The 273,555-nt window shown below is 39.0% G+C and overlaps 2 protein-coding genes across 6 annotated transcripts; both read left to right on the plus strand.

The window, feature by feature from the left end:
• Positions 1–32,922: 32,922 nt before the first annotated feature.
• On the plus strand, positions 32,923–243,579 carry PDE7B (phosphodiesterase 7B). Its single transcript, XM_069488421.1, has 12 exons — positions 32,923–33,004; positions 167,688–167,771; positions 204,259–204,410; positions 206,348–206,411; positions 208,419–208,514; positions 211,007–211,107; positions 212,677–212,808; positions 228,355–228,446; positions 233,126–233,270; positions 234,995–235,091; positions 239,406–239,486; positions 243,197–243,579. Exons 1-12 carry the CDS (start codon positions 32,923–32,925, stop codon positions 243,433–243,435), a joined length of 1,365 nt encoding a protein of 454 aa, XP_069344522.1. The 3' UTR covers positions 243,436–243,579.
• On the plus strand, positions 223,698–224,969 carry LOC138395037 (actin, gamma-enteric smooth muscle-like). Of its 5 annotated transcripts, none has more exons than XM_069487310.1 (2): positions 223,698–224,393; positions 224,559–224,969. In XM_069487310.1, the coding sequence occupies exons 1-2, from the start codon at positions 223,767–223,769 to the stop codon at positions 224,895–224,897; spliced, it is 966 nt and encodes a 321-aa protein (XP_069343411.1). In that variant the 5' UTR covers positions 223,698–223,766; the 3' UTR covers positions 224,898–224,969. The 5 variants fall into 5 exon arrangements, with proteins under 5 accessions (XP_069343411.1, XP_069343409.1, XP_069343410.1 ...); XM_069487308.1 differs by having other exon boundaries at positions 223,698–224,019; positions 224,131–224,969; XM_069487309.1 differs by having other exon boundaries at positions 223,698–223,895; positions 224,022–224,969.
• Positions 243,580–273,555: the final 29,976 nt, after the last annotated feature.

Below are 273,555 nucleotides of genomic sequence, written 5' to 3' on the forward strand. Positions count from 1 at the left end.
TCTTACAATTGATGAACCTACATTAACACATCCCAATCACCAAGAGTCCGTAGCTTACATTAAGGCTCACTCTTGGTATTATACATTCTATGGGTTTAGACAAATGTATAGTGATATGAATCCTTTAGAGTGTCACACCGGGTATTTCCACTGCCCTAAAAATCCTCTTTGCTCCATCAATTCATCCCTCCCCCCACCCCCACTCCATCTCCCAGCCTCACTCCCTATCCAAATCCTGGCAATTTTTAAACTTTCATTGATTACATTACCTCCACAAAGACAAGAATATTTTTTCATGACATGAAGAAAATTTACCTAAGAGCGATCCCATACTCTTAGAATATATCCCACCATTACTCTGTGTAATTAACCTACATCCTGGTGTCAGAAGCATGACTAGGAAGGAGTTAAAACATAGGGTTGGTGGGGGAAGTAATTATGTAGTTGACAGCACAAAGCTCTAGTCTGTATACATAAATCTTTCACAGGAGGAAAAATATTTGAAATGTAAACATAAAAAAGCAAAAACATTTTGCTATAAAAAAAAGGATTCAGTAATTACAATGAACATCTCATTAAACATAGTCATTATTTGCGAGAAGGCTGGGAGAACTCTAATTAAGTCATAAGCTGTCCCTATGAATCATTAGCTGTAGCAGGAAAATTCTAGGTGATCCATTAAATCTCCACACCCACAGCTGCTCAGGGAAAAATATAAGCAAACCCTGGTTTTCCTGATTTCAGTTGGGTAGTGAATTTTTTCCAGTGACCGAATGGATGACTTTGTCCACCATAAGTCATGTATCTCCTCTCCCCAGGGTACAGTGTAGTCCTCTTTTGCTATAAACAAGAATAGGATTTTCTCAACACTCAACAAATAGTTTCTCCATCTTTAAACAAACTTTTTAACCAATGTGTTGTGAACAATTTGTAGGACTTCATGAGAGCTTTTAGTTACAAATCCTTATGAGTTGGCCCAGGAACACTCTGTTGTTTTATCATGTCAATTTTCTAAGTCTGTATTTGAATGCAACTTTTCACCATGTTATCTCTGTCTTTTGTGTGTCTGTGTTTGCTGTGTATGAGAAGATACACAGCAAATTATTAGGGGTCAGACACTGTAGACCTACATAGAAAACTACAAAAGTCCAAGTCTACACTATCCGTCGGATATGGTAGCCACAGGTCTCTTGTGAGTTTGGAGTACTTGCTGTGGAGCTCTGAATGCAGGAGTTTCAAAGAGCTAGTACCAAAAAAAAAAAAAAAGAAAGAAAAGAAAAGAAAAAGTAAAATGTCTCATGAATAATTTTCTATTGATTATATGTTGAAATGATAATATTTTTTGTATACCAGAAATATTTGGCTAAAAATTTTAAAATTTCACATGTGCCTTGCATTTGTAGTTTGCATAATATTTACATTGGATGGCACTGTTACAAGTGGTCCCTTTGGATTTGTGAGCCAAAAGCACACATGGAAAAATCGAACAACCCTATCAAAAAATGGGCAAAGGACATGAATAGAAATTTTTCAAAAGAAGATATAAAAATGGCTAACAAACATATGAAAAAATGTTCAACATCTCTAATCATCAGGGAAATGCAAATCAAAACCATAATGAGCTATCACTTAACTCCAGTGAGAATGGCCTTTATCAAAAAGTCCCAAAACAATACATCTTGGCGTGGATGCAGAGAGACAGGAACACTCATACACTGCTGGTGGGACTGTAAACTAGTGCAACCCCTGTGGAAAACAATATGGAGATACCTTAAACAGATTCAAGTAGACCTACCATTTGATCCAGCAATCCCATTATTGGACATCTACCCAGAAGAACAAAAGTCATTCTATAAAAAAGACACCTGCACCCGAATGTTTATAGCAGCACAATTCACAATGCAAAGATGTGGAAACAACCCAAATGCCCATCAATTCATGAATGGATTAGCAAAATGTGATATATGGAATATTACTCAGCTATAAGAAATAACGGTGATATGGCATCTCTTTGGTTCTCCTGGAGAGAGTTGGAACCCATTTTATTAAGTGAAGTATCCCAAGAATGGAAAAATAAGCACCACATGTACTCACCAGCAAACTGGTTTCCCTGATCATCACCTAAGTGCACATTTGGGAATAACACCAATTGGGTATCGGACAGAGGTGGGGGCTGGGGGGCGGGGATGGGTGTATACCTACATGATGAGTGCGATGTGCACTATCTGGGGAATGGACACGCTTGAAGTTCTGACTTGGGGGGATGGGGGGGCATGGGCAATATATATAACCTGAACTTTTGTACCCCCATAATGAGCTGAAATTTAAAAAAAAAAAAGCACACATGGGAATATTTTTTAAAAGAATCCAGGGGGTTCTAGAGCTATAGAATTTCCTAGCTGGAAGAGACTTCCAAAAGTAAATGGTGTAAAAGTGCTTATATGAGCCCAACACATCACACCATCCACCACATACACACTAACATACACAAATGTCCATGCATGTAAAACTGTAACCAGTATAATAAAAAGCTATTATAGAAAGGTGTGACATCACTGGTAGAATCTCCAACCTAGTACAGTCAGCCCTTCATATCCTTGAGTTCCGCATCCATGGATTCAACTAACTGCATATTGAAAATATTTTTAAAAAATAAATTAAAAATAATACAAATAAAAAATGTAGTATAACAACTATTTACACAGCATTTACATTGTATTAGATATTATCAGTAATCTAGAGACAATTTGAAGAATACAGGAGGATGTGGGTAGGTTATATGAAAATACTACACCATTTTATATAAGGGACTGGAGTGTCCATGGATTTTGGTATCCTTGGAGGTCTGGGGAGGGGCTTGTAACCAATCTCCCATGGATACCAAGGGACTGTATTTCTAAGTATTTTATTAGCATGTAAGTTGGGGAGTTAGAGGAAGAATATAACTGAAAAAAGAAATTAAAAGGACAAGAGAGATCATCAACAGAATTGATGGGAAATTAGGAAGGCATTTCAGAAAAGAAAAATAAAATGAGCGATAGCTGAAAGGAAAAAGTAAGCATGGGTCTATAGGAGAACAGTGACAACTGGGCTATTGGTAACAATAATTAATATTTGAAAATAGCTTTTAATTTACAAATTTTCATCTCGGGCATTATTTTATTTCATCACCATAGAAATCTATTTTTTCATTCTTATTTTATAGGTAAGGAATGAGGCCCAAACTGTTCTTTGAAAGATTATGCGTTATTTACATATAACAGAACTTCCTGGCACCAGTTAAGGCATGAGAACAGATATACACTGTGACTTCCTGATACCTTTCTCAGTATGAGAGTGATAAGCTTGTCAGCTTCATAAACCTACAAATTCCTGGATGAAAATGACCATGCCATTTTCTTCTTCTTCTTCTTTTTTTTTTTTTTTGTAACCCACACATCCCTGGCATAGTGATTGACATAAATTTTCCAGAAATGTAGAATTGAGTGGAAGATAGTGATCTCTCTGGCCGAGAGCTGAGGCCAGAGGATTTTATTTTATGGTGTTAAGCCTTGTCACTTCTTCCTCCTCATACCTCAGCCTTCCATAGTTGTGTATCGTAAGCGGTGTTGGTACGTGGTTGCCACTTCAGAAAGAAAAACTAATGTTGGAGATTTGAAATATTTACCTTTTCATTGAGGCGTAATTTACATACCTTAAAATTTATCCTTTTAAAGTAATTGAGTTTTGACAAATATATCCAACTGCATATAGAACACAATCAGAATATAGAACATTTCCATCACTCCAGAAAGTTCCCTGTGCTCTTCTGTAGTGAACCCCTCCCCCAATCCCAACCCCTGGTACCAAGGATCTGCTTTCTGTCCCTGTAGATCTGCCTGTCTGAGACATGGAATCATACAACAGATGGCCTTTTGGACTAGTTTCTCCCACTTTGAATAATGCTTTTAAGATTCAGCCCTGTTGTTGCATACACAGCATTCATTCTTCTTTGCTGCTGATTATTATTCCAATGTATTAGTAAACCAAAATTTAATTATTCATTCCCCAGTTGATAGATATTTGGGATTTTGTCAAATATAAATAAAGCTGCTGAAATAGAGTGTAGGTCTTAGTGTAGATATATGTTTTCATTTTTCTTGAATAAATACCTAAGGCTGGAATTGCTAGGTCATAGGGTGGGTGTATGTTTACCTTATAAGAAACTGCCAAACTGTTTTCCAAAGTTGTTGTAACACTTTACATTTTCGCCAGTAATATATTAGACTTACAGATGCTCCACACCTTTGCCAGTATTTGGCATTGTCAATCTTTTTAACTTTAGCTGTAGGTGTGTCTAGTGTGTGTATCTCATTGTGGTTTTAATTTGCATTTTCTTGGAAATGCCATTTGTAGACCTTTTTGGTGGGGAGATGTATAATTCGAACACAGTACAATGATCTTATGTGTTAGAGTTCGATGAGTTTTGACAGATACACACCCCTTAGGTAACCCACACCACATCAAAGTGCAGGCCACTGCCAGTCCTCCAGCAACCTCCTCCTGCCCTGCCCAATCTCCTCCTGCTGCAACCAAGCACTGTTCTGATTTTTGTCCACCATAGATTGGTTCCACTTGTTGTAGAACTTCATTCATATGAAATTGTACAAAATATGCTTCTTTGTGGCTGGCTCCTTTCACCCAGCCTGGTGTATTTGAAGGTCATCTGAGTCTGTTGTACATTCCCTTGCATTGCTGACTTGCTTCCCATTGTATGGGTAAACCACAATTTGTTTATTCATTCTCCTGTTGATAGAGATTTTAGTTGTTCTCAGTTTTTGTCTGGCATGAATAAAGCTCCTGTAAACAGTTTTGGACAAGCATTTTTGTGAAAACACATTTTATTTCTCTTGAGTAAATAGGGGTAGAATTGCTGGGTCATGGAGTAGGTAAATGTTTGCCTTTATAAGAAGTTGCCAAGCTGTTTGCCCAAGTGGCTTTCTCATTTTGCATTTCCACCTGCAATGTATGAGAGTTTTGGTTGCTCCATATCCTTGCCAAAATTTGTTCTTTTTTTCTAAAGTGTAGTCACGTAATGGGTGTGTGGTGATTGCTCATTGTGGTTTTAAATTTGCATTTCCCTGATGACTAATCATGTACTTACTGCCCATTTGCATATCTGCCTTTGTGAAATGCGTGGACTTATGTCTTCTGCCCTTTTTTATTGGGTTATTTATCTGTTTATTGCTGAACTATAGTTAATTGATTGGCTTGTAGTTTTTTTTTTATATATATTCTGCATACAATTCCTTTGTCAAATATACACTGGGAATGTTTTCTCTCTGTGCATGCTTGAGAGAAGTATATTAATAATATATCTTCATGGAGTATTTGTAATGTATTTTTAATATGAATTTATAGTACATATTTAATGTAGTACGTATTTAATGTAATACATATTATTTCATAAAATACAAATATATCTTTAATGAACAAATGGTTTAATTTGATGGTCTGATTTATCAAAAAAATTTTTATAGTTAGTTCTTTAATTTTTCTATGTAAGAAATCTTTGCTTAACCCAAGATTGGAAAGGTAATCTATATTTTCTTCCTTTTTGTTGTTTTCACTTTTATATTTAGGTCTAAGATACACAAATTATTATGTTGTGTGTGTATGGTAAAATAATGCTACCCTATTATGATTATTGCAGCTTTATAGTAAGTCTTGAAATCAAATAGGCCTCTGACATCGTTCTTTTTCAAGATTGTTTTGGCTATTCTAGGTCTTTTGCATCTCCGTATACATTTAAGAATTAACTTGTAAATTTTTACAAAAAATCTGCAGGGATTTTTTTCAATCTTTTCTCTTTTTGTGCTTCAGTATGTATAGTTTTTATTTTCTAATTTTTAATGTCATTTATTTTCTTTCTTCTGCAGTGTCCAATCTATTAAGCCCCATCCAATGAATTTTTAATGCAGGATATTATATTTTTTAGTTCTAAAAGTTACATTTGGTTGCCTTTTATAGTTTCCAGTTTTCTACTAAGATTCCTCATCTGTTTACTCATTATGTTGATACTTTTCTTTTGAATACTTAAATATATTGATAATAGCTATTTTAAAGGCCTTGTCTTCTACTTCCAACATTGTCATTTCAAGTTTGGCTCTATTGACTTTTTTTTGGTTGCAGGTTAAATTTTTTATTTGCTTTGCACATCTAGGAAATTCTTTTGGTATGATGGATGCAGTGAATTCTGACTTGTTGAGAATCTGGATTTTGCTATCTTCCTTTAATAATTGTTGAATTTTGCTCTGACAGGAAGTTAATTTATTTATGAATCAATTGATCCTTTAAAGTGATTGAAAGTCTTGTTATTAATCTGTGTTAGGGCAAGTTTAGTGTAGTTCTTACTCTAGGACTAAAGTGGTCCTGCTCCTAAAGTGTGGTGATTTGGAGATCTCAGTTGCATGTCCAGAGTGTCGGTGAAGCCTTCCTACTCTGGCCAGCCAGCACTCTTGCAACTCTCAGCTCTCTGCTCCTCTGGCATCTTCATTTTTCTCACAGCTCCCTAAGAGATCTACACTGTTATACCACATAGTCTTGCCCTGGACATGAATGAGCAGGTTAGTATCATTTGACCAAAGATCTTTACACAGATTTTTGGAGTTTGTTTCCTATGCAGTTCTTAGTTCTCTTCTCTCTGGAAGCCTGCTCCAAAATTCCAGCCACTCCAGCAGCCCAGACTCAAGTGTCCTCAGCTCAGCAAACACTCCCCCCTCCCCAGGGCTGCTTTGGCTCCACCTTCCTGTGCCGAGGCAGAGAGCTGGGGCAATTGGGGAGCTCTTATCATGTGATTCCTTTCTCTTGGGGACCACAGTTCTGTTCTGAATGTCTTCCAACATCTGAAGCAGTTGCTTCAGATATTTTGCACAATTTCTAAATAGTGTTTGGCTGGATGACCTCCTCATGACCAGTTATTTCTTCATGGCTGGGAGTGGAAGCTACCCATGTCATTTTTTATGAATCTAAAAATAAAAAAGTATATTAGACCCCAGACATTTTCTTCATCTTTCACATTTGCTGTCATCTCTGAAACCAGAATTCCAATTTTGTTTCTTTACCACTACTGGAATATGTGTGACTATGTAGCAGAGTAAGAGGATTTGCAAAGGACAACACATGTCCTGCCGAAGAATTATGCTCCAATATAATGAAAGTCCATGTTAGGATCCATTTTATAGGGGAGCTTTAAAAAATATTTGGAATTTCAATTTTATTTAAAGTAAGTTTAGTTTAGTTGTTTTTTTTTTTTTTTTAACCATAAACAGCTTCTGTGGATAACTTATAAAGATGCCACAAAGGTGTTTAAGGAAGAAATACAACACCTTATGGCATTTTAAGGCATTGTATTTATGCTGGAGCAGGGATTAAGTATAGGTTCCTAATATCTTTGAAATATAGTATCTAACATTTTATAATGAACAAACCAACAAAACACAGATAATCTCATTTGGAAACCCAAATCAGATTATTTCTATGAGTCTGTTAGTATGTTTTAACACAGGGGTTGTTTTATGTTGTGTTCGTTTCCTCTGTGGTCTTATGAGAACTTTTTAAAGCTAATTTCCTTGTGTGTTCATTTAAAACACTCCCCAAATTATTATCCCTAATAGGGAAAAATTGAAAGTATCAAAATATCATATCGCTTTTGCAGGTCAACTGAGTATGGGAGTTATTCTCCAGGGTAAATGTGTGTTCAGCTTGTGGAAAGAATCACAAATGTCTTCTCAAAATAAGAGAACTCCTCTGGCTATAATACGAGAGGAGAACAATCCGAGCCAATCTTTCCACTTGTGCTACTGAACGCCTCCTTTTTCGAAGGTCTTTGGTTTTGATTGAAAAATTAGGGCAGCAGATAATGAATGCTTTGTTCAATTTGACCTAACAACAGTCCTTTGCGGAGGCTCACCTAAGGATCCAGTCTTCCAGATGTTCCCACTGTAACTCTGTGGCTTATTACGAATTCCTGAACTTTGCTAAGAAAAAAAAATATTTAAGATACAGCCATCTAATAAAATGTTATTTAAAATTATGGAATTTATACACTCCAGTACTCATGTCCTTACTGTGAGTTGCTCCATTGCTTCCAACAACCATATATAGATTTATTTTTTCTCAATGTGACAGTGGTACATCCTTGCTGTGATTACATAAGCTGCATTAGAGTACTTGTGTTGTGTTTATCACAGAGGAAGTCTTTAGGTAAAGCTCACTATAATTTTTTTTCCTAATATTTCAATGTGCACTGTATAGGCTGAAGCAACTCTAGAAAAGAAGATAATTTCAATTCTGACTCTGCCATTTACTACTGGCTAAATGACCTTAAGCAAATTATTTAACCTTCCCATGACTTACTTTATATGTTAAATGGTTATGAGAATAGTACCTGCTTCACAAGGGAGTTGTGAAAATGAAAGGAATTAATATAGGAAAGAATAGTGCCTGACACATTGTAAGCACTCAATACACTGTACTTGTTTTTCAAAATTATTATTATTACTATTACTATTTACAGAGCTCTCTAAAATTAGTTAGCACATTTATTCTTCACAACAAATCTTTAGAGTAAATATTGTTATCTCCACTAAACATAAACCTAGGTCTTCTAATTCTAAAAGGCTATACTCTTGTCTCAGTTTTCCTCGGTAACATTAAAACATTCAGATTTTTTAATGCTGATGTTGAGTCTTTGCTAAACTTAGCTTAGTCATCTTCTTAAATTAAATAATATCTTTATAGGGACGTTTTTAGTGTCATGCAAAAATTTCATAGGCAAAAGAGAATTCAAGGTTGCAATATATTTCTACTAAGAGAAAATGTTCCTACATCTGTTTGATATCTTTTCCAATTAGAATACAGAATTCATTCATTATAGGATGAGAAAAAGTTTAAGTATTTGACACCTTGCCTGGTATGTAGCATGTCAATTCCCCTCCATGCTTCTTTTTTCATTTAAATACAAGTATCCTGAATTTCTGATCTCTTAATCTTTTGAGAAGCTATTTCTTTGATTCTAATTTTTAATTGCCAGATACACAGGATCTCCTCCCCCAACATGGACAATTTGCTTTTCAAACCATTTGCAGCTCTACCCCCTGAAAGACCAGTCTGTCTCTAGGACTATTTTCATGTTATCCATATAATAGGCTCTCCAGAGTTTTTACTATTCCCAAAGCAAGTCTCCACTAGTCTAACAATATTTCAGAAAGAGAGTCACCTAAATATCAGCAATTATAGTTAACTTATCAACCCATAGAAAAATAACCACAGCCACAGCATATGAAGTTCTTTTGGCATCCTTTTAAGTACCGATTTAGCCTGTGTCTGTGATTTAGGTTACTTTCCATTTCTTTTAAGAACTAAACACAACCTAGTAAAGGAAAAACCTTTGAAGTGCAAGCTGGTTGACCATTTCCTGCGCAGAGAATCCAATGCAATTGAAAATGTCTTGGAAATGTCTCTAGCTTCATCAGCAAGTGCTGGGAATGACGTCACTGTGGGATTTCAAACGAACTTTATGTTCTGATAAACAATGCAGTGTTGGTTGTTGCCACTGGTGAGTTATTTTTCTCTTGGGAGGTGCCAGCAAAGTTCCTCGTTCATTTTTAAGCTTTGTTTAAAGAATAACAGAGGGTAAGTAAGACAGAAAGAGCTTGGGATTGGTCAGGCACCGAGGAGGATCACCTATTAAAGTCAGTGAATGTGGAGGACAATATTTTGGTTCAGTATCATTCTTCTTTGAGTATAATATAAGGAAATAACTGGAATTTCTTGGAAAATAAGCTATTTGCAACTTAAAAATGCTTGTCTGCTGTTTTAATCTTCCTCCTAACACTGGCAGAATGCAGATGATAAGGGTTATCTTGAATATAATACTTTTCTTAGATGGATGGTGTATTCAAGAGGCTCTAAGGTGCAAAAGTGGTGGTAAAAGCGCTTCTAGTGGCACCAATAATGATGAAAGAACCCAATGGGCAGTTTTGCAAGCTTTACCCTGAACAAAAGCCAAGAGAACACTGTCACCAAACTGGGAATAAAAATACTACTAGCGTTTTTACAGAAATGAGCACATGGAAATTCCCTGCTTATTAAGCTGTTTCCATTGTGATATGTTCCTCTATATTAAAGGTTTCATAGCAGAATACATCCATCAGCTGGGCATTCTGAAGGTTTTTATATTTTATTTTTTCAAGGAAAACTATATAAGCAATTGTTGTTTATAAAAAGGAGTTTCCATTTTCAAGAAACCAAGCTGACTTGCCAGGGAAAATAAATAAATAAAACATATCTCCCCAATTTATTCTAATGTTTTCAGAGAAAGTTAAACTAGGTTCCAAAGAAAACCATAGTTACTGGTAGGTTGTGAGTGTTTCAGAATTTGGAGGAATGTTATCAAATCCTAAATAACTACAACTGGAGTCTCTTGCTGACCTCCACATCTCTTCCTACTACAAAAAAAAAAAAAAAAGGAAAAAACAAACAAAAAACTCCACTTCAAATCCGCCTTGTACTCTCATCCCAACCTCTAATAATAATGAATATTCACCCCTCTTCCTAATCTTCCCCAAAGCATCCCCAAAACAACAAGAAATAAAATTTACTGAGCAGACTGAGACTAACCAGCTTTCTCTCTTCTTTAATTCAACACACCTGAAATGGGCATTAGTGTTAGAATTCAACCCATGCGGGTTATTTTGACTATCGTTTATATAAGGTAAATCTTACATCCAAGTTTTTTTTAACCATCGTTCATTCTAACTCCTGGTTCTTTTACTTTCCTGCAAACTGCCACCTTAAGATCTCTCAAGCCTTTATTTCATCGTGTACAACTCTGTGACAATATAAGAGAAAACACAAGCCCAGAGCGGCATTTTATATGAGTCAGTAAGGTGTACCCCACGTGGCGTGGGGACCAGGGAATAATTTTGAGTTGCAAGGGTCAGTAGTGAACCTCTGTAGCTTTCTTGGCCCTTACAAAACCAGGTCACAGCTGCCTGGCTTCCTAATTTGGTTTGAGGTACTGTGAATTCCCTAGGAGATGAGTCACTCTCTTATTCATACGTAAGTGCCATTCCAAAGGAACCGTTCCAAAGCAAAACTTGATCTGACTTTATTTATGATTTTAAATGCCCTTTACCACCCCACTATACAGATGACCTAGAGTTGACTCTCAGTAATCATTTACTGTATTGGAGAGGAAGTATATGGCATTTTCATCTTTTGAGGTATATGACTTCATTACTGTGAATATTCACTAAGATGATATTCCCAGGGGATTTCTTTTTGTTTTAGGATTATCTCACTAAAGATGGATATCTATTATAAAACAATGAGCACAAAACCAATCACATACAGCTAAAATGTAAGTAGTACAATTAATTACAGAATATCTTAAGAAACAGAGTCTATGTCATGTCTATGTAATAGCATTATAACATTTCTCTGGTTACCTGTTAAGCTCACAAGAACATCATAAATACCTTGCTTTATAGATTTGATGTGACAGAAGGACCTTCCCTGCTGGTCATCAAATTAAGATGCAGTATGATTTTACAATTTGTTCCATCTTAGAATTTGGCTGTGTTCTATCTCTCTGCAATTTCCCGGAGCCAACCACATCAGGGCGTTTGGGCTCCCGCCAGTGGCCGTGGCACAGATGCTTTTAATAAAGGGATGCAACCACCTTCTGGAAAATCTCCTTGCTTTACTAGAACTTTCAAGAGATATCAATCCTGTTTTACTAGTGTTCATTTAAAAAGAAAGAAAAAAGAAAAGAAACTTAAGGAGCCAACACGGTCTAGGAAGTCTGCTTTGTATCCCTTCTTTCCTCACACAAAATGGAATATTTCTTGTGAAAAAGATTTGTGCGGTTCTGCAGCTATACATTGAATGGCTGCTATGTGGAAACTCCGCACTAGGCATGGGAGACACTAAGAAGATGCACTACTGCCCTAGAGGTGTTACGTAGGTGCAATATTACTTTATAAAATATTGAATCAAAGAATCAGAATTAATCTGTGAGGGGTGTAGAGCTCTTTGTATAAGTGTCACATTTGGTAGGATATTTAAAAATATATAAATGGACACTAAGTGATTTTATTATGTATGAAATACTTAATATATGATTAATAACGTTTCACAAATAATAGGAATGGGAGGGGTCATTCAATAAATGGTATAGGGAAAATTGATTATTTAGGAAAAAAAGTAGGTTATACCAACCTCAGACGAAACTTGAACACACAAAAAATAGATTAATAGCTATATTAACAACCATATAAAATAGAAAGAAATGTATATATGTAATGGTCTTAGGATAAGGAAGGAGTTTCTAGGTATTACAGTCATGGATGAGAGAACAACTGTCAAGTTTGACAACATAAAAATGCAGAAGTTATATTACATATAGAAATTTTATAAAATAAAACACAAGTGACAAACTTGATAAAATACTTGCCAAATATGACAATGAATTAATATTGTTAATAGTCAAAAACTTACAAATCAATATTACTAACTGTATAGTAAAAAAAAAAATTGAGATAGAAATGTACAATGAAAAAAATTCAAAGAAATAATGGGCATGAACATATGCTTTATTAGTAATCTAAGAAATCTAATGAAATAGGCATATTTTTGCTTTTTGAATTGACTGATGTATTTAATGTAATAACAATTAGCAAAATGAAGGTGCACAGGCAACCTTATTCAATTCTGTCAAAACCAGAACGAAGTTTCTGGAAATGTGTTTGACACTAAGTATTAAGAAAAAGTTTTAAGTTATTATCCTTTCATTCAATAATTCCAGTTCTGGAAAAATCTCCTAAACTAAAAATATATATATATATATACATATATATATATATACACACACACACACACACATTCATCACTATACTTTTTATTATATAAAAAATTGAAAACAACTTAATTTTTCTGTTATTCTGTTATAAAGAAATAGATATACTGTGGTCTATCCAAAGGATAGAATTATTGTTTTTTTCAAAATAATTTAATGGCAGGAGGGAAAGCTCTTGAGCTATTGATAACTGCAAAATCTTAGATACACTAAAATAAATAATTTTTAAAATGCATATGTTAATTCAACAAATAAAATTAATTAAACATTTACTATGTGACAGGCATTGTTCTAAGTGCTTTATATATTTTATCTGTTTTAATACCCAAAGAAACCCTATGAAGTAATTGCCATTGTAGTCTCACCCTAAATATGGGAAAACGGAGGCACTTGCTTAAAAACTTACCTAAGATCATCCAGGAATTGTTGGAACAAACAAGGTTCCTAATCTCATGCCATTTACAATCTGAAAGAGAGCGAGAGATTAATCAAAGAACTACTAAAATAAATGTAAAATTACAGCGGTGATCATGACCCTGTAAAGCAGAGGTCTAGTCTAGAAGGACTGACCTAATCAGCGAGATAAAGGAATACTCGCTTTGGGAAGGACAATAATTGAGCTGATAGTTTAAGCAAGAATAGGAATTAACTGAACAGATGAGAGAAAAATTTTCTAGATGGAGGGAACAGTATGTGGACAAACCTTCCACTAGGAGGGTGTTCTGGGAGAACTGGGAAGGCAAGGGTGGAGCCGGGGCAGAGAGAGAATACTGTACGGAAGGAGCCTGCTGGGAGGCCACCTTCAGAGCTCTGACATGCGGTACACAGAAGCCCTGGTCATAGGTGAGCAGTCCAAGAGACCAAGGGGCAAGGTGACTCGTCCAAAGTCACATCATCTACTTGGTCACAATCTGAAACCAAACTCTGGTCTTTTGGTGACGGGACCAAGAATTGTTCTACCATGTTGTTAGCTTAGAACAGGGGATATCAAGCTTTTTGAATGGCAGAATCTTATGCAAAATTTCCAATAAATACAAGATCCAAGTATTGTAGTCCCATGAATACAGTTTTTTAATGTCAAGGGATAATAGTCATAAAGTCAATCAGTAAGAAGCATATGAAAATACGAGGAAAATTTATTAAGCACTGTCACACAGTAGAAGTGGTTAGGCTGAGTGAGTAGATTGGTTTTTAACATGCCAACAAATGAAAAGAGGCTGTTTTAATAGCACAAACATTTGATGTCTGGATGATGAGTGTAATCTTATATCAAACTCAGCTTACAGTGTATTTCTGTATTTTTGTTTTTTTCTGTAATATGAGGAAAATCCTGTTTCTTATTAATAAGCAGGTATTAATACAAATGGAAATAGTTTTACTACCTTGACAATCTCAAGATAATATTCAATTAAACTGAAACAGAATCCAAAAGAAAAGAAGTAAAAAGTCTTATATTTTAAAAATAAATCATTAAAAATATCTAATAAACATTATATTCTTTAATTGCCAAGGGTTCGACTTGGAAATAGTTAATAATCGGGTCCTCAGCCAGTTTAGATCTTCACTGCACACTGGGGAATGTTATCTTGTAATATCATGAGAGGTTCAATATGTCATTTAAAATCTTCAGATTATCCAATGAGGAGATACCTCGCTCCCTACTTCAGCTAGATATTCATTGTTATTTCTCTGCTGACACATTATCTGCAGTTCTAAGTGTGACTACAATGTGATCCTTGCATTGCCACACTGAGCATGTTCTGTTCACTACAAAAATCAACAAGGTATGCAAACCAGTGAAACCAATTTTTTTAGGGATATTTCACCAGAGGAAATTGAACAAAAATTAATTTTTACCAATACCTTGCCAAAAAACACCCAAGGGATTTCAGTACGAAAAAAGCCAATTAGGGAACTAACACTGCACATATTGTTAAAATAATTCTTAAAGAAAAAGAGCAAAAACCTTGATTTTTTAACATTTACAATTAAAATGATCTTAAAACATTGCCTTGAAAGATTTTCTTAGGAGCTATATTCTCCTATCCCACCTAAATAGCTTTTCAGAAATAGCTTTTCTACAAGGTACTAGCCTTACTGGTTTTTTTCCCCCAGCACTCATTTGACACCACCTGCATAACTTTTTTTTTTAAAAAAATTGTTATTTTGTTTGTTGATGTGTTGAAAATCGTAGGAGAGCAGAAATATCTTTTTCTCGTGCATGTCTAGGTTGAGGTTTTATGACCTACTTCATTGGTGAAGAGCAGGGGTCAGGAGTGGTGATCAGAGAGACCCTCCTGCTTCTGCTGTTTTCTCAAATGCCAAGGTGCCATATTTTGGAGGAGCAGACCCTGAACCCCATCAATACCAACCTAACCTAACCACTTCTACTGAGTGACAGGAGTTTAATACATCTTCCTCATATTTTCCAGCATAAACCTAATGAACAAAGAAGGAAAATCAGCAGTAATGATATTCTTAAAATATCGAGTTTATAAGGACTATACATAATTTTAGTCTTTGAACTAATTTATCATTTCTTTTGAACTCACATTCTGCATTTACTCTTTGGGTTAAGACATCATGGTTCTAATTGTTTGTTTTATAGCAGCCTACTCATCTAAAATACTTGTTAACATACAGTTTAGTGAGCTTCTTATGGAGAAAATGTGTTTCTTCTTCACAGGCAATATAATACTTTTGTCATTGCTTCAATTTTTTTCTATAACATGTATGCTATTAACCTGAGAATCTTATTTTTATGCTCACTACGCTTTGTTTGAAAATAACATAACTTGACAGAAAGTATAGAAATACTCTGCAAAAATTTGACAGCCTAAAATATTATAAGAACCTGGGTGGTTTTTATTACTGTAAAAAGTGAATCCTGTAACTAATAACACTCGATGCAATTTCCAAGTGGCTTTCTGGAAGCTTCTTCTGCATGTTGATTTCATTTTGCTCACTATTGGTGTGGTGAATAATGGTGACAGAATCCACTGGTGCCAGCATATCAAGTCATTGTTCTTGTTCAATCCATTGTCAAATTTTCTTTCCAAGTGTTTAGTGTTAAAAGATGACCTATTTCTGAGACATGTTACATCATATTTTTAAAAAATTATAAATACAAAAGTTGATTCAAGAATACTTAAAACTTATAATGAGCTTATGGGAAATACACAATAAGGCCGAAAAACAAAAGCACCTAGTATTTCATGGTAGAGTTTTATCTCTAGCTACACTGTCCAAATGTGGTTACTAAGCACTTGAAATGTAGCCAGTCCAAATTGAGATTTGTTGTAAGATTTTTTGTCCAGATTTTTTGAAGATTTAGTACAAAACAGTAGAATATCTCATCATTAATTTAATGCTGAAATGATATTTTAGATATCTTAGGTTAAATGAGATATACTATTAAATTAACTTCACTGTTTTTTTTTTTCTTCCTTGTTTTAGTTTTTGTTTTTTCCTGTTTTCTTTTCCTTTTTATAATGCGGCTACTAGAAAATTTTAAATTACCTGTGTGGCTTGCATTATATTTCTAACGGACAGCACTGAAAATAAGTTGGAGGCCTTCCCTGACCTTTATAATAGGAAATTATATCAGTGTGATTGATGTTTCAGTAGATGTCTACCCTGGGTGCTGTGAGGGCACTCAGAAGAGGCACTGGACAGAATCTTGGAGGTTCAAGAAGGCCTCTGGGAGGACTAGGTGATGTCAAAGCTGTAACCTGATGGATTGATAAGGAGATGCTCCTCAGGGAAGGTGCAGGGGCTCAAAGGTGAGGCAGAAGAGTCGGCGTTGGGAAGTAGCTCAGTAAACCTAGAGCTCTGTGCTATTGGGCAGCAAAAGCCAGAGCTGAAGGACCTTGTGTGTCAGACTGAGAGCTCTGGGCTACTTTGAGGGAAAAGGCAGCCATGGAAGGCTTTGGAGTAGGGAAGTGACCAACTCAGACAGTCGTAGATCACTCTGGCTGCTATGTGACAATTAGAATGAAATGGGGCAACATGAGGAAAAGAGAACGTACTGGGCTGCTGTGCAGAAGTCTAAGCACAGGATGAGAAGGCTGTGGGCTGGCGGCAGCTGGGGAAAGCTATGTGGATCTAGAAGCGGAAGCAAAAGGACTTGACAATACATTCAAGTGTTTGGTGTTCAAAGGGAGGTAGAGTGGCAGAGAAAAAGGGAGAAATCGAATGAGTCTCTAGGATTCTGGCTTGCACAACTGATAGCTAGAAAATAAGAACAATCAAGAATGTTATAAAATTATTTTCAAGATTTCCACCTTCCAGATGTCTCAGTGGTACATACATGACCTACCTGTTCTACAACTCTATGATTCACCATAAGATTTCTGAGACTACTTGGAGTTATCTGTGTAATTGAAAGTTTGTATAATAGTTAATTTTTAAAAAATATCACTTGCCAGAACCCTTTGACCTTATTATTCTGATCATCAAAATTGTTTCCTTGTGAGGAAGCATTCTTGCCAACTCACCTAACCACATATTTGAAACATCAGATGTTAATAGATTGGTTGATATTTTATCATCCTTAAAATGTGCCTTACCTTAAAGGTTTTCCACTTAAAAGGTCAAAAAAGATATTTTCTTTCCTTTTTAGGAAGTAAAAGCCACATACAGGTCTAAAACTTGAAAATAAAATAAAGACTAGTAATTATTTCACATAACTAGTACATATGCCCAATGAGTAGTTAACTTTTAAAGACACTCAAAAACAGATATTGATTTTAAAACTTTATTTGAGTCAAATTCCATAATTTTATTCCTTTATACCTCAATTTTAATGAAGTGCTCTCTTTATAAGAATACACTTTGATTATCTGATATGGGTGATAGTGTATGAAATACTGATGACCTGCTTGTATAGATGGCATTGAGAATGTTATCCAATATCGAGATCATTTTTTTGAAAATAAAAAAAAAATTACTCTTGGAGTTTCGATGAAGAAATGTTTCACTAACAAAGGACTCTGAAAGAATGTTGGCATCAGTTACAGTGAAGGTATGAATGGGCCAAGAAAACAACTGTTACTTCCTTGATTCCAAAAGTTTAATATTTTCATTTATAATAAATGAGTAACAGTGATCACAATTTTTTCCAGGAATAATAACAACAAAACATATTACGGGAAGTATGACAAAGGAATGTCTCCTCTCTTAACAACTTGAAAGTAAATGAAAAGAGATTTTCAACATGAACATAATTCCACAGTGATCTAAGTCCTGTGTACTACACATCATTTTGGGGAACATTTTGAGATTTGAATTGAGGGCTTTAGTCTAAGTTTAATACCTTTTGCAATATACATGTGTGTAGGTGTGTGTATGCGGGATGGTAATCTGTATACAAACGTGCACAGAAAGAGAAATATATATCAACCTCAAACTATTTGTAGAATAAGGCAAGGGGATCATCAAGATTTTAAAAACAGATGTTTGTTAAGTATTTTTTGTTACCCGCCCCCCGACACACACACACACACACACACACACACACACACATCTATACACTATTCCAGAAGTAAAAGAAGTTGTATAAATAAGGTAGATCTGGATTCAGGCCTTAAGGACCTCATTTGTCTAACAGACAAAGAAAAAAGTGTGAAGTACAAAGTGGCTAAAAGAATTAATTATAGGAAATTAAGGAAAAGAAAATGTTAACTTAGACTCAAAAAAAAAAAATCAGGAAAGCTTTATAAAGGATCACCATTTCAGCTGGGCCTTGAATAATAGGGATAATTTGAACATACGGAGAAGGGAAGATAAACATTGAGGTTAAAAAACATAGAGAAAGAGACAGATAAATATATAGATACATACATACATACAATCGTACTATTAGACAGGAACTTTTTTGATAGTATCTAATCCTCAGGACGACCCAGTGGAGCAGAGAGGTTTTCTCACATTTTAGAGATGAGGAAGCAAGTTTGGAAGGTCTCCTGAGGTCACATGGCTGGTAAGTGCCACCCACGAGCTGCTCCAAAGCCCAAGTTCTCCGGCTTCACTTCTTTATACTTCCTCAGAGATTTGGAGACACTAACTTGGACAAACAGAGGGAAGAACAAAGCTTTACTTTGATTGAAGGGCAAGGTAGTGCAATGTCCAGAGTAGAAAGTAAGATTTTTCCTTCATTGTTTGTTTTGCCTGATGAAGGCCAGAATGGAAGGCCGTATTAGTCAGAGACGGCACACAGTGTGCATTTCCTGTGTATGGGGCCCTGTGCTAAGAACCTTATGTGTGTTATCTCATTTCATCTCATGACAGCTCTGAATTGTCTCAGTGTTCTCAGGTGACAGGACAGAGGCTTAGAGAAAAAGAACAAGCCCATTTCCAAGGTCAAAGAGCTAGGAAATGTTGGAGTTGGGATTCAAACTCACCGTTATTAGATTCCAGACAAGAAACCAAGCTCCTCGTCACTAAACTACAATGCACTAGAACCACAGTTATGTGATATACATCACACATATATGTGTGAATATGTATGTATATGGATATGTGTGTATACTCTGTGTGTGTGTGTACACACATACATACCCAAAATACACAAAAATATATTTCATTCCTATCAGTGATCTCTAGAAGTGCTGTGTTGACATGTCTGAATTTAATACAATTTGCTTAACTTATGATCACATTCCTTGACATGTGATATTCTCTTGCTTTAGCCATGCATTAGAGAGCATTTTACTGGGCACCTGCTTTATGCCAAACATTCTGTAGACACCAGGATTCAAAGCTAAGACAGAGCCCGTACCCTTAATTAGCCCAGCCTTTTGAAATTTAAGGCTGATAAATTAATAAAATGGGTCTATATGCATTGCTTTATTTCTAAAATTATTTGCTATTATTGTGTTCAGTTTCTTTCTTGCTTTGCTATGAATGCATAGAGAAAATAGTTTTAAGTCATTAGGTTAAGAAGATTCAATTTAAAGAAATTTGCAAGTTTTCAAAGCACCAATTAATTAAGGAGCAGTGTTGTTGGTTGACGAATGAATATATGTCATATTGCAATATCATATCAGTTTCACGGGCAGATTTACTGGGAAGCTAATGAACCATGGTCTTCAGAACTTCTCAATTTCATTGACACATTCCAAGGCTTTATTCTTAATTTTGTGTCCATTTGTATTCTTTAAGAGTCCTCCTTTTAATGTTGTAAATTTTAGGATCTAAAAGGGCGAAATCACCCCTTGGTCAGTCTTAATAATTTAAAGACAACTCAATGATTTGGAATTGATTACACAGTCTATAAAAAATACAGAATTTCTTTCCTATATCTCTGTTGGTACTCACCTCTTTTTGGTATTTATATTTTAATTACTTCACTAGATGCTTGTACTAGAGTTTAAGTACTAATAAAATGAAACCTCAAATCAATGATCATTCATACTTGTAAGGAAGCCTGCAGAGGGTCTTTCAGCAATAAAGTGATTAGAATGAGAAGTGCAAACCATCAACAACACAGCACTATACTAATGAGATAGAATATAGATGTATTGCAATTTTCCTGGTATGGACTCTGACCAAGATGATTTAAAACAATTTTGATTGTTTAATTTTGGTAATATTTGTCAGGGAAAAGAGATTATGTTTTAAAAAATATGTAATAATTCTTGCTTTCCAGGAAAAAAAAATATCTTTCAAAAATAATAATACTTGAAGAAATTTTTGGGTTGGACTCCACCTAAAGCATTTGCAGTAGATTCACTGCACAGACCCAGATGCCAACTTCTTTGTGGAGTAACAGCATCAAAACTTGTAATTTGAGCTTAAAGTATAACTTTATTCACTTATTCTTCTCTTTAAGAGTTTTTGTCATCTCACAGATTTTTAACTTGACTGCCATGCAGTAATGAATGGATTGGGTATATTTTTGTCCCAAATCATTCATTCTTTATTTCAAGCAATATTTACTGAGAGCCCATGATATGCTGGATGTTGATCAAAGTGCTGGGGAACAGTAATGAATTAGACAGAAAGTCCCTACCTCCATGAAGTGACAGAGAAGCAAGAGGAGGTGTCTTTCAAACATTACTCTTGTCAAAGTATATTGTGGGGCTTAGTAAGCTACACCAAAGCAGAATCTATTAGCAAAATATACGCTATTTCATTTTCACTTGCAGCTTATAAAACCTGTCAGTCATTTCTCCAAGATATTGGATTTTCCGGCTCTAGCCTGAGGTTGCCATCGATTGCCCAGTAGAACTTACAGAAATCTCCTTTCTGGGGCCAAATCCATGTCTCAGAGCTGTGCATGTGGAAATGGTCAATACAATTTGACCAGTAATATTTTTTTATTGTCTATGGGAACATCTGGATCTTTGACCTCACAAGTAGTTATACAACAAGCCCTTATCCCTGTGGAAAAGTGTTTGTTCCTTTGTGGCTCAGAGGCCCTGTGTTTGCATGTTGGGCTTGATGTTCTGGAAGTCATTTTCTCTAGCACTGAGGTTATTTAATTCCAAGGACTGGTTTGGATTTCTTTTTAAACTGTAAGTGTATAGGATTACATTTAATTGTTGGTTTATGTACAGGAGCATTACTGAACTGAGCTGCAAGGAGCACATTATAAGTACTCCTTTGTCCTGAGTAAATATTCATTCAGTTACAGGCTGGATGAGGTCCCACGAATCTCCAAACCATGATGTCTATACAGAGATTTAGAAATACTGCTGATATTATCTATTAAGCTTTTGCTGTCTGTAGGGTCTTATAAAGTAGCTTGAAAATTGCAGCGTAAATCAGGAAAACTAATGCCCTAAAGCTTGGACACTTCGACCAGACGGCTGGGGTTTAACAATTACGAGTACGTGTTTATTGGCAAGACACAGGTCAGACAAAAAGGCAGTTGTCCCAAGCACTCTCTCTGTCAGCCTTCTAGGGGCGGCAGACCGAGGCATTGCTGCACATGGTGTCAGGCTAATGGGCAGGAACACAGAATCCCATTCTGGTTCAAATCTCCCTCTGAAGGTGACAGCCAAGTAAAGAATGATTTTCTTGAAATACAGCATGCTTTTCCAGCAGTTTCCAAGGAGGAGATGCCCTTTAAAGGGTGAGGGAAGGACATTTGTTCCAGGACCCAGTTTCTCCATCTTCCAGGATCCAGGGACTTCTCCGTTGATCACTGCTTTCAGTGTTCTCAGCCTTCACCCTACGTATGATTTGTAAATGCACATCCTTCATAATATAGTCATGCTGGACTATATGTTAACAAGTGCTGCTCTCATCTCCATGACCTATTCTTCATAAAGGCCATGTGGATTATACTAAAGCTAAAGAAATCTATCTGATTGCGCACACCCTGAGTGGGGAGTCAGGAGGGGTGAAGGGTTCTCATGGAATCCCCCAGCTTGGCCGATCAACGTGAGTACGAGTATTGGATATAACAGCGATGACGTCATGAAACACTCAACAATAAGGTGGTGCCCCACTTAACAGAACCCTTTTGTCACCCAAGGGTACTGTCCAGTGTGGTGAGGAGCAAACATGGCTGCTGTACAATACTCTTGTTATAAAAACTTCCTAAATACTTTTGGGATCTCTCTACTGCTTTGAACAGATAGCCTGTGACTTGTGGGGACTTCGTCCAGATCCATGACCTGCAGGATCCAGGCTTGTGTTCAGGCACTAAACGGAGTCCTGCAGGGCCCTTCCTGATCTGGGCCCTGCCCGATTCCCCAGCCTCGTGTCTCATTTGAATCCCATCCCCTTCCAGCCGTTCTTAACTTCCTTCATCTTCTCAACCACCTTTAGACTTTTGCATCTACAGTTTCTCATACTTGGAGTAAACACCCTCCCAACTTATCTTGTGCTTCGACCCCCACTGAGAATTTCTTTGACATTAGCTCCTCCCTCCCCTATTTAACCAGAATACATTATTCAGAAACTTTCCCACACCCCTCAGGATGTGGCCAGTTTGTCTGACCACCTGGGTGAAACCCCTCTTTCTTAAATCCGGGTGGGTTCTTCCCCCTTCCTCGGTGCCAATGGGAAGGGCACATCAGGCAGGGTTACCACCTCCACCCTGCCCCGCCGGCCTCTGTTCCCTAGAGCTTGGGCTCCACAGGTTACCCTCTGAGGGACCAGTGCTCTCCATTACGGGAGGAGCAAACTTTCCCCCCTCATAAAACCCCGTGATTTATGTGGTAGAACTGTGCTTTGTATCTTGTACACAAGACCATGAAAATGGTCCTATCCCATGTCTACCTCCTTCCTTCCACAAAACCACATATACATCAGGTCCCGATATAGCTTTTAGGGTATACAAGAAGCTTTCACACGCGTTATGTTATTTCTGTAGAGGTGTCAGCATTTTTACTCCCACTATTCTACAATGAAGTGCAAAAAGATAAGTACAGTGTGCCCAAAATCACAGAGTTAGTGAGGGATAGGTTTGGGATTCCAACCCCAATATGCCAAGTTCTTTCCATTAAGTGCACCAGCCTGTTTTCTTTCTGTATTGCTTGCTGTTTTCTCCAACACGGAGAGTCGGAGGACTTCACCTTTAAGAACTAACTATGTATACGTAAAATGTGTGTGGCTTTCATGGTTTGCTTTCACCGAAGCGTCTATCTTTCCTCTGAAAACTAGGTGTAGCTTGTTGTCAACCCTTGGGAATCTGAGACAGTAAGTAAAAGATGAAATTGTATTGCGAAATTCTGACAATTTTTGCACTGTGTATCAAGGTTTGTGGTGTATATATTTGAGTCTAATATAGAGGAAATTCCCAGAGCCCATACCAGAATTATTCCCAAAGTGCCTTGGGTGGAGATGCCTACTCAGTTCCTGTAACTGGGTGCCCTGGAGAGAGACCGCAGTATGCTCCATGCCATCAGGCTTCACAGGTACAGATTTTGCTACAATTGTACTTGCCCAGAGGCTATAGCCATCCTTTTACACAACAAAAAATACGCTGTCTTTAATCTGCAGTGGGAGTCAAGACTAAATGTGGTGCATGGACAAAAGCCTGTGACATAAGTCACAATGACTCTGAACCTGCCGGCCATCTGACCCCAGGATCTCCCTAAGGGAGTTCAACGAGATCTTAGCCACACAGCTTTTCTAGTGCTCTCTGCTGTCCAAGGCCGAAATGACAGAAAATGCAGTTCTGCATTCTGGACGTTTGCTTAATAACTTTAAAAAAAAAAAATTGCTCTTGGGCTAAAACCAGGTTTTCCAAGTTTTGGTTCATAATAAGTAGTTTTTAAACATTTAAAAATAGGGGTATGTAATAAAATGCTGAGAGACTCTCTGGAGACTGCTGCTGCTGGCGCTGCCCTAATAGAAAGCATACGCCATTGAGCTAACATTTCGTTCTTTGACTGAAGAAGAAAACAAAGCTGTTAAAAGCTGGTAGGCTCATTTTCCAATAGCAATAGCATTAGTATCTTTCAAGTCACTCCTAACCATAGCTAATTAGAGGTTTATGAGGAATGGCTCTTCCTGAAGGGTCACCCCAGGTTACGTAGCCCACAGATTTGCTGTTGACTGTTGGCAACAATGGGTTTGTTAAGAATTTCTGCTCAGCTAGAGGTGGTTACCTTTTCTTTCTTTCTTTTCTTTTTCTTTTTTTTTTTTTTTTCTTTTGCTGCTGTGTCTCTTATTTTGACTGGCTGAGGTTGGGCTGGACGATGAGGCCCTGATTCAAAGGTGGTGCCAGGTTGTTGCTGGAGATCTGCACTGACAGATTGTTGAAAACTTATTAGTCTGACATTTTAACAGCCTGCAATGAGATGGAAATCTGCTCTTTCACTGGAAAAGCTTAAAAAGGAAAACATGAGCCCAGGCTGAAATCAGCCCCAGTTCCAAATCTGCCGTCCTCTGGCACCAGAGTGCTGAGGGCTGCCACAGTGTTTAGAGATTAAGGCCTGACTCTGCCACCCACATGGTAGACAGGACTGCACAAGTGACGTGGACCTGGGCCGCTGTCAGTAGGGGACCCCGCAAGGAGCTGGGGAGACTGTGCTGTGCGCAGTACTAGGCTCTAATGGCTTCAGCAGTAGCATGAGTCAGCCTCGCATGGGGTCTCAACTGGGTGGTTGGAGGAATTCTTTTGGTCATAGCCACTCTCTGAAATAATTCAAGAAAAAGGAATAAGGAACACTTCAGGCTTGGTACCTCTTTGAGGTAGAAATGAGCAAACGATTGTAGCCAATATTGTTGAGAGGTATCTGGAGCCCTCCTAATGTAATTATCTGATACAATGCTAAAAGAATTCATTTAGCATTCTGGCTCTTCAAAAGCAAACCCAGCCTCTCTAGCCCAGCCCAGAAAAAAGATTTTTAAATCACTATTGTTCCCTACTTTCCTCCAGTCTCATCTGTGACTATTGCTTTGCTTAAGATCTATGCTTTGACCCACCACAGGTTTGCTCCATCCTTGGCAGCTATTTGCCAGATCCTAACAGGGCTTCTGGGCTTTGCTCAGGCAGTTACACCTGCCTAGAGGGGTCCTGGTCCTCTCTTTTACCAGCCAACTCTTTCCTATCTTCCAGCCTCAGGCCTGATGTCATCTTTTTTTGGAAGCCTTCTTGGAAAGCCCTAAGCAGGGTTGGGTACCCACCATTGAAGGTCCCCTTAGTCTTCTATGTTCTGACTTCAGAGTAGGCTACATATCTAATATTTCTTAAGGGCAGGACCTAGCCTGAATCTCATTTGATTTTGTACCCACACTCACGGTAGAGTGCAACACAGAGTGGGCACTCAGTAATATCCCTTGTTTGGTAGACATTAATGGAGTTCCAAACTTCCAGGCCCTGTTAGACTTTGGGGGGTTCAGTCTCTGAACTGAAGCTATCTTTTTATGTTCTATAGACCTAAACCACTTTCTCTCCAGGACTGTCTTCTAAGGGTCTGCCTTTGATTAGTACTATTCAGTTCTCTGTTGGGGAAAGTGTGAGATGGGAAGTGGCCCAGATGTTTTGAAATGTCTCGTCAATGTCAGGTTTTGCCTTTCATCACCCAAGCACAGCTGCACATCATGTGGCTGCATCTGTGGCAGTATATACTGATATGTACACACACATGTCCAGGAAAAACAATCTCCTCTCATGTTACCCCAGACAATTTCAGTATGCCCCGCAGAATTACAGTAAGGAATTATTCACTCATTTAATTAACATTGGGAGTTCCCATTATGCATTAGTCATTGTCCAAGACATTTAGGAATTCAATGTTGAGCAAATAAAATAGATGCAATCCCAAATGATACATCAACATATAGGCATTTGCCTTGTTTACTTAAAACCTCATTTGAGAAATTCATGTACTACATGGCAAACCTGCAGAATCAAAGTACTTAGAGATGGGGTGAGGGTGGGGGTGAAGGCAGCCTGTGCTGAAGCTTTTCCTACTCCAGATTGCATCTGATGCTCTTGGGACAAATGAGATATGCTTCACTTTCCATAAAACTCCAGCAACTTCGCAATAGAATGACCATGGTAAAACACTTTTTCAGCTCAAGAAACTCAGGTCTGAGAGTTTTTTTTTCTCCCACAGTGAGTCTAGTCATATCTCAGGGTTCATTTTGTTTTGTTTTGTTTTAATGAGCTGTCAAGCACAGTCATGGAGATGTTGGATTTTTCTGCATTTCTGCAGTAGCATCCAATGTTTATCACTAGCTTCATGGGTATCAAGAGGCAACTGCACTGATAGCTTTCTCATCCCTGGATCACTGCCATGGTGCTGCATTCTGAAAGTCAACAATTCAGTGATGCTTCCTGATGTTCCACTTTCCCACTTGTGGACCACCAGTCTGGTGAGCTTATAGCCTGGTGGATCAGTTTTGCAGTATTGTTCTGAGAGTCATTCATGAAGGCCCAGCCTATGGCCTGGTTCTCCAATAATTTTATAAGTATCTAATTCCTTTTATTAAATTCCCCTCTACTAAAAAAAAAAAAAACATAAATGTGAGAAGGAAATAATGAAAGAGTCACAACCTATTAATTATTTTCTGATAACATTTAACATTACCTACTTGCAGAAAACTGTTATTGTCTCAGCTGACAGTGGTGCAAACCTCTAAGCATAAAGGATTTCTGTCTTTTGTTTTATTTTTTTACTAATATTTCCTCTCTTCTAAGATATTAAAACACATTCTCTAAAAAGATTAGTTGCTAGAGGCCTGCTGAGAGACATACATGCAAGTGATAGTAACTCCTCAGAAAAATAAAATGATGTATGAAAGCTTGTTTGAACCAGGAAAAATATTAACTGGTTTAAGAAAGCTGAAAATACTGTCAATTGAACAATGAGAACAAAATGTGAGCTTTTCACTACTTTTAATAATCATGATAATATATATGGTAAGATATAATAATGTGGTAATATTACCAATATTTGTATATTATCACATTGAATATATTTTCCTTTAAGGAAAAGAGGTTTGCTTAATGCTAAAGTGTGATTTTTAAAATTACTTCTAACATCAATTTTTCACAACTAAATTTTTGTTGGAAGTAATAAAAAAATACAGTCTACTTAAGAGAAACATATTTTATGCACATTTTGCTGGAACACATTATTTTTAATGGAATTATATCATTTTAATTAAAAAAATTTTAATATACTGGATGGAAACAGTATTTTTTATTATTTTTTAATTTACAAATAAAAATTGTATATATTTTTGATGTACAACATGATGTTTTGAAATATGTTTACACTGTGGAATGGCTACATCAAGCTAATCAACGTATGTGTTATCTCATATACTTATCTTTCTGTGGTGAGAATACTTAAAATCTCTCTTAGTGATTTTCAAATATATAGTACATTGTTACCACTATGGTAACTATGTTGTTTAATAGATCTCTTGAAATTATTTCTGTCTAGCTAAAATTTTGTATACTTTGACCAACATCTTCCCAATCTCCCCTTCTTACCCCTACCTCCTGCTCCTAGTAACCATTATTCTACTCTCTGCTTCTATGAATTCAACTTTTTTAGATTCCACATATAAGTGAGATCATGTGGTATTTGTTTTTCTGTGCCTGGCTTATTTCATTTAATTTAATGTCCTCCGGATTCATCCATATTGTCACAAATGACAGGGTTTCCTCTTTTTTTTAAGGCTGAATGGTATTCCATTGTGTATATGTACCACATTTTCTGTATCCATTCAACCATTGATGGACACTTAGGTTGATTCTGTATTTTGGCAACAATGAATAATAGATGCAGTATTTTATAACATTCATATTTTTCTTCCCTGAATAAAAGTCAAACTTTAGACTTAATATAGAAAATTCTTAATCAATAAGAATTAGCAACCAACTTATGAAATATTCTGACTTAAATTGGAAGTATTTCTTCATTTCCAATCCAAAATAATTATATAGGAATTAAAATAGAATTTTAATGGATGAGTTATAGTTATTCATTCCTATCTTATAATTTTATCTATAATAATTTTAATTAGTGCATTCTTATTCATAATGAATTAAAAACTAAACTTGCAATGATACTGTGATGTAGGTAACATTACCTTATTTTACAGATAAGAAAGCAGGTTTGCAAAACTAAACAAATTTCTCATGGTAGTACAGTAGATGGGAGGAGGCAGCAACAGGATTTGGGTCAGTCTGATCCAAAGCTGATTCTCTAATAGATGGAAACTCTTGCAAACAGCCAGTAGTTAATGGGTGAAAGAAGGAGATGTAAGTAGAGACAATCTACTTGGCCAAGGCAATGAGGAGGTCAAAAGTAGCCAATATTTGGAAATCTATGTTTCTTGGTCAAGTATTGGGTAAGCCATCAAGATTTATTCACTCATTCATTCGAGAAGAGTATCCTACAGTGAATTGTACTGTCTGTGCCTCAATATTCTGCTCTGCTAACAGAGTATAATGAGAGTAGGAAATGGTAGGTGTACAACACTTACAACAGTGCTTAGCCCATGGTGTGGACTAAATAAATGTTAGCTAATCTGCAAGTATTTAGTCTACCTAGTCCACAAAGATGTATTAGGGCCTGGTATGTATAAATCACCAGGGTTACAATCATGAGACATGTTAGAAACACTGCCAATGAATGTGGTATGATTTTTTATGGTCTATGAGGGCAACAGGTATTACACACCTGAATTCATGTGCAGAATTTCCTATGTGCTACAGAAGGAGAGCACATGCAAGGAGGATCTCTCTGTTACTGGCAGAGAGTCACCTATTTGGATGGGAACTTCAATAACTATGCCTGTTATTTGGAGGCAGTGTTCGCTGGGAGAGATGGGCACAAATGAGGCAAGTTGGTCTCAATATTTCAGGCACAGAAGACAAAACAAAGATGGAATCTCTAAGGATAGATAGACTCTGAGAATTAGGCAGAATCCTGGTGAGCAGAAGCCAGCACAAAGTCAAGGTCACCTGGCAGTAGGGTGCTGGGGAGGGGACTCCCGGCAAGCTTGACTAGAGAGCATCGAGGGAGGAAGGTTGCAGCACCCAAGAACCCAGCAGGGCACAAGACCTTCCCCCATGGCAGATCTTGCAGTTCCTGAGTCTTGGACCCTGTAGCTTATCCCAATTAATCTCCTAAACTGGGTCATCACCCTGGGTTGCATAGCAAACAGGAGCCTGGCAGCCAAGGCTGGGTAAACACTGGCATCAATGAGAAAAAGCACTGGAAAGAAATCTGATTTCTTTCAAGTCTTGAGAACAATCAGATTCCCTTGGGCATTGCTTTAAAATCTGTTACCATCATCCTCAGGTAACTTTACAAAGCAGAGCCATTAAAGAGCTTGTTAAAGGTGCCTCAGCCATTTCCCAGACCTCCAGAGAGATGAAGACGAGGAAGAGGTCTACCTCATTGTCACTGGAAGGGCCACCACACCTGCTCTTGCTGCTTGGTGATAAGCCTGTCTGGTCAGTGAACCCAGGCAGGCCATGTCTGTTAAGGAATGCATGCCTTACAGGAGTTTCAGAAACTCTTCCTGGGTTTGTTCATGACCAGGAAAGAGAGGAAGACCCCCAGCGCAGTGCCACCACCCACACTGTGCCACAAATGAGTGGCACATATAAGTCTGCTTTTGGGCTATGGTAGCCATGGGAAGTTATCCAATCTCCACCCTTCACCCCACCCTGTAAGGCCCTGCAAGGAAAGAAGGATAGCTCTTCCAGCAAAGCACACGTGTGGATTTTGTCCTTAACAAATGGTAGGGGAGCAGAGTCCTGAAGTTACTTACTCGTAGGACTCCAAATATGGATTGATAGTGCTTCCAAGTACTTTGTTGCCAAAAAGTTGAAAACATTTTAGAAACCTCTGATCTTTCATTTAAAAATAATTATTAACTCAGGTCATAAAAATACCACTTTAAAAAGCCGGTAATGCAGGAAATGGATCCTAGTGATATGAAAGGGTTTACCTCTGCCAAAACATCAACAAATCAGGAAAAAATAGGATCAGACTCCATGGATCATTAATCCTCACATTTGCTCTCTAACCTGACTTCATGGCATATATTGGCATCATGTTACTTATGAAGAAATGAAGCATGAAGAGATTAGGTAGCATGATAAATACCACACTAGGTGAGCAGAGTAGCTGGGAGAAAAGCTCACAACAGGGACCCTCCATCAAGAATCCAATGCCCTCTTGCAACCTTAGGCTGCACCCAACTCCTCCTCCGAAGTCCAGCCTCCTGACTCACCAAAGCAACATTCTTCCTTTTCATATCACAAGATAGCCAATTGTCCATCTTTTTGTACATAATGTAGGTCGTGCAAAAAAAAAAAAAATGGGTTAATTTGAATGTGATAGCGTCATCCTTTCTCTTCTCAATCTGCCCCTCTTTGGACAGGAGTTGGTAATTAGGTAGGAAGAACTCAAATTCTCACATCCAGAAATTTTTGCCCCTTAAGTTCCTTTGTCTTATATTAAGTGTAGTTATAGGCCGGGCGCGGTGGCTCACGCCTGTAATCCTAGCACTCTGGGAGGCCGAGGTGGGCGGATCGTTTGAGCTCAGGAGTTCGAGACCAGCCTGAGCAAGAGCGAGACCCCATCTCTACTAAAAATAGAAAGAAATTATATGGACAGCTAAAAATATATATAGAAAAAAAAATTAGCCGGGCATGGTGGTGCATGCCTGTAGTCCCAGCTACTCGGGAGGCTGAGGCAGTAGGATCGCTTAAGCTCAGGAGTTTGAGGTTGCTGTGAGCTAGGCTGACGCCACGGCACTCACTCTAGCCTGGGCAACAGAGTGAGACTCTGTCTCAAAAAAAAAAAAAAAAAAAAAAAAAAGTGTAGTTATAATAAAGATTTATGGGAGTGGAACTAACCAAGTTGTGAGCAGAAAAAGAAAGAAGAAAATGGGCCAAGGTGACAATTCTTAGTCTCCCTAAGAGCAAAGGGAAGAAATAGTGAAGTTGTTGGGAAGACAGTCCAGTCTGCTACCAATGGCCTCCGTAAGCCCAAGGGAGACGGATGCAGAGGTGCATTATGCAAAGGGCCATTTTTATATTCGGAGTATTGCATGTGGGGCAATTCTTACTATGAAATGTTTCAAGCATAGAAAAAAGTTCAGAGAATAATTTAAGAAACAAATCGTTCTAGAAAAAGTTGATAACCCCTGTGTACTCGCCAACATTTCATTTCTCAGTATCTCTTCCCCCCATTCTGAATTCGATGCTTCACTATTCATTGCATGTTTTTTGCTTTTTCTATAAATTAAAGTGTTCATAAAGATATGTACTACTTTTAGATATTTTCAACTTCATAAAAAATAGGGACAGTTTTTTGGATTAATATTATTCATTTATATGATTTTAAATACATATTTTATATAATTTGAAAATTATACATATTTTATATGATTTGAGCATTCTATAATTTTAATATTATATATTTTATATATACATATTATATATATATTGTATGCTTTACAGTATATGTAGCTCTAGTTCATTGTAACTGCCATGTAGTATTCCAGTTGTGAATAACAGTTTATTTATCTGTTTTGTACCAGGACATTAAAGTTGTATGTGAAAATCTCTCTAGTTATAAGTTTAGAAGATGACTTGCTAAAGTCATAGGGTATGAATGTTTCAACTTTGCTACATTTTGCAAATTTTTTTCCAAAGCACTTGTGTCACTTTATACTCCAAACCATGTTGTGTGAGTGTATCCATTTCTCTATAATCTTGAAAATACTTGTTATGGCCAGCTTTCTAATGATGAGTCCAAAATAAATGTCATTTTATCTTGAATTTGCTTGTTCTGGTTATTGGTATGGTCAAATATATTTTCTACCCTTATGACTACTCAGATTGCCTCTTCTATAAATCGCTTGCTTGTGTCCTTTATCTATTTTTCTATTGGGTAATTTGTTATATTCTTACTAATTTGGAGGATTTATTTACATATTCAGGTATTAACCATTAGTTAATCATAGCCATCATATAGTGTGACCTGTTCTTAAATAATTGATTGGATCTCTGGAGTTTGCCTTGCATAAAAGTTTTAACAGACCAAGTTAAAACTAAGGTATAGATAGGAAAGTTGATATGTTCGTGAATATGTGGGTTCAGGAAAACCCACATTTTTCATCATTTTTTTTATTTGTTTTTCCTCCCAAGTTCAAGTATACTTTAATAAAGTATAGGCCACCTGACTTTGTGCTTGATAAAACCTGTGCTTGATTCCAGAGTGGGTAGTTTAGAATAATATAGGTGCTGAAAAAGGACCAACTTTGAGAGTAATTAATCTCAGATTATTGGGCCTAAAATAGATGGTGTATCTTCCACTGAAATAGATACTGTTAGAAACCAAGTTCATCTCTAGCCATGACTTCTCATGGAAGCACATAGAATCAGCTATAGGCAGGGGCATTTGGCATGCAGGAAAAATCTATCCCAACTTACCCCTCAAATATTTTACTACCAGGAAAGTCTCCTGTTTATGATTTAAGTCCCTAGACTTAGGTAACCGATGAAAAACAAGAGGAATAGCATAATGTCACGGTAATGTCAGGTTGCCTTGGGAATCCAGATATGAAACCTTAAAATAACTATGGCTATCTTTCTATTTCAGAGGTGTGGCGAAATCTTGTTTGAGAACTCTGATCAGAATGCCAAATGTGTTTGCATGCTAGGTAAGAAGGCTTCTCGTTTTAAATATATTAAGCATGCTGATGTCATGTGGAGTTACTGCTGTTCGGTTGCCTTATTGACTATCTCTTGCTCCATTTTGAGGAGGCTTATAGGCTTTTATGGGTTTATAGACAGCTGTAACACATTTATATGTGGAACACTTGATGATGAAAAAAGGTTTTGAGTCTTCCAAAATTTTTCTTGGATCATCAACATAACATAGAATTGAGTGCTTTGTATTCAGAAACCTGTGATGAAAAGGTAAGAAAATTCATATTGTAATTCCTAAACCAGAGATGATAAGATACATAAGTAAACTATTAAATATTTACCTCATAGAACAAAGCCCTTACTTATAATGCCTGGGAAAAATGTATTTTTGAACTACAGTAATCTGAGGTCAGCACAATAATTACCCATACTGCACTTGTAATGAAATAGCAACATTGTAATGAATAATCATTCATTCTTGTGGGATGATATATCACTAATGTCTTTCACAAACTCTTAATATGTACTTTTCTGTTAGGTAATGAAGTTGGTATTATCTTCCTCATTTTATAGGTTAGGAACAGTATATAGAATAAAAGTGATGCACTTAACCACAAAGTGAGAAATGGTTTAGATCATGATGTGAAAGTTTCTAAACCATAAAATTGTAGGTCTAGTGTTTAGATCAGATTAAAGCTGCTAAGCTATGTCCAATGAACTTTCAATTAATTATAGTAATGGAACAAACAGGAACATGGATAAACAAAAATAATTCTTAAATTTTTTTTTCACCAAAATTTCACCCTTGTCCATTTTAACCTTGAACCACATTCATAAACAAAAACAAAATGATTCATGTTAGCTTCTTTCATTTACACTGACCACCTCATTTGGCTGCCTAGATTATTGGTGAGATGACCCAAAAGTAGACAGCAAGATAAATAGAGGTAAAGAAAGATCTTGGTAATTTATAATTTAAGATAATCATATAACAAATAATGAGAGGTTGCTTGTGATTTAAAAAAAACAAACAAAAAACAGACACCATATTTTCCTAGCCTTCTGATCTTTTCTTATCTTCTCTACTATTTTCTAAACCTCTCTGTTGCAGTTCTCATGCTTTTACTTTAATTAAAATGGTGGCTCTACTGTAACACATCCATTGGAAAATGAACATTTTACTGGAAGCTCATTAACAATGAATGTAGCATAGCCTCATATTCTCATTTCAAATCCCCAATATTTCTTCATTCTTTTCCTTTAATCATGAAAATGCTTTTAAAATGCTAACATTTCAGGATGATAGATATAGATAGATAGATAGATAGATAGATAAAAAGGTAGATAGAAAAAGTTGGAAACAGAAAATAATTACTTTGTCAAACTATATATTCCAACCTTGGATTTAGGAACTATCTCACCACCACATCAAATCTATTCATCAATTAACTCATTTAATTTTCACAATAGCAAGATATGATTGCTATTGTTAGCCTCATTTTAAAAATAAAGAAATTGAGGCAAATGGTCTGATACTACAGGTGACTTAATACTGCTAAAATATTACTTGATTGTAGCTATCATCTGATCTGGTAACTTGAATCCATTTTTAATTCATAATGTTTTTAAGCACATAAGCACAGCATCTATTTTGACTGAATTTTCCTGTGTCCTGACTCCCTTGAAGTTTTTTGATTATAGCTAGGAGAAGGATAGCCATAGACTGCCTAAAGACTTGACTTCACTTAAAATAAGGTCAGTCATCTTTCCAACTCTTCTAGGTTATACAGTATGGTTTATATAGTTGCCAGAAGGCATTACTGACCACCAAATATGTCCTTAATGAATTAATCAGATTACACAAAATTCTAAAATGAGAAATATATTTATATAAATTAGTTTTATATTGCTACTACTGTCATAATAATTATAATTAATTGAGCACTTAATAGTGGCAGGTGAAATCCATCCTAAGCACCTTACATAATTGGGTCATTTATTATAAGTAAATTAAGAAATGCCCTCTCTTTCAAAATATAGATATCCTTACCAATAGCAGGGTATTAATTAAGCTGCTATTGGTTATTAACTTTGTAGCTTTCATTGGTTCGTTAGATTCCCATTTTTTCTTAGTAATAAAGAACTAGATAATAAAAAGGAAACATGAGAATGAAAACTTTTATTAGTGTGAGGACATATATGAATAAAGAATGTACATTTTACCTTTAAAATAGATAGTAAATAATTATTGGGTGTTCAAAGACAATCCTGTGCCTAGTGAGCTTGAGTTACTCCTATAGTGAAAGTTGTCTTCTCCAGGAGCTTACATCTAAGAAGACTTAGAATTGCTGCAACTATTAATTCAAACATTTATAAAGCCCTTTGAAATCTTAGATAGAAGAATACCAAAATAAAATTATTAGGCATATCGATACACATAGATCAACCGGCCATTAGCATGCATCTAACTGAGGCCCAAGGACTGCTATTTCATAGCATTGTGGAGTAAGGTTAGAAGTAAAGTTGAACAGTTTATTCATTTAAACAAGAGAAATTCATTATGAATACATAAGTCACTAAAACAGATCACGTCTTTTATTTCTTCAAGAAAGAACATCTATATTAACACAACAAAAAAAGCACCTCTTCTCCATCGTCTGAGGGATTAGTTTGTTGCCTCCTTCAAGAGGAACCTAAGATCATGTCCTTATGGTTTCCTCAAGCATTTTTTGAAAAAACTTTACACCTCCAATAGCAAAGGATAAGGAGTCTATGATATGTTAAAGGACCATTACGTTTTATAAGTGCTGCCAACCATGAACGTAGTTTGTATTTTTGTAAGTAATTTTATAACATTTTATGAGTAAATCAAAACCTCCAAACAAGATAGACCAAATATATAAAGCCTGCATTTCTAAAACTTCACCTCTGACCTTTATGCCGCCCCCAATATTGAGATCCCTGATGGGAGCCAACCCGAGACATCTTCATCTTTAAATTGTCAAGCACTTGGCTCTCTCCCCGCTAAGATCCTTCTCGCTGCCCACCCACACTCCGTGTTTGGGTGCCTGCCTGGATCCTAGCTGTGCTCTGGTTTCAGCACAGTTGAGATGGAATATGGAAGAGGGTCATTAGGCAGAGACTTCCTTTGCAGTTCCCTTCTTTTGTACTGGTGGGTCCCCAGATCATTCTGAAAAATGCAGTGTTTGTGCTTTGAGTTGTCTACCTCACGAGTTCCATGAATAAGCCATCCTCACCGAAAATCACACTTCTGACTCATTCCGTTAAATGAGACATAAGTGTAAAATTCACCTCGAGTTACTCTGAAGCACTGAATTCAATGCAATTTTCAGTGGGAGAAAATTACTGTCACATATGGGTCTTGCAGGGAATCATTTCTGGCTTCAGGAGAATAGTTCATGCTGAATATGAAGGTAAACAGGGTATGCTGCAGAGCCGGCTAAACTGGGCATTAACTGTTTATTCCTTAAGATTGTTTAGAGAGGGCAAATGTGCATGATCAACTTAAGTACCAAATTGTAATAAATGTTGCTTTTTTCTTACATTCAGGCATAGGGCAACGTGTTTAGAACTCCCACCTCCCTGTCCTCCCCCCACCACTTTTTTTAATTTAGCCATCATATTTCTCTCAAGTTCAAATTGGCCTCAGAAGTTTATATGATTATATCAAAGGACATACAACTGTATAGCGAGACTTGTACCTTATTTGGGTGTAATGAACTGATACTAAAGGAAAAGGGAAGTGGCAGAGAAATGATCTCTCATCGTGTAATTAATGCATGAAGTATGGTGAGTTACTAAAAGGATTTTACTTTTCAAAAGTATAATGAAAACCGTGGGTAAAGAAAGCCAAGAGTATTTAAAGATGTTATGTAAAATGATCAACGTTAATTCACTTCTCAGTTCATTTGTTAACTTTGCTCTGTGAAATGATAAATCTTGGGAAAAGAAAACTTTCAAAAAGGAATTCCAGATCAGGTTCGGTGCTTTTTTTCTGCTTCCTCTTTCCCCTTGTTCGTAGAGTGGGATTCCCTCAAACAGTAAGCCTTAATTTCTAATGTATGATATTTTGTTTGTTCACTTTCTCCATCCTCTTTATCAAGATTTAATTTTTTTCCAATCTGAAACTTTCAGTGGCCCTGTTTTTGTTTCATTCATCATTCCTTTCATGCTGATGGTGTCATGACTATTTGAACATACAATAAGCACTTTCTTACCTGTCATGGCTTAGAAGGGAGTGTTCGTATTAGTCTGTTTTCTGGTTGAAGTTTATCATAAATTATTTAAATGTGTTGCTAATCTTCAGAGTAAAAAAAACCCATAAAATCAATATTTTATGAACACTCAACATAAGCATAGAGAGACTTGCTTTATAGCCTTACCTCTGAAAAATTAACTCTGTACTCATAGAAGTTATTTCATCTCTTTAGGATTGAATGTACAGTTTTCCTGCAAAATGGAAATAAAAACATCTGTCCTTCCTAGCCCAGGGGTTTTTCTGGTGATAGAATGAGATGTTCTGTGAGGAGACACCTGTTACGACATCTGCCCTGAATATTTACTTATTTAAATATTTAGCAATTGATGTATAAACAACAAATAATTGAAAATTTAAAAATTGATAATAAAAATAAATGAACTAGTAAAAAATAAATTATTTATTGATGACATTAATGATGGTTAGAAAAACAACCAAAAAGCTAAAACATTATGCAACTGTGAGGACAATTTTTTAAAATATTAAATACTTTCTTAAAAATTATGTAGTGCCTCAAAGGCAGAACTAGACCTTCATCCAATATTCATTGTCATGATGTGCATAAAGCACCTACTATATGCAAGGTAGTACGCTAGGCATTGAGAATCCAAGACCAACGGGGCACAGATTCTGTGCTTGGAGGGTTTGCAGTCCAACAATAGATTCAAGTCTTGAAACTCAAAATATGCCACATCAGCTCCAGTGTGACAAATGACATAAATGAAATAAAGATAAAGTGTACTGGGACTTCAAAGGATGGAGAGAGTGCACATAGCTGGGATGTGAAGACACATGGACTCAAATACGCAAAGGCGAGAAAGAGGCAGCATTCGAGGCGGATGCAACACCACTCTCAAAAGCCCAGAAACAAGAAAACTGAGGAGTGTTTCTGGGGCAGCTGAGCGTTTCAAGCCACAAAGTGGATGAAAGGATAAATTGGAAAGGAAGTTGAGGCCTGATTATAGAGAGCTTGACAGTTATCATTGGCTCTAAAAAGGGCAGAAATACCAGATAAAAGAGAGTTCTGGTCTCTTTTATTTAGTTAGTTAGAGAGTATTTTTGATTTAGTTATAGAGTATTACAGAATACTCTATAAACTTGTTTCTGCTGGGCAGTTTAAGTACAGCCATTCACTAGATACTTGTTAAATTAAATCATTTTAACCCAATGTATATTTAACTCAATGTATATCTGATGGCCTGAAATCTAGGTTTGATTTTTTTAAAATATGTGTTAGCTCTGTCTTTTCCCCTTGATATATCATAGTATTTTATTTTAAAAATAAGACAGTATTTTCATCTGTTATAACAGAAAATTGATTTTTTTCACTTTTTTGGAACTTTGTCATCTAATAAAATTAGGCGTTTTTTAATATCAATATTTTGCTTTTATCACTGGCTCCTGCCTTTGATTTTTATATGCAGACACTTTTGAGGCCTATAAAATTTTTCTTAAAAAGTGACACACAATCTGTTTTAAGGCAAAATAAGATCTGTTATCAAAGTAAGTCACTGTGGTGTAGTAGAAAGAACAGGGCATTGCACTAGTATCAGCTAGTGACTGATACCAGGCACATCCCTTAAAGGTTGTAGACTTCAGCTTACTCTTCTCTAAAATGGAATAATAAGCAATAATAACAATATTATCTACCTTATTAGGTTTTTGAGGATCAGATGACAATAAATATTAAATCATTCACTAGAATTTTAGAAGTACTATAAATGTATTATTTTTATTAATACTAATTACTTAATTTATTCTAAGTCCTTGAACTTCATTTTATATTAGTACTATTTTTATATGCAAATTGGTAACTTTGGTATATTTTGAATATTAAACCATCTCAATTTGGCTCAAGTGAATAGGTATTTTCAAGTGCATATTGGCAATTTAGTAGTAAGCAGATTATCATTATGGGTTATTAAAGCATGACTATTGTGAGGACTATTTTATATGCACTTGACTTTAAAAGTAAGGTCTATGTTTAAAGATAGAAGTTTTCAAGTTGCTTAATTTGCTTTAATAAGGTAGAATGCCTTGGGAATTTGAATTAATTTTGACTTGCCTTTACAAAGCATTTCATTCATATCACTTGGATACATCAACTCACTCTTCCTATATGCATGCTGAAATAATCAGATCTCTAGACAATATTTTCCAACTCTGCTGAAAGAGAGAGGGAGGAAAGTGAAAGCCTAATGCTCGTCACTCACACAGGGCCCTGCCTTGTTATATTTTTCATTGCACTTATTACCAAATGACATATTTTATATTTGTTTGTTAATCGCTATTCCCCAGCCTTGCTTCACAATGTACCCGTACACAAGAACGTAAATATCAGGAAAGTAGGGACTCAGTTTTATTCACTAACCCAGCATCTGAACATCTAGCTATCCAGCCCTTAAGAGGAACTCAATATAGATACATGCTGATGCATTTGTGAGAACAGCAGAATCATCTGTAGAGCATCCCCCAAATGTGTCAAAGACAGGTTGGAACAGCTTTTAAAACCCTCTGCTAACACAGCCAAGGCTGTGGGTCAGCTTCTACATGAACTAGTTGGCAGCTTCCCGAGCATATTACTGTAGGTTTCAAGATAAGAAATAGTGGTTCACTACAAATAGGCAATTAGAGCCTACCCCAAGGAGGAAGAGATTAACAAATATTTGTTGAGCACCACTGTATGCCCAATCCTCTGCTAGAATACTCTAAAAGTTGCTATAATAATGAGAAAGGTAGAATCCCTATTGCCACGGTTTATTCTTGGGCGGATGGAGCGTTGTGCTGAGAAAACAGGAAGAAGCCTGCAATTTTGTCTTCACATGTTTATTAGAATATACAGAAAATTATTTCATTTTGAATTTTGTGGTTTAAAAGACATTCTACATTATCCCACTGCCTTTTAAAAATTTGGATTTGGAAGTCAATATTGCTTTGCGTGAAGAAAACACGTTTCCACAGCAATAAAACCCCACACTTTTTTAGTGCAGCTGGGAGCCAGGGCTCAGACAAGAGCTATCTGAAGAATAACAACACAAGCAAAGGCCAAACTATCAGAACGGAAACTGTTAAACCCAAAAGCGTAGGAGTGTCAGTCTTGTAGCGTATCAGCTTCATTTTCTGAATGAAGGTATAGGTCATTCAGTGAGACCTATCACCCTTCATACAAAGCTACACTTCAGAACATGTGTTCAGTCAACAGCATTTATAGATACACATTGTGTATCTATTGCCAGACTAGGGATGCAAAGACATTGAAGGTCTGGCTTCTGTCCTCAAGAAGCTTCCAATCTATTTGGACAGGAACAACCACACAGACAACATAGTATGATAAAACATAATAAGGAAGGCCTAGGTCATATGAGTGGGGCGCAGTGGTGTCAGGAAAAGCCTCTTTTAAGATGTGATAAGAGGCTGAGTGTCAGAGAGAAGCAGCAGATGACCCTGATGGTTGGGGTGGGGGCAGCTCCCTGTGAAAGGTGTTGGTACTGGAATTATTCATATTATCAGCAGCTTAATGTAAGCAGTTAGAGAACCAATTAGAAAAACAGTAAGAAGGTCATCATGTCTAGAGAACAGAATAAGAGGAAAAGAATAAGATAATTCTATGTAGAGAGAAAGTTAGGACAGATTATGAAGGGCCTTATAACAGGACAACAAACCATTTCAGGATGTTTAAGCAGAGGAGCTGCGAGGTGAGATGCAGGCCTTAGATCATCTGGTCGGCACAGAGAATGCACAGGACAAGACTAGAGAGACCTGCCTAGCAAATGGCAGCAGGTGTCAGGTGAGACATGATGAGTTCTGCCTGAACTCAGACAGTGTCAGGGAGGACAGAAGGCACAGGATACCCAGGTGACTTTTCAAGAGGGTAACAGAACTTTACAATGGATTGAGTGTAGGAAATGTTACTAAATAGATGGAGGTCCTGCCTTCCCCTGCAAAGGAGAGTACAAGAGAATGGGATTTGCAACTGGGAGGAAATAATGAATTAAGTGTTAGGCACAGTAAATTTGAGGTGCTCACAGTGTAGCAGGGAATCTTGAGCTCAGATGATGGGTCTGCAAATCAGTGGTGGTGATGACATACCCGCGATGAGCTCTCCCAGGGAAGGTGAAGAGTGAGATGGGGTGCACCTGAGAACACTTGGAAGCATCGCCCTGAAGGGTTGGGCAGGTTCCAGAGGAGTCTGTAGGAGCCTAAAAAGTCTACGTAGGTATGATACTAAGAATGAGTAGGCAGAGAGATGGAGGAAAATGACGGAATGGTATCTTAGCATCTTAGGCAAGAGGAGAGAGTTCCAGAAGGAAGGGCATAATGACAATGTGAAATAGTGTAGAGGTCAAATGAGATCAAACTGAAAAAGTGTTCATTGGACTTAGCTGGAGGGTAAACCAGCGAGGGCAGCCGTAGCAGAAGGCGGGGGAGTGGCAGTGGGGGGGTGGGGCGGGCAGCGTGAGCCCAGTAGCAGGGGGCTGAGCAGGGGGCTCCTTTGTCAAGAAACTTGTCTGAGAAAGAAAGGCAGGGGCATGACAGTGCCAAGCCTGGGGTCAGGAAGGGTTTCTTAGTATGGGAAAGATGGGAGAACGTTTTGACGCTGAGAGGAGAGAGGAGAGGAAGTGACTGAAGAGAAAAGGAGTAGTTGTGAGCCTTAAACCTGCGACTGGGGAGAAGATTGTCAGGGTGGACGAGGAAGAGTAGGGATGGAGATGTGTCCACCAGGGTGGGGGCAGGCCAAAGCTGAGAGGATTTCCATCTAATCACTTCCCTTCTTTTTAATAAGGAAGCTTCATACTCTGATGAGAGTAAAGAGAGAAGTAGTGGATGCAAGCATAAAAATATAGGTTAATGGTTTTTGTTGTTGTTGTTGTTGTTGTTTGAGACAGAGTCTTGCTCTGTTGCCAAGACTGTAATGCAGTGGCATCATCATAGCTCACAGCAACCTCAAACTCCTGGGTTCAAGCTATCCTCTTGCCTCAGCCTCCCAATTAGCTGGACAATAGGCACACCACCACCACACCCAGCTAATTTTTCTATTTTTTGTAGAGATGGCATTTCACTCTTGCTCAGGCTGGTCTCAAACTCCTGACCTCTAGTGATCCTCCTGCCTCAGCCTCCCAGAGTGGTAGGATTACAGGTGTGAGCCATTGTGCCTGGCCAGAAATAGGTTAATTTAAAACTAATGTTATAGGGAATAAAAAGGAACTGACTACAGACATAAAATAAAAATTGAGAAGCAGTTCTGAGGACCCAGTTGTGGTTAGAAACTGTGAACTAAAATATCAAGGCCCATTCCTTAAAATTAAAAATACAGAAAATATAAACTATGTGTTCCCAATACACATTTCAGAAGAGTAACTGCCCCCTGTTCATGAAGACTCTTCCCTGCTCTTTTCTCCTTAGCTGCCCCTACCTCCTCCTCCTCTTTCTCCGATGTCTGCCCAAGGCAACCTGCACAGGAGTGCCTTGATGCAAATTCACAAATCCCTCTCCCTCAGACACAGGAGATACTTCATTTCCCCAACCAGCCTGCACATTCCTAGGGAATAGGTCTCTGTTTAATTTATCTTTCTATCCCTACGTAGCATCCAGCATTGGCTTAAGATTCCTAAGGAACATGAAAAATAATTTCTAATGAAAGTATAAGAAATGTGTAAAGTTATGTATTCACCCCTAACTTTCTCCCACCACTCATAGCACCTCTACAAGGCTATATTTTTTTCTTTTCTTTCTTTCTTTTTTTTTTTTTTTTTTTTTTTTTTTACCTAACTTGGCCTAAAAGGTGACACCTCTACATCCACCTCCCAATTTGTAGAAGAGACCAAAGGTGCTAAGCCATTTGAGCTCTAGGAGTACTAATGTCCCCTGAGCTGGGCCCACCCTGGCCAATCACAACAAAACTGTCTCTTCCTCCTCAGCCACCCACTTCTGGCTCATTGCCCCCTCTTACAAATTTCATTCAAAAGCTTCTTGCTCTCAGGACGAGTCCACCTAGGAACCTTTGCATAGATCAAGCTGTATTTTTTTTATAATGTTCCTGAGACAATGTCACTTTGAGTTTTGACCCAAAAACAATGTTAGGCTTTTTATTAGAAGGAGTACAGATTATATTTCATGGTAAATTTATATCTTTTAAACAGAAAATTATTTATGTAGTCTCACTACTCAGGGTGGCTTAAGAGATCCCAACCTGTCAATCTCAAACCATCTTCCTTAGCAACTATAAATATATAAAGTTTTCTAATATTTAGAGATTATAAATGTTTACAAGATATAGACATTTTTAGAGTGAGACAAAATTATGTGTATTAGAAAAGATGCACAAGAAGAAAATTTTAAGGTATTAAAAAAATATTTGGTTCCCATTATATCAATTGCTATCTTTGTAGCATTTCTTTGTTATATCTAAATGCTAAAAGATATTGTATCACTTTACCAGGAGATCTGTTCCAAAGAAGTAGCTGACTGGTAGTACAAAAAGTTCAGTTTTCAAAAGCCCAAAACTTTCACATCTGACTAATGCAAGTGTTCAACTTTTGTGAGCCTAGTATTGATACTATCAAACTACTAATTATTTCTTATCGTAAAAATCTTCACAGCAAGTTTAAAAATATCTTATACATAATGATAAACAAATGCATAGAATTTTTTTGCCTACTTTAATGGAGTCAACCATATATGAGTTTAATACATTTGATCTGTAGTCAACATTTTTAAAATTTTCTGACCTGTAATTTAATGAGATAGTTAACATTATGAAATCTTGCACATTGCCATTTTGTCTTTACCTAAATTCTGGATTCCAGGAGCTCCCCTGCTAGTTCTATGTGGTACAAAAGGAAATGGGAGTTTTCATTCTAGAAGAGGCCCTCACATTCTGAAATATAAGAAAATAATACCAGAAATACTAATAGGACATAGAATTCCATGAGGTTGGTGAATAGCCATATCCTCATTTTTCAGTGATAATTATATAACACACATCTGTGAGTTTGGGGAATATGTATTGTAAACATAGGAAAAGAGTTACCAGGCCAAGCTGCTTTCTAAAATTTATATCACATTGTCAGTAAAATCTCAATATTTTGTCTTCTTTTAGAAAATCAAGTATTTGGAAAAAGTAATTGAACATTTTGGAAGTACATATTGAATTCAAAAATACATTTTCCATGTTTTTTAGAAAAAAATTAACTTGTTCCTGAATTACTACATTATTGACAGGGTAGATTTATTAATAATTAATTACACCAGGCAGTCTGTGTGAAAGCTACCTCATTCTGCCTGCTATTTCACTGTTTCCATCAAGAAGTCTTCCTTGACGGATCATATTTACAAGATGGCTGACTAATGAAATGCCAAGAGGACTCTGGGTAATAGTATATGACTGTGATCATGACTCTCATTAAATTACAGACTCCCTAATGGCTACTAACACTGAGCATTTTTTCATATGCTTATTGGCCATTTGTCTATCTTCTTTTGAAAAGCTTCTGTTTATGTCTTTTTCCCACTTTTTAATGGGGTTGTTTTTTTCTTGCTGATTTGCTTGAGTTCTTTGTAGATTCTGGATGTTATCCCTTTATTGGATGTATACTTTCAAATATTTTCTCCCATTCTGTAAGTTGTCTATTTGCTCTGCTGATTATTTTCTTAGCTGTGCAGAAGCTCTTTAATTTAATCAAATTTCATTTGTTTATTTTTGCTGTTACTGTAATTGCCATTGGGGTCTTAGTCATAAATTCTTTGCCTGGGCTGATATCTAGATGAGTTTTTCCTACATTTTCTTCTAGAATTCTTATGGTTTCATGCCTTACATTTAAGTCTTTTACCCATCTTGAATTAATTTTTTTAGTGGTGAGAGATAGGTGTCCTGTTTCATTCTTCTGCATGTGGCTATCCCATTTTCCCAGCACTCTTGTTGAATAGGGCTTCTTTTCCCCAGTGTGTATTGTTGTCTGCTTTGTCAAAGATCAGTTGGCTGTAGGTAGATGGTTTTATATCTGAGTACTCTATTCTGTTCCATTGTTCTATGTCTCTATTTTTCTACCAATACCATGATGTTTTGGTTACTATGGCCTTGTAGTATAGTTTGAAGTCTGGTAATGTGATGCTTCCATATTTGTTCTTTTTGCTTAAGATTGCTTTGGCTATTCAGGATCTTTTTTGGTTCCAAATGAAGCATAGAATTCGTTTTTGTTGATCTTTGAAATGTGACATTTGTGTTTTGATTGGGATTCCATTGAATCTATAAATCACTTTAGGTAGTATGCACATTTTAACAATGTTGATTCTGCCAATCCATGAGCATGATATGTTTTTCCATTTGTTTGTGTCTTCTGTGATTTCTTTCCTCAGTGTTTCATAGTTTTCCTTATAGAGAGATCTTTCACCTTCTTGGTTAAGAATATTCCTAGGCATTTTATTTTCTTTGTAGTTATCGTGAACAGTATTGAGTGTTTTATTTGACTCTCAGCTTCATGGTTATTGGTATATAGAAATGCTACAGATTTATGTACATTGATTTTGTAACCTAAGACTTTGCTGAATTTATTTATCAATTCCAGGAGTCTCTCGGTGGAGTCTTTGGGATATTCTAGATACATGATCATATCATCAGCAAAAAGTGATAGTTTGACCTCCTCTTTTCTGATTTGGATACCCTTTGTTTCCTTCTCTTGCCTGATTGCTCTGGCTAGGATTTCCAGTACTATGTTGAATAGAAGTGGTGACAATCGACACCCTTGTCTTGTTCCAGATCTTTGGGGGAATGCTTTAAACTTTTCCTCATTGGGTACGATGTTGGCTGTGGGTTTGTCATATATGGCTTTTATAATTTTAAGATATGTTCCTTATATGCCTAGTTTTTGAGGGTTTTTATCATGAAAGGCTGTGGGATTTTGTCAAATGCTTTCCCTGCATCTATTGAGATGATCATATGGTCTTTGTTTTTGCTTTCATTTATGTGGTGAATCACTTTTATTGAGTTACATATGTTGAGCTATCTTTGCATCCCTGGGATGAAGCTCACCTGGTCATGGTGGATTTTTTTTATGTGCTATTGGATTTGGCTTACTAGTATGTTACTGAGGATTTTTACATCTATATTCACAAGGGATATTGGTCTACAATTTTCTTTTTTTATTGTGTCCTTTCCTAGCTTTGATATCAAGGTGATACTGGCCCAAAGCCTAACATATTTACTATGTGTCCCTTTACAGAAAGAGATTACTGACCACTGCTATAGAGTATTCTAGTGTGTGTGTATGTGTGTGTGCATGCACACACAAGTGCACGTATGACAATTTACTTATTAATTCTAGTAATAATGAACATTTGTCTATCTCTAGTTTTGGACTATTACAAATAATACTGCTATGAACATTCTTGTATAATACATGTCCTATTGTGCACAAAATTGCACAGGTTCTCTTGAGTATCTACTTAGAATCACAACTGTTGGATCATAGGGTGCACATCAGCTTTAATTTATTCTGCCAAATAGTTTTCCAAAGTGGTTATGCCAATTTACCTTCCTACAAGCTGCAATATAAAAGTCCCATAAGTAATTTAACATTCAATAATTACCTTTGAGTAAAAGTTAGAATGCATAATTTATTATTCAACTCAGTATAAACAACATTTTATATAATAGCCTCTAATGAAGATCATGATTATTTATGTAAACAAATCATCAGGTTGATAATGATAGTAATAAACAGGTAAATTTTATTTTTTGATTGTCAATGAACATTAAAGAGTTTACAGAGCTTGTTGCATAAACCAAAGTAATAGTTACTCTTTGTTGAACACTTGAAAATAAATGTCCCACAAAGGATCCTAATAAGTGCTTACTTGCCCACAGTGGAACTATAAAAAAACTCTGCTTCATAAATAAATACTGTTTTCTGTTGAGCTAATTAATTTCCATTTTTTCTTTCATTACAAAATATACATTTTTTTTTACAGATCTGAAGTTATAATATGAAAATTATACTTAAGGGAGGAAGAGCTGAGTAGGTGGAGCACAGAAAATTTTAAGGCAGTGAAAATACTCTGTATGATACTTAAATGGTGGGTACAGGTCATTTATACATTTGTCCAAACCCATAGAAGGTACAACACCATGAGTGAACCCTAATGTAATCTATGAACTTTGGGTGATAATGATGTATCAATGAAAATTCATCAGTAGTTACAGATGGACCACTCTGGTGAAGAAGGTTGATAATGGGAGAGGTTGTGCATGTGTGGGGCAAGGGGTATATGGGAAGTCTTTGTACTTTCCTCTCAATTTTTCTCTATTAAAACAGAAAAGACTTAAAAAATTATAGTTAAGGCATCTAATTCTAGTGTAGTCCCTTACTATGAAATAACATGGCATAGTGTTTCTAAACATAACCCTCACATGTTGTTTTCATGGACTTCATACACATTTGTTCTAGGAATAAAGCAGCAAAGTTCTCTTATTTCTCCTTTTATCAGTTTCCCTTTGTATTGAGTATGTGCAAATGGAAATAGGAGAGTCACCATTAGTCAATATCAGAATTGAGTTGAATGAGAGAATTCTAATTTTCCAATAAAAAAAATTTTTAAGAAGTGTTTTTTGCTTCCCAGGTGGTGGAGTCATGTATAATTTTTATTCCCTTTTTTTCTTTGTTTCTTTGTATTTTTCAAATGTTCCACAAAGAGTGGTTATTAGCTTTTATAAAAAAAGAGATTTTAGGTTATTTCTATAATTTCTAAGAGTGCAAAGATTGTTTATTATTGTTTGTTTGCTTTACTAAAACCTACATCTCAGAAGTGTCAAAGCTTTGATAATTTACTTCCATGGTGGAGAATATACACAAATGGAGAAGTTGTTGTAATGACAACTGTGTCTTGGGGATAACCACTATACCAGTTGCTGCATCTTAGAGATGAGTTGAGGCTTTCATTGAATACTCTCCCACAAAGTCACCCTACCCCAAACAACCAGACATTTTGAGATCAGCCATTCCCTTTGCAGAGGGCATGTGATCCCAGCAATCCTGTGCCTTGTGTCGTGGATCAAAGTGCCACCAATGACATAGCACAGAAGTTGCAAAACAATATAAAAGTCAAGTAACTGAGGTTTGTGGTTCTGTGGCAAATGAAGCCTTCCAGAACAAACACACTAAGAGTCTGTTGCATTAGGGATGGGTGAGGGCTCATTGCACAAATGATACCAAATCATATGGAACAAAAGACTGTGGAACTTCCTTACATTCTCAAAATTGTAGCGTGTAATACACAGACATACGCATGTGCACACACACATACACACATACACACACACACACACACACACAGCATTTGCCTCTGCCTCAGAGACCTCCTCAAGGTATTACCAAAATGTGTTTCAAGTATGCCAAAAGAATTTGCGGCTTTTATTAGTTTAGGTAACAAACAAAAGGCAATTGTATATTTCCAAGTTCAAGATCTGTTTTGTTCCTGTCTTCTCAACTAGAGCCCCGAAAGCACAGGGTTTTGTCTGAGGGAATAAAGGTGTATGTGCAATTATTTTGTACAACCAGTTTGATTAATTCAGAGACGAAATAGAGAAATATGCTATGTGATCCTGTTTCATAAAGTCTGCCTCAAATATAGGAAGATTCTATTGATATAAAAGTATATAAAGAACTACAAATATAGTGTTTTTTTCAAATATGTATGGTTATGTATATGTGCATATGTGTATATAATTTTGAATGGTAGGAAAAAATTTAATTTGATTTTATTTGTCATTGTTTTCCTGAATTTTATAGCCTTCTACCATTACCACATATTACTTTTGTAATAGAAAAAAAATAAACAAAAAAGAAAGAACCTGTTGGTAACTTTAAAAAAAACACACAGACACACACAAAAGGGGATAAAAAGAAATGGGAAAAAATGTTGAGAGCAGTGTGCAGCTGAGGTCCAGTGAGCTCTGAAGAGGCCCTGAAAGGTTGTTCAGGGACAGGCCCCTGGTGTAGAACTTTCCGGAGAACCAAAAGACAGGCAAGTCTTTGTTCAGCCTCTATCATCTAGTTTATTGTTTTCTCATAGAAAAATTAAAGTGTGTTATGACCCCCTGTAGCAATCCACATGTTTTGCAAATAAGAAGCTTTTCTGGGTCCATTTTTAAAGTAAACCATCATACTGGAAGGAAATGTGATGACTCCTCCAAAAATATATAGCATCTAAATTTCACCCATAATCAGTGCGATTCCAAAGAGCAGTGTCAGGTAACGGTATTATATTAGGATTTCTAACGTACAATTATAAATTAATGGTAAAGGAAGGAAAATATTGATTTGTATGATATTTTGCTTATAATCTGAGCCTGGATAATCCAGAGCTCTTACCATATAATGTTCTATGGCTACATAATCTAACAATGATGGATTTATACAATAAAAATAGGTATTTAGTTCCTACCAAGTGGGTGCACTCTTCCAGGTTCCAGAAAAAGAGCAGTGAATAAAACAGACAAAACTCTTGCCCAAGGAGCTTAGATTCCAGTAGGATATGGGGCTGGGACGAATGGACAGCAAACAACATAACTAAGTGAATTAGATACTATCTTATTTTAGAAGGTGACACACATTAGGGAAGAAATAAGGCAGGAATGTCTATGATGAATGGAGCAGTGTTGGGAGAGGTGCAGATGGGAGTTTCTTTCTTTCCTTTTAATTGATGAGGGGCGTTCAGTTGCCTTGTTTGTTTTTGTTGAGACAGAGTCTCACTCTGTCACTCTGGGTAGAGTGCAGTGGCGTCACTGTAGCTCACTGCAACCTCGAACTCCTGGGCTCAAGTGATCCTTCTGCCTCAGCCTCCTGAGTAGCTGGGACTACAGGGACATGCTGCAACACCTGGGTAGGGTTCTTTTTTTTCTTTCCTTTTGGTAAAGATGGGGTTTCATGCTTGCTCAGGCTGGTCTCGAGCTCTTGAGCTCAAGCAAGCTTCCTGCCTCGGTCTCCCAGAGTGCTAGAATTACAGGCGTGAGCCACCTCGGGCTTTCAGATAGATTTTAAATAAAACACCTAAAGCTTTCCCTGAGGTGGGCAGAGCCAGGCTCTGCTGCAAGTGCTCTGGGTAGAAGGAACTTTGTGTGCCAAAGCTGGAGTGAGCCTGAAGAACCCAAGGGACAGAGGAGGCAAGTGAGCCCAGAGAGCCCAAGGAACAGAGAGCACAAGTATGGCTGAAGCCAAGGAATGAGGAGTAAGAGATGAGAGGTCATGGGAGCCAGATTTGGGGGGTCACTGTGAAGACTCTAAATTTATTCTGCATGAGACGAAGAGCCAGAGGAAACTTCTGAGCACTGGTATCATGTGATCTGACTTCCTTTTTTATATAGTGGCTATATTACGTTGAGTTTAAAAATCAGCAACATAAGGCAAGAGTGCTTGTGGTATACTCCGATTATCCCTAAATGAGCACTGAAAGGATGTATTAGGGAAATAACAATAAACAGATTTAATGCCATATATTATATATGTTCCATATCAATAACATGGTCATGTTCATCTAATTGAGGAGTTCAACTAGAGGCCTTATCACTTTAAAGTGGTTAGTACTCAGAAGGGAAAGGTGATGAGCAATCTCATCCCTAGAAAACGTCCTTCCTTGGGGACTTCTCTCTTTACTTGATTTGCCTTTAGAATGGCTTTTCTTTTAATGGAGGGGGCTATCTCTGTTTCTTTTTTTCCCTCTTGGGCTCTCTACCTTTCTTAAGAGAAGTGTCACAGTTAGTGGCCTGCTCTAGAAATCAGTTTCACTAAAAACCAAAGGAGGGAGAAAACTCTCCTTTTCCTATGATCTTTAAAGTAAGTGTTTACAAATGCTAACAGAGTTAAACAGGCCAGAGAGTCTCACTGGGACAGGAGCAGGGACTCTGGATTCTTGGAAAGTCCTGACCCCACCAGCCACCCGTGCCATTGTCCTGCACTAGACTGAACATAATTGTCCATTCAGTCTGGCCAACAATTATTGAGCATCTACTGTAATCCTGGATCTATGCTTGGTAGTAGAGGTAGGAAGAAATTAGTGTGGTCCCGTTCCCAGTGTTCTCATAGTCTAGCATTACACAGTCAGCCCCCTCGGCGCTGCAAGCTAAAGCAGTGGTAACAGAGAATGAGACAGGACTGGTCCTTTCCCTGCAGTGGCATTTTTAAAAAACTCTTGGATATTCAAGGACACACATAAGCCTGAGTTTTTTCATGTTCATCCTGGTGAAAGAAGTGATAGGCCCAGAAAAAATCTCTCACAGATAGATTCAACTGAGAGTATAAAGGCCTGATTTCACGTCCTGTCTGTTCCCCTATATACCATAATCTCCTTCTGTCTCAAATTCCTTGTCCTTCAAACATGCCCAACAACCCCCAAGTAATGCTTTAACTACATTGCTTATGAATTTGAATCAAATAAGGTAATATGAGTAAAGCACCAGAAAAAAAATTTGTCTAGGCCCAGGGGGAAACTTTTCATGTTGGAAGGACACATTAAATTAGCTGTAATCACATAAGGCTGCATTCAAGAAACTTCAATCAGATATACTTAAAAATGTACATTATTTTGTAAAAATATAACTACTATGTAATTAACAATTTCAAAAACTGAAAAATATTTGTTAATTTTAAAGTTAACTAACCTTTTCATGACTTCATTGTGTCTGATTTTTGTTGGAAAGTATTTGAATATTTGGTTACAGCAGTTTCAGCTGATCCTCTATATGGGTATCAGTGGTTTGTGACCTTAAGAGCATCTTGATTTGGCTTACATAGGAGAATCTAGATTTGCAGCAATAGTGGTTGTAAAGCAAGAAAGCATTTTTTGGGCATGTTGCCAAAGGTGTGGGTATTCTACTGCATTTTTCCATATTTTAATTGGATCTTTCTTAGCATCAATGACTTTAAAATGTCGTCTACTGAGAGCTCAAGCAATTCCATCTGTAGTTCTTTTGGTGCCTTGGTGATATCAACTAGGTGAGACTGAAATGCTAATTTGAGTGTGATGTCATGATTCTCAAAGTCAGCAAACCTTTCATTGTGTTCTCCAGTTAGTAGGTCTGTAACAGCTGTGTATTCTTCAAATGATTCTCATATATCATTCTGCTCATCGGTGACCTTTGCAAACTGGGGAAAATGTTCATCTGAAATTTCCTTTTGAAGAAGAAATGTTTTGAAAGAAAGATAGCTTTCTTCGAAATGCTTAGATTTTTTTTTTGCCATATATCATATAAAGACTTAGTTTTACCTTGCAAAGAAATATTCAAGTCATTTTAATTTGACATGATATCACACAGAAATGCTTCATTCTTATAGAAACCTTCTTGCAATAATTCACATTGCTGATTTTGTTCTTCATAAAATTTAACTATCTGTTCTTACAGAGATAAAATTTTGGCTAACACCTATGCCTACATTAGCCAACACACTTTAGAATGATAGGGCAAATCCACACTGAATACCTCATCAGCCCACTTTAGCGTGTTACAAAACTGACAATGCCATGTTGTATTTGCACAAATGTAGTTAACAATACTTATAACTTCTTGCATAATGTCACTTAAAATAGTAGTTTTAGTACAGAGATTTCGCTGATGCAAGATACAATGAAAAGATATGCGAACATCTGGATCTGTTAATACTTTATTTGTGCAATAAACCTTTCATGTTTTCCTGTCATGGACGGTGCAACATATGTACATACGCTCACTAAATTTACCAAATTCAGTCCAACTTGACAACATTTATCTTGAAAGAGTTACTTTCAAAGAGCTGTTGAAGATATCTATTCCCCCTGTTCTGTTTGCAAGAGTGCCCAAAGAGAATAACTCTCTGTAGCAAACAAAGAAAATCTGTTATGACCTGAATGAAGTGTAAAACCTGAGCCAAGTCAGTAGTATCAGTTGATTCATCCAAAGCGATTGAGTAACATATTTTTCTTTTAAAATATTGCATGAAGTTGTTCTGTTAAGTTGAAGGCTAATTCATGCTTCCGATCAGTTATACTTCTCTTTGAAACAGGCAGTTGTTTGTACTTTGAAAGGTTATCGGGGTCTAAGCATCCTACAGCTTCAGCAATGTGTTCTTTCACAATTTCTACATCACTGAATGGCTTCCCTTTTTTCCCCCGAGGGTATATATAAGTGGCATCAGTGGCATTATTTCCAGGTCTTATTGCTGCTTGAACGAATTGTGTTTGCCTTTGCTTTTCATCTTTTAATTTCTGCAATATAAATTTTTGTGCCTCTCCCTCTAATTTAAAATACTTGTGGTCCTTATGAGTGTTATACTGCTGATGAGCATTGAATTTTGTTAATGTTGATATTGCAGTATCACAAAGCAAGCAAAACATCTTTAGGAGAAACAAGATAATATTGCAATTCTCAATCCTCATTAAAAAATCTGTTTTCTTCCATCAGTGTTCTCTTGCTCTTCTTTGACATGATGGGCTGTTAAACAGACAGAATTAAAAGGTATTATTGAGCTGTGCAACTATTCACAAATTCCACTTCAAACAGAAACACAGTGCACCACTGTCAAAAGCTGATAACATACTGATTTACTTGACCCCCACAAACTCTTGCTAACCAGCCCCGTGCAGTAGTGGCGCCAGTCAGGTGGGGAAGTTAGAACTAAATCATGAGCATGGCAGCCGTCAATTTAGCCCTTATGGCTTAGCAATGTTCTGATTGCGCTTGTCAATCTGGGAGGATTATTTTGTTGAAATTTATTTTATTCTTTGGTATTTTAAATACATCCATTTTAAAAATAAAATAAAAATATAAAAGATGAACAAAAGCGTATTAATAAAAATGAAAGGATTTTTCTGTAAAATTTGGATTCAGTCAAAAGGCCACATTTAAGGACCTAGACTGCCACCTGTAGCCTTGAGGCTGCAGGTTCCTCACCCCTGGTCTAGGCCAAGGTCAGGTGTGTAGAGTATGATCACTTGCAATCTAGAAACCATGGTAGTTGGAGGCACCAGATTTTTTTTCAGTTTGTCCTCAGTGAAATATGACTAATTGAATAGAATTGCTAGCACCAGAATTTCAGCTTTCAGAACGCTAAGATATTGCTGTGAAGGAGGTAGCCCTGAAATCTGTGGCCTTAGATCAGATGCCACAACCTACCTCCCCGCAGGAACCAAGAGCAGACTTGCCTAACCAATATCCCTGGAATTAATTTCCTGATGAGCTTTTTTAGGGTTTATGTCTATATCCCCAACTATCCTTTTAAAAATTAGGCTCAATTTTATATGAGGCTAAATGGTCTGAGTTATCTGCTTTCCCCAAAACACAACCTAGCACTGTAGGAAAGCTCGTGGCAGCAAGAAGCCAGGAGCAAAGAGAAGACTAAAGAGGTCATGGGAAAAAGGCCACAAAAGATAACTGAAAGGAGCCAGTGCCACTTGTGCCGGACCCAAAGGCCCAGAGACTGTAACTCCACAAGCCAAGGTAGCTGAGAGCAGAGAAAGTCAATGACTCCTGTGGAAACGTTCTCTTCATCTTTTCAGAAGACTTGGCAAGAATACTGTGGCTTCTTAAGAAAGGCCTGCTTTTTGGCAACACTGAAATAGATTGAAATTCATATTGAAACAAATGACTCAAGCATTTCAATTTAAAATAGCTTTGTAATACAAATCCCATGTATATTAAAACGTATATCAAAATACATTTATTTCTAGGGATAGCTTTGAAAAGAAACTTCTCTGCAATGAGGAACTAATCAGAGCTTCTTGGCACATAATCATATTTCAGAATCTTCCTCGGCTCATTAAAAAGCAAAAGGGTCTCACAGATCGAGACATAAGGTCACTAGCTTGTGAGCAAAGTTTGAAATGTTGCCGCCATTCTGCACTTTGCCAAAATTTTATAGTAAGATTAGACCTTTTAAATTTTCATTGATATCAAGAACTTCAAGTTCAGAAGCTCCAGGCAGTACCTGCCATACGATAAAATCATTATTAAGCATATATGATTTCATGTTGTTTTGGAAGGTTTAGTAGGAACTGTCTGTTGCATCATTCCAAGCCATTCTTAATATACTGTATAATAGAACCCCATGGCTGTTCCAGCGAAGAAAGAGGGAGATGGGTTGAGAAGGGAAGAGAAAATAAACCCAAGTAGGAAAAATCACAAAGACAGTGTTGAACTAGTAAAATGTCACATTATAGTCAACAGTTGCCTAAGGGTGTTTTACTACAGAAAATAATTAAATGAGTCAGCACCACTATCTTCTACTAAAAATCCAGTTTATTGTTTCAACAAATATTTATTTAATACCTAGTACGTGCAGCTATTCTCTTCTGCCCGGGAGGAAATAGCAGTAAATAAAATAAACAAGATCTCTTGAATCTCATGAAGTATACATTTCACTGGTAGAGAGAAATAAAAACCAGGCAAACATATTGAATTTCAGGCAGTGATAAAGTCTATGCAGAAAAGCTAAACAGGATAAGGGAGTAGACAGCGACACGGTGGTGGCGGCAGGGGTAGCTTTTTTAGAAAATGTGGCATTCCAGGTAGAGAGCGCAGCAAGAAGACTGGAGTATGAAATGGGATGAACAAAGGACAAGGTGTAGGACCAGGTGAGTTCAAAGGTGCCACTAGGGTGAAATCACGTGGGCTCCTCCAGGCCAGTGCTTCTCAAACTTTATAATGCACACGAATCACCTGGGGACATTGTTAAAATGCTGATTTTGATTCAGTAAGTCTGAAATGGGGCCCAAGATTCTGTAGAGCTAACAAGCTCCCACGCGATTCTGATACTGTTGTGCCCGGAATACATCTTGAACATCAAGCTCCTAATCCATAACATAGAGTTCAGGTTTTATTCTAAATCCAGTGTTTTGAACAAGGAGTGGCATGACAAAGTTATCTTTTAAAGTTAAAGATCACATTGGCTTCTGTGTGGAAAATAGATTCTGCGTGGGCACTGGGAAAGAACGATGACATTAGTCAGGGCAGGAAATTAGTGGTTTGGCCTAGGAAGACCGTCGTGGGGCAGTGAGAAGTTTGGATCCAGGCAAATTTTTTAAGATAGAGCTGATAATACTTTCCGATGAATTGGTTGTAGTAAACAGAAGAGGGAACCGTGATTCCTTGGCCTAAGCAACTGGGTAGTGGTGATGCCATTAACTGAGAAGAGAGCACAAGGATGCAGGGGGGAGGAGGGGTGGCTATGGGTTCAGTTGTGTCCCCCCAACATTCCTATGTTGAGATCCTAATCCCCAGTACCTCAGAATGTGATCTTATTTGGAGATAATGTCTTTACAGAGGTAATCATGTTAAATGAGATCATTAGAATGCACCCTATTCCAATATGACTGGTGTCCATATAAAAAAGAGAAATGTGAACACGCAAGCACACATACACATCTTCATGTGAACATGAAGGTGTCGTCTACAAGACAAGGGGAGAGGACTGGAACAGCTCCTTTCCTCCCAGTCCTCGGAAGGAACCAACCCTGCCAACACCTTGATTTTGGACTTTTAGCCCCCAGAACCAAGAGATAACAAATTTCTGTTGTTGAAGCCATGCAGGTTGTAGTGCTCTGTTACAGCAGCCCCCGGCAAGCTAATATAGTAGTGGGGAAACCTTCTCAGAGGAGGAGTTGGTTTTAATGATCTGAGGAGAGATCCTTGCAGAAAGAGAGAACAGCATGTGAACATGTGTGAAAGCTGTGATACAGGAACAGATGGTGTGAAATCAAAATTTTATTTTGGACCCAGAAAGTAGTGACATTATTGAGTTGGAGTGTTAGAATAAAAAAAAAATCATTGGATTAGAATTCAAAAGACATTGGTGTGGGTTCTAGCTCTGCCACTTATTACTTGGATGATGTTGAACAAGTCTAAACTCTCTGAGCTTTAGTTTCCTCATCATAAATGGGAATAACATTCCTCATAGCACCTACACTACCAGGCTGCTGTGAGAACCAAATAAAATAAAAATACAGTGAAAATACTTCACAAAGTATAAAACCTTATGTCAATGTTAGTTGTGGCAGTTGTTTTGCACTTGTCGTCGTTTCAGCCATGACAGGTAATGTGCACAATACTCTAGTGTTAAATAAACAGGCACAAGTACATCCCAGACGTGCCACTCAAGGACCATGAGCTTTGATGTTATGAAAATGCTTGCAAGTCTGTTTTGGCAATCATTAAGTCATCCATCTTATTTTTTAGATGCTAAAAAATCCAACTTCATGTGATTTTAATTATAACCATACTTTTATTTAAAGTGGGAAGCAACGGAAGATTGTGGTAGCATAAATCACAAGTCATCTAATCTCATTTAGGTTATATGAAAACAAAATGGAAACCTTTGAAGTTTAGTGTGTTTATTTCCTAATCTACCCTCCTCCCCCCACCACACACACACATCACATTATGTTTCTCAGAACTTTTTGGATGGAAAGTATTATTTCTTTGCAGGAATTTTTATTTTAAAAATAATAAGTTCAAAGTCTGTGCTATAAATCAGTATTCAGCTGGTGAAAAGTGAATCATCTAAGCTACCACGGCTACATCAAGTTGTACAGCTCTTTGAAATAAATCAAGAGATTATTCTGACCATTGATGACGATGGGCTAAATAGAAAGAAAACCCAAAACAGACAAATGACAGCAATGACAATCTTGGCACAGCTAAGGTGGGATGAGAGTGGGTATGGGGAGAAGAAGGTACAGAAATCATCCTTAAAACAATCTTGCACCTCCCCAAAATTGTAGGGCTTATTTACATATATAGTATACATACAACTATTATTTTAATATAATTTTATTGTACTGTGGTAAGAACACTTATGAAATATATCCTCCTAAATTTTTAAGTGTATAACACAGCACTGTTGACTATAGGTACAATGTTGTACAGCAGATCTTCAGAGCTCATTCATCTGGCATAACTGAAATTATATGCCTGTTGGTTAGTAATGACTGATTTCTCCATCCTCACAGCCCTTGAAAACCAGCATTCCATTCATTCTTTGATTCTATGAATTTGACTATTTTAGATACCTTTTATAAGTGACATCATAGAGTATTTGTCTTTCTGTAACTGGCTTTCTTCACTTAGCTCAATGTCCTCCAGGTTCATTCACATTGCCACATATTGGGGAATTTCCTTCTTTTTAAAGGCAGAATAGTATTCCATTATATGTATATACTGCATTTTCTTTATCCTTCATTTGTTAATGGACATTTAGGTTGTTTCCACATCTTGGCTATTGTGAATAGTGCTGCAATGAACATTGCAGGGCTAATATCTCTTCAAGATCCTGATTTCATTTCTTTTGGATAAATACCCAGAAGCGGGATTTCTGGATCATATGATAGCTCTATTTTTAATGTTTTGAGGACTCTCCATACTGTTTTCTGTAGCAGCTGCACCATTTTGCATTCCCACCAACAGTGTACAAGGGGTCCGGTTTCTCCGTATCCTCACCAACACTTGTTGTCTTTTGTTGTTTTGATCATAGCCATCCTGACAGGTATAATGTGATATCTAATTGTGGTTTTGATTTGCATTTTCCTAGTGATTAGTGACATTGAACACTTTTTCATGTACCCATTGGCCATTTGTATGTGTCCTGGAGCTTATTTTAATCCATTTAGTATTGTCCTCTATTTTCTGTAATAAATTATGTTTTATTGGAAGATGCCCATTGGAATTGTGACAGTTTAGTTGTCTAGTGGAGAGTAATTTCCAGACTGAGGCATCACCACCTGCATATACTGCCTTGGCTCTTTGTGCCCCCACTTGTAGGAGCAGGAAGACAGTTCAGTCTCCATGTCCAAGGGGTCCTCTGCACCTCTATTGAGCCTAGGAAATTATAAACTAGAGACTGACACTATTGAATTAACAAGACCAAACCATTCCTAATATCTTGATAATATCATGTTCAACATAGGTCCTTTTCAGATGCCCAGAGCAAGGCTAACCACCTTTTATACACTAACTAGTAAGTGATCATCTATAACAATAGATAACATTTACTGAACACATTTAGTTGCCAAACTGTGCTCTGTGCTTCCCGTACATTATTTCATTAATCCTCAAAATAACCCTGGAATATTTTAAATTCTATCTATTTTTTCTCTTTCCAATTAACCAAATGTATATATTTTTTATTTCACCCTCTGTATCTTCAAAATACTAAGCATTTCTTCTTTTCATTTTATGGGTGTACCATATATTCCCTAAGATACTGACCCTAAGATATATTCAGCCAATCACAGCAGAAAACTTCAATGATTTATGTTCAAAGATTGAAATCTTACTACATGTAGCAGATTCATATGAAAGAAAAAAAAAAGTAGATTATTTCTCCCCAAATGGTTCAAATGGAACAAACTTGGAAATGGTTAATGTTGTATATGCAATTCTCTGACTCTCTTTTACAGTCTGGGTGATTGTGAAGCATGTATCCTTTCTTAGCAGCATGCCTGATAAAATAACTAGACACTTAAATCCCAGAAAGTTTATTCTTATAATCAGGAATATGTGACCAACATTTCTTATACTTGAACTAGATCAAGATTTATAGCTATCTTTACAGCTATACAATCACCATTATCATGCAAGTCTAGAGTCCTCTTGGCATAACCGTTTCTGGTCCAAAGATTCAAAATCACTTCAATTCAATCAACATGTGTCAAGTAGTTATTGTTTCCAAAATGGTGCTGGTGATTCTGTAAGTGGATTTGCAAATCTCCAAAAGTTCCTCTCTAGGGCTTCCCCTGGAGATCACACACTCAAATGCCTCCAGGAGCCAGAAGGGTGATGTACAAGAGTGGAGCCAACTAGGTGCCATACAAGAGACAGTGGTGGTGGCTGAGGCCGCCTGGAAAGCGCATACCCCACCTAAAGCAAGCAGATGCTCAGCTCCTGCCGCACAAGGCCTTGAAGAAATGCAGGCTCCATGTGGCCAATTTCAATGATTTTTTTCAAGACAATCTGGAAATTCAGATGTCTGTGTAAAATATGCTAATTTGTAAATGTTGGCAACTAATGTAATTAGTCTATCTTTTAAATTCAATACAGCCGATGTAAGTCCACCAGACCACCACTCTCCAACCTCCACTGTAGGGATTCTCAGTGGGGAAGAGAGATGTGCTGAAATGTCCCCTCACCCCTGCGCTCGTGTACACACACATACTTCCCTTAATAGCTTTTCCTGTCTGACCTCTCACACCCAGAAGGATGTCACAAGCAGTACCTCCCTTCCACTAAGGAAGGATGTGCACTTTAGGGAGAGTGAAGAGTAGGTTTTTGAAAGAAAAGCTCGGACTCCCAAATCCAGCCCCTTCCCTCCTGCCTTGGGACGGAGACATGTGTAACTCACGATCGGCACAGACAAGAATGCGTGAGAGTTTGAATTCCTCCAGGCAGCCTTACAGAGCACCGTGGGGCCTCTCACTGAGATAAGCAGGTTGGGAAAGTGAAGAAAAGGGTTCTGTTTTCAATGCATTGGGCTCACAAATTAAAATAGCTTAAGAAATTTTGGGGAGATTTCAAATGAGATTCAAGACTAAAAATTATACATTTGGCAACTATAACAATAGAGAGAACAACTAATATCATGAGAACTGATACAATCCCCAGTAGGGACACCTCAGGTGCCACATTGGGTGCCAGGGCCAGGACTGGGAGGGTTAGTAAATGGACCTGAGCTAGACCCACCCATAGTGGGGGAAACCTTTACAGTGAGCTGGAGGGGGTGCTGCAACCAGCCGATGGAGTGGATGGCAACAGAAAACAGAATTTGGTAACCTTGGGAACCCCTAGATGAAGATTCCTGACAAAAAAGCAAAGGCTAGCATCAGGTAACCCAGAAATGGTGGTGCTGCAGTATCCAGACCCACAGCAGACCCTGGAGAAATCTATTTGTGTTGGGCCCCTGAAAACAGCCCACTTGCTAGATCCCAGATAATCAAACTAGTTAAAAATGAGTTTGTCAAACTCATAGGAGGCCGAGAACTATGTAATTCCTTAGAAGGATTTTTATCAAAAATGATTCAATGTTTAGAATGAATTCCTTCTAAACTTTTACTCTATTCCTAAAGTAGCATTCTCCATGATTCTATTTTTACCTTCCTGGGCCACCTGGGAAGGGAGCAGACGCAGAGAGCTCTGTGAGGGTCATCTGGTCACCACAATAGGCTCCTACCCCTCACAACGGCCCTAAGGGGCCATTTTTGCTTTTTTCCCAATGACCGCTTATGGGAGCTCGGTTCTATTATGCTCCTGGGGAAATGGTGCAGTGATAAGATACCTGCTAGCACGGCAGGGAGGGGGCCAGTAAAACAGACCTCAAGGAAGATGAGGGACAGCTTTCCATCTTTTTTTTTCCAGGTCTCTAGAACTCATTTGGTATACCTTTCTCTAGATTATTCTATGAAATACATCCAGAGAGCTTAAGTAGTAAAATGGGGAGGATAGCTCAACCTATCTTTTAAACAGCAGCAAATGCCTAGAAATGTTTCAGAGGCCAATTCCTTTACCTAGGGCTATTTTCCCTAAATTTTTGTGTTGCCTTGGCAGTCACATTCTTTATGAGCCCCAAATAGTCTATGATCTCCATGTAGTGCTGTAATAACTTGGGGGTTGTCAGCCTTGACATTCCATTGGTTTGGGCTTCCTACATGTTCACCCAGGCTATTTCAGGCCCTGAAATCACACCTTATACCCATTTATCACCTGGGGGCCCCCATGTATGGGCAGCAGAGAATGAGCATTAACTTTACCTAGCATTGGACTTCTATGAGCATGTCCAGATATGGGAGAAGAAAAATCCATCCTGTGAATTCTGTGTGTTCTGAGAGAACTGGAAGTCAATTTGTCACAAATACCAGTATTCTGATCAACATGGAGGCGGGAAGTGAGCTGACACCAGCCATAGTGGAAGGACTGGCCACTTATAGCAAGAAACCAACAGTCTACATCATCTGGCCCAAAGAGGGGATTCATCCTGCTTCTGGTTAGGACAACAGCAATAGCCAACCACTGGCGCACATGAGCAGGCTGGAGTGTGGGAAGAGGACTTCTGAGAGGCTCAGAGCACCAGTGATGTCTACAGGATGTCTATGGACCTAGGGATCCAGCCCTGGTCACATAAGGATGTGTGGACAGATGCTACAGCTCTGGAGAAATGGGATTGAAGAAATCTGGTGAGGGGACAGGATCCTTTTCCCATCTGCAGGATTCAGATTGGGCTCAGCTCCACCAAAGAAACCAGAATAGACTCCAGGTCTCAAAGACCCAAGCAGAAATCTAGTCAAACAGGCTGGTTTCTCTTAGGGATGCCACCTCCCATTCATGCAACTCTGAAGGTTACGCTGTCCCCAACTTACCAAAGGGAAGGAAGCAGTAGAGTAGCTTCCAGACCCTAGTCAAAGGTGGGATGGGTCTTCTAACCTGACAGACTTAGAGTCATGGGGTCAAGGTGGGGACAGAGACCAATTTATTATCACCAAGAGCAGGAGCAGTGAATAGGATGGGGTGACAAAAGCAGGGGATGAGAGGGAGGAAATGGGTTATTATAAAAAAAACACTGGCCAACCAGCTCAGATGACCATCTTCAAATGTCCCTGATTTGAAGTAGAAATACGTGGGTCTACCATAAAAGTGGACTCCAAAAGATTGAGAAAAGTACTTCAATTCATTAGTTAAGAAGGTCTGTGGAGCATTCATACATAATGAGTATATCATCACTTATGTCCATCAGGCAAACCTGTACAGTCATGCATCACTAAACCATGGGGATATATTCCAAGAAATGCATCATTAGCTGATTTCATCGTCGTGCAAACATCATAGCCTGTACTTGCACACACCTAGATGGTATAGCCTACAACACACCTAGGCTACATGGCATGGCCTGTTGCTCCCAGGTTACAAACATGTGCAGCTTGTTACTGTACTGAATACTGTAGGCAGTTGAAACACAATGGTAAGTTTTTATGTATCTAAACATATTAAAAGTACAATAAAAAGACAGTATGAAAGATAAAAAATGGTGTACCTATATAGAGCACTTACCATGAATAAAGCATGCAGGACTGGAAGTTGCTCTGGGTGAGTCAGTGAGTGAGTGGTGAGTGAATGTGAAGGCCTAGGACATTACTGTACACTACGTAGACTTCATAAACACTGTACACTTAGGCCACAATAAAGTTATTTAAAAGTTTTTCTTTCTTCAATAATAATTGACCTTAGTTTACTGTAATGTTTTTATAAACTTTTATAAACTTTTACTTTTTAAAAAATATTTACTCTTTTGTAATAACACTCAGCTTAAAACACAAGCATTGTACAACTGTACAAAATATTTTTTCTTTATATCTTCATTTTCTAAGCATTTTCTATTTTTAATTTTTTTTTTTTTTTTACTTTTTAAGCTTTTTTTATTAAAAACTAAGATACAAACACACATTAGCCTAGGTCTACACAGAGTCAGGATCATCCATATCACTGTCTTCCACTTCCACATCTTGTCCCACTGGAAGGTCTCCAGGGACAATAACACACGTGGAGCTGTCATCTCCTATAATAACAATGCCTTCTTCTGGAATGCCTCCTGAAGGACCTGCCTGAGACTGCTTTACAGTTAACTCTTTTTTTATAAGTAAAAAGAGGACACTCCAAAATAACAATTAAAAGTATGGTATAGTAAATACCTATAACATAGTCATTATCAAGTATTACATACTGTACATAATTTCATGTGTTATTAGGGCAAGTGCAGTGGCTCATGCCTATAATCCTAGCACTCTGGGAGGCCAAGGCAGGAGGATCGCTGGAGGTAAGGAGTTCAAGACCAGCCTGAGCAAGAGCAAGACCCTGTCTCTACTAAAAATAGAAAAAAAATAGCTGGGTGTAGTGGTGTGCGCCTGTAGTTCCAGCTACTCAGGAGAATCACTTAAGCCCAGGAGTTTGAGGTTGCTGTGAGCTTGGCTGACACCACGGCACTCTAGCCTGGGAGACAGAGCAAGACTATGTCTCTACCAAAAAAAAAATTGTATGTGTTGTGCTTCTATACGATTGGCAGCTCGGGAGGTTTATTTACACCGGCATCACAGCAAGCACATGAATAATGTGTTGCACTACAGCGTTACAATGACTATGAAGTCACTAGGTAATAGGAATTTTTCAGCTTCATTATGATCTTATGTGACTACTATCATATATGCTGTTCGTCACTGACTAAAACATCATTATGCGCTGCATGACTATACTTGTATTTTCGCCTGCCCCTCCTTTCTACAGCCAACTCATGCTCTTGCCATCTATACTTGTTAGAGCTCTTGGTTCCATGTATCAAGCACATTACCAAGCAGATGTCCAATCAGGAACAGATAAGGGACAGCTGATGTATTACAACGTGACTCAGAGGAGCACAGTCTTAGAGACCTGTGTTTCTCAAACTTTAACATGCATTCTAGTCACCAGGTTATCTTGCTGAAATGTGAAATCTAATTAAGTCTGAGATGAAGCCTGAGGTTCTACATTTTTAACAAGCCCCCAGTGGATACTTCTGCTGCTGGTCTATGAGTGACATGCAGCAAAGTTACAGAAGATGGGCCGGGGCAATTCCCAGACCTGATCAGGCTACTTTTTTTCTGTGCCAAATGCAGCGCATGCCTTTTCATGCCCTTCATCTGGCTCCTGGATACTCATCAGCCCTTGGCAGGGAGTGGGATTTATTCACATGTGCTTGTCCTCTCTGAGCAGACCCTCAAACCCTCTAGACACTTTTCTTCCCTCACATTCCTCTAACAACTAACCTTACCAGAATTTCCAATCCCTAAATGTTTTGTTCTCATCTAGTTTTCATAGAGAAAATTGATCTGATGAGCAAATACACACCATTAGTGGTAATTCTATCACCATTATTTCAATCAAAAATATTTATGAAATATTTATATATTTGCTTTTTTTAAGAAATAGCCAAGAAAGTACCTCATTCAAATTTGCTTTCTTCTTTAAGAAAGTATATCATATATCTAAAGGAATGAATATCTAATGGGGGATTTCAATCATTTTGAGAGGTTGATGAAGAAAAATTTAAGACACAGCAAGTGCTACCTATTGTTTTGAAATATCACAGTTAAAAGTGCACAAACTTCAGTGGGGTCTGGAGAAGCTGTGGATTCTACTTGCCACACTGGGTTGTTGCTGACTCAGCAATACCTACTGTGGGCTGGACTGACTTCAAAACCAAGGGTGGTGACCCAACGGCCCTGTCCATGTTCTAGCTAAAACTGTCCAGGTAATATATGTGAAATTAATCCTCTACATTCAAAATTGCATTTTGGTGTGTGTAACATCAATTGAGTGTTTTCATAAGGAGAATTATCTACATTATATAAACACTCAGCCAGCAGAGGAGTATAGATGGGCAGCGTTAGGTACCTAAATTCTTAGTGTTGCTGCAGGGGTTAGGAAGTGTCCTAACTAATTATTAATTTTATCTTCAAGCCTGTAAAAGTTTTTTTTTTAATCCAATTTAAATAAGTTGGTCATGGCACTAAAGTTTTCTAAGTAGGAACTGTTTTTTTTGTCACATTTGTGAGCATTCCTGGATATCCTATAGGCATTTCTCTAACCCTTCCCAAGCGAGTGATTCTTTGCAGCCTATATAAGGGTTCATTAATTCCTACAGATAAAAATGCATTGATCTTCTATATAAGTACCCAGAATCCATTTTAAAATGCTACAGGATTTTGATGCCTCTTGTGCTCAGTGGCGTGAAAATCTTGGAAGGTGATGGTGCTGCCAGCAAGGCTCTATGTTTACTCCCGTTTCTTCATTTCCCATGAGCGTGTGCTCGCACGCCAAGCCTGGAGCATGTACTCCCATCATTAGTAACCTCTTACAAAATAGGCTTCCTCAAATTACTGCAAATTCTGAAGGAATAGGAATGAAGCAAATAAACTTGGTCTATCTTTCTTCGGGGCCAGGTGCTCCTGCAGTGTGTATTTGGCAATTCTTCCATCCACCAATTAGACCAGCTGGAATGGGGAAAGAGGAATGCTTTGAATAAGAATATAACAATTGCAGGAAGATTTTTCATCAGCTAGGGCTGTTGATAAAACAATCAGCTTGAGGTTAGGAGTGACGCATATTGAAGTCCCTGCCTAAGACATCAAAGTTATTCATCAGAGGACCTGGAAGTAAATTGTAGTCTCCCAATTTGTTTTTTAGAAAAAGCTAATGTCATTCAGACAATAGCACACACTCACGCTCTGGCTGACTTAGAACTACCCAGCCCAATATGTCTATTAATCTTTCAAGGTATTTTCATCTAATCTAAGAGATATAGACATTTTTAATTTGAGTAATTAATTCCCCTAATTACAGAAATTGGTTGGCAAAAGATTATTTTAATTTGCCAATTAAAGGAGTCAACGTATGACCACCTGTGTCCCACATGACCCATGGTGGCTCTTACACAGACCCAACCTAGGTTTATTCCAGGCAAAACACATGATTTTTATGCAGAAAATAAGACTTAGACTGGGGTTTAATATGAGAGAAATGAGAAGAATAAAGATGATTTCTTACTGTGGTAGTTGCAAACCTGGATTCCAAAATCAGACATGAACGTGAATTGTGATGGCAAAACTTCCTTACCTGTGATGTGCTGGGTTCCTCACCTGCAATATGGAAATGGTCACTGTGAGGGACACTGGGATCAGATTGGGGACGTGGGTACACGGAGTCTGCACGCGGGGGCAGCTCGGAGCTGCTAAGGCTATCACTGTCCTCTTCTGATCGCACCTGCTCAGCTCCGCCTAGTCTTCACTGGCCCTAAGGAAAAGAAAATAGAAACAAACAAACAAAACGCATGCAAAGGCTATATGGGAGGAAGGATGGCAAAAACTCTGGAGAAATTTCTAGAACTATTGCCATACCCTTAGAAGTAAAGAATAAATTAAAGCCTTTCTTTCACCTGCCCTTTACCTACCAAGCTAACCCATATTAAGCACAGACTTTACACTGTAATTAAGTTTGCATTTCTCTTTGTGTGAGTAACTCATAAGAAAGGGAGTGTCGTGTTACTGTATTTTCCACAAATCCAGAGGAGAATCCCACTGGGGGAAAAAACAAACCCCTCCAAATAGCTGTTTCCCCTATTCAGCCACAACTGTCCTGTAGCGCCATCTGCCCTCATAGCTGAGCAGAGTGGAGCTCTCGGGAGCCCGGCAGGCCCCTGGGCTGCAGCTTTCTGAGGCTGAATAGGACCAGGTGACTAGAGGTCTCCAGACTATTCCAGAAATGTTGCTTCTTTGCGGAGTCCAAAGTTTTCTACTATTTTTTTCTATGTGGGTGGAAAAATGAAAATGGGGGTGCTGAGAAAGAGCAGGAATATAGTCCAAAGGTTATCTTTCTCTTCTGAAAAGGGAACAATTTCTTCAGACATAGGCTCCACTTGGGCAAAGTTGCTGTGTCAAAATCCTACACTGCAGACAACTTTAGTGACCTAGCCACGCTATTTGCATACTTACAAATTGACAGGTATCCATAGTTTGGAATACCCAAGAGTATTTCTATCCTTTGGAAGGATTTGGAATGTAGGAAAAAGAGAGTGAGTTATCTTTTAGCTAGCTCAAGCCTGGCTTAATTTTAAGCATTTCAAATTCAGAACAACTGGAACCTTCCTCGACGTACTGGCAATAGGAAGCTTAGAGAAGCACACACTTTGATAGCCCGGTCCAGGGTGGCAGCATACAGGACCGCTGAGCCCTTGAGGACATTTCTTCTGTCTCCAGATTCCTTCTAGCAAGGTGTTTGTGAGACTGGTTGCTCAGGCACTGGGTGACGCTCTCTACTCCCCTCCCGCCTCACTGCTAACAAAACTCCTGGGATCCAATTATAATGCACTTACTCCTCTAGCAGTTCAGCCCTGCGTCTTATAGAAGGCACCCATGCTGCTCACCAGAGACCCTGGAATCAAAGTTCTGCTCAGTGTCTGCTCGTATTCACTGGAGCTTTCGCATTACTGAATCCGTAAAGAACACAGACCTTGCCTTTTCAAGTATACGTGATGGCAGATATAAGTTGCCTTGACTTGTTTACCAAAATATCTTTGAAATGAGAGTAATTTCAGTAACTGAGGTGGTGACATTTTCTTTTTAGCCCTCTCCTTTGAGTGGATTGTGTGAAAATGTCTAAACAAACAAAAATGTTCTTTCTAAATATTACAAAATGGTGGCCTTTTGAAACAACCCATTAATATTGTTTATTTAGGGGAAAACATTTAGAAAAGTGAAAGAGCCACCTGACTCAGCAAGCTTTTTACAAACTGTATACCGAGGAAACTCGATCCAGCTTTGCTTACAGAACTGAAACAGGATAGCGCTTAGGAAGTTAAAATAGGGTTAGGTTTTCAGTGTGGGAATCCCAGCTTGATGGCTCACAACAAGATGACACAGGTACTCTGTTCACATTTTGATACTAAATCTGCCCTGGACAGCACTGTCTGCCAGGTCTGAAAAATGCAGGCATGAAAAAAGAGAGAGAAACAGTCACAAATCTTCATACTTTTTCTGAATCTCCTTTATGCGATGAACCTGTATTAGTGTCACTTCTTCAAGAAGTTTTCTTCCAGAAAGCGGAATTATGAAGGAAACAAGTTCTGATTAGCATAGTTGATTTTTCTTCGCCTAGAGCTCCAGTCCATCCCAGACCAGGAATCTGATGAGATCAATCACCATGTTTTGAGGAGAAGAGACTGAAATATTCCTGTTGTGTGACCGGCTCCATTTTAGGTACAGCGTTGCTACTTGTGGAGCAGAAAAAACTAGAAGAGGAGATAAGATTATTGGTTGTACTTTCATCTCCAGATAGTCTTGAAACCTCCCCCAGGAGATACCTAGGCAGATCCTGTCAACTCTCCACTCTCTACTATTAAAAGAGTGTGTGTATGGCCCTAGTATCTTTAAAGTATTATAATATCTTTATCCAAAATAAATTATCTTTGCCAGTAACTAAAACTTTTCCCCCAAATAACAAAATGATCTTTAACCTTGTGACAGATCTTGCTACAGTGGATGGTACATCTTGAGGAACAGACAGTGACAAGCAGAATTTAGCCCTTTTTAAATGATGGGAGATCATATGCTCAGCTCAGATGAAAGCTGGTCAGAATTCCAGGGGGTGTCTCTGAGTTAACAGCAAGAATAAGGGGATGCCAGTTTATAGGAGTTGGAGGCACGACCCCTCTGGAGTCTGTACTGGGTATGAGAACTCCCCTGCTCCCAGGCTCTGACTTGTGAGATGAATGGTGTGGCTCCTGGCTTTGCTGACTACGGGGTTTCCCTGCACAGTTTCTGTTACACTCAAACACTGCATCCGTGTGCATTCCGTGTGCGTTTGTGATGTGTCACATGGAGGCCACCAGACTGAGCCTTCTTCCCTTGATTGCTTCTCCGATGTACTTGAATTAACTTGTGTAGGACAATTCTGCTTAGGACTGGAGATGTTTATCTGCCCCAAAGACAGAGTGTGTTTGTGATCACACCAATGAGAACCAGCCCCTGGTTGCAGAAACTAATCCCAGTTCTTTCTTCCAAAGAAGAAAGAATAAGATACTTTTACTAAACAGGGCCTTTACATTTCTCCAGTGTTGCTTATCTTTTTTGCTGTTATTCACTAATAAATACATACGAATGGGAACATTTGCTAAGCCGGAAGTAAATAATAAGGACTGATATGTGTATATATATACATGTTATATAAATATTATATAAATGATAAAAAAAGGAAGGAAAACACTGTATGTCAAAGCTGCACATTTTCACACAGTCATAGAACTTCTCCCTTAACTAAGACAGGAGTTGATTTTTTCACATAAAGTTCCAATTTTCAGTCTTGTAACCTTAAATAGTGAAAATTACAAATTATAAAGCAAGTAGATCTTCAAGGTATTTTGTGTATTTTTAAAATCCAAATAATCTGTTGAATAAATCATAGGCATTTCAACAAACATTCATAAATATGTTTTTCCCTTTTCTTGTGTGTAGAACATATGCTGCCTTAGTCTGTCTGGGCAGCCACCATACCTTGGGTGGCTTAAACACCAGAAATTTATTTTCTCACACTGCTAGAGACTGGAAGTCTGAGATATCAGGGTGTTGGCATGGTCAGGTTCTGGGAAGGACCCTTTTCCTGCTTGCAGATGGCCACATTCTCACTGTGTCCTTTCACAGTGGACAGGAGAGAGCCAGCTCTTTGGTAGATATCTCTTCTTATAAGGACTCTAATCGCATCTTGAAGGCCCCACACTCATGGCATCATCTAACCCTAACTACCTCCCAAAGGCTCTATTTCCAAATACCATCACACTGGAGATTAGGTAGGGCTTCAACATGTGAGTTTTAGGGCTTTGGAGGGACAAAAACATTTGCTTTGTTAATACATGCCTAACCCATCTGTGAATTACACAAAGCCCCAAGGGATACTATGCCCTGTAATTTCCGGTCCAATCTGAGCTCTGTATATCATGTAGGAGAATGAAAGGCAGAACTGTATCCAGATGAAAGAAATTAATTGGGCCATGTTCTAGAAACCAAATCATAGGAGGAATTGAAGTGAAGGAACCAGAGCTCTTCGTCATTAAGAAAGAAGTCAGTGAGAGCACAACACACAAATACTGTCTGTGGATACTTGGAAACTTGCATTTGGAAGAATGACGTGACTTCTTTGTGGTTCCAGCATGTGCGATAAGTGGAAGTTAGAAAGAGGAAGATTTTGAAAAAATATATGTAAGGTAGAACTTCCCAATAAAGAGAGCTGCCTCAAAATTGTAAATTAGCAAGCTCTTTAGCACTGAACTCCTTCAGGCAGGCAACCCTCTTTCAGGGATGTTCTAGTGGAAATGTTTGAATTAGAACCTGAAACCAGATTTCTCCACAGTCCATTCTGACTCTAAGATGTTATGTTTTAAGAGCTCAATCTCTAATGATGATATAAAGACCAAAGTAATCCACAGTATTATTTTTCTGTTAAATGAAGAGCAGGAAAGAAAATCCAAAATATCTTCTTCTTCCTTAGGGATACATTTAAGATGAAGCATTCAAAGGAAATGTAAGTGTCTTGATCAACTGGGTAAAAAGAAATATGAACCTAAGAATTAGTTGATAATTAGGAAAATCTTACCTCAGGGGAATCCTGAGATAAGAGAAGAGTTTTCTCGTCACTGTCACTGTTGCTTTGTTTGTTTATTTTGTTTAGGGGCCTACATTTTGTTTATCGCATGGGCTGTATCTCTTCTATGGAAAAGACAGACTGATGGATATTTATGACCTAATAAATAGTTGTTAAGCTTGTTACAAGAAAAATTAATCTCAGTCAGTCTAAAATAAAATTGATCTGTCTTGTCAGTTATCTGCCATGACTAAGGAAATGTATCCCTTATATAATCTTGCCTACTCTTACATAATCAGAATTTCTGGAATGTAGCCCACTGTCTCATTTTTTTTTATGTTGGAAATATATAAAAATTCACTTTCTTCTAACAAAGTTATATTTCAGTTTAATTTGCTTTCTCTTTTGGAAATTATGTCCCATGTAATTGAGCTAACTAAAAATCCAACCAACCTAAAGCATAGCAATTAGAAGAACTTGATAAAACGCTTGTGGATCCAACAATTGACTAAACTTACTAGAATATGATGATAATAAGGGCAGGACAGTGTCTGTTTTATCCATCACTGTACTCCTTCTTGCCCTTCATGATGCCTGCTATCAGGAGGTCCTCAATAAAAACTTATTAATGAATTAAAAATCGTTTTCAGAGAGCTATTGATTCAATTGATGAAATACGTGAAAATAATCAAATTCATACTAGAGAGCTGGTTTAACTACAGTGGTTTATGTTGGTTTTTCAGGAGCTAACTACCTACATGGTACATCATCCAGGGTCTCTTATTTATTTCTTTCTATTTTCTTCCTCCTCTTTGCTGTTTTGTTATTGCATAGGCAACAGATGTTTAAGAAGATACAAAACTCAAATTAAATTTGAACATTTGTTTTGCCTCAGATTTAGTAATAGATTCTATTAGTAGAAAGTTTGCTTTAGTGAAACTCTTCGGATTCCAAAACAAAGATTTTCTAAAGCAAAGATATAGATAATATGGATTACATATGGAGTGAATTGTTGCAGATTATGGTCACAGTATGAAAAAAAAGGTAACAAAAAAATCTGTATTTGGGTGCCTTGAGGTGAGAGAATGGAATGCACAGTTTTATCATATGAAGGTAGATGATTCAATCAGAAAAGACATTGAGCTGGGAATTAGGATCCCTGAGTTTTCATCAGGGTCGTTGGTGTCATTTAGCATCCTGAACCCCAGTTAACTCATTGATAAAAGACAGGCTAGGACTTAGTCACAGAAGGTAAGTCTAAAGCAATGGTTCTTAAAGTCTTTTCCTTCAGCGTCACTGGAGAACTTATTAGAAATACAAATTCTCTGGCCCAACACTCACTGAACCTATTCAATTAGAAACTCTGGGATCTGGACCCAGCAATTGGCAATCGTTTGCCAATCCTCCAAATGATTCTGGTGAACACTCAGTTTTGAGAACCATGAGCTTTGGGTTTTCTTGGAAACCAGTGGTAAGGGTTTTCAAGGTCCCTTTTTCCCTCTACTCCCAACAGCTGTTGAGACAGGGCCTCCTACAACCTGGGTGGTGGCACCTGCTAACCAAAGGTTGAGTTGAGGTTAGACATGAAGAAATACAAGTTGTTCTTTCAAGAAATCTATTGTACGATATGGTGACTGGAGTTAATAACAATGTATTGTATGTTTAAAAATAGCTAAAAGAATAGATTTAACATGTTCTCACCAAAAATCAATGATCAAAGGTGAGGTAATGCATACGTTAATTAACTTGATTTACGTATTCCACAATGTATATATATTTCAAAACATCATGTTGTGTACCATACTTATATATGATTTTGTCAATTAAATTTTTTAAAAAGAAAGAAAGAACAAAGTAGATTTTTCTTTTGCTCTTCCTTGTTCCTACACCCTACGTTCTGCTCCCTGCATTCACATACACCAATACCTGCGAATTGGCGTCTGGTGGACATTCTTCCCTGCTAACACCTGAAATTCCTTCAGCTAGGAGAAAGCCTTTGGATCCACAATTAGACTAATATTGTTATATATTAATATATTAATAATATAATAATATAATGAGTTAATATTTTCTGTGAATGCTTTTTAGTCATGCATAACAAATTGATTTGTAAGTGTGGTGACAGACAAGACAATGCTAGCTGAAGGTAGAAAGAGAGGGGTCCCAATGATGAGGGTGAACAGGGAGCTGTAGGGAGAAAAAAGAGGCCATGAACTTCTAAGACTTTGCAACCATGCCTTGAGTTACCTTTGACAAGCATGTTCATTGAGGAGACATTTGCGAAGACAGATTTTTTTTCCTGTAGTTACAAAATCAAACTTTTCTGTTTAATGTGGTTCCTGAAGATTTTTGGTTTGTTTTGGTTTTATTATTGTTGTTACTTAATCCACAGAAGGGCTTCCTTGAGAAAGAATATGTTAATCAAGTTTCATTATGTCCATAGTTTATTCCTTGTCATCCTCACTATGATAAATCAAAGAAAAGGTTGAAGGTGGCTGCCTCTCCATTCCTTCCTGCAAATGTTTTTCTAGAAATTTTAACCATAACAGTCTCTTAGAACCATTCCTAACTACTCTGTTTGAGGTAACAATTCTGATTCATTTTAGGTTTCAAATATGAATCATTAATTTGCATTTCAGACTATTTTTAGTTTATAATCTCTTAAAGTTCAAATCAAGCCTGTACTGCATGATACCTAATACAGAGTCATGGGCAATAACTATTTAATAACATTTGTGATGATACGTCAAGTTTTCTCTGTTCAAGCTTTGAAATATTAGAATCAATCTTTTTTATTTACTTAATTGTTCCCTGTAGCTAGAGTTTGTGGATGGTTTGTAATCAGGATAAATTATAGCAGATGAAGGAAAATATGAGTCAAAGTATGTGCTACATATCTATTTATGTTCATCTACAGATAGTAAAGTATCATTTTCTAGTGTTTGGTCCACAGAAAGAACAAACTTAAGAAACTTCAAAATACTGTTACACGAGTGGGAGTAGTAATTTCTATGAAGTGTGAAACTCTACAACTTATAAAGTGCTTTCTAAATATACAATCCCCTGTGACCCTCTCAACAGCCCTGTGAAGTAAGCATAAGGCTATTATCTCTTGTTTACTTGGCTGGAGAAAAGGATTTAGGAAAATTCAATGACTTGCCCAATGTCACACAGTGAGTTGTGAAATCAGTTATTGGTCCAAATGTTCCTGTCACCATGTTCAGTTACCTCTTCTATCCTCATCATGAGCTCAGTTCCACTCACTCTGGAGTCTGGTCAGTCCCTGCGACATTGGGCCAGCTGTCATTTCAGTAGGTGACATAAAAAGAAAGAGAACAATTCATTGATAGGTGGACTCAATTGGAGAGAGGAAGAGGCTATCCCATTTCTGACTCTAGAGGTAGATACCCAAAGTCTAGTCTTAGCCAACATCTCATCATTCCACAAGAGAGTTGAAGGTATCAACTAGGTCATTTTTTATGGGAATATATCTTCTTGGTCCTAAGTTCAGTGGTTTTCACACCTGGCTAACCCTTAGAATGACCTGGGAAGATTTTGTAAAATTCAGATGTTCCAGCCTCACCATGCAATGAATCCAGTGTAAGTCTCAAGCATTGATATTTTTGAAAGATTCCCAGGTAACTCTAATGTGCAGCCAGGGCTGACCTCCACTGATACAGCTGGAATGGAAGCAAGACTGTTATAAGCTGGCACAGAAGGAGCCTTTTTCATCTTCAAACTAGGTAAAAAGAGCATGTCTGTTGACAGCCTTAAGCATTTCTATGTGGAGGCCTTGTATAATTTCAAAGCAAGCCAGAAAGTTGTGTCTACCAGGGAATTCCTGTGGGATATTATTAAAGGGTTTATGGTTAACTGATGGGCTGAATTAATGGCGAGCATTAAGACAGATTAAACCTCAAAATTTGGGCAGATTAACAAAGTGACCAATGTGGAGGTACAAATTTCAAGTTTAGCTTTGAGTTTCCTATCTTTCACAAGACAAGTACTGGTGGTAATAAAAAAGATGCTTTCTTTCCTTTACTGGTCGAGTGTGCATGGAGCAGCCCTTGTAAAAACTTGGGTCTATCCAGAGAGACACGGGAGGAGAGGTATAATTAACTTGAGTAAGCAAAGTAATAAACAGCAGCCTGAAAAACAACGTCTGGAAACCTAAGAGGGACCCAGGGTCTGTCCTTAAACTACCCCTTCCTTTAATAATCTCCTGAACAAGGAAACTCCTAGAAATTACATCCATAACTAAAGTTGCCTCTCCTTGTGTTGGATCCATGTGTGTGTGTTTGTGTGTGTGTGTGTGTGTGTGTGTGTTTGTGTGTGTGTGTGTCTGTAGAGTGGGGAAGGAGAGTGGAAGGAGAGGACATTGGTCTAATTACTGCTGAGATTCTGTCCTGTGAGTCCCATTGAGGAAACACTTAAGAATGAGAACATTTGTTAAAGTAGATGAGTTATTTTACATTTCATATAAAAATGAAATGATGAATGTATCATTTGAAGTTACATTATTAGAGAGAAAAAGGATGGTATTCCTTAACAGGGTTGGATTATACAAATTTTATTTGAAGTTTCTGTTTCACCAAAGATACATTTAGCCCTATCCTACCTGGAAATATCTAATTATTAATTAATCTTTTGCAGCTAAGCACATGTAGAAATGGATTCATAATTAGAAAACCATTAAGCCAACTGAACTGTCTCCACAAATTATAAAAGTCATAGATACAAATAAGCCCACAATACACCCACAAAGCCAATTGGAAGAGACTTCTTAAACTCAAGAACTTGACTTTATTATTATATATTAGAAGGGTAAAGAATCTAATTTATTCAATTTTAATCAACAAGCACTTATTGAGGGTCTGGTATGGGTTTGGCATTGTTGAGAATAAAAAGTAATATGGTATTTCCTCATAATAACTACAAAACATATTAAACAATTAGATAATGCTAAGAATTATTATAGAAGACAGCATATACTAAAGTTCTCATTTGAATATATATTACTATAAAAAATGTGGAACAGAAACAGTGAGTACTATCAGCAGCTGTAAGGATATAAGACAAAGTTACCTGTAGCCATAGGGCTCAGTTTCAATCTTTCCTTATCCCATCAAATCTTCCTAAAACAGCACTTTCATCAGTGGTAAATATTGGCTTCCCCACAGTTGAAGATTATTCAGAATGAGACCCATCCGTCCTGATCTATCATATCCCCTCCCCACCTGTATCCTGTAGTCAGTTGGGGACAAGTGCTTTACGCTGGGCTGTAACCCTTTTGCCCTGGCCTTTGAGAATGTGAGTTCTTCAGGCCTCCAGGACCTCTGGCAACCCTGTCTATGTCCCAAACCTTAACCCTCCCCCACCTCCAACCCTCCACACACAGACCAGACCTATACTCAGTCCCCACTGGCCCATCAAAGTCCAGCCAAAAACATGAAACTTCCTCTGACAAATCCAGGAAAAGGAAGCACAGTGTGGATCAATAGAAATATGTCTGAATTCCACTATCTTGAAAACATTAAAGATCCTAAAAAAGCTATTTTTTAAAAAATTCGCTTCCGAAAGAAATCCAAATAGTATTTTTTTGTCAGAATGAATCTCTAACTCTTGCTTCAAGATACTGATTATGAGCTGGTTCAGAGGTGACAGCAGAAAAGGAAAGCCAGTGTGTACAAATGGAAATTCAGCCTTTTTGGGGGAGAATAGAAAAATTATTCCCTACTGTTAGAAAAAGATAGCTGTAGTGACATTCTTAAAGGTGACCAACATACTGATAATCTCTTCTATGTGCAAAACAAGTTACCTCTGTCCCACTTAGCTGATTGGTCTGAGAAAGACAATCTTAGCAGCCCAGGGACATTAGTTCAAAACCTTGGCCATATCCATTAACTGTAAAGGCTTTTCATTGTAAGACTATTTGAGTAAGTTATAAATAGTCTAAACTTGTCAGGGGAATAATTGGGAAGACATTAAAATAAAAATTAGTAAAAAAGGAATTAAAGTAAACCTAGAAATTTGTTTTATTTAAGAACCTGTTATGTAGGAATTGTTTTATAATTGGTTAATTAACACCATAAGTTTTTCAGTTTTCTTTACATAAAGGGATACACACATGCATGGGGAGATTTTTTTTTTTAAAGTTTCTCCAAGTTAAATCAAATCTCTTGTAAAGTTTACCATTAACTGAAATAAAACCTCTACTTGATGGTGATATATGCTTAGATACACGAATCTTACCAAGAGAACACTGATTTCTTGGTGTCAAATGGGCAAACTTAAATAAATATATTTAAAAAAATAGCATAGCATTTTCTAATTTCAAAATCATGACTTTATATCTTGGCCTAATTATTGGCCTGTTTGTAAACAAGACTGTCTTTCAAACTATTTTTTCTAGATTTCTAGGTTTATGCAAATCAGTCAAGCAAGGATACTTACTCTTATATAGATCATACTTATTTTTGAGCAAAAAATTAACACCACTCAGAAACCAACTGATTTACCAAATGAATCATAAATCAATTATTTTATATGATATATTTAGATTCCCTCTAACTTACATATTATATAGACTCCCTAACACTAAGAAGGAAAGTAATATCATATTTGTTTTCTATCATTACAAAAGGCAGCAAAATGACAGAGAGAACAGTGCAGATTTTTATCAATATGGGCCAAGGAGGAGTGTTTTGTCAGTGTCTTCTCTGATTAACCCATTTAAACAATCTAGCTTTGTTACAGAGAGGGGACGTGTCCTCTCCTCTTTTTAACTCATTCTCTGTCCCATTGTCAAATGTTAAACAGCAGAAATATGTCCATTTGATCCAAAATGTAGTCTTTTATCTTGGCCTGGTTGTTGATCCGATACTGAGGAGAAAAATCCATTTAGTTACCCTACTTCTTTTTCAGTGTACACAGCACTTATGTGAGTAAATGTGAAGGATCCAGGGCAGATTACAGAAAATACAATGTACTGTTTGGTGTCATCTCCTGAGAAGTAACAATCCCCACTTAGAGTACTGGGATGCTGTAAAGATTAGTTGCATTAAATTTGATTACAGTCCATTGGAAATATGCTACCACGATAGCTAAGTCTGATAAGAAATACTGAGGCCATCACCCACTCCTTTGAGCTAGCCTTTAATAGCCCAGTCCAGATGGAAGCCGGAAGCCATCATTAACTTTCAACCTGTGACTTTATGTTTGGCTTTTGTTCTGTTTTATTTTTCACTGACCATGTGATAATTTTAGGAAGCAAAGAGCTACAGGAAGTAGTTCTTATAGCAAAAAGAACATGTATACATTTATTCTTTTTTTGAAATTCCATTACTAGGACTCTATCCTAAGAAAACAATCTAAAATACAGAAAAAAAAAGCTTTCTGTACAGAGATGTTTCTGCAGCATTATTTATAAGACCTAAAAATGTAATAATGATCCACATGCCTAAGAATAGAGAAGAGATCAATTTAATTATCATATAGAAGCATATGTTGAAACATCATTCAGCCATTAAACCCTGTATTTGCAAAAAGTTTTAATGGAAAGAAGAACTGTTTTTCTTACAATAATAAATGAAAAAAGAACACAAGATGGTATAAATGATACAATATTAACTGTGTAATATATGTGTAAGGATAAGAAAGATAACAGGGAATATAACAATTGTCAGTCATTGGGGAGTTATACATCATTATTTTCTTCTTAATACTGTCTTTTTATTCCTCACTTACTACAAGGAACATTTATTACACTTACAAAACAAACACACACTAGCAGAAATGGAGCCAGAAAACTTATTTTCCAAGCTACTCTGCCATTGTAAATTTGGTGATGTTAGGGAAGTCTCTGATCCTGTGGATGGATAGAATATGGCGATTTTTCTTCATATGGCTCTAGAATTAACTAATATAATGTGTTTTAAATCACTTTTAACAAGAAAAGTTCCATATAATTATATAACAATATTATTCAGAGGAAGAGAAAGAAGCTTTTCATTGTTTTTCCACACTAAAAATATTTATTTACATAGTGAAGATAGAGGTTTGCCATCATTCTTTCACCACCAATTGAAATTCTGACCACATAAAGAAAACTATGTAGACTATGATGTAACATATTGTTCTTCCTGGTTTCCCTAAAATAAGTTAAAAATATATATAATGCAGATTATTTATCTTATGAAGAATATGTTTCAGGTTACTTAAGTAATGTGATATGTATTCATATCTTGAATATTTTTTAACCTTGCCTTAAAATTTACAACCTTAATTTTAAAATTCCATAAAGTGATACTAGAACAGTACAATTTCCATTTATTTTCAATCAGTGAAAATGGATAAAGGAAAGAAGGACGAAAGGAAGGAAGGAAGGAAGGAAGGGAGGGAGGGAGGGAGGGAGGAAGAAAGGAAGGAAAGAAGGGAAGAGAAGGAGAGAGGGAAGGAAAGAGACAGACAGGGAGGAGGGAGGGAGGGAGGGAAGGAGAAAAAGAAAAATGGATCCTAAATTTACTGCAAGGGATGTTGGGTAACATAATTTTCCTATATGCTGAGAAAGAGGAAACAGATGGTGAACATGCCACCTTTGCTCTGCCACAGTCACCTAGGTGAAAAGAGAAATAATGTCTCATCAGACCTACAGGAATCCAAGGACTTTGGCCAATAAGTTGTCTGTGGTTCAGTCTGGTTTGGGAAGGGCATAGATATTGTATATCCTGGGAGATTTTTCTGAAAACTTTCACAAACTCTCAGGTGATATGAAAAAAAAAAATCATAGCCTTCATAAACTATACAATCTTAGTTTTGCCTTTTGAAGTTAATACTTTGGAAACAATCTATACCAGGCTTTAGGGATTTCTCACCCACAGAGGCATGGGTAGGCATTGGACCTAATTCCATTACTGAACCCTGCCCTTCTTTCAACTCACGTTTTAGCTTTTTTCTTATCTACTAGAAGAAACATTTTAGGTTCAGCAGATACTTTGACAAAATTAATAAGGCTTGAAGTCAGTTTCTTGTTTGTAAGCTGAGTCAAAGAGAGCAAAAGAAGCTGTAAATGAAAAGCAAGGTCAGAAACACAGGGGTGAGAACAGAGTTCGCTAACTGGGATTACAGAAACATGGGAGGTCAGGGTTAGGAGGTTAAGGAAAAATGATCGCAGTCCTGGTTCCAGGGCTAGAGCAAGGTCAGGACAGAGAAACAAGTCTGAACCCTGATGGCCTGTTGAGAGGCTGCACGTGGTGCTCTCAGATTTACTGCAGAGGAGGGCTCACTTGCCCGCTGTCACAGTCCATGCCATGTGGGAAGTGGCCTGCCCTCCAGTTGAATGTTGACATTACCAAAACCCTCAGCCTTGGAGATTTAGATTTTACTCATAACTCAGACCTAATCACAAACTGGGTTCCTCTGCTTGTTTGTTTTACTTTCTCAGATACTTGATGGGGAAAGAGATTCCTCCTAATAGTGACTTTTCACTTCTAACAGTACCTTTCCTTAAAAAAGAAAAAGAAAAAAAACCTCAAAAGGTTTTTATTTTTCTTTCCCTCTCTTTGCAGCAGAAATGCACATAGAATGTGCCTGGAGTGTCAGGCTGCTCTATTATCCAGATGGCAATACTCAAAACTCCCAGGACTTAGTCACCTCCCTTCTCAAGTGAATATAAAACATGGAGCATCTTTCTTCTCAGAGTAAGACTAACTTTAGGTCACCCTGGGCCCATTTATCACTAGTTACTGGAAACATTACAGGATCTATTGAATCATATAGCCAAAGTTATAGAAAATATAATTTTCATTTCATAACAGATCTTTTATTATTAACAGTTGCCTGGGCTGCCTGACCTTGGAAATCTCTCTCTCATGATTGCAGAATCCCTGTGTCCAAATGTGGATCTTGGCCTTTTGAATAATGTTCTCATATTTTACCCAAGCTTGTCTGTCTTGGCTAACCAGAGGTTTACTGTGGACTGATCAGTGTAGGGAAGCATTAGAGTGTGTGTATATTTCTAAGTGCCTGAACTAACATGGGACAGGCCCTATGCATAATTGCTAACCTGATGAAACAGCCTCAATTAGGTCCTCATCGCTGTCATTATCCAGAGTGGTTGGGCTTGGAATCAGAGGATGTGCATGCATCTGTTTTCGGATTTCTTTACTTTAAAAAAAAAAAGAAGAAGAAGAAGAAGAAGTTTCAGAGTGTAAGTTTTACTGGATTTAGGGAGTTGGGGGAGTTCTTAGAAAATGATGATGATTTGGAATAGGTTTATGTCTCTCCCCTGGATGAAACTTTAGGGTCTTGGTTTTGTGTATGCCTGTTTCATGAGGTGGAAGATCCAACTCCAAGTCAAGAACACATTTGTGACAATTTAATAAAGGAAAAATACACCAAAAAAAGCACTTGAGCAACCCCTTTGACTTCCCTGTTTTACCTGCCTTGACCTTGACTTAAAATATGCCACTCCCCTCTTCTCTCTCAACTCCCCTCCCCCAGCGAAAGCTCCCTCCCTCCCTAGCCCACTGCCCAGGGAATACCTTCCTACCATCCATTGCTCAGGAGGAACCACTGCCATGAAATTAGGCCTCAGGGCTCACTTTTTCCTAGGACTCTCTTCATTGAGGTGTCCCTGCTTGTTTGTGCTCTCTCAACCTGGCCATGGCCCCCACACTGTGAGTTTTAGATCCTACTCATTACCAGCAGTGTCTAGATTATAACAGGAGAAACCAAGATTCCGGCAGAGATTGACATGATGACTTAGCCTAGAGTGATGATGATAGACTGGTTTAAGTAACTGCTTAATGTGTCCTAACTCACTCATTTTAATAATATGTCTATTCAAATAGTTTCAGAGTCATGATATGGTAAATTTAAAGAATAAGGAATGTGTGTTTAATGTCTTTTCTATTTCCTTGTGAGTGCTTACAGAGTGAACTTTCAACAACACCAATTGAGGAAGGGAAGTGTTGAAGTCTATATACAGAAAACAGTAAACATATAAGAAAAAGAAAATATAATTCCTTTGGTTAAAGAGAGTACTCTGATAATAAACTGTAACATGAAAGTAATTTTCTCCTCTTTTAATTAATAGCAAGTAAACATCTACATTCAGAATTATCCCCATTCTACAGTTAGAAAAATGGAGAAATAAAGCTTTCAAGGATTTCATCCAATATAACAAAAAAACTAGACACAAATTAATGGCTTACAGATGCAGGATATTTTTCAAAGAAGCAGCAGAAATCATGTTATCTTTGATGTAACATGTGTAGAACTAACACAAATGTTTGCCTTTGAGAATTACAATAGTCAGAGGGGAAAAAAATCTTTTTCATGTTTTTTATTTTAAAATTCTTATGTGTATGTAGTCACTTCTCTAAGACAGGCCAAGGTATTTTTTTATGAATAACAAATTTGACTAAATAAATTATGCAATAAGCTAAATTAAAATTTTCTCCTAATAAATCTTAAAAGTTTCCTCCTCTTTTCACCAGTTCTTTCATGAGAGAAAAACACAGGCATGATGACAATGGCCAAGACAAAGGTCTTCCTCCTTCTTCCCAAATCCTGTAAACTAGAATAGTTGTTGCACTGGGCAGAATCACTGCAGTCCTTATCCAGTGAGTCACACTTAGGTGTGCCAGGCACTGAGGTCTCTGCCCTCAAGTGGCTCTCAGACCAGAGGTGGTAGACAAACAAGTATCCTGTCAGGAGTGAATATGGACAGCCATAGTAGCATGTAGGAGGCCACTGAACTCAGTCCTGGGAACCAGGATATGATTTGTAGAAGACATAAGAGCCAAACTCATACCTAAAATAGGTGTAGGAATTAGCCTAGTGAAAGAATGTTCCAGAAAGATGGAATAGTACATGAGAAAAGCTGGAGTTGAGAGAGCTTACAGCATATGAGAAGAAGTCAGAGAAATCCAGCATGAAGGACAGTGGGGAGTAGGGATAACTTAGCTATTAGAATCTTTCTTTTGTGCTTTTGGTACACGTACATTGACCGCCACTAGTAGTGCTAAGTTGAATAGACAAGACTAGATCTAACTGCTTGCTGACATATTGTACAAACTTGTGGATAAATATAAAGACTTTAGATATGGACAAAGACTGAATATTTTCCTTAAATGATAGGTTCGCTCTACCCTGTTCTTCCTATTGTAAACTAAGTTCAAACCCAAGTACTGTAAGATTGGCTCTAAATTTGACCAACTCATGTATTTCATTTATGTGTTACCCCCAAACTCTTTCTTTCAGAATTCAAAGGAATTTTTTTCTTAAAAGCTCTAACACTGACATTCTGAATAATTTCTCTCTTGTCCAGTTAGTTTTTTAAAAGATATATATTGAGATTATTTTCCTGATTTTAGAAGAACTACATATTCATTTTAGGAAACTTGAAATATATAGGAAACTATATAGAAAAATAGAAGATCACCCACAATACCACCAAGGGTGATGACCATTGTCAATATTAACTTGTACAGAGTATTCATGATATTATTTTCTAAGCTTTTCTATAAAAATATTTCATAACAAATATTTCAACAATTTGAGTGCATTCCTTTTTGTGTACATATATACATACAATATATATTCCACTCATTTTAAAATCAATTTTAATTACATAATTTATGAATATACTTTTATTTTGCAAGTATTTATAGAACTGTATCTAGTGTGTAACTTTTAGCCCTGTTGAAAATACCTTGTAAGCTATAAGTCTGTTGTATTTCAAAGAGCCTGGGACTCCTGCAGTTCTCTATTCATTAGTTTTAAAGCACCTCTGTGTCATGACGTCGGTGGCAGTATTATTATCCCCATGTTGCAGATGGGGCATCCAAAGCAGACAGCAGTTGCGTAACCAAGACAAGGCTAGAAATAGAATGGGGGTTATTTTGAAAGTAGGTAGAGTAAAAATTAAAGGTAAAATTAAATATTGGTGATTTGTATCTTTATTCAAAGCCTCATCTCTTTGAAATGAAAATGCATAAAATACATTGGCCCTTTGTTATTTTTCCATAAATTAAGAATCAAATCTGACCTCAGGGAGAACACATGGATCTCAATGGAAAGTTAAGCTAGTTGCATGTGAGGAGTTGCTGCCAGAATTTTGCCTGAAAGCTTAAATGCCACATGAGAGCTGCAGGAATTCTAAAAGATTATGTTGAATATGGATGTTGAAATTAAAATACACATACATGTCTGCATGCAAGCACACAGACACACATGCAGAATTTTAAGTCCAAAAGTAGCACCAGAGCCAATTCCATGATATTTTTATTAGTAATCTTTACTTGGGCGCAATTTTGCTTGAAGCTGGTGGGATTCTTTTTCCTGAGTCGAGCCTGCAGAATCAAGCCTGCTGGGAGTCAGCAAACCACAACAGACGTCATCAGGTCTCTCCTGCTTCAGGATATACATACTGATCACTGCAGGGGTCAGGGGAGAATTTTATTTTTGCTTGCGCAGGCTTGCACAATTGTCAGCGGATATAACCCTTGCCTTTCTTTGAAGTGTGAGCTATCAAAAACTAAATAAACCAGATGGAGCCATTTTATGATTCAAGGTGACAGAGCAGACCAATGTCTGAATGATATTTCTTTTTGAAGATGGAAATAGAATTACAAATTTGCTACATCTAATTTGCACCTTCCTTTGAAAAGGTGGAGCCCAAAAAGAAATTTTTCCCAAGAGCTTTTTCCTCCTGAGAAGTAATAACACTGAAAATAAGAGAGAAAGGTAGCAAAATTGACTACATAATACATGGAGCTAGCAAGAGAATGAGGGGAAAATTGTCAACTATGAAAGTGACAAACGCTGAGTCCCTGGCATTCAGATAACCCCTGTTCTCCTTGTGACCAGATAAATATACATTCTTGATTCCCAGATTCCTTCCATTCTTGGTGCAATACTTGGAAAAAAATTTTGACCAGGTCTTTGGCATTTTCATCTTTTCTGGGAATACTTCTAAATGACCTAGGGGAAATTTTCTAAACCAAAGAACAGTTTTGGCAGCAAAAATAAGCCTCTGTATGTATTATGATTGAAACAAAGTAATTTAGCCTTTAACTCATGCAAACATCCATGAGAACTCTATGAAAAGCAGAATAAAATGAATTTGATATCTCTATTTTTAATGCATAGAAAAGATTTTTTCACTTTATTATTTTAACTCTATAAAAGAAAACGTGATTGATGATTTGCTAATAAGCAAGAAGGAATTAACTAGATTATTAATGTTAGTATTATAATTTACTCTTTTAGAATTAAGTTCTCAATTATATTCTCTGATGTGTAGAAAAATATAAAACAACCTCTCTGGGTCTTTATTTTTCTCATCTGTACAATGAGGATAATAGACCTGATTTCAAAGGGTTGCTGAGATGATTGGATGATGCAATATAAGTAAAATGTCCAGCCTAGTGTCTGTACATGATAGATTTTTTTCTGATCCATTCCCTTCTACTTTCTTGTTGTCTTCTGTGGTATTTGAATAATGTGTACGGACTTCAGTAGACTAATTGTGTAAAGTCCAACTAGTAAGGGCACAAAGCCAGGTATGTCTAAAGGACCTACCATTTATGAATGCTAACTACGTACCTGGCACATAATAAATACTCGATAAATATTAGTTATTATCATACCACACACCTCACTTTATCCTCACCATAACTCTGGAGGGTGTTTATTTTCATTCTCATTTTCCAGTTCATGAAACTAAGGCTTGGGAGGCAAAGTAACTTGCCCAGTGTCGCACGGCAGGATTATGACGGAGCCAGAATTCCAGCTGCGATCTGCTCCAGAGCTCCTGGCCTTCTCGCCGCAGCAGGCCCCACCTCTCCACCTAGGCATGGGGTGGGCAGGCCTCAGGGGGGTTCAGTCATCTGGAACAGAACAAAGAAGCCAGAAGTAAGCTAAAAGGACTTCTGGAAAAAAAAAAAAAAAAAGACAAAGTAGCTGGCATTCTCATCCATGTGTTTTAAGAGAAACTCTCTTCGGATACAGCTAATTTCTAAGCTAAATACAGCTTAGAAGTAGCTACCTAAGCCTACTTACTTATAGAATAATGCACTTCAAAGACACTGTTAACCAGTTTGGTTATCCGGTTTCACAGCCTCTAGAATATTCAAAGCAGTAGAATTGAAGGTAGGGACAGGCTGCTGCAGCCAATTGCCTTGAAAACAGTAAAAGTGACCTGAAAATCTGCCAAATGCTGACACAAAGCTTTAAAAACCATAGTAGCCTGGAGCCATTTAGCACAGGAGCAAATAGCCTGAAACAAGCAAAGAGTCCTTAGAGTATAATAATTGATATACATCATAAAGTCATTTAAATTGTTAATACAGAAGTATCTTACACATTTCATATAAAAAGAAATTTCATCTGAATATTCTTTTAAGTTCAGTAAATTAAATACGAAGTAGTAGTGAAAAAAATCACTTAAATGAAACACCTCCTCTGTTCATAATACTAGCAAATCAAAGAGTTATGGTAAAATTAACTTATTCATCATCAACCCTGAAGACTTAAGCACATAAACTTTAATCTTTGGCTTTGTTGGACTTTATTCTATCATATAGAACTTTTTCAGTTGGGTGATAGAAATTATACCAAAGACAAATGTTATTAATATTAGGCATACCCTTAAGCATTCCAGCATCTGTAGTATGAGAAATGTGTCCTTGTTTGGCTTAAGGAGTAAGCAACTTTTCATTTTACCACTAAAATTTTAATCTAAATATGGTCAAGAAGAAAATTAACACATTTTCTGGAAACACACAGACATACACATACCCCTAAGCATTCTTACCTTAAGCATTGTTGACTGAATGTGTTATATTTCAACATACGTTTGCATTAGTTTCACAGCCCTGGGAAGATAGGGACTATGATAGCAGTGGATAAGGTAGCCGGAGGAAATTTCAATAGCATCAAACAGTAATTTGGGATTTCAAAAGTCAGAGTTGTCTTCTGACTTTTATCTGTAGCTTTTCATGCATCCCGGGACAAGTCATTTGAATCCCATGGGGATCCCTGTCTCAGCATGGTTGGCAGGCTGGAGGGATAGGGCAGAACGCATTCAGTTCCAGGTTGCAGATTACTGAATCCGACATAAATCAGGAACATACACCCCCATCCGCTGAAGTCCTGTCCAGTCTTTTGGTAGCCCATCCAATAAGAGTCGGACAAAAGTGCACCTGGAGACCAACTGATTTTCCTTTTTGATTTGACTTTTTGGTTTTTCTCCTGAGTGATCTTGGATATATATGGAAATATCCCATTGACTTAACACATGAGAATTATAGCTAACCTGACTCAAAATGAGATCAACTCCTCAACATCACAAGCAATCCTGAGCCCAACTCAGTCAAGAAAAAGAAGCCAACACTTGGCATGTGTCTGGACTGTCATGACATTTCAAGTTAAAGGAAAACATTCTAAGCAATGAAAAGAACATGGCACCTCCTCACCACAAGTAATTCAAAACAAAACAATACAAAACTCTTAAATTACCGTAAAGAAGTCCTATAAAGTTCTGATTTCTTAAGATACTGATTTCCATATATATGGAAATATACATAAATATATATATAATTTGGCTTTATATGTATGCATATATGTGTATATGTATGTATGTATATCAAAAGCAAAATCCTTATTTCAAAAAAATTTGGTGATCTTTCTACATTGATCCCCTAAATATGGGCTTAGCCTGCGTGTTAACTGATTTTTGTGGCCAAGCATGTCTCACCTTCAGCAGTGTATGCCTAGGTTTTCCCCTCCCCGCTCCCACTCAGAAATGACTCCTGGCCACCCATCCAACTTAGTCTTCCTTTTTATAAAAATGTAGACTCTGCTGGTCTCCACTTCATAGAGTCAGTATGCATATTACTAAGTGGATTCTTTAACACATAATTCTTAAAGTAAATACTACAGAAGTGCAAAGCACTGTTATTAAAATTGACCTGCTTCTGAGGTTAATAAATGATTCTTTGGGAATAAATGGTTCAACCAAGCAAGATGAACAAAGCTAAAGACATTTAGCTAATTTTCTTCTGGTAAATTACAGGGTGCCTTGTAAGAATTGTGTTGTTTCATATGAGTAAGAAATTAATTCCCAGAAAACAATGTTTTTATATTTTGCAAATAGTTAAAGTAAGTATTAAAGAAGTTGAACAGCTAGTACAGCTAAAAAAGAAAGAGCTATCAAATTGCAGAAGCATACCTATTAGTGCTGGCATTGATCCTCAAATATCCAAGCAACAGATGTACAAAACCTGTATCACCAAACGTGCTTGTTATCATTATATCCCCCAATATACTCTATCATTTTATCCCCCAATATACTCTTAAAATACTTTGTTTATGAAACTGCATTAATTTGGCAATACAGTTGATCCTTAAATAACACAGGAGTTAGGGGCAACAACTCCTGTACAATGGAAATCCATGGATAACTTTTGACTCCCCAAAAACTTAACTACTATTAATAGCCTCCTGTTGACCAGAAGCCTTACCTGTAAGATTAAACAGTCAATTAACACACGGTTTGTATGTTATATGCATTATATACTATATTCTTACAATAAAGTAAGCTAGAGAAAATAAAACGTTATTGAGAAAATCATAAGGAATAGAAAATACTTAACTACTCATTAAGTGAAAGTGGATCATCATAAAAGTCTTCATCCTTGTTGTCTTCACCTTGAGTAGCCTGAAGAAAGGCAGAAGGGAGGGATTGGTCTTGCTGTCTCAGGGGTGGCCGAGGTAGAAGAAAATCCACTTACAAGTGGACCCACGTTCAAGCCTGTGTTGTTCGAGGGGAATTGTAATTCTTTTGCTTTTCGTTTTTCTTCTTTATGAACCATAAACAATTAGAGCTTCTGCTCAACAAGGCATAGCAATATCACTTAACTGAGTTGATATAATTAACTTCTTCAAGACATCTTTTCTTATTATTGTGCTATAACAAGGTACTGTATCTCTCACCTGGTTTTCTTAGCTCTTGTGAGGGTATCTTTGTGCATGGATAGTTATTAAAATTGATGTTTCTGTGGGGAAGGGATGATCACTGGAGAGTCCATTTGGCCATCTTGCTCTGCTTTCCACCTGAGTTGATATAATTAAAGTTAAAACAAAGAATTTGACATTTTTTGGCAATCTCTATAATCTTATCAAAGCTAAATATTTTATTTCTACTAGCCTTTTATATGTTTATATATTTACTTTTATAAATATGTATAATGTATTATACATTAAACCACTTAATACACTGAAATACGTGTGATAATATAGTCTTTAAATATATTGAAAAATATTCTATGGACCTTCATTCCCTGTCATGCCATCTCTCTGAGGCAGGAGACTGCTGACCAAACTCAAGCCTCTATTTTCACAGAGGAGAAGGTTGAATCCCAGAGTGATTATTGCTTTGCCCAAGATCAAACAGCCACTAAAGATTAAATTTTCCTTTTTCTGTATAACACTTTTAGGACCAACCCCATCTGTTTGCTGTGGTATGTAAATAAGCACCCATATTAACAGCAAGAGGCTCACAGAAAATGGGTCCAATCAAATGATTATCTTTCAGGTCTCCTCTTGTCTCTGCTGTCCCTGACAACTTTAGGCATAAGTACTTGTTCTACAATATAGCCTTCTTTATATTTACACCTACCTCCATTTTACCATTACATTGTATCAATAGTATTATGGTCTGCCTCTCCTTCTAGTAATAGTTCCTTAGAGTACAAAGGTTATCTCTTCCTGATCTCTTTAGTACTTACTGCACTTAGTTTCTTAAGTGTTGATTTGGGGTGGAAGAGATTAGACTGAACTAGCACAATGTTTTGTTTTATTAAATACCTTCTGTATGCCAATAATTTCCAAATTAATATCTAAGGACTGACTTTTCCCATATACTCCATACTTGGACCACCTACTAGATACATACTTGGATATCTAAAAGTCATCGCAAACTTAAAATATCCAACCAAATGTTTGAATAAATATATCTAAGTATATTTCTTACCATCCCAGCAAATAACACTGAAACCTGGCTGTTCTCTGCCTTTCACACACCAATCCATGAATTTTTTCTAGCAAACCTACCTCCAAAATATTTCCTGAAACTGTTTATTTTTCCTTCAGTCTCACTGCTACTACCCTAGCATCCTTTCTTGAATTTTATTAGCCTCCTGGTTAATTTCTGTTTCTACCCTTGTTCCTATACAATTTCTTTTCCACAGAGCTACCAGTGTGATCTTACAAAACTGTACTAGATCATGTCATTCTTCTTCTGAAAACTTTCTCATGGCTTGTCATCACACTTGGAATGACATCCAAAGTCATTCTCTAATCTACATAGCCCAGCACTGTCTGGCCTGTAATCTCATCTCATGCCACCCTCTCCCTTGCTCATGGAGTCCCTGTCACTGCCTTTCTTTGTTTCTCAGACATAGCAAGCTAGTTCTTTGCTTTAGAGTCTTTTTTGGCTTGTTCCTTCTGGCTCAAATCATCTGCCCCCAAATCTCTGCTGGCTTCTTATCTTTAATTGTCAGCTTGAACATCACTTACTTCAAGAGGCCTCTCTTGATTATACAACTAAAATAGTTCCCCATCCACTATTTAATTAATTCATTAATTCCATATTTTGTTTTTTATAGCACTGAGTATTTTCTCATTAATGTATCTGTGTGCTTGTTTGTTGTTTGCTTTCTGACTTTTCTCCCTGGAGTGAAAAGTAGGACTTGTTCAAAGCTTTGCTTCATGCCCAGACTGGTGACCAGCCCACAGAAGGTGCTTAATGTTTGTTGCTTAGTGCTGTTAAATTCATTTCCCTGCCTTTAACATCTACGAGTGCAAGGAGAATGAACTCCTGCACCTTGTAGTCTACCTGATAAAGATTTGTCATCTAGGGACAAGAGACCACATCCCTTTTCCACTTCCGGGCACCTACTCACTGTCTCTGTGAAGACTGGTTATGGACGTGTAGTAATGTTTTGCTCCAGCAGTTCCATCCTTCGGGCCCTGCCATGAACTTTCCTTATCTTGGTGCCTGATGAGCCAAAATGATCCCCTTTGTCTCATTGCCCTGACCATGTTTAATGACACCTGCAGTGCAGGAGGTGGAGGCCACTGCCCCTCCTGTCCCAGAGGGCTGACCCTGCCTAGTAGCACAGTGGGGGCAGCTGTGTGTGCCGTATGCACACAAAATGGTGTCCCTTCTCCCAGAGGTAGCCCAAGGCTCCCGTGGGTAGTAACTGAGCTCCTGCTGGATCAGATTCACTTGCCCCACCAGAGGGAGGCACTGGCTGAGAAGGTGGGAGAAACTACAAAGTAGTATTTCTGTTAAGTCTCAGAGATTAGGGGTAGAAACCAGAAAGAAGGAGAAAGGGAGTAAAATGGGGCCAGGAGGTGTCTCAGAAAAAAATATCAGCTCACTGGTCCATTTTACTGCTCTGCCAAGGGACTCTGAAATCTTTTTTATTTTTTTTCCAATTAGCTGTTTGCTGGTGCAGTTCCACCCTGGCTGAGCTTCCATCAGGCCACTGTGAGCCTCTGCTGTTTCCCATGTCGTGGGTCTGTGTTTGAGGTGCTCATGAGGCCACCATGGGCATGGTCATTCATTCATTGAAAGGATATTTACTGCACCCAGTGAATTAACTGTTCTGATAATGGTTATGGCAGTAGCATCACTCTTGGTCCAGACTCATCTCTCAGTGCAAAAGTCCCCAGGACATTGCCAGGTCCGAGAAGCTCAGAGACATTCTACAGCCCCCAACCTGGAGTCCTGCCTTTGTGCACTAGGCAGAACCCTAAGGAGAAGTCGGTGCTTAGGACCTTTTTATCTAAACCCTTGATGTAGGACAAAGGCCCCCAAATCCCCTGAGTTGTCCCTCAGTCCCACACCACTCTAACATCATCAGTGTCCTTTCTCTACTCTTCAACAGGGGGCTGAGGAGCGGATGGTTCAGAGTGGCTCCAGAGGGATGCTCTCTTCTGCCCCTTGAACAGAGCAACTTTCCTTCCCCTTCCTGGCCCCCCGGATGGCGGGGAAGAAAGCCATTTCTCACTTTCTTCTGGCACCTTCAGCTTCTCTTAATACAATCTCTCCCAGGACCCAAAGCAGCTATCACTCTCACAAGAAACTTCTGAGTCCTCTCATTGCAGGAGCCATGCTATGGCAAAAAGGAAAAAAAAAAAAAAAAAAGAAGACTTTTTGGAGTTGCTTTATTTTTTTCAAACCACAAAGACATCATTTAGAAAATTGATATTTTAATGACCTAAATGATATTTGTAAGGCCTGAAAAGGTAAGGAGTTCCCCAAAGTGCTTTGTTTACCAGCCGGGAGCAGGCTTCTTGAAGTATCTTTAAGGGGTTGACTTTCACAGGTAGCAATTCCTTACCAAGAAAGCCCTTGACAATTCAGTAACTGCATCCTTTGATGCAAAGCTAGGAAAGAATGACATTTTTGGAAATTCTCCTCTGGGAATAATTATGTTATAATGGACTTCCAAAGATTTAGAGAGGAACTAGTTTGATATTCACTGTTTGTGGCTATCTATTTATTAATAGATTGCACTAGAAAAAATAATTTTAACCCCTGTTTCATAGAATTGGATCTGGAGAGCCTTCCATATAATCTGAAACACACATTACAAGTTAGAACATGAGGAAAAGAGATGGCAGCAGGTAAAGGACCCAGCAGCCTGTAGCCTCCAAGGTCCTAGAGTTACCTTTCAGATCCTTGCTAGTGGACATCTGTATGATTTTCTTTTGTCTCCTTAGTTTCTTTTTTATCTTTATCTCCTCTTTCCTTCATCTCCTTGACCATTCCACACCAAATATATACCCTTTATTTTTTCCTATTTTTTACCTCTCCTAGCTTTCCCCTTCATATATCACCTTTGTCTCATGCCCGCTGGGTCTACTGATGGCACCCAGGGCAGAAGGTGTTACTGACTCAGTTCCATGGAGGACAGAGCAGATAATTTGGAGGGGATTAAAATAACTGGATTTTACTGAATTTCTACTTTGTACCCAGCCTGTTCTATGTACCTTCCATGTACGCTCTCATTTAATCACCTCAGTTGTCTAATTTTATCCAACTCCCTAGGTCTATTGAAGAACAAAAACAGTTTTGTTTTGTTTTGTTTTGTTTCCAAAAACTCTGTCTCCAAAGGTTCTAGAGCAAAATCTCACGTGAAATACCAATTTGAAGAAAATAGATGGAAGTGGCGGGTTTGGCTAATAGGTTAGAGATAAGAAAGATGTAACTCCTTGGTAAATCCCAAGTAGAACCACAAGTAGATGTCTGTAACTAATGTCTTTCATTTGCACGTTTGTGCTCTGGGGGAAAACGTGACTTAACCAACCATGTTAACGGGGGAAAAGTTCTAACCCTTCAGTAATTTCAAGAAAACCAGAATATAGTTTAGGTCAAAAAGAGAACTTGATTTTGCAACACCAAATATCCCTTCTGAGGTTTCCCAAAAATGCTGTGGCAATCCCACACAGAACTCTCTCCATATTTTTACCACAGAAACAATAATGCTAATTCAGCACTATCTGAATTCTCGCTGTGATCTAGACTACTTGGGGAAGTGCTTTAAGGAAGATAGCAAAGAAACAAAATCCCTGCATTCTCATAATCTAATGTAATAAAAATGAAAGACAGAATTTACAAAATTCCCATGTAAGATGAGCAGAGAAACAAATGCTAAATAAAACAAGGTATCAATTATAATGTGTTTAGTAAGTGTAAAGGGACAAATGGGATAATTAGACTTAATTAGGTTTGGTAGGGCAAAGATCTTGAATATTTACTCTTCTACTATTCTTTCAAATAAGTGAATGAATGTATTAATAAATTATTATTGAGAACCGGAACGAGGAATACAAGAATTTGAGAACCCTGAGTGTCACGATGATTTTCCCGGGGTTATACTTTCCTTCCTTAGGCATATTACTTAAGAGCTATGCCGTTGTATCCCTCTGCAACACCTTTAAAAATAAGGAACTATATAAAGGTAATGTGAAATTTGTAGGTTTACGTTTCCCAGGTAGAAAGACTATAAATATAAATGACTAGGTAACCAAATTTACTACATGTATTAAAGCCAAAGAAAGTAAGGCAGAAAACAGAAAGTGACTGGTCCACCAGACACATGACTGTCCTCGGCTTCGCCTCCGCATTTGCTACCCCAGGACAGACATCAACTGGGAGCCAGGTTTGAATTTCCCATATGTACTGTTGCTCAATGCAGAAAGTGACCCAAGTCATTTTTTTTTAACTCTCAGAAACATTTAAGACTCTTTTTTCCCCCCATTTCTGGTCAAGCTGTTTAGAAAGCACTGATGCAGCTGGCACTGTGATATTGTAAGCAGCCATGCAAAATGGCCCCAAAAGGAAAATATGTGTCCAATGTCTTGGGTAAATCTGTGGACTCCATTCACCAATTTCACATCATTGTTCTCTGGTTCTTCAGACCCAAGAATTGCAGTCAGAAACAGCAGAGTTGCTGCAGTTGTTTTGTTTACATAACAAAGACTATGCTGATAATCTTCCATTGCTAGCCCCAATAGTTTGTCCAGTGCATGGCAATGGCAATCACAAGTGATGATATGGGTCACTTTTCACAAGCAATAAAGTCATTTTAAGAGTTTAGGGTCTGATTTAAAGAAACTCCCCCATTACTGAAGGGAGACCAGATGTTCAATTAATTTTTTTAAATGTTCATGTGAACCATGTGCAACATGTTCTTTCTCTCTGATCATGCTGAGAGATGAAGACTTTCTTCAGCAACTTTTGATGAAGTTTGTGGCAAAGATCAAAAGTCCAACCAGATGGTAAAAGTCATGACCACAATGGCAGTGAAGATGTGACTTTGGCTTGAGGAACACAAGGTGTAATCCTGCCATGAAGAACAGCTATAAAAAAAGGTGCTGAGGCATCATAATTATTCTTTCTTTTCTTCAACTCACCAAATTTAAATGTTTGTGATTCACCCAGATATAGTTACAAGCTGCAAATCAAGAATTATTTCTACTGCTTTATACAACATCCTAACCAAACAGACAGTAGTATAGTGTAGGGCTAAAAGAGTGTGCTTGTCAGCCTTCTAAAGCTTGATAGTATCTGAATCTTTATTAATACTTTCATAGGGGATCATAAGAGTGCCTACCCTTCTGGGCTTCTTTCAAGGATTCAATAAGGAATTGCAGATGAAGTGCTTAGTACTATATCTGGTACATAAGCATTCAAAGGAATTTCTTGAGCTCAGGCCTGTGGGCATCCAAAGTTTATGCTGTCTGGATCATGCTTCATTATTGGCAAAATTAGAGAATGATCTGCCATTGACTGAATGTTTGTGACCTGCCCCCCCCCCAAAATTCACATGTTGAAATCCTAATCCCCAATGTGATGGCACTTGGAGGTGGGGCTTTGGGGAAGCAATTGGGGTATGACAGTGGAGTCCTCGTGAATGGGATTAGTGCCTTTATAAGAAGAGATACAGGAGAACTTGCTTCCTCTCTCATTCTACCATGTGAGGATATAGCAAGAAGGCAGCCACCTGTTAGCCCGGAAGAGCGCCCTCACCAGGATCTAAATTTCTGTTGTTTAGACCACCCAGTCTATGGTATTCTGGTAGAGAAGCCCAAGCTGACATAAGACAGGATCAAATGGAAATAATTAATTTATCTCTAAAGTCCCTTAAAACTCTAACATTATATGATTTCTCTTTCTTTGCTCTGTTGGAATAAAAACTTTTTCTAAGCTACCAGTTTGCTAGAAACACAACATCAAGTCACCTGAGAAAAGCAGTAAAAATGTTCTTGAAGTTTTAAAATCATTAGAGCTAAATTTTTAAAAATTCTATCAAATAAAAAATAATCAGAAAAAATATAATTAACCACCCATGTTTTCCTGTCTACAAACTCTGTATCATATCATTTATGACTTTTTAAAGTTCTAAGTAGAAATTTCTAAGACATTGTCTTCATTGTCAAGATATGGAAAAAGATTTGATAAAAAAAAGTTGGTTGTCATTATTAATAACAAAAACTAATTGAGACCTATTGTGCCCACATTTATATTATAGCACTACAACTCATTGTGCTTTATAGTTAGTTGTACATGTGTCTTTCTCGCCACTAAATTTGTAAACCATTTTAAGAACAGAGGTCATGTTTTTGTATACCAGGCACTTACCATGGGGCAGGCTCAATTAACCACTCAATGAATGCATGTTGAATGAATTAATGAATGTATGAAGGGTGCATCACTAGGATTCTCAGTTACAAAGTATGACACAAACGCCCCTGCAATCTAAATTAAAAGACAGGCCAGAGCATCAAAAGCAAGTAGTGGTATAAGTGAAGTTACATCACAGATAAGTAAAATAGATAAGAGATGTTGCTTTGTTTAAATATTACAGAAGAGTCAACTTTAAGGTGGGACAAAAAGACTTCATGAAGAAAATGGGATTTTATCTGTATTAAACAAATGGAAAACTCTTTCCCAACAAGGAGGACGAGGTGAGCAATAACATATTAGTTTCCTATTGCTGCTTGAACAAATCACTATACACTTAGTGGTTTAAAACTAAGCCACACTTAGTGGCTTAAAACAAATTTATCTTACGGTTCCGGAGGTCAGAAGTCTGAAATGGGTTCCACTGGGCTAAAGTCAAGGTGTCTACAGGTCTGTATTCCTTTCTGGAGGCCCATTTTCTTGCCTTTTTCATCTCTGAGAGGCTCCCCGCATTCCTAGGTCAGAGCCCCCTCTTCATCTTCAAAGTCAGTAATGACCAGTTGAGTCTTTCTCCTTGCATCACATCACTCTGACACTGACTCTTCTGCCTCCCCCTTCCACATTTAAGGACACTTGTGATAACTTTGGACCCATCCAAATAATCCGGGAGATTCTCCCTATTTTATTTTATTTTATTTTTTTTTTTTTGAGACAGAGTCTCACTCTGTTGCCCAGGCTAGAGTGAGTGCCGTGGCGTCAGCATAGCTCACAGCAACCTCAAACTCCTGAGCTCAAGCAATCCTCCTGTCTCAGCCTCCCGAGTAGCTGGGACTATAGGCATGCACCACCATGCCCGGCTAATTTTTTCTATATATATTTTTTAGCTGTCCATATAATTTCTTTCTATTTTTAGTAGAGATGGGGTCTCGCTCTTGCTCAGGCTGGTCTCGAACTCCTGAGCTCAAACGATCCGCCCACCTCGGCCTCCCAGAGTGCTAGGATTACAGGCGTGAGCCACCGCGCCCGGCCATCTCCCTATTTTAATGTCAACTGATCAGCAACCTTATTCCATCTACGACCTTAATTCCTCTCTGCCATGTAACCGACCATATTCACAGGTTCCAAGGGTTAGGATGTGAGCATGTTTGGGAGGCCTACTCTGCCTACCACACACAATATCAGAATGCATCTGACATGTTTAGGCACCAATATTATTTCCACCAAAATTTTGTTTGTTCAATATCACTTTGAATGAGTTTATAGGACTAGATGAGTGAGAGCCTATTTCTGAAAGTATTAAATGCCCAAGAAAGAGATTTGGACTATTTTTTGTAAGTCATAATTCTCTTTATGTCAAATTAATATTAATATTTGCCATATTTTCATATGTTACATATTTGAAAATAACATGATTATAGGTTATGTCCAATCCACAATAGCATGACTTTTAAAGATAAATAAGACTTAACTGAATTTTTTTAATAGTTAATGAGAGACTTGAAAAACACAATTTAATAGTCACTCAAGCAATTGCCTCCTCGAAGCAGGAAGAAAGTAATAGCAGCATTTAAAAGGCATTTACTAAAATTCTGGTTATATGTGGTTCTGAAGCTGATCCCTAATACTCTAATTGGGACACACAAACGTGAGAGCAGCAAGGTATATGAACACATGCAAGTCCAAGGTAGGAATATTCATTCTCCCTCACACTTAAATGGCAACAGAATGTTAATGTCAAATGCAAAGATGTGTCAGAAAACAAGGAATGCAAGAAGTCTTATCAGCAGACCACAAAATGCATTCAGGAAGGAAAGCTTGGAGGTCAAAGAGTAGACAGATGCGGAGGTCCAAACAAGAAAATAGAGCAAGACCAGTTAGTGTTCATATCCTATAGACAGAAAGATACACAACCATTTTAAACAATTTACAGAATAGAAAGAGCAAAATATGGTTAGAATTGAATGTGGGGTGGAAAAGAAAATTACCAAAGGGAAAATCTTAGAGAATCTTTTGATGATAAAGATCTTTTACATGTATCAACATTGTCAAATATTTTAGTGTGCTAGGCTTTCTTTCCTTGATCGTGGTGCTATTATTCTTCTCGCAACACTACATAGCAAACAAAAAAGGATTCCCTGGACCATACTATGCAGAGAGTGTGCTGTATATATACTATACATTAAACAGCCTCCCTTTTCATTTTCACCCTCAATTCTTCTGCCATTATAAAGGAAACTAACCTGTAAAATTATCTAAAATATAACAAACATGATGTTTACTAGGTTTATATACAATACTTCCAGCTTTCTCTTTCTTGTTTTTTATTAAATAGTTACTCCCTTGGATGTCAGGAAATATAGGTGTTCATAAGCACAGCAAAGCACTTAGCCTTAGAAAGAATCAGGAAAGACAATGGAAAAAAAAATACAGCAAAGTGTGTTTCCAATTACCAGCAGATGCTTTCATTTATTCTAAGCGTTCTTGTTTAGTTAACTGTACAAATTTTTAATCATATAAATGTGGTAGTGTTCTAGCCCCATGCTCTCTATTAGCCTCTTCTTCTAGCTGATTTCACATGCCTCCTGCTTCTGGCATCGTTTTGCCATAAATACTGTGTCTGGGGCTGCCTGAATTTCAGGCAATACCTGTTAAGGAGCGAAACTCGTTTCAGAGTTTATTTTATTTATCTTTTGTGTTTTTTGGTGTGCGTTCCACTGAGGCTGTGAGGTTGCGGCACATTTCTCTGAGTCAGCAGCACCATTGCCCACTGGCTGTAGCGCTATAAATGCCTACTTCCTTTTTTTTTTTTTTTTCATCTCTATTTCTTTTTGGAATCATCTGGTCACCATTCATTCATGCCTTGAATATCGCAATGGGAAAGATTACCAGGCTTCATCCAAAGAACTCCTTTACATGAATCTTTAATAAATCAAATGAAGGAGCAGGTCTTGGTGAAAGTATCCTGATGATGGAGATCAAAGACTCAGAGCCCTGCCTGTATTCCAACCATTCTGAAAATAGCAATAGGGGTGCAACGAAATACTATAAAGAAGGAGGGATGGCAAAAGCAACACTGGCCAAACTAATTGTGTTTGATGTTTGATGAAAACAGACTTTCAAAAATAGCATTTGTTTTTGAAGTTCTTCAAGACTCCATCAAAATATTTGTCACAGTGACTTATACCTAATATTCAACCTTATCTCTAAAGTTAACCCTAAGGGAAAGGGAATGAATGAAACAAAATTGAAAAGCCAAGCAGTGGTTCAATGTCATGGATGTCCCTGGACACGGCCCTTGTTCTCACATAGCAGTTCCGGTTGCTTATTTCCAGTGAGAGTATTTGGCCTGAGCCAGCATGATTGTATCTATAACAACTGGAACTTTTGCTGCATTTTCTTTCATAAATAACTAATATGGAGCAGGCAGAAAATAGCTGCCACGTAGCCTTGCTACTCAGAGTGTGGTCATAGCCCAACAACCTTGTCATCCCCAGGGAACTTGTTAGAAATGCTGAGTTTCAGGTCCTTGTCCAGAGCTGCAGAATCAGAATCTGCATTTTAATGGGCTCCCCAGGTTATTCATTACATATTAACTTTTAAGAAGCACAGTTCTAGAATAGCATTTGAGAGACACCTTTTGACATAGATATTTTATGTAATTCATAGTCACTGGAAGATAATAAGTGAAAGAGGGAAAATAAAGAATAATTGTAAGAGATAGCAGGATTACACTCAATACACATGGAGCAGTTGAAATTCCCTTCCTCCAAATTGACTTTGAACTCCATAAACATGAATGTAAATGAATGTCAGGGGCAAAAGTAGGTCCGGTTAGAAGGCTTTCTTTCTTATCGCTTTCTCACTTTCCTTTTGCCATGTTGTTTATATTGGTAATTGTTCTATGTCTTATTAGTGGTCTGGTTTGTTTTCATTATATGTGGAGGAAAAGCCCTCACGTGGGCATTTCTCAGCAGTGCCTTGAGGATGTCTGCACAATCTCCCCTTCGGTCTCCTTGAGGTCTTCTCACCAGGCCTCAGGCTTGAGAGCTCTCAAAATTCATCCATCTCATGAACATATTTCAGACTTTGTTTAGGCCATTTTTTAAAACATTGTATTTGTTTTTTCACACTACACTTCTTTTAAAAACACTTATAAGTTAAACAGAGGTCAGTTAAGAGCAATTGAAATTAGTAAAATGTTTGAGAAATAAAGATCCCAAGCAAAACATTTGAGGCCCTTGTAAGTTTGTCGAGGGAAAGGAGACCAGCAGGCCTGAAGACACGTGTTCACTACCAGAGCATATGACACAAAGCTGCACAGCTCATGAACATCAAACATACCTATTAATCATTTTGGACTAAAAACAAAATTCCCAGAACCTATATAGTATTAACTAGATCACTAAATAACCCATGGCAAAGATCATGCAGGCTGAAACTCAACACGTGGTTTCTGGGCTATTATACCTCCAAAATGCACTTACAAAGAACATTTATCCTACTGAGCCACTTCTGTTAATGCATACACTGTTCTTCACCTATCTGCTCTCATTCAGTGATTTTGCCTACCTTACCCTGCCCGCCTATCTACCATTAAATCCCTCACCATCTCCCCCATGGGCCACTCCCCAATATTCTCTGTCCAACAGCCCTGTCTTTGATTTCCTCTACTCCTGCATTCTCATGGGGAACACAAATTTTCAAAGTGAGACCTACTCCACGGGTGGGAGAGTTTGACTTTTCAGATTTCTAATAGATCCCGGGAAAGTATAGCCAAAATTTGAGTTTAGTTAATTTGCCAATTATGATTTCCTATATCTTAAAAATTAAAAAATATTAAAATTTTATAGCATGTTACAGTTTAAAAATAATTCACATTTTAGTGTTATTTAATTTTTATAAGATCCCCCAGTAGGATGGATGAAGTGCTACTGCCATCATACTCATTTATAGATAAGGGCACCAAGTTCAAAACAAAGCTCTGTGGTGAGTAGGGATTGAAACCCAGTTTTTGTAACTCTGAGATAAGTGGTCTTGGAGGGTTACTTTAGAGTTTCCAATGCTGTAGCTGTTTTTTAAAAGTTGACACACTCGAATATGAAATTCTGAAAAGTGTACTCTACCACCACTTATGATCTTTCACAATCAGAAATAAGTTCTGAAATCCTAGGAAGGTTACAGTCAGAGGATGCCAGGGTCACACACTGAAGCATCAGATGTCCAGTAGGGGAGGGAAGAGGAGGCCAAAGTTATGAGCAGAGGGGAGCAAAGCAGAGGACATTAAGTCTTCCTGCCATTTCATTCTCAGCCCTTGTGTTACGTATGGGGACCATTTGTGGTTGGAAAAGTCTCAGAGACAGTAAACTTAGCATCATCAAGACACCTAAGAGCCAGGGTAGAGATCTGATGCTAGCTGAAATCTTGGTTTCTCCTTTTAAATACACAAAGAAAAATAAAGGAAGGAGAGATAATTTGCATTGAAAACTAGAATGTAGTCAGGGAGGCCAGGTAAGTCCTCTGTACCTGACAAAGGACCCAGGAGCTGGCACAAAAGGTTCTGTTCTCGCAGTTAATACTTATTTGCAGAGTGAATAAGGGAATGATTGGCTGTAGTTTAGACACCTGTTCTGAAAGAATGTCAGTTCAACCCCTCCCACTTCACCCCACCTTGTCTTTCCTTATCTCGTCTCACCCTCTTTCCCCCTTTCCTACGTGACAATGGAAATGTACGCTGCCTTGTATGGCCAGTCTCTAGACCAAGTCCTTTTCCCCACTTACTGGCGTTGTTCCTTGAGATTAGCTAAGCCCAGAGTTATTACATTTCTATTTCTCCTGAAGGACACTGTAAATTGTTTGAGCTTCTTCCACTTAAACTACATTAAACAAAGTTGAAAGACCTGTTTTTCCTTCCCAGCTCATTTTTAATTTCTTTTGAATTGCATTTGTGAATCCAGGGCGGTAGTGTGTGTGTGTGTGTGTGTGTGTGTGTGTTTACACATCCACATTTGGATTGATCTGATGGAAAGGAAAGTCCAGGACAAAATAAATAAACTCCCTCAATAGTTTGAAATTTTTTCCAAAAGATAGATGTCACATGAAGGCCAATGATGTATAAAGTACCTCCAAAATATCTGAGTGAGAAGACTTTCATTAAGATGAAGTTTAATGACAATGAATATGTCTATGTTTCCATTTTTTAAAAAAGGGTACATTCACTAGAATGATCAGAAAGTTTAACATTGTTAATATTTTATTTTAAAAATCATATATAACAAGGGCTTGTCTGCCTAGTGACTAGAGCACCCATAGTCTACAAGATTTTGACGTAGCCTTCAGAGCACTAAAAATTCTTCAAAATAACCCAGGTTTTAAATCAATAATGTCTTTGACACTCTTTTCTTGGCCACATCCTTTAGTATGGGGGTTATCAATTCTTTCTTTTACAGCTGCAACCACACAGCACAGTCTTTTTCATAGAATTAGGTGTCCATTGGAACAGGCTGTTTTGCCTTTGTTCTCATTGTGTTTCTTTCACACAAGAAGGGAACTATGCTATTTTCCTCTTAATGGAATGTTAGGTTGACTCACAATGCCTGAAAAAAGAACTCGGTTATTTTGAAAATCTATCTTAAAATTTCCTGTCTGTAGCACATTAATTATGGATATTAACATGTGTAAGAACCCTCACAAGTCACAGAGATGGGATGTCTTTGCTCCATGATTCCTCTGAGCACAGAACATCCCCACCCTTTTTCTCAACCCCAGTGATCCACACTTCTGGCTGTAGACACTGTGTCAAGGCAAATGATGTTCACTGAGCAGGGAAAAATCATAGGTTTATGGGCATGTTCTTCTAAAGTAACTATCTGAAAAACAAAAGCGATCACAGCCTATGAGATGCCAGCTACAAAATGTTAACAAAAGCGCCCTTCAGAGAATTAGTGTGGCAGAGAGATTTGTGTCCAGTAAGTGCTCGCCTCACCTCAGTTTGTCCCAATCTCTTGAGCCTGCAGCTGAGCCAAAAACCTCCTGAGCCAAGCTTTCTCGCAAGATTTCCTGTACTTCCTGTTTCTACGTGAGCCAGAAATACCATGAGAACGACCTTTCTTGTGGTATTTTTGCACTTCTGCTCTGGGATGAAGATAATCCCATATTGGGGGGATACATTTTTTAAATGGTGCAAACATTTTCAATTTCCAAATCTTCAAATGTAGTAGGTTCTTCCCTGGGAAGGAAAAGTTGAAATGATGTTTGCTTGGCCCTAACTCATCTCCACTAGGAAGTATTTGTGTTCAACAATCCCACATTTTGTAACTCCTTTAAGATATTTTTACAAGGAAATATGTAAAACAGTACAGAGAATATAGTGGAAATTTATATCCTTGGATTTAAAAAAAAAGTCATTCTTAAAGAAATGAGCAATGAGGTTTTGTGTTCTTAATATATTAGTGTATGTGATATATTATATCATATATTTGTTTTCTTTGTTCTTAACCCCTTTGTTCCAAGGGTCAGGATATCCTGATGCTAAGTACTATTGCAAAATAACTGAACAAAAATAAAAATAGTCAAATACTTAGGAAACTCTTCAGTTGTTATGTCAAGGAAGTTTGTGACTGAGGAGTGAGTTTAAGCCATTATTCAGGAAATATGATAATAAAAGTGCAACAGTCTACATGTGCTTATTAAATAAAATCATCTCGATTCTAGAGAGCCTTGGTGCCCACAGTCTGATGGAAAGGTATGATAAGGACCGGATGGGCTGTCAAAGCGTTAGAAGTGTCAAACTGATGCTTAAATCCTTTCATCCCTTAACAAAGAGGGAAGTAAAGAAAGGCACATCTTTCCAATAAAGTGGATCACTGATTATTCTCTAACTGGGTTGTATGAATATCTGATTGTTATAGGAAGAGCTGTTTGATCAATATTTTTAATAATGAAATCACAAAAAGTCCTGTCTTCAATATCTCTGTTGCTGTTTTATACTCTTGACCCTTCCTCACCCATTCGGAGAGAAAGTAGGTTTGCCAGTATAGTTTTCCATCCAGAAAAAAGGAAAGTCACTTAATCCAGTGTGGAAAACTAAACTTATTAACCATGGGTTTAGAGGAATAATAATAACAACAATAAAATTACAGCAGCCTTTGCTGGTTTCAACTTTTTAAAAAATGAGGTGGGACCAATGAAAATAAAACACACTCAACAACGGTCTTTCTCCTCTTGCCCATAAAGAAACATCAAGTGATTGTGTGATAAACCAGCACTGGAAGGAATGTAGAGCAGGAGCAACGGATTGTACATCAGCAAAATAACAGGCCAAGCAAAATAAAGCGCTTTGCAATGCAGAGACGTGAAGAGAAGAGGGAGATGGGATTGTTGCAATGTCCTCCAAGAAAACAGGGGCCATCCACGTGAATGTTCAAGCTCAAATTGTTCCTACAAACCCAATTTGCTGGCAAAAGTGCCAAATACAATACCACCCCAGGTTCATTTCTGTCCGGGGCCTTTCACATGAGCTGCAGGGGGCATCCCCTTCTGTTGTGTTGGTTCTGAGTCGCAGGGTGAGCGCCTCCATCTCTGAGCCTCAGGAAACAAGAGGCACAGCCTCGTGGTTGCCCTCAATTCAACCACGCTCAGGTAGTTAGTGGCCCAGATACCAAGTCAACAGTGCGCTCTCTCTCCAGAGAGTGAATCTTTAACACTTTCTTTCCTTTCTTTTCACTGCAATTTATGACCCCTGTGAACATCCTTTAAAATTATTGCTTTCATTTGAAAATGGGTTTTTAACAATCCTGAGCCATGTGCCCAGACCACACAAACCCACCGCGCTTATGCGTGAGGATCTTGACGCTTCCCTAATTTGCCTCCTTTGGAGTTAGCTGTGGAATGTGATTCGATGTTATTTCCCTTCCAGCTGAAGGGCAGCTGAGGTTACAGAAGAATTTGACTAATAAGCCAAAACCCAGTCAGGTTTGCTGAGAAGCAAATGACACAAAGGGTGAGGGGTGTGGAGCAGGAACGGTGGTACTGGAGTCCACCAAGCCCATCCCAGCGTGGCCCTGGTGGACAGGCGAGGCGTCCCCGACCAGGGCTTCCAGAGGGAAGGAGCTGCGGATGGTTCTGCAGACACTCAGCTTCCCCTGTTCTTCTAGAGCTCCTTGGAGCTTGCAGGGCCTCAGCCTGGGAAGTTTCTAGGCTTCCTGCACCACAGGGGTGACTCCTCACCTGATACCTCCAGATAACTGGCCTCTGAGGGACCCCTCTGGGAGGCTGGTGAAGGAGGAGCCCCACTTCTTTGCCTGAAGTCCTTAAGAACTAAGCTATTTGACAGATTTTGACAAACACCAAAAGAGAATTGAAAACAAATACATCAGAAGAAAGAAGAGGAATAGCAAAAGCTAAAACCTCGATGGCTTTTTTTTTTTTCCCCTGCTGTCATTCCAGCTGTAGCCTGGGATTAATTAAGTGCTGTGAACTCAGTGCCTGAGAGAGGAGAAAAAAATGCATTCTATCTCTAAGGAAGGAGTACAGTAACAGTTTCTCACCAGTGAGAAACCTTGGGCAGGGAACCGCGCTCGTCGTCAGTGCTTGTGGCAGGACTGGAGAGATAGGGAGGTTGTGCCAGGCTGGAGGAGGCTTGTCTTTCCGACGCTGGAGAGGATTTTGCAGGGATTCGCCTTCCCCTGGCTGGGAAGAATTTCCCCTGTGGTAGCAGCAGCAGCAGCAGCAGCAGCAGCAGCAGCACTACCTCCTCTTCTGGAGAGCAGGGCAGAATGCCTGTGCTAGAGCGGTACTTCCACTCGGCAGAGCTGGGCAGGAGGTGGACAGCCCCAGAAGGTGTGCTGCCCTCCAGCCCGGGCAGCCGGCCTGGGTGCCAGCAGGGGCCGCTGCCCTGGGACTTGCCAGAGATGATCAGGATGGTAAAGCTGGTTTGGAAATCCAAAAGTGAGCTGCAGGCGACCAAACAGAGAGGCATTCTGGAAAATGAAGATGCTCTGCACAGCTTTCCAGGTAAATTGATCCTGGGGGTATAAAAGGTACCAGGGCCAAGTCTGATTACTTTCTGTCCCTTCTTTGGAGAGCCCAAGCCACAAAAGGGAGGAAGACAAACAGGGTAGTAAAGGGTTTGAAAGCTGTGACTTCCAAATGTTTGTTCTGTGATAGAAATGATTTTAAAATTAAGAGTGATGCAGGAGTGGGGGCATTAGGCTGGGAAGCTAGAAACCTGGGTCCTGGGCTCGGCTTGCTGCAAACTCGTCCTGTAGGCTCAAACAAGTCAAATTTCCTGAGTTGCAGTCCCCATGGGAAGAGGGTGGAATTGGATGCTTTTTAATGGCCATCCTGCCTCTAACAGTTCTTGTCAACAAGTTAAAGATGTCACCAAGAGAGTATTTTCTTTGGGTTGCTTTTTAAAATCCTTTATATAAGTAAAATATATTTTCTTCTTTTTAACTATAAAATTACAACAGGCATCATGTTCCCAGGACTAAGTTTGGCCAGCAAGCCTTTTATGTCCCGGTCAAGTTGGTAAACATCCTTGCCTCGGTTTCCCCTTTGACAAATGACAATAATACAAACACCTCCACTGATATGAGGAAAAATCAAACTCTCTCACAAATGTGGAAGTGATGATTCATAGAGATGTTGTCATGTCCTAAGAATGTGCTGTGTTTGGGACAGTTGTGGGAACTTGGCTGTGTTTCCAGCAGTGGGCACAGCCACCCTCCAGACGCACGGGATCCCTGCAGATCCAAGGTGCTCTGGAAGCTGAGAATGCCATTAACTGACTGTAGGTGCTCTCTTCCCTTGGGGAATGTGTCGGTAGATATTTGGGAAGTGGTGGGATCACTTTAGAGGAAAGAACATGAGTGTGTGTGTTTATGCGTCTGAGGTCTTGGCCAGCCCTATGCAGTGGAGTCACGGCATGTCACTGGTGGGGAGGGATGGGGTAGGTGGAAAAGATATACCAAAAATTACCTTTCTCTTTCTCAGGGGAAAGAAACTAGTAAATAAAAATTTGCCTAGTTTTTGATTTTAATAATGTATGCCAGAAACTTTTTTAAAGTTGTCATCTAATGATCTATAAAGAATAGTATTAGGAAGTAATGGTCTGGGCAAAGAAAAGATTTAAAAGGAAGAAAAAAAAAACAGTGTTGGTCTCTAGTAAACAATGAGTAGTTGAGTACGTAGGAAAGAGAGGGAAACTAATCAGACGGAGGTTTATGTGGCAGTCGGGAAAAGGTGCCCAGGGAAATGGGTCTTGGTCAGAAGAAATGAGGTAACGCTAAAGCCATCCCATGTTTCCTGTGCGTAGGGCAGGAAACATGGAAAATCCCACCTGGGCAGAGATTTTCACTTTGACACTTCAACTTTTGCCACTTTTGATTTGTTTTGGTAAATTAAATGATTAAAATTCATATTTCAAATTGCACCCTTTGATAAAACTACCTAATTCAATAGCTGTTAGCATGTTGGTGAAGATGGGTACATACTATTATTTATATTATATATTAGTGGGTGTCTAATTCCTGAAAAAGCTATACTTCAGAGAGAACGCAGAACTCCTGTAACTTTTTATTACTTAAAAGACACACTTTTCTGGACGTTATGAAGCAGAGCTTGTTGAATCTTACTTCGTCTCTCAACCACTGCCTCACTTTCAGTGGAAGTTGTCTCAGGAGCCCCTCGGGTTCCTGGGGAAGCTGCATCCTGCCCTGCTGTCCCGGTGGCCACCTGCAAGGAGGCAGGCTCTACTTCAACACCTCCCCGAAGGGTGTGTGTGTGTTGCCCCCTAATCTTCCTCCCCTGCCTTCTCATTCTCCAGGAGATCAGGGGCTCACACTTCTGGTGTGGGCATAAAACCTTATCAGCCGTCTGTGCAGCAGAAGGCCACATGATGAAACCCCAAAGATGAGTGGCTTCACGTTCCCAATTGTCCCATCCTCTTTCCTCACTCATCCTGTCCCTGATGCTGCTTTTCTCCTAGCATCAGGTGTCTTCAACTGTGCCATTTTCACCATAGCAGCATGACAGTGGGGGCTCGGGAACACTTGTAAACTGTTTCCAAAAACCTGGCATTGTTTTCATTTTTAGGAAGTGATGGTTTAAGCTATTTTCAGTTCACGTATGAGGGTTTATGGTAGAAAGCTCTTCAAAAAGACACCAAGACACACGAGACACATGGTGCACTGGCACTCTCTCTTCCCTCTCTTCCCCCCGCCAATTTCACCCTTGCCTCAGTCCCCTCAAAGAATTTATACTGAGACAATATCATTAAGCAACTGTCTGTTCAACAAGTGGTGCGCCCCTCCCCCCAACCCGTGAGCCTTGCTTTATGTTTAAAACGTCTTCCTTTGGCTCAGCCAACTAAAAGTTTTCTATTCAAGCTACAAAGTCCAGGTTGCACATCTCTCTCTTAAAAGCACTGTACCTGATCCACTCGCCTCCATCTTCCCCAATAATAACTTATCCCCTCGTCTTTGCTACCTTTACCTGGAGGTGCTTAACATTTTACATTTACAGCACACAATATTTTTGCCATGCTAGTAACTAAAACTAGGAAAATTAACTGTCATTATATGTTGTGTATATTTTGACTGCTTGTGGTCAAAGCAAGTAGGTTTAAATTTTTAAAATCCATGAAATTGCAGAAATTTTGACCAGAACCATCACTTTAAAGGACTTTAGAGATGGGTGTCACTAGTTCTTAATATGTTTAATTTAATCTCGAAAGTTCCAGCTGGACCAGTTCTTTTCCTTAGTGAAGGGCATCATTATTTCTACTCACTCTTCTTAGACAAGACTGGAACTTTGTTTGTCACAAGTGAAATAGAAAAAATGTTCTGAGATTTGGCCGGGATAATAGAGGGAGAGAACAGAAAAAATTTATGGGGACATAAATATGTATTCATGAGATATTTTAAGATGAAATACACTGAATTGTGGTGATAGAGGGAGAGGAGAACAGTCCCCCAAAGAGAGTGAGGAGATGCTAGGGGGAAGGTGACACACGTGAACATCTTTGCCATCTTCAGGTTGGCATGCTCTGGAGACCGTGGCTCAAAGGAACGGGCTATAGGAGGAGAAAGGAGATGACAGGAGGAAGAGGAGCACATCACCTTCACATGTTGGGGTGCATGTCACATCACCTTTACATGTTGGGGTGCATGCATCTGAGAGTGGCTCCAAAGCTGGGTGTTGGCCAAGCACTGGTGCCCTAGAGAAGGGTTCTGGAAGTTGTCGGCATGCTTGAAGTCAGAATGTCAACTCAGTTCATTGAACTGTACCCAATTATTTAATTGTATTAATACTCATCTTTTTCCCTTTATGAAGCAAACAAGGAATGGCCTAATGGTCTAGTTAACCCTTGTATTTTAAAAATGAGGTGAATTGTTCAGAGAGACTGAACAACTTGTCCAGGGTCCCACATTAAGACTATATCGGAACCAGACCAGGATCTCAACTGCCAAACTTGGGTCCACAAAGCTCTTGTGATCAGGGCACATGCTGGGTCATTTAAATTTAAATTTAAGTCAAGATATGGCTTTATTGATTATATAATATGTAGGTGGTGCAAACATGAGAACTCATGATCTAATGTAAACCTCAGTCAAACCAGAAAAATAATATTACCATGCAAAATAAGTCAAAGGAGTGTGTCTCCTCTACATTTTTCTTCTTATTTTGTGGGCTTTAGTTTTAGAGCCGAGCTTCCCTAAGGTCCAGGGAATGATCCCCATCTATTCTCAATAGAAAGTAAGCTCAGCGTGGCAATGAGAGCACACACCTGCGTGGGGAGTGTGTGCAACAAGAGGATGGGAAATAAATAGGTTGCTTCTCAAGTGCCGGGAGGACAAGTATGGTCCTGATTATGATTCTAGTCAGCAACCAGTTTAAGACCAGACATCTAGATATCCCCTAGCAGGGCTGGTTCTTAGTTGAATAAATAATTTGATTTTGGAATTCAACCAAATATCTGCAAACTCTGCAGCTGTGGAACTCACCTTTCATTTCAGTGTCTCTGGTCTAAATTTTACATTATATTTTACTTATTTATTAAGCTTATTCCCATTTCAATGCCTTTGGTTCCAGGAAAATATAAAAACATACAACTCCCTCAAAAAAAAAAAAAAAAAAACTCATTCTCCCCATAGTCATTGTAACTTGTCCTACCTTTCAAGGAGAATACAAATATCAGAAATTTGCCTCAGACCTAGCCCTGAATATCAAACAACTTCAGACAATAATAATCTCCAAAACAATTCTCTGATTCCAGAACTCTGCAATTCAAATCGACATTTAAAGTACTATTTTAAAGAGTCTCAGGTATCAAGCATAATGTAAATTAAATATGTTGAAGACTGAACACTTCAGTCACTATCATTCAAGGAGCATTTATTGGATGCTTAGTGTATACCAGGCACTCTGCTAGGGATCACAGGCTCTGCGATGAATCAAAAGCTTGATGAAAGAATAATTATAAATTTATGAATCAGAGTTCTGTCTACAAATACAGTGTGAAAACAAGCACTTTTGGTTTAAATCTGTCTGTTATCTCAAAGAATTGGTTGTAAAACTGGGGAAATTAAAAAACACTGCAAAAATTCATACACACTTTCAAATACTCATCAGTGCTAATGATTTCATTCAAAGCAGGACAAATCGCTTTGAGCAAAGAATCAATTATACTCAACAGCAAATAACCATTGATTTATAACATTTTTCTAAAACTACTGTTTTTAGACATCAGCCTGTATTCAATCTGTAGCTATGCTGGATAATAATCACTGATAATTTAATCTGTCCTTTAAATGTGAGTGCAAAATTGAGTCAAAACTAGAATACATCATCTAACCTTAAACTAAACCTGTTCCTTCACCTGACTTGTTTCCCTGAATCACAGAAACTCAAGCTCAGAACTGCTCTCTCCAGAGTTCCAATTCCAACTGGTTCTAAGTCCACAAGGGAGGCTAACAGTGCCAGCGTGTAGTTGCAGTGTTGAGATTTAAAAATGTTTAAATCTTGCATCTCCATTACTGAACTGTGTGACCCTGGGCACGTACTTCTCCCCTTGGTGCCTTAGTTTCTTCTTAAAGAGAATAAATAATAGCTCCTTCCCATAAGGTTGTTATGAGAATTAAATGACATAATAGGAAAAAGAAGTGCCTAGAAAAGAGCCTGAGTTCTACCACATTCTCAGTAAATGTTCACTCATAATTGTTGGTGTGGTGTTATTTTCTCAACTACTTCTCTCACACTCACGTCCTCCTCTCTATTCAGGTACATGGCCCTGGTTCAAACCTCATATTGTTTTGTCTATAATCTTGCAATAGCCTCTAACTCTCTCTATCCCTCTTCTTTCTACTTTGTGATTTAGATCAACAGTGTCAAAAGACATGCCTCTCCCCTCTTCTAAATGCTTCAGTAATTCTCCAGTGTCCGCAGAGAAAATCCAAATTCTTTCCCCTGCATCCACAGCTCTCCCCTCTCTGGCACCAGCTCACCTTTGCAGGCCTCTCATTGTCACCCCGTACATTCCACCCCGACAAGACAAGCAGCCCATAGCATCCTCTTTGCTTTCTCTCCTTGCTCCCAAGGCTGAAAATGACTTCCCTCCGTGGCCCCAACTTCTCCCATTCTGTAGGACACCCCTCTCATGCCAGTCTCTTCACCAAGCCTTTCCGAGATTACCAAGGAAAAATATGCCTTCCTCTTCTGAAGTCTCACAGAACTTTTTTTGTATTTATTTCACAAGCAAATCACTTCATTTCATTATAATTCGTGCACATTTTCTTCCTCTGCTCCTAGATTCCAGCTCTTTGAGAGTCTGGAGAACATTCTATTTTCTTTGCGACATCTATCACATGTCAGCCACTCAATACATTTTGATATATGAAAAAAAGAAAATTACCAGAAAGAGTGAAATAGCTTACAAGCTGTCATTAAATGCATGAATGGATATTTTTTTTAGGGACAGATTACTCAAGAAACATGAATTCTAGTTCTTCCTTTTAATGAAATCATTTTTAAATTTATATTCTAACAGAAGACCAGTATTAGTCATTATAGCTTTTAAAATAAAAAAATACATAATAATGAATTTCAGAACTATTAAAAAGGTATAAAAAGAGTGCAAAACTAGTATAAGACAGCTCTCTCTTCATACAGAGAAGTTGTAATTTACTGATAATTACAAAATTTTAGAGCAAATGCATACAAATTATTCATGCATTTATATACTTTTAGAATAATTTCTCTGTTCATGCATCTTGGAACACTTTACATACGCTAAAGTTTTGAAAGCAGCTTCTTTTACAGATAACAGTCTGTTTGGGCCTCAACACCATTTTAAAAATTGAGTGTGGAAGTTGTGTGTTTACCTGGCCCTACAACTGAGCTTTGGAGGGGACGGAGCTCAGTGGAGGATGATATTCCCTTGTCCTTTGCTCCTCCCTGGAAACAGTTTCTTCTTTCTTTTCTTTTCTTTTTTTAAGCAAGTCTGGTTTAACTGGACAGGAAAGCACTGACTTTTGCATCGGATTAATTCCTAAAAGGAAAACATTAGCAGCTTTATTGTAAAAAGCTCAAAAGCTCCAAGTTATTTTTTTAACTCCCAAAAGCAACTGGAAGTGTGTACTATTTTCTACTACCTGATCTGCCTAATTTTTTTCACTCTCTAATTATCAGTACACATGATAATAGATAGTAGGTACATATCACCATAGCAAAATTAGTAAGCAAACCTTACAGTATTTGTGATTTAATACAATGCCATAGTCCAGATACGCACACAGTGTGAACTTTATTCTTCCTCTGCCTATTTATCCCTCTCTGCCTTTCCACAAATTTCTCTTTGGATTTGTCTTCAATCCTTAAAATGTTAAAGGACCATCCCAAGAAATGAACTTCATATCTTTACATTTGTCTTAAATTTCCTTAAACTACAAAATTATCAGAGACCCCTCCTTCTAGGCATTTCTTCTTACCTAAAAAAGCCACATGGCATATATTTTATAGATTATAAACCACGCCCCTGTCCTGAGCCATTTGTTACTTCATTGGCTCTCAGATAAATGCTGAAGGAGTACTGTAGCCAGTAGGTCACAGTCCTTATTATGAGTGACAAAATAAAACTTAAAAGTTGGCCTTGAGTGCAACTGGACGGCGTGGTTGACAGAGACAAAGCAGGGTTTAGTTGGGGATGGCCTTGAGTCCAAGGGGCCAGGCTTACTGCAGAAAAATAAAATCCCTGGACAGAAAAAAAAGACAAATTTGAAGAGAGACTGAGTCGCAGTTGTACAAACTAGGTAGTAGAAACTGAAAGGTATGAAAGCCAGAAAACTGGAAATAAAATCAAGGTGAGAGACAGAATGAATGTAAATCTTTAGTCAAGGTGTTGAAAAAGGAAAGAATGCAATAATTAGAACTTTTCCACTTGAATCCTCAAATGTTCTTCAACCTGTGGAATTAAAGCCAACGCACAAGATTCTGTTTCTTGCTTCCTTCTTGCAAATCTTTTTGGATGGCCCCCAAATACCTCATAAAATCTATAAATGTTAAGGACAAGCACTTCAGAAAACCCAAAGACATATACATTTAGGGGGTCTGTGACAGTAGTTCATTCAAAAAAGTAGATAAAATTTGTTGAAGAAAATGACTTAGAGAAGACAAACGGACAGATAGAGCGAGCCGGCATAGAGCACCTGTGAAAAGGAATTGAGGTGGGGTCGCTGCGAAGAAATTGGATTCAAATACAAGAAGTGTCATCAAAAACAGATACAGAAATGAGGAGGAAACATTTGTAACAGAGATTTCACATTTCCGTGCTCAAATGTGTGACAACACGTAGCCTGTGTGTCTGCTGCAGCCAAGCAGACCTTGCTCCCGAGCCCACCCTGATGGGGGATAAGAAAATTTAAGCTTGCTCATTAACAACGTGGCGGTCTGTCTCTTCTGGATTAAATTTCTTCTTTTGAATAAACACTTTCCCTCCCCTTGCTCCTCTCCAAGTTGGCATCTGGGTGAACGTGAGCCTCGGGCTCCCACATGCCTATCTGAGTGTTTCTACCACACACAGGCGCAAGGTGCCCACCTTAGAGGGAGGAACACAGGCACGTTCGTCTGCCACTCAGCTCTGCCTTTGACGCTCTTCCCCGCAGTTCCCCAGGGTATCGGGAGTAGACTTCGTACCTCTCCCTCTTTAACATGACCTTGCCTGTGCCGAAGACTCTTTCTTCCCTGGAGAAGGAAGCTTCAGTGTGGAGCCATGTCCACAGGCCTACCTCTCCATGTAGTGAAGTGATCTAATGAAAGAAGGAAGAGAATCCCTTTATCTTTCCACAAAGACCAGTTCTTAAAATTATTGTTCCGCTGCAAACTCACACAAAAAAACAGACAAACCCAAAAAACCTGTTACTCGGAAGGTCAAACAATGAATAGCGAGCGACTCCCTCTTGCTCTTCTCATTCTCGCTATAAACATTCCTAATCATTCTCAAAGTATCCTTGGGCGGGGTGGAGGGGGAGGATATTCACAAGAGACTGCAAAAGCAAACAGCACAGGGATATGCATCAAAAAAACGTTGTGTCCATTACACATTGTTTGAGTTACTGTGTGCTGGGCCCTATACTTGAGTATTACATTCTTAGTAAGATTTACTTTAGTTACATTCCTATGCATATGCTGAACCCAATTATTCTGCTACCTCTCTCTTGTCCTCGCTCTTAATGCATTTCAACAACCATCTCAGGACTCTGACACTGAAAAGTTCAGCCAAATTACTGTAGTGTGTGAAACAAGATGTGTACAAATCACACCTTTTTGGTTGGTTTCCACACTGAAAGCTGAAGTTTTTATCTGCCACTAATTGGCATCATGGTCATAATCTTACTGCGCATTGTACTCTGGTCTGGTCTGAATCGTTTCATTGCTTCTATGTGTTAATTGGAAATTTCCGAGAGCTCTCCTTTCTCTGGCCCCTGTCCCCTAGGGAGAAAATGGAGTGAGAGGTGCTGGGAGAAGTCAGGGTGAACTACATACAGTAAGGCTGCCAGCATCGAACAGGGATTAGTACGCGCTAGTGTTGTAACAACAATCACTATCGCCTCTTCCAAGGTGGCAATATGGAGAAACTACTGCCTCCCTCCCTGTTCCTCTCTCTATAAATCACTGGTGGGTTAGGTACACCTGTCATTTTGCCCTCATTATTTCCTTTAAATACTAGCTGAGTTCCTGGCTGCTTTTCCTGGATCAATCCCTAATTCTATTCTAAGGGAAAAAATGTAGAAAAATCTAGAAATTACTAGGGGGAAAAATTTCCTGTCAATTAAATTGATACATAAAAGTAAAAACATTGCAAATTTACCAGATTTATAAACTTTAAAGCAAACTCTTTTTCGCCCTCTTTAGTCCTAAATGCTCTACTGTTTGATTTGGTGATAAATGCACTGTAGAATGTGAACAGACAAAATTGGACTGGAACAAATTTTGTTTTGAAAAAAACTTTGAAAATGTCTCAAATCCTCCAAAAGTAATTGGAAACACCCTAGAAGGTCACAGAATGAAAAATGGTGTTTTATAATGTTACACAAATATTTAGCTTCTTGTATTACACAATATGTATCAATCAAATAGGATTTATTCTCAACTTAGAAGAAATTGAGATCTATATGTACTGGTATATATAAGGTATATGTAAGGTATTCAGAAAGGGAAATTAAAAATTCAAATTTCTAGGTTTCTTTACTCAGTGCATAGCATTGTGCTATAAACCTGGGGAGAGGGAAGAAAAGGGAAGTTATGGCCTGTTAGAAGTGACGGATCTATAAACAACTCACTGATATCAGGGCAGAATGGCATATGTTTTACAATACTAATGCAGTATTTACTAATACTAATTGCAGTACTAATACTCTGTATTATTTCATAGAGGAGGAACCAAAAGTGTTTATTCTACTAAGTTTATTTAGTTCCTATCATATACCAGATACTGTCTTGGTTCCTTACAAAATAAAAATTTATAAACCTAGAACACTGAGGTAGATGACTGGATGGATAGATCAATAGATCAATAGATATATAGATAGGTAGATAGATGTATGATATATGATATGCTAGAGGTACGTACACAAAGTCTGTGCCAACTGTCAACACATGAGAGAGTGATTAATTCCATCTGTGTGATGGGTGGTAAAGGAGTTGTCAGAAAGGAGGTGATTTTTCAAGGTATCATTCAAAGTAAGTTACATTTCCCCAAATGAAGAAGAGATGGAAGACATTGTGGGAGGAAGAAACAGCAGGACCAAATGCAAGAATGCTGGGGAATGCCAAGTTGTGGAGTATAGAGTATATCAGGGGAGGGCCAGAGAAGAGACTAGAAAGATAGGCTGGGGGCCAGTTTGCCAAAGGCCTCGTCTGCTTTTCCAAGGAGTTTATCCTCTAGGCAATGAGAAAGTTTCAAATAATTTAGTGGGAAGTGATATGATACATTTCACACATTAGAAGTAACACTCTGGGAACAGTGGCTGGTGATGAAGTGGACTTGGAGTGAGGATACTAATGAATTTATAACCATAAGTGGCGTTCATTGGCCATATTTGGTCAATGTTGAGAATTTTGAGATGATGAATATTTTCCCTTTAACTTACAAATCCAATTTCCCAAGTGCTGTGTAGTATTTTGCACAGAACCGTAAGAAATAATATCGAAATCATCAAGCTCAAGCCCTTTACACTTGATGTCACCCTATCCTGAAGGATTTATATTCTTGATGTTCTTTTATCTAGCACTACCATTCCAGTCATATGCATCTCTTCCCCAAATTCAAGACACAATTTATCCTCATAGTCTTAGAACAGTCTATCCTTACTTTGCCAACCCTTGTGTCTTCCTGTCCTCAGGTTGCCATGTTTTGTTTTGTCTTTATTTTTTTATTTTTATTTATTTATTTATTTTTGGAGACAAGATCTCACTCTATTGCCCGGGCTAGAGTGCAGTGGCATCATCACAGCTCACTGCAACCTCCAACTCCTGGGCTCAAGCAATTCTCCTGCCTCAGCCTCCCAAGTAGCTGGGACTACAGGTGTGCACCACCATGCCTGGCTAATTTTTCTATTTTTTGTAGAGATGGGGTCTCACTCTTGCTTAAACTGTTGTTTTGTTTTTAGACAGGATATCACTCTGTTGCCCAGGCTGGAGTGCGGTGGTGTGATCATAGCCCCCTGCAACCTCAAACTCCTGGGCTCAAGAGATTCTCTTGCCTCAGCCTCCCATGTAGCTAGGTCTATAGGCACGTGCCACCGCAACAGGCTAATTTTTTAATTTTTTGTGGAGACAGGGTCTCGATATGTTGCCCAGGCTGGCCTCGAACTCCTGGCTTTTGCATGGAAATGGACCTTTGAGATCATCTAGTCAAATAACTGTATGTTTTTAAGATGAGAAACCTGACACCCCTCAGAAGTTACACAACATACTTAGGTTCACAGAGCTGGTTATTGACTGCACAACGGCCAACTCGAGGTCCCTTGGTGTCCAGCCATGCTGTTGACTCAGCTACTCTGCCTGTTGTGGTCAAGCCCTTAAGCCTCTCAACTTGGAAAGTCTTCTGTACATGATAATCTCTCTAAATCTAATTTTCTGTCCTTTTCACTCCCAAGCACTTACCCTCTCTGTGATTGCATTATGTAAGCAAGTGGTGTCCATCTTTACATAGGCGAGAATTATATGTGTATATGGAAATGTGCATATATATGTGTGTGCACACATTTTTCTTGTTTTCAAACTTTGATGATAAATTATCTGGGCAAGTCCCAAGCCCCTTCTTGGTGAATTTCCCCATCTAGATTGCCTGCAGTGTACTAGAAAGATAGTCATTCACCAGGAAAAAAATGTCATAGGTGAGAATTTAACCAGGATTGTGAGATTAACGAAGTTCTATATGAGATAAATAGATAGAGGTGGTAGCTGCATTAAGTATGATGGTTGCTTAACCATCAGACATGAAATGTTATGTGATGCTGTTTGGTAGGTAGTTCTGCTGCTTTCTGCATGGTTGCCTGGAAGTTTCAGGCCAGTGAGCCAGGCCGGGCCAGTGTGAGTGGCTGCTGAAGCTTGGGTCCATAGTACATTTGCCCAGAAGTCACTGAGAAACAGCCTCTCAATTCCTCAGGCTTTCTGCAAACACTGTGCTCAGAAAGCAACTTGAAGATTTAGCAATATTTAGGCAAGATTTCATAAACTGGGCAAGCCCAACCCCGACCTCTTATTTTCCTTTCCTGCTTCTATAAGGTGTGTGTAGCCCAAAGGAAAAGTGCAGCCTTTAGTGGCCATTTTTCCTCCTTTTGCCTCTGAAACTCTCTCTCCTCCTCTCAGAAGCTTCTCTGGCTGCCTGCAGTATGCTGTTCGGAGCTTCCTGCTTATTCCCAGCCAAATAAGGCGATAGTTAGAAATACAATTGATAGTGCCTTCTTCTTTTTAATGAACAATGAACCTTATTCCATTAAAAATAAGATCCTACCCTGCACCATTGCAGAAACTTTTTTGGATGCTTAAAAGGAAATGTCAGCAAGTGAGGGGGTTGGGGGTGGGCAGAGCTCTCTGATGTTGTTCTCAATTAATTTTACTCCACGCTCCCTGTACCTCTGGCTCTAGCCGAGGCAGAAACAGTGAAATGCCATAAAATAACCCTCTCTCTCGAAGTATATTTGGCCTCACAGGAAGCAGGAAATACCAGAAAAGATCACAAGAAAAGCTGTAATCATAAGATTTCTAGCCTAATTCTTTTGACGTCAGCAGTTGAGATAAGTCAGATAAGCAATCGCAAGCATCCGCGAGCTGGGGAATGCCAATCCAAATACCCAAAGTGCATCTTCAACCCTTTTGAACTCTCGCATTGTTGTTCAGCCCCTGTGAGGAGGCCCTCCTCTCTCCCCCGCAAGAAGCATATCCTGAAATTGTGAATTATGGATTTTGTGTCAACATTAAGGTGTTCAAAGACATTACACAGAGCTTCTAAATTGGTCCTATAGCCAATTCAGCTTGCTTGATGTATTATAAACCCTGGATGAAGCTGAGTGTTAATAAAAGAGAGGAAAACTAGGTCTGGTTCATTTCAAAAGGAGTTTGCTTCCTAAAGTTCAACTTTTGCAATCTTGGCAACTAATCTATAGCTATGTAATATCTTTGATAGTAGGCTACAAGATATATTACCACATCTAAAGTATTTAGTAGCTCCTTCACTCTTCATTATTTGCACCTTTCCTTGGTCCCCACCATCTCCATTGCCCACCACAACAAAATATCAGTGGGTTGGCTAGATAGAAATGATCTGGAGGGAATATGCTCACCTCTGAGACGTTTTCCTGACTTCAGAACCAGAACTATGGAACTCGACCATTGTATATAATAAGCAGAGGCACATGAAGGGGCTGTTCAGAGGATGAGGTGAGAATTTAAATCAAGATTTAAATAGATATTACATTGCATGTACATTTAAAATAAAAAAAGCTTTAGGATAAAAACTTATTTGTGCAATGTCTACCTGTTTCCCAAAAGATCTGTAAGCTTATAAGGAGCTTATGATAAAACATAAGTACACAAAGACATAAAACCATTTCACCAGAGTGAGAGACAAAAGCCATATATAATATAAAGTAGGAGGGAAGGAGAATGATTTTGTGAAGCAATTGAGCAAAAGTGAGATCTGAACTTCCTAGCAGACAGGGCAAAGGGGAAACAAAAATGATTACAACACGTGTTATCTCCAGGAAGATTTGCTGGGAAGAAACGTTTTTCCTGGCGTTGGGTATGTGGAGCAGTTTTTCACGAGGGCTCTCTGCATGGTCACGGAGGATGTCTTCCCAGGGATTCTAAGCAGATATGAAGAGGTGTGCCACCTGGGGAGAGTTTCACAGACTCTCTCAGTGAAAGAGGGTTCCATAGAGACCATTCAATAGGGAGCCAAAGGGGAGAGGCCTCAGCTTAGGGCTTTGGATCAAGGACATCTCCGTAATTGCCGGCAGTGAGAATGAGTTGAAGTTAGGGTACGGCCACTTGAAATGTTGGACTCACACAATTCCGCTAATCCCATAATGGGCATACCTGCCATTATACTCTTTAAAGATGAAAATTACCTATCGGGTACAATGTACACTATTTGGATGATGGGTACACTAAAGGCCCAGACTTTACCACTATACAATATATACATGTAACAGAATTCAGCTAGCACCCGCTAAATCTATTGAAATTTAAAAAAATCATAAAATATAAAATAAAATGGAAAGAGAAAAATTAAGAAGCAAATGCTTTCTCCTATAGGGTAGAAATGTTTTTTTATTTGTCTTTGGTCTGTGCCAGACATATGACATTAATTATGTACATGCCGGTAAGGTGTTCTGATTAACTCGTAGGTGAGTCCTGAGTCTTTACCTGGCTTTTTACTTGATGCTTTCTACCTTGAGCACCAGCACTAAGTCCTTCGCTTCATTGGTATTCCCTCAGTGTATTAACACATGTAGATGTACACGCTCAAAAATACATGCTGTGCTAAAAGTTCAGAGTAAATATGTGAATGTATTGTTTTTTAACCCATTTCCCACACTTTGCCTCACATTCTGCTCTGTGAAAACTCTTTTACTATTTCCCAAGGATTCAGAAAACTGGAAAGAATGCATGTGTTTAGATTAAAAGATAAATATTACACTGAAGGAAGCACAGTTGAGTATGAAAACAAGTGGATTTATTCCTATTCAGTACAAACGTGTGGAGCAGCTGGGTGTTAAGCGTATCGAGAGCTGGAGTCCAAACGTTTTTTCTGAGACCGCTTCCAACTTACAGAGGAGGGTTTCCAGCGCGGCATGATGGGGGTGGGATCTGAAGCAACCAGGTTAACGGCAGAAAGAAAACAAGGCTCTTGCTTTGTCTGAGAGTAATATACTGGGCGGTGATCCTGAAAAATAAGTAAGGAGAAGAGGGGAAGATGAAAGATGTGAGGAATTATAACTGGCCAAAGTTAACACCTGCTTTCTAAAAAGAACAATGGAGTTCAGAAAAGGAAAAGAAGCCAGAGCTAGATAGTGCCAGAGGTGGCACAGAGGGTGAGGGGAAGGGATGGGGTCAGAGAGAGGAGGAGGAATCTGTATAGCACTAGAAAGACTTGTTATATAGTGTGTGTCTTAACTTAGAGCAAAGCTGCTCTTATTCAGCTTACCAAAGTCAAGGTGAGCCCTTAATGATCAGCAGTCGCTACACCTATATCATCAGTCTTTCCCACCCTAACCAAGTTGGATAACCTTGCCCCTCTTTCATTGGAAACCAAGCTTGAATTAAGGGCCAGGCAAGATGTGTGCAGACACAGGTGTGCTGCGTACCTTCTACTGTGAGATGACTTTGAATCCCATTAATGTGTTTTAAAGGCTTCTCAGGCCACTTTAGAGGTTGTCAAGTTCTTTCTGTGGTCATTGTTGTTTGCAATGGCCCTGCAAAAATGCAAAGTTAGAGGCATTAAAGAGCTGTACTTTTCAAGCAGCCTTCAATTCTGAGCTCCTTTGCAAATAAACTCCATTTATTTTATAGGGTTTGTGGTGCTGGGTTTTTTGTTTGTTTTTTTTTTTAATCTTATGAAAAATTAGTAACCTCCTACTTCCCTACACCCCACCTTTGGCCCTATCATTGGGGAAACGTCTCACTACTTTGTTATCATGATTAAAAGGGGGCTCTGGAGCCAAATTGCCTTGCATCTTTACTAAACTCTTTGGACCTCGGTTTTCTCATTTCCAGTAAAATGGAAATAAGCAAAGGGGCTGCATCGTGGCACCGCTGGGAGGGTGAAGTCAGATAATGCACATAAAGAGCTTAGTGAACTGCAGGTACATAGTGAGCACTCTATAAGTCCTGATGATTGTTATTCCACACTATTCTTTTATCTGATGATTACGCAGAAATATTAAGTTGCCTTTTTAGCTTATCCACGAAGATCAGGAAGCACTTACTCAATTCCCATTCCTTCATCCAATGTTCATTACCCTAACTCATAAATAGTGGGAATAAATTCATAAAACAGAATTTGGGCTTAATTATATTTACAATTCCAGTGCTAAATCTTGAAAATACCCTTTAATTCTTTTTTTAATCAAACTTGCACTCGTTATACATCAGTGTATACAATGAAAGCCTAATTGCCAAAAAGTCCTGAATGATATAGGGTGGAGATTCAGAAGTTAAGGTTTTGCTGGGTCAAATTACATGCAAAAGCAATTTTCTAGAAGTGTGTTAAATTTGCCAGTGTTTTGTTGTCGAGTAAATCCTTAGTTAAAATAAGTTAAACTATGACAGGCTTGTGTTCCTGTTTTGAGAAGTCAGTTATTCATGGTAGAATGGCCACTTAAGTCAAAAACCTATTTAATCACAAAGATGTTTTTACTTAAATCTAGTCTCTAGATTACCATTTTGTTGAGATGATGTGCACTTAAGACTTCCTAATGCAAAAAGCCAAATCATAACGTGCTGCAATTAGAATTCCAGCCACAGCTTTTTAGGAATCAAAATTGATCACTCTTGACAAGCAGCAGATCTTTCCAAAGAACCATCAAGGGAGAAACTTCTCAAAAACCAGGAGATCAACATACAGTAATAGCTTATTTCCCAATGAAACTGGCAGGGGTCAATGTCTTCTAGTTATGTTTGAGAAAAACCGTTAGATTTCCTCATGAGATTTCAGAGTTTGGATGATCTTCAGTTGGAAATAAAGGATACTCTGAAAACACACAACATCTGCTGTCCCAGAAATGTCCAAAGCAGCCTGAAAATATTCAACTACCATCATGGTCGCTGGACCAAGACTGTGTCCCCATCCCACCTCCAAGGTCTAGTTCCCAGGAACTCAGCAGCAAGGTAGAAACAATAATCAAAGAGAATTAAGCAAAAGAATATCTGGTTAATTGCTTTTAGGGGAATAGGACTATATAAATTATTCCAGTTTGGGAAGTACTACTCATTAGCAGTCCTAGTTTATGATTTGCAACATTTTAAGCAATGGTGGATTCAGGAGACTCACTTCTCTTTGGCACAGGTGTTGGCTGGTATCCTCCTGGGCTGTCAAACATGTGGATTTGGGAAAGATGAAAGTGAGGGGGAGAGGGAATGGGGATTTTAATAGCTGGCATTTTACCGAATTCTGGGGAAAAAAAATACTATACTTTTTTGACTACTAGACCAAAAGAAATTCCATCGAGGACACTGATTTGAAAAAAAAGAAGTGATTTATATAAGCAATAGTTTAATAGAAAGTAAGGCTTTTAGGTCCTGCTATGGAAATATCAGAAATAGAATTAGAAAGTCAGCAACCTAAATACACATAATCCACTTTTTAGGTGTATGAATTAGGAATGACCCACTCTGAACAGTTGTTCAGCATGAACAGTGTTGACGTGTCAAGTTGACCTGTGCTTTGGACTGGGGTGGTCTAACAATGACTTCACAGGGTAGGAGTTAGAAGTGAATGGTTTCTGAGGCAGAGAGGTGGAAGGATGAATGCAGACTCCATCCCTGGCTCCAACTGCTCAATAGTTCCTCCATGCATTAGACAGAATTATTCAAATCCCAGGACATAGAATCAAAAGGCACCTTCCTACTTGCTACGCAGATGTAAACTTTCCTTCTCTCTGCACCAGAGCCAGTCAAGCTAGGGGCTGTGGCGGAACCCTGCCAGGAAGGCACAGTCACTTGAAACAGAGCCCACATTTGATTTAAGCTCAGAATGACAACTTTGGCAAGAGGGGGTGGTGGCTTTGCTGCATTTGAGAGGAAAAGCCTAGCTGCTAGGCATAAATTTCTAAGTTTTAATTATGCAAACTTCAAGAAGATAGTAGCTGCTTGGATACTATCCTAAGGTCTACTTGATTAATCTCCCCCAAATCATGCCATTTGTTTTCATAACTATTTCACATTCAAAATTTTAACTCTCACCTCCTCACAGTTGAAATAAACAGATTGTGTCCATTTTAAAAGGGCTAATAATCATACACCTTAATTAACAAAATAGTGATGATAATAGTAAGGATGATAATAGTAGGAACACTGAACATCACTTTGCAGAAAGTATTTGCCATAAGTTGATCATTCCTGATCCACCTGAACTCTGCCAAGCTTGGAGAGGGATAGGAAAAAAATACAAATTATAAACTTTCCCTTTGAGAATTTACAATCCAGTTTGGAATTGAGGAACCAATGACAAAATACTAACTAAAATTCAAAATTCTGATGTACAATGTTAGTCTGAAAAATTAGAAAACATGTCCATCAGAACAAAACTGGATAATTATTTTAAATCTAGTTGATGAAAAAATGAATGTCTAATTTATCCCTCCTTTTTCTTTAGCTAATCACTGTCTTGCAAAGCTTTTTTTCTGAGTAAGGATTATTTCTAAATCTAGATCATAATCCCAGACCTTTACCCTGTCCCAGACCTGGTAGGGAAAGGGAGTGATTCTTTTTGCTTCCATTTGATTTATGTCACTTTTTCTCCTCCAGCTGTCTCCTCTGCACTGTCTTCTTTGCTGCCCCCTTTAAGAAAACTATATTAAAATTCATATTTATAAATGAATAGGCAAATTATTTATAGATGTTGGCTTTATAGAAGAAGCACGCAAGCAAGAATCTAGAATCATTTTATTAGCAGAATAAAAATGTCATAAATCAGAGAAAAAGTATAAATGACCAGAAACTCAAATTGTGGTAATGTAAGCAACAGGTTTATTATAATGAGTTTCATGAGATAACAATTTAGAGTGTGCAAGGAGCTTTGACATTTTCACTACCTCCTTTAATTCTCATGACAGCCCAGTGAAGTAGATACAGAATCGTTACTCTATAAATGGGAAACTGAGGCTCAGATTGCACATGACTCATCCCAGATCACATCACTAGTAAAAAATTACATGAGAAGGCTCTGCACAATGCCTGCCACTGAGTATGTGCTAAGTAAATTCCAGGTTTTATCACTATTTGACAGAGCTGATACTCTAATCCTCTACTTCGGATTCTAAGTCTAGGGTTCTTTTCACTTTATACGCTTCCTCTGACACATCCACTTCTTTAAAAGAAGAAACGTCCTTTGAGTTGCTTTGGCTGCTCTTTCAGGGCAAACCCCAGTAGGAGGACTGCCCATACTATTTTGGGAACATCGCACTGTGCATAGTGGCTGCCGGGTAATAGATGCTCACTAATTATTTGTTGAATTCATGAATGTAAATGAATGGACAAATGCTATGATGTTGACTGCCACCTTCTGTTTTATTTTCTTCTTAAATTCAGTTATTGTCTTGTAGCATAACAAACAGCTTTACATCCAAATGAGTCAATATTAGTGCCAGTGGCATTGTTTGCAAGAGTGTCAAATCAGAGATTATATGTGCGTATGTGTGTGTATGTGTTTGAATTTTTTTATCATTTGGCTGACATATTATCTTCATTTGTCCAATTTTTAAAAAAATATTCACACAGTTACATTTGATTGACTAGCTACATAGTTTGGAATTCTTATTCATGAATTAAACACTTTAAATTAAATGATACTTGAATACTCACAAAGAAAAGGAAAAAAGAAAATCGACACCAATTCAAGCATAATTTTTTGGGGTACAGAGGTCAAAGGACTAGCCTTGAGTAATATATTAAATATATTAAAGTCAAGAATTCAGGAATTCTTGGGTAATTAACTTAACCTTTAATGATTCATCTTCCTCTCCCCCTCCCCATATAAGAAATAAGGACGATATTTATTACCTGCCAAATATGAAAGTCCAAGAGATGTGAAAATGGGGACAATACCTCTCACTGCTTTCTGCTACTTAGCAGTACCCTACACAGGTCATGTGAGATGTGTTCAAACCCAACCACCACAGAGTAAAATCCATCAAACCCATGCATCAAGCATTAAATGAGCATCTAATCCATGCTGGGCATGGTACCAGGCTGGGAGTGGGTGGGGATTTCAGAGATGATGGAGACTAAGATACTACAGAGTGGTGACTGAGAATGCAACTCAACACTACCGGCTCTGTATCCTAATCTGCCTCTTGCTATGTATGTGATTCTGAGCAAACTATTCAACCACTCAGCCCTCAGGCTTCTCTCGTGTAAGTCAGCACAATTCTTGGGACATTGCCAGAATCAAACATGGAATATTAGCCTTACTGTCCCAGCCCTCAAGAAGCTCACGGTCTAGGGAAAGGACAGAAATGGAAACAATAAAATAGTGCGTGACATTTACTGTGATAGAGTAAGGCAGGGCTCTGTGGGACCACCAACGCATGGAGGCCTAACCACGTCTGAGTATTCAGTGGTCATGAACTAAGCCACGTTCCAACGCTTTGCATGCAATCCTCACACCATCCTCAGGAGGGAAATACTGTGTTACTATCATTTTTTAAAAATATTTTTCCACTTTTATTGAGGTACAATTGGCAAAAATTGTACATATTTAAGGTATAACATGGTGTTCTGATATATGTATACCTTATGAAATAATTATCACAATCAAATTAATTAATATATACATCATCTCACATGGTTACCTTTTTTGCTTTGGTGGAGGTGATGGGAATACTTAAGATCTACTTAAGCAAATTCTAAGTATACAATACATTGTCATTAACTATAGTCACCATGCTGTACATTCGGTCTCCAGAACTTAACCATCTTATAACTGTAAGTTTGTACCCTATAATCTCACTTCTGGATAGAAAAAGAAAGCATCAGAATGTTAGGATATGTTGTCGAAGGCCGCACAGCTGGTAAGTGACGGAGGCAGAATCTGAACTTACATTTGGGCTCTCCAGAAGCCACGCTGTTAACCAGGATGGCACACAGCCTTTCCATGGGGGGTTTTAAGAGGCTCAGTGAGGTGCCAAGTGAGCAAGATGGAAGAAGATCACTGTGGCATGAGAACAGCATCTCTGGGGGCCTGAGATTTGCCCTTTCCCCTGCCACCTCCTCCTCTCCAGCTCCAACGTCCAGGTGGGCTCTGGCCCAACCTGAAAAGTCCAAATCACCCTCGAGAGTGGGCCTGGAGTAGTTCCCAAGGCCCCAGATTGAGCTGAAGGCTGGAGACGTCCCTGGGCATCCACTCAAATCTACTGGTTGATTCTAGGTCATCCCAAATTTTTGTGGGACAGGGAGAATGGGGAGAGGAAGCCAGGGGAGCAGAGACTGATAACACCGACCTGAGTGTAGATTAGATTTCCTGTTGCCATTCCAGCTTCTCAAGATATTAGCATGGATTTGAATCCTTAAATTTGAGGCAGATGAGAGACAATAAGAAAGAGTGAAAAGAACATTTAATCAAATGTTTGTGATGACCTTGAGCAGATTTCCTGTAAAATGAGGCTAATATTAATTATCCTGCCTGTGAAAACAAGGCCCTAAGAGAGCAATATATGTGAACGTGGATTTTAAGTAAATACGGGGAAATACTAATGCAAGGACTTGTGAAATTGTAGCCAGTGACCTGGAAGAGTATTCAGAGTTTACCTAAATGAACAGCACATGATTAACCTCAACTCATGGAGACTCTGGCTCAGTGGCTGATAAAGCTCTTAGATACATACCATTTTAAAAGCATAACTACATTATTTTTATATATTTCATATCTCCCTGGCTACATAATAAATTCCCCTCCGATGCCCATTTGCCCAGTCCAAGGTAGATAACTCATTAAAGTTGTCTTAATTATTAATACATAATTAATGATGTTGAATGAAAAATATAAATCTTATTTAATACAATGTGTAGAGTATCATCTGGCTTTGGATTCTATTAATGTGATAAAACTATATATTCACAACTTCTTAATTGAACAGCTTTTTACTCTGGGATTTGTGTGCAATGGAAGACTATTGGTAGTTAAAATTTTCATGAAAGGACAGCTGTATTAACATTGCAGCTATACAGGAAAAACACAAACAAGTCAAACAAAAGCTTTCAGAGAGGAAAAGAAGCCAAATGAGGAACCAAAAATCACCAAACAGCAGGCAAAAAAAAAAAAAAAATATATATATATATATATATATATGTATGTATACACACACACAGTTTTCTAACTCATAAATGCAAACGCTACCCTCCTGCTTCTCTCTCGGTGGCAAGTTCATTGAACACCAGCCTGGGGACAAGCTGCTCTGAAGGGGAGCAGCCACTTGAGCCGTTAGCAAATTCCTCAAATGTGGGGCCGTCTTGGAGACTGTTCTTCTTGTTAAGCTTGAGGGTCTCACATTAACTCCTCTTTGGTCTCCTTACGGGGTTCTGACCCCTTTCTCAGCTGTCTCTTATAATTATCTCCACCTTCGTGTCTGGAACCTTCACCAAGAACTTTCTTGGAGGTAAGACAACCAGCTCCATATCCCAAGGCCCATAGAGCATTGTTTTAATTGTCTTTAGCTTTCTCGTCACTCTTTCTGGAGGGCCTGTCCTGATGCCCTGATAGTTTAGGCACCTAGTGCATGCTCCTTCTGTACCCTTCATTCTCCCTCATGATATTTATAATAATATATTTCATTTCTGTTTCCCCCCCAAAACACAGTAAAGCCCTCTTGGGAGCAGAAACAGTATGTCACTGCTTTATGCCTGGTACTTGGTAGATACTCAATAAACATTATAGTAACAATAAACAAATGTAACAGAGTCCAATGATGTATGGGTTTACAAGGGTAGCATTTGTTTGAGTGTGTGAAACTACGTTTATACCTAGTCATTACGAACAATCCTAGGCCAAGCCGCAGACACAATTTCATGTGTGCCTAAAAATCAATGGAAGAGACACCCACTTGGACTCATCTGGGGCCAGGAGGACTTGACAGCAGCTACCTGGGAATGCTGCTGACACCTGAGCTCAGAGGGCTTTCTCAGTTTGCTTTGAAGATGTCCTATTATTATGATACTAACCATTTCTCCCACAGAATTATTTACAACTGAGCTCACCAAATTAAACATTTCCTTCACAAAACTACCTTTGAGACTAAGTCAGAGGAATAGAATGGCATGAAAAAACTGAAATTGTTACCCTTTTCCTCTCATGTGTTTATGAATGTCATACTAATTTAAAAAGAGATTTGGTGGGCTTGATCTGGCTATTTTGTAAGTCCCTTACTTCCACTGTGGATAAAGATACTCTGGTGCTCAGAAAGCAGGGAGGCTTCAACAAGTACCTAACTTAATCCCAGGGTGCCAGGAACGTTGCTGCTTGAACTCCAGTGTCAGAAGCACTGCAGGATTCTGTTCAAAATCATCTCACCTCTTCCACATGCCCTGAAGGCCACACATGTTGCCTTCCAAGAAAGCCAAACTAAACCCAACAGCAACCAAGAAATTCAGGGCTTAAAATTGTATATTAAATAATATTAAATTATATAATCAAGTATATCAGATTCAGTTGAATGGTGATTGTGTGATGTTTGCATCTAAATATTTTATTCTGTATTTTAAAAGTCGGATTAGGCATAAATTTCAGAAAGATCAGATTTCTAGAATAGCAGCTGTCATTGAACAGTTAATATTTGAGATTTTAACCACTAAGATATACTCTTTCTCTTTTTATCAGTAATAATGTGTAAATAGTATTTCCTCCTATGATTTTCAGAGTTTAAACTGGTGATTTACAATCAGGTCATCAGTTTCATACATCACTGCCAAGGGCTTCCTCAAAGCTTCTCACATTCCAATGGTTTCCATAAAGGTTTTTCTTTTTTCTTTCTTTTTTTTTTTTTTTTTTAAGCTTTATCCAGGCATGTCCATATATGGCATTTTCCTTATTTTTAGTCAGTCTGACTTTGTAGCAATCCAGAAAGAAGGACTCTTTTACCTGCAAGGCCACACAGCTGTCCTCATTCCCACTGCACAGCAGCAAGAAGGCTCTGCCCGTGATTTTATCCTTTAGGAAGGGAAATTCACTCCTCCAGGATGACTCCCTGAGAGCAAATGTGCATCCTGGATCCCTTGTTTGCTGCTTGGGTTTGGTTTGGCCCCTTTAGAAGGTAACACGTATGGCCTCAGAGTAGGTAGGAAAGATGGGGGTGATTCTGAATGCAATTCTGAACAGAAATGAAATCTTATTGATGCTCATTTACGAAGCCATCATCTTCTTAATATAGCACCCATAATTATGAGAAATGCAAAGCTCTTAGAGAAATGTGAATGTGGCACTTTGGATAAGTTAATAGAATAGGCATAGCCTAGGCAATGGTCGAAGGATAAATGTTCAGCTCTCTCACTATGCAGATGAAGACAGTTATAGAAACAGGTTATCCAAAGTAAAAGGGAATTTTTTAAATTGTCAAGTATGCAATATATTCTGTTACATAAAGTACCAGGATAAATATTCTAAAACATAAATTGTGCAACATCACTTAATCAAAGCAGAAAAGATGGGGAGATAGAGCACAAATCTGAAGCTAGAGAAATATGAATTCTGATCACATATTTGTCAATGATCCCCTAAGTATTCCTTTAGACAACCACTTTTTATCTCTGTGGGAATTCCTTCACCTGTTGGGAATCTGTCTTTCTCCCTCATTCACAAAAATGTTCTAGATAATAAGATGAGGTATGCATGTAAAATTTTTTAGCTTAACCCATCTTCATATTAACAGTTTACCCATTTTTCTCCAAAGTAAATACTCCCAATTCTAAGTGAGACCTCATTGAGTTTTATTTCCATTTCTCATCCCTAACCATCTATCTGCCTTTGTTGTTTTCCACTGCCGACTTTTACTTCCCCCACTAGACTTTATGAAGACCTATATACTCAAAGCCTAGTGTAAATATTTTTGAATGAAGTGAATGAATGAAAAGTGAATAGGATTTAAATTATAAAATCTAAAACTATATAGAACATTCTAATTAAGACTTGAATAGCAACGTATAAGGACTTCTACGCACAAAGCAAAGCACACCTAGAATTAAAGTGTTTGGATTTTTTTGGTTTTTTGGTTTAGTTTGGTTTGGTATTCCATTCCAGCTATTGTAGATGTGATTATGTGATTTTAACCAGCATTTCATGTTGATATAGATGTGGCTTCACATCTAAGCAAGGAAGGTGTTTTTCAAGTTGCTGGAAGTGAGCCTCCAAGTATTTCCCACACATCCAGCCCTGTTTTTTCAACACCTTGTGGATTGCTAATTGGAGTTTGCATAATCTACCGCCAAATTGCAAGCATTCCTTTGAAATGAGTGGAGCACACACTTCCCTTCCAGAGTCAATGAAAAAAAGAAGGTTGGGAAGAGGAAAAGCAGCAAACAATGATCTAATTAATTTAGAAGAAACTGAATTTCTGGTTCTTGATTTTCTTCAGGAGAAGAAAAAAATGGAATGCGGTCTGAAAGGAAAATTTGTGATTCATGTTTTAATCCTAAACAGAGTTCAATTGTTAGCTGGCCACATCTCATTAATCTACGTGGCAAAAGAAAAGCAATTCTGAAATAAATTTAAAGGCGATCTAGGGCACTATAAAGGCTGAGGAGCTGGAAGCGGTAGGCAGTCAAGGACAAGTCATGAGAAGGAAAATACTCTGTTGGCATACAGTGAATCAGTCTTTAAGACATATGAGGGCACACTGGTCAAATCCATGGAGGAATTGGAGAATAATCACCAGTGAACACGTCCTTGGACAAAACGTCATGATGTTTTTCCCTTCACTTCAGTCCTTAAAAGAGTACAGTTTAAAGCTGTCTCAGAAATGCAAGACTGGTATTTTTGAAAAAGCATTTGATTATATAAATGTGCGAGTTTTGAAGCCATTCAAGAGTGCAATTAGTAATCTATTGCTTGTCTTAAATGTTTTAAATTAATATCTAGCCAATTAAAATAAGCTGGATCTTTTGAATCAATCATTTTCAGCATTTTTGAAAACTTAGTTCTATAATATACATTTATAAAATATGAAAAATTACCTTTAATTTTTGTTTGTTTTTAATTACTATGTTAAAACCACAATATCTTCATCAGGAAATAACTCAGAGCTGAGTTGCCTTGATAAAAATATCACAAAAAAATTAATGTTAAAAAATCTTCAGAATGGTAAATAAAGTGGTTAAAGAGTCAGTTAAAAGGGCATCATGTCTCTTTTTCTGTCTGTCTATAATCTGAGTCACTACTAAAGAAAACGTGTTATCCAAACAGCAAGTCTGAGCTAAAATGAACACAAAAGATTCCAAAACTTAAGGAATATTAAATGATAAAAATCAAAAAATGTAGAAACTTCCCCATAGATCAACTCTTTCTGAGCATACATATTAAGTTGCAGGGAATTTAGCTATCAGTTGAATTGCTCAATTCGACTATATTCAACTGCACTGTATTTTAAAGAATGAAAGCCTAAAAAAAATCGGAAGTGAGACTTAAAACAGATTTTAAGAAACAACTACTTAAACTCAAAACCAGTTGATAAACATAACATTTTGATGCAACATCAGGAAGAGTTTAATTAAAAGTGGACTGAGTCCTTAAATTCCAATTGAACAGGAGAGAAAATCCATTACATTTGAATTCCCTTGGGTTAGAATCTATGGGTGGTATTAAGGCAAATTATTTATAATTTCACGATGATAGCCAGTTAGAATATTTATTAGTCTCTATGAATACTCACCCAATTTGCTTTCAGACCTATATTTCTCACATATCATATGATTATATTAATATCATTCCCAAGTAATTATTATTATAATTATTATTATATTATTATAAAAATTAATATCATATTCAAATCTCATGGATGACAAGATTATTGAAAAAAATTTTTATGTTCTCTAATCTACTTTTTTATTTTAAAAGCTTAGTAATTGATACAGGTAGGATAGCATTTTGGACATTCATTTATGCCTTAATTCATTTAATTTTAAAAACATTGAATTTTTTTAATACTTTCAGATACCAAAAAACACACACTCTGATAATTTAGAATGGCACTCTGACTTCATTTTTAATTTGCAACATACTTTTTTGTTATCACCAAACTAAAATACTGTAATGGATTGATTTTCCAACATGATGATATTATTTAAACACTAAAGATTTGAATCAAAAAAACCTTAAGGTCAGTAGAAAACAAGCTATTTGTGCTTACATAGGAAACAAACCCAAAGTCTTGCCCAAAGTGAACAATTGGAATTCCTGTTGAGGTTTTAAAAAATCTCCACAACCCCCTCAAGTGTCCTACTTTTGAGGCAGCTCAGCACTTGCAAACCAAGCCAGAATGAGGAGCCCTGAGATCCCTGTGGTCGCTCGCTTCCCAAGTATTCCAAACCCACGCCTGGACCGAGAAGCTCCAGGAATCTCATCAGAGGCCTTGACTCCAGGAGGTTTCTAGTTAGATTTCCAAACCAGAGAGGTTTGGAAAAGGTCACGTTGAACCTTCGACCCACTCTTGACTTGCGCATCCGTATTTCAGTTGCAGGCGCTCACCTAAGAGTACTGACTTCTTTCACGATAGCTGCATAGCTAATGTGCCATGTACGCTGCAAGAAACTTGGCTGGCGCCGGTCACCATGGTTCGGTTTAACAACCCAATAAATATATTGAAAATAACCAATGAAAACAAAATCACAGAGACTGCCTTGTAGCTCAGCTGCCGTAGTCTCTCCAGCCAACCTCAGCCTCACCTCAGCATTGCGCAAAAGTTCAGAATCACTAAAGCATCAGAAAGGTTGGGCAAGAGGGAAAGTAAAATAGGAAAAAAGCCACACATACACACATGCTCACACATATATATATATGTATATATATATAATATATAAAATAGAGTTTAGTTTCAAAGTATTGGGGATTTTATTTTCAATTGCTAGAAAGGGGAACAGAGAGATAGTTCATCCCACAATAATTACAGAAGTCATACAATTTCTCTGGATCTCAGTTTTCTTATTGGAAAAATGGTATTAAGAACACATCACCCTAGTTTCAAGGATTAAATGAGATGAACCTGTGACTGCCTTACAAGGTGAACAGCATAGTGACAACTAAATATATTTTATCTTCTTTCCTTGGTTTCCATTAACATTTTTTTCATTCCATCAATCATTCTACAAATATTTATTGAGCATCTGTTACTCAGCAGGCATGGTAATGGATCTTGAATACACATTGATGAATATAACAAATACAGTTCCTGCCCTCAGGGAGGCTACAATCTTGTTTATTTTTAAGGAGGAAACTCCTGGAGGGCCAGTAATTTTGCTTCTTGTTGCTTTTTGAATGAGCATGTTCATTGTGAAAACTGTTGAGCAGGACACTTGTGACTTGTGCACTGACTTTTCTATATATGTATTATACTTCAATAAGAATTTATTGCAAAAACTAAAAGTATTATTCCTCCCGCCCCGCGTCCCCCTCCCCTCAGTTTAAGATGACCCTCATCTATCTGACATTGTGTCAAATTACTTAAGACACTTAGAGTGAATTCACTTCTCAGTACCAGGCAGGTTGTGACTGAAGTTTTACAGACTCATGTATAATCCAGCCAGCCACCAACAACTCTTACGGTGGGGTTGTCCCCTGGCCTGCCATCCACACTGCAAACAGGCCCTGAACCTCGGCAGGCTGCTGGGGTGGATGAACGGTGCAGGAATCTGCAGGGGTAATCCAACAGACCCTGGGGCTGAAGCCTGGAAATATTCCTGCCGCTTAGGAGGGAGGCTACAATCTTATTGGGGAAAACAGAAAATAAACAGGGATGGAGGGTGGGACACAGGGAGGCAGAAGGACAGATTGAAATTGTCCTGAGTGCTGTGAAGGCGCTGGACAAAGTGGCAGGAAATAGTGGGGAAAAGGGCACCTGGATAGATGGCTTCTAGCACTAGCTGACACTTAAATTTTGTTTCTTTATTTACTATTGATCTTAAGGAAGAAAAAAATGTCTTCTAAGAACTGCATTTTACCTAGATAAGTTTCAACTTAAGTTTTACAGGGCTGCATTACCCTTTGAAAAGACGGTGGCCACCTTGTAGGTCAGGGTATTTCAGACAGACAGCTGCACCACAGAGAGCTTTTCTGGACATGGATGGTCTAGCCAACTTTCACCTTGTCACTACATTTCCTTTTCTGAGAAAGGTCACGGGAGAGGTTTTGACAGAGCCATGCTGGTTGATATTTAGAATCCTGACTTTCTTGATCCTTTGCAGTGGAGCTGTAGGCCAGCATGTACGATGGAAACTGGCCTGGTTGCCATGGTGGATAACGTCCTGACAACAGACAGGGGTCAGGTGTCCGTTTTGGATCTTGCAGGCTTGTCAGCAGCTCTTGATAAAGCTGGTCATGTGGTTTTTATTGGCTCACCTGTGTATTCTGGTGGGAACAGCTAAGAACCACTCAGTGCATCCTTCTCTTTTTGGAGAAACCCCAGGAAGTAGTGTTGCTTGTGGCTGGTCTGCTCAGAGAACATGGTTGATTCTTCTGTCTGTATGGCCCGCTCTCCTGGTTAAAATGTGTTAATGGAATATCTGAGATGGTGTTGTCAATGGGGTGGCCACGCTTAAGTCTGTCTTGTATCACACAACCAGGGCTATAACCAAGGGCCTCCATCTGGGTGACATCAAAGGGAGAAAACGTAGTTCAACACACATTGCTGAGTGCCTCTATCTCTCATGCGTTGCACTAGGTCCCCGGGTAACAGATATTGAAGACTCTTCATTTTTGTGTAAAGAATGTTATTGGGTTAACCAAGCAAAGATGAAAATTTTCTTTTCTCAGTTACAAAATGAATGCTATCTGCCTTAATTTGCCAGGGCTGCCATGACAAAGAACCAAAGACTGGGTGGCTTAAACAGTAGAAATTTATTTCCTCACAGTTCCAGAGGCTAAAAGTCCAAGATCAAGGTGTCTGTAAAGTTGGTTTCTTCTGATTTCTTCTGAGGCCTCTCTCCTTGGCTTATAGATGTCATCTTCTCCCTGGGACTTCATATGGCCTTCCCTGTGTGCCTGTAGGTGTCCAAATTTCCCCTTCTTTTAAGGATACCAGTCATATTGGATTAGGGCCCACCCTAATGTCCTCATTTAACTTAATTACCTTGTAATGGACCCTATCTCCAAATAAGTCACATTCTGAGGTGTTGGGATTAGGATTTTAACATATGAATTTGCAGAGCACACAATTCAGCCCATAATAACATTTTTACAGCCACATATAGTATACAACTAGAAATATATTAATATCACCAAAGTGTATCAAAGAGGCCAAGGTTGATGATAATTTGTATTTTTTCAGCTGAGAATCTCAACCCACTTTATACAAACTTGTTATGAAACTACAATGCAAAATAGGAGAAAATGAAATTTCACAGAAGTCCCATATCCAAGGCAGATAAAATATTTTAGTTCCCATATTCTTACCAACAGACCTAATTCCTCAGTGGAGAATTCATTCCTATCCCATTCTTACGATAAAAAGGGATTTGGAGAAAACTAGATTTCTTTCCTCTACACAAAATCATTCAGTTGTTTCCTCTTATGAGGAAAAAGTTCTGAATCAACTTCACAAAATCAATCGATGTTTTTGTTAATGAATACAATGTTTTCAGGCCAAAATCTCATTGTTTATCTGCCTGGGTCTCTTGTGAGTGCTTTTCTTTACCAAGAGCAAGAGCATATTTCAGACACCTTTAAACCTGAATCGCTCAAAGCATGAAAGCAAAGGGGGAATCAGAAAATTATCTTGATGTTCTCTGACAGCTGTGATATGATGGAAATTATTACTAATGTTCTAGGATTACAAAATGTTAGGCAAAGCCCCCCAGCCCCTGCAGAGCCTTACAAAAAGGGAAACATGTTGAACTGTATTACTTTGAGCTGTTGATGCCTTCTCCTCTTGGTACATAATAAATGGGATGTTTTAGAGAAGGCACAATAGCTGAGACACACCAAGAACATGATGCTCCTCGATCTCCTACCCTTTTTTTTTTTTTTTTTTTTTTTTTTTTTTTTTTTTTTTTTTTTTGAGACAGAGTCTCACTCTGTTGCCCAGGCTAGAGTGAGTGCCGTGGCATCAGCCTAGCTCACAGCAACCTCAAACTCCTGAGCTCAAGCAATCCTCCTGTCTCAGCCTCCCGAGTAGCTGGGACTACAGGCATGCGCCACCATGCCCGGCTAATTTTTTTCTATATATATTTTTAGCTGTCCATATAATTTCTTTCTATTTTTAGTAGAGATGGGGTCTCGCTCTTGCTCAGGCTGGTCTCGAACTCCTGAGCTCAAACGATCCGCCCACCTCGGCCTCCCAGAGTGCTAGGATTACAGGCGTGAGCCACCGCGCCCGGCCGATCTCCTACCCTTTATAGCAAGAATCATCGCTGTACCAGCTCTAGCTCAGCTGCACAGGGTTTGTGTGTTCTACTTTGTGATGACACTGCTTTGTCATTTAATAACCCAATTCTGGGTGAAGTGTGGTTGCATATTGCAATTCAGAGTGCCTACGACACATACTGCTTCAAGGCCATCTTTTCTCCCTAATTGCCCCTTCCCTTTTATCCTTGCCCTCATCTCGGAGCACCTCCTATTAGAGTGCTCCCTGAGAGTGGTACTCACGGTTGAGAAGAATTGCCTGGCTTACATAACAAATCCTCATGCAACAATGCCTCAAGAGGAGGCTTGGCTGGCCAGAGGCACAGAAAGCAAAATGTAGCCCTAACTACACTGCTTATTTATCTAGGATTTTGATTATGGATCTTGTCTCAATTTCTGCATCTCTGCAGTGATGACCTGTTTTATCGCCATTTTTTTTTTTTGGTCTCTATTTTTTATAGGGCAGATAAATGTGGTAGGCTGAATAATACCTGTTTATCCCAAAAGCCTTTGATAGAACCCACAAGAACAAAGAGTGGCAAAGGAAACATCAATAAGCCAGAGGTACATTTGGAGGATGGAAAGTGGATCGGCAGATAGTGACTGAGTTATTTTACTTCTTTGTACCACTAAGTGCCTGTGGAAGGGAGAAGCCTAAGCAAAGTGAAGCTGATTTGTGCCCCAAACCTTAGAAAGTCTCAGGAATTGAAGGCAGGAGGGGACTGTCAAGACAGGGGACAAGCGACGTGGGAGAGTGCTGAACAAAGGAGAATTGGTTCTGAGTCTATATTGGTTGCAGTTAGACCCCCACATCTCTTCCCCCACCCACATCCAAGCTAGACCCCCACGTCCAAGCAAATAGTACTCTGTCACCTGGCAGAAGACTAGGACTTACTCTCTGAGGAGAGTGAGCAGGAGAGGTTCTGAGAGATGGAAGATGGAAACACCTGGGGAAGGAGTGAGGCGCTTTTCTAAGGTCACGGCAATGAAGGCAAAGGACATACACTACATGGCGGCACCTAAATCCTTTCTCTGTGGAAAGTGGCCATCTAGGCACCAGGAAAAAATGGCCAAGTCTCTCTTGATCCCCAACAATAAGTGAAGGGAGAACAAACTATATGCAGATGTGCAAGATGTCAATTTTTTTCTTCTTATGTACTCTTTGTCAGGGAGTTTCTACAGGATTAGGGGAGAGAGAGAGAGAGAGAGAGAGAGAAAGAGAGGGAGAGAGAGAATCTAACATAGGAGAGAAGAAAAGAAAAGGATGAGAGGACAGTGAAAAATAGCTACAGGAAGTAGGTTTATAAGCAGAATGGATCTGATAAGAAAAATCTCAGATCTGTTGGGGTTGACAATATTATTCTATTTTACTATTATTTCAGATACACAGAAGACTGAGCAAACTAAAAGCAAAAAGATGTACAATAAAGAAAAAAAAATGTAAACACTGCACCCAAAGTGGCTCAGCTGTGGGTTATTAAGACTATAATAATGAATAGGATTTAAGCCCAAATCGGAAGGATTAGAGGTGGGAAGTTATAGACGTATGGAAGGGCATGAAGGAAGGGTGTGTAAGAGCTCTAACTCCTAATTGTCTCTAGATGTCTAAAACTGAAAATCAAGATGTGGCAATATAAATATGTTATTTAGAACTATGGAGGCAAATACTATAACAAAAAATCTGAGACTGTTGAAAGTAATTACCAATAGGGTGTGTGGCTGGGGGCTGAGATGGTGACAAGAAAGGGAAATGCTTTTTGGTTGTTGAAAGCCTTATAGTATTAGTTGACTTTTTGAACTATGTACAGTGTTACTTAGATAAAAATTAAAATTAAATTCCAAAGATAAAGTTAACCCATACAAGGTATATATTTCAACATCTTTTTAAATGAAAAATTATTTTTGACAAATATTAGTCTTAAAGGCTTTGAAGTCTTCCAAAAGGCAGAATTTTTAAATGCAATTCTTTAAAATTATTGTGATGATATATAATATGACTATATTTATGCTTGCTAACAGGGTTCCATCAACCTTGGATTTTCATTTTTCAAGTATTTGGCATACTTTCTTTTGTTGTTTATTGAAAAGCTGAGCTACTCGATGATGAATGTGAATGTGTCTAGTGGTCCAGCCTGGCTCACATAGATGCCCACACGTTTCTGTGATCATTTGAAATTCTATGGAGTCATCCATTGCTAATTCAAACCTGGCTGGGCTTCCTGATTCTGATCTCATCCCAGGGTGAACTGAGGTTAGCTACTGGAGGGAATGTTCAGTTCAGTTGAATGTAAACCTCGTGCCAAGCTACGTGTGAGCTGAGTGTGCCAGCGTGCCCGGTGATAATTGAGGAAAGAGAGATCACATGAGGCTGATGTCTTAGCACTGGCACATGGTCTTCCTCTGCAGGAATACCGAGCAAAGAGTTGTAGGTCAGCTACAAAGAAGATATGGCTTTGCACCGCAAAAGGCAGTTTTCAAAGGACTGACTTACCAGGAAAAAGAATCCCCATGCCAGTGAGGGCTGAGTGTGAACTACTCATCTTTGATAGGTGTTTGATGAATAATTGTATTCTTGCAGTGACTTTCTAACATTTAACTAAGATCTTCACAACACATTTGACTTAAGGAAAATAGGACAAGCGTGCCTACCTCACAACTTTGATGATCAGACATTGCCTCCTTCCTCATCTACCCCTGCTGGATCCATTCCAACCACCCCCCACCCACAATTAATTCCCTGAAAAACCTCATTGTTAATGTAGACTTCAATATCTGGACATCCTAGTTCCAGATAAGTGATGATACCACAAAGATATCTTAGATGTGAATGGTCATGAAAATTTTTAAACATCCTGAAGAAAAAAAGAGCTGATATGACAAAGAGACAAAAGGGCAGGGGAGGTTTTTGGATTTTTTTGATTAGCAAGAGGTACACATCTTTATATGCAAAAACCCACCCCAACTCCCAAATATCCTTCTTTTGGGCATAATTTATGTTTTAAAATGTACATAGATATTTTAAACTTAATAATGTTGAAAGCCCCTGAATTTACTACAATGCAATACATCAATGTAGCAAAATTGCACTGGTACCCCATGAATATATACGAACAAAAAATAAATGGGAAAAATATTGTTGAAAGGTGTGTACTATACACTCATAAAACAGCCTTATAATGTAAAAAAATCTATGTGTATTTATTACAGATATTTTAAATAAAACAGAAAAATACAAAGTAAAAAGTAGACCAAATCCTATCACCCAGGGAAAACCCATTTTGTTAATATCTCTCCAAACATCTCTGTATAGGCACACATACAATTTTATATAAATGGGGTCAAATCCTTCATACTGTTGTCTAACCTGGAATATCATATACAGATGCTCATCAACTTCCAATGGGTGTGCATTCCCAATAAACCCACCACAAGTTGAAAAAAATCGTCAAAATTTTCAACTTACATTAGATTTATCCAGGTGTAACCCATCGTAAGCTGAGGAGCATACAGAAAGTGTATCACTTTCCTTTCATTGTAAAGTCAAAAAATCATAAATTGAACCATCCTACATTGGGAACCATCTCTACTCTGAAACGATTAGATAAACTTCTATCAAGCATGACAGTACTCTGGCTTTGTTCTCCTTTTTAAAAACCACCACTTTGTGTGTTCAGTGTATCTGTTTTACACATTACCGTATCTTCAAATGATGCTGTCCAATGCAGTAGCCACTAGTCGTGTGTGGCTACATAAATTTAAATGAATGAATCCTGAATAAAATTAAAAATTCAGTTCCTGAGTTGCACTAGCCACATTTTGAGGGCTCAACAGCTACATTTGACTGGCAGCTACAGTAGTGGACAACACAGAACAGTTTCACCATTGCAGAAAGTTCTACTGGACAGTACTGACTTGGAACCAAATTGTTCTTCAGAACATCACTGCAACCCTCACTTAAGGGCTGAGGTTTTATTTATACACCCAAATTTTCAAAGTACTTTGACTTTTGACTCTAGCTTAGGGTTAAACCCCAACTTTAACAGCCAGAAGTCACAACTCAAGAGACCTGCCATTGGATGAAGAAGGCAAAAAGAAAGGCTTTCTCACTGTTTCCAGTGATTTCTCAAAGGGCATGGCTTCCAGCTGTTCTGCTGACCAGAACAACACCCCCCTTAACACTGTACTGCCTTGGGACATCATGGCTCTTGCTCACTCTTGCTTACTGAGAATGCGTGTGAGACTCTGAGGGTGAGTCCTTCCCAGTAGATTGGGATCCGTCCTACATCAGCATGGGAAAATCACTCCAAATATCAGAATATAAATAAAACAAGGACAATTAAAGAGCAGCAAGGTCTGGGAACTGGATCCAAACCAACCACCCACCTGCAGTTCCTCTAGATCATATGCTATAATGATGAGAGAAAAAATAAATGAAGGGGAAAAAAAAAAAAACTCCATGTGTTCAGTATCATGTTCTCAAGCTGAGCAAATAATCCCTCCCCCTTTTTGGATCCCTGTGTCTCTAGAGAACATAATACAAAATTAAATTCCAGGCTTGTCCTAATAATTTGAGAAGATAAATTTCTAATTTCTTAGAATTTATGTTCAGTTTGAATAAGCACCTAAAGTTACATGCTCTCCAATCTCACACGAGCTCCCCATTCCCACCCCTAAGTCCCTGGAGGCTGAAAGTTTGGCAGTGAGAACAAACATTCTCACAGAAGATTTCTTATTCTTCCTTCTTCCACTTAGATTTTAACTTTCTCAAAAAAATGGCCTTCCGGAGTTTCATTTCAATATGTCTTCCCCTAGTCCTTGTAAGAGTATGGAAATATGAGAAGCAGCATGAAAAGAGATTTTCAATTTCTACGTGTCCCCAAAATGTTTCGGTCTGAGGTCTGTAGGAAGACCTGAAGTTATTTCTCATTTGTTCTGAACTGTCTTATCTCTGCTTATGAGCCATTTTTGTTCAGTGGAAACCCATTTGACATGGAGGTCTATCCAACTCTATATTCTGAGGAAGAACTATTGCCTTTAGTTTTAATTTTTTTCATCTCTTTACTCAATAAGCAATGATTGGGTATCTACTATGTACTAGGGGAAGAGCCAAGTGCTATGTTGACAAGTATTAGTAAGAAATGGCTCCTGTCCTTAAGGAGCTCTAAGGAGAAAGAGAAGCAAGATATGGTGGTGAATGCTAGGAGGGGGCACAGAGGAGGGACACCCATTGCAAAACAGGTGAGGGAGAAGTGGTCTGAGAACGCTTCCTCCAGGAGGAGATACTTGAAGTGAGTCTTAAAGGATAATACAAATTAGCCACATGGTGAAGGTGGGAATAAATATCCCAGCACAATGCTTACAGAGGGGCAAATAAATCACTAAGATTGCTACAGCGGTGTGGCAGACAATAAGGCTGGAGAATTAAGCAGGGTCAGATGACAGGAAGCCCTCTATTTCATCCTGAAGATGAGATAAAGTATTTAGAGGGTTTTAAACATGGAATGACAGGAGAGGGTCATCGTTTCAGAGCAATCACTGTGGGAGGGTTGGGGGGATGCAATGAAAGGGGGCACACATGAGGAGAGAGAGAAACGCCAAACAGATTGCGAGCACAGCAGATCTAGAAAGTGCCCAATGAGATGGCTTTTCTATGAGCATCACAACTAATTCTTATTGTTCTAGAAAGCCTTGCCCCTCAGATCAGTGTACTATTTTTCAGATTTCAATGCCTCTCTCAAAAACAGACAGGCAAAGAAATCTAAGGCATCATTCACTAGAAGAAATATTTTGAATTTTGGCATCAATCTAAATAAGACCCTTTCAGCCGCTTGGTCAGCAGTGTTTACTGAGATTTATTCTGTGCTGGGCACCGCAAGTACAAGAAGAGGTGATAGATCCTACACTGAAATTCTTCGTTAGCCCATTTTCTTTGTATAGCTATAATGTTATTTGTTTGCTTATATCGAGTTATCATCATATATTACAGCAGTGGTCCTCAAACTGCAGCGTAAATAAGAATAACTTTCAGAGAGCTGGTTAAATTATAGCTTCCAGGGCCTTAACACCCTCTTCCCTACCCCATTTATGATTCTCTGGGTTGGTAGGGGTAGGACCTATACATTTGCATTTCTAGCAATCTCACAGGCTGCCAGTACTGCTGGTCTGAGGCCCACACGCTGAGAAGCATTACTGTGCAGCTCTGAGAGTAACCCTGTGAAGCAATGTCAGGCTCTTTCCTGTGGTCCTAATGGATCCACAACATGGAATTGACGTCAATGGGAATTACACAGGCCACAAAGGTGTCACGCTGAGGCCTTAAGTGTTTATGACCAACCCCTCCCCACCCAGCTCTTGCCTCCTGTTTTTCAGCTGCATGTCCCACTGGGCATTGCTGTTGCTGTTGCTCCACGAGTTGCTGCAGTTACAGCACTTGATGAGGTCACACGGTCCCAGCAGGGGAGACTTGGGAAATGGGAGCAAACTTTTGTCTCTGTCTGAACTTCTGTTATTCTATCTGACTGTAAAAGTAAGATTAATACCCCGATCGCCTAATCATCTGGAGAAGGTGGTGAGATTTGCCAGATATTGGCAGACGCTGGAAAGGCTGTGATGGTCGGCTCAGGGCCAGGCATGCAGTTAACCTGGACCACAATAAAGATAAATGGGTAAGAACCTACCTCACAGTAGCATTGTGATTTTAATGACTTGCCAGTGGCTTGCGCTATGAATTAGTTTTCTTGTGAGTGGTTTCAAACTGTGGATCTCTTCTAGATAGAACAAAGTCTCTTCTGTTTACTTAAAATATTTGAGAGGTTGTTTTCTGGTCTTCACTTTCAGTTATATATTTTTTCAATCTTCACACACGGGAAAATCAAACAGGAAGTTATTGAGCAATTCAGGTATCAAGTGAAGAGAGAGCGATGCGAATGGATAAAAGGGACAAATTTAAAGAATATTGTAAAACAAATAGTAAAAGATGTGGTTTCTCCAACAGGCGACTATGTGGGATGAGAATAGATAGTTGAAATTAATGCCCAGATTTCTACCTGTTTTGACTGGGATAGGACGGCATCAATTATATAAATGCGGAGGTTGAGGAGGGACTGGTTTAGACAAAAGGCTGAGTTCTGTTTGAGACATCCAGGTGATAGCAGGACTGCCAAGTGGAAGTGTTTTGAAGTATTTGGAAATCCAGGTCTCAAGTTCGGGAGAGAATGGTGGCTTGGAGGACAGTGTAGGGAGGCCCTTGCTTACTAGTCATACAGAATTAATAGCTGAAGCCTGTCAGTGATGAGCTCACCGAGACAGGGTCCATGAAAGAACAGAGGACTGAGGGCTGCACCCTAAACTATTCCTTCCAGAAAGGTTCCCAATAAGTTCTTCTTGGATTTGATACCATTGTGCATTTTCTGTTTAGAATTTCAGTTAAAATGTAGGTAGTATTCCTGAAACACAGCCTGGGGCTGCCCATGGAGAAATCTTCCAGGCGCCTGAGTGTGTGCACGTGACTACTTGCATATGTGCCCACCTGTGTAGAAAAACTGGCTTAATTGCACATTTTAGAGGTTGAATCAGGGGCATTTTCAGTGCTCTCAGAAAGGCATAATAAAGTAGTCTGAAACGGCATGCTAACTACCTTTAAAATGTCTGCAGCTTTTCTCTTTTTTCCATATCATTCATGCCATCTGATACTGATGTGGGGATACTTTCCAGCCACATTTGAAAGCCTCCCCTGAAGTTGCAAACCCAATGGTTTGGAAGAGATATTTCAAATAACTCAAAATATACAGTGTAAACAAACTGGCCTTTTAGTATGAAGTGTACTAAATTAAAGAAACCAGATGCTTTGGTTGGCTTGGAACAGCCAAATTATGATTGGCTCTTTTTCACTAACCATTTTCTTTGGGGCCTTCTCACCTCCTCCTTCTCCCTCCCTCCTTGCCTCCTTCTTCCGTCTTTCTCTCTACTCCCCCATTCGTTTTCTTATTTTTTTTTTTTTTAGAAAGCCATAAACTCATCAGATACAGGAGATACATCTTTCTAATATCAACAACAAATGATTTTCTGAAATTAGCATTATTGTTGTTAAGTTAAATCGTTTGCCTAAATCCATCAAAATTTACTTATAAAGACCTGGTGGAAGAGTGAGTCATGCCTTCAATCATAGTTCTAAGTGTGAAGGACTTTTCTATGTAACAGTTTTATCTTACTTCAAAATTAAATATTTCTCTTCCAAATTAACCTCCCACTGGGACATTTTATACAGTCTCTAGGAAATCATTTAGATCCATAAATCTCCAAGTTATTTATCCATATAAAATCAAGAAGCCTCAGAACCCTCTGAAAGAGAAGTTCAAACCCAAATAACCCAGCTCGTTAAAAGTTAGCTGAACCTCCATGCAATTGAGTGGCTTTGCCTGACACAGAAGCCTCTACTGGCCAAATCTATGCCATCTCCAATCAAGTGATACCTTGGGGAAATTAGTTATGTAGATGGAAATCCACTTTTATCTGAAATATCTAAAGGACTATGCCAGAAATGTATATTCAGCTTGAACTATAGGGATAGATCTCCAGAAATGGGAGGGAATGAAGGAAGGGAAGAAATAGGGAAGAGAAATTTCACACAGTCCAATAGCAGTAAAGACAGATCAACGCTATTGGCTCAATGATTAACATACCATATGGTTGGGGAAAAACTTTTATTTCTGTGATTCCAGATAAACACTAGCAGTCTCTGTCAGAAGAGTTAATTATAGCTTAGCTAATAAAGATGGTTGTGAAACATTTTGTAAATGTAAAGTGTTCTGTAAGTATTAGATGTAAAAAGCAAATACCCAGACACCATCTCACGACAGTGGAATCCTAATGTATCTCAACTGGACAAGGGAATCTTGTCTTAAGCCACGGCACTTAGTCTAAAACGTACAAGTCTTTACGTCCTCCCTTTAGGGAGAAATGTTTATTGTGCTTTAGTAAATCAAACCTTGGAGTGGAATTGGTTCCAGATAATTTGGAGAGGGGATGGTAATTTCATTTCAGTTTCAAGGAGGTGGAAAAAACACTCCAGAAATTCTCTACAACCTCTTTTTTTCTTCAAAACACCCATCACCACCACCTTCCCTCTCCACCCCTCTTTCCCTTCTGGTCTCAGCTCCCAGCTGACAGCTGGCCCTTGGGACTTAGTTCTGGCACTTTCGGGACAGCCAGGTGGGATGGGGCGGGCACATCCTGAAGACGAACATTTTAGTATCTTTCAGACCCAGGTTGAACCTGATAATAAATCTCTTCAAAAATGCACTATCATATTAGGCACATTTTAGAGGGTCTTAAAGCAGTAACTGAAGCACCCAAGTTATGGGATTTTTGTTGGTCAGCACTTTGTTGCACAGTCTGACTTAGCTTCCCAGTTCTGGAAAAGGAAAAGAAAAATAGGTCTACCACTCTTTCCTGCTGAATCTTTTTTGCAGGGCAAAAAAGAATTATTCTTTTCGTTAGAAACTCCACAGAGAGAATGAGTCAGGGAAATTCTTTTTTGTGTCTTGACATTTGCATCCTTATGCCAAAGTGCTGTCCTGGTCCTGATCTGTTTTAAAATTTATGGGGATTAGTAAAAAGCAAAGACAGAAACTTCTGAGCGTGGTAGCCCAGTTTGTCTTGCTTTTGTCATGCACCGGGAGGCTGGGTATTCAGGAAAACAGCTTCGTGCCTGGCTGATTTTTGGCTGATAGACTCAGTTAACATCCCCAGGCAGATATGGAAATCTTGGGTTTTATCAGTAGGATGCTGGCCGTCCAGGGGACTTGGGGCCGAAGGCAAAGAGTCAGGCAAAGTAGTGGAAAGAAAAGTCAATATTGAAAAGTAACGGGAATTTACAAAGCTCTCACCGTTGCTCAGGAGAGCTCTGCTTCTAGTACTGGGAAGTCATTGCCCCCACATTAATGTCTGGCTTCACGGTACTCTAACTCACTGGGCAGCGCCGAGATGAGAGTGTGACACTGCGGGTTCATTTTACAATTCGTGACACCTTCGGGTGATTATTAAGCTCTGAGCTTTGTGAGTGTTTTGGATTGCTCATCCTCAGAATGTTTGCCCATCATACTCTTACGGTTGTGCTTTATCGGCCAAGTTTTGCAATTTCCTGCCAGGCTGTGATTGCTTCTTTCTCACATAGATATTTTTAACTTTGTCCAACAGCTACTTATTCTGCAATACTTTCTAATAGGTCCCCACAAAAAAATGCCTCTTTGTCAAAGGAGAACTAGTCCCATTATTTTGTTTTCTATACTTGGATTGTGTGTCAGGGTAACTGGAGTTATAACTTGTGTAGTGGGGAATATTCTAGTACTCTGCACCATGGTGAACAATCTGTACTTTTCTTTTGCATCCACTATTATATTAGTATTCCTTTCCAGTTCTAGTATGAAGTTCTTATACTTTCAGTATTCTAATTTTCTTAATGGCTTTTAAATATTCCCTTCTGCTATCTGCTTTTTCCTTCATTCTCCTACTCTCATGCCACTTTGGCCTCACATTGAAACTTTTCAGAAAGGCACATATCCCAATATCAGTATATGGGGGAATCCATTTTCTCTTTTCCCCACCAATACATCCACAATAATTTATAAAAACCTCAACATCAATCTGACAATGAGTGTGCATTTCATCCTTTCATCCTAGGGTGACTTGTAGTTACATCTCCTTTGATTAAGGGTGAAAGATGCAGATATTTTACTCCAAAATAAAAAACATAAAATGGAAAGTACTGTTATTAAAGACACTCAGCAACAGCTTGAGAATGTCAGCAACTAAAGCTGTGTGTCTACAGTGCCAAGGTAGACAGAGCAGCTGCCTTGGAAGAATATTGAGAAGCCAGCTGTTATTCCTATTGGCACGAGGATGTGCCAATCACCATCCAAACTGTGGGAAGTGTGTGCCAGATCCCAGGGGAAAGAGCACCTTCACATGTCAACTAGAAAAGGGCCTTGTTGTTTCTATGTGTCAAAATTATATCTATAATTACTTATGTACTATTCTCTCTTTAACCACCCATTCTTCCTTCGTACGTTGGCATGAGAAAGGAAGGATATTGAGGAGGGAAACACCTTTCTCTTTCATTTTACGTTGTTATAACAAATAATTTTATGGCTTAAATGTTGATTATGGCATGGTTGAGATCTTAGGCTGTTGATTAATGGTGCAGACATAAATAAATTCAAGTGAATTTCAGAGGGTGACTAATTCACCATCCGATATGGACCAGTCAGTTTTCCAAAGCTCTCTATCGGGGAACCAGAAATCTTGGCTAAGAAAAAATAGTACCTCAGACCATCCCTAAGAAACATTTTTTTCCTCCAAACAGAGAGAGAGAAAAAGAAAATTTCCCCCTAAATTTGTTTACCACAAAGTAAGAAAAGCAAAAGAAATTCTCCCCCCTAATTTATTCTGACTTGGACTTTAAGTCAATTTCATAAAAATGAGGCCGAGTTAACTTTTGCTTTGGCTATATATAAACAGGTTTTTGAGATCTAAAAGCATTAACCTAGACAAGCAATTAGAAAGCAATAACTTCGTGTCCCTACTTTGTATTATGCTAAGGCATACAAAGCTTCCTAATTACACAACAGGCTTCTCCAGAAGGAAGGAGAAAAAGAATGCTCCTCACACAAGGTATTCCCAGTTTGAGGGATATAGCACATGTGTAGTCCCAGTCTGAGGGCAGTTGTCCTCCCAGGCTTGTTTAGAGGTTGTACTGCAACGTAGACATGTGGCTGTGGTGAGCAAGTTATGTTCTACAATTCGAAAGTGGGAAATCTTTTTCTCTTAGAACTGTTCCAGAAATTTAAGTAGATAGATAAGCAAGCCGGTTTTATTTTCCACTGTTTCAACAAGTCAATCCCAGGGGGAGAAAGTCATTTCTGTAAATCACATGAGGAAGACTGAACATTCGGTGGTCATCCTGTGGAGCCATCTGTCCCACTGGCAGTGTACAAACGCCCACAAGACTACAGTCCAGTGTTACTCTGAGTATTTCTTTTACCAAGGACGTCTTCAAACCGAGCAAGTAACTGCTAAGGAGCATTCCTGAAAACTGGACAGGATGGAGACAGGAGCAGATGGGGACTGGTGGTGTCAGGACTCAGCGTAGGAAATAAAAGACCTGCGTCTTGCTGGTCATGATGTTATTACACTGGAGCGGGGAGAGAAAGAGAAGAGGCTGCCACACAGTGTAGGAGTGAGGCAGTGTGACCTTCAGAGAGATTTTACAGATAACTTCCACAAAACAACAGCATTACGTTCAAAAATTCACAAACACTCGTTGAGAGTGTGCTTGCTATATGAGTTGCACTGTGCTGGGGAAAACATAAGCCTCCGGAGGAGAAAAGGCAGGAACATATTAAAAAAGGTTTCAAAGCACAATGCAAGACAGCATTACCACAAAAGTCATAAAGCAGAATGGGATTAAAAGCCGAGTGGACAAAAGACCATATATTGTATGATTCTGTTTATTGATACGTCCAGAACAGGGGAGTCTACAGGGACAGAACGTAAAACAGTGCTTGCTTAGGGCCAAGGATGGCAGGATGCAGGGAAGAGGAAGATGACAACTAAAAGGCACAGGGTTTCCTTTTGAGGTGACAAAAATGTTCTAAAATTGACCATGGTGACAGCTGCGCATATTCTGTGAATATACTAAAAACCGTTGAATCGTACACTTTCAATGGGTGAGTTATGTGGCACGTAAATTATATCTCAATAAAGCTGTCATTCTAAAATGTAAGGTAATAAAATTTGGAGGGGAAAAAAGCCAAGTAAATGGAAGGAGCGATAAATACTCCAAGAGTGGATCCTCTTCCTCAGGTCCCCATCCCTGGCTTCTACGCCGTTCCCACTTACCCACAAGAAAACAAGACAGAGGAATATTTTACAGTTCCTGCTCACCTGGAAACTGTGACACACAAGTAGAACTTTCAGAGGACACAGGTGCCTCGTTTTCTACCACATTGGAAGCCCACTTAAATATGAGACGTGATGGGGTCCCAACACAGTACTGGAAAATTGTGAGCTTGCGAATTATCGTTCAGCAACTTTCCCATACAAAAAGGCTTAAACTCACAACACAAACTTCTGGATGAAAAGAGTAGACTTTCAAGCTCTCTGAGGCCCTCTCATAAATAACAAAAAAGATTGGCACCAGGTAGGTCATACCAGAGACTAGAGCATTTACAAAGTTCTATTTGCATTTATTTCGAGCAGTCAATAAATAAATGGTTCCATGCTATTAAAAACGGAGAAAAGAGAAGACTACAAACAAGTGCTTCTACCTCCTGCAATTTGGTCCATTTCCCCAGCTCCTTCTCAGAGAAAGATGCAATTGTTCACCTGATGACCCTGGTACCCAGTGTATTTTCTTTGGGGCCATCTTTTGAATATTATTTTTATGTAAAGCCAAGTAAATGAATGGAGAAGTTGAAAAACATAATCAGAATGTTATATTGACACAGTTGTAGATTTTCCGAACACCGAAAAACAAGAAATGAATGGAAATGCGTTTGCCAAAGTGAACATTTTATGCATCTTTATATAGGGCATATTCCCAAGTGGAAAAAAATACACTTGGATAAAATAAAATAGCAAAATATTTATTGAACATTTAAAATTTATGACATATATTTGCCACATTTAGGCAGAACTCTTACCCTGAAGGACTTACATTTTAAACATTTTCTTCTTTGTGTGTCTTTTTCTCCTTCCTTATTTTCTATCTCTAGTGTTCAAAGAAGGCCCTTTTAGCTATTTTGTACAAACTACAAATATTCTGCCCAACCCCAGACATACAGTCCCCCTAGAGCCATCTGTCTTTCCAAACGATCTATCTTAGCCATATACATAGTGATTGCTGGTGACCATGTAGGCCCTTTGACATACTGCAAGACACCAAATGAGATTTTTTTTTAACTAACTCAAAAAGTTTAACTTTACTGTTAGCCTTGAATGACCCAGAAGTGACTGTCTATTTTATATCATCAGAGACACCGTCAGGGACGATATACTTGCATTGGGAGGGTAGCTCACATTCCTTCACATGGCTATGAGAAAGGCTGACCTTGTGTGGAGCATCAACATTTGGGGAAATAGCTATACTAAAAGTTCTAGAAAAGACCCAGAAAGAAGTTTTCAGTAAAGCTGGTGATCAGTTATTGCTAAAGGCGTACTATCAACCTAAAGTTCCTCTTTTAGGAATTTAGAGAATCTGTGCTTTTAGTTGAAAAGATTGTAGGGATATGAAATGGCTTCCCAGATGCTGTTACAATAAAATTAGACTTTGTATCATTACCTGGTTTTTTCCTTCAGAATTTGAATTGTGACTTCCCTATAGTAAATAATATGAGATGGACCTATATCTTATTGTGCTCTTACTCTTATCAGTAAATATTTTTCAATGGTGGTACCTTTCATTATTTTTGTTATAGTCTTGCTTTCAGTGTGAATACAGATTGTTGTTGTCAAAGTCCTTCCTCAGCTCTGTTTGGGCCAATTCGAGGAAAAGTGCGCCAGTTACCCTCCTAGTCTGAACCAGGCCATGTGCGAAGTGCCTTGTTTTTTCTTCAACAACCAAGCTTCTCTGAGCAGGGCCAACGACGTTTCTCCTTCACCACAGGTGACCTAACCTCCCTGTCTCTGTCTCCCTGCTCCACCTCCCCAATTCTCTCCCACCCAACAGACCACTCCACCACCTATCTCTCTATTTGCTGATTGGGCCCTTCTTTTTGCCAGCCTGTAGGAAGGTCATCCTTTAAATATTTACTACCTTTTTCTTTTCTAAATACGCTACACGTCAGTTCATTTCACAAAGCTTCTGCTAACTCACCAGAACAATGATAATCCATTCCCCATATCAAAGTGCCCAAATTCCAACAAGACACAATTCATAAATGCCCTAAAATGACGCATATTACAAATATTTGCTTTCTCCCCTATTTGCTTTTGCTGCATGTGTCTTCTCTACCTTGTTGGGCAGTCGTGCTTTGGGGTATGTCCTGTAACGTGTGTGTACAGTTACAAAGTGGGATCCCATCAGTGGTTCCCAGCAATGTCTCTCCATTGAAGTTACTGGGGAAACTGTAAAAATAGGCCAGATCACTCCAGACCAATTAAATTAGACTATATGATTGACAACAACTGATCATAATGGTTGTGAAGAATAGTAGAATGTTAGCCAAGTTTCTTTTTTGTTCCTATCCTGGGCTGAAGGGGGTTTTAAAATCCTGACCAGCTTAAAAATATAATGGAAAAGAAAATAAGAGAAAATGTTCTGGTTATAAGTCAACAACTGCTGAATCATGTGGTTATCAGGTTAAAGGTGTGCAAAAGCTTTTTCTAAGTCACCACATGTCAGTTCAGAGACATAAAAACATTTGCCTTAAATGATGGTTTCATGTTCTACTCCTTCTTACTACAAGTTCCTGTGACCCATACCTGACCTAACCCATCCACTGTTGATGAGTAGTAAGATTCTCTGAAGATTGATTCTATGATTCCACGATGTACACTGACCTCAAGAAGCATATACTCTAATAAATCATACATATGATAAGCTATGTTTGAGGCTTAATTCCAGGTATTGTTGTCTTAACTGTATAGATCAGAATTTCCTAACTGATGTGCTGGGAATGGTCTCGAGTGTGCTGAAATATTAAACTCCCTCAGTTCCCCGGGTGGCCACGCAAGCCTGGGACAGCCAAGATTCCAGTCCAAAAGATCCTGGACATAAACAACCAGATACATTTAACCCAGTGGGGCATCAAATGTTATTTTTTATGTGTGTTATAGAGTGCAAAAGCAGGGAAGCTCTGGAGAGATACAGATGCTAGAATCCTGAGTGTCTCAAATAGGAAAGCAATTCAGAGTACAAGTTTGTGCTCAGTGCAGAAGACATTATGTACTGCACATAAATCCATCCAACAGTTATTATACAATCATACATACAGGAGTGAAACTATAAGTAGCAACATGTCAGATATGAAAAACTAAGCAATTAGTACTAAAGGAAATTGTCCCCCAGTACCACCTGGTAGCATAAAAATCATTGTCATTGTATTATATTGCTCATCATCATAGTAATCTCTAATATTATAATACATGAGTACAGTAGATTTATAATAGGTACACCATGAACATTGGTGGTGAAGGAACAGTGTTGTTTATCTACCATTTCCAAAATAATTACTTCAATATATTTGAAATAGTTTTTAGTTCCAGTTGTCAAATTAAAACAGATTAAAATTATGTAATTGGGTTTGGACATGAAGAACTACTTCTCTGGGTTCACTTATCACAAAGAGGGAAGTAGTGTATAGATCACAGAAAAGGGAATTCTGGGCACTGTTAGACTTTAATTTCAAAAAGTAAGATGTATATGTTTTCACAAAAAAGATTCTAAAATGCTATATACTTGATAAGAACAGAAAACTTTAAAAGATAAATTTATTACAATGTGTATTCATTCAGTTAATGGAGACATTGTTTTAATGACAATTAAGACATACTCTTGGACCTTGGGGGTTTTAGACAGGAAACATAGAAACCACATCATATTGAGATCACAAAATGCCTCAGTAAGCAAGAAAAGAAACATTTACCTAAAGAAGCCAATGAGAGTGTATAGAAAATTCTCTGATGAGGTCGGATAGTATTTTAAAATATTAATGACATGTACAAAAGATAGGAGAAGTTTCATAAAACCAAAGGCAAATACAAATGTATGACAGAAATCATTAAGAGGATTTTTTCCTTTGCATTGACAACTTGGCTGACTGTAAATAAATAAGTAAATAAATAAATAGAAAGAGGATTTTTAAAGGATTTATTAAAATCCTTTTTAATGAACAAGGATGGAAAAGGACCAGCCCGGGGCTTAGGAAAATGGTGAAATGTTCTGAGCAGCAGAAGACAAAGAGAAAGGTGGTAATGGCTCCTGCCCCCTGCCGTTTTTTCTTTCTTCTTGTCAAAAAGAATGACTTCAAACTAGAAAGAGGTATAATTTTCTAGCACTCTCAGAGGCCGAGGTGGGAGAATCGCTTGAGCTCAGGAGTTCAAGACCAGCTTGAGTAAGAGCAAGACCCCGTCTCTACTAAAAATAGAAAAATTAGCCAGGCATGGTGGCGCACGCCTATAGTCCCAGCCACTCGGGAGGCTGAGGCAGGAGGATTGCTTCACCCCAGGAGTTTGAGGTTGCTGTGAGCTAGGCTGATGCCACGGCACTCTAGCCCAGGCAACAGAGCGAGACTTGAGACTCTGTCTCAAAAAAAAAAAAAACAGAAAAAGGTATAATTTTGTCTTTAAAAAGTGTCATTGTGAAAGTTAGGAATGAAAACCCAAGATAGTAAAAAACAAACAAACAAAAATGAGGATCATGTTTTCTGGCTCTACTGAATTATAATCCCAACTACATACAGATATGTTTGCAAAACTGCCTGTCAATAATCCTGATGGAATTATGACAAATACAGAAAGTGTCAGAAAACTGGAAAAAGGCAAAAGTTGTCTAAATTTTCAAAGAGGTAGAAATGGCAGATTCAGTTAAAAAAAAAAAAAGGGACAGAATGGGGAGATGTTGCTGAAAGGGTACAAAGTTTCAGTTAGACAAGATGAATAAATGCTGGAACTCTTGTACAACATGATGACTATAGTCAATAGTAATGTATTGTCTGCTTGAAAATTACTAAGAGAATAGATCTTCAATGTTCTCACCACACACACAAAAAAATTCTAGGTGAGGTAATAGATATGTTAATTAGCTTGACTGTGGTAATCATTTCACAATGTATGCATATATCAAGATGTCAAATTGTACGTCCTAAATACATATAATTTTTATTTGTCAATTATACCTCAGTAAAGCTGGAGGAAAAAACACATCAAATGATCCCTGCTTATAAAATATCTCCACTTCAGTTCAAGTACCAGGTATGTTGGCTGTGTGAACAATGTCACCTGGGAGGGGTATGTCCCATTCACAGCAGAGCTCTGATTGGGAAAATTACTATTTGGTCCAATCAATCCCATAGTGAGTGAAGTGCAGGCCTCAGGGGCTGCTTCTGCAGTGGATAATGTTTCCTGAACTTTATGTGCTTCCCAAATAGTTCTTATTCCAAGTAACCATGCTACAAGGTCTTTCTTCCAACTACGTACCCTGAAAGGTCCAGTATAATTTTATAGATAAAATAAAATGCTCCAAAATATACTGCTCCCTAAAATACCCATACTTGTATGTTACATACTTATAAAATTGATGGGCAACTTGTGTGAATGAATAGACCCATGGCCGTGTGCCATGATCCATTTTCTGCCTTCTCTGTGCAGCTGTGAGAACATTCACGGTGGCTGGGCCCCCTTTTCCAGAGAGGCCTCTGGCACAGCATCCACACCACTGCGTGAAAAGCCAACTCGGGGGCAGTGAGCAGAGAGAGAACAGTCCTTGCTGACTGGCTGGACTTGCCATAACTGGCATGGGAAATGCAATATAGGACTGGGTTATAGGAAAAGATAACACATTCATTTGGGGATCTAGTAAATGTGTGAGGCACCCAACAGTCTATTCTCAACAAAACAGCCAGCACAATCCTTTAAAAACTTTAGTCAGACCATGTTGCCCTCTGGTTCAAAAGTCTCGTGTGTATTTTTGTTTCACTCTGAGTCCTAAACTATATGCCACTCCCCTTCTGTCTTAGGCCTTCAGGCTGGTATAAAACCAAAAACCTGAGACTGGGTAATTTATAAACAATAGAAATTTATTGCCCACTGTTCTAGAGGTTGTAAAGTCCAAGATCAAGGTGGTAACAGATCTATGTCTGGTGAGGACTCACTCTCTGCCTCATAGGATGGTGCCTTCTGTGTGTCCCCACATAGCTCAAGGGACAGGGAAGCTCCTTCAACCTCTTTTATAAGATGGCAGAGCCCTCATGACTTAATCACTTCCCTAAAAGCCCCACCACTTCATACCACCACGTTGGGGATTAGGTTTCAATGTGAATTTTAGATGAACACATTCAGACCTGGTACCTCCTCACCCTCACCACTGGTTATCTCTCTGCCCTTATCCCCTCCCACTCATGCCCTCTCACTCTCTCTGCTCCAGCATGCTGGCCTCCTTGTTGTTTCTAGAACATTCCAGGCATGTTCCTTACAGTCTTGTGCTTGCTGTTCCCTGAGCCTGAAAGGCTCCACCCAGAGGGCCTCACGGCTCCTCACACACTTCATTCAAGTCTTTGCTCTGATCACCTCAGTGTGGCCTTCCCAGACTCTGCCCTAGTTAAGTGGCGGCCCTACCCCATCCAAGACAGTGGAGTCCACCCAGCACTTCCTCATCCCTTCCCTGCTTTATTTCAGCCCATAGCACTCACATCACTTCCCTACAGGAGGCAATTTACTTACAGACCTACGGCCACACCACTCCAAACACAAACTCGAACTTGCCTGATCTTAACTGATTTGGGAAGCTAAGCAGGGCTGGGCCTAGTTAGTACTTGGATGGGATTTTGATTATTGTCTGTCTTCTTACCCCACTAGAATCTCAGCCCTACAAGGGCAGGTGTGTTTTACCTGTTTTGTTCACGGCTACGTTCCCAACGCCTAGAACAGGGCCTGGCACACAGTGCCTACTGTTTTGAGTAGGCACTCAGAAATGTGTTTGTGAAATAAATGAATAAACATCCAGTTGGTCTGCAGCTCTAAAAAAGAAATTAGAACCAGAGATATAGACTTAGTCATACACACAGGAAAGCAAGTGGTGAGGTTAAGCTGGGGGATCTCTAAACTACAGTCTTGATCTAAGCATTTTACCTTCACACACACAAGCTCCACATAGAGCCGTGTATACCCAACTATTTCATTATTTTCCCCCAAATGATCATCTTAGTAGATACTTGTAAAACCTGTTTCATAGACAAATGTGTTTGGGAAATGCTATGTGATCTCACTTTCTTTGTTATTGACAGTGTATATTAACATACTGGAAGGTCTGAGAAGTCTTACAATTAACAAAAAAGAAAGATTAATTTTATTAAACCTCCATGTTTCCCAAACCCATTTGATTATTATCCCTTTAATTCACATGTTTAATCGCATATCAAAAAATAATGTTCTTTCCTTTAAATACACTTTAATACTGATCTAGATTTTTATAACAATTTCAATAATAATAAAATTTATATGATATATAAAGTGTAATACTATATAGAATTTATATAATATGTATGTTCAATATTTATATGGCAATATCAAAAAGAATATACTTCATAAAATTTTACGATGAAGTGACTGGGAAAGCACTTTTATCCATGTGATGTTGTTTGATTCCCACCTTCTGTGAAGTATACAGGGTGAATATTACTATCCCTACTTAACCAAACAGAAGAGTGAATAAATCCCACAATGGGTAAGATGGACCAAGGTCACAGAGGGAAGAAATAGATTTTCATGCTGTTGATTTCTTTACTTAGTGATTCAGTTTTAAAATACTATGGAATGTGCATCCTCCCTTAGCAATAGATGGCAGCTCTCACCTCGAGTCAAGACATCTTTGAACAGGGATTGTACCGCATGACTCAAGGGCACAGGCTGGGGAGTCAGTCACCTGGATTTCAAATCCGGCTTCCCACTCACTGGCCAGGTCATCTGGGCTAAGTAAGTCAACTCCCCTGTCTCTCAGGGCACGGTACTGATAACAGTACTGATCTCAGGGAGTTACTGTGAGGACGAAATAAGTTAATTCATGAAAAGTACTTCAGACATTACCTAGCACCCACTGAAGCCTCCATTCATGTTAGCTGTTACTATAGAAATATAAGTCACTGTTTTTAATAACAACAGAACATTCTATGACATGGATATAATATAATCAATTCAACTACTTCCCTACCGAGTCCAGTTTTTACCATCTGTTTCCTTTCTGAAAAATAAACAAAAAATGAACAACACTTGGAGCTTTAAAGAATCCCGAGTACCATGCTGGCACAGAGGACTGAACGAAGAACTCCCAAATACTTCCTGCTCCTGAGCGGGCTCCGGTGGTGAGCACGGTGGTCAGCTGGTCCTTCTCAGGTCAGCAGACTTGGTGTGGAAGTCTCCTAAGAACAGACTATCTCCTGGGACTTGGAGTATTTCCTATCCGTGATCAGCAACATCTTTTCTTGCAGTATTTTGGCAAGTTTGTCCTTGTTCCCGGCCAGAATCAGGAAGTTCAGAAGCACATGAAAACAAACAATACATAAAAATGCTTCTCTCAAATTATTCAAAGTTTAAAAAAAAAATGAGAAATTATTCGGTGATATTGGGATTTGGTTGGTGTTTCATCTTACTAATTATATTTATTCTCATTGATGTGCCCAGCATTTCCTTCCCAACAAATACCTTTCTTGGCATTGGTTTTCATTAGACTTTTTTTTCTTAAAGTGTATTTAAGAATAGGAAATGATTAGATAGGTTATCACTATATTTTGCAAAAATTCACAGACATTTTCATGGCATGAACTATTCTATCCTCAGAGCAATTTACAAATTATTATCATTCTTAGAGAGTACTACTATTCTTAAGATCAGCATAATTTTTTCCTAAAAATCCTATTATTTCAATGATCACAGTTAAGCCAATTGCAAGCCAATAAAGTGCTACTTTTCAAAATTTTACTTGTCATTCAAGATCCATCTAAATATCATCTCTGTGATGAAACTTTCCCAGTTCCCCACCTCCAAGTGATGTTCAAAAGGCTCTGCTTCTCTCTCTCTCTCTCTCTCTCTCTCTGTCTCAAGTCACTTAATAAAATCCAATGGAGTGTTTTCAGTCATCCTTTCACTTGCCCTTTCCACAAGATCTTTCTGGAAACCATTCCTTCCATCTTGAAGCACTCTCTTCTATGACATGACTCTAGTTTTCCTCCCACCTCCATGGCTGCCCCTTTTCCTTTTAGAGACTCTTCCTCCTCTAGCAAGTCATTAAATCTTACAGTCGTTCAAGGCTGGATGCTCAAGGCCCTATTCACTTCCCACCTCACTTCTTAGGCAGCTTCATGTAAGCTCGTAGCTTTATCTGATTTACAAAGTTCCAACTCCATCCCAGACGTTCCCTCTAAGTCCCAGATCCATATGTCCAACTGCCTACTTGACATTTTTGCTTTGAAATCTCAATAACACTTACACTCAGTGTGGCCAAAGTTGAGGGCATGAACTTCTTCCCCAGACTGGGTCTTTCTAGAATTCCCTTTTTCTGTGATTAGCACAGTCATCCAGTTATGCAAGCCGGAATTTCCCTGATACTTCTTTACCCCTCGGACCTCATATGCAATTCCTCACCATATCGTGTCAATTTTACCTACTAAATATCTCTCAAATCTATTCAGATCTCTTTACTAGTCGTTCTTTCTCCCCCGAATCAATTCTCCATACTGCACCCAAAATTGTTTTTTTAATATGCAAATCTGAATACATTGTCTTCCTGTTAAAATCATTCCATGGCTTCCTAATTCTCTTGGAATAACACCATACTTCCAAGCCTATCCTACAAAGTCCTGACACCCTACAAGCTTTGTTCTCTTTGCTATTCATATTTAGCTTTGTCTCTCAAATAAGCCATCCTCCTGCCACAGGACTTTTGCTATGCTTCCCCTGCCAAGATTGCTGCACTCGGAGTGACCATGTAAGGAGGTATGGTCTAAACCAGATTACTTTTGAATGTGAAGGGGGCACTATTACTAATTGCCAGGCATAAATCAAGAACTTCCAGGGCAAATTGGGACATATATTTGCCTGACATTAACTGAAATTTAAATTATTTGCATGGACTCACAGAAATCTGCTTACTAGAGACCTGGTGTAAGAGTCTAAGTCACACCTTCACCCATGGCTCTAAAATGTGAAGGTCTTTTAAATGTAAAAATTATATTTAATTTTAAATTTTAACAGTAAATAATTCTCTTTCAATCCTAACTGAAATATTTATAGTATTGCTGGGAAGCCATTTTAAACCCAGAAATTTTCAAGTCATTTATCCATGTAAAATCATAAAGCCTCGCAATGCTTCTGAGAGAAGGACCCAAATTGAATATTCTAATATCATTAAAAGTTAGGCTCCTTCTAGCTTACACCATATTACTCATTTATGTGACTCTCTTCTGGACTGTTAAATATCTGAGTGCCAGGAGGACATCTTATATACCCTTGTATTTCCCTTTTCCCCACCTACTTTCTAACGTTTTGTATGATGGCTTGCACGAGCATTTGTTGAAATGAATTGAAGTAGTGTAGGGACTCTCTGAGTCTGCTCTTGAACTGGCCCCTTTGCTGACTCACATACCTAAAAGTTCTACTGACCTGCAAGATGCCTGCATCTCCGGTAGAGTCTACATCTCCCTGTGGTCCAACCTGCACCACTGGGGGTTCCTGGTTCCGGAGCTGCAACCCACAGCTCACCTGTCACCCTGGGCTTATAATGCTGTCACGGAGAATCACCAGGATAAGGTGATTCTGGCCTTCCTCAGGGCATAGTTTTGGTACTTACTGTTATTAACCCTGGAATGCCCAGCGGAGAGAGAAGAAACACAGCCTGGGAAGATCAAAGGCGTCGTGAGTTACACCACAGGTAATCATACCCGGGCACCGCTGTGGAGAATGAAGATGCTGGCCACGTGCAGGAGTGGTTTAGAAAATAAAGACTCCCAAGTCCACCTGGCTTTGAATCCCAGTTCGATCACTTACAAGCTCCCTGTGCTCCTCAGTACAATGGACACGATACACACACCTGCCTCGGTCAGGTTGTTCCAAGGACTAAAGGAGCTCATGCAGGTCAAGTCCTTCCAACAGTTACTGACACTGAGAAAACCCTCCTAAATAACACTGGCTCTTACAGGGGTGGAGGAGGGAACCTCAGAATATCAGAAGAACAGTAACAAAATAAGAATAATAAGCTACTGGGTTTTGAGGGCTTACCACGTGCCAAGCACTGTATTGACCACTGTTTATATATATATATATATATATATATATTTTTATATATATATATATGGCATTTATTTTTTTAAAAAAACAACAAACATTGCCTTGGTGAGATTCTGGAGGTAAAAGGTTTTATCCCAGAAATAAGTGAATGACATGTGAGCTGTCACTCGTGTTTTCATTACTCGAGGCCGACCCAGACTGTATAGTCCCTGACACGACCCCTTGGGTCATTCCCCTTCTTTGCAACCTTTGTGAGAATACATGTCTTCGTGTTCTTTTAAGTTTTTTTACAGCTTCTTGGAATTCTCCTTAAGGATTCCTGCTGCTTCTTGTTCAAAATCTTTTTTGATTAGACTCCTGTGTTCTCAGCGACTGAAACTTATTTTTTTCTCATGTTCCCTCTGAAAAACTATCAAGCTAAAACATGAGGATTGCTACTGTTGACACTCGTCTCAGTTAAAACCTACCTCTCCTGCTTTAGAAAATAAACACACTACTATTTCCATATTCACTTTTGCAGCATGCAAGTCCCCAGATGCACGTTTGTCACAAAGTATTTAATAGTTCTGAGCTAAAGTTGCAAGGCAGGACAGCATCGCTTGGGGACTTTCACTTGGTGAAATTTCCCTTCTGTAAGATTTTGATATAAAGATCAAGATTTTTAAAAAGAGAAGAAAGAAAGAACTTTTTTACAAAAGAAAAAAAGCTTTTTTACTTTACAAAATAAAGTAAAACTTTATTTTGTTCCTTTTGCCAAAAGTGTGGTCTCTGGACGACTAAGTCCTGGTTTGCCCCTTTCCTCCACGCAAAGCTCTCTCACCGACAGCCCTGGAACACACAGCTAGAGAAACAGCAATGGCAGGAAGCCTCCGACTTAGCCAGCTCAACACACAGCCCTTAGTGACCAGACGGGCCCAGCCCCACCCAAGAAATTGGAAGGTTTAAAACGCGACAGGGGAAATTCGGGTCTCATCAGCCATCTTGGGTCTCTCATATAAGATCACAGTGCTCAGAACAATAATCTCTGCCTGAGTTATCTAAACTGGCTGCTTCTACTACCCCATAAATCTATGGAGTGATTAAATTGCACAACATTCCTTCTCTTTGTTAGGCTAGATAAACATCTTAGGAGACATCATTCACTTAGCTAATTCTGAGAGTAGTCACATGAAATAAACAAAGCTTCCAACTGAGGCAGCGCAGTAGGGTGAAAGCTCTTGTCTGAGATGTGGGATCTGGGTTCTCTCTGTCTTCATTTTGCAAGTGGTGGCAGCGACATGAATTAGTAATGTGCTCAGGAAGTTCAAAGGAATACCTTTTACGAGAGCTGCTCCTTCCACACCATATTTGGGCTGCTCTGGGATTTCGTCTTTCTGACACCACCACCATCTCATCTTCCTTGTTCCTTAGTGACGCCCGCCCCTGCCATGAATCTACCCTATGTTCCCTGCAATCTGTTTACATCAAGAACTCCATTATCTTCTTCATTGGTCTCAGATGCCATAGGAGCACGGTAGCTACTGCTCTGTCCCTTCCTGACACCTATTCCCCACCCTGAAATGACCTTGACACACCATGATTGGGACCAGAGTATGGTTCCTGTCATCTGGTCCATGCATTAGCCACTGTAAGTTGTCATTGCTGTCAGAGTCCCCACCAGTTACATAAGAGGCCACATAAACGTCTGCTCCCTAAGCACAAGCTTGTATTAACCAGAGACAGCGCAAGAGGCCAAAGGTGCATCCAGGTCCATCCCAGTTCCACGTCCGGTGGGAGAGTGAGGGGCTGTCTCCAGGTCTCGGCTCCTGGAGCGAGGGCAGCTCAGCCCTCTGCCTGTTTGCCTCCTTCAGTACTGAGGACGACATGTTATGTTTTCAGCCTGAAGAGGCAAAAGAGGAGCAGCCCTTTCAAAATAAGAATTCCCCTGCTGTTTGTTTCCTTTTGGAACACAATAAGAACAGACTGGGGACATGACTCTGAGCTGTCAACGCTTCCTACCGGCTTCCACAGCACCTTTCATTTGCCAGAAGGAAAAAAAAAAACTGCTTAAGTTAAACAAGGGCTTAATGAATAGTCAAAATAATTGTTTAGCTTGGATATAAGGACTTAGGTAAATAGATGATTGCCTGAGACCTCAGCCAGTAAAAGCAGCACAGCAGGACACCGCTTGTTCTGTCCCTCGGACAACAGCCCAGTGGCTTCTGCTCCTCCTCCAAGGACTGTTGTTACAGAATTATTTCTCTCTCCCCACCAGCATATTAAAGCAATTTGGTAGCAGAAGGGGCTCATCAAAGCAGGGAGAAGTAAAAAGAACATTCTACATTAGAAATATAGGCTTAAAACATTAATCTTACTATGCTAGAGCTTCAACTAAATAGAACGCTCAAGATACAGAACGTTTGCTTTGTTTGTGTTTAACTTTTCTGGTGTTGAAAAATTTCTAAAATGCATTGTTAGCCCACTTACAATTGTCCTGCCTCCTGCCTTACTAGTATTTTTAACATGATTTAATCCTTTTGAAAACAATTGTTTACTACACCAAAGGGCCGTCATTAGGTAACAGCTTCTCAGAGTGCGATTGTAGTTACAGACAGGTAGGCACTGAAACTGAATCTTTCAGGTATGGTTTCCTCGTTTGTTGTGGTTGCTGTTGATTTTTTTGTTTTGTTTTGTTTTGTTTGTTCAGGTATCTTTGCTATCAGCTTGCTTTGCTATTTGTCTCTTTTTCCCAAAAGTGGGGAGCAGCATGAAAATGCCACTTAGTCAAGAGCTTGAATAAATTAGTTGCCAGCCAATTTCAGTTCTGCTAAATAATATTTTCAATAATTGCTTTCCATTTCTTACTTGGAAGTAATAGATGCCTTGTTGATCCAGAACAGAATTTGGTTGTCTTGCTCATACAGCCCATTTCCACTGAACTGCTCTTTGAATAAACAACATCCATCTGGTTAAGCCTCGAATTCATTAAGGGGGTGGATACCACTGGTATTCAGTTTCTCAAAACTGTGATAACTATATTTGGTTTAATGGCAAATAACAATCAAAGCATACACTATGTACGTAATGTTAATGCTTACCTCTTTAAACAATTTTTATCCTGATAATAGGGAACAGTGGTTAAGAACATTATGTTTAGAATCCATTCTGAGTTAAGCACAGGCTCTGCCCTTACTAGCTCTGTGAGTTTGAACAAATTATCCAACCTGCATTGGCTTTAGTTTGCATATCTGTAAAATGGTCTAAGAATAACAATAAATATCTACTGTGGGTTGTTGGGTTGGTGATATGAGATAATGCACATAAAATGCTCAGCACAGTGTAAGTGTTTAATAAATGTTAACTATCATTATTTCACACATCTTATTCTTTCCTCACAACAACCTTGCGAGGTAGGCAAAATTGCTATCATTATGCCATTTAAATATTAGACAACTCAACCTCAAAGTGGTCAATGATTTGTCCCAAGTTACCCAAGATGGCAAAATGCTGTCTCAGCATAGGAGTCCCTGAGTTCCTACTGCACTGCCTGCCCTTTGTCCATTCTGCCATGCGGTGCTATCTCCTCATTCCCTCAGTCTGAAGTCTTGTATTATGGGGGAGGTCTAAGATTTTTTTTTCCTTTTAAAAACCAGGTCTACACACTCCATAAGGTTAGAAACCAATGGTATAGAGGAGAAAGCTCTCTGCCTATGAAGTCTAACAACCTAGATTTAAGTGATAACTACTAATATAAGCTTAAAGCTCCATAAACTCAGGCAGCTCGGTTGAAGTCCATATATATTTACTACCTCGGGACTTTAAGAGCCCCCAGCCCTGAGACCACAGGGTGAAGAGCAGTCCTTGGAAGCCATTCTTCCGTGGGCCTCGATTTTCTCACTTATGAAGTAAGGAGAATAGTAATAATAAGTGGCTCTCCTCACCAGGCTATTACGAGGATCCAACAGAGAAACAAGAAAATAAATATGCTATGATGTTTGTGAAAGAGCTTTGTAAACCCTTCAGCGCGTTATAAATACAGGGTATTCAAGACAACTGTTGAAGAGAGGAAAACGCTTCAACTCTTCCCCGTCACTTTCCTTTAACTATTGGCCATCCACCCCATGGACTTATCAAAACACATAAATTAATTCTTTTAAAAGCTAACAGCGTTCCCTTCTTCAATGTCAATTTATATTCATATTTTTAAAGTACTTTTCCATCTCTTCCTTATTCCTTCCACCTTGCTTTCTCTCTTTTATCCATAAGTTGTAACATTCTTTAATATCAATATGACAATATAATATCAGATTATATGAGATAGTAAATAAGGCACCAATATAAAATTGAAAGCAGAGGATGGCCCGAGAGCTCACAGCTTGCACTTTCCAACCCCAAGTACACTCAAGGCCCATCCATGAGTGACGTTTTGAGCACCGTCAGTTGCTGGGGTTGCAGCAGATGGGGATCTCGCCCCGGCCCTGGTTAACTCCAGGAGTTAGGAAGGAGGAGGGAAGACTGTTACTCTCTCCACTCCCAGGCTGGGGCCCCAGTGCCACCTGAGTTCTGGGACAAAGTGGTTTATGCCCACGAACCCATCACTACTGGAACTAAAACCTTCCCTGATTCAGTTCTTCCAGAAATATATTAGGTCTCGTGTATTTTTACCTCTCCTTTGCTTCCATATTATGTGTAATAACTGGTGAATTTGGTCTTTATATCTACTCTTGTCAACAGAGGACATTCACTTAGAGTCCACTAAGTACCAGACAATACACAAAGTGCTGTGGAGAAATTCAAATAACACGTTATACGTGATCCCTGCTTTGCAGTTTAGAAGCAAATAAACCAGCATTTATTGCCGGGCAGCAGGTATTATTTTAGAATCTCTGATGATGACACTTTGAAGTAGATCTCATCTTCATTTTATAAATGAGGCAACTGAGGCTCAGAAATAAATCTGCCAAGATGGCACAGTCAGCCAGTGTCAGAGCCAGGCTTCTCCAAGGCCTACCTCGTTCTAAAGTCCATGCTCTTTTCACTCTACGCCATTACCTCCCTTGATCAGGGAAGGCAGGACACACACCAAAAACAAAATAAAAGGAAAATGAACACAGACATTAAAGGAAAACTACAAATAAGTAAGTCCCAGAAGTTCTCCAGACTGTCCTATGTGCAAGGATGGCGGCGTGGCTACTGTACCCGAAACAAAGCTGGCCTTTGGGCAGGTCCTAAAGCAGGTAAATGATACAACCTGGGGACAACGAAGGTGGATGCCAGTCAGAAAACAATTGTGCTGGAACCAAGAGAAATGACACTCTGGCTGATTAAATCTTACAAGACAAAAGCGACATTCTCAACACACCATTTGTCCTTCCGGATTCAGACACTTCATTTTTATGGCTCTGGGAAGTCTAAAAAGACTATGGAACATAAGTTGTTGTGATTTTCACAGACACATCTTCCAGGCAAATATAAGAGAGCAGTGGTTCGTTTGTTATCGCATTGCCAAGTTCATTACACTCAGCATTAATCAAATATCCCTTCACGCATAGCACTCTCTTCAGTAAGGTGAAAGGGAATCATTTTTCTCCTGACATCTGGTGTTGGTTTCATTGACATAACTGGTTAAGAGGATTTACAGAAGAAAAGTGAATATACTTGGCAACGTTTTCAAACATTTGTTTGGATTTTCTGTTTTCTAGGAGATGTACAACTAACGGGTCAGACGGGGGTCCCTGCTGAACGCCGAGGCTCCTACCCATTCATTGACTTCCGCCTCCTTAACAGTGAGTAATCAAGTGTACCTGGAAAGGAACAAACGTTTTCTTCAAAAAGGAAAAAAAAAAGAATCCTCATTTCCCCCTGAACTTCAAAACCTTCCAGGCTCTGCCTTCCTTCCTGCGTCTCTCTCCTGCCAACTGGAACTTAACCCTTTGTCTTTGAATTTCCTCACGAGGGAAGTAATTCTGGCCCTGCCCTGCTTCTCTGAGCTTTAGTGAGGGTCCAGTGAAATCATGTCAGCTTTAAAAATGTAAATCTTAAAAACCAGTGAAGCCCTATACAAGGAAGCTATTGTTTTTGTTTTCCAGCACATGCTCTCCACCGTCAGCCCCCAGGACCAGACTAGATGATATTCGATTTTATTTTTCAAACCCCACAGGGAAACCTCTTCTGCAGTTGCCCTTAGGAACCCACCTATTATCTAATTCTCAGTGCTTGGTCTGCTCTAAATCCTTGAGGTCTGTTCTTGCATTCCTGGTCAAACTCTTCACCAGGCAAAGTTCTTTTCACCTGCACTTGCTGCTTTCTCCTTTATCACTAACTTCGTGCAATTTCATTTACTTCTCCCTGTCCCCTCCATCTACTAGTCCTCAGTGGGAGTTTTGCTCAACTTTTGGTTCTCAATTCTCTTAATCTTAGGTTCCTCTGGAAACCCAACCCAGAGACCAGTCATCCAGATTTCATATCTCCTATCATAATCATCCTTCACTTTGGGCTTGTGGGGGAGGTGGGGGAGAAAGTGGATAAATTTCACATTTTGCTCCAAGGTTTTCAGTGTTTTGTTCTCATATCACTTCCCGTCTATAAATTTCAAAGTGTTGGATTGCACCCACAGAATATTACTTTCCTATGACATAAACAAGCTCAGCTAAAGAGGTAATTTGATTTACTTTGACCCCTGGAAATTACTAGGAGAAATTAGAACTTGCTATTTCTGATCCTTAGATCCTTGAAAGGCCAATAGGAGATGGACATGTTTGTATTTCTCCTGGCTAGATAACCTCCCATATCAATGTGCGGTGTCTGTTTTTTCAGCTCTTTCGGGGACACAGAAAGTTGGAGTAACTCTTTCCATACTAGAGACAACCTTCCCCACCCACATCCCCAAAAATGCTTTATAGAAGGCAGAATTGAGGCATGAGACCAGTGCAGTATTGGATATAGCCTGTGGATATAGCCAATCGTGCCTTCGACCTCTCCTTATGACCGTGAATGGGCTGTTCCAGCTACCCATGGAAGTCACACCTTTGATAGTCTCTAGACCAAATGGATTTCCAGGTCCCAGGCAGGTGGTTGCAACAAGCAAGATAGGGATGACCAAGGGATCCAGTTCACTGTTTTTCATGGACCAGAACTCTCCAACAGCAACCCATCCTGTTAGTTGGAGGGAGAAAATAACCAAAAAACCTCTTTGCAGTAGTAGATGAGATATTGTTTCATGGTTTCTAATATAAACCATGAATAAATTAAGGAAATAGGAGATATTTCTCTTTATAATTCCAAGGATCCAAATGAAAATAAAAATTTAATCTCACTGTCAATAAGCAACATCACTGCCTATGGTGGTTATCTTGGCAGGTGAGACAATAGAATATTTAACTGTCTACATTCTGTAACACTTGGATTTTTTTAATATAATTTTTTCTTTTACTTTTGTAATCTGAAAAACATCTGCAAAAATAAATAAAAATTTAAAGAGAAACTCACTGTAGATAATATTTCACTGTCATATTATTCACCCTGCAACAGATCATCTACAAATAGCTGCCACCATGTCCCCCCTCTGCTGGAGGTCCTCCAGAATGTCCCAGTGCCTGGGCTCACCACAGCCTCCCTTCCCAGCCCTGGATACTGTCTCCCCCCCACCCCCCGCCATTGACCCTCCTGTTACTCAAGACCCTCCACTCATCCAGTGACAATGTTGGCCATCCATCCTGAAATTCCCTTTTTGCCCTTCTCAGCACTCCACTCTGGATAACTCTTTCACTCATGTCCCTGCATTTGTGACAAATGCTAAGGCAATATTAATTTGCCTTCATTGTATTTTGCTTTATAAGTGGTCTCATTTTTTTCCCTATATGTATAAAACACATCCCTAAATAGCCTATACGATCCTAAGGACAGTCTCTTCATAGTTACTGAACACTCAGTAACTATAGTTTATCTAACTTTAACCTATTGAAGGGTCTCCTCAAAAAGATTACATTAAATAACTATGAATGTAAATCATCCCCTGTGTTGAACTGAACAGCACAAATAGGACTAAAGACCGCTAAGATTCTCCTTTATTTGTGGTACTACCCACCCTTTTGTATAATGCTCACATACCCTGTTAGTGAATTGAAAGTAGAACCAATAACATTACTGCAGTCACCTTCCACAATTCCTAACTTAGTCTGCAATTACGGCAGCTTGCTACCGTGTAGCAGTAGGCATGTGGACATCTGTGTAACATATAGCCACATAAGCTATATTATATATTGTATCTCCCACTGCTTCATGTACTGTCTAATCTCATTCATGTCCTTGCTGTAGTTTGCCTCAGTTGTCAGTGTGTGCTTTCTGCCTAAAGGGAAACATTTTGGAACATTTTGGGATTTTCTCCTAAAACTTTTATCTTTACCAACTGATTCCAATTCTATGCTATAAGTTCTAAACTAAAGTGATTCTTTATATCACCTTAATTTTGAGTCAGTTTTTTCCAAGTATGGGCGCAGACCCAAGACTTCATTTTCCTCAGGTGCTTGCAGTTTTGCTCTCTCTCCCAAGGAAGAATCTAATCTAGGATTTTTTTTGTTTTAACCATATATAGAAAAAGCCAAATTGCCATAGCTTCTATTCCCCAGTTCTGCATCCCTACAGCCTTTCTTCTAAAATGCCTGTGAAACCCACACAATTGCCATTCCCTATCCAGAGTGTCCCTGGCTGTCTATCCTCTACCACCCACCTCAATGTGTGCCTTGGAACACTGCAACATTCATAAACAAAAATTTATATTAAATTGTAAAGCCATTGCATTTCTCCATTGGCCCCATTAGTCATAGAAGGATAGAGGACATCACAATTAATATCTAAAATAACTTGTCTTCTACAAGAACAAAGTTTCTACATATTAAAACAGATTAACTAGAACAGGGCCAATAAATGATAGCCCATACACCAAATCTATCCCCCTGCCCCTGCCTGTTTTGGTAAATAAAATTTTATTGGGACACTGCCATGCCCCTTTGTTTATATGATAGCAATGGCTGTTTTCACCCTAAAATGGCAAAGTAGTAGCAACAGAGACCGCGTGGTCCACAAAGCCAAAAACACTTACTATGTGACCTTTTACAGAACAAGGTTGCCAACCCCTAACTTAGATTTTTTTTTTTAACAGATTTAAGAGGGTTTTATGACATCTCCATAGGCATATTCAGACCAGTCTATTTTCCTTTGTTAATGTCACTTTTTTTCTTTTCAATTCCCGGTGCCATCACTTTACTTTCAAGAATGGCCTCCCATTGACTAAATTTACATGAGACAGAAATATAAACAGAAAGGGAACCTCTGTTGTTAATCCGATTTAAAATTCCAATTTAAAGTTATAATTTCCAGTTGCACAAATACTCTTCTGGAAGAGATGTCCATTTCTACATATTTTGGAGGGGAAGGACAGCACAGTACTACCATGCTTATGTACCTATTATCTATACATAAGGTGACTATATATACTTGGTTTTCCTGGCATAGTCTTAATTTGCACCTGTTGTTCAGGAATACTTATTAATAGCACCATCTTTTACTCCCAAAATGTCTGGGTTTGGACACTAAACTACAAGGCCAACTGTTATATAGGTTTTCCTACAAAAAGAGTACTTCAATAGAATGCATCTCAAAGATTGCATGCAGGAATAAGACCAAGAGCTCTGTTGTACAACATAGTGAAGATAGTAACAAATGTATTACATACTTGAAAATTGCTAAGAGAATAAATTTTAAGTGTTCTCACCACAAAAAAATAAGTATGCGAGGTAATACATATGTTATTTAAGTTTATTTAGCCATTCCACAATGTATACACATTTTAAAACATCATATTGTACCCCATAAATATACACAATTTTAATTTGTCCATTAAATAATACTAATATATCATATACATTCCAGCAATAAAGATTAGAAAACCCTCCTCATAAGAGATCCACTCAGATCAATAAAAATATGTAAGCCAATTTTGTTTCCTGTTTCTATTTTATACGATTAAGAAGAGAGGCATCTTTTAATTTCCAGAAGCTTCTCTGGATAAATAGCAGGAAACGCTTCTTCGGCACCATTGTGTGGGACACAGAAAACACAGCTCTTTAAAGAAGAGAGTTATCTTTACACCTAGGCATGGAGGGCAGAACAAAGTGAGAGACAGGGGGCGGGGGGGACAATTATTTTTAATCCAGGCGATGTACCAACACACGAGCTAGTGAGGGCAGGAGCATGGAAATGGAACAGGTCTATTATCCCAACGCTTATTTCCTATAGATTTATTTCGTTTACTAACTCTGTTTGGGGGAAAACAAAAGAGGTAGAAACATAGAGAAGAGTGTTCAGAGACGTGTGGACACAGAGGTGAAAGTCTGAAAGCCCCAGAATTACAACCTTCTGCAGAGCAGGCGGCTCCAGCAACCCCTACAGCTCCGGCTCCTGATTTAATATAATCAGTAGCCTGAGTAGATAATGACTAGGTTGAGATGTTCCCGTGGCAACCATCTCAGAGCAACACAAAGTGATTTCCACAGAGGAAGTGACATACAAAGAAAACATGCCCAGTGACTGTGGAGCTTGAGGGAAGGAAACAGCTTCAGCCAGAGGTTTTAGGGCACCAAATATCAACTGCCACAGAAAACCCAGCACTCCAGACCAGGCCCCCGGCTTTGCAGTAGTAGGTTAATTGACTATTTGGCTTTTCCTGCCTGTTAATTTGCTAATCTTGATCTTTAAACCTCTATTCCTCCAGACTTGCCTTCCTTGTCAGGGTCACTTTAGCTGCACAAGCATGAGGTCATTTTAGTAGAGCTACAAAAATATTTTCCTTTGCTTACTATTTCCAAAATAGAACCAATATATACAAACATATGTATATATATTTTAACCTTTTTATGAGAAAGAAGTGACCCAGAGACTTGAGTGCTTTTTTAAAAAGCTGCCATCTAAAACATATTATGCCCTGCAGCCATTCTTTCTTTGACATATAAAATATATTCAGTGAAGAACTGTTGATCAAAAGCCACCCAGCATGTTGGAAACCATCTAGCGCTAAGTGATATCTTCATTTTAAAAATGGAGGGACAGTTTGCTTATAAACTCCTTTCCCTAAGAGAGAATTCTTAGAGGATGGTTATAGCCTTTCAGTTAACCTTATAGAAACCTTTTAATGTCACCTGTAAGAACCATACAAAATTGCAAAGAACCTGAAATAAAATGTCACTGGAGGATTTTTTTTAACACTCAAATATCAGATTTTATTATTTTTAGCTGCACAAAGCTCTACAGTTTACAAAAAAACGTGAAGACTTCTTTTATATCCTTCCGTATTTTCCTCAAGAATATATAAATAAATGCACTCATGATTGTACCCTATATTACTGTCTAAACTTACTTTTTTCACTTAATTTATCTTGTAGATATTTTCATAAACATACATACCAATGGAAAATAATAACTACTATTTTTTTTTCAAAATATTACAGGGGTACAAATGTTTTTGGTTAGATAGATTGCTTTTGTTATGCTTGAGTCAGGGTTATAAGTGTGCCCATTACCCAGATGGCGTTCATTGCACCCATTAAGTAGGTTTTCCCTCATCTCCTGCTCCCCGCTATTCCCTGCTTAATTTCCAATGAGTTTTACTTCCCTCTTTGCATATGTGTGCTCATGGGTTAGCTCTAATTTAACAGCAAGTACACGTGGTGTTTGTTTTTCCATTCTTTAGATACTTCACTTAGGATAATGGTCTCCAGTTCCATCCAAATTGTTGTAAAAGGTCTTAATACATCCTTCTTAATGGCTGAGTAGTACTCCATGGTATACATATACCACATTTTGTTAATCCACTCATGAATTGATGGGCACTTGGGTTAATTCCACATCTTTGCAATTCTGAATTGTGCTGCAATAAACATTCACATGCAGGTGTCTTTTTGATAAAATGACTTCTTTTCCTTTGAGTAAATACCCAGTAATGGGATAGCTGGTTCAAATGAGTGGTCTGCTTTTAGTTCTTTGAGGAATCGCCATACTGTTTTCCATGGAAGTTGTACTAATTTGTAGTCCCACCAGCAATGTATAAGCATTCTTTCTCTCTGCATTCACATCTGCCAGCATCTGTTGTTTTTGGACTCTTTAATAATAAAAAGTCAATTCTAACAGGGGTAAGGTGATATCTCATTGTGGTTTTAATTTGCACTTCCGTGGTAATTAGTGATGTTGAGCATTTTTTCATATGTTTATTGGCCATTTGTCTATCTTCTTTTGAAAAGTTTCTGTTCATATCTTTTGCCCACTTTTTAATGAGGTTGTTTGTTTTTTTCTTGCTGATTTGCTTGAGTTCTTTGTAGATTCTGCTTATTAGCCTTTTATTGGATGTATAGTTTACAAATATTGTCTCCCATTCTGTAGGTTGTCTGTGTGTTCTGTTGATTATTTCCTTATCTGTGTAGAAGCTTTTTAATTTAATCAAGTCCCATTTATTTATTTTTGGTGTTGCTGTGATTGCCATTGGAGTCTTCATAAATTTTTTGCCTAGGCTGATATCTAGAAGAGTTTTTCCAACATTTTCTTCTAGCATTCTTATGGTTTCATGCCTTACATTTAAGTCTTTTATCCATCTGGATTAATCTTTGTGAGTGGTGAGAGATATGGATCCTGTTTCATTCTTCTGCATGTGACTATCCAATTTTCCCAGCCCCAGTGTACATTGTTGTCTGCTTTGTCAAAGATCAGTTGGTTTTATATCTGGGTTCTCTGGGTGGATGGTTTTATATCTGGGTTCTCTGTTCTGTACCATTGGTCTGGAAAAACAAAGTTGGTTCTTTGAAAAGATAAGCTAAATTGACAGACCTCTTGCTAGATTAACCAAGAATGGAAGAGAAAGAACCCAAATAAGCTCAATTGAAAATGAAAAAGGAGATATTACAACTGACACCACAGAAATACAAAATATCATCTGTGAATACTATTACTATGAAAATCTCTACACACATAAACTTGAAACATAGAAGAAGTGGACAAATTCCTGGAAACACATAACCTCCCAAGATTCAATCAAGAAGAAATAGAACTCCTGAACAGACCAACAATGAGCAATGAGATTGAAGCAATAATAAAAATCCTCACTGGGGGATTTGAATTCAGAGGATGCTACCCCATTCCTACAAACCCTGACCCCACCCCAGCCTTGCGCTCCCCACACAGAGAAGTGAGGGGGCAATTGGGACTAGTTCAGACCTCTTCTTGCACTTGTGAGTGCCAAGGTAACACCCCGCAATTTCAAAGTTCAATATTTATCTTCCTCTAGAAAAAAAGCAAGGCACTGATTGTGGCTGTGGGGTTTTCTTACTCAGCTGGCCCATGCTCCATGATGTGCACTCAGGGCTTCTGGCTGCAAGCTCCCCAGCACTTCAGCTGTGGAAGTGCCAGACCAGTAGGATGGTTAGCCACCGGAATGCCACCACATTGCAGAAGACAGAGTTGACTGTGTCATAACAGTTTCATTCATTCCCTGTCACTATTCCATCAATGCACATCAATGGAGCACCTCCTATGATAGGCACTGTGCCAAGAGCAGGAGATACAAAGATGAATGAGACGTAGCCACTGTCTTTATGGGATTTACAAAGATAAAAGCAAATATAAGCAAATAAATTTTGATAGGGTGTGATACATCTAATAACATACATTTATAATAACAGTATACATAATATAAGAAATACATGCATATATAGGATTCAAAGTCATTAGGGAAGGGAATAATTAACTGTGTCTTGGGAAATTAAGTAAGGCTTCCTGGAGGAGTCAAAACACAGCAGTTACAGAAGCAACAATGACATAAAGGAGGGCTGTGTGCTGTAAGGCCAGCTGATAGAGCCATTCTAAAATATGATTCAAGACTTAAGAAACCAGAAAAGAGTGATCAACAATTCTACTCAACTAGATAAAAACGTTATTGAAAGTTGAAGGATTCAAGTAGGATCTAAGCAGAGAAATCAGGAAAGATCATTCCAAATATCTGTCTAAGAAAAGCCATAATCCAAAAGAAACCATTTTCACCTTCTAAAGCTATAGCTGATAATAGCCACTGCCTTCTGCTAATGTAAAGTATTTACTTTTTATCTGAGTGATGAAAAATTGAGAATTGGGTAAGGGAGCTCAATATTTCCTCTGAGTTATCATTCAGTCATTCAACAAATAGAACACCCACTCTATGCCAATAAGGCCATGAAGCCAAGGTGCCCTGAACCACACCAGCAACTGTGGGACTGAGATTGCCTTTTGCATGGTGACTAGCTTCTGTCCCAGACAGCAATGAGACTGAAGACCATCAGAGACACGAATCAAAAAAACCTGAACAATTCCGTTTAGGTCCACAAGGATTGGGGGGATAGGGGAGAAACCTATTATATGCTATTCCCTGGCAGAGGATTCTGAGGGCTAGAATGGAAACTTTGAACCACTTGTCACCCTCAAAGAGTAAACAATCTCATTACATGGACAAGACAAATACATATCACACCAAGGACCATACAAGAGAGTAAATGATCTAATTCCAAAATAATTGACATAACAATAATCAGAGACAAGAGAAGGCAGAGATTACTAAGGAGTAGGAAAGGGGGGCTTTACGGTCTTGTACTGAGCCCCGAAAGATAAGGTATAATGTTGACTGGTTAAGGAATTGCCTAAAAGTGAGACTGAGCTGACAGATGGGGACGGAAAATCATTAAGTAGAAAGAAGGTCCAAAAAGTAGTAAATAAAGTATGTTGACTAGAGAGAAAATGGAAAGGCTTGGAATGCCAAGACAAAGAATTTGAAGCTGATTCATTAAGCAGAGGATGACTAGAGAATTTTGAGAAAAAAGATAAACAGGATAAAACAGTGTGTGAGAAAATTAACTGACATCCAGATGTAGGAGGGATGGACTCAATGAATCAGGAGCAATGTAATCAGGCTGCCGACTATGATGGCAGCAGAAATGAAAGTATAAATCCAGAGTTGTTGTCTAGCAGAGGAGATAAAATTTGAAGATCCTGAATACTGGGAGCTCCAGGAGTTGGTCGGGCCATCTAAAAATTGGCGATGAGGTCAGCAGTAAGGGAAGTTGGAGGGTGAATTGGGGGAAAGACGGCAAGTTCAGTGGGACAGGTGGAGTTTGCAGAAGTCTAGTGAAAATGTCCAGGAGAGATCTGGAAATAGCAGACTGGCGTGCAGATGAGAGGTCCGTTTTGGAAACTCCACATGGGGATCATGATCACCTATGAGCCATTTGGCCAGATAAGGCAACACAAAGTCAACAACTACTTTGTTCAAGGGCCCCTATATTTTTAGTTTGTAATAAGCTTTATTTCAAAAAGCACTATGAGACCGTCCACCATAAGTCCCCCCAGCAATTTCTTTTCCTCTGTGAGAAACTATTTAGACACTACAGTTCAGACACCACCCCCGCCCTACCTTGTCATGGATTCTATTTGGTACAAAAGTGGCCGCCTGTGTTGGAGTCCGGCAGGTTTGCTAACTTACCTGAGCACAGTTTTCTACTACAGCACTTCCTTGAACAAAACCCTAACCCACTCAGAGTATTTCCAGGATAGTGGCTTCTTTGAACTTCTGGAGACACTAGAATATAGAGTGAAGCAGTAGTAAATTAAGTTTCTTTTGACTGAAGTTACCCTATGAGTCACTAAGCTAAAATGAGTTGTTTATTCAATAAAATTAAATTCAACTTCCTACCCAGAGTCAGGCAGAGCCTATCTCTTGTGACTTCATTAATAAACAAAATGAGGGGCTATTTCCTTTCATTGCCACCCACCCTCAAAGTTTCAGAAGATCTGAGAGACTTCCCATGGTCCCCATTCCATGTACTATATGTATGTAATGTAAAAAAAAATAAAATCTCCACATCCTTAATATCTTTTGTGTGCTTCCAAACTGAGATGTCAGGGTTAACACACAAGATCGAGAAGATCTTGTTTTCTTTCTAACTAGCAAACCAAATTGCCTTGGGGCACCTGGGTGGTTTATTACTTTTAGGTAACCTTAGGAGGGAAATCCCAAGGGGAAGGTAGCCAATGCCACCACACCTAACAACGGAGACCTCAACAGCACTAAGATGGGAGGGGCTAATCCCAGGCGCAGGCTGCAGGGAGCCAGGTGCACATCCTTCTTAGCCAAGGCTCCCAGGCTGTAGGTCTCTTGAAGGCCTGGAAGCACAGGAGGGTTGCTGTGAATGCTAGAAATAACAAAGAGGCTGCCTCTCTGCCTATTCTACAACGGTTGCCCCGCCCAGACCTCTGAGCATGCTAAACTCTTGCTGCTCACTGAACACACTAAACCACCATCGACAGAGGAAGCCGACAGAAAGACCATGAGCTTTGAAGTCCTGAATTTGAATCCTATGTCTAATGTGAACTTAGGAGAGATAGCCAAACCACTTAATGTCTACATATATGGAAAGAGATTATACTACCACCCCTATTGGGTTGTGGTAAGAAGTAGATTAGATAAATGTGTCCAGAAGCTTATCTTGCTTATAATAGGTCCACAAAAAAGTGCAGTTGAACTTTGTGATGCACCTTCTTTCTCGGCTGAGTCCACCCCACTCCAAACCCCTCTTTCCCAAGAAGCATCTGTTTACCCTTGAGCCCTGGTGCTATCATCATCCATGACCTTTGTGAAGCCTTCTTCAACCCTCCTAAGGGACTAGCTGGTCTTTCTCTCTGCACTCCCACTACATCTCCAAGGAAGCATCATCACACTGTGGCTGCAAACTCACTGAACCTGAATCTCTGGACATAGAGACTGGGATAGTTTCAAAATGTTCTCAGGAAATCTAATGCAACAAGCCTGGCCCTGGACCTTCCATGAGTTTTCGGGAACCACTGATACATGTCAATTATGGCATACACATGTTCTATCAAGTAATAGTAATAGCTAGTGTGTTTGGAGCCCTTAGGCACTACATATTGCTTTATGGGCTTTGCACAGGTTGACTCATTTAATCCCCATAAACTCCCTGTGAAGAAGGCACCACTATTTAAGATGAGCAAACTGAGGCCCAAAGAGGAGAAATAACTCACCTAAGGTCACCCCAGCTTGTAAGCCAAAAATATAATTCCAGAGCACAAGCTCTTAACTATAGTAGAATATAATTCTTTTTTATATATCAATTTTAAGGTTCAAAGGCAATACATGTATGCAATATGTTCCTTTTATGTGGAATATATATATGACAATCCTTTTAAATATTTTTCATATAATTATTTTCTTTTTGTAGTACATTTACATTATTTCCTTCTTAGTATTAAACTACTTCAGTATCTTTGAACAAATATTTCTATAACTTCATGGAAAATATGTGATTAAACATCTAAAATATTAGATTTTACAACATTTCTACTATATTTTTCAATATTCCTGCTGCTCTAGCAGAAGGTGCCAAATGACAAATTGCTCATTTCATCGCCCAGCCTTATGTTCTTTGATAAGAAAGAGAAGGGTGTGGTGGTGACACTGAGGACACTTGTAAGCTGTCCCCAAAGAAGGAAATGGAATCGCTATTGTAACAAATTAAAGTCAGATTTGCGGCTGCCACCAGTTGCTTTAATTTTTCTCAAGGGGGAGTTTGTTATTTCCTGTCGTGCAAACTGTGCATCACTGAAAGAAACAGTTTCTCAAAATATTTATAATATATTAAATAAAAAGAACCAGAATACAAAATTCTATATCTAAAAAAGAGATCTCAGTTATGTTTATTAAAGTATGCCAAAATCCTACCAACGATTATTTCTAAATGATTATTAATTCCTTCTTTCTATTTTTCTGTTTTTCTTTTTCCTACCAGAAGCATGTATTGCTCTTATAATTAGGAAAAAAGATGAAATTTTATTTAAAAAAAAGGAAACTCAGTGTCCACCAGAAATAGAACCTTTATTTTTTTATTTAAATAAAGTAATATCAAGGTGCAGAAAATGAAGTTGCAGCCATGGGCCAGAAAACATAATTTAATAGGCCACATTGGAAAATCGGTTGGAAACTGTGAAATTGGGTGTTTGTCAAAAGCCATGTATGCTACTTCACAATGACGGCTTGTCATTTAAAGATGAAATTTATTCCACAGTACACAAAATCAAAGTTCTTACTCACATTTAAACAGCACTTTACACTTCACAAAACTTTTAAATGAAGGCACTCAAGAGATCATTCAGCCCAGTTCTTCATTTTATAAGCAAAAACAAAAAAACAGGCCAAGTGCCTCATTGCCAGGTACTGAAAGAATTAACCAGGATTCAGCTCTTCTGACCACCTTTCTTTCCACTCAGCCACGTGGTGTTCCTTACGTAAGCCTTACCTTAAAGACATAAAATATATTTTGCCACGTGTAATGAGAGAAAAGATAACACGAGGATTCCCCTTGAAGGTGGTTGGAGCTGGCTCCAGGCCCGCTACCTGGGTTCGGATTCCAGCAGCAATGGCTGCAGGACCTTAGGAGACCCCTGACCCCTCATGCTCCAGCTTCCTGGGCTAGAAATGAGGGATTCATAAGTGCACACCCCATGGGTTATTGGGGGAGGCAAGAAGTGTGTGCAAAGTGCTAGTACAGTACCTGCCACAGTATCAATTCTCCATAAATGTGGGCTTTTATTATTACTGTTATTAGCATTCTCTATGACCATATGTAGACGTGCTTAGAAGGGTGTACACTACATAACAATATAAAGCACTTGACTTAGAGTGAAGAGAATGGTTTATTAACCCTTTCAGGTTTCCATCCTTATGACAAATATTGTTTGCGCGCCCTGTGCAAAGCCAGGCACATCGCTTTCCGACATGTGGTTGGTTGTAAATAAGGTGATAGCTGGAAAAGGGGAGCTAGGGAAGGAGGTTTTACTTTGTTTTTTGCAGGACTTGTAAGTGTGCTGAAATCATGGTGAGAAGGATGTAGTTGAGAAAGAACCACAGAATAAATAGGCAAGAAAAGTGATAACTGACAATGCAGTATCTTAGGAAGATGGCGGGGTGGAGGGTGCTGGCCTAAGAAAAGGAGGCAGCTCTCCTAACAGAACTGGTGGGAAGAAGGAAAGGAGAGATGCAATGTAGGAAGTTTGGGAAGTTTTTACAGCAGAAAGGTAAGGAATTTCCCATCTAACAATTTCTAGTTTCTCCGTGAAGCAGCAGGCCAGGTGGAGAATAGTAGAGACAGAGAGCGGGAGGGGCCACTGGAGCTTGGTGCTCATGCATTTGTGCCATTCTGTGCACCACCTGGCTGGCCACACACTTGGAGTCATCAGAAGTATCACAGCCATGGCACCATGAAAAGGAAAATCCTATCAGCAACGTGGTGGCCTGGCCCCACCTTGATCAGCTAAGTCTCTGCCATTGTTTTCAGTTTTTTCCTTACAGTGTGGGCCGGTGGAGATAAGCCTGCCATCATTCCTGCCCTGCTCGCCACGTCCACATCTCCCCTAGTAATACCAAAACGAGAACAAGAAAAATGATGACGCGTCTGCATCCCCTCTCCTTCTTGTGCTCATTTGGCCTCTGTGGGTAATCTAATCTGGAAGGAGTGTCCAGCAATGAAAGCAAGGTTTACGTGTCCCCTGGTGTCTGTGTCCCCATACCCCACCGTATCCGCATGACCACCCACAGGTGGTAATTCATCACAGGAAGACAGCTGTGGCTGCGGCTAGTTCACTTCTAGGCAGGGATTGGGAGACGCTCCCTCCTTGCTCTCCTGCCCCCAGTGACCCTGGACCTGACAATTCTCATGTCTTTTCTCCCAAGAGGTGCCAAGAAATTAGGCAAGTAGAACACACTAACCATAGGATAGATTGCAAGCCCCAGTATCCCCTTTTCTCTCCCACCCACCGTTTTTTGACAATCCTTGATGAGTGAGGAAGAACTCCCCATCTCCCTTTTTCTTTTTTCTCACTCTTTGATTTTGTGCCCTAAGACTTAGATTTATTTTCTGTTTTGAAGACAATTCTTGGTAAAGACCAGAAAGCTAAAACACTATCTAAAATATCTTCTCCTTGGAAGACCTAAAATAATCTATTTTTAAAGGAGAAAAGGTAAACTAGATTTAAAAATTGTCAATTATTGAGCAACTACTGCATACTAAGATGTAAGCTACGGGAAATAAAGGATAAACAAAACATTTTGGGAAAGGGCTGATACACAACTCATTAAAATACCAGATAAATTGGCGGGCGCCCAGGAGGCTCTCATGGAGACAGCCCTGGACGTTCTAGCGAAGGACCTCACAGAGAGGTTGGCATTGGCACTTGGACAATGATTGGATTTTTGTAAGTGGAGGTTTTTTAAAGTGCATTCCAAATAAAGACCAGGGATAAGAAAATACTGGATTCATTCAAAGAGTGAGAGCCTTCAGATCCTAAAGTAAGTGTGTGGTGTGGAGGGAAGGGAATGGCATGGTTAGAGGAAAGATAACCAGAATTGATGTAAAATTAGGTTGAAGCCTTTGCTAAATGATGAGGATTGGTTAGAACCAAGCCAGGGATTATCTTGAATGCCAGTTTGTAATTTAATCTGTTTTTTAAAAATGGAGAATCACTGAAAGCCTGGAGTAAAGAAAAATATGTTTTCTTTCTCTTGTATCTTACATAGCAAATGGTTGCTTCTGCTTAATATTAAAACTGAGTTACAAAGAAATGACCAGTTATTCCTGAGTATACAATGAAAATGCACTCTCTCTTCAACACCTTTAGCCCAACCTTCTGTATCTAAGATCAATGCTGCTTTAGCAATATGCTTTATAAAAACCACATAAACTCATCTCAATATTCAATTCCATTTCAAAACTGTTGCTTAAAAAGCCCAGGATCTCAATCTGCAATCTGTAATTGTATATTGTAACTCTAAAATTAGCTGATATCTATCATAAGTGTTCCATGTGCTAAGCACTTTATATCTATTACCTTATTTATTCCTCTGGGCCATGTGGTAGGTTCTGGAAATTACTATCCTCGATTGACACAAGAGGCACCAGAGAAACCGAGAAGGTGCAAAAGTCCACATAGCCATATGGGGCACAGTCAGGTTGCAAACACTCATGGTAGACCCTGGAGATCATCTTCTTCAGACCTCTGCCGACCTCCGTACTGATTGATGATGCATGCTCCTCGGGCAGGTCCCCACACACACCAAAACTGCTGGGATATTCTTCTTCATTCATTTATTTACTCAATAGATATGCACTCAACACCTGTTATATGTCAGGCACTGTTCTAATTGCTTAGCTCCTGCAGTGGGAAGGAAACAAAGTTTTTTTCCTTTAAAAGACCTCTTCTCTTAGGACATTTTCTCTATCACATTTATCCTTCTTGATTATAGCAATAATTTTACATTAAGAGGCAATATTAGGTCTCCAAAATATCAACATTATTCTTCATACTACTGCCAAAATATCTTACTGTTCACATAAAAAATCATTTTCACAGGCAAATAGATTATAATATCTCAGAGGAAAATGTCTTAAAAGATGAAGGTTGCTTAATACATTAAGAGACAAGTAAGGTCTAGTCAGTCGACCATTCTCTCTTCATTGAGAACTGCCAAACAAAGATGACCTGTTTTGAAAGAATTATAGCATAAGCAAAAACTCCTAACACAAAAGTTATTTGGGCCATAACTTAGTTTTTCCTCAGTGACTCATGACTTCTCAGAATCTCAGAATGCTTCAGAGTCGATCATTTTAAATAGCAATTATTTTTCAAGTGCAAGGAAGTACTGTTTTTTCTTTCAATAGATTTAGGAGTACGAGTGTTTTTCTCTTACATAGATGAATTGTATAATGGTGAAGTCATGGCTTTTAATGTACCCATCACTGGACTAGTGTACATTGTACCCAATAAGTAATTTTTGATCTCTCAACGCCCCCCCCTTTCCTTTTCTTAGTTTCCAATGTCCATTATACCATTTTATGACCATATAGCTCCCACTTATAAGCAAGAACATGTGGTATTTGTTTTTCCATTCCTGAGGTACTTCACTGAGGATAATGGTCTCCAGTTCCATCCAAGTTGCTGCAAACGACATTATTTCATTCCTTTTTTGTGGCTGAGTAATACTCCATGGTGTGTGTGTGTGTGTGTGTGTGTACACACATACACACCACATTTTCTTTATCCACTCATTAGTTGATGGGCACTTAGATGATTCCATATCTTGGCAATTGTACAATGTACTACAATAAACATTCAGTTGCAGGTGTCTTTCTAATATAATGAGTTTTTTTCCTGTGGATAAATACCCAGTAGTGAGATTGGTGGATTGAATGATAGGTCTGCTTTTAGTTCTTTGAGGAATCTCCATACTGTTTTCCACAGAGGTTATACTAATTTACATTCCCACCAATGGTGTATAAACATTCCTTTTTCACTGCATCCACACCAACATCTATTGTTTTTGACTTTTTAATAATGACCATCTGACTGGGATAAGGTGGTATCTCATTGTGGTTTTTATTTGCATTTCCCTGATGATGAGTGATTTGAGCATTTTTTCATATGTTTGTTGGCCATTTGTATATCTTCTTTTGACAAAAATCTGTTGATGTCTTTTGCCCATTTTTTGATGGGGTTATTTGGTTTTTTCTTGCTGATTTTTTTGAGTTCTTTGTAGATCTAATTGCCACATGCAGAAGAATGAAACTGTACCCCTCTCTCTCACCATATACAAAAATTAACTTTAGATGGATTAAAGACTTAAATGTAAAACCTGAAACCATAAAAATTTTAGAAGAAAATGTAGGAAAAGCACTTCTAGACATTGGGCTAGGCAAAAAAATTATGACTAACACCTCAAAAGCAAATACAACAACAACAAAAATAAATTAATGGGACTTAATTAAACTAAAAAGTTTCTGCACAGCAAAGGAAATAGTCAACAGAATAAATAGAAAACCTACAGAATGGGAGAAAATATTCACAAACTATATACCTGAAAGAGGCTTCAACAGCAATTATTAACTGGAAATTCAAAACAATCTTTGTGAAGAGTTCAACTTTCTGATAGTTAAAGTTTCCATTTGCTGTACCAATAAAGGCCAGTGGTACCAACTGAGATTTTGAAAATAATCTCAAGAGGTGGATTTTTATTTCAGCTGTTTGGAAATGACTAACAGAGTAATACAATAGATGAAGTTCATCTAACATTAATAGCTACATATGTAAGAAACACCCACTATCTAGAAGTGAATAAGATGTGTCACCATAGTCTCATGACAAGAATGATTCTCTTAGAGTATTTTTGAACTCTCTATTGAATAGCTCTCACCACCTTAAATCACCCTTTGATATTAGTTTTTAAGTGTCTTAAGTAGAGAAGATTAAGAAAATTAATGCTTATATTCCTTTAGATCATAATTAAGAGGCTCTGGTAACCATTTATCAGTGATATTAATGGCATGAATAGGAAAGCATGACTCAAAGGTGAATTAAGGACAGTTTAAATTACATATGAAAAATGAAAACTTAAGCTGAAGAATTAAGAAATTTTTTATTTCCACTCAGTTTGGGGAGTGCAATTATAAATGGGACTGAGAAATATGTGCAAAGCATCAAAAAATAGTATATTGTTAGAAAAGCTATGCAAACAAAAGAACACTAAAATCACTTTGCTATATAAAATTAAATGCCAAATGACAGTATCAGACGTGCATATCCCCTTATGCCAAGTTTCAGCCATTTAATCAATATGGAATTTAATGCTATATCCTCATCTATTTCCTTCTTGGGACTAATGGAAATTAATTTTGCTTTATTTTCACATTATGTTAATAAAATATAAGTTCCACAAGGAAAGGGACTTTATTTTGTTCACTGCTATCTCCTACTGCCCAGAACAATGCTTTGCACAGAGTAGGAGCTTGACAAATATTTTTCAACTGAATAAGCCAATTATTTAAGGTGCTTATTCAAAAGGACTTGTTGTTATGGATGACATACTCTATTATTTCTAAAGTTAAATTATCCTTAACATGCTGACAACAGTGGCTGGAGAGTTTGCCCTATTACAAGAACCTTTTCAAAGAAGAGTTCAGTAAACAATATCTTTGTGAAGATTATCAATATGTGGTATAGGTACTGTATTACATATGTTCCATTCTACTTTCAAGTTATTTGTATTTGTGATGAAACATATATTTAAAATACAATATTGAGGATATATCTTGGTAAAAGGAGAATATGACCTTTCTAAACAAAGAAAACTACAGGGTATGACTACATCATCCTTTGTTCCTTAAGCTGTACTTTCCAAACCTTTTAATCCTTTAGAGCAGAGCACCATTTCCCCAAGCGTGGCCACGCATACCAAAGGGTACACAAGGTGCTCTTTTTGTTACATAAACAACATTTTTTCTTTTACTTTAATCATTACATATTTATTTTAATGTGTAGTAGGGAAAATGTAACTAGCACTTCAAGTCTGTTTTTTATTGGTACCAAATATATATAATATATATATATATATAAAAGTTAAAGTGAATTGATTTGGTTTAAAGAAAGATATGAATTAAATAGTGGTGTAGGCAGATGTGGTAAAAACCCTCGTAAAGGCAGTGGATGACTGAAGGTGAAGAAACTCTGACCTTAGTTCCTGCTTGGAGCAATGACACTCAGAGCAAATACTGTGCTCTTCTTATAAAGGTCTTCCTATGCTTCAGACAGGAGTCCATTGCTTCAACATCCTTCCCAGGTAAGTTTTTACCCTCTCAGACTCAATGCCTCTTTTTTATAACACATTTATAATGTCCACGTTACTCCTTAAAAGGAAATCTATAGCCTACTTATTCACATAAGTTCAAAAAAAAATCAATATAGGGCCCTCACTATACTATAAAGCAGAAATACAAGAAAGGCAATTTATGACTTAAATAATATATTTTCAATATGTAAATGCTTGGGCATAACCACCATAGAAAGCAAAGTGACATAGTCATATATTGTACCTACATGCAGAGTCCCTGTGAATGTGGCAGTACCAATGCAGATTGACACAGTGGTGTTATGTTGGAAACACAATCAAATATCATAAACAGTCTTGCGATTGGTCATTTCCTAAGACAAAGATCAATTCCTGGGCAAGTCCTGACCACCACTCCCTGTTCCTCCCCCCACTCCCTCTAAAACTACATTCCTCCCTTAATTTGCATAGTAGTTGCAGTCCTGAAAAGAAAATACTTGTATTAAAATGGTGTACAAAAGAAAACTTTTGAGTTTATGTATAAAACAGAGAAACGGGGTGAGGTTCCAGGTTCAGATCATCCTAAACAGACTTTTCCCCTATGTGAATACCTGAATAGCCATTGGAAACTTGAAAGAGATGCAGAACAATTCTTCGCTCTGTGGAACAGTCCCACACACTTGGGGACATCTCACAACCGTGGCTCCCTTCCACTAAATTCCATTCTGGCCATTTCCATCATTTTGACAACCAAAAATGCCCTCCAACATTTCCCAAATGCCTCCTAGGGAGTAATGCCTCCCACATTGAACTCATAAATCCCAATAGCACTCTTGGCTTTATTTGTGTCTTAAGCTATTCATTACTACGTAATGTGTAGTTATTAAGCCACTTTGGTCTTTTTATTTATCTGTGATAGCTTTTGGTTCTAAAGTGTCTTCAACATAAAAGATGAGTGTTAGGGCTTCAAAATATCATAATATTCTATTTTATTATTATTACAGAAGTTTTTGTTTATGGTTTGTTATTAACCATAAAGTTTCTCTTTTGGCTTAAAATTGGTAAAGAATGAGTATTCTCAAAGTAAATTTCAGAAAGTTGGGTTGCTCTGAAGAAAAATATTTCAGAGTTGGGGCTCCTGAAAGAATCTGAAATTCAATATAACTAGAAATCTGGTTACTGAAAATCAGATAGTTTTTAAAATTATCTAAGTCTCTCAGGGCTGCAAATGTTGACAGCATAGCTTTAAAAGCAGATTCTTAGCAAAATGTTGAATGGGTTTTGACCAAGTCATGCTGAGAAATTTGCAACTGCAGCATTCACTGGGTGTACAAAAAGAGAAAAACATTAATGAAAACTTTCCAGGGTGAAGGACCTTAAACTTAACTGAACTTCTGAACTTTACGCTCTGTTGTGATCCTTCTGACACATTGAAGAATGGTCCTGGATGGTCTCCAAATAGCACACTCCTCATTCTTCATTCTTAAACAGTGTGAAATCTGTCAACCCAACCAGGTCATCAAGAGGGCAGACTGCCACTAGTCATTACTGAAAGGGGTGTTCTCTGGGACACTGAAAACTCTGGGCAGATCTTGCATTTTACCAGGAGCCAGGGCCTGGCATTTTGAGAAAGAGACTCATCTCCACTCATTTGGGAAGCTGGCTTAGCACCCGTGTGTGAATCAAGTGTGCCCTACACGAGTGACCACTTCAACATCCTTCCCCTTAATTCTTATCAGGGAGCTGAAAACCCAAAAATAATCCACAGGGCTTTATTTGCAAAGATGGAAATCTCCAAACACTTGCCTCAGCTCAAGATAGAATTTGATTTTTTAAAAAAATTAATTAGATTCCATGCAACAAAGAAACAGTGTCAGTTAATGAGAGGGGTGGGAACTGTTCTAATGCCTGTTCTTCTACTTGTTACAAGTACTTTACTGAGTTTCTTAACCTTTTGGTAGTGTGTTTCTCTGCTTATAAACCTGACATAATGATAGCTGTTATTAGCTCAGGTTATTTTGTTGTAAGAACTGGGAGCTCTGGGCAAAATTACCCAGTCATGAAGTTTTTGACTTTCACACCTTCTTTACTTGCCCCATCCATCATGCTGAGTGCTGGGGATTAAAAGATAAATCAGGCATAGCCCCTACCCTCAAGGAACTAACAGTTTGGTGGGTGAGAAAGACAAGTAAATATGATGATGGTGATATGCATGAATAACTGCTTTGCTGAATATAAGTTGGGGTGGGGTTGCTATGGGAACCCAGCACAGAGCACCAGCCACCGCTGGTAAAGACAGGGAAGACTTTCCACCAACCACCTACTTTCTCCTCTGTCCCTTCACCACCTTCCAGCTCTCCCCAAGCCAAGCCTCTCATGACTTCCATTCTGAGATAGAATCCCAAGCTTTAGACTATTCCTTCTGCTGTATTCCATCAGAACCTAACCATCTGGCATTACCTGCCTGATTGCAAACTAACTTGAATCAGGCATTCATTGATTCATTAATAAAGTATTTCCAGACATTTGCATTCTGACTGGAGCTGTCCTTACACGCTCCAGTAATCTTCACTGAGCATGCACTGTGTAGGTTAATTTCAATTCTTTTACCTAAGAGACTGGTGAGTGGAAGAATCCAAACTTGAACCTCATTCTAGGCCAAGTGTCCTTTCCTAAGAATTACATTTTTCATTGCATTTCATCACAGTCTGTAGGCTCGGCCTACCTAGAAAGCTGCTCTGGCAGAGACTCCATGTACAGCGGTAGTACTGTGCTAAGGCTCACCTATGTGGAGATGGGACAAGCAGGGAGAACAGCAGAAGACTGTCGTGGCACCATAGCTGCTCCTGGAGATCCCCGCCCCGTGAAGACACTGCTTAGTTACCCCTCCACACTACCTGCCCACGACAGGGGAAGCCAGAAATCCCAGGACAGTGCAGAGGTTTGCCCCAGGGCTGCTGTTTTCAGCTGTCACTGTCATGGAGGAAGAGGAGTGAGCTCCCCGTCTCCACAGGGAACTCTCCAAGGGCAGAGGCTGTGTCTTCCTCATCTTTGCTTCGCCAGCACGCAGCCCAATGTCTGAACCAAAGCAACCCTCAGGGAGTGGAGAAGGGAAGCGTGAGCTATTGGGACAATCGAGGACAGTTCTCTTTGGTCATTCATTCTACAAGTCCTTAGCTGAATTTATTCTGTAACTGCTACATCTCTACCTCCTCCTTCCCCCTACCCGCTCCTTCAGACACAGCGATTAAACTCTTCGTTCTGAGCAATTCAGTGCTAGAGAGAGAGAAGGCAAGGGAAACTGCAGCACAGATACTTCACAACCTCCTTTGTGCATCTGCACACCCCTTTGCCTTCCGTCCTTGTCATTTGCATCTTCAGCTCCTACTTGCGCAGCTTCTCTGTGGCTTGCCGGTTATGTGTATATTCATACTTTTTCCAATCTAGGCTTATGCAAGCTTGTCTTTAGGGCCCTGTGGTTTCTATAGTCCTAACAATAGGAATATATTGCTGACCAACCGCTCTGCCCTGGCCACGATGCTTTCCCTTGTCTGGAAGGGCACGCAGGATCCGGTCCATTCCCAGAAAGAGCACAACACCAAGGATGGCAACTCTCAAACCCATAGGGGTTTCAGAGGGTGGTGCCAAAACTTCCCTACATTTCTCCTCAGATGATGTTTCACTGGTACAGAGATGTCCTCCCAGGGTGCTTGAATGTTCCTTCTCTTTTGCTCTCCCTTCCTCCTTCCTCTCCCCCTCTCCACCTGGCCACACCCCTACCTACATACCAGGCACCATCTTGCCTCATGTGAAAAGACAGGCTTCTGACTCCACCAAGGGTGAGGGGTGAAGGGCACCATTACATTCTTGAGAGTACAGCACCCACTGGACAAATAACCTTCCTCTTGCCCATATTTTTTGCCTTACACAGTAGTATAATTTCTAGGCATTTTCATACTAAAACCTCCCTTATCCATCACAGCTGAAGTCAAAACAAAAGTAGTGAAGGGGTTAAAGAGTCCATCCCACCACCTTCCTCTGGGTAGCTGAGGGTAGAAACACTGTCTCCAGTATTCTGCATATTCAAGCACCACAGTGCCCTGCATGGAGTGGAGCTCAATGGGGGCCTTCTCGGTGTTCACCATACTGCTGAGAGCAAATGGTGAATTCACTTTCCTCAAGTGCTTCCATTCATTCACTGACAGCTACCAAAGAATATTATGTATTTGTTACATAGCCATTTCTGCTTAAAGTATTATGTAATGTCATAAAGGTAGCTAGAAATATTTAGAAAACACGTAAAAGACATATGTGTTTTCTAGAGGAAAGGAAAGAGGGAGGGAAGAAAAAAAGGAGAAAATGCCCATGGGCCATGTTAAACAAGGAAGATCCTGCTCTGAAACCATGTCTCAATCAGCAGGAGTCCCTTCGGGTAAAATTTCCAGTGACCTTAAGGCTTGGCTCCAAAGGGTTAAACACGAGGCCTGTGCACATCCCCGCATCCCATCAGAGTTTTATTTTGAGCAGCCTGTTTGCCCAAGTACCTCCCACTCTTCCCTTCCCCACAAGCTGCCGCTCTACTCTATGTACACAACAAAAATGTTTGTCTTTTCCAAAGCTGGAGGCACCAACCAATGTCTGTGAATTTCTTTGTGTAATAACATAATAATCAAATCACATTAAGTCAGTGTCAGTAAGACATGTGTTTTCAATTTTAAAACCCACAAGTGATTTATCATTCATTTCCTAATACTCCATTTGTACATTGAGTGAGAGAAACAGGAAAGCTACATACGTCGAATCTCTTCCAAATTTTGCTATGAAGCTATTTCTCTGGTTGTTTTCTAGTTATTTTATGAGTTTTCTTTCAATGTGATCATTTCAATATTTCTCACTGTGACATTTCTGTTCAATGATAGCAATTTTAATCATCAACATCTAAATCTTTATTGATTTGAAAATATTTGTATTTATGAATTATATTGAAATTTTCTTTTACTGTTTTTTTTTTTTCCTATGCTTTTTTTATTGTGGTAAATAATCCATGACATGGGCCAGACGCGGTGGCTCACACCTGTAATCCTAGCACTCTGGGAGGCCAAGGCAGGAGGATCGCTCAAGGTCAGGAGTTCAAGACCGGCCTGAGCAAGAATGAGACCCCGTCTCTACTAAAAATAGAAATAAATTATCTGGACAACGAAAAATATATAGAAAAAATTAGCCAGGCATGGTGGCGCATGCCTGTAGTCCCAGCTACTCAGGATGCTGAGGCAGAAGGATTGCTTGAGCCTGGGAGTTTGAGGTTGCTGTGAGCTAGGGTGATGCCACGGCACTCTAGCCCGGGCAACAGAGCAAGACTCTGTCTCAAAAAAAAAAAATAATAATAATCCATGACATGAGATCTGCCCTTTAACAAATTTTTCAGTGTACAGTTCAGTCTTGTTAACTCTAAGTACAGTGTTGTGCAACAGACCTCTAGAACTTTGACATCTTGCGTGGCTGAAACTCTATAGCCGTTGAACAACTTCTCATTTCCACTTCCCCCGGTCCCTAGCATTCTACTTTTTGCTTCTATGAGTCTGCTTGCTTTACTACACTTTCATAAAGAAAGGAAATCTGATGTCCCTTGGGTACTGATACATCACTGTACCCAAGAGAAAATAGGGTCCTGTGCTGGACTGCCACGTGTCTCCAACTCTTTGTCCTTTCCTGTAACAAGTGAGATATAATGAGCATGGAGTCAGCTTCAAGATCAGACAGACCTGGGTTCCAGTCCCTGCTCTGCTATTTATCCAGTCCCTTGTGTGACTTTGGGTAAATTACTAAACCTTTCCAAAGCCATTTATTCATCTATAAAATGTACCTATTAATGTCAACTTCACAATACCTACTTTTAGGAAAATTAAATGGGATGACAAATGTAAATCACTTAATTGGTGCTCAACATTTCTTAGTTCCGTCACCCCCAACCCCAAGTCCTGTTCTTTCTATGGATTGAAAACACAGCATGGGAGGCCTGGCGTGTTTGTTCTAGATCAAGTATATCTGTTATGTCTTTGGGGACAGTTCCAGTACTCATGCAGGTGGACACTGAAGTAGTCATTTAAAACAATTCTTTCTTCTCTCTGATCTAGTTCAGTGTGGAAATATATAGCTTTCCATGGCCTGTTAATGTCTTAATGTGACCTGGTGTCCTACACCAAGAGTCACAGATGTAATTACTCCTAAACTGTATGTGATTATTCCTAAGGTGCCACTGTGATCCGTGTAAAGCCATGGGCCATACGAGACAAATCTCAATGCACAGGTAAAATATCTTGAGTTCTCTGCTAAACTAAGGATGGATATTTATACTGTTTACATTCAAAGAATTATACTCCAACCACATATAAAGCCCACTTAATTAAATCAGAAGATTCAATCCGATGAAATATAACCCAAGCAGCCTTTGTAACCTATGAAGAAAAAGGAATTAGCTTATCATGCATTTCCTTTCCAAAGAATAAAGCATAAAGGTTCTTTTTTTAGAAGTTTTTAGAGATAAAAGCCTCTATCCAGGCTTCTACCAGTGCGTAAAGTTAGTGCTAAACTACCACTGTTCTAAAGATGCACTTATAATCATTTCAAAAAATCCAACAAATTCAGAAAAACAATAGAGATTCAAGTTCTTCTACACTGGGGATTACCCCTGTTGTCTATTGTGTTCAGTGAATGAATCTTGCCTGCTTTGGATAATTAATTCAATTTAACAATTACATGAGTACCTATCATGAGCCAGGTAATGTGCCACAAGAGATAGGAAAATCACTTATACCCCAATCAACAATTATATCATTGTTGCATTTCTTCTTTCAATAAACACCTTTTAAGCCAGGCACCACAATAAACAAAGCATAGTCCTACCCTAACAGGGCCTAGAGCAGTGGGCAGCATGGGCTGCATAGGAGAGCGAAGTTACAACAGTATCAACCGCACGACAGCAGGAGGACTCACAGAAGCATCTGGACGCATCTGACCAGGAAACACTTGAGGTGGGATACTGAAGTGTGGAGGACATTTCAACAGGGAGGGACAGTATTCAATTGGAAAGGAATATGGGAATCTGGAGAGAAGCAGAGAACCATGGGAGACTGGGATAAAAGCAGCAAGAGCAGAGACCTACTTATCTGTGGGGCACTTGCAGGAGATAAAAATGGAAAAATAAGTTGGCATCATATTGGGGAGAGCTGTGAATGCCAGACTGAATGATATAAACTTAATTAAGTAGACATTAGGGAGCCATTGCAGAATTCGGAGCAGAGGACTGACATGGTAGGAGTGGGGCCTGAGGAGTCCATCGGTCAGGAGTAGGTGAGACGGATTGCAGGGCACGACTGCAGGACTCAGGGGGGGTTCGTCCAACATCCTCGGATGGGGAGAGAGAGTGAAAGGGAAGAAGCAGATGTATGATACAGCACACATCTGGAATTTGTGTGGTGAACTATAACAGTCCAAACACTTATCTCCGAATAAAAGGCCACACTTACTTTAAATATATGCTGAGAACTAGGGAGTTAATGCAGCAGTTTTTAACCTCTGGAGACGCAGAAGCAACTGAAAGTTCGGTCACCTCAATTTGCTCACCACAAACCATTGCCCTCAAAACTCCGGATTTGCTAAACATTTCAAACTCGGAGAAGCAGAGGGTTCAATAAAACCACATTGTGCCTGGCACATATTTCTTCTTTAAGACTAAGGACATTTGATCTGCTTCTTACTAATTCATTTAAATTTCATTCAAATTGGGATTTGAAAAACCTTTCTATTGCACAGAGAAGCCGTAAGAGCTTGCTTTTTTTTTTTTTTTTTTTTTTTGAGACAGGGTCTCCCTGTGCTGCCTGGGCATGAGGACAGTGGCATGATCATAGCTCACTGCAAGCTCACAGCAACCTCAAACTCCTGGGCTTAAGGAATCCTCCTGCCTCAGCCTCCCAAGTAGCTAGTAACTAGGACTACAGGCGCACGCCACCACACCTAGCTAATTTTTCTATTTTTTGTAGAGACAGAGTCTCGCTCTTGCTCAGGCTGGTCTTGAACTCCTGACCTCAAGCCATCCTCCCACCTCAGCCTCCCAAAGTGCTAGGATTACAGGCATGAGCCACTGCGCCTGGCCAAGAGCTTATTTTTAAAGCCGTTTTCCCTCCTTACAAAAAGGAAACCATAGTTTTCCAACCATCCCTGAACCCCAGAAGTTAGAGATTTGTAATCTGTCAATTGGAATGGATTTCATAGTAGGCAAAACAGTTGGCTAAAAACAGCAGATTGTGTCAAAAATCAGCGTGTTGTGTGGTCAAGGAAGGCAAGCATTTGACCCTCTTGCACACATTCCTAGCGCATGTCCCACCTCTGAGGCAGCAGGTGTGGAGACAGTGAACTGCAGAGGGAGTTCATTCTATTCTGTGACTCAAGTCAGCCAGGCTGGTTTTCTCTTCACTGTCAAGAACATAAAAGAAAAGTGGCAATTGAAAAAAAAATAAGCATATTAAAAAGTAGATCTAGAGAAACAATTTTACCCTGCCTTAAAGAAGACTTTCCTCTTCCTCCCCCTCCTCCTCCCACTCTGTGACAGTGTTGAAACAAAGCTCTTCTTCTAGTGACAGCCATCAAGGAGTCGTGAGTATTTTTTCATACACAGAAGAGCTAATGACATAGAGCTTTAATACATTCTATTCAAGACCCGAGTTTGGAGAACTTAAAATAACTTCTTAGCTTCTTTAAACTCAAGTTGATTTCCCAACTTCAAGTTAAATTTTAACTTGTGTTTTATTTTGGTTTGGGTTTCTTTTCCTTTTCTTTCTCCCACCCCCTTTTTGGTATTTTTGTTATTGGTTTTGATGTTATGTTGTGTGTATTTTGTTTATTTGTTTATTAATATTCACAGCTGATTTTCTTACTTTTCTATTAAAGATTGAGCCTAGCAAATGCCCTAGATGTTAAGAAATCTAATTTGTATTTTATCTCAATCAAATTGCTCAGACTTTCAAAGTCATTTGTCATGCCTTTGTCTTAAAAATAGGTCCACCCATGTGAGAAAGTCTTCACACTTAATGATGTTAAGGGCCAAATAATATATTTGGTTGTCATCAGTCTCTACCCACTAGTTTCTTACTGCTGAGAACATACACAGGAAGAAATAAATATGGCCATTTATGACCACTGATGATTTCTGAAAGGCTGGGGAGAAGGCATAGTGTTTTATTTTAAAAAGTTTTTTGGCAGCTGGTTCTTTCTATGAATAAATGGAAACTTTAATGTCTAGAGATTCTAAACAGTAACAGGGGTGATTTGAATACTGAAGTCATTGTATGATGCTGGTGTGGATAAAGAGAGAAAGAAGAAACGCTTATACACTGTTAGTGGGACTGCAAATTAGTACAACCTCTATGGAAAACGGTATGGAGGTTCCTCAAAGAAATAAATGTAGCCCTACTATTTAATCCAGCAATCCTACTACTGGGTATATACCCAAAGGAGAAGAAGTCATTTTATAAAAAAGACACCTACATGCAAATGTTTATTGCAGCACAATGCACAATTGCAAAGATGTGGCATCAACCTAAGTGCCCAACAATTCAAGAGTGGATTAAAATGTGTTATATATACCATGGAGTACTACTCAGCCATAAAAAGGAATAAAATAATGTCTTTTGCAGCAACTTGGATGGAACTGGAGACCATTATCCCAAGTGAAGTATTTCAGGAATGGAAAAACAAGTGCCACATGTACTCACTAACAATTGGGAACTAAACAATGGATATACATGGGCACAAAGAGTTGTAAAGGTCATTGGATTCTAAGAAGATAAAAACTTACCTATTGGGTACAATGAACACTATTCTGGTGATGGGCATACTAAAAGCCCCGACTTAAGCATTATACAAGGTATCCATGTAACAAAAACATTTGTACCCACTTAATATTTTGCAATTAAAAAGAAAAGAAAGAAAATTATCATCCTAGACAACTCCTTCCAACTTTGCAGGGATACTGAACCCTGAACTAGTAGAATGCATAGTAAGAAGAAAGCACTATGCTGTAAATCTGCTACTTGTACTTTGGAGCACTTAAAATCAAACTATAACTTTTTCTCATCTTTTTAAAGCTGCATGTTGAAAACTAGAGTTTCACTCTGATTTCTTCAAGGTTCAGCATTCTTGAATTTAGACTAGAGCACACAGATCTGGAAAGTAATTTAATTACATCAACATGTATTGAACACCATAGCTTGCAGGATATTGTAGAAATTCAAAGAAAACTAAAAGAAATCTGGTCTCCAAGACCTTACAGCCTAATAAGAAAGTTATATGTGTGAATAAGAGTGAACTTTGCAACTATTCAGTGCACAATTGAGTGTTATAGGGGATGTCAACAAAAGCAAAGGGCAACAGCAGGAGGCCCTGAGCCCTGGAAGTCCATTTTGGGGTTTACTGAAAAAATGATTTCAAAAACTAACATATATATTAGTTTTAGCATTTTCTACTTTATAAATTGGCTTTATTCAAAAAGCACATTTGATTATGTTTTGTAAACTGAGAGAAATTATTCAAATTAAATCAATAAATTTTTTACTGAGTTTCTATTATATGTAATATAATGTAAGATTTTACACCAGACATCAAGGGTTACAAAGTTTGATAAAATGGTTTCTGGCCTTGGGGTATAATAAGTCATTTACCAATAATTCTATGGTTCAAGATGCATTAAAAATCCTGTAAAAGAGGAATAAACAAAGCCTATCAAGGATTTACATTATAATAATTATTAGTACAATAATTATCAGAGTAGGTCAGTAGGACTTAACACACTATTTAAGAGGTTCAGTTGGATTAATGCTCAAAAGTGCTCATATTAGATTTACTTAGTTGGATCTCCATGTTTGCCTGAGGCCAGTTCTGCTCACTTAAATATAAAGGCTTTTCTTGTTCTCAGTATCACCTGAGCTACTTCTGCACCAATTACTAACTATTCAACTTCTGGAAACAGTTGATACAGATCTATTTTAGGGAACAAAGTCTACAGTTGACAGAAACAGCCTCATGATATGGGTGTACTTATAGCTTTTTTTAATCTCATATATTTATTCTAGGTTTAAGGGTTCTCCTAGTACCAAAATTTATCAGCCCCTATAAAGAGAATATGCCATAGAGAAGGTACTCAAAAATGAAAATAATTTTTATTAACATTTTTTGCATTTAAGCCAACCCCAACTTGTAAAATTTAAAAATTACCATACCAGTGGTGCCAATACAAACTTCATAACCCTAAAGTTAGTACCAAAGTAGTACAAAATGTGTTAATATGTACATATTTGTGATATTTATAAAAGAAAACGTGAACAGAAAATGAATTTCACAGTTAAGGTCAATGGTCGCATAGATTAGGCAATGAAACATTCTGGAGCACCTTTTTATAGCTATTGCAAGTGAGAATTTGGGAACCATGAAACAATAAAATCCAAGCAAAGGCACATTAGGATAACTAACTGTGACTCCTTTAAACAATGATTTTTTAAATATATAAAGTTCTTAAATAAACCCCGCATTTTGTTACTAGCGCATTGTTAAGAATCCCTAGATTTTCACAAGGCAAATTTAACTAAGTTATCCATCAGATTTGGCTTAGCTAATTGTTTAAATTTTTATCCAGAAATACATATCTCTATACCTCTAATTATCAAAGTAAATTTGCTAACTATGCAGTGAAAGTCCTTTTGGAAATAAATATCTCAGATCTTAATCAATAATTGATTAACACATTTCAATACTTCAAAAACCAGTGCTTTGTACTATTATACAAAATGATGCTTTATTCACAGATTGTTTCTTATATGGATTTTTTTCTCCCAACTATATCTTCAGCTTCTTATACCTTAGTTTTTCATTATCTTGCATAGCACAAAATGCTTCCCAAATGACAGTTAATTGATAAGTTATTAATATTAGTTTTAAAAAGTTATTTTTCTTGCATTATTGCATGTTCTTCCCCTTTAGAGAGTAACCTTGAGAATGTTTTCCAGTTGGTTTTATATATGTCCTCAAATAAGAAAATTAAGCGCTATTGTTTTCATAAATGGTTATCTAGCATCACTTCTGAATCATTTTCCTGTTAATTCAAGAGTAACCCAGATAGAAGTGCTAAATGGCATAGTCATGGTGTGCCTTGGTATTTTTTTTTTACATACTCCATGATTGATTTATACAAAAATCTAGAAAATGTAAATTACTCTATAGTGATGGAAAGTAGATCAGTGTTTACCTGAGGTGGTGGAGGCAGGGTGGGGAGGGATGGGAGGTGGGATTAAGAAGGGCATGAGGAAACTTTTGGGGATGATTTGCCTGGTATTTAGAAAATATTGGCCACCAATTAATACTACGAGTTGGCAGATACTTACTTGTTCATCTCAGTCAGTAGGTTTGAAATGATACAAATAAAGAATACACTCATACACTGCTGGTGGGACTGCAAACTAGTGCAACCTCTGTGGAAAGCAATATGGAGATACCTTAAAAAGTAAGTGAAGTATCCCAAGAATGGAAAAATAAGCAACACATGTACTCACCATCAAATTGGTTTCACCGATCATCACCTAAGAGCACACTTAGGAATAATATTAATCAGGTGTCCGGCAGGTGTGGCGGGGGAAGGGGATGGGTGTATACATACATAATGAGTCCGATGCGCACCGTCTAGGGGATGGACACGCTTAAAGCTCTGACTGGGGGTGGGGGGCGGAGGGAGGGCAATATACATAACCTAAACTTTTGTACCCCCATAATATGCTGAAATTAAAAAAAAAGAATACACATCATGATAACAAATTTGTTCAAAAACTTTGAACACTCTCATGGGGAATGACATTATATGCTACATTTTTTTTAACTTACAGGCTACCGTATAAAATTAACTATGAGATGATTTATTGGTTAGCTTTATTTTATCATATTTTGTTTTCGTTGCCTGAGTTTATGCTCAGAAGATATAAGACAGGCCACTCTAGGGTAAGGGGAATGAATATCAAAAATCTAAATAAAGATCAAAAGAGATCTGCATTCTGTCATTTGGTGGGCTATTATCCATTTGACTACAGGATGGAAAAAATAGGTGGGGAATCTTGCTGTTTTCTTCTTTGGTTTAAGGATAAAAATGAATCTAAATCTAGACTTAATATCTCCAGCTCATAGCATCATTAGGTTAGTAATATTTTCATCAAAATTAGTGACTAGTAACCATTATTTTCTATCATCTACATTTATCATATGTAACTTAATTCCAATGTCATTACCTTAACTATGAATCTGCTTAAAGTATTATACTACTTGGAAAGCTAAATGGAAGTTTAAGAAGAAATAATCCATAATTTCAATAGGCTATGTTCATGGCATATTTCCATCATTCAGTGTTATCTTGCTTGCTTCTAATTCTATTATGTAAATGCAGGCATACTCTCAGCTACACAGGAAATTCTCTTTTAGTATTTTAGAATGGGAATTTTCATAGAATATTTAAAAAGGAATAGATAATTGTATGGATATTTCCTTTAAGATTTGCCTTATATATAACACAGGAATAATTGATTTAATTTTACTGAAAGAGTTGATTTCATTCTATATAGAGCTATCACATTTCTTTACCCTCCTATGTAGCAAAACTCCTGAAGTTGTCTATACTTGATGTTTCAAATTTCTCTTTCCATTTTCTCTCTTCTTAAATGTTTTATTATAATTTCAAATGTATGGAAAATTTGCAAGGATAGAACACTCATATACTGTTTCCCCACATGTACCATTTGTTATATTTTGCAATATTTGCCTTACTGCTACTAATATATACTTTTTTCTTAACCACTTAAGAATTTGTTTTATACATCATACCCTTTATGGCTAAATATTTCAGCATGCATTTTCTAAGAACAATGGCATTCTTTTGTGTAACCATAGTTCAATTACCAAATTCAAGAAATTTATAGATACAATACTATTATCTCATACATAAGTCCATATCCAAATTTCACTAATTGTCCAAATAATGTCATTTATGGAAGGTTTTCTCTGATCCAAAAATCCAATTCAGGGACATGTACTTCATTTAGTGCACTCTCTTGTATCTATTATTACGAAACAATACTTAAGGCTATCTTTGTCTTTCATTATATTGACATGTTTAAAAGTAAAGGCTGATTGTTTTGTAGTGTGTCCTTCAACTTGGGTTTTTCTGATATTTCCTCTTTATCGGAGTCAGATGTGCATTTTGGGCAAGAACACTACATCCATGATGTTGTGTTCTCAATGAGTTACACCAGGAAGTGCATGATGTCAGTTTCTCCCATTATTAGTGATGTTAACTTTGATTATTTAGTGAAGATGGTGCCCCCCACTGCATTTTTCTACTAAGAAAACTACCCATTTTTCCTTCTCCAATTAATAAGTCCTCTGTGGATAGACACTTGGATATAATGTAATTATCTTGCTCCTTTTTAAACTTTCATTTAATAATTTTAATACTAATAGTATTAATGATCCTGACCTGAATCAGTTATTACTATGTTGGCTGCAAAATGGTAATTTTCCAGCTCTATTATTTCTTCCACATGTATTAGCTGGCACATTCTGTAAGGAAGAGATTTCCTTTCTCCTCATTTATTTATTTACTTCTTTGCTTTCTATCAGTATGGACCCATTAATTCTTACTTCAGCCAATGGTTTATGATCCCTTCTTCCATTTCTCATTTGGAGGCTCAAATTTTCCCATATTTGCTCAGAGGGACCCCTTGAAGTTGTCTCCTCTGTCATTTTTCGAGCTCTCCCTTATTTTCTGGCATAACAAAATGTTATCATCCATCTTGTACATTTCCTGTCTCAGCCCTAGAACTGGCCATTCCACCAAGATGACCTGGTTTCTTTTAGGGAGAATCATCTTTAAAAAACAAAATCTGGGTGTTAGATGCATTCCTTGCTACCAGTGTGGTGGTGTTTCTAGGCATACAATAAAATGTGTTCTCTTTAAGTGCTGTACACAATTCAGGGCCAACTCTGTCTTCATTGTCCCTACCCCATTAGCAGCATTTGATTCTGATGATCACCTTCCTTCTTGCTATACTCTCTTCACCAGGCTCCCAGGAAATGTGCTCTCTTTGTCTTCCTCCATCCTCATGGAATACTCTTTCTCAGTCTAAACTTTCCCTCCTCTTCTCTGTACCCTTCTAAAGTTGAGGTACTAAGGAACTCAGACTTTGATCCTTTCCTCACCTGTATCTACACTTCCTCCATCGGCAATCGCATCTGACAACTCTCAAACTTTTATCTCTAACCCAATTTCTCCCTCAAGCTCTGCATTTTATATATACTTATTTTTGCTCAGCATCTTTGCCTGAATGTCCAGTAGACATCTAAATTCAACATATACAAAACCGAACCACTCCAGCCTTTCCCGTCTCAGGTGACGGCAGCTCAGTTCTCCCAGTTCTCCAGGCCAAAAACTTGCAGGTACTCGAAATATATTTAGAATCCCACCATTTCCACTGCTCTCTCCATGATCTGGGCGGCCATTACTCTTGCCTAGGGTGTTTCTTAACAGCCTCTCAAACCTCGCTCCTACAGTCTGCTCTCAATACAGAAGCCAGGATAACCCTTTTAAAATGGAAGTGTGTTCATATCACTCTTCTGCTCAAAACATGGCAGTGGCCCCATGTTTCACTCAAGCTGGTACAATGGGTTACCGAGCCCTATATAATTTTCAAGTGCCCTCTAAGATCTAATCTCTCACTCTCCCCTTTTTTCTCCTCTCTATCCATACTAAATTCCTGCTGCTCCTTCCACACGCCAGCACCCCAGGCATGTCCCCACTCTTGGTGTTATTTGAGCTGGTTCCTCTGTGTGGAAAGTATTTCCCCAGATATCTGCTTGCCCAACTCCCTTGTGTCCTTCAGGTTTTGATAAAAACCCATTCCCCTCTCATGAAGCCAACACTGACTCCCCCTAATACAGAACTCCTGACTCCCTGTTGCCTGCTTTCCTTCCCCCCCACCTGCCATTTATCACCTTCTAACAGTTTATAATTTACTTGTTTATGTGTATTGTTTATTGGTTATATCTCTCTGCTAGAGGTTAGCTCCATGAGAGCAGGAATCTTGGTTTTGCTCACTGAAGGATCTAGAACCATAGGATCTACCAAACATCTAGAACAGTGCCTGTACTGTAATAGGCACTCAATTTTTTTTAATAAATGAATGAACCACTTTATCCTATACTTTGATTTAATAAATTCATGGAAATGGGTGAGAACCCATTGGTAGATTTGAGTCCACATGTACCATTGTTAATACTGAGGTGTGCCTAAACACAACTTCCGCTGTCATCCACTCACCTCCATATGTACTTTTTTGCCTCTTTCTACATGTGAAATCTAGATTCATTTTAAAAATAAAAATGGTTTCAATCAGGCAACACTTCCAGAGAATAGTAGGTTTTGCCTGCCCTAAATTATGCCTTTGCATGCACAGTACAACTCAAACAATGAACTGATTTTGATCTCTCGCTGGGACCAGGGACTGCTCATTGTTTCCTCTGCCTCTGCCATCTCTTGTGATCTGGAGTTCCACAGGAGAAAGGGGGAGATGGGAGAAGCTATGACAGAAACCAAAATTACTTTATATATAAGTTGTACATTTTCCTACTACACTGTTAAATTGACTCTACCTTCAAAATTGGCAGCAGATGTCACTTATGTGGCCCCAGAGTGATTCATGTAATTTCAACAGAAATAAAACATACCTTGACAGACATTCAAATAATGTGCTTGGGGTATTTCTGGACAATAGCCATCATGTCAACAAATTTTGAAAGGCATATGTGGAAGGAGTGCTAAAATATCTCTACTGACAAGATCAGACTTTTATGGCCACCAGTAAAAGAGAATACACTCCATTACAAAACAAATGCCCTCTCTGCTTCTTGTCAGGGGCATCTAGGTGGCTTCTGTATGAGATTATTGATTCCTTTGCCAGTGACGTTCCTGGGACATTAGGAAACATTTTCCTCATGTATAAACTGGTGTGTTCACAACTCTTCTAATTCAAGTGAAGGAGTTCATCAGACTATGGAGAGTGTCGGATGAGAACTTGGTCTAAATTTTTGAGCCTCAGTTCCATTGTAGCAGCAAAAAAGCAGAACTGCTCATTTCAGATGCATGCAGAAGTGCATGAATTTCAACTTACTAAGCATAACCAGCATAATTAATGAGAAAATGAAGTTTTTAATTTATATATTTCATGTCTTCCAAAATTACATTCTGAAATATCTTGATATTTTAATAAATATAATATATAAGAAATATTTATGATTTAGAAGGATTTTAAATGTAGAGTTAAATAGACTGTATTTAAGAAAGTATTGAGGGACTTTAATAAATTTCTCTCATTTTTAATACATCACACTTTTAGATTATGTATAAAATAGGCTCTCTTTTAAATGTATAAACTTCTCTGTTTGATGACTTTCCACAGATACAACGCACTCAGGGGAAATTGGCACCAAGAAAAAGGTGAAAAGACTATTGAGTTTTCAAAGATACTTCCATACATCGAGGCTGCTTCGTGGAATTATACCACAAGCCCCTCTCCACCTGCTGGATGAAGACTACCTTGGACAAGCAAGGGTAAGCTGACCACCCTCCTGTCTCCGCACAGTGGGCCGGTGGACACGAGCATTGCCTCAGCTGACAGGCCCTGGGTTTGAGTCCTACTCTGCCACTGAGGAGCTCTGTGACTGAGGCTAGTTATTCAACACATCAGGACTCTTTCCTCAAACAGAAAACAAAGTTGGCCGGGCACGGTGGCTCACGCCTGTAATCCCAGCACTTTGGGAGGCCAAGGGGGGAGGATTGCTTGAAGCCAGGAGTTCAAGCCAACCTGAGCAACAATAGTGAGACCCCGTCTCTACAAAAAAAAATTTCAAAAATTAAAAACAAAAAAAAATTAGCTGGGCGTGGTGGCACACAACTGTAGTCCCAGCTGTTTGGGAGGCTGAGGCAGGAGGATCGCTTGAGCCCAGGAGTTCAAGGCTGCAGTGAGCTATGATCACACCCTTGCACTCCAGCCTGGGTGACACAGCAAGACCCTGTCTCAAAAAAAAAAAAAGAAAGAAAGAAAATTAATAGAAACACCCTCTTTGTAAGGGTACTGCAAGGACAAATGAGGTAAACCATGTTTACATGATTCATAGACTCATGCCTAGCACATGCTCACTATTTTCATTTTTATAAATGTGCAAAACATATTTGCACAACACTAAAGTAAAATTTTGGACGGTAGATTACTAATGAGAGAATAACTAAATTTTTAAATCAATTAAATTATCTCATTGTAATAGCTACACTGAAAATAACCCAAAAATTATCAACTCAATTCCATTTAGGCTGTTAATACAGTGCATTATCCTTTTTATAATTTTTTATTCATTCAAATAATCTTTAATAATTGTACAATTACGTTTGGGATACATTGATCTGAGTGAGGGTGGAAATTAATATATGACAATATTTTTAAAAGTTTACAATTATTTCTAGCCCAAACTGCCAATGGAATTTAAATTTCAGGAATAAACTGCCCTAGTTTAAACAGTTAAAAGCAGCATTTTAATCTATTAAGAAATATATTTTACTAACATATGCCATTAAGAAATGAGCAGGCCGGGCACGGTGGCTCACGCCTGTAATCCTAGCACTCTGGGAGGCCGAGGTGGGTGGATCACTCTAGGTCAGGAATTCGAGACCCGCCTGAGCAAGAGCGAGACCCCGTCTATACTAAAAATAGAAAGAAATTATCTGGCCAATTAAATATATAGAGAGAAAAAAATTAGCTTGGCATGGTGGTGCATGCCTGTAGTCCCAGCTACTCGGGAGGCTGAGGCAGAAGGATTGCTTGAGCCCAGGAGTTTGAGGTTGCTGTGAGGTAGGCTGACACCACAGCACTCCAGCCTGGGCAACAGAGCAAGACTCTGTCTTAAAAAAAAAAAAAAAAAAGAAAAGAAAAGAAAAGAAAAAAATAAATGAGCAGCAAGTAATGTCAGAAAATTAATTCCCAATATTAGGTCTACAAAAGCAGGGAAAAAATCACTCCTAACAACCGAAGGGATGAGTGGGGCCAACGTTCATTTGTTTGTTTGTCTGTATGTTGAGAGGAGGACAAGACTAAGCTCCCCTGACATTGGAATGTCACTGAGAGAGCATTCATGGTGGTGTCTCTCTTGTAAGCAGCCACATCTTGAGTGATGCTGAGATGTTGAGAGAACAGTAAGCTGGAAGTCTGGATATCAGAGGTCAAGCTTTGAGTCTGCCTCTAGTATTATGTGATTTGGGTAAAAAAACTCACTCAACCTAGACCTCGAAAATAACCTATTATCCCTTCATTTTTCTGACATGCTGTGAAGATCTTTGTGTGTCATGCTGAAGCATTTGGATTTTATCATAGAACACAGGGAAGCCATTCAGTGGTACATAGACTGATAGAATTGTTTAATTCACTATGTCTCGAAGTAAATGTTTGAGTCTCTGATATGATTCATGTGAGTGCTGTTTTTTGTTTGCCTTTTCAGCATATGCTCTCCAAAGTGGGAATGTGGGATTTTGACATTTTCTTGTTTGATCGCTTGACAAATGGTAAGTTACCTAAAAGAATTCTCACTAAACTATACACCATAAAGTGGGATTAATTGCATGAAAAACAAAATTTATTTTTAAACACTGTCATTCTTTTTTTTTATTCTTTCCCCACTTACATAAATCTACAGCTACTGAAGAACAACCAGGGCAAGAGAAAATTAATCCAGATGAAAAATAAGGACTGAGTTTAGCCTTAGAATCTTAAGATGGTTTCCTTCCGACCTTGATGATCCCAAAGGAATTTGGAAACCACAGATTAGATTCTTTTCCTACAGAATACTTTGGCCACATCCAAAAGTAGGAAGTTTATTGTTGGTTGATGAAAAACTAGAAACACAATAACACATCTGATCAGTCCTGACTTTTACAGGGCAGGGTGCTTTTGCAGTTTTATTAAGTGATCTGAGTCTGCCCCATTGCAGGTATTGCTTAAATATGTTTGACGTCATCAGAAGAAAACAATTGCTTAGGGGAGAATGTAAAAGCTTAGGCTGCAAATGACGGGGAAAATAAACATTTCCATTGGTTTCACTTTTTAAATTTTTGTGCTTATAAAGGCCTTCATTGAGAAAAATAATAAAATCTTCTTATATTTTCATTTGCCCATTAAACAAATGCTGGTATGCTTACGGAGCCAATGAAAGACATCACATTTAGTGGTGATGCTTGTGTGTCCCCATCATCTACCAGGCTTGAGCTTTAAGTCATTACAGGTAGTTTTCTCGCCATTCTGTTACGTGGCAAACAATGTGCAGTTGAGCGAAACATGCCCAAGACCATGAAATGGACTTTTCCACTGGGGAGGCCAGCTAGTCTATCGTATAGTGAGGAATCTCATAAGCTTGCATATCACTTTGCCCAAATCAACTGAGAAATGGGTAATGGCAAATGAAGTTACCTATGAACAAAAGAGCCTTTTAAATGGTATTTGTTTAAAAGAGAGTATAATCGTGACTCTCACAGAAATATGAAATGAACACATGTCAAAGATTTTATTTAACTCAATTAATTAGAGATCCAGTAAGATGCTACAACTGGTTCAAAGGAGAATTCACAGAACCACACATATATACGAAATATATACTCCACATGTATAAGAAATGCCAAAATGAATTTATATAGCTGCAAAACTGGGAGGGAGAAATCAATTGTATTTCCACCTAGATAATTTCATTTCCCCTATATTTTCTTCTAGTAGTTTCATAGTTTTCAGATCTTACATTTAAGTCTTTGATCCATGCAGTGTTGATTTTTATATATGATAAGGGAAAGAGGTTTAGTTTCATTCTTCTGTATATGGATATCCAGTTTTCCCAGCACCATTTATTGAAGAGACTGTTCTTTCCCCAGTATGTTTTTGTTGCCTTTGTTAAAAATCAGTTGGCAGAAAATACATGGATTTATTTCTAGGTTCTCTACTCTGTTCCATTGGTTCATGTGTCTGTGCTTTTAAAATTCAAAATCATTATTCTTAAACAGTATTTCTTGAATGCTTACAAGTTATTATAGCTTCAATTTTGCGTCTCTGCTGGCTTCAGTACTAAAATATCTCATCATTAAATCTCTTCTTGAGTGATCTTCCATAGGAAGAGTAGACTATAACTATTAAGCAATATGGTGGTTTAGATACCTCTGTAAATGGAAGCATCAGTTGGAAGTGACTTAGGCATATTTCAAGTGGCCATTAACTGTGTCTTTTAAAAAAATACACATACACACGTGTGTATCTCTGACACCTCAATAGACAGATTCCTTCTAACTCTTAATGTTTTCATTGATTTTGGTATAGGGAGAAAGTCTGAGCTGATTTTACTTATACAATAAGAAAAAACCTAAAATTAGATCATAGTAATGATATCCTCTATATTTGTATAATTTCAAATCTAAAGGGGAAAAATGATTCTAAGAGAGAAACTTTATTACAGAGACTTTGCATCTTATTATAAATCTTGATATTTTAGTGGTAATAAAAATGAGTTAAAGCAGGTGACTGTTTTCCTATAGGAAACAGCCTGGTAACACTGCTATGCCACCTCTTCAACACCCATGGACTCATTCACCATTTCAAGTTAGATATGGTGACCTTACACAGGTTTTTAGGTAAGTCCTTTTTTCCGTATTCCTACCCCTATTCCCATGAACAATGGCAATGCATAGTACTCTTTAATATAAAGTGGCGAGAACCATAGCATGGTGGATGAAGACCTCAAATTAATCTTAATCTCATCTAAATTTTAATAGTTTGTCTATCTTAAATCATTGAAAAATTATTTACTTTATTATAGTTGACCCTTGAACAATGCAGGGGTTAGGGGTGCCAACCCCTTCACACAGTCAAAAATCCACGTATAACTTTTGACTCCCAAAAAATCTTAACTACCAATAGCCTATGGTTGACCAGAAGTCTTACCAATAAGAAAGAGTCAGTTAATATATATTTTGTATGTTATGTGTATTATATGCTGTAATCTTGTTATAAAGTAAGACTGAGAAAAGAAAATGTTATTTAAGAAATCATAAGGGAGAGAAAATATATTTGCTATTCATGAAGTGGGAGTAGATCATCAAAAAGGTCTTCATCCTCATCATCTTCACACTGAGTAGGCTGAGGAGGAGGAAGAAGAGGAGAGATTGGTCTTGCTGTCTCAGGGGTGGCAGAGGCAGAAGAGGATAATTGGACGCACACAGTTCAAACCTATGTTGTTCAAGGGTCAACTGTTGTTATGTCTATAATAAAGTCTATATTAAAAAGCTATCAAGAACATGTAACTGTCAAAGAAGAAATGGATCTGCTCATGTATTAACAAACCCCCAGCAGTATATGCCTCAAATAATTCTGATCAGAACATGAAGTGTTAGAACTCTTCAATAGACTTTTTTTAAATTAATAACTACCATTTACATAGCACCCACCATGAGCAGGTTACTTTTCATAAATCTGAAAGTTGTATGCTATCACTGCCATTTAATCCATAGTTAAGGAGAAGTACAAAGAGGTTTCATTACATACCCAAGGCCGACAGCTAGTAAGTGGCAGAACCTAAGTCCAAGCCTAGGTCCATCTGACTTGTAAGCCCACCGTCTTTCCACTCAACCCCACCATCACTCTGTATCCAAAGGCAGCCCCAGTTCTGATTTGACTCTGTACATTCTCTTATTTATCTGCCAGTGAATTATCCAGGGCACATTTCTAATCACCAAATGACTTTCCTCTGCCACTTAGCATGTTTCTGACCTCTTTAACTTGCCATGTGGCTATACTTTGAATTTGGAATCTGACTTAATGTCATCAGGAGTAAAATAACAGTGAGTATGATAATAACAGCAGCCACAACTGCTTATATGGTGCTTATATCTGCTGGGCTCTCTTCCAAGAACTTGCATATGCTAACATATTTAATGCTTACAGCAACACTTTGAGTTCATAGCTATTGCTATCCCCATTTTATATAGAAAGAAACTGAGGGAACAAGCAATTAAGTAACTTGCCCAATATAGATTAATAAATGATGGAGCTAGGGTTTAAATATAATTGTAAAATAAACCTTCTGAATAAAAGGTATATGCAACACAATAGAAATATTTGAAACCAGCCAGAACATGGCTCATTTCCAGAAACAAAAGTAACCTCAAGCCAATTGTATTTTAATTGATTGAGCAAAGTAACGGCCATGAATAGGGCCAAATAATTTTGATTTGCCTAAAGAGAAAGATGCAGATTCAGATACTTTGGACATGTGTATGTACCCAGAGAATATGTAAAGAGTGTAGACTTGACAACAGAATTAACACCAGAATCCAGATCTAGATTTATAGCATGGGTTAAAAGAGCATGGCCACACTTGCCAATCTGGGCATTCTATACATACTGAATATACTGCATCCCAAGCTTTGCCTTGGTCAAAAGCTGAAGCAGGCTAGGGTCTTCCATAAATAGCAAATCAAAATTACGTTGCCTGTGTCTCTACTTGGTTCCAAGAGCACTCTAAGCCTTGCATTAAACTTGGGGGAGCATGAAAGACGATACCTTAACTTGAATAAGGTTGAAATAAATCCAAGGAATTCTCAGTTGGATCAATGCAGTACTCTGAATTTCTGCCCAAAAAAGCCCCAGATTTGCTTTGGTAGGTATTTGTTATCCAAATGATAAACTCATCTTTGGATATCAATAGGCTGATGCTACTAGGGCTCTTTGAGAGGAAACCTTGTTTATGGAGTAGTAGTCATAAACGGCAGCAAACTTAATTAAACTATGGTGTGAAATGAAGTTGTCCTTTTCCTACGTATTTATTTTTCCTGTGAATGGCGGCCTTCATGAATGGCAGAAAGCGGGATTTATAAAGGAGGTGAGAAGTCCCAAGTCCTCACAAATCCTTTCGGCCTTTCTCCCCTCTACTCTCCATCTCCTCTTTGCTAAAAACAGCCGAGTAGAACTGCCAAGCTTGCAAACCACATTTATTTTTAAAGGCTATCCAGGCTGCACATGTTGGAGCCACCAATATTTTGAAGCAAAAAGAACTCTCAACAAGTCTGAGCTAGTATACCACTCCTGTTTGGGTTTTAGCTGATTGAGTTATCTGTTTGCCTCCTAGTCATGGTTCAAGAAGATTACCACAGCCAAAACCCGTATCACAATGCGGTCCACGCAGCTGATGTCACCCAGGCCATGCACTGCTACCTGAAGGAGCCAAAGGTAAGATGAGACCCAGCCGCCTCCTTGGCCATCTTGAAATGCCAAGGAAACTACCTGGTAGGACCCAAATCACACAGGGTATCTGAGTAACCATGGTATGGGTCATTTACAATATGAATATAAATTATTTTTATTAAACTTCCAGTATCAGCTCTGAAAATCTTATAATATTCATGAAAAAAAGACGTGAATGATCTGAGGTTTTCTTTCATATTTTTTATATTTCTGAGGCTGCAGTAGGACAGAAACAACCCTCTCTATGATAATCTACACTTTAGATATTTTCAACCATCTCAAGAACTGGCTCTTTTTTGCCTTAGACCTTTGCCACAAATAGCACTAGCACTGAACTTGACTGGGAAAAGTCTCTCACCTCATGGTTTTTGATCAAAAAATGGAATCAAAACTCCTCAAGGCTCATGTTCCATTTCCTACTGAGCCAAGTAGACATCCTGATTCAGGGCCCAAGAAAACTTGTGAATGTCAAAGCCTTCTTAGCAAGCATGCCCTGATGCAATAAACCAATCCAAAGTTAAAAATTAAAAACATAATAACAACTTCACTTGGGTGAGGCAAAGACATAAAATGTAACCAAAACATTTGTACCCTCATAATATCCTGAAATAAAAAAAGAGTAAAGACAAGAAACAAACAAACAAAAAAACATAATAACAATGCTCATTACTCAACATTTAGGCAGTTCTTAGCTGTATAAAATTTAGTTGGTATAATGTACAGGATGAGTTTTCTTAAGGTTTCTGGAAAATGATATTCCAGTCTAAGACTCTAATTCAATCCGTTCTAACATCCCACTAAATATACAAATGCTTTGACAACAACCACTAAATATACAGATGCCAAACAGGCATTCTCAGGACAAAGCTGGATTGATGCCTCATCCCTGTAAAATTGCCCAAAAACATGCCTGGTTTTGTTTTTTAATCTCTACTTAGTCCAAAAGTTGTAAGATATCACACAGTTATATTTTTAAAGTTAGTGCTGGGTTCCCATGGCCCTGCTTGTTTTCCTAGCTAACCAAAAAATCACAGATTCTCACACATTTCCCCACTATTTAGTACACATTGAAGAAATATGTAAATTTTGCAATTCAGCCCACTTCTCTCAAAAAAGTGGCAAAGATATATTAGACAGTTGAAATACACAAATGATTATTGTAATATTCCTTCACTTGGGCTTCAGCATTTTCCTTCATTTACAGCTTTCTCGAGGAGCAAGGCTGATTTCAGGCTCTGCCTTCTCCCCGCCCACCCTGTAGCAATGTTGCTGAGAAGCAATGCGCATCACAACAGAAAAACAAAACAGAGTGGCATTAGGAAGAGGGGGATACCTGAATGACCTACACAGTTTGAGTTGACTCGACTGCATTCCCTTCTTCACTGAGATTCCATGTGAATATCAATCACCTCAATGAATGCTTCAGCGGGTGAAGGTCTGGCTGAGAGACTTGACCAAAGTCATGACGGTTCATTCTGTTTGATTAAGCCAAAACAAACGAAAGCCTGTCTGTGGAAACACACCAACCAATCTCCCAATTTGATTTTTTAACAGCTCGCCAGCTTCCTCACGCCTCTGGACATCATGCTTGGACTGCTGGCTGCAGCAGCACACGATGTGGACCACCCAGGGGTAAACCAGCCATTTTTGGTCAAAACTAACCACCACCTTGCCAACCTATATCAGGTAAGGAATCCCAGACACAGCACGGTCAATTGCCTTAGGCCCAGTGCTCAAGCCTGAAGCTTGCCCTCAGAAATAGTCTTCCTTCAGGGTCTGCCCCTGTGATGGGGACCACATTCAAAGAGCATGGGTTTGAAATAGGCCCAACATATCCTTCAAGGGAGATTAAGTTAATTTACAAGCATAGCCAAGGAATTTAATTTGCTCCAAAGCAGGTTTGAAATTTTCCTAAATCAAACGGGATCTCTAAGCCTAACCTCTCATGGTTTGAGAATATCTGTCTCCATGGAGACTATCTTGTATACAATGGCCAGTTGAAGCCAGTTCTTGCAAGGCTTCTATTATACTTCCCAGGAGCAATCCTAATTCAGCCTTGAGTCTTTGGGGCCATTTCTGAACTTTCTTGGCCCCTGAGTCAGAGGTATGTTATCAAAGACAATAAACATGCTTTGTTGTTATAAAATAGTTCAGCAGCATGAGTAGGTTTGCCTGAAGAATTCTTACCTATAATGTCGTCTCAGATATTAAACCCTATGTCATAAATGTATTACTCCCAGAATTTTCAACAGAGTTCTTTGAATCCTTCAGCTGTCATTAACAAAGCATATAGATACAATGGGGTCATTGATCTAAATTTTAATAGATCTTCTGAAAATCTAAGTGCTAAAAGAATTCCTGACAGATCCCCATCAAACAGTTGCATTAAACAAGATTTTGCATCTTGAAGATGCATTCATTTCCAATAAAGTACAATTGTAACATGAAAAAAAGCCTCTCTCCATCCAGGCGATTAGCTTTTGGCACAGGTGAGAACTGGTATTCCAAAGCTTATAGGTTCACCTGGCACCACGTCAGTGCTAAGCTCCCTCAGGCAGTCAGCCGCACCTGGAGCAGGGATAGATGTGACCATGGAGAGGGGACAGGATGACTTTGGATGATGAGCTAAAAATTAAACAAAGTTAGATAAACAACTAAAACTAAATTTTCTAAACCATCTCAAAAGCTCAACTTATTTCTTGAGAAAAGATACAGACACTTAACTAGGGGAGAAATAAATGACTGTCCTTAGAGCCCCCAAGTAGGTTTTCTATTCTTGTCAATTCTGACTTTATTAAATGTCTTTTCTTAGACAAAGGAAATCAATCAACAAATTTGGCTACTTGGTCCATTCCCATAATTCATTATGTAATTCTAATATCTCATAATCTAATAAACCATATCAATGAAGTTTAAGAGAGTATCTACTGCTGTTGACTGATTTTTACATAAAAATAAGAGTCATGAAACCATGCTTTGCAGGTAGTATATGAAAACACGTAATGAATTCTCATTTACACAGGAAGTCAAAAAGAAATATGCCAGATGTAAAAGAAAGACATAAAAACAAGCAAATAATTAAATACTCACTGATAATTAACAAAAATTGATTCTCAAAAAAATGATACTCCAATCTATCTGATTCAGATACTAAAGATTTTCTCAGAAAAATGAATTCCTTACTTAAAATTTTGAGGTACAGATAATTTTTAATAATTTTTATTTTAGTATCTTTATTAAAAATAAACATTCCAATACAACCAATTTCTACAGCCTTTTCAATGCAACATATAGTCTTGTATGTTTTTAATCGACAACTGTTTATTGCATGTATTGGCTGATATACTAAGATCTAGACATTTAAAGATGCATAAAACACAATATCTGCCCTCAAACAGCTGTCCAGACTGGGATGCTCAAAATGAGCAAAATTCAAGCTGACTTAATCCCAGTTTGAAAGGGGTTTGAGGAATTAGCTAAAACGTACACATATACATATAATTTTTTAAGAAAACTCTTTAAAGAATAAATGCCTGTGCTTTTCTTTGTATCCAAAGATGTCACTACGATAAAGTGAGTTATTGTTTTTATTCAGCAGTGAACTTATCCATCTGAACTGATCCTTTTTTTATAATGACTAAGGTACAGGGCCCAAAAATGACATTCAAGATACTATCTTCATCATCACTTGCTTTACGGTGTTAGGATCTCTTGGAGGCCAGAAACCCACATCTTTTAAGAGCTAGGGACAGTGTTAAAGGCAAACCAATATCATATAGTGTCATAAAGACCCTGTCAGTGTCCTGCAGCTGGCTAGAATAAAAGCTGAAACTTTTATCAGCCAGACTGGGACTTCTAATATTGAAAGTAAAGATTATTTAAATAGACCTGAAAATAAAATGAATTTTCAGTTTTGTCAAAAAAAAAAACTATGATGCCTTTGTATTTAGATATATACCATCATTTATTAACTATATTAAGGAATGCCCAAAAGATAAAGAAAATTTCTTATAAAAAATTCAGTTCAACAAACTACGTAACTAACCTTTATTCAACACTTGCTATGATCCAAACACTTTTATAAATGCTTTTTAGGTATTATATCATTTTTTTAATTTCTTTTTCTTTTAACTGAATCCTAGGGCATATATTATATTATTCAATCCTCACAATAGCCCAGTGAGGTGGGTACTATTATCATACCTACTTTTCAGAAAGAGGAAAAATGATACTTGGGATATTCAAGTGTTTTTTCCAAAAATAAACATAATGAATGGCAGAACGGAGAGTAGAACTCATGTCTTTGTCTCTATGTGCATTGATCACCTACTATGTGCAAGAAACTAAGAGGTCTCCTCCAGTCCTGGTGTTCTAGTGAGGGAGGCAGAGGGTTACAGACAAGTGACTAGAAGTGTGAGAGACTTCAGTAAACCCTCTAAAGTATATGGCTACAAACAAATGTGACAGGAAGATAGAGGGGAAAGAGAAACTGATTCTGCAGATGGCTTCCAGAAAAAAAAAAAAAAACAGAGAGGGAGAATGCTGTAAACTAGGCCTTCAAGCGTGAATAACATTTTTAATAGCTGAAATGATAATAGCATTAGAGGCACGATGAGCTGATGAACTTCTGAGATTAAAACCCGTAATTCGAGAATAACTGGCAATGGAATTTTCCTGTGGCCTTTAGCCGAGTATATCCTGCCATCTACAATGCCTTCTCTCCCATCAGTGTCCTTCGCATATCATGATTAAATGTATATTCTCACTTTCTGAGAAACTTCAGATTAGTTGTACAGAATATGACCTGGGTTAGGAAATCTCCACTCTGTATTAAGCTGTAGATAAGGAACTGGCACAATTCTTCAGGTTTTCAATTTCAAGCAAAAAAAAAATCATGTTACATAATATATAAGCTGAGCAAGACTGTTAACAACATATGATATTTTAAAATCTTTGGAAATGTAGCCTTTTAGCCTCTTGAGGGCCTGTTGGTTGAGACACGAATGGGCTTTCAGGAAACAGCATGCAAATTTTCACAGGATGTACCTATGCACATTTTTCTAAGGAGAGTATCTATAACTTACTCTCATCAAATTTTAAAATGAGCTATAGATTCTGAAAATGTTAAGAACCATGGTAATGAATGAAAAGAACATATGTACATATATACAGAAAAATTATACATGCACATGGTCACACTTGGTCAGCAAGAATGCCTTAGAGAGGGTGTGCCAGGAATTATGTGGCTTTGAGACCAGCTTGTGCGTGACTTTGCTGCAACCCAGACTTACTATAAATGAGATAAAATGGAAGAGGGCTTCCTCTCCCTCCTTTTGTTGGCTGTGCTCTTTTAGTTCTAATAAATAAGATCATTGCATAACGCCCAGCATTTTCTTCTGCCCTGAGATAAAGAGAGAGCCAGGGCTGCCGAAGTGAAGGCCAGGTCAGAGGGTTCCCTCCTATTGTCTGATGTCTGAACTCACTAGCTGAACTGCCAACCAAGTTCAACACGAAGGCACCGAAAGCACTTCCACCTGGCACCTCTCTCATAGGACGGGAAGCAGTCCAGGTGTCTGGGGTGGACCGAGAGGAAAAGGAGTATGTGAGAAAGAGAACCAAGAATTTACTTTTTATCCTTCCACCCTCCAACCACACACGAATTTAAAGGTGGCTTCAGCAATTGCACAAAGTAAACATTAAATCAGATACAACATTGGTTTTTACAATTGTAAAAGGAATCACTTTCAGTTCAATTTAAAACTTAATTCCTTTTGATAGAATCTAACTACATATTAACTAATGACAGAGCACCCTATAGGAATAAAATAATAAGTAATGAATTGTCCCATAAACCTTATTTTTAATATTTATCATATTCTACTATGTCATGTAGAAGTTTATTATCAGTTTTCTTAGTTGTTTATCACAAGTTCTTAGAGGGGGTCAGTATGTTTAACCACTTTTTATTCCTAATGATGCTGAATCACAAGCATGAAGTTGACCAAGCCAGGAGGAATGGTCCTTCCAGGTGGTTCTACGACCTCTCCTCAAACAAACATCTGCAAAGATTGTATATAACCTCACAATTTCTACAATATGAAAGGTGTTTTGAGCGAGTAGTGTTGAAACTATAAAAGGAGGCTAAAATTTGTTTTTCTGTTCCATAAAGTTTCTGCTGGCCCTGATCTACCCCATTGGCGGCAATTGGTATCCACGCTCCTTGTGCTCAGATCAATGTCTTGGGCAGATGCAGATCGAACAAGAGAAAGACATTAAACAAGGCAGTGCCATAGTCTCTGCAAGGGCCCAGGTCTTGTTTAGGGCTCAGTTCCTCTGAGACCTCCTGGGCTGGGGCTCTGGTAGTGTTACCAAGGAGACCACTTGGCTTGTTAGGGAAGAACTCAGCAGACTCCATTATCTTGAGTCTCGCATCTTGTTTCATGAGCAATTAAAAATGAAAACACAGCAGTGTTCCTGTTGTTGTTTTCCTTCCTGTGTCCTCTAGATTTAAAAGGTGTAATTAACTCTGATTCCTGTTGTATGCCAGATTCAGTTTATCATCATCATTCAAAATATTTTTATCAAAGAAAATGTTCAATAAATAGGGAGGAAAACAGTGTAAAGCCGTCTTATATGATAGCAACTCATCTCTGCCAGGTTCTCTTTGACAAATAATCTCTTGATTTAATTAGAAAACCTGGGTTGGTGGTTTATTAAATGCCAGGTGTGTTATTATTAGCGAACAAAGGGATTGTTTTGTTCTTAGGGTGAATAATACTTGATCATTCAGACAAAAAGAGAAATAAAGGTTTTGCCTTAAAAGTGTTAAGGGTTTTTTTTTCTCCAAATCAAAATTCTAATCACTTTTGTTGCCACAAAGGTCAATGCTTACTCTTTCAACCGTAAGATGAAGATTAATCTTAAAACTACAAGTATGAAGAGTTTGAGATGCTAGAACACATTGTTATTGGGATAATACAAAATTATTGAGCTGCTGCTTCTTAAAGATGAACAGACATGGTGCCTAATGTGATATTCTAATACTGACTATCATTTCATGGGACAGTAAAGTGGCATCATCTCCCCATCTGTTGAGATCTCCATGACCATTTCTGATGATTTTCTTCTTTTTCTCTACCTACCTTTTGTTGATACTGGTGGTTGAGCCTCTGTGAAAGCCAGATGAGTCTGGAGGAGTAGAGCCACCTCCCTGCTGGGGGAGGGACAGGGCATCCTCATCTCTGGTGGTTCACTAAGAAACACCAGTGGATCCGAGCTTGCCTTTAGCAGGGCACAGCATCATCCTTTCACCCGCCTGCACTCAGCTTTGCCTGCTTTCAGCCCTTTCCCCACCGTGAAGCCACAAGGAGCTTCCTGAAACTCAGATCTGACCACATGGATTTCTGCTTAAAACCCCACCGCTCGTCAGGAGTTATTAATAACACAGTTTACAAGCCCCATTCTGATCTGACCCCTGCCATACCCGCCTGCCTCACTTCCCACCATTACTCTCCTAGGCCTCCATGCATCAAGCCTGAACTACTTTCATTTTCCCAAATGGATCACTCATTCCTTTATTCATCCAACAAATGTTTATGCAGTGCTTAATACGTGCCAGGTGCTGAGAATACACAAGATGAGCAAAACAAGTGAAAATCCCTTCTTTCTTCCAGGGGAAATGGCTAAGTAAAATATGTATTCTATTAGAAAGTGATAATTTCTAAAGATAAAAAGGAGCAATAAAACAAAAGGAAGACATAAAATGTCCCCCTTGCTTCTTACTCTTCCTTCCGCCTATTGCAATCAATGTGCTATTGTATGGTGTATTTACCATACAGCATATTGTCTATATTCTCTGACTCCTCTCATTCACTCATCCTTTGATCTCAACTTGGACATATCTTCCTCCTGAACACCTTCTTTTTCTCTAAAAATCCATCTTGCATGCCCCTCCTGTGCAATTTCCTGGTCCTTTACTCCTTCTCTTATTGCAGTATTTATCATTCCCATTGCCGTTGCCTCACTAGATGTCCATATCCTCCAACAGTCTGTAAGTTTCCAAGCACCTGACTCGTTCTCTGTTGTATCCTCAGTATTCAGCGCAGGTCTGGTGTTCAGCGAATATTTAATAGCTATTCCTACCGACGGTTACAGTCTTACTGAGAATACACCAAGAGTGCACCATGCAGACGTAGTGGCCATGATTTAAAAATTCTTTATAATGATCTTATTTGCATCTTGGAATTGACAAATGCTCTCTGATATATGTTATTTCTGGAGTCATTTACCTGATCCTGATTGTCTGTAAATGAGTAGTGGGACAGGGCCAATTGCTATAATAATTTAAAAATCTCTTTGGCTTTTACCTAAGTCTAAGGACTGCACAACAGAAAATCCCAAGTCTGGCTTCTATGAGATATTGACCAGAAATTCAAATAGGACTCTTTTTTATTTTAACAGTTCTTTTAACTTTTGTGGCTACTGAACCTTGGAGTTTGAGATATTAATTACTCAGTAGCCATTCAACAAATGTTTACTTATTGGGGTGGCACTGTGCCACATACTGTGGGACAGAGATGAATAAGATACACTCCCAGTCTTCAAAAGCAGTCATGGACGGCAGTGGTTTTCAAACGGAGTATGTGTGCCCAGGGGAATACGTGAAGACTCCCCAAGGGGTCCACAGGCATGAGCATGAATAGTGTTAACAGAACCCATTTTCAGGCCCTTAAACTGACCTGCCTGGAATGTGCTTGCAGGGCAGTCAATCCAGTTCTATTTTCCACTCACCTTTCGCTGTCACCCTGCTTCCACTTAACAAAAAAAAAGACACACCACTTACCCATTCTGAGTTGTATAGCATATTCTCCTGGGTATAAAAACATCAAAGGAATAATTTAAAATATTAAAGGAAATCTTCTATAATTGAGGCACTGTAACTCTCCCATCCATCTCATAAAATAGATGTATCGCAATAAATTTTTACTCTTAAGCATAATTATTTTTTCCAAATTTGCAATAAACTTGTGGTTTTTTGTTTTTGTTTTTGTGAGACAGAGTCTCGCTCTGTTGCCCGGGCTAGAGTGAGTGCCGTGGCATCAGCCTAGCTCACAGCAACCTCAGACTCCTGGGCTTAAGCGATCCTACTGCCTCAGCCTCCCGAGTAGCTGGGACTACAGGCATGTGCCACCATGTCTGGCTAATTTTTTCTATATATATTTTAGTTGGCCAGATAATTTCTTTCTATTTTTAGTAGAGACGGGGTCTCGCTCTTGCTCAGGCTGGTCTCGAACTCCTGACCTTGAGCGATCCACCCACCTCGGCCTCCCAGAGTGCTAGGATTACAGGCGTGAGCCACCGCGCCCGGCCTAATAAACTTTTGTTTTGATCAATTAGTTACTGATAACAATTGCACTATAAACTCAAGCTGGAAAATTATTTAGTACTCAGAGCCTGATGTTAGGAAAATTTTTTAAATTCAAATTTTAAATTTATGTACTTATTTTTTTTGCAGAGAAATATGATAGGGTGACATTAAAAGATTTTTACACGTCAAAATACATTGCATTAAAATAAAATTCTATGGAGAAATAGAATGAAAATATAAGTTCTACAGGGAAAAGAATCAACCTAAAATTTCTAACTTAAAGAATAAATTATTCATGTATTTTTTTCAACCGGCAATGAAAGGGCTGTAAAAGCCATCAGTATTTAGATTCCCTTAGGTACATTTAATACACAAAACAGTGATGTAGTGATTTTATATTAAAATACCAATATTCACTAGTAGGCAGGACATTACATCTTTTGTAACCACTTAAATTTATGATTTTTAAAAAATTAAATATGGATTCTGAAAAGTGTGAGGAGAGCATAGTTTTTCAAAATTGACTGAAGAGCGAGTGGGCAAACCACTTGCACGTGGGCGCAAGGCCAGCGAACAGAGCTGTTACAAGGGGTTTTTAGACACCAGGATGGAAGCTTGGGGTGGGGGTGGGGAGGCTGGAAGAGGGAGCTGTCAGTTCTGGTGGGAGAACCAGGAAAGGCTTTCCCAGCACATCAATGGTTTGTCTCAGAAACAAGCAGATAAGTGCATGTGCTTGTATGTGCGTGTGTGTCTGTTTCTGATTTTATTAAGGAGATTTCTCTTCACTTTTTTGGAGTTATATAATTTTTTATTGTCATATCTTATGCAAAAACCAATCATTATTATAATATAAATCAAGGAATTGATAAGGCCTTTTCGTTAGCTCTTTCAGGCTGATATGGAAGACAATAAATTAACTTTAAATGAACTTGTTATATTCATGATTCAAACAAAACAGAAGTTTATTTCTATCCTTCATAAAAGAAGTTTGGCAAATGGTAGTCCACGGCAGGCACAGTTGCTCCACAAAATCATCAGGGACCCAGGATCCTTTTAGTTCTGTAATCTATCATCTCTAGGGTGAGGCCCTTGTCCTCATTGCCCCAGATAGCTGCTAGAGCTCAAGCCATTCCTGCTGCATTCCCGACTGTGAGAGGGTAGATTGGGAAAGAGCAAAAGAGGCTTCTCTCAGATCAGTCAGTTCCCTTTAAACAGCCTTCCTGGAACTCCCACACAACACTTCTGCTGACACTTAATGGATCAGAACCAAATGATCCAACCCCCAGTAAAGGAGGCTGGGAAATGTTGTCTTTACTCTGGACAACCACAAGCCCATATGAAAACTGAGGTTCTGTGAGTAAGGAGAAAAGGAAAACAGATTTAGGGGCTGAACAAACAGGAATCTCTGGCCCACTCGATGCTTAATCTTAAACCTAACACCATCAAAATGATGAATCAGTGTGATCCTTCCCTTTATGTAACATGCTTCCTCTAACCCATGAATTACTACGGTACTTGTGCAACTCTTCTGTTTTTCTTTTGTTGTTGTTCCTACTGCTCTGGTTACCTGATACCTCCACTGTGCTGTCCATGTGTCTAAAGGCATCTCAAACTCACATGTCTCACGCTGAACTTTATACCTGCAGCCTTCCCAACACGGTTAGTGGGTGCCCCATCTTCCTGTTGCTCAGCCTGAAAACACTGCAGTCATCCTCGCAGACCCAGAAATCAACCAGCTCTCCCCATCTCAGCAGCTACTTCCCTCGTCCACGCCTCCATCACTTCTTGTCTGGCTGGGCGCTCTTGCCCCCAAACAGCCGCCCACCTGCTTCTCCCCTCACCCCCACCAAAGTCCACTGTCAACATAGCAACCAAAGTGATCTTACTTAAATGTAAGTCATATGATTTTATTCCTCCCAAACCTCTGCAGTGTATCCTAATTTCTCTGAGTGAAAACCGAAATTCTTATAATAGCCAGAAGGCCATGCATGTGTCTCATGACCTCTCTAACTTCCTGTCTCCATACTTGCCCTCTCTCACTGTGCATTGACCTCACAGCTGTTTGCTGTTCCCTCTGGAACATTCTTCCTCCAGATAGGAGTATGGCTAACTCCCTCCTACCTTCAAGTCTTTGTTCAAATCTCACCTCTCACCCTGACTACCGCACCAGGCCCCACCCAAAAGACTCTCAAATTAGTTTTCCTTCTCTTCATGCATTTACTATCTTCTAACATGCCATACAGTTTTTTTCCACAATGAAAGTGTTTATTATGCTTATTGTTTATTGTCTGTCTCTCCTCATCCCTATCACCAGTAGTTCCTTGTCTGTTTTGTTCATTGACATATTCCAAGCATGTATCACAGTGCCTGGAATGTAGTAAGTGTTCAATAAATTTGTTGAATGAAATCAAGTGATTTGTTCAGTAACCTACTTAGCAAATTTGTAAAAACTCTGTGCAAAGCATAGAGTTGAGTGGGTACACAGGAATAAGGTAGGCTTCCTACTGATGTAGCTTATAATCTAATAAAGAGAAAAGGAAGCGCATAAAAAATTCTCACACACACAAACAGGACTGAGTTCAACCTAACTCTGGACTTGGGGAATGCCAAAGGAAAATTCAAAAGAAAGAGTGTTAGACTCAAAGGAGAGCAAGTTCACCTCTGACTGGGATGACTCCACATGGCTTTCTGGATGGAGTATTTGAAGAGAACTTTGAAAGACGGGGGTAGATTGGTAAGTAAATATAGAGAAAGAAATATGTGAGGATAATAAACCACATTGGAAGACTTGAAAGTAGCAAAAGAAAAAGACACTGTCATATACTAATAATTTGATATTTATGTTAATAATTTATAGTCTTATTAATATGATATCATTTATTTAGACTATAAGGGGCTTTGTAGGAAAGGAGAGGTAAGGAGATTGAATTATCTCAAACATCTCAGAATGGAATGATAGTTGGGACAATTTTCAGAGAGCGTTGAATGCTGAGCTAAGGAATTAGGCTTAATTTATCCAGTAGGGATCCACTGTGGGGTCTGGAGTGGGCGTGGGGGAAGGCGGGTGTCATGATCACACTGCAGGCAGGTGAGCTCATTGAGGGCAGCGATTTGTCTCATTTTTCCTTGATCTCCAACGCCTGCCACAGCACCTGGCTTATTAGTGGGTGCTTGATATTTATTTATTTATGTTTTTCACACCAGCCCTCAGTCACCGGGAGAAGAACCTCTCATCCCCTCGGTGCTTTAGCCCCCAGTTCACTCGGCCACACTCACCATGTGTGAAGAGGAGACCACCGCGCTTGTGTGTGACAATGGCTCTGGCCTGTGCAAGGCGGGCTTCGCAGGAGATGACGCCCCTAGGGCTGTCTTCCCCTCCATCGTGGGCCGCCCGCGCCACCAGGGTGTAATGGTGGGCATGGGCCAGAAAGACAGCTACGTGGGGGACGAGGCGCAGAGCAAGAGAGGGATCCTCACTCTCAAATACCCCATTGAACACGGCATCATCACCAACTGGGATGACATGGAGAAGATCTGGCACCACTCCTTCTACAATGAGCTGCGTGTAGCACCTGAAGAGCACCCCACCCTGCTCACGGAGGCCCCCCTAAATCCCAAGGCCAACAGGGAGAAGATGACCCAGATCATGTTTGAAACCTTCAATGTCCCTGCCATGTACGTCGCCATTCAAGCTGTCCTTTCCCTCTATGCCTCTGGCCGCACGACAGGCATCGTCCTGGATTCAGGGGATGGCGTCACCCACAATGTCCCCATCTATGAGGGCTATGCCCTGCCCCATGCCATCATGCGCCTTGACCTGGCTGGCCGCGACCTCACGGACTACCTCATGAAGATCCTCACAGAGAGATGCTATTCCTTTGTGACCACAGCCGAGCGAGAAATTGTGCGAGACATCAAGGAGAAGCTGTGCTATGTGGCCCTGGATTTTGAGAACGAGATGGCCACAGCAGCCTCCTCTTCCTCCCTGGAGAAGAGCTATGAGCTGCCAGATGGGCAGGTCATCACCATTGGCAATGAACGCTTCCGCTGCCCCGAGACTCTCTTCCAGCTTTCCTTCATTGGCATGGAGTCTGCTGGAATTCATGAGACAACCTACAATTCCATCATGAAGTGTGACATTGACATCCGTAAGGACTTATATGCCAACAATGTCCTCTCTGGGGGCACCACCATGTACCCTGGCATTGCTGACAGGATGCAGAAGGAAATCACAGCCCTGGCCCCCAGTACCATGAAGATCAAGATTATTGCTCCCCCAGAGCGGAAATACTCAGTCTGGATCGGGGGCTCCATCCTGGCCTCTCTGTCCACCTTCCAGCAGATGTGGATCAGCAAGCCCGAGTACGATGAGGCAGGGCCTTCCATCGTCCACAGGAAGTGCTTCTAAGTCAGAGCAGCTCCTCTGAGGATCCGCTCCAGACTGCTCTGTCACCAGTCATGAAACATTAAAACCTGCAAGCCTGAAAAAAAAAAAAAAAAAAAAAAAGGATGCGAAAGCCCTGAAATAGGGTCGCTTCAATGAAAGGAAGGACTGGATACAAGCAGTGACACCACATAGGATTCAGAGATTGATTAGAGATGAGGGTTGAGAGTGAATGAACGATGAGTTCAGTCTAAGTCTACTCAACTTATAACATATTCCAAGCCCAGGATTTTTAGTAGTGAAACCAGATTCAGAGGTAAATGCAAAGATTCCAATGTGGGTTTAGAAAATAACATCTAATTAAAATAATCAACCATAGATTTTTTTTTTTTTTTTAGGCAACTGTAGGTGCCTTTTGGGAAATTAAGTACAATTGCAGGCATTCGTCAGCTGATAAATTTCAGGCTTCTGAATGCTTGGAGGTGGCAGCACAGAGGAAATTCCTGGGAGAAACCAAGGGAGTACGCAGAGCTTGGGTCTTGAGTCTGGCAGACCTGGGTTAAGGCCTTCCTCAGCCACCCACTCGCTGTGCGGCCTCCCTGAGAGACCTGAGATTTTATCATCCATGAGTTAATGATAAAAACAGTAGAGCGGCATGTGAGGTTTAGATGAGGGCATATAAAGTGCCTGGCACAGAGTTGGTGCTTAATAAATGTTAGTCTTCCCTCCCTACACTGCCCTTCTTTTCTTACTCTCTGGAATCCACTAGGGTGCCCCTACTTCCGGCACAGTTCTGGCCAAAACATCCTTCTATGCATAATGACTCTTCCACAAAAGGGTGTGTTTGCAATCATCCACACTATTGTCTCTTATTCTGTGCCGGCTTCCAAGCCCAGTCAATTTCCTTCCATTTCTCTGGTGCTTATCTCCAAATATGGCTTCACCAGCAAATTTCCCAAGTATTCTTTTATTCTGTCTTCAAGAAGATTATTAATGAAGATGTTAAGTCGGGCTGGCATAAATAACAATGCTTAAGGCCATCTTCCAGACGCTTTTGTTCCACTCAGCAGGGCTATGGTGTCATTTATCATTAGATCTTGTTACAGTTTCCCGGCCCCTCGAAAAACTCACGTGAGGACACTCATGTCCACATCTACTTGAATCAGTCTCGCAAGAACTCATGAGCGGCTGAATTAAATGTCATTGCAAGATTGAACAGCTGTTACATCACACTAACCTATTATTCTCTCCTCTCATAAATCTTTACAATCAAAACAAATTAGTCTAGCATGTTATTTCTAATCAACCATCCCTTTTGTTGTGTGTGGCCCCTGCCCAAAAGGAGATAATAAACCAGTTGATAAAAGCAACAACATCTCATCACTGCTTCAAACATGGTCAAGTGGTGAATAAGAATAATGACTCCTTGGCAATGAGAGAAATATATAGCAATATAAACAGCCTCGACAGAGGGCAAGTGTAAGACTCAGCTTCATGAAACTCATTATGACAAAGTCCTGGAGAGAAATCGGTGTATTCGTTTTGGAACCAAGAATAGTTGTGGCTTTCTTGAGCTTGTGTTTTCCTAATAGCCCCTGGATTGCATCACTCACAGGGATTCTCTTTCTTCCTTTGCTGAAAAGTTAAGCATTATACAGGTGGCTCAGATACAGATGGGGCATAATGATGGCATGGTTTTCAGTCTCATTCATGGCTCCATTTAGTCTTCATATTATTTTCCTTGCATCTTTCCCTCACTTTTATAAAAATTGTAGTAAAATACACATAATATAAAATTTACCATCCTAACCATTTTGAAGTATACATTTGTGGTATTAAGTACATTTATAATGTTGTGCAACCATCAGCACCCTCCACCTCTAGAACTCTCTTCATCTTGCAAAACTGAAATTCTGTACCCATTAAACAATAACTGCCCATTCCTCTCTCCCCCAGGCCCTGGAAACCACCGTTCTATGTCTGTCTCTGTGATTACGACTACCCTAGGTACCTCACACAAGTGGAATCATACGGTGTTTCTCACTTTTAAGCAATGCTATTATCTCAGTCCACTTTCTCTTACTATTGATAACAACAGACTACCTGAAACTGGGTAATTCGCAAGGAAACAAAATGTATTTCTTACAGTTATGGAGGCTGAGAAGGCCAAGGTCAAGGTGGGCTGCATCTGGTGAGGGCCTTCTGGCTGATGGGGACTCTGTGCAGAGTCTCAGGGCAGTGCATGGTGAGGGGCTGAGCGTGCTAGTGTGCTAGCTCAAGTCTCTCTTCTTCTTATAAAGCCACCAGTTTCCCTCCCGTGATAACCCACTAATCCATGAATGAGTTAACACAGCCATGAGAGCTGCCCTCGTGATCCTATCACCTCTTAAATTCCCCGGCTCTCAACACTACCACATTGGGGATTAAATTTCAACATGAGTTTTGGAGGGGACAGTCAAACCATAGCAACTATCTCTTTGTATTTTTTGTCAGTTTATAACCCCTCTTGAAACAAGATGTAGAATGAATAAAGAAATAAACAAATAAGAAAATAAAGCAAAAAAATTGCCTGAGCTAGAGATGGGTTCTCTTTCATATGTATGAAGTCCGTGCTAAAGCTATGTTTGCTAATTAGAAAAAACACAATGGAGTGTGAGAAATATTCATTATTGAAATGGTTAGTTAAATGTTCAGATAATAAGCATATTTAAAATAACAGTAAAGTCAAAGGAGACTGAACATAATAGAGGTTCCCACAGGGGAGAAATATTAATATAATTGAACAAGGAAGCAATTGTAGATTCCAACTCTTAGACCTAATGGGCTAAATGCCAATATACTGGTCGTAAAGGTTATTGGCAGAGTGGCCTCCAGGGCAGTGGTTCTCAAACTGCAGTGTACCTGGGAATTAATCACCACAAACCTATTGAATCAAAACCGTAATGGCTGGGACTCAGGAGTCGGAATGTGTCACCAACTCCGTGGTGGTTTGGATTTAGGAGGTTCTTTTCGGTGTTGAGAAGCAATGGTCAGGGTAATCGATTAGACCAGGGTTGTGAAGCCTGCCTCTGTTCAGGTTACTAGTATAATCTTGGGTTATGTTATGACTGTAGCGCCATGGTCTCCATTACTGCATATTTTTAACTGCTTTGCCTCCCTGCATCTACATTTAGTGCTCCCTTGCCAAGCTATTGAAAACAGGGGCCGAAGCAGGAGTGAGTGATGCTGGAAACAGTCGTCAATCACCCCTGCAGCAGAGGGTCAGCCCGGACCCTACCACTCTCCCACTCTCATCGTGGCCTTGGCAGTAGACCTCGTGGTAGTTTTATCTTGTGTTTCCTTTCTGGTCTGTCTCTGTGTCATCAGGTACAAACTGTCTGGAGGGAAAATGCTGGCCTCAGTGGAGCTGTGTTCAGCATGCAAGATCAATATCTGGCTTCCCTCTGATTTATAGCTTTTTTTTCCCCCTCTTTCTTTCTAGAATATGTCTGTGCTGGAGAATCACCACTGGCGATCTACGATTGGCATGCTTCGAGAATCAAGGCTTCTTGCTCACTTGCCAAAGGAAATGACGTAAGTGCCGCCAAGATGAAACACACTGATGTGCACGCAGTAAAGATAAGCCGCTTTCCCTAGGGCATGGCTGGGACCCCTGCGCGAATGGCAAGGAGCCAGCCGGCTCTGCTTCCTGCCTGCGTTGGGATGTCTGTCTATCAGAGGAGATTTGGTGTCGGTTACAGCAACCCAGAAACCAGAATCTCTCGGTGTGCTTTGAAAGGGCCTTGGACACTCAATGACCTGCAGTCAGGAAAAGGGATAATAAACAGCTCTCAGTTTTCACACTCTTCAGCATCAACACCCTGCTTTGCCAAATTCCCGTCCTTTAAGTTAGCAAAATTGTCCTCCCATGTAGATCCAAATAATAAATATTTGTCAGGAAGGAATGTAGGAGTCCTCAAGCTAGATTTAAAACTAGTCCAATAAAGTGTGTTTTGTAGTTGCCAGTCTTAGCAAAATTAGAAGTCAGAAATTCTTTTCTAAAGTGTCATTTGTTAAGTAATTGAATTGATCCCAGCAATTTTTTCACAATTAATTTACCTATGTCTCTTGTGCTTTAAACAGAAGGGGAAACGCTAGTTTCCTGGTTCACAGTTCATTAGCCCCCTGTGTAGGCCAAGTCCTGCTAAAGTATCCAAGGCCATTGCCTCATTTTCCTCATGGCCCCAAGTTAGCTGCTACACTGTGTTCCAAAGCCACTACGAACTGCAATCTGTTCCATGAAAATGTGCACAACCCAAGGGACCCAGGTGAAAGGAGTAAATAAATTGTTGTGTCCTTCTTAATGACAGGTACATACATAACTTGAGGTCAAAGACCAAGTGGTATCTCCCCATAAAAAAGCAGTATGCTCTGGGGTTGTAGGTTTATTCTTGGCCCTCTGACACTATCACATGCTGTTTCCTATCACCCAAAGGAATGTGGAATTTGCAGGAGGAACTTCAGTTCTGATAACTTTTTATCCCGAGACTGAATAAAACCAGTCCTCATGCACAGAATAAAAACCTGTGCCTTTTACTAGAATAATAAATTGCAAAAATTGAAAGGATTAAATGCAAAAAGAACTAAAAAGTAGAGCAAGAAATCAAGTGAGAAAGAGAAGAGAAAAGAGGAGGTAAGCAGGAGGGACAAATTAAAAAAAAGAAAAAAGAGAAGAGAAGGAAGACTAGTGAGGACAGAAAAGAAGAAAATGCAAGAAAAATGGGAGGAGATGGGGAGGGTGTCCAGGCTTGTCCCCTTTAATATTCACATTCATCCTGTTCGTTGCTCCGTTAGTATTCATTTCCTAAAATACTCCTTTCATCTGTATGGATTCCAAAGTAAAATACCGTAATTTTAAGTCACTTTGTGGAACACAGTGTTATAAATTGCTTTTGCTAGAATAATTGTTATGCAATAATATATGCAAAAGCTTTATAACAAAAGCTGTCATCGTCATTATTACACCTTGCATTACATCATCCTCATGTAAATGCTTTAAAGTCTTTTTTCTAATTTTTAAAAGTAAGACCGGTTAACCGTAGAAACTAAGAAAAACTCAGAAAAGTATTAGTTTGAACCTTATGAAGTTGCTATTTTTGAGGGTCAAAAACCATGGAATATTGGCAGTTTCATATGGTTCAACCTGATATGAAGAAGAAGACTAAAGTTACTGGTAATCCTGCTATCCAGGAATAATTCATGTTAACCTGGCTGGCATATTTCCTTTTAGGCTTTTTTCAGTACAACCGTATTTTAACAAAATGGGAGACTTATCTTGTAGTTATATCCTGATATTTTTCATTTGCTATAAAGGCTTTTTTCCGTATCATTAAGCCTGTTACTTAAATTATAATCAGTTTATTGGCTACATGGCATCACTGTGCCAAAATCTATGCAACTATTGCTTATCATTGGGAATTTAGATAGTTTCCAAATTTTTGCCATTATTTATGCTCAACAAGCATTCTTAAACATATATTGTTATCCCAAATGCTAATACTCTATTTTCTCAGAATATTTTTTTGGATAGAAATTATTAGTCAGAAAGGTCTGAATTTTTAACATCCTTGTTGTATATTATCAAGTGGTTTTTCCAAAAATTTGTATCTACCTGCATTCCCATTGTTGGGTTATAAGAAAATGTACCGGCCGGGCGCGGTGGCTCACGCCTGTAATCCTAGCACTCTGGGAGGCCGAGGTGGGCGGATCGTTTGAGCTCAGGAGTTCGAGACCAGCCTGAGCAAGAGCGAGACCCCACCTCTACTAAAAATAGAAAGAAATTATATGGACAGCTAAAAATATATAGAAAAAATTAGCCGGGCATGGTGGCGCATGCCTGTAGTCCCAGCTACTTAGGAGGCTGAGACAGGAGGATCGCTTGAGCTCAGGAGTTTGAGGTTGCTGTGAGCTAGGCTGACGCCACGGCACTCACTCTAGCCTGGGCAACAGAGTGAGACTCTGTCTCAAAAAAAAAAAAAAAAAAAAAAGAAAATGTACCAATGCACCATCACCAAAATTGTTCTATCTTTATTATCTTTTGTAAACATTTGCAAATTTGACACATATATGTGAGTATATACATACATATATATGTATACAGAGAGAAATAGAGGTTTTTGTTAAATTAGTCTGCATCATTTAATTACAACTAAGATTAAAATTTTTCATATATTTACTAGGCATTGCTATTTCTTTAGAAAACAAATTTTTATATTTGATTTTTTCCTATCAGTGTTATTCATTTGTAAGAACTCTTTGTACATTAACTACAGTAACCATTTGTTATATATGTCTCAAATATTACTTGATGTTTCTAGTTACCTTTTAATTTGATTCATTAAATATTTTACCTGACCAAAATAGTTATATTTCTGATTATAAATTTAATAAATTAATATTTTCAAAGAATTTATAAATATTGAGAAGTATAAAGAATAAAATAAAAATCACCCATAATCCTGCTATACATTTTTCCAATTTATTTTCTATGACCATAGAGATCATGCTTTACCTACTTTCTATCCTGCTTTTTAACATAACAATAAAACATAACATTTTTCTATGTCAATAAATACAGCTGTATATCATCATATTTAATAATTGCATAATATGAATATATCATGGTTTATTTAACTAATCTCCTTATAAATCTTTGTGATTATTTTTTCCCTAAAATGTTTCACTACTGTAAACAATAGAATAGGCATCCATTTAACACATATCTTTACTAATTAAATCTTTACTAACATGTTAATAGAAATTTATAGATAAACTGTTGGTCAAATTATTCATGTTCATCAAATGCTTTTAAAACTAAGTCCTAACTTACCCTCCAGAAACATTGTACTAATTTACACTCTCACTAACAGAGAACAAGTGGAATCATTTTCTCCATACCATCAGCAACATAAAGTATTATAGTCATTCATTAATTCAGTGAATTATTTAATAGTTAATTTTAATCCTTACCAATAAAAATGGGGAAGTAGTATGACATAGCTGTTTTAATTTGGTTTTGGTTATACTGAGAATATTTAATATCACTTTATATTTTGGGAGTAGTTTGTATTTCTTTTGTGAATTTCCTGCTTTACATAATTCTTTTAATGTTCAGAAGTGGATTAAAGATGTATGTGTGGCTTAAAAAATGTGAATGGTGAGACTATAAACCTTTTAGAATATAATGTAGGAGAACTTTTTCATATGAATTTCAAAAACATAATGTTAAGCTAAAGAAGAAAGTGACAAACTAATACAGACCATATAACTTAAAGTTAAACCATATTGTTTAGACATGTATGCACTGGTGATAAACTTATAAGTAGCAAGAAAATGATCAAAACAGACCAAAAGAGAGGTTACTTCAGGGATTGAGGGGAGCGGGATTGTGGTGAGACAGGCAATGGGGACCTTCTGGGGCAGGCAGATGTTCTTGACCTGTGTGGTAGTTATGAGATGTTCATCTTATATATGTGTGCATATGCTCTATGCACTCTACTTAAATATATTTCATCTTAAAGGTGAATTTTAAAAGTAATTATAGATCTTTCCTTCCATTGATTACTTTCTAAATGTAATAAAGCTCTAGCTTGCTTTATTTTTCCAAAATATCTCTCTCTCCCTGTACCATTTGTTGACTAGCATATCTCTTACCCACTAGTTTGTAATGGCGTCTTAATCGTCCTTTTTTTTTTTGTCCAAGTTCTAGTATCTCTTTCAGGCTGATCTATTCTGTTCCGTTGATGATTCTTTCCATCCCATAGTACCATTCACTATTACTCCCATTGTGATTATTTCTATTATTTTGCATTTTCTCTCTCCATGCAAATCTTAATGTTTGGACTGGTTTGAACTCTAAAAGCACAACCCAAACTCCTGTGATTCTGCCAGTCTTTTTGCGTCCTCCTCCTTAAAGCATGCATTAGTTTTTCTACCCATAGGAACCATGGAAATGTACAAACTACCACAACTTTGTTCACCCAAGGTTTCAATCACTCTGCACAGCTCTTGGCATACCTCCTGTCAAAGGACAGAACTGATAGTGGGAGAGAGACTCGCTCGTGGGCTGTGCGGGGCTGGGACCCTGTGTAATAAACAGAATCAAAGGCAGAAACGAGAGTAGGAGCTACCTGAAGATGAGAGAATCAATCACCCTCCTCAAAGGGATTTGCTTTCTGTGTGTGTGTTTTTCTCTTTCATTCCTGTGGATGCAGACAGGATATTGAACAGCAGCTGGGCTCCTTGATCTTGGCAACAGACATCAACAGGCAGAATGAATTTTTGACCAGATTGAAAGCCCATCTCCACAATAAAGATTTAAGACTGGAGGATGCACACGACAGGCACTTTATGCTTCAGGTAAACCATAACAACAACTAACAGCCATTATCCTTGCTGAGTAAAAACACTTAGGGACATAATCAGTATTTTAGCACATTTGAGAAGGAGATATCTCCCATGATATAAGTTAAAGCAGTGACCTATTTTATTAAAAGCTTTGAGATGCATGAAATTTTCAAGTGGTTTGCAAGCAAACAAAATCTGGGTTTCATGTCAGCAAGTTGATAATATCTCATTTTTCCTTATTCCGTAACTGCTTCACCACAGAGTTGCCACACTGGATCTACCACATTTTGTGGCTTGCTGTGAAATTGACCACTGTGATACCTGTGCAAATTTAAAAGACTGTCTCTGTAACACAAAAATTTTATGTTAACTATAGTTCAAACAAAAATTGAAAAACAAGTGGACTTTCTTTACCCAAAATGTATTTAATCAAACCCTGTTTACTTACTTTTACTACCTAAACTATTTTTATCTGAGGCTCGAACATGTTTATCCAGTCTTACCATTTTTAAGCAGCAATAAATAAATTATTTTAAATTGAATTGAATTGAATTGAATCACATCAAGCCCAACCCCTTTCTGCTTTACTCCCCGGCAAGGAGCCATTGGTACATTTGTTTGTTCCAGGCTTCCGTGCTGCCCTCTGTAGCTGTCCAAAGTGTTCCATCCTGGCTAGGAAATACCCTACTCCCAGCTGTAGAACTATGATTGCCCCTCCTTTCTTCCCAAACTAGTCTTCTAGTCGCTGAGTGCCTCAAAGATCAACCAGGTGTCTGATTTGAGTGACTCGAGCCAAGTTGTAAGTAGTTGACAGATTTGGCCTTGAACGTTTACACTTCCAAAGGAAGGCTTACTAATCAAATGAATCCTTCAAGACAGAACTTGGAAGGGACTTCTGCCCCTTACCTACTCCAACATGTACTGGTACCCTCATTAACCAGGAAATAAATGTAAACAGCCAAACGTGCAGCTTAAGGTGATCAAAGGCTCTCCCAGACCCCACCATTGCTAGCCGTTCTGTGATCCCAAGGAATTAGGTCAAAATAATGGAGATTGCTGGTGGGCGGGTCTCTTGGCAGCAGTTGGTGGTTAAAAGGGAGAAGCAACTTCTCTGGAAATTCAAGGTTACCCTCCCAGGGTCATCATCACTGACAAAAGCTGACATCCCAGATCCAGACTGGTGTGAGGCTAGCCACGAAGGCCCTGATTTAGCTGTACAAACAAAACACTCCTGGGTTTGATACGACCTAGCTCCTGGCTGGCAGTCTGCGCTTACACACACAGACACAGGCACATAAATGCCAACACACACAATGCAAGTGATGTATGGATTCGGTCCATGTGGCTACTGTGAGAGTGAGGTCCAGATGATGTCACCTGAGCCTGGCGAGGGGGCCCCTGCAGCCTCCCTGCCTGTGAGGGGAGGGGCAGCAGAAGCAGCCAGGCCATGGCTTTCCTTGGCCTGCCCGCCCAAGTCTCCTCCAGGTAGCTCCATGTCCTTGGACTGTGGCTCTTCCCTCCTTCTTGCTGCTGTAAAGCCAGCGTTCTGAACGAAGGCTTTGTGTGGTGGTGAATGAGTGCTGTTTCCTGAAGAGGCGAGTCAGGGAGGCCCTCTGTAAATATGGGCCTGGTACCATGAGGCAGACTGGCGGGCTTCACAGCCCCTTTGGCTTGGGGTGCATTTGCAACTGAAGGAGCATCCTCTGACAACCTCTCCCTGCCCTGTCATTTCTCAGATCGCCTTGAAGTGTGCTGACATTTGCAATCCTTGTAGAATCTGGGAGATGAGCAAGCAATGGAGTGAAAGGGTCTGTGAAGAGTTCTACAGGCAAGGTCAGTAGTGATCCAACAGCTGAGATTTCACTGCCCCTGCTTCTTGCAGGCATTTATCCTAATAAAACAGGAAATGGCTAATCTATCATGACATTTGTTCTTTCGTCAACTCTTATTATCCTAACCTTTCTCTTTAACTCTCTTGCAAACCACCAACCCTTTTTTGGAAAAAAAATCTAAAAATAAATAACGTTGACTTATTACGGAAACAGGTAGTAATGAGGCACAATAAAAATGGGACAACGTGGAACATAAATCTATATGGCTTTCCTCTGTGTATACACCAATGCGAGGGACAGTTTGATTTTTACTCTGACCTTCATTCTAATGAGCTGAGCGCAGCCTAAGCACTAAATGCTGTTTGAGGTCAATGTTTTCCACTCTGACAGAAGGACTTGGACTCCTTTTGTGTTCCTTCTCCTCGCTTTCTTAAACAAAGTTAATGATGAAATTGGACCCAGCTGACCAAAAATTGAGTTCATCCTTTCAAATAGAGTTTGCACGGTGAGGTAGAGAATTTTGCTGTAAAAAGACAAATGGCCCTGAATTAGGGTATAATTTTTAAAAGATTACCCTCATTCAGAAATCAGGCAATGAATTAGCAAGCAGGACCTTGACGTCGGGTGGGATATCGGCCTTTAAAGACGGCCTTGTTTCTTCAGGCTTGGTTTCAGTGTTCAGGATGTTTGTTCAGGCATCAGCAGTGCCTCATGCTAGTGACGGGATCAGGTTTGAGAGGCTGAGAACAAATAAAGCCTGAAGTGTCCCACATACCAGCTCTGTGGGGAGGTCAGATAGCAACAGTGAGCCTTTTGGAGGAGCCTCCATTGATTGAAAGATGTGTCAATGACACCATGATGGCCCCAAAAACAGAAAAAGAATTGATTGAGTTCATGCGAGGCCAGAAGGTTCTGCTCACGGTCTCTTTCTCTCAGAATAAAAGTGCTCGCATAACTCCTACAGCTCTGTGTAATTTCACTTGAGTGTGAGTGGTTAGAAATCGAAAGATCAGTTCCAGTTCTCCATGATATAAAATCTCTACTGAGGGCAAAACAAAAGGACATATGGTGAAATCAGAGCAAGGAGGTTCTAAATCAGATATGATACTTTCTTTACTGTGTGATGCGTAAAATATTGAAATAGCACAGTGTGAGAGGGGCTAGGATCTCCATCCTCAGAAATCAGACAATGGGACCGAGAGAAGATTCTGCTCTTTCCCACTTGGTTTTGACTCAGTCATATGCTATTGTGGGTATCAACTACTTCTAAACCTTTTATTTACTCATCTTGAACCTTATTTGGATTCTGAGCAACTTGGGACAGGGACTTGGGGCATGTCACTTGGGAAGACAGTTAAGACCCACAGAGTTAGTAAATCAAAGTTGTTAGCTAAGTAAATGGCATTGACCAAGAAGGTTCACCTATAAGACCCCTTTGCAAAAACTTGCTGTTGTCCTAATAATATATGCATGTGCAGCATTATAAGTTGGAAAAACCTAGAACATTTGTAACTCTGATCATTGAAGATGAGCTTCCACGCACTTTTCTCTGGCATGCCTCCTGGCAGAGGAAGGAGACTAGAGAGGGCAGATCGAGTCCTTTTGATTTAATAACCTTATGGTCTAGCAGGAGTTCTGCCCATTTTATTAATAAGAGGAGAAGACCAGACTCTCTGGTCATCCAAACTGCCTGTCCTCCCTACCGAATTATTTTTTTTTTAATTCTTTAAGGATGACTTGTATCATTTTGATAATTTTATTCTGGCTTTCAGTTTGGGATTTGGACTAAAATCCCAGCTCATTCCAGCCTGCTCCTGGCAGGCAGGCTTCCACCAACTATTAACAGTTCTGGACAAAGTATCGTTAATATGATTTATGATGTTGAGCAAAGAAAAACCCTTACAATCAAGACTAAGTGCATAGGGAGAAAGGAAGATGAGATCCCACGAATTAGGGAAACTGTTACATTCTCAGAACAGAGATTAGGATTCCAAACACCATGTGCCTCCCTCCCCCAACCCCAACATCTAAAAAAAAGTAGAATTTCTGTCCCCTGGTAATGACAGATTGATGTTGTCTCAATCAACCTAGTTTCCCAGAAGCTTTTATTGAACATCTGCTTCCAGCCTTGTCTAATCCTCAGCAAAACTGTGATTTTCCTATGTACAAAGCCCCACTGGGGATGTTATGATGGATACACAGAAGTACAGTTCGTTTATGTTTTGTAGTCTCAAAATAGTAATCAGTAAAGTTTTTGGAGGAAAGAAAGTATGCGATTTTCCTCTTTGTTTTCTCTACATTGATAAGCAAAGTATCTGAAACATATAAGCACTTTATAAATTCTGTTGAATAAGTGAATGAACAAATGATCTGATTAAAAGACCTCCAGCGACAGAGGTCACAGGAGAAGATCTAGTGCTGAGCACGGTGGGATCTGAGCTGGGCACTGAGGATGTGGACTGTTCCACACTTTGCAGTATGGAAGCCACGGGGCACATGTGGCCAGTTAAATGTAAATGAATTAAAATTTAATAAAATGAAAATTGTAGCATCTCAGTTTTATTGATATTTCGAGGGGCTACCATAGTGGGCAATGCAGAGAACCTCTCCATCATTGCAGAAAGTCCTATCGGACAGCGCTGGCCTAGACAGAGGGAACTAGGAAAGCACTGAGGTAGGGACGCACCCTGCTTTGTAGACCAGCTCGGTCTCATAGAAGGTAGGAACGAGAGGATGTGGGTCCTCCCGGACACAAGGCTAAAATAGAGAACGTGACAATGGGAGCCTTCTTAGAAAGTGCATTTAGGGCAATGTATATAGTTGAAGTGGAAGAAAAACTGGAGGAAGAAAACTAGCTAAGAAGCAAAAACTAAGAATGAATTATTTCGAAACAAAGCCAGGGTCAGGCAAGATGAAAAGGGGGAAATAAGGTATTCCAGAAGAGGAAGAAACAGAATTGATGCCTGAAGATGGAAGGTGGAGAGAAGGGAGAAATCAAAGGTGACTCCTTCAAAGTGTTGACAGAAATATGGAGGTGAGGAGAAGCAGCAGCTTTGGGAAAATCCATTTGAATATTAAATAGTGTCCTGCCCTCCCTCAGAAGGTCATGATCACCTGGACTTGGAGAGCCAATGCAGCAGGCTTCCCTGAACTCCTCAGGTTAAGCCAGAGCAATTTCCTCTCTTCAGTCTTGAAAATCACCAGGGCACAAGAGAGCACAGGAGGCATGGCTACAGTTTTAAACATAATGACAGAAGTGTCGCCTCTCTGCGATTCTAGCTCAGTGGTTAAGTCAAACCTGTAGCCAAACCTCCTAGGTTGGAATCCAGGCTCCCCCCTTTCCTACTTGTGTGACCTCAGGTCAACGTACCTTCCCCGTGTTGCAATTTCCTCATCTGTAAAATGGGGACTATAATGATTAAATAATTAACATATGTAAGATGCTTAGAACAGTGCCTGGCTCATAGTAAGTAAGCACTGTATAAATGTTATGTTTTTATCTCTTCTAGTGAGAGGAGTGGACTTACAACTGTGAACCTAGCTCATGTTTCTGAGCACTAGCTTCTCTACTGAGTAATCAGATTGTTTTTTTTTTTTTGCAACCCAAAAACTACCCATGATTTTTTACCCTCAGGAAGGGCTGATAAAGTATTTTGATAAAGCTTTGCATGATGCATTTCTCCTTTGGTCTTCTAGATGATAAAGGCATTAAAAAGAAATATCGTTCTAACTTTTATACATTTTTCCCCCTTCAGTTACATTAGGTAAAATTCTAAGGAATCAGAATGAAAGATACCGGACTCTTATTTCTGATCAATTTTGTAGCTACAGACTGAGATGCTGTTCAAATGAGATCTTTCTAGTCCTTCTACCCCATTTCCTCCCTGCTCGTTATTCCTGGTTGTCCTCAGGTGAAACCAGATGAGGGTCAGTCAGCGTGAAAGCAGGAAAGGGGGTGGGGGTGAGAATAAAATCTGGTTTCTTAACCTGTAACTTAAAGACAGAACTTCCATTTCATGTTGGGAAATTTCCCATTGGTTGTTTTCTTATTTTTATAGATCTTGTTCAAAAGGTTATTCTTGTCTGAGAGCACACCTTTTTACAATGAGCCCATTACAAATGGCCGTTGACACTTAAATTTTCATGGAAGTTGCCAGAGTAAGGCAGAACAAGTCAGTGCTGACGAGTTCCTAATGATAACACGACAGAGAACATAAATTCCCAAAATAACTTCTTCCAACTAGGTCATTAAAACTATTAATACTCACTTTATAGATTCTAGATTACCAATGTGTTTCTTTTTCTTCCATCTTAGGTGAACTTGAACAGAAATTTGAACTGGAAATCAGTCCACTTTGTAATCAACAGAAAGATTCAATCCCCAGTATACAAATTGGTGAGTTGGATTCAATCTCAATTTTAAATGAATAGTTTTGGCACCTCTGATAGGAATCACAAAGAAAAGAAGATCTACACCCAGCTTTTGAAAGATAAGCACTGGAGGTTTAATCAATATCCCTTTAACCGGCTGAGTCCAGATAAACACTTTAATTATGACTAGTCTACTAGGTAATTAGCAATTGAGAAATTGTCCCCTCTCTTCCTCCTCTCCTCCCCTCTCCCTGCCAAGTCTGAATTTTAAAAAGAAAGTATTAAATGGAATGATTCTCTAATTGGTGAAATCTATAGAAAGCTGAAGAGAAAGAGGATTTCCTTCAATAGTATAAAAGCTTTGTTCCGGTTAAAGTGTGATGTCAGTGCATTCAGAATAATTATTACTTTATCTATTTGAGTTATGCACAAGATCATTAAGCAAATCAAAATGTAGAAATTTTAGGCACTTTAGTGGAGGAAATAGTTTTGCTCCGGTAAGAATTTCTATCACAACTTAAAACACTCCACCAATTCCATCTACATTTAAAGCAAGCCTTTCTTTTTCTTGTAGTTCCCCCCCATTGAAACAAAACTCAGAACTTTAACTCTTTTCCTTATAAGCTCTGGCCCTGACATGTACGAGTTCATGTTTTTTATCTGTTTGCACAGACTTCACACAGCTGAATGCAATCACCGTACTAAAGCCCTCTGCAACGCTCAAGGTTTAATGGGAGGAAAGGAGGCATCTGAAAAGATAAACTGAAAATTAAGAAAACCTGAGCAAGTTAGACTGCTATACTAACAATCACTGAGGGTCAAACCTAATCCACATTCCCAAAAAGGAGTCATGAAGTCATCCTCAGGATATAGAGACAAAATAAATCTAGCTACAACAATTTGAATGAAAAATACAAATATTAAAATAGGTGTGTTGGAATTATGAGATTATTGGGCATTCATTTTTTTCCAAATTGTCCTTAATATTATTATGTTGTCTTCACAGTTAAACCAATTCCTCCACTCCAAAGTACGGTAGGGTAATAAAAACAAATAGAACCCAGGGCCGATGATGATTCAGAATTGCTGGGGAGTTTGGAGGTGGGAGCAGCAGCAAGAGAAATCAGCCTCAGCCTCGTTGGACCAGTTCTGTCCTATTAATTGCTTTAGCAGTGGAGGTTCTGCAGATGTGATTCAAAATTAGACACTGACCAAAGTCCTAATCCTGAGACTCGCTATATTAAGCTCTGGCTGGAAAGAAATTTGCTAGGCAACTGTTAATGACATTTTGGACACCCCCAAACGAAAGCCTTGACATTGTTAAGCACACAACCTGGATTTGCAAGACAGACCTGATTTCAGAGATTCTGTCCTGTTGTTGTCATGAGAACACACTTATTTTATCAGATATGTCCTGATTTTCAGCTCAGAAAAAGGTGGTTGCCATAGATACCTCTTTTAAAAATGGGATGGGAGTTGAGTAAATAGAGAAATCCCATGGATGCTACACCAGCACACCAATAATAAAGAGAAAGAGAAGGTGATTATAAAACAATTCAGTACATAAATCTTTTTCTACCTCTGTTCCACATCTGCCAGCTCTTAAAGGTTCAGGGTTGGAAAGTATGGTGGCACGTTAGATCGGGCTAAACTGGAAAAACCCAAAGAGTTAAAAAGAGTCTGATGGGTGCTGCAGGGTTTAGCCCCCCAGACAACAATTCTTCTAGTGAGTCTTAAATAATGCAGCTATTTCCCCTGTCCTGCCTCCCTCTGCGTGAAAATCTTCTCTCTCTTTTTCCTTTCTCAAGCCAAAATGAGAATTTTCTGAGTGCCTTTCTCAGGCTTAGATCTGATTTTCTGTTTAAGTAATTCACATTTACCCAAGGGGAACTGGGGCTTAATTCCCCTCTCTTCCTCCTCTCCTCCCCTCTCTCCACCAATTCTGAATTTTAAAAAGAAAGTATTAAATGGAATGAATCTCTAAGTGGTGAAATCTACAGAAAGCTGAAAAGGAGGATTTCCTTCAATCCTGTCTATTCTGAGGCCACCACTCCTCCCTGTCCCCACTCCTGCCCCTCCAGGGGGACAATTCCCAGCCAAGTCAGCTCATCCCTTGAGGAGAGAGTTCGGCACAACACACTGCTGGAACCGGTTCCCAAATCTGAGGATGTAGAAGGCTTCCTTCGTGTGGAAAACTGCCTCATGGTGTCTATTCAGCCTTTAAAATCGCTTTCCTAACTAGCATCACAAGTCTTTGTATGTCTGACAAGTATAAATACAGATGTATAATTCAGGAAGAAAATGAGTTGATTTTTTAAGTGTTAGATTTTTAAAATGTTGGCTTTGTAACCTTTTTAAACTTAGAGACACTTGACAAATATTCACCCTTTGAGCTTTAGAATAATATAATTTTGCAAACTATCTTTTTAGATGTCTAATATCTAATTTCTTTTAAGTTCAATCATATTAGAAATTAGATATGGAAATTGTGAAGGAGTAAAGAACATTCAAGAATAGCAAGCAAAATGTGACATCCTTACCTGCTGACTCCCTACATAACCTTATCAAAATGCCAAATACAGACATAAAGTCACTGGCTTAACTTTCCTCCTCAGGTTCATGTTCTCTAAAACAATCTCATGATTTTTAAATCATATTTCACATAAGATGAGATCATGTAGAAATGTACAATAACATTCTGCATTGCTGCATCCTTTTTGCATCTCTATAGTATCCTCAAAGGCCAAGTGCTGGTTATTTGTCCAGGAAAAAAAAAAAAAAAGATTAAATCAAGCCTTATAATTCACATGCCTGTAAATATACAGAGTTAGTTATTGGAAATTTTCGTTATGCTGAAAAATATTTGCCTTTTCTCTCCACGTCTACATTTCAAGAAAATACAATTAAAAACCTAAATAAGTCCAAGTTTGTGATGATTCCAACAATTCTGGCCTACCCTGAAAGTTATCTTTGCTTAACAAATCATGTCTAATGTAGAAAGCACGTTAACAGCAAAACGTGATTAGAAAACAGCAAATCTTAAATATATAGGAGAACAGACACACTAACGAAGACGTCTAATATCAAACAATCTTATCTAGTCACTAAAGCAGGACTTCAAGGCAGGTAAAAGTCTGTATTAAAAATGAATGAATTTTATTTAAACTTAGTTGTTTAATATACCTGAAAGCAAGATACAGCTATAAAATGATAATTGTGGGGGGAAAAAAGTATTCTACAGGGTAAGTGTACAAATTAATTCTTCAGTGGGTCTGAATCCGTGAGATGTCCCTTCCTGACATCATGTGCCCTTTCCTCTCCTCCCCCTCCTGCCTTCCTTAGTTCCAGCAGACTTCTTTTTCTTTACTTTTTTACTTATGTGTCTTTCTCCCTCTGCAAATAATAATAGCCAACACTTACTGGGTATTCAGCATGTGCCAGGAGCTTTCCGAACATGTTTTTACATGTATTAAGACATTTAATTGTCAGGACAACCCTATGGGTTTAATGCTTTCTTTAGCTCCTTTTTCCAAATGAGGAAACTGAGGCACAAAGAGGTGAAGTGACAAGCCCAAGGTGACACATTTTATGCTCCCAGACTGAAGACAGTGACCCTATCTCGTTTGCCTTCCCATCCTGAGAGCGGCGTACGCAGCGGGTCCCCACGGTGTTTGCGAGGGAGAAGGGAGTGGGTTTCCTGCGCTCCGGTGATGACTTTGGCCTTGCCCGTTCCAGGTTTCATGACCTACATCGTGGAGCCGCTCTTCCGGGAATGGGCCCGTTTCACCGGGAACAGCCCGCTGTCGGAGAACATGCTGAGCCACCTGGCACACAACAAAGCCCAGTGGAAGAGCCTGTCGCCGCCGAGGCAGCGCAGGAGCAGGGGCAGTAGTGGCGGCGGCCCCGACCACGACCACGCAGGCCCCGGAACTGAGAACGAGGCGCAGACTGCGACGGAAGGCGACACCCAGTAGGGGACCTGGCCATCGGGGGACTCTCGTCTGGGTTGTGGCCTGGCGCTCTTTGAATTCCACCCTCCTCCTGCTCACCTGCCTCCCCTCCTTTCTGCAAGTGTACAGAAGACATTTGTCACCTCAGCGTTAGCTGCCGATGAGAGCAACTGCATTCAGTGACGTGGGGCTGATCCCACGGGCAGGGCGCCCCCCAGCAGAAGACTGGGAGTGAGAAAGAGGTGCTTCTGCCATGTCCCTCATGGCCCTGGGTCACACTGTGACAGGCAGCAGTTCCCAAGTCCAGAGCACTTTCTTGTTTGCCATCTGACTGCTGATCCGCATGACAAAAACACCAGCATATTTGGAACTCCAAGGATATTGGTCTTAAGTGCAAGAGCACAAATGAGAGCGTGAGAGAAAGTACCTTCTATTTTAATAATAATTATTATAAAAATAATAATGAATCTTTTTAACTTTTGTATTTTATGCAGTAGACAATGGATCTAAAACTTTGGACTAAGATTACTCAATGTACCCAAACTTGAACAAGGGGTTCATTGTTTTGTTATGGACTTCAGGCCACTTTGGGGCAGAGATTTGGCATCTTCTCAATTTAAGAAACCACGTTTCCCATCCGACCCGAGGGGAAGGTGCTGTACAGTTCATTCCTTTGCACCGTTAGCTGATCTGTCTATAATGGATTCAGTGACATGTTTATATTCGCACATGTACATTTTCTGTAAATACCAAGCGCTACTGATTCCCATGCCAAAATACATGAGTATTATGGGATTGCTACCTGTATAAACAATGGCACTGTGAACAGAATACTGTTAGTTTTAATACAAGAGAATGCATTTGTAAATATGGTATAGAGTTTATTAATATACTATTGTTTGCAGATAAAGGCCTTAACTTTAAACATCCTTCATCTTCTGAAAGCTGCCCAACTTAAATCCTCACAGATATCTTTCTGAACTGCCACCCCATGTCCATCTTGATGTTTCCCAGCTAAGGTCACAAACCAAAACGGAATCAAGTCGGGGGAACATTCTGGAAACTTCACACGCATTCCGCTTGAGACCATAGTGTTTCATCTATGGCGCTGAGCAGCGTTTCCTCAGATTAACGAGACCCTTCAGAGTGTATGAATCGGTCACTTTTCAACACAGCAGCGGTGTTGTAACAAGCCAGCCGATAAGCTTGTGTTTTTGTGACTCCTGTCATGGAACATGGTGGTGCGTCAGCCTCCCAGGAGACGTAGCAGGTCTCGAGCACCTTCTATGGCCCTGTCATCTACCCGTCAGGGAAGTCCCTGCTCCCACACCACACATCTGTCTGTTCTGGCTACAGTACCAAAGGACCTTTGGTTTATGGTTGGCGTGCATTTCTTTGGTGTTAACAGTAACTGGATTTTTCTTTTTCCTTAACTTCATGTGAACAACTACCCAACTGTTTAGCGGAAGTTAATATTATTTAAGTCAAGGAAATATTTCAGTTTTATGACAGACTTTACCTTCCTGGCAGGTCATTGTGGTTAATTATGGCTCTAGCTAGCAGTGTCACCTTGGAATTTTGTTGACATTTTTTTCTGCAGACACTTGGCCATAAAATCAGTTCGTTAGAGCATTCTTCTCTAGGCTGCTACGCGCTGTGCATTGAACCTTTTCCTTAGAAGTTTTAACATAACTAATGTTAGATAGAAATTGTTGATGCCCCTTTCTTTTTATCTTCAACAGTGTGGTAGTGGGAGAATGATTGTTTCTGCCACTATCAAGCTATTTCTCAAACTAATGGAATAACAGGTGGTTCTCATTTCATAAGTGCAACTGATTTGGGTTTTTTTCCTCCTAACATGCAAAGGAAATGTCAAAAATTTGAGTGGCCCGTAATAAGTTCCTATAGAGAGACTGAGGCTTGCAGAATTAAGGTTTAGGGAAAATTTTGGAAAGTTGGTTATATTTTCATTAAAGTAGGAGAGATTGTCAGATGGTGCTGAAGAAAGTGTGCAGTGTGAAGATCTTATGAAATGGATGAATGATAAGTTGAAATTGACATGGGTAAGAAGGCAGGTTGTGGAAACTGAATACTAACTTTTTTTTATGTAATAACTATGAACTGACAAATGCTTCTATGTCTCTTTAATATTCTGAACTCTCAGGTTGGCAAGGCCCCAAAAGAGAATACGTTGGGTGTATTCCCGTTTCCAAACCTCTCTTTGGTTTGATGATGCAGAGAGGGCCTTTGAGCCGTCTATTTTTAATGTATATGGGATCAAATCAAGGAAAGCAATTGCTGGGGTCAAGAAAGTAGAGATAGGAAAGAAGATACTATTTTAGCTAATGGGGCATCTACCTTGAGTCTAGGAAATGGGCTTGGTTTAAATTACAATTATATTATAATTTAAATGAGTAAAATTGGAATGTTCTTCATAGTTCCAAGTTTATAGGGCAAAAATGTTTATGTTACAATGAGGTCTTGAAGAAGAGCTCATAGAGAAAACTACCGAATAGCCAATGGTTGAGCCTATGAAGTAACTACTACAATAAAAATCTGACATAAAACGAGACATGATGCATAAACTGGATGCATCTGTCTCCTTCGTTCTACTGTCTGGAGATTTCTTGAGTTCCTCATTTGTTGGCAAACAAAACAACAACAAAAAAAAACAGAAAAAGAATGTGAAAAATTCTTTTCTCTTGCCTACTAGTTGCTCTCTTACAATATTTCAATAGTTCAATTACTAGTTAAGACACAGCTATTGGATCATCTACGGATTTTATCTTTACAACCTTATTCTCCTGGTCCACAGACCATCCGGAATTGACGTACCAAGTTTATTCTTTCATTGCTCAAGAAGAAAGGAATCAAAGGGCTATTTTTAGTAAGCTAAAGGTAAAGTTAAGATCAAATTAAGACAGAAAGAGAATATCACTGCCAGACTTGATAGGCAAAGCCTGCTTTCCTTTTAATAGCAGCAATGAATAGTCAGGACCTTATTTATGAAACCCTGACCTACCCATAACTCCCTGCTAGGCTAAAAACCAAGCTCTGTTTCTCCCTGCTTACAGCTTCCCACAAAGGGATTGGAGTGTGTCCTGCAACCCTGTCTCCAGATAATGCTTCCTATAAAATATGGGCTTGTTTTGTAATCTTTTCTCATGTTGAATCAAATCTACTCACTGATTTGAATTTGGTTATGAGCTTGTATCTCACTGTATTTCTCCTGCTTTGTTCTTTTAAGCAAACTCTTAAAATTGTGTCATTTTGTGTACACATGTGAGATTTGAAAAAATCACCTTGTGATTTTTGCTCAAAATGTGGCCTAAAAATATCCATTGGCATGTCTAGATGAACAATTAAAAATAAAGATAATTTCTTTAAAATATCACAATATGAAAATATCCTGATTCTCACCAGGTAACATGTTACCAGCCAACAAATTGGATTCAACCAGAGGGACCCACTGCTCAGGAGAGGAAACATTCAAGGCAAGAGCATGGATGCAAACATGGGCCACGTGACTCGTTCCACCTGGGGGCTGCAGAAATGCCCGTGTCGATGAAGAAGTTAGTGCCAAGTTAGGGAAACTGGGCCATCGTTCTGCTCTACATTTCCCCAGAGTCCTGATATTTTTCTGACTCACGTTTGTCAAACTCATATATAAATGGGAATGCAGTGCAATGTTTTCAGGCTCAATGCAAGAATTATTTGTGGAAAATGTGGTCTCACATTTCAGGATTGGAGGAGATGAAGAAGAATAGAACAGTTCATGCAGGACAACTGAGTGTTCTAAATCTATCTAGAAACAGGGGAGACACAGAACACTACCCATGTTCCCCAGAAACACCCTTGTATCTTTTTTGTATTCTCCCATATCCATTTTAAGATTTGTATTCAGAATCCCACTGATTCCTTATTGTCTGCCCATGTTTGAATGCAAAGCCACTTTTTCATTTGTGGACGTTCTATGTTATAAAACCAAAATCAAAAGGGAGACCCCAGTAGTATTTCAAGTGACGATCAGACATGACTTTCAAAAGTTACCCAGAAACCTAGCTGAAACATTGTCAAATAGGCCAAGGCTACATGAGCAGTTACATTTCAATTAAATAAATATTGATTAAGGATCTACTATGTGCGAGATGTTGTGCTAGATATTGGGATATAAAAAGACCCAGTCCCTCCAGGAGCCTTGTGCCAGAGACTGGCGTTATCAGTGAACGCCTCTTAGGTAATCTGTGAAACACCTGTGATTGCCCAAAGGCAGCCAGAGCTCCTGCCTGGAGTACAACATGACAGAAAGCAGATAAGCTTCCAAGACAGAAATGGGTCCCCATCCTGGTTTTGTCACTAACTTAGTCTGGGACTAAAGGAACGTTCCTAAAACCAGAGTAAAATTATTTCCAGACAATAATACCTTTTATAGTATTATTGCGACAACTAAAATATTGCATACAAAAAAGCACCAAGCACTCTCTGGTACATGGTAGATTTTTCAAAAGATAGAATTTCTCTCCTGTTAACAAAAACTTGGCAAATAGACATTTACACATGGGCGAGATTGGGGAGAATTTATAGGGAAATATAGTAAAGAAGTCCTGGTGATTTCACAGTAGGAAGTCAAACTCCTATTTAAGCCAGAGAGATTACTTTTTAAAATTTAAATTTTAGCTGATATGGTTTTAAAATGCACAACTGCCTTGTCAGTCATCTAAGCAACAATTCAATTGCCTGAAATGCTTCAAATTCTAGTATTGCAAGTGCTGTTCTAATCTTCAGTATTTTTTTCCCTTGTAAAGAAGCAATGCAGTAGAGTTTTTAAAGTGTGGGCTTTAGAGTCAGATAGACCAGAATTTAAATCCCTCATTATCATTACCTGTTTAACCCGGGGCAATTAATTTAATCTTCGCCAAGCCTCCATCTCCTCATCTATAAAATGATAGTAACACCTACCTCCTGGGGTGGTTGTGAGGACAAAATTAAATAATACACATAAAACATATAGCACAATTTCTAGCAGAAAAAGAGCACTCAAATGTAAATTCCTACATCATTTAAAGGAAAAATATCTATAACGTGGGAGTTGGGATGCATCTTTTGCTTTCTGTACGTTGTGCCAATTTTTATGCAAATGAAACACATGCCTCATTAACAGACATTAAGCATGATTACCTACAGGTGGCCAGGTTGATCATAAAATAATCCTCATATTATGGACAAAATACTGTAAAAAAAGGATTAAAGAAGACAACGTCCCTGGAGTGCTAAGGATACACTGATAAGACCAGGAACAAATAAGGAACTATTTCTTCTGATTTTAAAGTAAATACTCCTCAGGCCAGCCAGAGAAAAACAGTCTGGTTAACCTAAAACTTTCCTGGAGTTGACAAGAATACAATCCCGGCTAGAAAGAAGGCTTAAATAAGCAAACTTTACAACCGCTTAAGTTTTCTTGAATTCCATGCAAATCCTACAAATTCCACTGAGACTCCCAGTAGCCTTTTCCCTTGTAACCTCTTTTTTTGTTTCTGTTTTTGTTTTGTTTTTAATTTTTTGACAGGGTCTTCCTCTGTCATCCAGGTTGGAGTGCAGTGGCATTATCATAGCTCACTGCAGCCTCAGCCTCGAACTCCTGGACTCAAGTGATCCTCCCACCTCAGCCTCCCAAGTCCTAGCTATGACTGCAGGCACACACAACGATACCCAGCTAATTTTTTTAATTTTTTGGTTGTAGAGATAGTGTCTTGCTGTATTGCTCAGGCTGGTCTCCAACTCCTGGCCTCAAGCGATCCTCCTGCCTTGGCCTCCCAAAGTGTGGGGATTACAGGCATAAGCCACCACGAGTGGCACCCTTGTAACTTCTTCACCAGATCCTTTCTGACCACTTACAGCAGAGGCTGAGGACTCCAGGGGAGTCTTTGCAAATAGATGCCCTAAAATAAATTCAGTTCTCCTAAACTAATGTTTTCCAAATTGCATAAAAATGTGTGTGCCAAAAGATGTTAAGTGTTCCCTGAAAAAAAAAAATGGCTTCATAGTCAAAGAAGTTTGAGAAACAATGGATTAAACACAGAGGTGGTTCTCCTGCATACTTCTCAGAGCTCTTGAGTGCTAATGGACGTCTCCAACAAGATGACATAGATGACATCATCTGTCTGGATCTAGCTTGGGTTTCATATCATGAAACTTTCCTTAACTATTTGAACCTGGGCTGATCTCCCCATTTATCATTTTACTGCCTTAGTGATTATTAGTTGTTTTTTGTTATCATTAATGATGTAGGTGTGTATGTTCTGCCCAACTTAAGGTGTACTAGAACGTAGTGTTTAGCTTACCTGAGTTTGTGGCTTGACTTTACCGTTTGCTAGGTGTCTGACCTTGGGCAAGTTTCCAAACTTCCTGTGCCTCAGCTTCTTCATCTGTAAAATGATGATTAAAATAGTTACCGATTTCCTAGGGTTTTTGAAGATTAAAAGAGTTCATGCATACAAAGCACTTTGAACATTATCGGGCACATAGAAAGCACTCATGAAGTGTTGGTAAAAACCAGCATCTTCCCCCGACATCCCTCTCTCAGCTTCACTTGTCAGCTGCTTGATAACAGGGATAACTATCTTTATTTTATATTCTCCAAAGTGGAGCCCAGAACATACCTACAGAAGATATTAAATCAGTACTTCTTAAATGAAAGTACTTCTTAAATTTTTGATCGACAAATTGAAAATCAGATGAGAATAATATGTTCACACTTAAGTCCAAACAAACTCTAACTGTAACAATAAATGCTCCAGTAATTTAAATACAGATGCTGTTTTTCAGGTCCACGGTTACTATCTGATAGAATTTTAGTGTTTTTAGGAACATAGTTTGGGAAGATAGTAGCTTTTCTTGTCCCAGTTTCTGAGCATACTCTTCTGAGTGGTGAGGGTAAGAATCATTTCCCTAAAGGACTTGATATTCAAAGATTCCATCCAACTGGAAAAGAAGCCTACAGAAGCACCACTAAATTGCTTCCTTTGCAGGCTAATATGTGTCCTATTGTAATACACAATCCAAGAAAAGACAGAGATAAATCCCAATGCTCATCTTCTAAAAAGAATGTGGAGTAGCAGATGAGTCTCTTATTTTTTCCTTGTTAAAAGCACTTCAGATTGCACATAACCTACTCCTCCTCCTTTTCCCAGTAAGCAATTATACGTGCACTTTTAAAGTTGTCAGCAAAGTCAGCCTAATGGACCAAAATGTAGGATCGGTTTGGGGAGTTATTTATTTTTTTCCTGCTTCCCACTGCTATAATTTAGTTTGGACTTTTTTTAACAGGAGAGTCAGACTTTACATATCAATGGACTCCAATTTTCTCAGAAACATCTGTCTCAGTCCACGTTTGAAGAAAAATAACTTATAAATGAAAACAAAAGACCTATAGTGTTATGCAACAGCATAAGTGAGAATTATATTCTGTAATTACAAATTTCCAAGCATTAACCTTGCTGAGATGGGGAGAGCAAAAAGTTCTGATAGATCTTTCAATACTTGGGTTATGTAACGTGCTCTGAAATATTTCTTAGCTGCTTCTAATTGACTTTAGTTACTAAAAAATATATTAATCATTCTATAAATTGCTTATCAAAAATATCTTTTTGCATCTGAAGCTTTCTTTACCCTAAACTCTAATGGGAAGGTTAAGAATTTTTTTTTCACTTTAATCAATGTTGTTTTCTTTTTTAAACAGCGGGTTTCCAGTTCTTAAGCTTGGTTTAGTGAATGTCCAACCCCACCACCATCCTGTATAAGTGGCAGGCAGCCAGGCACAGGTCCTGTCCCCACAGTGATTGTCCAGTCACTGCACGGACTGCCAGATCCCGGAGGCACCATTGCCAGCCGAGTAGGATGAGATGAGAAGAGCTTGGATCGGGTAGACAGGCTGTGTGCAGGACCTCCTGCTGCTGAGGGTTTGGGTATGCATGTGTGTCCTGGAAAGTGGCCCAGGGAATATGTGGCAGAGAAAAAACTGACTTGAATATCTAAAATGTCTACTGCATGTTAATAAAGTTTTATTGGGGCTAGAAAGCAAACTATGGAGCAATTAACTGGACATCATTATTTCTTCTTTGTAATAGAGCTAAGTGTCTAGGCCAGCGGTACCCAACCTTTTTGGCACCAGGGACCGGTTTCATGGAAGACAATTTTTCCATGGACGGTGGAGCGGGGCAGACGCGGTGATGCCAGTGGTGGGGAGCAGCTGTAAATACAGAAGCTTTGGTTGCTCCTCCAACACTCACCTCCTGCTCTGCAGCCCCCCGGTTCCTAAGTTTCATGGAAGACTATTTTTCCGTGGACTAGGGGTTGGGGCACAGCACAGCCCTGCAGCCTGATCCCTGGTCTGGGTGGAATGAATTTTGGGGGACACCATTCAGCCGAGTATGCCTGGACACTCCTCACTCATTCACCCCGTATTTTACCTCCCATCTGTCCCAGCACACACATACACGCACATCTGTCAGATTTTCTTTTTTTTTTCTTTTTATTTGAAGGTAAGTATAGATTTACATGCAATTATAAGAAATAATACAAAGAGATCCTGTAAACCCTTCACCCAATTTTCCCCAAAGGTAACATCTTGCATAACTATATTATATACAATATCACAACCAGGAAACCAACGTTGATAAAATCTGGCAACTTTATTCAGATTTCACCCGTTTCACATGCATGTGTGTGCGTGGGTGTGTCACGTCTTTCAGATTTCACCTGAATGAGGATATTGGGAGAGATTGTTTCAGGTCTGAGGTATGACCGGTTTTGCATATTTGCATTTGGAGTCTGAGGAAGTGCACAGAATTTTCAAGGGAAAGAGAATCAAAAGCACATCTATATTTCTTTCTTCTCTATTCTTTCTTTATTTATTCAGATCTGGCTCAGAAAAAAAAAAGTTTTTAAAATCCCAGTAGCATCCGTTATCTGGAGATGATGATATATAAGTCTTGTTTCACATTTCAACTTCTTCACTTTCTCATCATCTTTGATGTTCCAGATACTTCTGTCTATTCATTCATTTATTTGACAAATACACATGAAGCACCAAATTTGTGTTAGGTGTTGGGGATATGATACTGTCTTTTCTGTGCTTGCAATTAAAATAAGCAATTAGAACACATGCATAATCAGCCAATCATAATACATGAAACAAAAGGAGAAGTAGGAGTGCTGTGTCAGCACACAAAAGGGGAACCTAACCCGCTGCAGATTGTGCGGGAGAAGTCAGGGACGTCATCCTGGAGGAAGGGATGCCTATGTTGAGATATAAATGAGCGTGAGAGGAGGAAGCAGGGAAGAAGAACTATTCCTGAATGAGGGAACAATAGTTGAAGTGTTTCTAGAGATGAAAAATATCCCCAAACATCAAGAAACTGAAAAGTATTTCTTAGCACTCAAAGGAGATATTTAGATATGTGTGCAGATGATAAGGAGAAGTTAAAGAAATATGAAAATGACAGGCGCACCAGTTTCAGAGGAGGGATGGGATCAGATAGCAGGAGGCCTTGAAGATGAGGGTGGCCTTGCTGCCATTGTATTGGGCGGGAAGAAGAGACGGCCATGTGCGAGACACAGGTATGTTTGCGCATGCCGTGCCAAGAAGTTGCAAGAATTCGCCTCTGGTGCCCTTTACATTCCGGGTGCAGCACAACGCACGGGCACCTACTGGAGTGAAGGGGTGATGACAGGGCCAAAAGTGTGAAGAAAAGAGAGGACATCCATAGAATATCCGTGGAGCACAGGAGAGAGAGCTGACTGAAGATACTTCAAATGACTACAGGGCAGCACCACTGTCAGGAGTCAGGAATTTATAGCTGAGTCCATCCAAACATTCTGTGACCTCTCCAGCAGCTCTCGGCCCCCAGGCAAAGACTGAGTGGGAGGAAGTCAGATTCTTCCAAGGTGTGGGCCTTGCCAAGAGGAAACAGTGCAGAGCAGCAAGCAAGGGAGTTGATTATACTTGTAATTTAAGCTAAGTAGAAAAGCCAGTGAAAACAAGAAGCTGGTGGCTAAGGATAGAATCAAGAGATAAAGAAGACACCACCTTAGAAGACATGGTGAGAAGGGAGAAGCAGAGAGAGCTGGAAGTTGGGAGTCTGTGGTCCGAGGCTGTGGAAGTTCTCAATTTGGTATTTTAGAGGCAAAGCAATTTGATGTGAGCACAGGCCCAGGAGTTAGGCCATGGCGGGGCGAGTAGCTTCAGGAGAATGGAGGAGAAGGTTATTGTAGTTGAGGAACCAAAAGTACGTGGTGCAGATGAGTTACCCACTTTGCTGCTGAAGTCACGCAGGACTTTGGCAGGACTTGGAGTGAGAAGAAGCCTGGAGTTTCTCCAGTAACTGACAGAGAAAGAACAGAAGGTCAAATGATGATGGAGACGAGGACGGGTGGTGCTTCATGGAAAGAGCCTCAAGAAAAAAGGTTTTGTGGATTTTTGATCAATTAGGGTAATGGTCTAGAAGTGGCAGTGAGATGTGAAGAAGACACTGATCCCATCTCCCAACACTGGCGTGAAGGACAGCTGGTAACAAGCAGCCTCCATCTGGGAGGCTTCCACAGAGCAGTATGGTTGGGGGTCGGTTTTCACGGAGGATAAAGGAATGTCTGGCGCAGAGAGAGCAGATGTAAGAGTGTGTGTGTCCTGGTCTGGGAGCTCCAAGGAATATGCTAGAAGGGTCAGGAAGGAGGACTGTGGCAGGAGAAGGTTGGGTTGGGATAACATGGAGCTTGAGGATGTGGGAGAAGATAGATGAGTGGAGGAAGCACTATTCTTAAGCGGTGATCAAGGGTTACAGGGATGGGAGGGTGGATTAAGCCGGCCACTAGATTCCCCAGAGACTTAGTCCCAATCTTCCCCCTGTTTATGGGAGGTGACTCTCAGAGATTTACAGAGCCCTGCTAGATGCACCTGCAAGAAAGAGGGAACTCTGAGCTCTTAGAAGAAGTGACTTTTGGTCTGGCTTGACTGTGATGGTCCTGCAGAGGTTCTGGGAATGAGACAACTTCCACTAATGTGCCCAGAGAGTGGCGAAGGGCACCACATCCAGAAAGCCTGGGCTGGGAGGGAGAAGGTGGGAACAGGCTCTTTAGGGGAGCAGTGATAACCAAGAGATACTGGCACACAGCAGGCTCTGCTTCTCCATCTGGGGCTAGAAGCTCGACAGTGCTACTGTTGGAGATTCTGTGTGCTCTCTGGAGGCAGGAATAAGGATCTGTGGCTAACACTTTTCAATTTCCTTCATACTATGTCCCCAGAGGTCAACTGAGAGCCCAGGCAGCTTGCTGTTGCAGGGAGGGCCATCAGACCTGTCAGTTTTCTGGGTGAAACAGAGAGGCCTGATGAGTTTTAAAAATGAAAAGAAATCTACCTTCAATCAACCAAATGGCCCATTCTTCAATAATGGAGAAGATCATGTAGCAGCGAAGACCAAAATTGGGTACTAAAAGGTAAGTGATTTTTGATGAATACTTCCAATTACACATTGGGAATGAAGGCAATCCCTTTGTAAGGTATAAATCAAGCAACATTCAGATTTTAATCCAAGTACGGGGTCCTGTGTCCGGTTCCCAGCCACATAGTTCAGGAAGAAAAAGAGGCTCAGAAAATAGCTAGAAAAAAGAGGTTCCACTCAAGCCCTCTTACATCTGATCTGCACTGGCTCCCAAAAAAGCAATGGAAAGCAAGAAGAAAAAGAGATCACTTTGAGAGCATCCTCTTTGTGCAGTGATTTCTTATTAACAATTTAAGAAAGAGACCATTCCTAGAATTTGACAACTTGCTAAAGAAACAAAATATTTCTTTTTCCCTGAAATTGACCTTGCTATTTAGAAGCCTCCAAACCTTCCTGGAATTATTGTTTAGAACTCCAAAGAGTTCAGTGAAGATTTTCAAATGCAACTACATCTTCTGCTAATATTACATGCAGAGGACTTCGTCCTCCTAGAATCACAGGGTATACAATTCAATCTTCTTTAGAAATAAAAGGGCACTATGGTAATTCTACTACCAACAACAAGCACCAATTTCAGCCAGAGTTTAATTTCCAAATTGAGACCCAATTTACTTGAGATCAACCCTGTTAACAAATTCTTAAGTGTATAATATAGCACATTATTGTTGGCTTAGGCATAAAAGCCAATTTCTCTTATCACAAGAACTCTGACATCTCAAAACTGCCATTATTCATTTTCCAGTCATGTAAATAATATATAGAGGAAGAACTATCAGAGTCTTACACAATTTATGGAAGGGAGAATGAGAAAAACTCGCTTCCCAAACCAAACTCAGTGCGATTCAAGAGCCAGGGAGTCTATAGTCTTGGTTCAAATAATTAAAATATGTTCACGAAGGTGATCAGAATATCTTATCAAAACATAACCAGAAATAATCTGGGCATAGAAATAGGAGAAAACTTTCCTTTACTTCACCCAGGAACCTGAAATTATTTTCTCTTCTTGTGTACATTTTAGGATATGTGGGCACAAAGTAATCAAGACTGCAAAACAACCAAACTCTCATTGCACGAAGACCTCCCCAACAGATCCCATATCTCTGATTGTATTTCTCATGAATTCTTGCAGTCTGCCTTCCACGTTAAAATGCTCCTGAAACTTCTCATCTTCCCAAATTCAGATGACACTTTCTATGCTGATCTAACATGATCTCTGCAACTTTTGTCCTCGTTGGCAGCTCTTCCTTCGTTTGAACTCTCTTATTCACATCACATTCTCCTGTTTTTCCTTCCTACCTCTTCTAGCCATTCTTTCGTAGAGTGGCCAATCATGCCAGTTTGTCCCAGTTTCAGCACTAAAAGTATCATGTCTCAAGAAACCCCTTACTCCAAAGCAAACCAGCATGGTTGGTCACCCGGGTCTTAAGTCTCTCTTAAAGATTTCGTATCTTCCAGCTGATACTAAAATGTTGGTGTCCCAAGGGACTCATCCTTGGTCCTCTGCTCTATTCACCCTATACAGCCTCCTTGATGGCCTCAGCCAAGTTAAGACTTCAAAAACCATGAGGTATCTGTCTGATGGTTGTCAAACCCATATCTTCTCCAAACCCAAACTGCCAATATAGTTTAACATATTAAAACAGAACACACCTTCCACAAAATCTACTTCTTATTGTCTACCTTGGTAAATGACCAAATATCCATCTACCTGGCCGCCCAAACCAAAACAAACCTGGGAGTCATCCTTAATTCTTGCTGCTCCCTCACCCCAGTTGATTCTACCTTCTAGCTAGTCATCCCCCTCATCCCTATTTCTCATATACACCTTTTGTTCGGGCTTCTTAATTCCCCACCTAAAATAGAGTGGATGCTTGAACAACATGGGTTTGAACTGTGTGGGTCCACTTATAAACATGTTTTTTTCAATAAAAGTTACATGGAGGGTGCCTGCCTCCCCTGCCTCCCCTGCCTCCCCTTCCACCTCCTCTGTCTCTTCCACCTCTGCCACACCTGAGACAGCAAGATCCCTCCTCTTCCTCCTCCTCCTCAGCCTACTCAATGTGGATGAAGACCTTTATGATAATCCACTTCCACTTAATGAATAGTAAATATATTTTCTCTTCCTTATGATTTTCTTAATAACATTTCTTTTTCTCTGGCTTACTTTATTGTAAGAATACAGTATATAGTATATATAACATACAAAATATGTGTTAACTGTTTATGTTATCGGTAGGGCTTCCAGTCAACAGTAAGCTATTAGTAGTTAAGTTTTGCAGGAGTCAAAAGTTGTATGCAGATTTTTGACTGTGCAGGGTCGGTGCCCCTAATCCCTGCATTGTCCAAGGGTCAACTGTATTACAGTCCACTCTGACAATCCAGTAGCCTTTCTAAAATGCTCACTTAACCTTTTTGCAATCATTTAGTGGTTCCTCCTGTGGCTTTTCAGAGAAATTCAACTCCTCAGTTTAGAACAGTGAGATCCTCATAGTGTGAACCCTGCCAATCTCTATGGCCTGCTCTTTATCCACTTCCCCACACTCCCTCTTGCCAACCACCCCACCCCACGTCTCGGGTCCAATCATTCCAAACACCTGCAGGTCTTCAAAGCCCTCATGCTATTTCCTACCTGTGAGCCTTCCCACCAGAAGTTCCCTCCACTAGGAATGCTCCTCCTCAACCCACCCTTTCTGGACCTTTCCTACTCAAATAACGATACCTCTGTCTGATTTAGTTGTCTTCCTTTGGACAACCACACACCCTCTGTCAGCACACTTATTTCCTAGGATCCTCATCATTGGTTATATGTATGTTCCTCTCACTGGACTTTGAGCAACCTGAGAATATAATCCATTTGCTGTTTTAAATTCAACACCTAAAACAACAGTGCTCCATACAGGTTTGTTGAATAAAAGAACGAATGAATAACCCACAGGCAAATGAGTTAGTACCTGCAAACCAGATGGGCTGGCTAAAAGTGGTTTCATGAGCTTTACTCCTTGAAGTAGATATTTGCACATTTTCTACATGTTTTAAAAGCTACAGAAGTTTCCAGAGTAGTGAGAACAAAGCAACATTCCCACTGAAGAGAAAAAGTATGCGATGAAACTTGACTAAAAGTATCTATGACTTCATAAATGTGTGGTGAGAAGGATTTTTTTAAACAACACATTCCAAACCTAATGAGAAGGATTTTTGAAAAATACTTTTCAACTGTTGGTTGAAAACGAATAAAGCAATCACTGTTTGACTGTCTTCGACCTATGCCAGCTAAGGAAGTGAGCACACGCCAGGAAATGTTCAGGCGGCTAAGAAGAATAAGACATAATCATTGCCTTCTGAGAGCTCAATATCTGGTTAGGAGACAAGATATGTAAGATGGACAGTGAGAAGGAAGAAATACACACCAAAGTGTGGGAAAACGCCAAAATGTGCCATCAGTTGACCTTGTGGTAAGGCCATCAACCAGATGAAGCTAAAAGCAAGAATGAACAGGACTATAGGGTCAGCCAAAAAGCTACAAGGCCTGGCCTCCATGAACTTTTTGAAGACCCCTTGTAATTGGCCCCCAAACCTACTGAAAGATAGAGGAAACAGAGCAAGCAAACTACTTTTGTTTCCATAGTAATGAAAGAAGAGAAAGGGGGATATTAGAATGCTTCATCTTCAAGGAGCCCTCATTGAACGGGAAGTGTCCACAGCTGGTGGAAGGAGGTGACCCATGGGATGTGGTCCCGCCAGGCTGCACATCTGAGAGTCCGGGACAGAGACCAGCATGGCAGAGGATGGGGCAGCACAACAGAGGAAACGTCCAAGCAGAGGAAATCCTAATTCTCTGTGAGGGAAGTCCATATTTATGTAACACATTTGTGTACAAGAGATAATGCATTATCATATAATCCAGAAAGTTAGACCAAGTTAGTAACAATGAGATTTTAGAAACTATAGAAGTTGCTGGGTAGTTTAAATAAAGGGGGACTTTGATGCTGCACCAGGAGAAGATATAAGGGCCACGGTTTCCTTGTAAAACAATGACTGCTTCATTGCCATGCCAGGGGACAGCAGACAGCCAGCCACTGGGTAGGGCTAGCTAACATGGCATCTAGCAAATACAAAGGGCCCAAGATGTGAACAGCAAATCCACAGAGACAGAGACGAGGCTAGAAAGCTTAGGTAGGTGCCCTAAATCTAATGACGCAAAAAGTTTATTCCAAACTGACAAGTGAGTAAGTTCATAATTTCTTTATACTTGGTGAGCATTTTTTGGTTTGCTTTCCACATGCATTGTTTCCTGGCATCTCAAAATGACCCTGTCAAATAGATGGGGTAGGAATTGTTTTCCCCATTTTATGACCAAGAAAAGTGGGACTTGACATTAATAAATTCTTGCCCAAGGTCCCACAGAGAGTAAAACATGGAGCTGGGTCTAGATTTCTGATTTCTAATCCAGTTTTCTTGCCCCTATAACAGGAGGCCTCTCTGATTTAAGCCTCACCCTATAAAAATGGAAGAGCAGGTAGGGACAAGGGAGGCAGGCCTGCCAAGGCCAGGGCTTGGTGCCACTATAAGAGAAGACAAGTCAGCAAAGGCAGCACGAATGATGGAGAACCCTGGAAGAAGATGGCAACCTCAGTCACCAGGTGTCGCTTGGGTGACCTATTCATCCAGTTTATGCAGGTCTGTCCCTGTTTTAGAATGGAAAGCCTCATATCGCAGGAACCTCTCACTCTTGGGCAGAAGCTCTAGCATCAGAAAGAAGGCCCGTATTTCAGACTCGACCTGACAAATGACAATGCACGTGGCCTTTGGTGCATCATTTAACCCTCTGAGTTGCAGATGGAGTTGGTCATTAGTACCGGCCTTTTCTGTTTAGTTAAATCTTTTGAAATTGCCTCTCTTTTTTTGGTCCAAAGGGCCACATATTAATATGGTTCCACCTGATACTTCATGGTGCAATTAGGAGGACAAATGGGATTGTGTCTATGAGAACACTTATAAACAATGGAGAACTTATAAATATAAGTCACTATTATCATTATAATAAAAGGACCCCTTATTGTCCATGGCAAAATGGACACAGGATAGAGTGACCAAAACCCTCACTCAGGGGGGAACTCTTGTTTTGTAATATATTTAAGACTTCCTGGAAAAATCACTATTCTTAAATTTTCTCACATAAAATTTTTTCCTGCCCAAGATTAGTGTTCATTCTGATGTCTACCAGAGAGTCAGAGGGCAAACCAAGAGGGTTTTGACATCTGGTTTGTTCTTAAAACAAGAACACATTTTGAAGGTTGCATTTTAGGTATGTATCACAATGGAAATAAATAAGTACAATCATGGAAAGCTAGTGAAAGCAGAATCAAACCACAGAAATGGCCCTACTGAGGACACTGGGAAATAACGCTGGGGAAATGCAAAGGAATGAGACTCCCGATTGCTGGAGATCATATTAATTTGGTGTCACTCAGAAATATTTCTATAATTAATTGGGTGAGAAATGTAATGATACTGTTTCTGTCTCATACACATCTCAGAGTCATGCAGAAACAAAGAAAACAGAGCTCCTAGCCTCTCCTTTCTTAAAAGAAAAGGAAAAAGTAAGAAGCAAAAGCCCTACAGAAAGGGCACAATCTATCTTCTGAGCCAGACATGAGCTCAGACAAGGAGGGCAATTTAGAGCTGTTGAAATAGGTCCCTTTGGCCAAAGGCAGCTCTGTGAGCCTTCTCTGACTTCACAGAACACTCACAGCCTACCTATAACAAGGAAGCAATTTCTAGAAAATCTGACTGCTTCAAACACCCATGTCGATTTTGCAAAAGTGACATACACAAAAATATGTACAGAAGCCCAGGGCCCCGAGTGAGGAGTCTTGCCAGCCGCGCTGTAAGGAGAGCACAGCTAACGGTCTCGAAGTGACTCCTGCAGCTTGTTTCTGCTATTCAAATCACATTTATATGACTAGATACTAATGTGTTAATTTGCAAATAATGCCTTTGTTCCCCTCATAACGTTGAAAATTGTCATTGCCTTTAGGAAAAGAAATTTTTCTCAAGCTCAGAAGTACCAGCACACTGTTTTATACACATTCAGCAGTCATATAACCTTGGGAGCTAATGTCGCTGCCAAAGCCCTTTCAGAACATGGAAAATGAGGTCCAGAGCCAGGCCGATTAGTCAGTCAGTGGGGACACCTGCCCCTTCTTCCCACCACTTGCTTGCCAGGGGCAGTACGCTGGCAAGGTCCCCAGCAACTGGATCTTGCCTATGGGCTGTCCAGACGATGGAGCAGACAGCTGCAACCGCCCCATGCCCCAACCCTGCAGACTCACGCACACATGCGCACACGCACACGCACACGCACACGCACACGCACACTTGCGCATGCGCACAGCTATCCACACTGTTGCAGTCTTGATAAGAGGCAGTGAAACACTCTGCCCTAGAGAAAGGAATTAGCATAAGCCCACAAGGGTCTCAAATTTTAACAGTGAACCAGTGGCGAGTTTTACAGGGACGCAGAGTGAGAACTCACCATAGATGTCGGGCCTATCTGAAACCACTGACCTGAGATGCTACCTAAATCAAAAGGACCCAAAATTCGAAAGTTTCTCAGGCCTCGCTGAGGTGCTCAGAGAGTCTACCCAGAAGTCCAGTGACATGAGGAGCAGGAGGAGGGCAGGGCAGCTAACCTGTATTGAGCGTTTATCATCAAGGCATTGTTTTAAGAGCTTTGCATGTATTAACTCACAACAACCCTCTGAAGTCAGGAGTATCATTTTTTCCGGTTTCCACATGAAAATATTGAGAACCAAAGGGTTAAATCATTGTCAGAGTCGCTGACAGCTGGCTCCAGAGCCCAACAATGTCGTGGGACCCCTCCAAGGCTCCCTGAAGAGTCCCCTTTGCTGGAACACGTCCACAGCAGGCAGCTCTTCACAGCGCCAGCACGCACGGGCACTAGAGTCGCCAGAGTGACTGCGTACAGTTGCACATGACCTTTGTATCCACAGTTGTACTTCCAAGAATTTAAGATACACAAGTGCATGTAGACATTTATTGGTGCATTGTTGTAGTTTGTACAGGAAATAATCCACATTTCCATCAACAGATAGCTAAATTCATTACCACGTAGCCACACAGGGCACCAGTCTATAGTTTCGGTTCCGCCCCCTGCAGCCCGGTAGGCACATGACTCAGCCAGTGGGTAGCACCCTGTTGGAAGAAAACCGTGCCCTTTCCTCTAAGTGGAAGCAGCCCCAGGGCAGGGCACTTGCACAAACCACACACTCTGTGTGGGAGCCCTATAACCTCGCAATGAACTACCACACGGCACTAAAAAAAGAAAGAGGCACACATACACTCACGCATAGAGTATGCCTAGACCATCTCTGGAAGGACACATGGGAACCCGATGACCACAGTTGCCTCTGAAGATGGAACTTGAGGAACTGGAGGGTGGGGAAGTGGACTTTTTACTTGTAGGCCTTTTTGCCATGTTTGCATTTTGTTATATATATAATTTAAAGAGGTTTATTCTGAGCTAAATTTGAGGAACATGACCCAGAGCCACACCCAGGAAGCCTTGAGCAAGTGGACTCCTCCCATGTTTGCATTTTTACGTGCGTGTGTGAACCAAGCATACCTTTTTTTTTTTTTTTTTTTTTTCTTTTTTTACAGAGTCTCACTCTGTTGCCCTGGGTAGTAAAGTGTGCAGTGGCATCATCATAGCTCACTGCGACCTCAGACTCCTGGGCTCAAGTGATTCTCCTGCCTCAGCCTCTCAAGTAGCTGGGACTACAGGTATGCACCACTACGCCTGGCTAATTTTTCTATTTTTAGTAGAGACGGGGTCTCACTCTTGCTCAGGCTGGTCTTGAACTCCTGAGCTCAAGTGATCCTCCTGCCTAGGCCTCCCAGAGTGCTAGGATTACAGGCATGAGCCACTTCGTCCAGCCAAGCATACATTTGTTATAAAACTAAAATTTTTAATTTTTAAATAAACCAATGAAAATAAAATATTTATTAATGATCCATCAGAAAAGATTAGAAAATGATAAAACAAAAAAATCTCAAAGTCCAACAATTTGTGGAATGGATAAGTACATAAGAAGATACATCTTCAGTGAAAAGTTGTGTGATCATTAAAAGTTGGGGGTGAAGAAGCTGTATAGCAACAGGGAAAATGTAGATATTTTAGTGTCAATGAAAGGGTAAGATGTCAGATTGTACATGCAGTGTGATTACAACCACAGTCATAGGAAGAAAATGGTCTTCTCTTAGCAGCTAGAATGAGTATTTCTTCTGAAGGTGAGGATGGGGGCCACTTTCATTGGAAAAATGGTTCAATAAGCCCCTTGGGGCAAACGCCCAACCCTTGGCACTTCTCAAAATCCCCAGGGAAAGTGTCGTGTCAGTGATGTCTACTTTGCTCTCCGATGTAGAATGAACAGATGCATTTCACAAAAGCTACGTTGAGGCAGCTGACCCTAAGTTATCCCACAATGTATAAAAAGGAAAGAAGGTCTGAAATATTATAGACTACAGAAAATTGCTAAGTAGTCATATTAGCAAGAAATTCTCCAATATTTTTAATCTCCTGATCTTGGGCAATGTGATTTTGTTACCTGTATACTTTTTAAAAAAACCAATGCTTAGATTTATATAGAAGCAGGCAATGAAAAGCAGCCCTGTTCCAGCTCCAAAAGGCAAACGGAAACCTTGCAGAAGAGAGTAACAGGAGGGATTCGTATGGAAACCTCCATCTCTCTCAGAGCCTTGGGGTTCTTAAGTTCTTTCTGCAGTCACGTTGAAGCCCCTCACTCCTGGGATCAGGTAAAAGGGAAAAGGAGGCCTGAGCTGCAGGAGAGAGAAGAGGAGGGTAGGGAGCAGGAGGAGGAAGGACTGTTTTTGAAAACACCTTACCCTACAAATCATCTCACACAGATAACTGATGCTCATGGAGAAAATACAGTTCAAGACGGGGGATAACAGGTCTTCCCAGTTATATCTGTTCTGTAGAGTGAGTAACTCGGCAGTCAAACAGCACATTGGATGGTCATATTTGATAGCTGCATAGGTAGATAACAAAGAGCTGGCAATATTTTATAAAACATATTTTTTCCTTTCTTATTCTTGCCGACTCTTACTCATGCTTCATATTTTAGCCCATAGAACGTGGGGTTCACAGTCAGCAATTGAGCCCCGAGCCGGCTACTTGAACATGTCATGACTCCACACATTACTAAAGCCCCCTGCATCTCAGAATCTCCATCAGCAAGATGGGAAGAATAACAATATTTACCGTTTGAGATTATTTTGAGCATTAAATGAGATCATGGATATGTAAAGGCCTTTGGGTAGGAAACATTTTACCCAAGTGAACAAAGCATATGCTGTTTCAAAAACTACAGAAAAATATCCCCAAGTAATGTAGATGGCTAAAATACATAATTTTGGGATATCACATAATTTTATAGCATTAGCAATTCAAATGTTAGTAATAACGTAAAACTTAATAAACTTAAAACTAATTATATATTGCCTTCTCATTTTTATTTTATTCCCATATACTTATAAATAGAATCTAGCTCAGAGGAAAACGGGAGAATTTGACTCTTCCTTTACTTTAATTAAGGCCTCTTAAGAAGTAAAAAATAAAATAAATAAAAGACCTTGGAAAGGGAAGTTATCTTTAAAAAGGATAACGTCACTTTCTTGAAGTCACTTTTCGAAATGCAGCAACGCAGCAGGCTGCAGATGAAATGGAACGAAAAACTCAGTGATAGCTCCCCGAAAATTCCACACAACTTAATCAGAACATTCCCCCTTGTTCTCTGAGATAGCTAGGTAAAAATAGTCTTTCTACGTTTACCTTTCTTTTTCGTTATATTGAATGTAAGCACACTCATGATCTTAAGTGATAAACTGATGTGCATTATCTTTATTATTGCTATAAATAAGTCCTTGTTAATCAACTGTAAGTGAATATTCACTTACAATTCTAATTGTAAGTGAAACTCAACTTAAGGTCAAGACCAGGTCACAGAGCTGTGAGGTTGCAGCCAAAGCCTTTCTGGTCACAGTCCACAGTCCTACTCCCAATCACTCTGACCATCTCCTCTACCGAGTGTGTATCTGGAGTCTTTGGACCTCCACGGGAGGTCGTCACAGGGAATTCACGGCCTCTCGATGTGTCCAACTCCAGGGCTGAACAGCTCTCGGTGTTAGAAGGATCTTCCTGATTCTCAGCCTCCATCTGCTCCCATTTAACTTCCACCCATGAGCCTAGAGCTTCCATCTGGAGCAACACATGAGATCAATCCTCCTCCATAGAAGAGAACTACCGTGTCCCCCATCAATCTCGGCTTCCAAATTAAACACCACCAATTGTATTAATTCCTCCTTGTAAAAGGTGACATCCAGGACCCCTCACTATCCTGGTGAAACTTCTCGGGATGCAAACTTCTCTGCATAGTCCCAGATGGGTGTGCTATTCCAAACATCTAAGTTGTTCGGTATGCAGTGGAACTCCTCTTATGAGCAGGTATTACTTCTATCACTATGACATAAATTTGTGTACATTTTATTGTTTGTTTTGAGAGGAGGTGTTTATTCAGGAATGTCTCATTCCAGGTATACATTGAGCTTGGACTCTATAGTTGGAATTATCATGATTATGTGAATAAATTTCCATTTAAAATTTTCAGAAAACATCTTAACATTTTTAGTTAAATTCAGCATCCTCACATTCCTCAAGGTCAAAGACAAAAGAACCTCATGCATCTTACTATTAAATATTTTCAAAAAGTATGCTATGAATCTCTACAAAGAGCAGGAGAGTTCTGAAAAACCTATGCATTCAAAGCAAAGATGATTTTTTATCTTCAAAATGTATACTAGCTAAGTGTTTTGAAGGAAAACACTATATGAAAATACAGTGATTGGGTCCTGTACCAACTGGCTAGATCTTAAATAAAAAAGATTTTTAGCTAAACATTCGATAATCATAAGCTGAGCAAAGCAAGAGCTGCAGTTGGGAGGAGTTTTAAAGGTGTTTTATTATTTCTCGAGGACCTAGCATAATACCTAGAACACAGTAGGCATTTAGGAATCAGGCCTTATTTAGATGCCAGAGAGATACTTGTGAATAAAGCGGACACAATACCCCATCTACACGTAGCTTCCATCTGCACACACACCGATAGGGATGTGTAGGGCGGTGGTATGTGTCAATGAACTTGGGAAATCAAAAATACAGAAATTTAAGCTCCCCTCTCACTTTCCATCAAAAAGAACAAACCAGTACAATTATGATCTTACAGGCGCAACTCTGAAATAGAAATGTTTCATGGTTCATTGTCATTGAGGGATCATTGATGTTCTACAAATTAATTGGGCAAAATGACATAATTCAGGCCTTGAAATAAAAGAATAGATGTGTCAAATCTTGGATTTGCCTATTTAACAAAGTAGGGTCATCATACTTGGTCATTTGTGCAGCTACAATAAAGAAGAATAGGTAAGTGAGATAGCTTCTAAAAGTACGTATTTTACATCCTCTATTCAGTCATAGGGTTTTTTTCCTAAAGTCTTCACTTTATAAAGAAGGAAATTGAGGCCAAAAGACATTAGAAGACTTGGCTAATGACACAGTATGTGAGGGTCACTGCAGGGACCAGCTCTCCAGTCTCCCACGCTCAGTCGATGCTCTTTCTGTTCACCCCAACTTCTCCCTGTGACTTCCGGACAGAGGAAACGGAGATGAGCAACTATGATAGAATGCACAGGAGATCATTTTAATATGCTTTTCTAAAACTCTAGAAATCAGGTTGAAAAAGGCAAAAGTTAGGATTCTTACAGAATGGAGCTCGCACTAAAAACTACGAATCTAATGCTCAGCACAGCATACAGTAGGTTAAATGGTCAAACTAGCAGAATTCAACAAAATGTTTTCATTCACTTCAAACTGATTATCGCCAGTGTCAACAGTCTGTGCAGTTGGGGATTCCCGGCAGCAGGCATGTGCCATTAAAGGAAGAGAAATTAACGTCAGTGATGCTCCACCTTCCACCTGCTCTTTTAGTGACTAAAATTTGGTTGTAATATTCAGTTTGAGTAGAAAATAACAGATGGGTATGAAAGTCCTATGTACATCTTAAAGAATATAGGAAAACAGATATATTTATGATGCAATACTGCAATAGCTTTTGTCAAAACTAGCCTCCTTTTGACCTAAATAGTCAAGAATGTTTTTATCTTCATTCAAATTTTACTCTATCATCTATTAAAATTAACTTTATTCTATTGGGATCAGGATTTCTTTAAATAAAAATTTTTTTTAATTTTAAAAAATCACTAACTTTAAATCTTGGATCTGATCATCTGTCTAGGCAATATCAATCACAAAATATACAGATGATTTTAAAGTCCTTTGATTTAATAACACTCTTACCAGAAAGTCTACATTTAAAATGAGTATCAGTCCTGGGTAATGCGGCCAGTGTAGCCATTGCTCAAAATATTTTCAGAACTAGTCTTTAGGAAATGCCTTCAGAGCCAGATTACAACCCTTGCAAGAACATCACCTGAATTACTTGAAAGTCACATCTCATTTGTGACCAATCTTGATATCAAGTAGCTTGATCATATGTTCACTTCAAACATGGGCCACAAACCCTGAGAGCAAAGTTCCTGGCCTTCCGGCAGTCCTGATTTAAAACCCAGCTCTGAAGCCTCCTAGCTGCATGAGTTTGAGCAATTAACTTGCATTATTTTTTATACCTCCGGGTAGGTCTGTTATTAAACAATAGATGTGGTTTTAACTAAATAAGTTTACATCAAGTCTGTTTCTAACCCGGGTGCCAACAGAGGATGCATATTCTAATAGACATGCACAGGCTCTCAAGTCGGAATCCCAGGTTCAGGCCCAGCTCTTCCGCTTAGTAGCAACTGACCTTAGACAAGCTACTTGAGTTCCATTTTCTTCGTCTGTAAAATGGGGTTCATGATATCTCTCTTGAATGCTTGTGACTAAATGAGATAACCTATATACTTAGCACCATTCTTCACACACTGAAGTGCTCGCTAACTGTTGGCTATGATTGTCGTGTGGATGCAGGAAGAAATGAGATGAATAAGACCCAGTTTCTACCCTCACATTACTCAGAAGAGCCCAGTGGAGCTGGAGAGAGACAGACCACGAAGCAACTGGAACTGCAGTAAATCCAGAGGCAGACAGAAGTCTCTGGTTCCGTGTGGAAACGAAGTGGGAAATGGTCATATCTGCTGCTGGGGGGGGTGGGGAACAGGTGGGGGGGATGTGGTGAGGTAAGGAAAGACTTCTGAGGAAAATGCTCTTTCAACCGTGTCTTGAAGGATGAGTAGGAATCCCCACGTGGTGGAAACAGCTAAGGCCAGGCACAGTTATGCCAGCATGGGGCCTGGGGTCCAGACGCTGACGCTGCTTTTGGAGCCTGGGAGACCACCTGTGAAGTCGGATGGTGGGGTCGGGGTGGGGGGTGTCCACTGTGGGGAGGGGTTGGCTTATCAGTTAAGAACGTGGACTCTGGAGCAAACTGCCCAGGTTTGAGTCCCGGCTTAGCAGCTTACTAGTGGTATGTTCTTGAGTAAAGTATAACCTCTCTGTTCCTCAGTTTCCTCCTCTGTTGAAAGGGCGTATGATGGCAGGTATCTCATAACGTTATTATGAGAATTTAACAAATCAATGCTTGTGAAGTGGCTGGCACAAATTAAGTGTTCAATGAATTTAGCTATTATGATTAATTATCATCATCCGTGACCACAGACAGCAAGACTAGGGAAGGCAGAAAGAATGGTTTGATCTCCAGGGGGGAAGGATTGGCGCGAGCAGGCATAGCACAGCCCCCTGGCTACCGGCCGCTTAGGGCACGGCTGGGAGCTGAACAGTGAGGGGTGACCTGAAGGGGTAGCCCGGCTCACAGCAAAGCTGAGACTGCGTGGGACAGAGAGCGCTGTCCCACCCAGAGGGTAAGTCCTGGCATACTGGCTCCTGTGCCACACGCCGTCATTCCATGCCCCAGCAGACTCAGGATTAGCTTTCAGTCAGTCTTATTATCTCAGCTGTTGGAAGACCCTGGGCTCACACGCAGGGAAGGAAAAATGAAGGGAGGGTGATCTTTTAAACAAGTACAATACCTTTGGAAGCCCTCATTCGCATGTAGAAGTTATGGTATACCTAATAAAAATTTCCACCACTTTAACTTACCAGTCCTTACTGAGATAAAAATAAAAACCATAAACATATTCAAAATAAGCCTTGTGCCTTTCCCTAGTCGTTAAATAAATAATTGTACTCAAACCGAAGAACTTGTGAGAGTCCCACTGCAATGCTGAAGCCTGACAATTAAGCAATACTATCCCTTGCTTTCATCATTGAATTGTATAGAATATTTATTTGTTGGGAAGAGTTGAATTAGCCTGATGACATGAGTAATCTCGGATCTATCAAGGATGTGGCTATTTATAATTCATGAATGCCCTTTAAAATAAACTGCTTTTGCAATTAATACTAAATTTAACCTTGCTTTGTCTATAATTTCTAAAAATTTGATATCAGAATGTGATTAACGAGTTGGCTGTTGCCACCAGCCTGGGTGCGCTCGGTGTTATACTGTCCTCTTGTGGTGACTATGGAAAACTGCAGTCTGCAGGTTTTTTTTCCTCTTCTGGTTTCTTGTTAGGCTATTTTGTCGTGCTTTACATATCCCTGTAAGCTGCCTTAAATTCTTTCTGGAACAAGGCAAAGTCTAAATAAATAGATAAGCAAACTTATAAAACGGAAGTGTCGCCTAGTGGATAAAAGCATGGGTTGGGAAATCCATCCCTCTGGCATGGGTATTACCCTAAGCAGGTAAATCCCAGCTCTTAAAGCCCAGGCACCACCACAGGACTGTCGCCAGCTACTCTGGAGGCTGAGGCGGGAGGACCTCTTGAGTGCCAGTGTTCGAGACCAGCCTGGCGAATAAAAAAACAAAAATCCCAACTAAACCAGCTGTGAGAACCTGGGCTAACTATGGCGGGGGGTGGGGGGGGAGGGGGCTCTCTGTGCCAAGTTCCTCCTCTGGAACACGAGGGTAGCAGCCTCCACTCCACAGTGTGGATGTCATGGAAAGCACTAAGGGCAGAGCTGGTCCATGGTAAGTGCCATTCAAAATGACAGCTATTGCTACTGCCTAAAAGGTACCTTACAGCCCATTCCCAGGTACAGTGTAACAGGAGTTGTCAGGGACCCGCTGCGTCCAGCCCAAGGAGCAACTCCTTGGTAAGAATATTTGACACAGTACAGAAACTGAAAGCACAACCGAGTCGCCCCTGATTGTGTCTTTTCTCACCAGAGCAAGTAAGTCACGAATGTTACTGTCGTACATGGGACCTTGCGGCACATTCCGTCTGGCCTCCTTGTTACACAGTTATCACCCAGAGAAGTGACAACTCAGTTCTCCTGATTCCCTTCCACGATGGGATAACTGCTCAATGCTCTGAGTCCTGGTGAACACAAGGAATTTCCGTGAAGAGGAAAGGACAAAGCTGTGACCGACCGGCCAGAGGTTCCCGCTCCTGCTCTTGCCCGAGCCACGGCAGAAGTTGCTGAGGAATGGGCCACACGCAAGCCCGTAGGCACAGACAGGAATAGAGCTTTAAAGACGGGAAGGCTTTCCTACCCTACCTCACCCCTGATTTTGGGAAAGCAAACACTCTCAAGAAGGTGAGTATAAGAACTAGCTCAGTGGAAGGATGACAGGGCAGTGGGTCCTGGGAATGCTGGACAATCTGTACTACTCGAGCTAACTGCAGTGTAAGGCAGGCTTTATAACTTAGGGCAGGCTCTTATGTCTGATTCAGTGGCTCTGCAACATTTCTAGACTCCATGCCCTCCGTGATGGCCTGTGATGCGCCACCGTGGTCTGTCTTCGGACCTGAGAGCCCTCTCTGGAAACTGCCCTTGTTCAAGGTCATGCCCCTCCCGCAATGTTCCGTCAATGCAAACGTGTAAAGACCCAGAACCCCCAGAGCAAAAGGGCTCCAGGGCCCCCAAAGGATGTGCTAAGGCCCTTGTTGAGATGGCGTCACAGCCCAGCTGCCCCCTCGCCCTCCTGCCTCCTTCCCTGGCATGGGTATTACCTTAAGAACACACCAGAGGCTTCCTGCACATTCATCTCCACTTCCCAAAGAAACCAACCTTTATATTTTCTGATGTAAAAATTCCACACTTCACTCTTCTTGACCTCCTTGGGGGCTTTGGGGGGAGGTAGGGGTTAATTTAAAATAAACCCATTCCATATTTAACCTCTCCAATCCAAAAAGAGTGTGTACTTCATATCCAGCAAAAATATTTAAATGGTCTTTCCCCTTTGCTACCATCTAAATTATCTTTGTGCAAATGGCCGTTTCTCCCCAAGCCTAATTCCAATGGCCTGGATGCTATGTTCCTCCAAAATTCATGATGAAATCCTAACTCCCAAGGTGATGGTATTAAGAGGTGGGGCCTTTTGGAGGTAAATGGATGAAAAGGGCAGAGCCCTTGTGATTGGAATCAGTGCCCTTATAACAGAGACCCCCGAGGGCGAGCTCACCCCCTCCACCGTGTGAGAACACAAGGGACTGTCGGTGAACTGGAAAGCAGGCCCTCACCAGACACTGAGTCTGCCAGAGCCTCGGTCTTGGACTTCCCGGCCTCTAGAACTCTGAAAAATAAATTTCTGTTGTTTATAAGCCACTCAGTTTAGGGTATTTTGTTATGACAGCCTGACTAGACTAAGACAGAAATTTTTAGATTTAATAAAACATATATATATATATATATATATATATTCTCATTGTAAAAGCAAGACCTTTCGATATCCCCTCCCCAACATTCCCATGCCATGATTTTCAATTTGGGGTCCCCTCTAGATTCTGATACACTTTCAGGATGTTGTGTCTCCATTCCCTGCCGTGAAAACCACTGCTATTATCTGCACATCTCAATCATCAAGATTTTGAATAGCATTAACTTTCTGCAGTCTATAATATAAAACTCATTTTTTCATTTTCCAAATGTAAGATAGTATTAGAATGCTTTGTCAAACACCTTAGTTCATGGGGATTAACTAACAGGAAATTGGGAAGGAAAATGCAACCTAGTTTAAGGCATCTGAGGAAGAGAAAGAAGGAGACTCTTCTTCTAGGCCAAGTGAGAGAATTAATGTTTTAGAGTCAGGAAAAGAAGCTAGCATTTATATAACTTGCAAAAAAAGTTTCAGCATTCACAGTATAGTTAAATAAGTTTTAAAAGTATTCAAATATGAATCTTATGAACAATTTAGGTTTTAGGTAATTTATACATAAGTTCATGATGAAGGCCTCAAGTGAATCCCGAACCCTCAGGAACTCTGCAGTAAACACAACAGTTACCCCAAATTAGGCCACTCACGAGCCTTCCTGAAGGGAGATTTTAGGGCATATGCCCATGTGTCCCCAGCACATCAGGAGTCAGACTTCTAAGCAGGGAGCCCAAGGTCAACTCAATCCCAATACATCATTGGTATTGAAATATGCTTTGAGAAGGTGGGAAATTCATTCTAAAGTAGAGAAGAAAAGTCCTCAAAAAATTCAATTTGAGGTTTATCAAGAAATATAAATACTTTATTTGGCAGAGGATGGTAGCTTCCAAAGGTAGAAACAAATGCTTTTGGCTGCAAGTAACAGAAAGCCCACAAGGCGTATTTTTCTCCTATGTCTTTCTCTTATAGCAAGAAGTCTGGAGATAGGTCTTTGCTGGTGTTGATTCAACAGCTCAGCAATGTCAGGGTTCGCATCTCTGGGATTCGAAACCTGTTCCTCATGGTCATAAGATGACTGCTGTATGGCCACTCTTACCTGGAAAGTGGCCAGGGAGAAGGGGGTTGGAAATGGAGGTGGGCCAGGCAACCAACCCTCTGCCACAGTACAAGAAAACTGGGCAAGTTGGGCTTTTCCGAAAGCAGAGAGCCTGGCAAAATGGGTGAGTGCTGAGTGCTCTCTGGCCATTGCACAGGCAGAAGGGTCTAGGGAAACATGTAAATTTCCATATCACAGTACTATGTGGGTGAAGAGGGACAAAATACCTATGGCAGATGTATGTGTTTCATTAATATTACCCCAGAAACTCTACCTACAGAACTCCCTCTCCCAAAAAAGAGGTCAGATTTCACAAAGAAGAAATCATTTGCATTGTTACAAGACACAACCAAGTTCAAAAGGCACGTTTATTTTACTCTCTGTTTGCAAAGGAACAGAGTATAAATGTAATAAGGAACAAAGGAACAAAAAATGACAGGTACACATATTTACATAGCAAGTATAGGTAAAACTTGTCAAGAAGACTTTAAATACTTCTTTTAGCATTTAACAGTCTAAATAAATTTCTAAGAATAATTTATCATCTCAGAAGTTTTAAAAGGCTCAACTTATACAATTTAAACTATGACTGTCTTAATGAAAAACTATAATTTTATCCTCTTTGAAAATCTCCAAGTTGCTGGAGGACAAGTAAATCAGATCACTATCAATTTTTTAAAGATTCAAAGGTTCTTAAATTAAGAAATCATAATTGCTTAGGAAACTTATTTGAAGTATGTACTCTGCA

The sequence above is a fragment of the Eulemur rufifrons genome, chromosome 15 (assembly GCF_041146395.1).
Source record: "Eulemur rufifrons isolate Redbay chromosome 15, OSU_ERuf_1, whole genome shotgun sequence".
Classification (NCBI taxonomy): domain Eukaryota; kingdom Metazoa; phylum Chordata; class Mammalia; order Primates; family Lemuridae; genus Eulemur; species Eulemur rufifrons.

Coding starts and splice junctions, on each gene's coding strand:
- PDE7B (XM_069488421.1), top strand. CDS start 32,923: ATGGCTATCTTTCTATTTCAGAGGTGTGGCGAAATCTTGTTTGAGAAC. Junction 33,005..167,687: donor CAAATGTGTTTGCATGCTAG/GTAAGAAGGCTT, acceptor TCTGTTTTCTAG/GAGATGTACAACTAACGGGT. Junction 211,108..212,676: donor GCTACCTGAAGGAGCCAAAG/GTAAGATGAGAC, acceptor ATTTTTTAACAG/CTCGCCAGCTTCCTCACGCC.
- LOC138395037 (XM_069487307.1), top strand. CDS start 223,767: ATGTGTGAAGAGGAGACCACCGCGCTTGTGTGTGACAATGGCTCTGGC.